A 287,034-nucleotide genomic window follows, 5' to 3' on the forward strand; every position below is an offset into this window, starting at 1 on the left:
GTAGCGTAAGAGCTATGGGATGATTTGACTGCAGGAGACGAGGTGCTGCAGAGGATCCATAGGCCTACAGTTGAATAACCAGAAGTGTTCTCAACCTGAGCTTCAACAACAGGATGCTGTTAGAGAAAAGGAGCATGGGGGTCACAGAGCATGGAAGCAGAAAGAAAGTGGACAAACATTGTAGATTTATAGAGAGAAATAATTTAAGCAAACTATGTAATGACGGTAACTTAAAAACTGAAATAAGATGTGTTGGACAAAATGATAAATACTTGTCAGACTGTCAGACTCCAAAGGGGTAGGGGTATTGCATCAGTGTTCCAAGAGACCTTAGACTTTAAGCCTGGACATGGATTTCAGATCCCCCTTTTCATTTAAAGTCTCCAAATACAGATCAGGAATTGGTATTGCTGTAAAACATGTGTATTTGCCTATGTTGTCTATTCAACACAAACAGTATTGTTATCCCAGCATATGACATTTTGGGAAGTCATTTATTTTTTTAGAATTGGGCTAATATTGAATTGTAAAAAAAGATTTGATCTTGGCACCCCACAAAAGGAGAAACAAAGACAGTATATGGTGAAAGCATGTATTTAATCCATTACATGTCATTTTGTCCAGTTCTGATTAGATCCAGTTCTGATTAGATCGCTATACCGATGTTGTTTACCATAGGCAGGCCTTGAAGGATGTTCTCAGCCTATGTATTGGGGCCCCATTTAACAAACGAGCACACTTAGAAGAAGGCTACATGGAATGCCATCTGTCACCTGGCCAAATGTCTTTACTTTATTGCCATCAAGTGGGGAAATTGTATACTGCAGCTCACCAGGCATTTGGGCTCTTTTTTTCTCAATGCTGCATAGGAAATATAGATGGGCTACTTAGCCTACAGATTGACAATTTAGGCTATTAGCTTAAATGGTAATGGCACAATAGCCTACTTTCATCCATAATACATCCGATCACACAAGAATATTGTCTGTACTATATTATAAAAACGGCCACCATGAACGTATTACGACATACAATTTTACAGAAATAAAAAGGCATAATAACTGTTCATTAAATATTACAGCTCTGATCCTTTTCTCTGACCTAGCCTATATAATTCTGAACAGCCGTGGAAAAAGCCGTTCTTTTTGTACAGGCGCTGAGGTCGGGTGACAGATGCCTTCAGGTGTTATTGCAAATAACGTAATAGTGAAATAAAGAATTTGGACCGGACTATTTGTACAGTCAAATAGCGGGAGAATTGGGATTAATGACTTCAAAGTTGCCCATGGGTCAGTTTACGTTCAGGAGAACCCAAACGCCCTGCCATTTGGGTGTTAACATAATGTATTGAATTATGTATAGTTTTGTATTTGTTAGTTTAAGTGACCTAACAGCTCAAGGCTTTGTCCCGGATCACAAGATGTATAAAATAAAATGTTGCTGGATCCATGTCGTTGTAGGGCAAAACATCTTAACGCGTTCTTTTTACAGCCATCGGTTCATACCATAGAGTCTATGGCATAGACTGTATAAAAAGAGGTTCACACAACATTGAGAGTGGACGATTTTTCGCGGTGTGCCTGAACACACCTTACATGTGGGGTCTCTCACTGCTGCTCACTGTGCTGTGAATACTTACTATCCTCTGTAGTATTACACGCACTTTGACATCAGCGGGACATACAATATCACAAAAGGTAATGTTGCAGTACCTTCGTACTTTTCACAACGAACTCGCCAGTGTGTAAATGTTAGCTGTATTTAATACATTAAGAAATGGGTTGAATACTTTGTAGCAGTAGCTAAAGTCAGGTGTTTGAGATTTGCTTTGGCAGCGTTAGCTAAAACACGCTAGCCGCATTAACATTAGCTTTGTTTTGAGTTAGCTAGCTAGCTATCTAGTTAAAGAGTATTTAGTTTTTCTGACAAGTTGCCCACTAGCTATACAACATACTCTTACCGATGCTGCGTTTTAGAATTTAGACCTTGCGAAAAACGTTAGGTAGTAACATCACTTTAATGTTAGTCAAAAGTAAAAGTAATTCGTGAGTCACGTTCAATTGTTTGTTGCTAGCTTGCTAACTAGCCGAGTTGAATGAAAGGACGAATGTTAGCGCTGTTTGTGCCGGGTCACACCGGTCAGGCATCATTTCATCAGCAGTCACCGTAATTATATTAAACCGAACCCATTTATGTCTGTCACTCAAGACCGTATAAACGGATTAGTTAACTTCCTCCTCCTAATAATTCGTTCATTCACTTTAATTTAAACCGCGGCTGCGGCCTGTTAGCCAAAATATCATCCTGCTAACTTTGCTAATTTACGAGACAGCTGATTAGGGTTCGGATCACTATCGTTGTAGAATCAAGCTAATATCAACACATTCTCTATCATAGAATCCATAACACATTCCTAGATGCACTTATAGTATTAGGCAATTTCGGACATAAGTATAATAACAATAATATGGCATTACCAGATATTAGAATAGTTTAAGAATTACATCTACTTATCTAACGTAAAAAATATTATTTGAATTGTAAAAGGGCTCATAACGTTCATCTAAAAATTAGCTTGCACATTAAAGAGGACACAATCTTATTTTTAGAAAAGTTGTGAGACTTGGATTAGCTGATTTACATGCTGTTCTTATAGATGGCTGAGACCGACGTTGACAATGAACTTTTGGACTATGAGGAGGATGAGGAGCCCCAGGGAGCACCCGAGAGTGGGACCCCAGCAAACAAGAAGGAAGTGAAGGGGTCCTATGTATCTATTCACAGCTCGGGCTTCAGAGACTTTCTCCTCAAACCAGAGCTGCTCCGTGCCATTGTCGACTGTGGTTTTGAGCATCCCTCAGAAGGTGAGGATTGTTTGAAGTTAAAAACAATATGTATATAATCCCTATTTTAAAGCTACAGATATATAAATAATGGTCTTACACCTCTACAAAAAATCCTATTATGTTATGAATTATTCAGCAGATGTATTAGAAAAATTCACCTTTTTAATTCATAAATAATTTGTTTTATTTTCAGTCCAACATGAGTGTATTCCACAAGCTATCCTGGGCATGGACATCCTGTGTCAGGCCAAGTCTGGTATGGGAAAGACGGCAGTGTTTGTATTGGCTACGCTGCAACAGATAGAACCTGTGGATGGTCAAGTGAGTTAGTCATCATTGTTTTTTGCTCATCTTTCTTACTAAAGTCATTGTGCCTCCTATATATTTGTACAATACCTAGGTAGTGTTTACAATTGTACAATTATATTATGTAAATATTGCCTCTGGATTACTTTTTGTAGCTATCAGATGTTGGTAGTCGTCTATTCTGTGCTTAGTTCTCAGACCTAAAGCATATGCTACTCAACATTGAATCTGCATTGAATGGGCTTAAGAAATGCATATGCCATAGCCCTACATAAAGTTGGGAACACAAACTTGATAGGAGTATGTGCTGCTTACATTTATGGAACCATGAGTACAATCACTTTGGAGAGAGACTAAGCAGTTAATAAGACTAATGTCCTCATTCCCTGTATGCCAGGTGTCTGTCCTTGTAATGTGCCACACGCGAGAGTTGGCCTTCCAGATCAGCAAAGAGTACGAGCGCTTCTCAAAGTACATGCCCACTGTAAAGGTGTCCGTGTTCTTTGGCGGCCTTGCCATGAAGAAGGACGAGGACGTCCTGAAGAAGAACTGCCCTCACATTGTCGTAGGAACTCCAGGACGTACCCTGGCCCTCATCCGCAACAAGACCCTCAACGTGAAGAACATCAAACACTTTGTGCTTGACGAGTGCGATAGGATGCTGGAGCAGCTTGGTGAGTAAGAGGAACAGAAGTGTTTTCTAGTGGACTTTTAAGAAACCTGTAGCTTTGGTGAAGGCCCGGTCAGTATGTGAGACGGGAGGCTAACCTCTAACTCATCTGAGTATTCTGTGAATTCATATCCCACTTAGGGTAGTGCCATGTCATCTTCTCCCACTGCTCATATCTTTACAGTCTTTCTCCATAACATTCTACCTAATAAGCTGTTCAAGAGCGGTCAGTGTGCATTTAATGTGAAAATGGGTTCTGGGTGGTAAAATTCCCCTGGGATCTAATAGTGAATGAAGTAATCTGTAATTTAGTTTATTTAAATTATTATGAGAAATTGCTACCTGATTTTTTAGAGATGAGCGTGGTTAAAATTAGAGATTCACCGATAGACCGGCCGGTGACCGGAATTGGCCGGTTTTCATGTGCTCGGTCATGACCGGCGACCGGCAGGTCAGTCTGACATATGCCGATTTCATGCCGGTCAATGCTACAATTAACCGACAACATAAGTTATATGAGTTACAGTTCTCAAGAACGCACGCACACACACACGGACGCGACAGCACAGTCTCTTTTTCCTTTATCTCAACTTTTCCGCCGTGTGTCGCACATACCCGCTCATGGTGTGAAGCGCGTGTCCGCGCTATTCTCGCACATGTAGGGAACCTCGTGAATTAACCTGCAACATATCCGCTGGCCTAACTCAAAGAAAATCGGAATCGGCCTAGAAAGTTGTAATCGGTGCATCTCTAGTTAAAATGTTGCTTTTGTATACACAGAATAATCAAAATGCAATTAGTGTAACTTTGGGAGAATTCATTTTTTTTATTTTTTTCCCCCCCAACAGACATGAGGCGTGATGTCCAGGAAATCTTCAGGGTGACACCCCATGAGAAACAGGTTATGATGTTCAGTGCAACGCTAAGCAAAGACGTCCGCCCTGTCTGCCGCAAGTTCATGCAGGATGTGAGTTATTAAAATTTAATAAAGTTTCCAATTCAACCCACTGTGCTTCACTCTGATATGTAAACATTTTTTTTTTAAATTGGAATAAATTATTATAGCCTGTTAGTCTTTCTACAACAGGAATAGTAATTCATTCATCTGATCGTTACTCGTTACAACAACGGTGTTACCGATTTAACCCGGACATTTTGAAAGATAAGATATTCGGTGACCCTCAAACTTTGGTCACTGGTTGAACTTTCGCCCTGGAGCTGGTGTTCTGTGGTGCAGCTGCATCGCGTTCCAGTTGCGAGGCAAAATCCTCTGCTATCTTCATGTCTGTAAACTCTATTGACTCCTGTGACTTTGCTGCTGCTGTACGGAGCAGACCCTTTCAGTTTACACTTGTGAGACACTTAGTATTTTAGAAATTAAGAGTTATTTTATTTGAATCTGGGCGCGGATACACGAAAATAACCAAAGGGATTTATTTTCATGAAAGCAAAAAGTGTGTGGTTGTGTGTGTGTTTTTTTTTTTTTTTTTTTTTTGGCAAAGTCCCTCTTAGCTTTGCCCATTTGTGACTGTCGGTGTCATAAGTGGCCATATCAGAGGGGCAAAGTGATCCTCCTTGGCAGATTTGGCCTGGTCAGGACAGTCGATCCTCTTGGCTCTTCTGAATTCCAGGAGAACATGAACATTCACTGAGCCAATACGCACGGTTCATTTGTCAAAAAATTGAAGGATCAGAAAATTGTATGGAGTTGTAGACTTTGTGTCAGGCTAACATTTGACTCTATTCTCTTATTGTGTAGCCCATGGAAGTGTTTGTGGATGATGAGACCAAGCTGACACTCCATGGCTTACAGCAGTATTACTGCAAGTTGAAGGACAGCGAGAAGAACCGAAAGCTCTTCGACCTGCTTGATGTCTTAGAGTTCAACCAGGTATAACTGCACTCATTTATGGAGATACTTCTTTAGAATCAGCTATGTACACCTTTATTGTAATATTTACATTTAATAGCTTAATATGGCTTACTTATAACACATTTGCAGCCTTGTTCTTTTACTAAAGCGTTTTATTTAATTTTTAGTGCTTCTTATCCTCTACACGGAGATGTTTATGTTGCTTGTCTGTATCCACTTCATGTCTTTGCCATTCCCAGCAAAAATACGCAACCCCTTCTTTTGGTTCCTTTTTAGGTGGTGATCTTTGTTAAGTCAGTGCATCGCTGTGTGGCTCTGTCCCAGCTGCTGGTGGAGCAGAACTTCCCTGCCATCGCCATCCACAGGGGCATGGCGCAGGAGGAGCGGTAGGCGCCTTTTTTTGATTCTAGTCATTTTGTTCACACATTGAATACACCAGTAGCTTTCCTAATTTCATTATCCGGAGTATGAAATAATCGCATTAACGTCGCTGTACTGTAATTTTGTTTTGGTGTTACATTTTTACACAATTTAAGTTATGCTGAGTTCATGTGCTCAGTCTCACTTTGGAATATTTTCTTACTCATTTCTGGTCTTGCTCATCCCTCGCCCCTCAGGTTATCCCGGTACCAGCAGTTCAAAGACTTTCAACGGCGAATCCTGGTTGCCACCAACTTGTTTGGCCGAGGCATGGACATTGAGCGAGTCAACATCGTCTTCAACTACGACATGCCAGAGGATTCTGACACATACCTTCACAGAGTCAGTCCAGCTATAATATAATTTTATGTTTTGTATGCATTGGAAATTTGTATATTTTACAAAGAAACTGCATACAGGGGGGCTTGTATCATATCACTCCTTTTTGTTTACAAGTGTTATCTTTAAAAAGTCACAGGAACCCTTAGTTTGTTTTTAATCAATGTTTTATAATCAGTGACTTGTAATTTAGAATGTTCAGAAATGAATACTAGTCAGAAATTTAAAGAAACTTATCCTTTGTCCATGATTCTAAGCCCCCTTTCCCGATTATAGAAAATTGGTAGCATTCTTGTTTTGCTTTTGAGCCCTAACTTGTTCTCTGTACCTCAGGTGGCCCGTGCTGGCAGGTTTGGGACCAAAGGCCTGGCCGTCACCTTTGTGTCTGACGAGGATGACGCCAAGACCCTGAACGACGTCCAAGACCGCTTTGAGGTCAACGTAGCAGAGCTACCAGAGGAGATCGATATCTCCTCTTACAGTAAGTTCTGTTGTTGCTCACATGTTGTCTCCCACCTTCAGTAGCCAAGTCTGGACATATTTGTGTTTATACATAATCTCTTCACTTTTAACATGGTGGATGCATTACAATTATTTGCTCTACTCTTCTGTAACTGGTGAGAAAACATTGAAGCTAAATGAAGGTGTTATCCTATTTGTAAGCCTGCGTATAAATGTACATTACCCATTTATTTTTTTTGGCCCTCACATCTTAAACTCTTTTCTCTCTGCAGTTGAACAGTCAAGATGAGCCTGAAATGTCTTTCCAGTGAAGAGCGTGTGTGATCCCTTGGTGTTGCTGTATTTTGGTGGAGGAAAAAAAAACACCTCAGCATTTATTTTAAATTCCCCCTTCCATAAGTTCGGCAAATTCACAATGATGAAAAACTTTTATTTTATGTATTTGCAGGGTGCTTCTTTTAGTGTTTTCCTTGTTGAAACATGGATGTTGTTTTGGTTGAAGAAATAAACTTTTTATACTTTATTTAATTTGTTGTAATTTAAATGTTTTTAAAGATTTAAGTTTCAGATGTTACAATAAACAGTTACACTACAACAGTATCCTAAAATACAAACTGTTGCAGTTAATTATCCTCGCAAGCAGAGGGTGCTGTATCATAGTTACACTGTTTTCCCAAACATTTGGCTACTTTGAACTGGCTAAGTTTAAAACTACACGTTGAGATAAAACCTGGCATGAACCTTGAGCTCAGCCAGTTTAATCTCAGATGGACCAACAAAAATGCGTGACGTCAAAAAAAAAGTAGTGTCTTAATCCATGGAAGTATATTAATGTGACAATACAAACATGATCCAAATAAAGAAAATTTACAGAATACAGTGTGATCCAAAAATTCAAATACAAGTTTGTGTAAGACATTTCTCTAAGTTGCATTTATTGCACAAACAAGAAATTGGTCCAGTCCTAGCTTAACGCTTGTCAGTTCCAGATAGCATTATAACAGTGTCATAATGGAATAACTTTTTGGCATGCGTCAGCATGCCAACAAGTTTGCGCTTCTGTACATAACATGCTGTGCTGATTTTATATACATTTTTAATAAAGTCCACATCTTTCTAGATAAAGCTGCAAAATATTATTTTGCTTGTCACTGAGTAGCTACAGTGCATTGTGGGATAAGGAGTCATCCAAAAATCACAGTATTTGAGGCTATTGTTGCAGGTGAGGTGATCCTTAAGCACTGCTGTCATAGTTCCCAAAGTCTCTGTGCTAAACAAAGTGCTGTGTTGCTCTCTTAGGGTTTCCCCTCTTAGGCTGGCCCGGGGGCCTCAAAAAAAAAGAAAAAAAATCCTCCACACTCGAACCAGCAGTCAGTCCAGAGTGAAAAAGTCCAGGTTTGCTTCAGGGCTCTAATTCAGTCCCACGTCTGTTTGATTAGGAGCGTGCAAGTGTACAATCCACTCCTGTCACACAATTATATCACAAATAGGTTGCCTTTATGATGAATCAAACAGAGGTGGCCCTTCCTCCCTGCTGTTTGACAGTCAGGTGGGTGCCTGTGGTCTTCCCTCATTTGGAGCCAGATGAGAGAAAAAAAAAAAAAAAAAAAAAAAAAAAACGGCCCCTAGTCTTGAAGCGTCAACAAAAAGTCGACCTCATCATATTAAAAACAAAATAAAAATGTAGTCAGTACTAGTCTATGAACTGATGTGTATCTCCGTACATCCACTGCTGTGGAGGGAGGGCCACTTCATTGAGGTGGCCGCAGTCCTCGCTGCATTTACACGACTGGATGAACATGGCCGACCTCTGGAAACGCTCGCCGTCTGGGCAGACAAACCTCACGGGTACAGTGCGCGTGCGGCGAGGCGAGCAGCACCGTCCGTCCGCACACACCCCGCAGTAGTTGGGCCGGTAGAGGCGGACACTGACACATTCTCCGTAGGACAGGCGGATAGGCTCGGGGGCTTTCTGGGTCGGGGAGCACTTCTTCCCTCTCTGTGGTTGGATGAGAAAAAGTAAAACGATGAGCACCATCAATTATGAGTTTTGTTCCTAATTTGGCTTTATTAGCGAAATTACACCAAAACAAGTCACATGAAGATTTATCATCATAAAAAAAAAAAATCATCTCGTAAGCTTAGACTTTTATCTGCCCTAGCCTTTTATATAACAGCAGATTTACGCAGCTTTGCACTCAAACTCATTAGTTTCACATTAATAGGGCTAGACTTCAATTTATTCTGCCAAAACAGGGATTGAGAGAGGGATTATTTTTAAGATTAAACATTTATTTAAAATGTTAGTGTCCTTGTCTGTTAAACACACGGACACCTAGGACCGTTCTTGGCTCCCAGAGCTTTTCACTCAGTAGAGCAGAGAAAAGATCTTACTGTGTGTCCAACATGGGGGATTAATATAGACACACCACTTCCCTGGACTCTGAGTACACAGACGGGGCCTAGCTATGGACAGTTGCTTGGCAGGAATGCCGGGGGTGGGGGACTATATTTAAAAAGGCGCCTGCTTGCCACCAAAACACCGCTGAGTAAATCCGTACTGCCCAGTTCCCACTGGATGCAGAGCTTCCCGAAAGCACCGCTAAAATAATCTGTTCTTGAACTCGGGATGAAGGTGGCTTTCTCACTAAGAGCATATTTACTCCGCGCCAGAATGTCTACCTTTTCATTATCTGCTCTTTAGTTTAAAAGATGGAAACAAAGCAAAGCAAAAATGAGCAGGTATTGTTTCCTCCTGCATAGCCTAACAAAGATAGATAAGAGTTGAAATAATACCTTATTGATTCGTGTTATCCCAAGGCGTTTAGGTTTCACTCTTAAAGATAAGATGTTGTGATAAGAAGTTATCTCGGCAGTAAGGTGAATATTCGACCTATGCTCTCTGTCTCTGCTTCAGTTCAAGTCTAGTTCAGTCGACCTCACCTTGGCTGGGACTGTTAGGCCGTGGCATGGCCGTACGGTACAGATCCTCGTCTCTCTCTCTAGCTTGCACTGAGGGTTCTTGTTGGTGATGCGAGAAGAAACTCCCATCCCACAGCTGCAGGAGCACTGGGACCAGTCAGTGGTCTGGACTGGACACTTCTTCTCCTTCAGATGGTTCCACACTAAAAGGAGCCACAGAGGAGGGTGGAAGGCAGGGAGGAAAGGAAAGATCATACACATCAATATGGCCAGCGGTTCCCAACCTGGGGGTCTGGACCCCATCGAGGGGTCACAAGACGATTAGCAGAGAAAGTACATTTTCCGCTTCACAATACGTTTATTTTTACAGATTTTCCTTTCATCAGTGTTCATCATTCTATGGAGGGCAATGCTGGTCTGTTGGTTGGTCTACTACTCTGGTCCAGACTGAAACATCACAACTACTATTGAATGGGTTTATTACATACATACATACATACATACATACATACATACATACATACATACATATCACACAGAGGACCACTAGGATTGAAAGGTCAGTGGGTCACTGTATAAATTGGCAGGTATATATTGTTTGTTTTATTGATTAAATTAGCAAATTCAGTGATATATTCAGCCCCCAATTTAAAACGAAAAGGAAAATGTGAGTCAAGCAGTGATGATAAAACACTGAATGTTTTTCTCTTACCAGGCAGGTGTTTGTAGCCATGTTCACTCTCCCAGCCGCTGGACTTGGCGTCGGCGAGCTCGTTGGCCAGCTCATTTTCAGGCTGGTGCTGACGTCTGGGCAGGTGTTGTTGTGGTGGAGGCACCTGCGAAGAGAGATAAGATAACATGAGACAGTGTTGGGGATTCATCTGTGCCAGTCATGTCTCTCTTTTATGGTTTTTTTTTTTTTTAGTGTTATCACCATGGCACACTGATTAACAGGGGATTACTTCAGGGCAATCGGTCAGAGCAGGGACACTTTAACGTGTGTTTTACAGTAACGGGTACTCCTCTCTACTTGCATGAATCTTTTGTTTATCGAGTAAATTCCAAATATTCTCTGGATCCAGCTTCTCAGTTGTGATGATTTGATGCTTTTCTTTGTCTTATGTGATGATGAACCTAAAATATTTAGTCTTGCAGTGTAGGTCAGAATAATCTTGGCCATTAGGAAATTGGAATAGGGATTTTTCTTAAAATAAATAAAATGAATAAAAGATAGAGATAGATAGATAGATAGATAGATAGATATATATTTTTTTAAATATTTGATTGTTTTGTAATTTTTGTTTTGTCGAAATCACTCTTTGATCTCAATCACCTTTGTTTTTACATCAAGAGAATACCACAGTGGCAGGTAATGAATGGCACCTCAACTTTTTGGTATTGCTAAACAAATTATATAAAATTATATATTGTCTTTTTTTTGTGAGACAGCTTTGTCATTACATGAAAAAACAAACCTGATGCTTAGGTGGCAGCCGCCAGGTACCCTTATGGCAGTCCACACTGAAGCAGCACTGCCCGGGTATCCTGACCAGCCGTGGGTAGGGGCAGGATGGAGAGGCCGGTGGCAGCTTGTTGGTGCAGAGAGGAGCGCAGCCGACGGCGCCATCGATGCAGGTACACTGGTGTTTACAGCCGGCACGGAAGCTCTCGCCATTCTGGTAGATCCTGCCGTTGTACTCGCATGTGCGTCCCTCTGATTTTGCTGGAAAGACAGTTTACTCAGCTGGAACAAAACATTTAACTACTCACAAATTGCAGAGATAGCTGTTGGATGTTGATGCATAAAGCAAAAGACGACAGGGGTAATCCTGGCACAGTCCACGGGTTAGGTATCTCAGAGATGCATCTCTGTTTCTACAGGACATCCTTTACACTTTAAAGCTCAATTACTGGTCTTTAAAGTTTAAAAAGGGACCAACGACTGAGCTTCCGGATACAGTGAGTATTAGAATTCACCACATGCTCTTATTTCAAACAGCTGTTGAGCAAAGTTTCTCCTGACTTGACCAAAACCACTCCACACACAATGACTTCACATGGAAACAGTACACAAAAATCACACAGAGGACCACTAAGATTGAAAGGTCAGTGGAAATAAGGAGACAGGAAGTGTCAGACTCCTTGTCTCCAAAGCGTGGAAGAACCAGCTATTCATAGTTTGTGGGGCAGCTCCAGCATGGTGCAGATGGAAAGTGTATTTTTATCTCTGAAACCCCCTGTCAGTGCCATAAAACATCTACTACTCATTAAAATAACCCGTCTTGTTCCCGGATGTGCAAGGTTACATGTTGCTTAATCACGGACTTGTGATGGCTTTAACTTTATGGAAAGGATGGCCAATAAACATCCATTCCCTGGACACCTTTTGTACATTGTTGCACAGGTATCACGACCTTTTGGCTTTGATCGCACATCACATTCACCATATTCATTTCAAATATAGGATTATTTTTCAATGAATGTTGATACTATGCCATCCATTGAGTGAGCAGTGCAAATATCTGTAGAACTGGCAGCATTTTTTTTTTTTTTCAGAGAGAAATTCCTTCCCTTCCAACATACATTGTCCCCTTTCCTCTCTCACCTCGACAGATGCCCCAGGCCATGGTCACATCGTTGCCGTAATTACACTCCAGCCCTTTGTGGTGGTCGCAGGGCCTCGTGGGGCTGCAGTCCTGGTTAAGCTGTGCAGCACACACCTTGCAGCACCCACATCCATCTGGCACAGTGCTAACTCCTGGAGGGCAAACCAGGGGCTCGTCAGGGCACTCACACACTGCTGGGCAGCTAGCAGTCACCTGGAGGGATGAGGGAAAGAGCAGAGAGAGGGAGATCACATCGTCAGACAAGACACAAATGATCTGAGTCATGAAACATTTTTTTTTTTCCTACAGCTAACAAAAGAAAGAAAAAAAGAACTCCATGCAGAGTCTTGTTCAAACAGCATTAGAGATCTACAGTGCAGCTTCAGGAAAGGTTTCTTGCCTTCTTGACAAATTTAGAGTGACACCATGCACTATTCCCAGCTTTTCTCCCAACATTCATTTTTGATTCTGCATCATCTCCTAGATTTTGAATTATTTCACAGACAAGGCACTGCAGTAGGCTACGCCTGTACAGTAAGTCAAGCCATTGCTGGTCAGCCTTAAGTCTCTAGACAGCTCAGAGTTTGTACCCAGTCCCCTGCTGACTCTGGTTTGAGTCATCGCTTAGCACTAGAGCCAACTTGTTTAAGTTTGTGGGAATCAACGTGTCAATGTTGTTTGGAAAAAGGAGACACAACCCCACCTAATCTCCATTTACCAAACGTTGTAGGCCTACTGTGTCCACTTTTTGGCTGACAGAACATGTACATCAGTAATCGCAGTTAATCTGATAATAATGCATCTTCTGATGTTGAAGATGAAACAAGTGAAAGCTTTTCTAAAAATACATTTGTTTACACCATGTTTATGCTTTTCATACTCAAAGTTCAGTCACATTTAAAAGCCTACGAGTCTACATTATCCATGACAGATTACACATTAGCCTATCTTTAAATTTTTAAAGATAGGCTACTGTGTGTGAATAGATTTTTGGCTTTCCCTGTCGGGAAACGTCTTACCTTTGTGATGACGGCTGTTGTCAGTAGAGTCAAGTAGATCAGAAATGCCATGATTAGCCTATGACAAGTTTAAGAAAAATACAAATAAAGATAAAATATATCCTCAAGCTAAAATCCACTGAATGGTTGCTTGTCGTAATTAGTTTCACACGGAGTTTCACTGTTTTATTTTTTGGACCGTAGTCCTAGTTTTTCTACCAGGATAAGTGTCTAAAATCGAATTTATACCCGCTGTGAGCCTCTGAGACCCCGCCCTTCTCTATACCAACCAATCAACGCGCAGGCAGCAGCCAGACATTCCAAACGGGCGTGGCTCCACCGCGAGGATAGTTTGCTGATTGGTGGGCGTGTTTTGGAATGAATGCAGCCATTCATAAAAATCGCAGGGCCACTCTGTATTTATTTTATGGGTTAAAAATTAAAATGTAACAGCCTCTTTCAAGTCACACTCAGGCACATTCCTGCTTTTGTGGCCACCACTTTCCTAACACTAAGTAAATATATTCAGCTGGGCAAGACAGCATGGTAACATTAATGAGACCTCCACCTTTTGGGGGAGAAGGGCGAAGGAATTCCTTCTGTTTTTCCAGACCAATGTAGCTGCCAGGACAGAAAATTATAGTGGAGTGTATTAAGCAAATAGTAAGATAATAGCAGTTGTCAGAGAGAGTGAACACACCCCTCTTTGTTTGTGCCCATCATCATTGAAGAAAAAGTTTTTCCTTAGTTTTTAAAGGTACGCTTTCGTTGTTTTGCTGTTCATCTTAAATTCAGGTAGGCCAGCTGTCTTTGACTATTAATTCTAACCACATGGTGCTGACATGGGAATGATGAGGATATGATCACTTGGAAAGAATGGTGGAGTCGAGGGTGAAAGCAGAATTATTGTTTTAAGGGCAGCTCATATGAGGGTTGGCCTCCACCTACTCCGCTGTCTTCATTTTCAACCACAGGTTTTCAGCCACACCTTGCCTGACACAGAGACTTCCTTTGATGAGAGAAATGTGATAGGCAGAGGTTTAAAAGTTAGGTTCCTGCTATGAATGTCCATGTATACGTGCATAGTTCTGGCTTAGAAACTAAAAAGCCAAACATGGTTTCTTACATCGGCTGTGGTGGTCTTAGGTGCTGGGAAATCTCTGTGCTGGTGAATTAGTTAAATTTCAGTCTCATACAGGATCTATAACCCATATTCAGATTCAGGATTAAAATAGGTGATAGTCTTCAGTTTGGTAAAAACTGTATTTTTCTCTGTTTTATAGTATTGATATCATTAATGCTATTATTATTATTATTATTATTATTATTATTATTATATCATGCAGTCTATGAAAATTGTAACTAAGCATTTCACTGCATACTGTACTGTGTTTGATTGTGAATTGAATATAAATCATAACATTTGAGATCATTTCCTGACTTGTACTATAGATGGACACCCTGCTTTTTCCATTTGACCTAATGCAGTTGTTACAATATGTACACTCCAAGCAAGGGAGAGACATGACTATGAGTTACAGACACAGTAAACATCCCCAGCTGTTCATCTTTCCTGATTCTCCCCTTAACTAAATCTCTCCCCAGCCTTTGGCAGGTTCGCAAATTATGTAGTTCGTTGAGCTGATTTCAGTCCTGACAAACTCCTTCACAAAAGCAAAGAATCTTTAAATCTGTAATGATAGTAATTCCAAAATCAATGTTATTCCTCAATGTGGGATTCCTTGTTTAACCTGCCAACATACAGACAAAAAAAAATACTAAAACTTTGCCGAGGTGACAAGGGAGATGAGGTAGCACTCGTTAAAGGAATAGTTCAACATATTAGGAATAGCCTACACTTATTTGCTTTCTTTTTGAGAGTTTAAACAAATGAAATAGAATGTGTTATTTAGTGAGATAGAGGTGCTGGTAAGAGGATTGTATTTCCTGTGGATAGCTGTTTCCCACTGTTTCAAGTCTTTATGCCAAGCTTAACTGTCTCCTGGCTCCAGCTTCATTTTTATTCAACTTTTCATCTCACTCTCATCAAGAAAGCCAATAAATGTAAAAAAAAACAAAACTGATGTGTTCAACCATAATTTTTTTTGTTTTTGAATAGCTTTAAAAAAAATAAACTGACTGGTTAGTCCTCATTTACAGCCAACATTCATCTTTGTTCTACAGCTACCTGCCTGAGTAGTGTTTCACTCAAAAACACATTAGACGTTGTGGACTGGAGTCATGACTCTCATTTTAAAAAAGGAAACCACCTCAGGAAGCTGTCAGTCATCGCTCTAATGGTGTGAGCAAGGAGACAAAGTCATGGCCCATCTATTTTAATCCTCCGGTGGTCATGGTACACGGGGAGTTCTGAAAGTCCTGTGACTGCTTCTGTTTTCAACTTCTTCTCCGATGCCAAACAAGAGGAAATCAGAGATGTAAAACTAATCTTGTGTGATGAAGTAAACCAGTCTTTTTTTAGACAGGAACCATTCACTGTTTGTAAGCACTGGCCTGTGAGAAGTTTTATGGTTAGCCTAGATTTATTCCATCTGCATTGTTTTAACAGGGTATCAGACAATTATAAATTCTTCCACAAGCCAGTCTATTCTGGGAGATGGGAATAACTTTTCTCCAAGCTGAGATTCAAACTAGAGTCTAAGTCACAGTCAAATGGGCAAAAGAACAAATTAAATCACAGAGTGTATCATAGTTGTGCAAAACGGTTCCGAAAGGTAATCATAATTTTATTATCTTTATGCAAAGCTAAGCTAACTGCCTGCTGTCTGTAGCATTATTTAGTATTTCATCCAAGCTTATTTCCTATTCAAACTAGTTTTCCAGTCAAACAATTTCTTTATGTAAAAGCTATAGGTTACAGAAGGAGTAGCAGCATAATGTACTTACCGGTAACATTGCAAAATAAAAGCCCTCATCATGCAGAATAGCCCCTTCCATCAGAATGCTGTTCCTATAATTGTTATACTATTATATTATTATGCATCAATACATTAGCATTTTAACTATTTATACTGTTAGGTAGGTTGATGCATAATATTTCACAAGATGACAATATTCTTTATGTAAAATCATAATCTAAGTGACTTGTAACTAGAGCAGTCAAATAAATGTAGTCAAACAAAAAGAACAATCTTTTCCTCTGAAATGTACGGCCCTGGTCCCACTTTGTCAAAAAAATTATTTATAACTATCTTGTGGCCTCAAGATAGTATCTCGTGGCCACAAGATACTATCTTGAGGCCTCAAGATACTATTAATTTAAAAGTGGGACCAGGGGGGCTCCGTAGAAATGTATTGGAGTAGAAGGAAATGGAAACACTCAAGTAAAGTAAAAATAACACAAAATTGAACTTAATGTCCGCCTCCTGACACGTTTTAAAAATACCATGATTGATATTTAGTTTAACATAGTTTTCCCATATAAAAAGTAAAGGAAAAAAACGTGCTGGAAGCACATTTACTCTTTCTCCCTCATTGTGAAATTCTGGATCTGGCCTCGAGCCCCGTCCATCTGCTGCTTGTGCATGGTTCAATTCAATTCAATTCAATTCAATTCAATTCAATTTCAATTCAATTTTATTTATAGTATCAAATCATAACAAAAGTTATCTCGAGACACTTTACAAATAGAGTAGGTCTCTATCTGTAAAGTGGTTGACTGTTGAAAGAGCAATGTGCATTGAGATGGTTAGAAACATCGGAAAGATTTAGCCATACATGTTTTAAGCCTCATGCAGGGTTCAGATAGGATTCAAACAGGAAGTGCTGCCCGCTTCCTTTTTGGTGCCCATGTTAACCTATTGGGCTGTTGAGACAGAGCTTCGTGAGTCAGACCAAAATCGGTGACTATAGCAGACGCATCAGAATGGTAAGTGTAGTTAGCATCTTTTATTTGTTAAAGTTGTTGGTTAGCTTGTAACCGGCAGTGGCTGACAACCGGTGATACTGTTTTTTTCTCTGAGCTGGAAGTTTTGGGTTTCTTTTCTGGCTTTTGCATATAGACAGTGATTGGCTTCCGAATCTGTGACGTACCAAATCTAGCTTGGTTAAAATATGTTTATGATATGTTTAAATCTCAGATTTTAGGAAGGTATCCAGACATTTCCCCCTTTGGAGGAATGTGAAAAAAACTCTGAAACTCTCTAGTGATAGCGAGATTTTGCCTAGATACAAGTCAGTATAGTTAAGGTCAGACATTTTAAGGGACATAAAACAAGATAAACAAATGTTTGATTGGAGGGAGACATTAACATCAGTAATTGAGTAAATGTACAGTGTTTTTTGTTTTTGAATTACGTCAACTGAGTGTGAATTGACCCCAGACTGTCGGTAACTAACAGCTGTACTGCGTGAAGAACAGTAACAAGGTTTACTGAGGCAATATGATGACAGCAACCTAATACACAGTCTGGAAAACAAAGTGATGTCAGAAGGGGCGAATGGCCCATCACCTGAGAGGTGCCCACTGTGTGAAACCCGATACACAAAAACATCAAGGGAGACACACCTTTGTGAGAAAGGGCTGATGTAAAAAAACAAACAGGAAACGTCCAGAGGAAAGAACAGTAAATAAAAGTAGGTAAGGGGTGGTGAGGGAGAGAGAAGAAAGACACAAAGGCAGCGGGAGGGGGGAGGAGGGGTGTATAGAGAAGGGGGAGGCTACAGGTGTTTCATGGTAAGAGAGTTTGTTTTTTCAAGGGGAGGAGTGAGCAAGTGCCCCGCTGCCTGGTCTGGTCTGGCGCGATGGGGTTCTGGTAGCCAGACCGTATGGTATTTCACATAAAAACAGACTGCTGGTATTTCAGCCCATACTGCTTTTAAGGTCAGATGAACCAAATTACATGATACTAAGGTCATATACTTTAAAATACATAAATACATATGGAGAGATATAAAAAAAAATACACATTACATAACATAATTCTAATGTAATTATCCAAATGGGAGCATGAAATTGAGACTTGTGGAGAAAAATCCTGTCCTGAGAGAAAAGGGAGGAAGAAAGAGTGCAAGTGGTGGTGACAGGGTGATTAAAGTGGTCTGCTGCTGCAGTGGAAAAAGTTAAGCGTGTGGGAACCTCGTTTACGTATGTGTTTAAGGGGACTCAAAGGAGGAAGGTGTGCGTGCGTGTGTTATTCTTTTAAAAATAACAGAACAGAAGCCTGAGTTTTGACTATCTTCGACAGAGACAGAAAAGTGTGAGAAAGCTCAGAGCGAGACTGTGTTTGTGTGCGTACTCCAAACTCCTCATATAATATTATAATGTGTAATGGGATATGTGCTAAATCTGGCATCGACATATGGTTCCTGTGTTAATGAACTGTGCAGTTTAAATCCACAGAGCATCGTAAAGTTACATAAGAGAGCAGGACTTTCTGGAGAGAAGTGACGGGCCTGGCAAGAAGACATTGAGTTGAATCCAAGACAACTTCTTTGAAGCAATTTCTCCCCCTAGTGGGAGTTTCAGAAGAAAGTAATGAATAAAAGAAACAACATAAACCTGTCATATGAAGAAGGTTTCTACGAATACAAGTGTTCAGATAAAGATTGAAACGTGTCTCAGATCGTCTTTTTATTTCTGAGATAAAACCATGTTCCTTTTTAGGACACAAAGTGGGACTGCTTTCTTTATCCCTGCTATTACATCATTGTCTATCATTTTTTAAACTTTGCTCTTTTTCTGTATTAACATGCCACACAGTGAAGACTGTACTCTTTCCTCAAACCTCCGCAAGATGGAGCCAAACACTACAATATAGAAAAAAAAAGTATATATCTCCAGCGCTTTTTTTATCCAATGCTTAGCACAAAGGCATTGAGCTGTGAAGTTAACACTGGCAGGACAGACACACAAAAGGCCAAAGGAGCACCATGAAACCTTATTTTGATAACTCAACACTGCTCAGTTTGCCTTTTTCTATTACTTTAGTGTCAGGGATGTGTGTTTAGACCAGCGGTGGGCAACCATGTGACACACCAGCTGATTAAACGTCTAGCACACATTGGAAAACCTGCAGGATATCTCCCCTTGCCATTGTTGGGTCACAGGTCTATGTGATCATGGTCATATCAGATGACTTAATGAGAATGCCACTGTTCATCTCTCCTCCTTCATTTGGTATTTCCGATTAAACTCTTCTCAACAGACTGTGAGTAGGTGGTGGAGCTGAGGGATACTCGGATACTCTCTCCCTCTTTTTCATCTTCTAACGATCTTTTTCCCTCCCTCCTTTCTATTTTTTCTTTTTTACTGAACCTGTCTGACTTCCTTTCCCCTCTGCCTCTCCCTCCACATTTTCCTCTTCTTTCTCCCTCTCTCTCTCTCTCTCGCCCTGTTACAGACAGCCGCTTTGAACCCGGTTTTATTCGGAGCACGATCTTGGCTCCCATCACCCATGGTCTTCTGATTAGGACCCTCCCTCCCCCAAACCCCCCTACCCCCCTTAGCAGTCACTGGGGCTCACAGCTGCCAACTGACAAGGAAGGAAAAAGCTGTTCCCAGGCAGAGTAGCAGCACTGCCTGAAGACTTGTAAGCCAAATATCCTGCTCGTCTCTGAGGTGGGGATTACCCTTTAGCCAACTGCTAGATCCTTCGTTTCCCATATGGGAGTATTGGGTTTGAAAAGCACAAATATGGAAGCTTATTCCGCATAAGCTTCTGCAAGGGCAGATGTATAGTGGATGTTAGGATTTTAGCCTTTGGTACTTAAAAATGCATGGACATCTATAGAACTGAACCACAAAGAATTCCATGTATGTTGGAGACATACTGGCATGCGTTAAAATGTTCTGTAACCCCTCAGCTAACTTATAGCTATGATTAGCTTTTCATTTACCTGCCTCAAATGTTCAGTATGCATTAGCATACAGGCTGGGTGTTTGGAGTAAGCACATGGGTTAATGTTAAGCACCTTGTGGAGTAGAGCTCTAATAAAAACCTCAAAATCAACAAGACCAAAGACCTCATTGTATCTACATGAACAACATCAAGGTGCAACTATAGTCTCCAGCTTTACAATATTGGGTGTTTATATCTCATAGGACCTCACCTGAATCTCTACTTCTTGAGGGGATTAAAGACAGCCCATCAACCCCCTAATCCTGGTCGCTTTGTACCGATGCATGGCAAAGAGTATCCTAATAAAAAAGCCATGCAGCGATTGTTAAAACTGCACTGCGCCTCATCAGTGCCGAGGTATCATCAGTTCATGAGAGCTACTGCAAACATTGTCTGAGAAGAACAGTTCACTACTCTGCCATCTGGGAGGAACTACATAGCCCTTACATCCAGTCTCTGAAAGCAGTTTTTCATAAGGCTGATGAACTAATTGAACCCAACAGGCCAATTGCCAATGGTCCTTCAATCTACCCCTTTTGTCCAGACTGAAATATCTCAACAACTAATGGACCAACCAACTCATGGATTGATCAAAGTTTGTGCAGACAATACTTTTACTCTATATGATCAAATACGTGCAAAACTAATGATATTTTTATCAACCTCAGCTACTTTCTGTGCTAATTAGCAAACACAAGCAAGCCAACACAATAACATATTGAACTAAGATGGGGTTAACATTTTACCTGCTTAAAATCAGCATGTTAGCATGCAGTGGTTAGCATTCAGCTCAAAGCTTCCGAGCTTAAATACAGCCACACTGAGTCACTACCATGGCTGTAGACTCTTGTTGCACCACTCTGTAAATGCAGTATGTTTACAGTGTAAACAACAGTGTACACTTCAATGATCCTGCCTTTTCAAATAACTTTGCATTATTTTAGCAAATTGCAGTATATTGAAATGACAATATCTATCCATGACACATAGAAGTTAAATTTAGTTAAATTCCCTGCTTTCATCTTCTTATCCTTTCTCCTAAACTTCTCCATCGTGCCAAGCTATGTATCCCACCCTCTCTCGCTACTTCCATCCTTTCCCCTTCCTCATCCATCACCTCCTTCTCGCCTATTCCTCGCATGCACACATCCTTTTGTCCCCATTGAGATGCACTACAAGCTTACAATGAAGGCAACCTTCCATCAGCAGCCACAGACTAAAACAGATATCTTAGTCTGCAACATTTACAGATAACCCACATCTTTCTCTGCTCCATCCTTCATTTAACTTTCCTATGTTTCCTCTTCCTCTGCCTGCTCCGACCCCAATGGAATCAGGGTCTTATAAAGATAAATGATGCCTCTCAGCTTCCTTAACCAACTACCATCTGCTTCCATTGTAACTACGGTGGGGAATTCCCCTGGAATTCTCTCATTCCTCTGAGTGTCTTGCCTGACAGGTTCACAACATAACTTTTTTTTTCTACAAGGAACAGTGAAAAAAAGCCTACACATGGCTCACTGGAGTAGCTAAAGACATTAGGCAGCCATGATAGCGATTCAGAAGGTTGAGGCTCATCACATTTCAATTATGGAGGAAATGAAGTGGGAGAGTAATATGAAAAGATTGATACCACTCTCACGGTTGTAGCTCTATTTCCTCAGGGGCGGGCCAAATTCTCTGGGCAGCTGTGGGCGGCGGGCAAAGCAGAGAAAGGAGAGGTAATCTTTCCCCTTATGATGACATAAAAGGAAGATTCCAGATTGGCCCATCTGAGCTTTCATTTTCTCAAAGGCAGAGCAGGATACCCAGGACTCAGTTTACACCTATCGACATTTCTAGCCACTGGGGGACCATAGGCAGGCTAGGGGAACTCATATTAATGTTAAAAAAACATAAACATAAACATAAAGTGACATTTTCATGCCATGGGACCTTTAAAGAAACACTAGAGAACTTTTCCCGCTTCGGTCCCCCTACAGGTTGGAAGCGGAATTGTCCATTACATTACATTGTCCAGTTCATTCGAACTACCGATCTCCGCATGATGTAATGTAATGGACAATTCCGCTTCCAACCTGTAGGGGGACCGAAGCGGGAAAAGTTCTCTAGTGTTGCTTTAAAGCGCCCATATTATGCTCATTTTCAGGTTCATAATTGTATTTTAAGGTTGTACCAGAATTTTTAAAGTTTACATGGTTTAATTTTCAAAAAACACCATATTTTTGTTGTACTGCACAGCTCTCTCTCACTGCTGCAGCTCCTCTTTTCACCTTGTGTTCAGGTCTTCTGTACTATCTTTGATTGCACATGCGCAGTAACTCAGATCGTTTATATGTCAGCTAGCTCCATAGACAGTAAAAAGAAAGGCTGTTTCTCCAACTTCGGTCAGTTACAAGGCAGGATTAGCTGGGAGACTTCTAAACAAGGGCGCACATGTAAGTAGTTCTTTTGTAGCAGTGCTTTGCCATTGAGAACGAGGTAGCATGCTAGCGCTAGTATGCTAGCTCTAACATGCTAACGGTTGCGGTTAGCGGCTAGTGACGTAGAAAGCTGTGCAGATTTTGACCAGCTCACCCGGCGACTGAAGGCAGGACACATTCAGAAACCTGTATCTCACTCAAAACAGCATGGATGGATTTTTTTCAAAGTTTGTATGCGTGTGGAATGCGTATGGGCACTTTAATATGACCGGTTGCAAAACTTACAAGAAATGTAGCATTTTAAAAGCTATTTTTTAAAACGGAGTCTGGTGCAGTGCTCCCTCCATATTAAACGCTACATTACATCACTTCCAGCAAACATCACAGAGAAAAATGAGGGAATACAGCATCAAGCCAGTTCATGCCTCACCGTTCATTAATACCTGACAATGGCCACCTGGTCGGGCATTAACCCTTACATATCTTATTTGTGTCAAGTGTAAAAACGTCAAATCACTGTTCAACTATTTCTTGGCTGGTAGTGGCTGCCAGGCAAGCAGCGGTCAAAGGTCATCAACCTGGAGTCAGTTAAAGGCGGGAGACAGATCAAGGAGGACATTCACATCTTATACCAGAGACTTTCTTTGAACACAGACAGGGGTTACCATCTCTACCTCATGTATGGTTCCACCAGTATGCAAAATACAGGACCTCAAAACTGAAGCAGCTAAATGAAATTCATCACTACTTTATTTATACCTATCCTCATGCCGTGACAATTTAAAATGTATTCTGTGTAAAGGGCCAACTGTATTACGTGTGCTGTGATCTCAAAAACTTATTTTAGCCCTGGTTGTTTTTGTTTTTAAGAAATATTCCACATATTACAGTCCATGACCATGCACTGTATGACCATGCACTGTATGTGAATTCAGGTTCATAATGAATTTGATACTTGAATGAAGGGATAAGACAAAAAAAAGCCATGTTGTTACTTCAATTCCCCTTTCCACATATTGAAAAAAATCTAAGAATGAGCAAACTCCTCACAAATCCGCAGTCATGAGCGCTTGTGTGCATGGGATGGTACATAGGCGAATACATGAGATGGAGAGAGAATGTTTAATTTAAAATGAAAACATAAAACAGAAAAAACAGTCTATTCCACTCACTCACTCACTCACCTTGAGCTACAGAGGCAGCAACTCTGAAGCCCAAAAATGTATGAAGGACGTGGTTCAGCCTTCTTTTTGCTCACCAAAAAGTTATAATACATTCAGAGTCTCCACTTTTTAGAATGAGGCAAGATCTCATGTGGATAGTTTCTGCTACAGCCAACATGTGTCACACAGTGATGATCATAGTGTTGACAGTACATTAGGTTTAACTGGCTGTCAGTGATAAAAAGATAGATGCAAAAATATATGCAATATGTGGGTTTATCAGTAGGTTCAACAAAGAGAGCACCCTCTCTTTGTTTCTCTGGGTCAGTTTGATACCGCTGTTATGAAGAGCCAAGTTGGTCTCGAAACGTTGTAGTTTTTCTAAATGTAAGAAAGCAACATTTTATATGAAGCATTATACAGTGGACAGTAGACCTTGGGAAGCAGAAGTCTTTCTTGTAATACACACACAGGTTCAAACACAGGTTCAGGCATTGCACCAGCTGTTAATGCAGAAGTGAAAACCTGCAGATAAGAAAAAAACAGGACAGGTATGGGAATGAAGGCTAAGCTTGTTGCCTTGGTAAATGGTACCGCTCAATGGGCACATCGAGATGTGATATATTATTTTCCTTTTACTGAAATGTAAACATAGGAATGAGGACATTTGTGAATAGATTCTTTTGATTTCCTCTGATGTGAGGAGCTCATGCATAAAAGTAGTTCATAAATAGATGGGCTTGGAGAAAAGTGAGAAATAGTGTGTCTGTGTCTGTCTGTGTGTATGTGTGTGAAAATTGGGATGACAATCGGCTAAAAAAAGCGCATTGTTTTTGTAATAGAATTTAACACCATGAAATGTCTGAGATTTATATTTGATACAGCAGAAAAAAGAACCTTGATACTTATGTCAAGGCCTCTTTGGCCATTCAGAGAGAGGGGAGAGTAATGTAATTCTCCTGGCAGCTTTTTTCTTTCTTTTGCTCCATGAAACATATATCTGTGTGGTGTGGACCAGAGGTGAATGCACACACAAGATGAAGTAATAGCTGGGTGTTGACACAAAGAAGAAGAGCTGTATGAGAAGGGATTCCCCTCTGGCAGCCGTCAGTTTTTGTATGAGTTTTCTGTCAGGGCAGATGTTTCATCTGATTTCACATGTCTGAAATCAATGTAGCTACTGCAGCACGACATTGTCTGACAAATGCACCCTGTCCCTTAGTTTGACCTTTTCTGTTTCTGTCATTTAGAACAGCAGCAAAAAAGTATTTGCTATGTAAAGCACTATATTTACTAAAAATATAGTGTAGTAATGGCATCTTGAGCAGAGAATGAAGTCACACTCTGTGTGGGTATATATGTGTGTGTGTGTGTTATTTCAAGCTACTCTGTTCTTTGTTTTAGTAGCCGTCCCTGCCGCACGTGCATGTTAGTGCATGGGGCCGTGAAAAAAACGTAGGTATGTCACGAAATTGGGGAACGGCCTGTAAGAGCTGCGTGGAGGCAATCCCAGCCCGCTGTTTTTTTTCCCCAGTATTTTGAGTACAGCCCCTTTAAAGAGAGAGAGAGAGATACTTTTCACTTACCTCTGGTGGTGTCTAGCCAAAGGTTTTGGTTTTATTTCACATCTGCATTTCCCTTTCCGTAAGTTAAACATATTTGGTCAAAAGCAGCCCATTACAACCCCAGTCTGATTGGTTGCCCACTGAGCAGCTTCACTGGAACAGTTGGGGGTTAATGCTGCTGACAAAGACAAGATTATCTTCTTTTAGGAACAAGCTCAAGACATTTTTGTTGTAATGTTATTAACATGCTGCCTATGTTATAATCACTATAATCTCTACTGTTTTATCTTTATGCTTTTGTATGAGCGAGGGGCAAGCAATGCCATTTCACTCAGATTTATCCTTCTTTATTAGCTTTTAGGCTAACACTGTTGGAGAGGTTTGCCTCCACCCCAATGCGATGATGCAAAATTGACTGGTGTGTGTGGTGTTTTTTGTTTTGTCCCTCTTTACATCGGGATTGTGGACATTTGTAAGCTGCTTTACAAAAAAACTAAACTCTGTGCTGAGGTAATTAAAACCCAATGTACTGATCCATAACAAGGAAAAATAAACAAGCCTGTCATGTATTTTAGGTTGTATGGTTTTGGACAATTAACAAGCTCAACAAACAAAATAAAAACTGAGCTAGCAGAGCAAATGCGCTGCTGAGACTAACAGCATCCTTCCCTGACTATGCTGTCAGTGGTTTTCATAAACAGGCATTGACACTTGACCTGTGCATGGTCGAACATCTCTGGAGTTAGAAACTTGGAGATTGGTGGTTGCTATGGATGCATATAACTCCCACACAGCTTAAATCATGTTATTATAGGTTATATTTGTGTGCCCTCATGCAGCCTGTTCTTTTCCATATGAACAATGTACTGCAGAATGTTGAACAGTAATAGCTTTGAAAATCATTAGAAGGAGCTTTCAGCATGTGTCTGTTAACACACAATGAGCGTCACTTTGGCCCTCAAGGGGCTTATTTTATATTTTTTATATTTTTTTCTCATATTCTTTCTTTGACGATGGCCCACAAGTGGTCCGTTTAAGAAGAATATTTAACAATAATAATTAGCTAAAATGACCTAAACCTTCATATCACATGATGACCAGGGTTATTGCGTGACCCATGTCCGCTTCCTGCCAGGCGCGCCACTTGGACAGTAGGAGTTAGATTTTTGTGGCAGCCGGAAATGGCATGTCCTGGCATGTACAACCGGAAGTGGCATGTCCTTCACCGTAAGACGTAAAATATAACTTTTAACGTTAGATTTTACGTAAAATATATAAAATAACGTAAAAGAAACGGTTGGGTTTAGGAAAGGAAGAACGGGGAAAGCAAACGTGACTCGCAGGAAACGAGCCCCGGTCTCTGGGGTGAAAGTCCTGTGTTTTTCCCTCACACACATTCTTCCTCTAACTGCTATGGCGTCAATTCACACACAATCGCAATTGGTATACGGAAGTACCGGAAGTACATGCCACTTAAAAATCTAACTCCCTCTTCACTTGGACACAAGTCCGTTGGCGGCCAGCAAGAGCAAGAGAAAGTTGAAAGTTGAAGTGCCGGTAAGTGGGCTTTGGAAGTGAATGAGAATGCATGCATGCACATTTGGTTTGTTATAGTAGCCTCTAGCCGCTGCCCCTAGTTAACAAGTCTCCTCCAGGATGAAAACAGCCAGCAGGCAAGCTAAAATTGTGGCAGCGGCAGCTAACTTTGAAGTAGTGACATTTCGCGGTAAATGCTCAAGCTGCCGCGGCCATAATTACTCGTTTTATTAGGGCACACACTAGAGTCATCGTGAGATAGCCTAAAGCGTCATCGTTTCATTTTCTGATACACAAGAGATGGCAGCAGCAGTTCTCTGTAGGTTAACAGAAGTCTGTTTTTGTGTGTGTGTGTGTGTGTGTGTGTGTGTGTGTGTGTGTGTGTGTGTGTGTGTGTGTGTGTGTGTGTGTTTCATCTGCTTTCTTCCTCTCAACCAGCAGCCCACTTAAAAGAACATGTCACTTCTTTGTGAAATTAGCTTAGTTTATTTATAGTCTGCGGTGTAGGTTGGTGGTCTGTACATTTTGACTTCTTAATAAAGGATGTCCTTATATTTTGAGAAAATAATCTGAAACATACTGCATACCTTTGCAACAATTCAAAGCCTATTAGCCCACTGTTACAGAAATCTGATAGTCAGCTCAGGTTGCAGTTATAGCAGGGCTCCAGATTAACTTTTTGGTCGCACTGGTGCGCCTAACTTTTTTTACGGTTAGTGGTCTGTACATTTTGACTTCTTAATAAAGGATGTCCTTATATTTTGAGAAAATAATCTGAAACATACTGCATACCTTTGCAGCAATAAAAGCCTATTAGCCCACTGTTACAGAAATTTGATAGTCAGCTCAGGTTGCAGTTATAGCAGGGCTCCAGATTAACTTTTTGGTCGCACTGGTGCGCCTAACTTTTTTTATTTAGGTGCACAAGCACAAAATTTAGGTGCACCCAAATCTTTCCTCGCGTCGCCATTAATACCACAATTTCAAGGTCACCTTTTTATCACACTCCATATACATTCATATATATATATATATTATGTCAATTATTTTAAACAAGAATAAGGAGTTGGTACATTTCTTTATTTATTTGAAGCACAATTATACTGTACTCAAAGTCTTATAGCGGGTCCCCCCTTGCTGTCAAATGCCCCTCAGATGGCCAACACCTGCAATTTGGCCTTCTTCCCCTTTGGCCTTGGCTAAACCAGCTTTCCACACTCCATAGCATCAAAATTCTCCACGCTGGGCCCCTCCACACTGATTCTTATCAGATCTTCCACTAGTCCAGGACTAAAAATCATATCTCTGTATTTTTTGGCTGAATGGCGATACACAATATATATCTCTATCTCTAATTTATATTTTTTACAAAGTGGGCTAAATGTTCAGTTTAAGTCAAAGCCACTTTTCACAAGCTATTTTATTAAAACAGATGTGATTAAAATAAAATGCAAAGACAGGGTTTCCTTCCCAATTTGAAAATATACAGCTGCAACACATGTAAATTATCTGAAATAAATAGCCTGGGATATATTTAAAAAATATATATCATATATAATATATCTCTGAGAAAGCTCCTTCACTTGTTTTCAATAACAGACCCAGATAGCCCAGTAGCTCATATAGGGAGAGAGGGAGAGGGAGTACGATGGACTGAAGCGTACTCACAGAGTGACCGCTGACTCATTATGAATGGGTCCTGCACGGGTCGAATGCAGATCAGTGGCGTTACACACGTCTTGTTTAGGCTATGAAATGTCTGTATCGTCACTGCGCTGCATTTTTATGAACTATGATAATGTGGCCATGGGTCACATCTCTCGCCCAGGTCCAGCAGGCTCCGTCTCACACGCTATTACTCAACAAACTGAAGTTACCGTAGTTCCATTTAATAACTTCTAATGTGTTTTTCACTGTGGCGGCCGCAATAACAGAGAGTTACCAGCGGAAACACTGGTACCAATACAGGTTTCCCTCTCATACTTAACAATATACAGCTGTGTTAATAACAATTAAAACTGTAGACAAATGTCAGCATGTGGACCGGCGGCGCTGTGTCTCTCCATGTTGCAGATTAGCCGTGTGTGAGTGAATGGGGGAGGGGCTGCGTGGAGGAGAGATCCAAACACAGGCACAGCTTTACAGAAGGAATGGGTCATGTACCGCAACATTAAACCATATCGATAGAAACGACAACGCTTTGTTCGTGGAGAGGCAGCGGATGCGAGGACGTTAGGTGCAACCTAGGAAAAATCTTAGTTGCACCCTTACAAATTTTGGTCGCATTTGCGTCCAAATTGGTTGCACTCTAGAGCCCTGTATAGGCTACAATTAAACTGTTTATCTGGTTTGATATCTTGTTATCTTGTCTCTTTTTGTAAATCACGATACTGAATTCTGCTACAGTGCAAAGATGTCCTGTAAAGACAGAATAAGGAAACAGAAAAAGAAGGACCTGCAGGAGGCAGCAAAAGGCAGTGGATCCCTAAGCAGCTGGGTTATTAGGAGCACCACAGGTTAGTATAGTGCTTCACACAAGAATCTGACATGTTCATACATACTTATTATTATAACTTTCTATATATACTGTAGTTTGGATACTGTATGTAAGATTACATTTGGCTTGGACAACGGTTGCATTTTTTTAATATATTTGTGTGAATGTAGTCTAATGTAAGGCTCCATATTTCATTTTGAGGTGTACAGTATTGTGGATTTAGTATTATGTTAAAATGTAAAATATGCAGTTTTTAAAATAAAGATGACATATATTGTTAACAAATTTTGTTTCATGTGCCCTTTTTTTGAATTTGAGCCCCTGCCCCACAAAAGGTCTCTGCACGGCCCTACGGGAGTGCTCTTGTGATGGCATGTTATAATATTTACCCGCCGATTCATTCTGAAGCTGTCTCATTGAGTGATGAGTGACATTTTAGAAATTACTTTAGGTGTCACAACACAGGGTGCTAAAGAATAATTCTTCCATCAACAAACTGGAGGAAACATTTCTTTTTATTCTTATTTGTAAGAATTTTTGTGTGTGTTACTTGTTTATACAATTTCAGAGGACTTTGACTGACCTTGACTCCTCTTATGTGACTGACGGACAGACATAGAGATATTTTATTCTGACAGATGAAATTTAGATTAAATTCATGGTTTTTTTTTTGTTTTGTTTTTTACTGTGATCATCAGCGTTGCTTTAATCTTTAGAAGAAAATGTAAAATTATCAGTTTGACCCAAGCCTCAATACGTTTTTATTTGTTCTTGTGAGATAGCATAAAACGTTTAACAAATATGTTCCCCCAGAAATATTCCCTCAGTTCCCTGAGTGTTTAGGATCATATCGTCGCTGTCAAACTTTAAAACGGTCAGTTGTCATTTCAGTATGAACCGATGCGACCCTCTCCCCACCCCCCATTCACCTCCAGTTCTCATCACATCTGGGCCCAGGGTTCTTTCTACTGAGCTCTGTAATGGGAAAAATTACATTTAAGCATAATTCCTTATATTTGCCTGAACCGATAAAGGTACAAGGTCATCCTAAAACTATCTCATGTTTTCCCATGCCAGTTAAGATGTAACTGGGGGGTGAAAGTCGTACAGGGAGGAGGAGGTGAGATGACTCCCAAATGTCTCTTGCATTTCTCTGATTGTCTTCATGTGTATCAGATTGCCTGTCAAAATTGTAGCGTCATAATAATCCAAGTGCTTGTGTGCTGTTACTCTGAAGATGCATAAAAGCCTAGTGTTCTGTTCACTCATTTGAGAAACTGACTCCACACTGGGCTGCGGCCTTTTGTGAAATCATGTTGCTCCTATATTTGCAAATATATATATATATATATATGTTTTTAATAAAATACAAAACCCCAATTTGGTTTTAGTCTCAGTCTGTCTCATTTGTTTCAATTTACTAAACTCTGAAAACTCCCCCCCTGCTGCAAAGGAAACTTCCAAGACAGCTCATCAGAGATCCCGCCCCACGCCTCATCCATCCAGATCTTCAGCCAACTCTCTTCACCACCACCACTTCCACCTGTGTCTAGACTCCATCGGGGGACTATTTCTGTAATGCTCACGGCATCACCACCGCCTAATAATGATGACGTCCTGATGGGATCTAATCGCCAAAGTCTTTATTGTGCGCCATATCAAAAAAATGTATTTGATCACTCTTAAAATTAAGGTCTCTTCTGATTGAAATGGCTTTTGTCACACCAGCTAGTAGCATTTGCATTTTCTACATGCACTTTATATTCAGCTAATTATAAATGAAATATTGCTCTTTTACAACAATACTATTTATTGTAATGTCATTGTCACATTGTCTTGTTGGATTTAGGTCCTGTAAGCAGCTGGCATAATTGAAAGATAGTTTATATTTGCTGGAATTTTTAAGATAATTTTTTTATGGGTTTTATATTTTAAACATACACAACAGACAAACACAATTGAACAAGAACAACTGTTATGGCTGTATACATGGCCCAACGCACAGAGACACCTCACAGGACACAGATAATAGTTCAAGTGTTTATTAGATGACGATATGCAGTAGAGATGAACAACCGAGGCTGTGTTAGTAGTTTTCCGGGAGTGAACTGAAACCAGGCAGTGGCGGATCTGAAGAAGGTCCACAGTTGAAACCAGGCGAAGCAGGTGGATATGTCGGAGTTGGCGTGAGGCAGGCAGGCAGGCAGTGCTGATCTATCATTTTCTTGGTCGCGGTTGATCCGGCTAGCCAAATTCTCTTCTGTCTCCCAAGTAGGTGTAATTTAGAGTCATTAAGTAACAAAACAATCGGGTCAGTACGAAGTCAACATCCTATCACATCAGGACTTTTGGATTTGATGGTTTCTGCTCCCATATTTGGAGAGCGCTTGACTGCTTGTTTCCTGGCAGACAGCCAGACCCAGAGTGGCTGTGGTTTCCATTGTTGCTGTACTTGTGTCAGTGTATTCGTCTGCTGACATTATGCTCTTGTAAAGTCATCAAGTGTTAGTAGCTGCCTGGATTGAATGCTACGAAGCGACAGGTGTTGCAAACTAGCATTCGCCATAAGCACTATGATACTTGCATTGGAAAGCTGTTTTCAGTTTCCCTATGTACAGTTATACAATTTTTTAGCATTGATACTAGATTTTTAAATAATGAAATCAATACAAAACAAATGTTCCAAGAGGAATGTCTGACTCAACTACACCAAGCCCAGAGAACATTTTAAAAAGGTTTTCAGCTCAATCCCACAACCATATTATTACAAGCATTACATCCCAACTTAGTTTCTGTCCAGCCATTTTAAGTCACACAATTCTATAATTTCTTTTCATCATAAATATCTAATTATGTAGCTATATAAATTAAATAACATATATAAACATTTATGTAAGCCATAATGCTGTATAAGATGTTTTTTTCTCATTGCTCTCTTTTGTGACCCTTACTTGATTTTGTCCTTGCCTTTTCATGATGAGGTTTACATAATATCTGATTGATATTTTTTTTTCTCGTGAAAATGAATCCAGTGTAAGTACAGTTATATTTAATATTAATATACACAAACACAGCACACTGAGGTTAATGATTTCCAAAATTTAGCATATATGAGATGAGTCGAGTGAAAACAGTACAAAACAAAACATGTCAGGTACCCGTCAACCAAATAAGAAAATAAGAAAGGATAATTACCTCCCAGCTAAAAAACGAATGGAAAATGAGAACTAGATTTAATTTTAAATGAATCTATAGTTAGTCTATAGTTCCGTAAACATTTCGATTGGATCTATGCTTGTCTTATCTACATGTTGTATATGTGTTGGCAGCTACTGGCTTCAATATTCTGTATACATTGCAGTTCCTTTTTTGAGATACAAGTCAGTAACAGTGATAGAGGTCATGCCATATCAACTTATTTAGCATATATAATATTCTCAATCTCTCAGTTGCAGATGAAGTTGAGTTTGTCCTCACAGTCCCAGTTCTCCCACAGTCCCTCTTTGGTTAAAGCTCCACAGAATTTCTGTATTGGACACTGGTGGTCCTGATCTCCTCCTTTGGGCCAGGCCTCATACTCCAGAGGATCACCGTTCACCCACAGCCAGTGGTCCCCCAGGTAACGCAGGCCAATCCACACCCGCTCAGTGATGCCAGCTTTGAGAGTCTCTTTCTGGGCCAGAATGCTTTCGGTCTCAGAGAGCAGGCTGATGAGGTCAGTGTTACGCTCTCTGCAGTGCTCCAGAGCCTCCTCCCAGGACTTCTTCACCTCCCCCACGGTTATATTGATGCAGTAAAAAGGCAACAATTGTGTTTCTTTCTCATCATTCCATTTTCCATCAGGCAGGATGAGTCCACAGGGCTCATTGTTATTATAATTGTCTGGTTGTCCATAAGCCCAGTTTTTGTATGTAATGTATGTCCCTCCTGACCACTTCCAGCCGGTAATGTTGCTGTAATCCCGATTGAGACCGATCCATCCTTTGGGACTGTTTGCACCTGCAGCTGTTAGGAGCTTGTCTACATCACTCTGGCTACTAACAAAGGAAAGATCAGTGTAATATTGTATACAGTAAGTCTGAGCCTCAAGCCAGGGCATTGTCGTAGGAACATAAATGTGTTTTCCTAGATCCCTTTCAACAGCTGTACAAAGAAAAAGTAAGAAGATGGTTCTCTTCATGGTTGTTGGTCTGTAGCTCAAGCTGAGATTGATTTCTTTGGCTGTGTCTTCTCTGTGATGGTATCACTTAAATGCCATGGTGGTTAAGGATAAGACTTTGCATGTGCTTTGGTCTGTTTAACAAGGAAAATATCTTAGTGGTAGACTTAACACCCAAAGAGAAAAACAAATCACTTACACAAACACGTATGCAATATTCAGCAGAATAGCTAGGTAGTGAAAGGTTGCATTGGTGCTCCACGTTTGTTGACACTGGAAGGAGTGGTATGGAGCGATGTAATATACAGTACCAGTCAGAAGTTTGGACATGCTTTTTCATTCATTTGAATAGGAAAGTGTGTCCAAACTTTTGACTGGTACTGTATACAAAAAATAAGCAGTTTCCTGTTCATAATAATTTTCATTGAATGCTTGTAAAATGTGCTTTTTGACAATACATAGTTTTTACAGTGACAATTTTAAGGAAATTACATTGTAATTTTCACTGCAGCCACCTTCTTTCCTACAATTTCACATTCAGCCTTAATATGAATATAACAGTTCAGTTTGGTATGATATTTTTACTTCAGGTTAAGTTAACACAATGAAACAGGTTAGAACAAAATCAAACATTATCAAACATAAATAAAAACGTCTTTCAGAAGATGGTCCTCTACAAAACTTACAATTAATATTTCATGATGTTGTCTCCAACATAACCAACAGCAGCCTGCAAGCTGCTTAAAGCATTGAAAAGCTCACCTTAAAAAACTCAACTCATACTCAATTATATATGGTTTATAATTTCTACCAAATATCAAAGATATCACCTAATTTCATTCAGCTGGAAGAACATCTGCTTATTCACACATCTAGCAGACACGGAGCAACATTATTACTCATTTGGAGATGTGTTTGCAAGTCCAATATTCACTCTCTTTTAGCTTTATTTTAGTCTCTACAATTTTCTAAAAGACATATCTGGTTTTTTAGCTGCTAAATGCTCCACTGTGTACACCAGCTACTGTGTCTGTCTGAAGTTGGGTGCCGAGCAGGCATGGGCGGTTTATGAGACAATGGGTCTCTGGGCATAGACATGCAAAAGGCTCCACCATCCTTCCAACATAGGAGCACGAGTGCGCAGACTTTGTGATGCTTCTGCCTCTAATTTTGTTGTTTTGCATCTCTTCGTTGTCGTTACACATGTCTCTGTGGTTTTGTGTCTCTTTGTGGTCACTTTGTGTCTCTTTGCAGTTGATTTGCTTGTCTTTGTAGTATGTTTCTTTGTGGCCATTTTGCATCTCTTCGTGGTCAGTATGTGTCTCTTCAAGTGACACTTTGCAGGTGAAGGCGAGGGGGTGAGGGGGATCTAGGCCTGTGCCCGGTAGGACTGTTCAGTAATCCATCCATGCGTGCAGGTATTAGGTTTTTGGAGCTTTTTTGTTGAAACAGCTGCCTGCTACTGAAAACAACATTGATGAGAGCATTGGGAGTGAACCCAAAACCAAACCAATGCAATGACCCAACAGACGCTAAAACAGTTTGTAGAGCTGAGGGGTGATAATTCTCTGTGGTTCATCATACGAGCAACCCCCTTTCACATACAAGTAGTCATGTGATCTTATGTTAATATAAAATTATTGATTAGTGCAGCTTTAAAGTGATACTCCATACAGTTTCCCATAAAGTTATCATGCTTCACTGGTTGCTGTTTCAGCACTCTTTGTTCACGCTTTGTTGACTAGCTTAAGGAGCTTGTTGTCGGAAAAAATTATCAAAAAATACCCCTTTATACCTGTTAGGTTAGGGCTTCAATCAGCACACAGACAGATACCAGATCAGTTTGTGGGCGAATGTCATTAGTGTCAATGCTTTGGTGTGTATCAATTCCCATACTCTCATATGTACACAGAAACAAAACAACTCATACTGACGTGATTGAGGCCATTCAGTCAACTTAGGCCATCTGTTCAAAATGAACACAAGGGGCTCTACAGAACTAGCCCCTCTTTACTAACGGCTGTGACACACACATATACAATATTTGACTAGGTGAGCAATTGTGCCCAGGAGTAATGCCTCTGCTACAGCTGTCTGCGCCTGCTACAGTTGAAGGACATATCATCCTTTTGAAAATGGAACGCAAGAGATCAGATCTCACACTGTTAGCTTTACATACTGTACTTTACAACGTCTCTAAGTTTAACCAATTAGTTTTAAGTGTCCGCCGACACCAGTGCCATAAATATACTGTAAAGTATGAAGAAGCCACTGCTTAAGGCCTCACAGTCTTGGTCTATTAACATGACAAGTAAATCAAATGTGTACTATAAGCACTTGAGAGGTCCATGCTCTGTTCCAGATTTACAAGCGAGCCAGGGCCTTGGACAAGAAATTGATGTTCTCCTGCTTATCAGAAAATAATTATGAATAATGGCTCATGTTGAGGAATCTCAAAAACAGCAAAAAAAGACATGACATCCTGCACTCTGAATAGTAATAAATATAAAATGAATAAGTGTAATCTAAAAGATGTGAAAAGTGAATCTTAGAGTGCTCATATTACACTTTTTGTTTTTTTTCCCTTTCCTTTATCATGTTATATCTTTTTTTTGTGCATGTTATAGGTTTACAAAGTGAAAAAGCCCAAAGTCCCCCCCAAAGGGACTTACCATCTTCAACAGAAAACACTGTTCACAAACTGCTCCAAACAGCTCTATTGTAGTCCAGCCTTTACTTCCGTGTCAAACGTGCATCACTTTGTAACACACGTTATAATGCTCGCCTAGCTGCTAGCGTGACACTCCCTCATACTCTGCTTCTGACTGGCTAGTAGTCCTTACCTAGCTACTGTGCATGTGCGAGTCCCAACAAAGATGGAACAAAAGTAAGATGTCTCACTCTGTAGCTAAAACAGAGAGCTTAACACACAGGGTAAAAAGAGGAACTGCAGCAATGTGTATTCCAACAAAAATGTAGTGTTTTTTGAAAATTAAACCATGTACCATGTTGATGTACAACCTCTAAATACAATTATGAACCTGAAAATGAGCATAATATGAACACTGGAAGGAAGACAAAAGACATTAAGGATATTAAAATGTAGACATCAGTGATGTGTTTAGAGATATTGCAGCAGTATTACAGTATGTCTGCTGTAAAGAATTAACTGTCAATGTAAGGTAGATAAATTCCATTTATTTATTATTTAGTTACATATGTAAAGAGAAGATTCTGAGAGCAGTTTCTTTTAGTCTGAACAAACCAGTCACCAGAAGCCATGATCAAATTGTTGCCATTGACTACGCTTTGCTCCCAGTGCCATTGATTCATAAAAATACAGCCCCAGTGGTCAAATGGGATGAAAGCGTGTTGTGTCAATTAGGCTCTTTGAGTTTATGGATGTGAAGGTTGACCCATAATTCTTCCATTACTCCATTCTCATTACTGAGCACCTAAACAATGATTTAGTGATACAAACTGCATTGAACATATTTTTGTCTTCAGCTTGGACAGTAGTTGCGTTTTGCTTGTAGTGAAAAGGTCAGTAAGTAAAATGAACTGACTTTGTGCTAAAGTGTGGCACAGAAAAGATAAACAACTGTGAGGCAGGTGAGTGTGTATGTTATTCATGTTTATTTATGAGTATGTACATGGCTGTGTGTGTGTGTGTGTGTGTGTGTGTGTGTGTGTGTGAGTGTTTGACAAGTGAGGGGGTCGGACTGCTCTCTGGCCCCTGGGCCAACTGCATTATTCCAAATAGAGATAAGAGGCTCCACACTTTGGACCTTTCTAATACTGCTTAACCTCAGCATGGTAATACAGTAAACACACACACTTTCACAGACAGACTGCACTCTCTCTCTCTCTCAAAACACACACACACACACACACACACACACACACACACACACACACACAAACCCTCTACAGAGACCATCTGATAGACTGAATGACCTTCAAAGGGAACACATCACATGAAGGACCGAAGAACCCACGGGGATTCAAACTCCTCTTAAAGCTTTTTTGCTAATCTTAGTCAATAATATTTCCCGTTTCCAGCGGGATGTTGGGAGCTGTGGTGTCCTTTCGCGGATCCTGGACTGCCGGTGCCATTTAACTGGGTGACTCTTTTTCTGTGTGCCAAGCTGATGAATCTTGCAAGTTGAAGAGCAGTATTAACTAATAATGCAATAACTCTTCAGAACCTCAGTTACAGTATTACATTTTTTTTAATTTACATTACTACTATCATCTTGTCACATATATGTATTATTACAACCCTCTCTAAGGGTAAATGTTATATTGTAACACAATGTATTACATTATGAAGTAGGGTTTTTTAAAGCCTCTGGAATATATACACAGCCTTTGTGGTCTGGGAACATTGTGTTGACCTTTGTTCCATGCTTTATTTCTGACACATTTTTTTTTTAGCATAGGAGATTAGACAACAAGATAGACTGGAGGAGACACAATTTGCTGGTTGTTTACTTGTGATATTGCAGTAGATAATGGTGTAGTATCTGCTAAAAAAATCACTGCCCATGTTGCCAAAACATATAAACAACACAACAAACAACATCTTTTGGTGTTCCTCTCTCTGTGAAGCTCATGTTGCATTGACCCACTGTTACTCCCGTCAGGGCCATAATGTACGTAACTGCAGGTCTGGTGGAAGGTCAAGTGACTTTCTGTCCCAGAGGCTCCCTTGAGGTCAGTTAAGCCTAATTTAATTAACAGGCAACTACACACACACACACACACACACACACACACACACACACACACACACACACACACACACACACACACACACACACACACACACACACACACACAGTCCCAGTCTGAGGCATCATATTAAGTGAGAGGCTTTAAAGTAACATTATGAAGGAATTGGGATTTTAGCGATTCTGTGTTTCAGTGGTACACCACTGTCGGAAATACAAATTGCAGCAACATCCTCTTTGGTCTGTTGCCTCTGCCATGATGTCCGTACACCTCCATATGACGAAACCCTTGACAACTTTGCTCCTATGGAAACCGTACTCAAGTTTCAGTAGCTTAGAAAACATGTGGCTGGGAGGAGAGTGACCAGTAGCTCTGGAGACTTACCTTACTTATGCGGCTGTTGCAATTCAAATTCAGCCAGTGCAAACCCCAGAGCCGAGGATCTGACCCTGGACGACTCACCACCAGATCAGCAAACTCTCTGTTGCTGCCATTACACAGGTTAGATTGAACGCTGCTGCTGGCCACCTGCCTGCTGTGACGCCTGGCGCTGGGCTTTGCGCTGTATTCAAATTGCTACCACCACTAACTGAAAGCTACCGCCCACTCTCCTCCAAGCGAAGCGGCGGGAAGTGAGGTGGAGGGACATCGGTGTGCGCTAGCTAGCTAAAGTATACTTTTGTCATACGGAAGTGGGCGTGATTTCATCTCAAGTAAGTTGGAGAAATAATCAACGCTGTCTGTGCTAAGTACAAAGCTTTCATATAGCTAGCTGGTGTTGTGTGACTAAGTGCCGTAAAGCATTATGCACTTCCCATTAGCGGTGGGGGGGGGGGAAATCGATACAGTATAGTATTGCAATATTTTCCGTGGCAATACTGTCTCAGTACACAGACGCCAAGTATCGATCTATTATTATATATGTGTTGGTCAGTTTGTCAGCTTGACAATACCATTTTTCAGCAACAAACTTGAAGTGAGAAGAACAAACAGAAAAATGTATCTTTTTAGATAAAACAGATGTTGACAAAGTTTCCTTTAGGGGACATACGGTAATTTGAAATTGGGAAAAATTCAAAATTGGAAAAAGGTAATAATTTGCAATACATCGCAGAATATTGCAATATGTTTAAAATCACAATAATTTTTTATCGTTTTATCGTATCGTGAGGCCTCTGGTGATTCCCACCCATACTTCACATACCTGCTCACCAAAGTTACAGTGGAATTAGAAGTCAGTGTAGCATCAAAATGATTTTAAAGTTATTACTTTTAGGTTAAAAAAAAGTTGCATAATAAAGGGTGTATTGTACATGAATAGCACTGATACGCACAACAAAACAAAAACTGGCAAATAGCAAACATTGGAAAACCTTGGTCAGCTTCAAGGTGTGCCCTATGTCTACCACCTGCAGCTGGGCAGTATGCTAGTTTCTTTACGGCATGGTAAGCGAAAACAACTGAAGAAATCGACATGTATCCTGTTTTACCACATATAGTCTCACAGAAGGCAACAACCTTGCCACAACTTCTATCAAACACAAGCCTTCGGCCCTGCCAGCTTGATAAAGGCTCACATGCAAATGTCTTCATTAACATGGTATTAACTCTTTCACATAATACAGGTGATTAACTTAAGTATAGTAAGGCGTGACTTCTCAATGATACAGATCATGTTAAAGGCAGCAGGCTAAAGGCTCAGGCCCCTTATGTCTCTCTGAGGTAATGTGTTCTGTCACAGAGAAATTATTGACGATGCCTTGATTAACGTACATGTGAGCCAGGATTGAAATATACATGCATACATTATATATGTGACTAATGCAGGGCTCATCTCAGTACTACTTCCCCCTGGCTCATTCGTAATGATTAATCACACTTTAAGGGATTGTGGGTAATAACCTTTGAAAATATTAATTTGCAAGGTCACAGGGTTTTCGCTACATACTAAAAGCATTAAGGGTAATATATACAGTCTTCACCTGTGGGAATAGACATCATATTTTTATTAATAAGCTACATAAGGTTTTATGGCATGAAGAAATCAGATGGGAGCTGTGGCAAAGGAACACCGCTACCACACAGAAACGTCTTAAGACAGGAAAACTGGAAAAAAAATTCTTTGATTAAGTATGTGAGAATATGTGAGTGATCTAAAAAAAAACATTCTTTTTCATTGTCACAAACTGTCATTTTCTCTTTTTATCTCCAGCAATCATCCTGCGCTTCAACTTGTAAAGTAAAAACATTGGCTCATAATATCTTGAAGCTTTTTTTTGCGAACATAAAATAAACACATCCTCTAGGAGGCTGTGACATTATCTGTTCAGTGGGGACACTGTGAAGACAGAAGAAATAGAGCAGGAGATGTTCCCTATACATACATATAATCTTTAGTTCACGCCCACCTTGCACCTGCACCTGCACACACACATGACACTAGCTAGTGGCCCCCTGCTGAATTTGAAGTATGACTGCAGTTTTCCTTTAAGAAAGCCTTGTTTTGCCACCACCTGCTCCCCACAGTCCTGTGGAGCATTGGCAGAGACAGATAGCCCATCCAGATGTGTCATGATGTGGGTTATATAGCCTACAATACCTGCAGATTGTTTGTAATTGATAACTTGCATGTTGCTTGATGCTTGATTCATAGACTGCCAAATTAAAGCTCACTTACTGTACATTAAAGTTTAATATATCATATAATAGCATATACCTGTAAATAGATGGAAAAACAGTTCTTCCAAATGGGCCTTTCTATGACACCTTTATTTGTATTTCTTTCAATTGCTGATCTTCGTCTTATTTTCTTACCACTGTTAGCAGACAAAAGCTAGTCCATAGCTACACTAATTGACCCAACAATGAGTCTGTGGTGCCCATTATAAAACTGAAAACATACAAGGTTAAATGAATGAATCATGGAGAGATTATTTTGCTTTGAAATAGAAAGGCATGAAAAAAATAGATAAAATCAATGCCTGTTTTCTTCCTGTTTACTTCTCATATAGCCTAGTTGAAAAAACAATAAGAGAAACTGCTGTTAAACATGAATCTCTTTATCACGACCTGGGTTTCCTCTACAAGGCACCCAGTCTTCCTTCTTGGGTCCAGGATTTCCTCCAGTATGACACACACACACACACACACACACACACACACACACACACACACACACACACAAGGGCTCAGCAAGGAGAGTAATAAAGCTGGCTAAATGTTTTCAGCCAGGCTCTTCATCATGTCACCAAGGCGACCTTGGCTGGAGGTCAGCCTGCTGGAGAGCTGGGGGTGAGAGAGTGCAAGAAAGTGAGAAAGGGACAGATGATGTGTGTGTGTGTGTGTGTAAAAAGAGATAAAGTGTCCCCATCTCAGTCAGTGTGTCTACATTTGTGTCTTTTAAAGGCAGAGGACAGGTTCATTGAATAGGAAGTTAGAGAAATTGAAACAGTGTAGGATAATGAAAAACAGAATACAATAATTCTCTCAAGACCAGGAGAAAAGATATGAAGCCTTGCGATGTGTGTGTCTGAGAAAGTGTGCTGACAATAGAGAGTGAAAGTATCCAATTGGCTTTCAAATGACTTCATGCTGCTCTTACTTTTCATAAACAAACCAGTCTTTCTTCCTTGCAAAACATTCAGCTCAACCAGAGGCAACAAGACTAAAGAATTTACAGGAGGTGAGACACTGCAAAGTCATAAGATACTTTATATCTGCTGCTGGCACAGCCTCAACGCACTATCTTGATATTCGGACTCCATGCAGAATCCTTGCATTGTGAGATACAATATAGTTAAGATTTGCAGATGTTTTGCTCCTGTATTACATCCCTATTTCATCTCTACCCCCTATACAGGAAAACACAAAGAGCTTTATAGCATCTGCATTTTACATTCAGTGCGCGCATGCATACACGCATCCTCCTGCTTTACTATTTGAGTTTTATAGGTTATATTTATTGTGTTGTTTGTTTGAGTTGTTTCAACAGGGTACAAGACTCAGGCTGCTGACATCTCCTATGTTTGAACTTATATTTATGATTACTTTAGCCTTAATGTGAAGAAATAAACTTATTTTGCCTCCAGCTTCTACCTAAAAACCACATTAAAACCATAAATTCAGAAATATAACATACATATTGTAAAATAATATTTTTAGCTCCAGGCTTAAACTACTAAACTACTACTTTAAATCACATTTCAGTGTTTGTACAATTAGCCCCCCCCCCCCCAAAAGAAAAGCAAACTATAACTGTCTAGTTTTATATGGTGGACATAGAAATGTCCTTCATGCTTCTTGATCCTCCACCTAAAGAAAAAGTAGTTTAACATCCACCTTTCATCAAACACCAATAAAGCCTGTATACCAGCAGCAGTTTCAGCCCCAAGCCTAAATAAATTTCCCTTGATAGCCTCTGTCTCTTTCTGAACCAATATAAGTCCATCACTTTAAAGTTTTTCTTCTTCACCCTACTTTGTTGTTTTATGTTTGGACACATTTGAAAAGGGGGAAGTATCCAGTGTGTTCTAGTCTCTATGTATGTATGTATATAGCTAGTGTTGTTACGCTTGAACTGCAGTCTAGATTGAGAAAAGGTTATTAAAGGGAATTGCAGTAGAAAAGGTTGCTGGAGTATTTATTGTGGCCGGGCCAGGCCATAGAGAGCCCCCACTGGAAAGACTGGGACATGTTTCATAGTGGAATAAACTATAATGACTTTAGCCTATGAGGGGTGACCTCGAGAGAGAAGATGTGTTTATGTGAGTGTAAGGCTGAAATACTGTAGGGATGATGAGGTGGACGTGTGGCAAAGTATGCCTTTCAAATTGTTATTAGTATTTAGTTTTTAATCTATATTAGTTTTATTGTAACCACAATCTAAACCTAACCTTAACTAAGTGTTTTAGTTGCCTTAACCATCTAAACCATTCTTCTTTCATAGCTACAATGTTGCAACTACAAAGTTATCAGGATCAATGTCTGGCAATTGGCTTAAGTATGTAATGAAGTGTAATATTTGTCTAGTATGTTGAGGTTTTAAATTCAACATATGTTTGCCTTAATTGCGGAAAAAGCAAAAGAAGAGGGTAATTAATACCAAAGAGACTACGGCGACGATCTCCATCCCTCATTGCGCCAGTCCCAGCTAAGCACACACTGTCATATTTCTGCTCTAATTCTTAAGCATTCTTCGACTGTACGGTGCTGTATATTCACACTAGAGTTTGATTCTCTGCCCGAGCCTGAGCCCGAACTGTGTGAATGATTATATATGCATTTGCATGTGTGTGTTCAAAGATGAGAGACAGCAAAAAAGTGTTGCTTGTAAGAACAATGGTGCTCTCTCCCTCTCTCTCTGTCTCTGCAGACTTAAACTCTGCAGAAAAGAGGAGTGTGTATGCTTAAGTGTGTGTGTGTGTATGTGTATGTGTGTGTGTGTGTGTGTGCAGGTGTGATCAGTGAATGGGTATGTTACTGACTTAATCAGAGGGCTGTGTCCAGCAGAGCCTCGCAGCTTCACACTGAACATCAGATGCAGTTGCTGTGGCGATCTGTCACCATGGGGACACGTTTCTGCTCTGGGGTTCTGTACTAAAATGAATCTCTGCCTCCACTCTCCTCTCCCCCCTTCTTTGATTCTCTTTCTTTCTTTTTCTGGGGTTCTGTAATGAAATGATTCTCTCTCTTCAAGATATGGGTCAGTCGAACCTCCATTTCTCTCCCTCCCCCACACCTCTATACACTCTGGCTGGGATGGACTGCTCCATCACTGTCACAAGGTGTCCAGATTGGGTGCCTAAACCACTAATAGAGACAAGAAACACATTTCACTGCCTTATAAATACTTCTGCCTAGCCTAGCCTTTGTAGACGGATGCATGGTTAGATGTGTCTGCAGTGTGTGTGTATACTGTAAATATACAATGTATAGCTCCAGGTAATTTGAACACTATCTTTTTAAAAATATGTATTTATGTGTACATTTTTGCACCCCTGTGCATTTACAGTAACTTGGCATATATTTACACACAGTTATCCATACTACTCATGTATTACACCTTTTTGGAATATTATCGCCCTGACATTCTTACCCTAACCATAACCAATCCCACTCCTCTTGCCTAAACCCAACCAACCCAACCAGAGCAGGCATATTCATAAGTCTTCCCCTACCACCCTGCAAAAAAATGTTCGCATTCGGGGGCCCTGACTTGTGCAATTGCATGTAAATGATCTGGTACAAAACTGGCTCTGTACATATTGTATTAACTGTTTACATATTGCATGTGGGTTTTTGTTATTTTGGTTGATTTTTTTTTCTTCTTTTCATTATGCATGATGGTATATTGATTTGAATTTTGTTTTGTTTATTTTTCCTAATATTACGTACTTATTAATTTCTAACAAAACATATTGCTATTTTAAAAGAATATTTAACTAAATAAAATTGTATATTTTTATAATTACTTTATTGTCTCTGATCCCTGATTTTGAGAATGAACCTGTGCTTTTTAAAGGTCTTGGGCCTATCCCAAGTGGCATTGTCAGACATTTTTAGTTTCTCGAGTGTTATAGGCCACTCTCATTGCCACATTAGGTAACCATACTGTATAAAAGAAATAGGTAGGCTACTATGGTAGCCTACTACCTAACAAACTAACGGTTATATGCTTTCGCTGAAGACTTTAGAGACAAAACTTTTCTAATATGCCAGTTCCTGCGGTGCATGCGAGCAACGTGTTACGTCACAGGGTGTGAATAGCTCAGCTGTGTGGTCGAGGTTATTTGTACCAGGGGTGCAAATAGACACTTGGGTTGTTTTTTTTCAAAAAGCACCTTTTATCATTTGTTTTGAACTTCTGAGCACTCCAGAATTCTTTTCTTCCTAAATTAAAGTTTGGAATGAATACCAGGATACATCTTTTGTTATCCTGATATAAGTACACACCCTACGAAGTAAACCACGCCTCTTAACATAAAACAGAGCATTACTGTCATAGAACATTTATCCCCATCAATAAACAAAGCATTAATCATTAACAAAAAAAAACCTGCATGTTTAGATTGTCTGGCTACAGCCCAGGGTGTTTGGAGTTGCTCAGGCAACAAGTGATGCTAGCTGCCGCTAGCACAGCTTAATCTGCAACAGTCTATGTCTGCAACACAGGGTTGAACAACGAACAAACCATTTCTTGAAACCAATCACAAACTAAGCTAAGCGCTGCACAGAGCCCCGGTGCCGCTGCAAAATAGCCTCGGGAAGGAACTTGTTTTGGTGGAACATGTGTACGTTCAAAAGTTGTTTTAGTCGTGCAACAGAAAACTCAGATTGGACAGATAGTCTAGCTAGCTGTCTCGATTTACCCTGCAGAGATCTGAGGAGCAGTTAACCATAGTCTTCATGAAACCATCGGAGTTTAGAATTCCAACACAAAGGAAGCGTTAGGTAACGGAAATCCAGTCGAAAAAAAGGTTGTGGATATAGACTATATTATGTGTAATTAATTACTTTATTTCCATCCTAAAGTACCTGCGACTACTACATCCAATACTACTCGTACTGATTCTAAATATAGGCTACTAGAAAATAATGCATGTACTGAACTCTATTTGTAAGCACATGTCCTATGACTCCTAAAGATAAACTCATATCATTTAAAAATCCCCAAATAAAACAAAACTATTGAAGCCCCCTGGCACACCTCAACCCATTTCTCTAAGTGAGTGACCCAAGTAAACACCCCTGTTAAACATCAAACTCTGGCTCTGACCTTTCCACAGCACCTTAATTGCAGGTCAACGGTGTTTTTGACTGGACAAATTACAAGTCAACCCTTATTTACTTGATTAGTTTCTCCTACATGGGCACAGTGCCACTTGGTTCTGCTGCCACTATCCAAGTAATTATAGGAAATGGAGTTTGGGAGATGAAGTCGCTCTTGAACAAGTAGTGTTTAATCAGCCAACTAAGATGAGATCACAAAAAGTTTTGCCGTTTATCTATCAAAGCAGGCGTACAATAAGTTACACTTTTGTCTTTTGGATCTGTTGTTACATTCAATCATTTTAATACTGTTTAGATTAAGATTCTAATTTAAAGTATTAGATGCTACTGCATGTCTGAATGGTGGCTGTAAAATAGGCAAAGTGGCCGAAGGCACGCTGGGAGTTTACAGATGTCTCTAACCTCCATTTACCTAAAAATACCATAAAGTTGTGAGTTATCCCGTCCTAATATGTGCTACAAAGCTAACAGGAGAGTCACAGAGCTGTCAATCAGGCAGTCTGTACACACCAAAACAGTCCAGAGGAGAAGTCTAGCAAAATATTTGCAAACACGTGTGTGGATGCAACATTGTACAGGTGCTTCAGCTTTGTTGTTGATCAAGTTATTCATAGCATCTTAGTTTCCATTGTGAGAGGGGTGATTTGACATGCAATGCGTTTCTTTTGGTTCTCCAGAAATATAAGAGCGAATGTGAAACATTTGTGACATGGATGATTTGTGTGACTATGCGCCTGCATCCACCAAATAACTTGGAGATAAAGTATTCATGTTTGTGTTGGTTTTCATTAATAATTTTTATGACAGAAAATAAACTGAGCCAGAGTAAGACAGGCAGGGAGCAGCAAAAAAATAGGAGATGTGGGAGTAAATAAATTATCAGTGAGTAAAAAGGTGCGCTATCATTTGTTTTTGTCTTGTCAAAAGCCTTAAGCTCCTTAGCTATTTGTTGTAAAATATATGTTAAGTGATATGTTGTAGCAAGCAGGGCCTTGTCGTCTAATCACAAAAATAATTGAGTTGTTTCTGATATAGTCATTGGTGATGTTTGTGAGCTATCTGTATTCATCAAACATGGAAAGGGCTGAATTCACTAAAGAATTTGGAAAAACAATACAGCAAACTAGAAAAAGCCACATTATATAGGAAAACAATGGTGAAGATTTTACCCTATGTGTAGATTCTCATTCATGTTCTATGCAACATTTATACCATGCCACCTGGTTTGGAGCAAACGAGTTAAATTTCCCACTGACTTTTAATAAGGAGAAAATATTTTGTTTAACTTTATCTTGTGTCCATTTATGGACTCATTGGTCAATGGTTTGTGTTTCTGTTCCTCAGCCTGGCTGGACTCTGCTTGCTTGGATTTAGCTGTTTGATTTTCTTGTTTTCTGAAGAGGGGTGCATTGAGCGCATTCCAACCTTTGTGATATTCAGTTCAGTTTGCCTCATGGCAAAAATAATGCAGTGTAGTTATCATAGTTTTCAGCAGCTTTATTATGATTCCCTTTCTTTGTGTTGTTCTCTTGTGGAAACATGCTCCTGTCAGCACTCGAAAAACAACAAAGACACAAAATCAATAGTCTGACACGCTCCTTTGGTAAAGGCACAGCGTGTGACAAAATAAAAAAAATCAAATAAAATTGTAGCTGCTGTCCTGGCAGGAGAGACAAACGCAACAGTCTTGCAAGATATATACAGACTTTGTATGGTACTTTTGAGGCTATATTCTGTAGTGTTGTTGCATTGACACACATCAGAAACACCTTTTAAAATAATGCAGAACCTCTTAATTAGGAACAGCCTCAAACTGTACCATAGCACTGAGTCAACAACACTCAAACAACTAAAGAATATTTTAATACGTTAGTATTTATATCTGTTGTATTGCATTGCATTACATCATAGGTATTTTACCGCTTACTCAGTAAGCAGGGTGACGCTGTAATCAGCATGTAATACTCCAAATCAAGTGTCTAAATGTCTCAACTTTCAAGGAACTAAATGCACACTTCTGATATCCTTTAACACCTGTTCACACAGTCTTTACCCTCTACTCCTTTGGCTGGCTAATGATGTCACAACAGAGAGGTGCCGAGTAAAGAAAGGGAAGCTAGCCGCCTCGGCACAGACAGGAAAGTCTATTTTTACCACGCCGACCTGCTCTCAGTGGTTGCCAAGACAACCCCTGGGCCATTGTTTCATCACATTTATTGGGGAAAAATTATACTGGTCCTGTAGAGACACAAGTATGAATGGCATCCATTCCCATAGAAGGGGGGATGAAAAATAACTTATTATATCATATATTCCAACAAAATATAAATGGCCAATGAATTTTGTTTGTCTTGAACCACTCACATTTTTTCTCCATCATTTGGGCTCAGTATTAAAATTTGCTGGTAAGCAGTGAAAAGCCAATGTTAGCAGTGGACTTGTCACAATATTGCACCTTTAAGTAGCTTCTGCTTAATAAAGATGTTTATCTTAAGTCATCTAATTTGAAAGTATGTGTCAGTAAGTGTCTCCTGATTGAGCTGTGATTAATTAGTCCTGGTGGTGAAATCTTTATGCTCCATGAAGGTAGATGCAGCCCTGCAGCGTAACCTGGTTTGGGATACTGTACAGCAGTACTTCTCAGCTGGGGAGAGGCCCCCTGGATGGATCAGCACTGGAGGAGTATCAGCAAGTTGCTGAGTTCAGTATTGAATTTCTTTTTGTAAAACATCATCTGATTTAACCTGCTTGCACATTTCAAATTTTACTCTTGGTTCATTTATCTTTTAAACTAACCAAACTGTGCATTAAGTGCGGTGCCATAAACACGGCTTTCACTTGAATTTATCATTCATTTATTTATAATCAAGTGATAAGCAGTTAATGGAACAGAGAAAGAGAGAGAGAGAGGGAGAGAGAGAGGCTGTCATCAGTTTATGAGCCAGATTGTGGGTGGTTATATTAACTGTTGTTTCATTACCCTTGAATAGTCTATTGATCAGCCTGTTATGTCGCTTTGTGTATTTCTGTAAAGCAAACACACACACACACACACACACACACACACACACACACACACACACACACACACACACACACAAACACACTGAGCTGACAATAGTAGCTGTCAATGTAACAATTGATTGGCAGACATTTCGTCTCTCTCTCACACACACTCACACACAAACACTTTCAGTCTCTCTCATCTGCAGCCTCCCATCACAATGCTATCTCTGCTCATTATGTCTCCTTTGTGTCCTTGCCCTACTGCCAAGAGCGATGGGGCCAGAGCTCCTATTGTTCCAGGCCCTGTCTATCAAGCCGCAATGCTGGCTTATCAAAATGAATATTACCATGACACTGAACCCGTTGGAATCTCAGACGCAAAAAAAAGACGAAGAAGGAAATATCAAAGGTGAGCTGAGCAAAGACTACAATGCAGCTCCACAAAATGGTGTCTTGACATTTCCAGAGCGAGAGGTAATAGAAGACTAATAACTTTTTGGGTCTGCGAATGTGTATGTTTGTGTTTTTGTATTTCTTTTTTTACTGGTATAGGCTTTGGCATACAGAAAAGATTACATACATACATGCATTTACAGCTGTTTTGTCTTACTTTGGCATACTAGAATTTACAATAAGTCACTGGCTTATACAAGGACTCTCATAAACCACAAAACAGCATTTGTCCAATCATAATTTCGTAACCATAATTAGGTACTGCAGTTCTGTTAAGTTTTGGATTTCTCCATTTCCATCCAACTGCTTTTATGCACATTTCCAATTTGCGCAGCTGGATGGAAATGATGGGGGGGAAATTTGAAATATTGCCAAAAAAAATATTACGCTAAGCCAAGCTAAAAAAGTTGGAGTATTGATAAAAGCAACAAAAAAAAAAGTTGAGGCTATGGATGGTCCGGACGGACGGGCGAAGGCGTAACCTGACTCTGATTGGTTGACTGGTTGGTTAGGTTTAGGCATGAGGAGTGAGATTGGTTAAGGTTAGGGTAGGAATATCAGGGTAAGCCAATCAGACCCTTTTGTAACTGCATATCTGGTGTGCAAGAAGGTATACCAACAGTAACTAAGGGGACAGGGTTTAGTGAACTGTTGTTGAGAATCATTATTAGGTTGGAGCGGATTTTAAAAACATGGCAGAGAAAAATGAGAGCCATCGAGGAAGTTTGCAGCGGGCTGATGAAAGAAGAAACACATGAGAGGAGGTGGTTGCAAACCTTAGTTGCATGTCAGGTTACAGTTTACAGGAAATGTGTGTTCACTTGTGACCATGTTTAGAATATGTTTGTCTACAGAGCTGTCAGTCATCGTGTGTGTTGTCAATTGACTCACTTAAAATATTCATTGGTCTTTTCCCATTAATGCAAATTTTGTCCCCAGCACCAGAGTATATGCAGAATATTTTTCCATCTCTGTCCATTTATACAAACTACTGTAACACACACACACACACACACACACACACACACACACACACACACACACACACACACACACACACACACACACACACACACACCACAGCAGTGGTCCCCCTATTTAAAATTCACTTCCATCCAGCCTTGGACAGGACTGCTCTCTCTCTCTCTCTCTCTCTCTCTCTCTCTCTCTCTCTCTCTCTCTCTCTCTCTCTGTCTGATTCCCATCTGTCTGTCTATCTTCTCTGTGCTGCTTTATTGTTAATCAGTCTCATTTACTCACAGCACTCGCCAGCAGACCTCTGGCTCTCAGTATGCAGCTTTTAGTGTTGGCTTCGCCTGTCAGAATCTGATGAAGGGACCAGTGCAGACATGACTGAAATGGTGGGTTGTCTGTGATGAAGTGCATAAAGGCACAAAGGAGGACACACACAACCACATGCAAACTGTGTTCTATTTTACAGTAAATATCTTATCACAGATTAACCACAATGGACAATAGCAGAGCTGATATCCGGCGTGTTCACCCTTGTTTTGGCTAAATAATTTCACATTTACCTATTTATGAGCCCAGTGCCATTACTAAAACAAAATATTTTTTTTGTTTTTGCTTCTGTTACTGACTTCTGACTTTAGAGACTGTTTCAACTCAGACACCTGAGAGAAATTCAAATTGCAAGTTTATACAACTTCAAAGACGTACTTTACATTTTTACTTTACATTAAATATTCTTGTATAATTTAATGTATTTAATTTACATTCAATTTCCACACTATGCATGATTTTATGGTCGGTGCTGATCCCAAAATAATGACATGCAAAGTCATATGCAAAGACAGGCAGCATGGACATATGCAAAAACATATGGAGGCAGAGGTGCATAAAGGTAAACTGACATAAACAGATGCAGAAGTACCCAGATACATACTGTACACACATAAAAATGGACACCCACAAAAGTGCATCCCTGCATGCCAGCACAAATACATGCACATACTGTGTCTACAAACTGGCACAGAGGTACAAAGGCACACACAAGGGCATAGCATAACAATCCTCTTAAGTCTTCCTCTGTTGCCCTGAGCTTTGATCAGTATCCTCCACAGTCTACCACACACATACACACCGTCTGCAAGGCAGAACGATCACAGCGGAGGTCACACTCTCAAAATTTCAGGCTTTGTGGGCAGCTGATAGTACAATTATGCAGCCCTGCTTGTTGGCCAAAGTCACCAGATACATATATTTCCATATTCATGCCTGTTATTTCCAGTTAAAAAGGTCATCTGCTCAGCAGCTATTTGCATAGCAGAGGGGTACACAGGGAGGTGAGCCTTTGATGAGTCACAGAAGCCTGTGCCATGGAGGCTTTAGATGCCTTAAGTTTTTGTTATCTTCAAACTCAAGCTTTTTCTGTGACAACATACTGCTTAATTAGCAAATTCCTGAAAATTGTTGTTGGCCAGGAAATTTATCTCAAATCTCAATTGTAGCTAATGATGGCAATAAAAAAAGAAAAAAACTAAAACATTGATTTCAATATTTGAGAGTTAACAAATCATATAACATTAGTAAAGATTTTGATATTTTTTGCGACTTTACAGTTTCAGAATGTAATTCACTTCTCCCCGCTGTGGTAAAAATTTGACAACTGTAGATTTGTTATGAGTACATTACTTACTGTATGATCAAAAACTAGGGAGTGGACAACTTAGCTAACACAGCCAAACATCAAGCAAGTGCAACAACACAAGACATAGAAAGCCAGTCCAGTCACTAGTCCAACAGCAAGATGGCCATCTGTCTTGCAATCTTTTATTTCGGGAAGCACTCTCCAACGACTAAAAGCCCATCCGAGATATATTCCCCTCCATTCACTCTTTCCTTTTCTCTTCTTAGCTTCCTCCAGCAGTGTCCTCTTTCGCTCTCTGCACCTCTGCCATGATGTCCGTGACGCTGCTGAACCCGGTTTTGTTGCATTTTGGTAAAACCTATTTCCGATGTGATCTTTGATATGAACTTGCTGGGAAATTTTTATGTGTTAGTGGGTCAGTCTGTGTGTGCTTGTGCCTCAATGAATGTGTGCATTTGTATGTATGTTTGAAAGCAAATCTTAGAAATCTGGAGGCCACAAACTATTGAAGGACAAACCAGTTAATTAAAGAAGCCGAAGGAGGTAGATGAATAAAGAAAAAGGATAAGAGCGAAAGAGGCCTCCAACAGAGACCTCTGCAATGCCGGAGGGGAATCAGGACCTTGTTTTTGTTGAGCTGGCCTTCCCTCCTGCCTGCCTCAAATGAGACCTGCTGAATCCTTCCCATACCAACTCACACAGTGGTGAGCAAGCTTAAAATAGAGGAAACTATGCCTGAGATTAAAACCACAGAAAAATTCCCTTAATTTTTCACACATTCTATTAAAAATATCTTTTCTTGTAAGCAGTTAAAAGTGTGCGCTAACATTGAAACTCTCCAATGGGTAATTTCATAACTTCAAGAATTAAACCAGTGTAAAAGATCAGCAAAATCAATAAGCAGACTGTGTTGTTTGGATCAATAATCACATTAATGACCCTTATTAGCATTGGTGGATCTTTTCCGATTTAACTAGTTATGATGCTAGCAAAGATCTCATTCTAGTAACTGGTCAGCTTTTGTCAGTTTCCACATATAAATTATCATTGTAATTTAAAAGCTTGCTCTCAGACATGCCTTAAGTAAACTCCTCCATTAGAAAAACTGGACTGATGCAAGACAACAAAACTTTACTTATGAGGTCCATCAACATTATCATTCAGCCTCACATCCACTCACAGTGCTATTTGTGTCCAAGATGTTACACAGCCAGCAATGGAAACTACTTACTGCATGATGTTCTCACAGCCAAGTTCAAATTCCACACCCCATTTAATCACTATAGTCATTAACCAAACTGAAGACTCACCCTGCCAGCCAAAACTCCAGTCTGCGCTCCATTAGGCGGGCATTGCCAGCCGGTCCAGATGGCTGTTGCCGGGCTCAGCCACCATGTGGCCAGCTTGGACTTATTGAGACAGAGTGGATCATTTCGCCATCCCTCTCTGCATCCATGCAAACACAAACACACACGTACAAACACACTTAATACACAGACTTATGAGAACACAAACACTGGGATGAAGACAAATGGCAGATTGTATCAGGGTCACCTTTGTTTAGAATCACAACTTTAAGTCCTGCATTCTTACCAGTGGCAGCGAGGCAATATGCCACTGAATAATGCTTCACCATGTTTGGTGACATGACGATATACTGTACGATGATGATGTGGTTTCTATCCCTATAATAATTTGCACCAAACAAGCGTACTGAGACCTCCTAGAAGAGGTGGACTCTGGAGCTTGCAGTCACTCGCATTTCTGTGGTCAAACCAGCCGCCCCAAAATCTGGAGACAGATGCCAGCAGAGCAGAGTGAAGTCGAGCAGACGTATTAACGTCGCTTGAGAAACAATGTGTCAACAAGTATTTAAAGTGCTCATATTATGTTTTATGGCTTTTCCCCTTCTCTTTATTGTGTTATATATCTTTTTTTGTGAACGTTATAGGTTTACAAAGTGAAAAAACCCAAAGTCCACCCCAAAGGGACTTACCATCTCCAACAGAAAACACTGTTCACAAACTGCTCCAAAGAGCTCTATTGTAGTCCAGCCTTTACTTCAGAGACAAACGTGCAACACACGTTATAATGATCGCCTAGCTGCTAGCATGGCAGGCCCTAATACTCTGTTTCTGATTGGGTAGTTGTCCTTACCTAGCTAATGAACATGTGCGACTCCCAACAAAGATGGAACAGAAGTGAGATGTCGCTAAAACAGAGAGCTCAACACACAGGGTGAAAAGAGGAGCTGCCGCAGTGTGCAGTACAACAAAAATATGGTGCTTTTTGAAAAATAAACCATGTAAACCTATTCTGGTACAACCTCTAAATACAATTATGAACCTGAAAATGAGCATAATATGAGCACTTTAAAGGAAATGAGCTGGTTTGACCATGGAGATGCAAGACATATACACTAGTCCAGAACACAGGACCTTCTTTCTTTATACTTTATTGCTTCGCCCCAGACACATCTGACCAATAAGTGCTGGTACGCTTGGATTTTTGTCCTTGTGAAACGAAACCGAAACCAAGGGGAATACGCTTCAAATTTACAAACTCATCAACTGATTCAAACCAAAACAAACAAACTGTAGGTGGGAAAACGCACTAAGATTACATATATATGATGATAAAAGATTTTATTATTATTTTATTTTATATTGCCCACTCCAACTTGCTTCCATCTAAACGACTAGTTTTTACTTACTCTTTAAGAAATGTTTTGTTGTTTTTACCAAAAAAAGGTATAAGACCCTTCTGTATCTTGGTTGAAAGCCCTGAGTCCTACAAATACATTAAGTTGCAAGTAAAGATTTTATGTCGATAAGGTGCTTGGTCGTTACAGCAAACCTTGAAATAATGTTTTGTTTACATTGAGGAAAAAATGCAAGAGAATGGGGACCTTAAACACATTGCAATGAACCATGCTTGAACTCAGGTTGTCTTGCATATTGAATGTTCAAGTAGTTGCAAAAAATATTGTACTTGTAAAATCTGTTTTATATCATGACAATGGTATGGTTAAGGTTTAGGGAAAGATCATGGTTTGAGTACTTTGTTAATGTTAGGGAAACATACATTGTGATCATGCTTAAAAAACAAAACAAAAAGTTGACCACTGGTTGGAAATGAAAAACGTACAACGGTCTCCCCCGTGTTAAGGTCTGTAAAATCTGATGTTTTGTCGTCCCATCCATCCACCCTGACCTCGTGCCTACCCGAAGTTTGTCGCTCTATGATAACATCACCTGACTTCCTCGCTCACCAGTGTCATTTTCTACGGCCGCTAGAGGATTTTGTCATGATAGAAGATTTTATCTATATCGCCCACCCTTACTGGCCCCACTGGCATTATTTCTTCCTCTTTGGTAAAATTGTTGTTGTTTCTCAGAAAAAGTTATAAGAAAAATATCTCCCAACTCTCTTGTACCTTATGTGAAAGCTCTAAATATAGCAAGTACTTTCCAAAAGAATAGACTAGTAATGTTTAAAAAACAATGCAAATTGTTCAAACAAATGTCTACACATGCAACAATTGCAATGAACTGTGTTCAAACTCAGCTTTTATTGTATACTGGATGTTAGAGTAGTTGCAAAAATAATTTACTTTGAACTACCTACAAATAGACAAGCATGCATTTTCATATCTCACTGACACAGCATGATCTGCCCGCCGCGACTCGCTGGCTGATGTAACCATCAGTCTTTTAACAACTGTCATCCATTGAACCCATGTGGTATGAACCACAGAGAGCTGAGTTGAATGCCTCATAAGCAATGAGATAGATTAAAAAAAGTTCACAGGGAGCCCTTTGAAGGATGAGGAGTTGTGCAGGAATGTGGGGACTCTCAGAAATGTTCATCTCATCCACTAGCCTGGATGCCAGCCGAACTTAGCCCCGTCCACAACATTTGAAGTCGGGAAGTTCAATCTGGACTTGATCCGTTGTGGAGCAACTAGCTCGAACCAGAGCTGTTTGGACCAATCAAATTGTCAGGGCGGGCTTCATACGATGATGGACAGATGATCAACAGTAACATAATCAACCACGTCAACAAAGAGCGCTTGCGTTGAATTTGTTTACAACAAAGATGGCTGCCGTTGGAGAATTGAGATGTGTAGATTCCGCCATTGTGTCTGTCATAGAAGATATCGACTGCGCATTAAGACATACGTCACATACTCCATTGCTCTGATTGGTTGTAGGTCTATCCAATTGAGTGCAGAGGCATTTTCTTTCCTTTCGGTTGAAACACGTCCCATAATCACAGGCTATTCATCCACATCTATAACTTCAAATGTGGATGTTGATGTGAATGTATAGTCAATGCGTCTGAGGACAGAGTGGACAGACAGGGAGAATGAACAGAGCACTGCAAATCTGCAAGTATGTGGTTATCTTCTTTGGCTTACTGAGCAACACTAATCCCTTAACCACTGCCATTTCAAAAGAAAACAGTTTGCCAGTCTGATCACCATACAATTCCAGAGCATAAAGCCAAATTGAAACAACCAAACCGAAGTACAAAAGAACCACAGAAATAGACATCATTCCCTCTAGTTGTACTGTATGTTCCAGCAGTAAACCATATGAGCTGATTCACATTGCTAAGCCTTGAATTTGATTATAAAGGGGATTCTTTTAGGCACTCTGTGTGTGTGTGTGTGTGTGTGTGTGTGTGTGTGTGTGCATGCGTGGGCATGGATCTAATTAGGATTCAGACAGTTAGTGGGCAGAGGCCTGATGGTGTTTCTTCTTACACTTTTTTGTTTTTTACACAAAAAAATTTACACCGACCTTATCTTTCTTCAAGGTCACACACACACACACACACACACACACACACACACACACACACACACACACACACAGCCTAATGAAAAATGGCTGAAGTAAGGGTCATAGAGGTTATTAATTTACTTACTGTCGTACTTCCTCTGCTTTTATCTCTCTGTAGGCGCATCATTCGCACACTGAATGAATCCCAAGAGAGACAGAAAGGTAGCGTTGGAAAACTGAATGTGCTTAATATATTGTATGCTACTTATGATTTAAATTAGACACACACACACACACACACACACACACACACACACACACGTTACATTTTGTTGTTCAATTTTCTATTCTGTTAGCACTGAGTGATTTTATTACTGATTACTGGCAGAGGTTCATAAAGACATTGTAATGCCATCTGTTTTATTAGATTCAACATGTTCCAGTTTAACATACAAGAAAGAAACTGGTCAGTTAGTACGAGCATCAACAGCCACCATAACTGAATAGAAAAAGAACACAGCTGACAGTCTGATTGAAACAGGAACAAAGAGCTTGTTAGCAGAGAGCAGAGTAGGGGTCATAACTTCCACATCTATTACAAAGTTACATGAAAGTATTAACGGATGATTTGAGTGAGTGGAGGGGAAAACAATCTCTGCATCTCCGCTAAAGACAAATAAAAATGAATTAAATGTTGACCTTCAGATGATTTGGATCACTGTGCTCTTTAATATATAGCCGTACTGATAAAAATACACATCAATATGATTATTTCTGTCGGTGCGACCATAAGTGCCCTTCTTTTCAGTCCCATTGTTTTGTCGAGTAGATACACTGCTAAGAAAATGCTCAACTAAATTGCTTGCACGCACGCACACACGCACACACACAGGCACACAGGCATACACACACACACACACACACACACACACACACACACACACACACACACACACACACACACACACACACACACACCTTTTGCCTCCCCTGCTACCTTGCCTGCTGTGCCAATGTGTTGCTGTTCTAATTAAAGGTAAATTACCATTGGTGTGCGGTGGCTAAGGTCATAACACCATCTGAGTGACAATAGAACTCAAGCAGTGGATGAAAAATTGTTTTGCTGTCTGCCACAGAAACACAAACACCTATGCTTATTAATAAAATTCCTGTGTCTGAGATGGGGAGGGGTTTTGTTTGCCTCTCTATAAGGTGTTTATAAGTTACCATAATTAATATGAATAGTCTGTGTGAGTGTTTTTGTGGATAGTTGTGTGTGTAATTATGTGGGTCAAGAGTTGCTGCTCCTATTAACATGCAGATGTAACACATCTGTAACAGCTGCAATGGAACTAACAACAATAACACACAACATACACTCACACACACACACACACACAGACAAAATAAAATGTGAAAATGTGTTTAAATAGCAGATTTCTGTGTCCTAACTTGTGAAGTCACAGTGCCAATGTGAGGCGTTCCTACCTCAGAAACAAGTAGCAGCTCAACAGCGCTACTTGTGCCGCTGCTAGAATAACTCACCAAAATCTTTTCTTTTTGCTTGTATGTGCCTATTATATAGGCAAAATAATGCACTCAGTTTTCCCAATGAAGAACGATGATGGATGAGTCAAAGCAGCAAAGAGTGCTATGAAGGAAAACAGTACTATGTTTAAAGTCCCTTCCATTACATTAGAACACTATATTGGGACACAAACATGTCAGCATTGTTCCACTCATATCACATGAGACATGTTCTTTATACACTTATTGACTCGCTCTTTTCTTACCTTTATTTTACCTTGAATTTGACTGTGAGCAACTGCAATTAAATAATTTCCCTGAGGGAATCAATAAAGTATTCTGATTCTGATACACTGGGGCAAAATGACAGTAACCTTATGTTTCCACACATTGTTTAGCCTGTTTTGGATGCGATGGCCTGCTAACAAGCCAGCATCTTGTAGGTACTGTGCTGCTTGTTATAAAGAATTAAGCAACAGCAGTCTTGCTTTACAGAACAGAATAACTGGGCTATCTGTCTGTCCTTTGTCTCTTTCTGACCATCTGTCTTTCCACCGAACCCCTTTCTAAAAGAATCCTTATAAGACCCCTATTGTTCGAGGTACGGCTGCTCCACAGTTTATGGTGTGGGATCGGAGTCATTTATAGCAAGCTGGCTGTGCATCACCCAAACTGGTACGGTTTTCAGCAGAGCTGCTCAGAGAGATTAATCTGGTGGGGGAAAAAAGGAGAATAGCTAAGTGCGAGAGAAGTGAAGTGTCCCTCCAAGGACCCTGCTGTGTAACTGTCTGCATCCTTAAGTGATTTATTTTTTGGAGGGATGATAATACAATTTTAATACAGGGCAAAAAGACTCTGGTGTATCATTTGACAACTCCTTGCTGAAAACACAGAGATAGTAGCCATAGAACAAACAACTGTATACAAAATTGAGATCAAGAAGATAGCTACTGCCTTTTTTATTTAAGACACTATTTTTAGTATCTTAGTACATTTAAGATATTATTTAAGATTACTTTAGATAGCAAGCATTCTGCAACTTTTATCACTTTAAATCCCTAAAGGTGCACTGTGGAGTTTTCTTTTTGAATACATTTCCTTCCTAATCAAACATTTGCAAAGCTGATTATTAAAATATTTTAATTACACATGATTTACATGGATGTTTACTAGCTAGCAGTCTGCCTTTGTTGGCATCTTGGACCATTTCTTTTGCACATTACTGCCACCAATTGGCAGGACTAGGTAGCACTTGGCTCCATAGACAGTATATAAACTGGACCAACAGACCCTGTTGCTCTGGACGGAGACCAGTGAAGTATATTAGAAGCACTTTTCCGGTGAGCGCTGAGTGTTACTGCGCAGCCTCCAACTGAGAGAGACGACGTAAATGTAACGTGAGCAACCTGTCTGAAAGTTGTAAGTCTTCTGGTAGCTGTGCCAATTCCCAATCTTCTCCTGTACTATACGGTAATTCCTCTACTATGCGACAGTATGTCGCTTGGTTATGACACAATCATTAGCCTATTGTTGTGTTTCTTTAGAAATAAACAATGGACAAATAAAGTCTTTAAACGCTTCAGATGTAAAGTTATTCACTGTCAAAGTTACGTCAAAATGAATGGCAGTCAATGGGATGCTAACGTTGGGTGATCGTTTGGTAGCATCAAAATGGCGCCATAGGACCTACGGGTTGTTGACAGACGCTTAACCCCTTGCTTGGCTCACATGCTTGAGTGTGTGTATGTGTGTCCTCTTGGGGGTGCATGATACAAACAAAAGAGAATCCGCTTGTAAAAACATCACTGCATAGCGCAACTAGTCTTCAAAAACTCAACAGGGCCTGCACATGACAAGTGCCAAAAGCTTTCAATTCTGGTTGAGCTTTAGTAGTCTACATTAGCCCGCCTGCTGAATTTTAAAGTAGCAACAATTTATTTTCTTTGGCTGTGATGATGTAAAGTACCTCATCGTGTGCTGGACTCCACAGCATTCTAACTCCTTGATGCCTGCCATGTGCAGGCACAGCCCTGAAGTAAATTGTGTTTAGAAGAGCAAAGGAAAAATAAAAGGCTTCCTTCCACGAAGATTTCCTTGTGTTGACACTGGGCCACTTCGATTCAACATCAAAGCTCCCTGCTAAGACACTCTGCAGAGTGCCCTTCCAGCACTGAGTCAGCATTTGTTCTGTTAGCTATGTTTAAAACCTACATTGTGTAATTTTTTTAGTTGATTCTTAGCAAAAAACCCTTTGTTCTTTCACAAAGATATGCTCATTCATGTGTAATTACTTCCAAAGTATTCTCGTAAGCGTAGACTCTGCCATTCAGAATCATTCAGAATACATACGAGCGAGTTGCTGGAATGACGGCCGGCATGTTGCTCCTCCATCTTTAAAATACATTAGCCAAAGAGGGACATACCGCTGCCTTTCGCCCTTTTATACTCAGTGGCACCACGCACCGTGACAAATGCCAGGGGGAGATTACTTGCCAGGGAAGCGAAAAAGAGAATTAAAATGACAACGCGACCAAAGCTAATATTGGAGTGGCTAGAACAGCTGCGTGTAAACGATGGAGATATAAGAGCTAATTTCGGGTTCGGCCACCGTAGCAGTTAAAATGCGATCGGAATGGGAGGGGCTAGAAAGTAATATTCAGTTGGTTGTCATATACAATTTCAGCGCTAGATGGGAGAAATTCTTACACAATGTAGCTTTAAGTAAACTGTGGCACTTCATATAAAAATACTCTTCCAACACACATCTGATAACACTGCACCAAATTCCATTCTCAACCGCCAAATGCAGGTAGAAATCGGCAGTGGCATGTAACAGTCATTCTTAATAGCCACTTGGGGAGCATATAGACCCTTACACAAATGTATGTATTATCATAACACTGTTTGCTGGAGAACTGTCCCACTGCCCGACAGTAGTCTGTGCACAGGAGCGCAGATGTGATCCTGTTGCATATGTGGCAGAAAAACATTTTGATAAGAGTTTGTAAAAGAAGTAGAGAGTGTGCACAGCAGGACAACACTGTTTAAAAAAACCTTTGCTGTGTGCGCCCTGCCTTAGTTACTTTGGAAAACCACTAGCCACAGTGGCTGATGAGCAAAAAATGCCATGCCCCGGCTAGAAGGCATAGAAAGTGTACGGTAGAGGTAGATAGAGCATCTGCAGTACACTTTCTATGCCTTCTAGCCAGGGCATGGCATTTTACCTCCAAGGTCCAGGAGGAGCAGAAGGAGCAGCGGAGAAGGCAGGGAATGTCAAGGATAGATGGAAGACAAATCTGGGATCAAGTGATTTTTCACACTTCGTGGGTTTTGCCTTACCCGTCACCAGGCTTCACTACAGTTAAAAAAGTTTTATGCAGCTCGAGACAAAATACAGTGTGTGTGTGTGTGTGTGTGTGTGTGTGTGTGTGTGTGTGTGTGTGTGTGTGTGTGTCTGTGGGTGGGTAAGCTGCTAGCTGTACAGATCAGTATCTATAGACACAAAAATAAAAGTGCAGTATTACACAATTTTAAAACCTCACACACTCCGCACTGGCACTCATCCCATCACCTCTTTGCACCGGCACACACACAATTGCTTTTCCCTTACTCCCCTTTCAATCAACCAACAGCACACAGAGGATTGGGTGCCATCACTACCGGTCTGATTGTCTTGGTGATTTGCTCTAAGTGGACATTCAGCCTCTGTAACATCTGTATTTACCTCGCTCACTGAAAGCAGACAGATCAGCCACTCTGCCTGAACTGAAAGGTCTTTATGGACCACAACTCATGGTTACATGAAACTGCAGGGTGACACATGCTCTGTGCGTGTGTGTGTGTGTGTGTGTGTGTGTGTGTGTGTGTGTGTGTGTGTGTGATGACATGACTGAAGCAACGTTCACAGGGCTTTTAGTAAGCTTTTAACTGTTATACACAGCACAAAATGTTGAAATGTTGATAATATTCTGCAGGGGGCTGATAAGGGTTGCTTTGTTAGATCCAGTGGTGCAATGTAACTCTGATAGGCCTATTGCTACTTTTACTGAAGTAAAAGATATGGCTGGGGGTAAATGATTATTTATTAAACGATTAATCGGGCGATTATTTTATCGATTAGTCGACTAATCTAACAACTAATTGGACGATTAATATAATGATAATTTTTCTATTGCTCGATTAATAAAAACCATAATGTATCTCAAATAAGTACCAAAAACTTCTTAATAATATACTTTATTAAACATCAGTTTTGCACAGCAAAAAATCTTCTGCTTTACACAAAATAAAATAATTTTAGGATACTGCAATCTGCTTGCACTTTGGTGGTGCTAGGCTAACCAGCGCATCTTAGCCCTCTGTGCAGTTTGTTCGTGCTAGGTTAACGTTCACGTTAGCTGACGTTAGCTACTATAGATAGCTGTGTTCTGCAGCCGTAAGCTAGCTACCATTCAGGCCAACATTAGATGATAACTAAAGTTAGCTAAACACAGCTGTCTAGGCGCCAGTAGCTAGCTAACGTTAACATTAGCTACTAACCTAGCACCACCCTAGCATGAACAAACTGCACGGAGAGCTAAGATAGTTAGCTAGCACCACCGAAGTGCGCAGAGCTTAAGCTACACAACACACTACGCAAACATAAAATTAATTTAGCCAACGTTAGTACTACTTGTTATTGTCTCCTTCACAAGTGACAATGTTTTAGATGCTCCCACATTGCTGTTGTGCTTGTGTGGTATGCCAACTCCATTTGGCAAAGAGCGCAAACAACGACACCTTTACGTTTGGGACTAAATTTGAAGTATTCCCATACCTTCAATGATTTAGGGCAAGCTGTTTTTTTTAGGACTTTTTATTTTATTGGAGCTTTTTGCAGGGCTTTGTTGGGAATTCTGTGAGGATATTGCTGTTTCGTCCTCCATTCTGCATTGTTTTGGTCTCCCACGTGTGTGTGGCGAGCTGTGGCGAAGTGTCAACGCAAAACATATGTCATTGACGCGTCACTACAGGCCTAGTAAAAGATCTGAATACTTCTTCCACCACTGGTAGATCAGTGCCAATACATTCACTGTTACTAAACCAGGTGATGAAATTTCCCACTTGAATTTTCATATGATCGCTAATGGAGGATAGAGCTTTCTGTGAGCGGTAAGAGTAAAGAGCTTCTGAAGTCATAAAAGCAAAGGACAAAGCAGCATTTATCAGCTGGGTCTTTGCTTATCTTATTATCTGGGATTTTTGTTGTATCTGCGAGTGTGACAATGACTTCATTTTTTGTATCAACTATAGGTCACCAGGAATGAAATCTGTTCCAGAGAATGGTGTAATAGATGTTCAACCAGTGCTTTGACTGGAGATCATATTATTTAAGTATTTAAATTTACTATTTACTATTTAAGTGGAAGGGCGGACATGAAGAGTTTAACAGCTGTAATGGTACGTGTCCACTGTCAGCGTCATTTCCATGCTTCCCATTAATTTCAATTGGAGCAGCCATGCAATGCATTCTGGTAGCGTCGCAGGGACTTTGGAGAAGCGGGGCACCGAGTCGCCCAGTCCTCATTTGCATAAAGTTGAATCCAGGCAACTTCATGCATTGAGGAGCAGCCGGCTTGGCTCGACGCCTCTCAAAAGCCAACAAAAATCTTTTTAACTGACCGTTGTTGATCTAAAATGAAGACAGATTCAGCAACTGCATAACTGCATAACTGCATATTTCTCGCTTAAAAATGTTTTCAGAAACATGTTTCGGTGAACTATTTTTGTAAAATAAGAGATCGCATTCCAAACGAGCTGCCATTATGGTCGGTTTTTACCATCGGAACAGACAGACATACGTGATGCGTTCTTCCAATCAGGTGCAGCCATCGGGGTTGTAGGATGGTGTAGCCAGTTTTCTTTGCTTGTTGGTGGTCATTGAAGAGAAACTGCTGGTGGCAAGTCCACTAGCGTGCAATGCTGGGAAGTGTGGCGAAAACAATGCGTATATGTAGGGATGGCTGACGCGAAACTGACGTTCCGAAGCTTTGTTGAGATCCCGAAGCACAGATGTTTCAAAACACTGATCCGAAGCGTGATTCAAAACACCCATGTCACGTGACTACGGCTAATTGAAGCATCGGAGTGTTTCACAAGTGTTTCGTGGTGGCATGGTCCGCCGAATCAATGTTTGATTGACAGGGTCTGGAACAGACCACACAATCTCTTGGGTTTTTGTGAGAGGACTTTGATTTTGAGATAGCGGATTTTTGGTGATATAGTGACATTTATAGTGCGATTTGTTTAGTTATATTTAGGCTTACATTTAAATTTACACATTGACTGATAGGCTAGAGACAGACAGAGTATAGATAGATAGATAGATAGATAGATAGATAGATAGATAGATAGATAGATAGATAAAAATGGAAGCTCCGTTTTCATTTTCATTCAGAGCCACAAATGTCAACATCAGGCCCATCATAATCCACATCAACCCCAGTAGAAACACAGGACAGTTTATGAGAACGTTTTGATGATCGTATCCGTGAAACCAAGATGATACACAATGCTACAGCTGATGCCACAGTGGAAGTGAAAAAATACCTCAACTATGCATTTTTGCCCAGAACTCATGATCCCCTAACTTACGGGAAAGAGAGAGCAGTAATCTTTCCTCATTTGTATGTCCTTGCTAACAAATATCTTTGCATGCCAGCAACAAGTGTCCCTTGTGTGAGGATTTTTTCGAAGGCTGGAGAAATTATCTGTAAAAAAAGAAGTAGGCTAAGTCCTTCCACAGCGAAGAAATTCATATTTGGGAATAAAAATCTATAAAAAAGGAAGACATTGTGACTTGATTTCTTTTATTAATTCATTTTTCATGACCAAAATAACATTATGCACAGTGAGGAGCCTACAACACTTACAAGCTTCACATATTTTTTTAATGGCTCGTTGTCAAGGTTGTTTCAGATCAACACCTGCAAGTGACCACTAGGTGTCATCGTTGAGACGGGTGTCGGATTGTTTCGAAGCCTCGACACAATATGGCACATTTGCTTCAACTGTTTCATTGTTTTACGAAGCCTCGATCTGCCCACCACTACGTATATGGACATATATCATAAGTCTTTGCTGTCTTGATTGCTTAATTAATAAGGAGTTTGACCTCTTGACAAAGACAGTGAGCACTCTCTTTTATTTGTGTAGCATTTGAAAGGCAAAGCTACGGTGGCCCTAAGAGGCCAACGCACTTCCCCTTAAGAAAACACATGCAGATAGATCATAACACATTAAGAAAACTCACCACAATGGAAATAAGCCTTCAGACATTATTGTGTTTTTATCCTTGGTGATTTTTAATGTCAGCCTATGTCATTACTGCTGTGCAGTGTTAGCCTATATGTGGTTCTTTTTAAAATAATCAAATAAAATAAATTAATAAATTGTACTTTCTATGGTTGTTCTGTTACTGGCGATAATTTACTTACTGGCATGGGAGATGCAGCTAAATTTGCTTCCAGAAAAAAAATTAAGAGGCTGTTTTTGTTTACTTCTGGTTAAAATTAAGGACAAAAACAAATTGAATGGTAAATTGTGGTAAACTGTACAAATACTAGCTGCATTGGAACTGAGAGCCTGACAGGCATAGCAACAGTAACTATTGGGGGAGGGGCTAAGGTAAATTCTTTGATTTTACATCTCTCTATATTTTACATTCTTGATATTTGCATTTGTCATTCCTTGTATACCTTCCAACGTGCTAAAATGTGTCTATGTACTTCAATTCAATTCAATTCAATTTTATTTATAGTATCAAATCATAACAAGAGTTATCTCGAGACACTTTACAGATAGAGTAGGTCTAGACCACACTCTATAATTTACAAAGCCCCAACAATTACAGTAATTCCCTCAAGAGCAAGCAGTGCGGCAGTGGCGAGGAAAAACTCCCTCTTGGGAAGAAACCTCGGACAGACCCGGTCTCTTGGTAGGCGGTGTCTGACGGGCCGGTTGGGGATATGATGAACAGTGGCGATAATAATTAATAATGGAATAATGACTTCAAATGGTAGACGTAGTAGTTCATGTCATATCAGGGTGCTGCAGGGCATTACAGGATGTAGCGTGGCCCAGCAGAGCATGGATGGACGTAACAGGAAGCAGCAGGGTTCAGCAGGACGCAGCATGACATTGCAGGGCACCGCTGAGCTCAGCAGGGAGTGCAGCAGGACCACGGCGACAGCTGCAACCAAGATCTTGGTGCCAACGTTCTCCAAGGAAATACACTGGGTGTAAAAACATAAGGACTCCGGGGAGTAAACTCCCCAGAAGCTAGGATTAGTAACAAGCATTTGCACTTCAGAGCTTCTGTCTGAATGAAGGACAATCTGACAGTTGCGAGGAATCAGAGAAGCACTGGGACTCCTTGAGGGAGTCACAAGAGCCTCATCACAAACAGTTGAGGGTTCCTCAGAGGACAAAACCCATATTCTTGCTGGTTTTGCCTGCTCCAGAGTGAGTCTGAATTGTAATCTATTGTACAGTTGTTTTCCACTCATGCTTTCTTGCTTCATAAGGATATTTAAGCTGCAGTTTTATTTGTAACGTATTTGGACGTTCAAAATACTGCAGCTATTCACTCAATTTGTTACAGTAACATAAAACAATTGATTTGTGCAGCTTTAAATATTACAGCTGACATTTCATGTCAGTAAGTTCTCAGTTTTATTTCTGAGGGTTGTCACCTGCAGAACATGCAGCAAAACAAACCTCCAGGTCCCCACGACCCTGGACATCTGCCTTGTCATTGAACCAAGCATTGCCCTTGTTTGACTTTGCCACTAACTGTTGCAATGATGAAGTCCCTATACTTTTTTTAAGGGCAAAACATTTTCAACAATGGCTGCCTTACAAAGAATAATTGGTTCTGGAAATGAATTTGAAGTCTGGTGGTTGCATGGATCTCTTTATATGATAATGACCTTAAATCCGCTGTTGTTATTAAGCCATCTTTTTTAAGTACCACATCCTAAGTGCCAAAATCTTTCAATGGTGCTCTCTTTGGATGAATGTCATCTTGTGAGGGCAGCAAGGTGCAATTATGCCTGGAGGCCTGTAACATACTGTAGCTGTGCCACAGGGAGCTTCCTTAAAGTGCCAGGTGGTTGCCTGGATCTCAATGACTCTTCTGTTTCCACAGCTGCTAGAGCAGTAAAAGCTTTGCTGTAGCTGCTGGCCAACAAACTCGCCTTCCCTAGAACAGCAGAGTAGAGACAGGAGGTGGGTGTCCTGAAGCCAACATTCGCGATAAATGGCACTCGATTCCTGCTTTGCTCAGTGAAAGTCATCTCAACAACTGCCAGAGAATTTTTCCATTATTACCCATGTTATTGAGCTGCCCTCACATTCTCTGTTGGGGCCAACACTGAACTGAATATCACAGCTTTGGTGATGAAGTACATAAGGGTTAACCAGCCAAACCTTATTTTCTCACAAATACTAAGAGGAGAGGTGGAGGGTGGAGAGATTAACAGCATCCACCTGTCCTATTCACTGAGAACTCAGTATCTTTTCCTCAGACGTTCAGTCCATTTACCATTCTTATTTAATGTAAGAATAACTACAATAAAATAACAACACATGTTGCTGGTAACTTAATAAATAAGCTACCAAATGTAAATTGACAGTCAAGTTTTGATTGACAAACAAAAGGAACATCTGTTGCTGAGTTAGAAATAAGTCTAAATAAAGTCACAGAGACTTTTTGTTTAGGATTTGAAAATGGTATTCAGGGGGCATAATCCTACTTCAGGAGAAGTTAGCGTCTCAACCGAGGTAAAGAAAATACTGTTCCAAAATTGACAAAGAATCAACAAAGTAAAATACACACTCAGAGTACAGCATCAAAAGAAAAAAAATGTAGCTTAAAGCAGTGAGATCTTGTCTGTATGTTTGCCCAGGGGGAATGACAGTCCTCAGGCAAATGAGGAAACAAGGAGACAGTGCCAAGCATGTCAAAGATGGTGTAGAAAACTTCAGCAGAGAAAATATACATTGGGATTACAGACACCACTCTGAAAAGATCAACTAGGTGCATATGAAGGGAAACTGGAGTTCAATGTTTCTTGGCGTCAGCTCTGCAGGATTCAGATCTTTTTCCCGTCTCTGCCTGAGAAACCTCCAGGGATTGCAAAGGGCTGGGAGCGAAGTGTAGTGAATATGAAGGATACTGTAACAGAAAATGAACTGTCTCAGGTGGTTGACTTTGTCTCATAGGGAGGAATGATATTCCAATATTATTTTTCCACAATACCAGTCTAAACCCAAATTCTGCAAATCTTACGTACTATAAATGTGGTCATGGTGTGGTAAGGCATTTTGTGGAAATCAGCTCTGCAAATCTGAACTAAACATCTCATAATCATTTTGTATGCAAATAACTTTTAAGAATGTTAAATTACAAGATAGAAAAAGGGCCTTTTGTTACCTCAATAAAGCCTGTCAAGCAGCTGCCTAAAAGGCTGTCAATCATAGATGAGGTAACAGCAGGCATAAACTGCAACACATTATAGGAAAGGCAATACCACAATATGTCTTTTTGTTTATCTAATAACATGAATAATGATGCATGTGCTTGTGTGTTTAACAGCTGTTTGTCTTTTAAGATGCTCTCGGCCTGTCTGACTGACATCTCTTCTTGGATGTCCGCACACCATCTGAAACTCAACCTTGACAAGACTGAGCTTCTTTTCCTTCCAGGGAAGGGCTCTCCTACCCAAGACCTGACTATAACAATTGACAACTCTGTGGTAGTCCCCACCCAGACTGCTAAAAACCTGGGTGTGACACTTGACGACCAACTGTCCTTCACTGCTAACATTGCTGCAACCACCCGATCGTGTAGATACATGCTGCATAACATCAGAAGGATACGTCCCCTTCTAACACAGAAGGCGGCTCAGGTTCTGGTTCAGGCTCTAGTCATCTCACGTCTAGACTACTGCAACTCCCTCCTGATTGGCCTGCCTGCACGTGCCATCCGACTTCTGCAGCTCATTCAGAACGCAGCAGCTCGACTTGTCTTCAACTTCCCCAAGTTCTCTCACACTACACCGCTCCTCCGCTCTCTTCGCTGGATACCAATTGCTGCCCGCATCCACTTCAAGACACTAGTACTTACATACAGGGCCATGAACGGATCAGCCCCAGCTTACATCCAGGACATGGTCAAATCATATACCCCAACCCGCTCACTTCGCTCTGCATCAGCCAAACTGCTTGCTGTCCCTCACAGCGAGGGAGAACTAATCACTCAACGAAATCCAGACTGTTCACTGTCCTGGCTCCCAAATGCTGGAACGAGCTCCCCATCGACATCAGGATAGCTGACAGCCTACACATCTTCCGCCAAAGGCTAAAAACCCATCTCTTCCGACTACACCTCGGATAAAAAAACAAACAAAAAAAAAAAACTCTTGAACCCGCACTTTCATGTCTCTTTGTAGCTTTGCTTATTTAAACCTAATGTATTTGCACTTACTACTTGTTGTCTCGAGTTTGTACCTTCAAAGTTGAAAGCACTTAATTGTAAGTCGCTTTGGATAAAAGCGTCAGCTAAATGACATGTAATGTAATGTAACATGCAATGTAAAAGATGCAGGTAGCTAGACTATCTTTCCAATCTGAGTTTTCTCTCACACAATCGTTTTGCAGCGGCTCTGTGCAGAGTTTAGCACTGCCCATGACGATTCTGATTGGTTAGAAGAAATGCTATTAAACCAGAGCACGTTTTCCTCCCATCCCACAGATGCTATGTGGAGTAGCCAGACCCTCCTTCAGTGCACTTTGGAGGAGGGTCTGGCAAGGCAAGGCAATGCAAGGCAGCTTTATTTGTATAGCACATTTCAGCAACAGGGCAATTCAAAGTGCTTTACATAAAACATTAAAGAGCAGTTAGAAGACAATTAAAAACAATTTAAAAACTAATAAACAAATTAAAAACATTAAAAGACAAGAATAAAATTGATAGTGCAGTATAAGAATAAAAGTTACAGTGCAGTACAAGAAATTAAAGTTAATAAAATAGATTATTTAAAGAAAAGCAACATCAAAAAGATAGGTCTTACTACAGGTTACTGAGGTTTCTGGGAGTTTGTTCCAAAGATGTGGAGCATAAAAACTGAATGCTGCTTCCCCCTGTTTAGTTCTGACTCTGGGGACAACAAGTAGACCTGTCCCAGACGACCTGAGAGGTCTGGGTGGGTCATAATGTAGTACCAGATCAGAAATGTATTTTGGCCCTAAACCGTTTAGTGATTTATAAACCAGTAAAAGTATTTTGAAATCAATTCTTTGCGGCACTGGAAGCCAGTGTAGAGACTTCAGAACTGGAGTGATGTAGCAGCAGCGTTCTGAATCAGCTGCAGCTGTCTGATTGATTTTTTAGGGAGACCTGTAAAGACACCGTTACAGTAGTCAAGTCTACTGAAGATAAAAGCATGGACAAGTTTTTCCAGATCCTGCTGAGACATAAGTCCTTTAACCCTTGATATATTTTTAAGGTGATAATAGGCTGATTTTTTAATTATGTTAATGTGGCCTTTAAAATTCAGGTCTGAGTCCATGACTACACCAAGATTTCTTGCTTTGTCTGTTGTTTTTAACATTGTTGTTTGAAGCTGAGCGCTGACTTTCAATCGTTCCTCTTTTGCTCCAAAAACGACCACCTCCGTTTTTTCTTCATTTAATTTAAGAAAGTTCTGGCACATTCAATCATTAATCTGTTGAATGCACATATTTAATTGTTGTATTGGGCTATAGTTCCCTGGCAATAAGGTTATGTAAATTTGTGTGTCATCCGCATAACTATGGTAACTTATTTTGTTGTTTTCCATAATCTGAGCCAGTGGAAGCATGTAGATGTTGAACAGAAGAGGCCCCAGAACTGAGCCTTGGGGAACTCTGCACGTCATATTTGTATGCTCAGATGTATAATTACCTATAGACACAAAGTAGTCCCTATTCTTTAAATAGGATTCAAACCACTTTAGTACTGAGCCAGAAAGACCAACCCAGTTTTCCAATCGGTCAAGCAATATGTCATGGTCTACCGTATCAAATGCAGCACTGAGATCATTAATACTAAGACTGAAATTTTGTTTAAGTGGATGTCATTAAAGACTTTAACAAGAGCCGTCTCGGTGCTGTGGTGTGGTCGAAAACCTGACTGGAAGGCATCAAAACTGTGAAAAAGTTGAGTTGTTGAAAAACCACTTTTTCTATGATTTTACTTAAAAATGGAAGGTTTGATATTGGCCTGTAGTTGCTCATTAGTGTCGTGTCTAGATTGTTCTTTTTTAGGAGTGGCTTGACGACTGCAGTTTTCAGGGCCTGTGGGAAGATACCTGAGAGCAGAGACGTGTTTACAATCTGTAGAAGATCAGAAGCCAAACAGTTTGAAACATTTTTGAAAACACCCGTTGGTAGAATATCAAGGCAACAGGAGGAGGTTTTCAGATGTTGTATAATGTCCTCCAGGTTTTTAAGGTTGATCGTATGAAATTGTGTCATGTTGGAATTTGTTTTGCGTGCACACTGTGACAACACATATCCTGTACTTGATATGGAAGCACTGACTGTTTGTCTAATTTTCAGAATTTTGTCTGTGAAGGAGGCAAAGTCATTGCAAGCCTTGGTAGACAACAGTTCAGATGCTACTGGTACTGGAGGGTTTGTTAATCTATCAACAGTAGCAAACAAAGCACGTGAATTATTGTTTCTGGCGATAATGTCAGAGAAAAAGGACCGCCTTGCATTCCTTAGTTCCAGATTATAAATGCTAAGTCTCTCTTTATAAATGTTATAATGGATCTGGAGATTAGATTTTCGCCAACTGCGTTCAGCTTTTTGACACTCTCTTTTTTCTGTTATCACAACTATAAAATTTCTCCATGGAGATCTTTTCTTACCAGAGACAGCTTTGACCTTAGTGGGAGCAATAGCATCAATAACATTCGTAATTTTACAGTTGAAATTATCTACAAGCTCAGTCACTGAGGCCCCAGTGAGGGCGGGTGTAGAGGAGAAAAGCTGAATGAATGATTCACTGGTGTTTTCAGTGATATACCGTTTTCTGATTAACTTTGTTTGAACACTTTTGGGCACAGAGATAGTGCCATTAAAGAAAACACAGGAATGATCAGAGAGAGCAACATCAGTCACCACAACCTTGGAAATGTTTAGACCCTTTGAGATAATCAAGTCAAGTGTGTGCCCCTTATTGTGTGTGGGCTGTGTAACATGCTGAGTCAGTCCATAGCTCTCAAAAACACAACACAGTTCTTTGGTCCCTCAGTCCTGGGGGTTGTCAACATGAATGTTAAAATCACCAGCAATAATTACACGGTCAAAGTTAATACAGATTATAGAAAGCAATTCATTAAAATCATCAAAGAAGTTTGCACAGTATTTAGGTGGCCTGTAGATATTTAGAAGTATAGCTTGAGGGGAGGATCTTAGCTGAAGAGCCACATATTCAAAAGAAGCAAATTTCCATAAGATAATTGCGTACATCGGAATGAGTCATTAAACAAAATGGTGACTCCACCTCCTTTCTTATTCACTCTATTCTCACTCATAAAACTGAAGTTAGGGGGGGCTGTCTCAATTAGAACAGCAGCACTGTTATTATAGTCCAACCAGGTTTCAGTTAAAAACATAAAATCAAGATTGTGCTTAATAATAAAATCATTGATTAAAAATGATTTTCCCACCAAAGACCTAACGTTTAGTAGTGCTAGTGTTAGTGTGTTTTCATTTTTTGGGACAGACTGTGGCTGACGAGGAATGGATGCTAAATTTGCAAAGTTTGCAGTTACGTGCTTATTCACCATTCTTTTTCGATTACCTATCACAACATAAATTGTGGAAGAATCTAATACGCAGGGCCCAGGCTTGTCTTGGAAAGAGTCATGAGTGCTACTAGGCATGCAGCCTGGACCCGGCCCATATCAGTTAATGCTTACTGCATTTTGCACACAAGCATCCTTATCAGTTTGGGGAGAAGGAGTTAACTGCTGTCCTTGAGGAGGGATAGGTGCCTGGCGTTTTACGATGGGAGAAGGAAGGGGGGCATACTTGGTTCCAGCATTTACCAGCTGCTTCATCTGGTCAGTGAACTCCAACATGGGGATGGGGGAAAGAGGGGAGAGCGACGTATCCTTAAAGAGGTCCTCAAAGCTGTCGTGGTTGTCAAAGGAGTTTGAGGAGTGTTGGACGGGTGAGATGGGGGGTTGAGATTTCTCATCTCCGCTCTTTGGTCTCCCATGGTCAAATCTTTGCTCAGGTGGGGGCTGTAGTGGATCACTGCCGCACTTTGTTGTGTCTTCCTCTTGTTTTGGTTTATCTTGTCTCGTGTCCTTGGCAAAGGGAGCAGATGTGTGGCGCAGAAAGTAAAGTAGGCTAGAGGTGAACAGCTTTACTCCTGGCTTGTTAAGGAAGAGTCCATCTGCTTTAAAAAGATGTCTGCAGCCCCAGAAAATGTTAAAATTGTCAATGAACTGCAGAGAATGGTTGGTACATGCATTTGAAAGCCATCTGTTCAGTGCCAACAGTCTGCTGAATCTCTCAGCTCCTCTTCTGACTGGCAGTATAGGGCCACTGATAAACACCTTTACGTTTAGGGAGCTGACTGCGTTCAGCAGATTCATAAAGTCACGATTCAGCACTTCAGACTCTTGCTTTACAACATCATTTGACCCTATATGCAGTATAATGTTCTTCACAGTTGGGTGTGCTGCTATGATATCCTGGATTCTTTGGGTCAAGTCAGACACCATGTCTTTGGGAAAACAGAGTATTTGGGTGTTTTTACTGCTTTTTATATCTTTCACAGCAGAGTCACCCACAATCAGAGTTTGGGGCCCAGTCATTAGCTTTCCCTGTAGCTTTTTACTTTTAGAATTACTCTCAGTCCTTACCCTGCTGTGTGACGATGAGACGTAATCCAGGTCATGTCCAGGGTCCTGCAGCAGAGGAGCAAATCTGTTCTTCACCTGCACACTCATTTGTTGGGGAGGCATTTTGTTGGTGGTTTTCCCTTTTGCAGTTGTCCAAGGCTGTGTCCTACTAAGTATAGGGGTTGAAGAGGCGCTCTGCCTGGGTGGTAATGCAGGCCAGCCGGTCGTATCACAAATCTCAGGGCGCTGTGCCCTGCCCGTTAGTCGTCCTCCCATTTCCCAGGAAAATGATTTACTCTTAGGCTTTGCACCAAAAGAGTTCCAGAGAGGACTACCGCTTGTAGATTTATTATCCATTCCACAGCCCTCCTGTTTCTTTGTGGTCTTGCTGGTGCTAGTTAGCCGTGTGTTAGCATGCTTTTGTCTATTATTTTGGTTCAGCGGTAAAGTGGTGTCATTTCCACATGATCCGTTCACTTCCACGTTTACTTCTAACCGGTACATTTTGGTTTCCAGAACTGCAATCTTCTGAAGGAGTTTGTAGTAGTCCTCTATGGAGAAGGGTGGCATCTTGCTGCTAATTAGCTTTAGCTACAGTCACTTTAGGACAGGCTTGAGCTATTGGTAGGCCACGCTCACGCAGAAAAATGTTCAAATATGACAATAGCCTACTATGTCTACAAAAAATGTATAGTCCAGTGATTTCTAAGTATCCAAGAGCTGCTGCTCATAGTTTCTCTCAGAGGAAAAGCAAGATTATCAGCAGAAATATGCAAGCAGAAGCAGGAACAAGCAGTAGAGCGTCTGCACTGGCAAAGCGAGACTACCCATATGCAACCACAGCAAACAGCATAGCAAACAACATAGCAAACACACTTGTGGTGAAAACTAACAAGTTTCTGTTTAAGCAGTGGTACTATGAACAGAAGAGTTAGCATTTATGAGCACTATGAGTTACTTTGAGAACAGTGCAGTGGGTCAATATTAAGGAAACTCAGCAAGGAGTCCAAAACGGAGCTCAGCTCTATGGGCTTGTGCAGTCCCTGTACATACCCAGGGCCATTCAACAGAAGTACGTGAGAAAATCAGACAGTGAAAGGTATTTTCATTAAAATGGTAGCGGAGCATTGACAGTGTCAAAGCCCTTCATTAAAATTGAGGTTTTCTCTACTCCGATAGAGGATGCCACAGAGCACAGGGTTAACAAAAAGCATCTGTCCTGACGTTGTCAACCGAAACATTGAGAAGAGAGTTTAAAGGAGTGAACGTGTAGGGGTACAGAGACACAAGATACAAGAGAGATATCAGAAAGAGCTTTCCTGCCCTCACCATGGCCCTCACAGCTACAGCTCTCGTCACCACCAGCAAAGGCTTTCACACCCACAAAGCCTTTATCGCTCTTTTGAGATGTGGAAAAAAAAGCTGTACAGAGAGTAAAATCACATGTGCTGGCAAAGGTTTAAGCAAACGAATGGATGATGTTGACACACAGAATCTAAACCTGAAGGTAAGGGTGCTGTTCAGAAAGTCTCTGATGACTCCATACTCTCCAAGATGCTGTAGATCTGTGTATGTTTCTCACTCTCACCGTGACAGTTTCTTTGAGTGAAAGAATTTTAAATGTTAGTGGAACTGTAAGAAATCTGTACCTGCTTTCAGGTCAAATCATTTGTTGCACTGTGGGGGTTTAGACTATCACCTGGAGTTTTCCCACAGTGATTATAGACAGAACAGAACAGAAAAAACTGCCCATTCTGTCAATATACAAAGATAGTTCATACTGGGAAAAAGCGACTGTTTCATGGTTTATGGGAAGGATGAAGGAAGGCGTATGAGAAGGAGCAAGATCTATGTTCATATTTTTCTTGTTTTCTGTTTGTGTATTTTACGTCGGTTAGTATATTGTAGGTTTACTCGCTTTCTCATATAATTTAATTTTAATAAAATGAATGCTGCTTATGGTGCTTATGTTATTCTCATTGTGAGTAAAAGCAAATATGAGTGCATGTTGGCAAACATACAATTATTATAGAACTATAATTATATGATTTTAATTATATTATTATAGAAAAAAAGCCAATTACATGTTAACATGTTTCTATGTGTAGTATACACAATTTGGAGGTACAGACTACACAAAGTAAAACTCATGAAAGCATAAGATGATGAAGTATGATTTGAGTGTATGTTTTGTGGCATTATTCTCCACCATCTGTGTTGTTTACATACACTTTTACATTCAGTGTTGACATGTGTTGCCATTTTTAATGAAAGATAAATGCAAATTTAGAGCAACCAGCTGTCCTGCTTTGTACTGAGGCAGACGGAATACAGGGAATATACTGTACAAATAAATAGCCAGAGGCTTTAATATATAAACTAGCTAATTAAACAATGTAAGTATAAACTACAATGAGTTTCATTATTGTTTGCATCAATTACAACAACTCTGTGCCTGAAGCAAATATGAGGCAGGGTCACCTCAAAAGAATGTAAAATGTCAACTTTAAATGAATGAAAATTAATGGTTGTGAATAGCTTAGGGCCTTTTAGCCTTCAAAAAAAAGCAAGAACAATAAAAATGTAACCTTGATATCAACACAAAGATGTTCTATTTAAAGGAACACGCCGACTTATTGGGAATTTAGCTTATTCACCGTAACCCCCAGAGTAAGACGAGTCGATACATACCCTTCTCATCTCCGTGCGTGCTGTAACACTGTCTGACGGTTCCAGCATTAACTTAGCCTAGCACAGATCCTGCAGGTAACTGGTTCCAACTAGCCTACTGCTCCGAATTGTGACAAAAGTGACAAAATAACACCAACATGTTCCTATTTACATGTTGTGATTTGTATAGTCTGGCGTGTCACGAAAAACAACGTAACATGAGACACAGCCATCTTCTAACAGTAAACAAACTGGGAACTATATTCTCAGACAGGCTTGCTGCGAGCATATCACTCCGCCCAAGTACTATATTCTTCCGCCTGAGAATATAGTTCCCTGTTTATTTACAGTTAGAAGATGGCTGTGTCTCATGTTACGTTGTTTTTTGTACATGCTGTGACTCTATAAATCACAACATGTAAATAGGAACATGTTGGCGTTATTTTGTCACTTATTCAGAGCAGTAGGATTGCTGGAACCAGTCACCTGCATGTTATATGCCGCTGGAGCCGTCAGACAGCATTACAGCACGCACGGAGATGAGAAGGGTATGTATGGACTTGTCTAACTCTGGTGGTTACGGTGAATAAGCTAAATTCCCAATAAGTCGGCGTGTTCCTTTAAATAACAAACACTTGCTATAGTTGTGAGAAAAGTTTTTGGGGGTGTTAGAGCCAAAACAAGTTAGAAAAGCCAGAATAAACTGATACTTAGATCACGAAAAAGGTAACTTTTTGTCAACCCTATTTTTCTATGTTTTTGTGTCTAAGTGATTGATGGGAAGAACAACTTTTGAAATTGATCGAGTATGAAGCAAGATCGCTGCATTCAGCAGCGGCGAAACAAGCTGCAATGTAAGTTAATGGGCAATTGTGCACCTTCAATTAACGTCCACTAAAAGTGCTTGTTTTGCCACTGACATGCTCAAATTACTATTCTATGGGTCTGACAACACTATGGAAAGGATCCCTACATAGATCGACCTTTTTGTTAAAGAGTAAGATCCTTTTTGTTTAGCATTAAACCACCCTGAAATCGCAAATCCATCATTTAAATAGACAGTAATTTTATCATCGTAAAACACACTTTATTCAAAGTCGTCAGAAACAACAATCACCACTCTTATTTGGTAGAAATAAACCCCTTGGCTGATTTGCATCGATAAAACAAAGAAGAAAAAGAAAGTTTAGACAGAGCTTTTTTAGGGGGTGTTGTCATTGGCAAGTATTCACAAAATAGCCTGTTTCCACACATTAATATTTATAGCTGGTTTTTTGCAACAACAACTTTGGTGTTGGCAAATGAAATTCATCAAGTACAGGAGACTCCCACTGGTTGCTCCTCAGCCTGTGTCTTGCGCTGTCAATGGCTGTAGCTCCCCGGCAGCTCTGGATACTTAGCCTACTATCTGGAATGTGTCTGCGAGGCACCAGCGAGCTAACCTGACGTGCCTGATGGTTTGTTACACAGAACAATCTAAGAAGCCGTCATTTGAAACTGTTTTTTAAAGGGCAGGCACTTAAAAAATGACCTGGGAGGTTGCTGGACCAAACATCTGTCTCCTCACCGGATGCTGAATGGTTCGGCCCGCTGCTGTTCAGAAACAAACGCATTACTTGAAGGAATTTTCTTTTGTGTGATATGTGCAAGTTGAACAGCGAGCCTCTCATCTCGCATTTATGAACAGTTCACACCTCACGTTTAAGCATGTGCAGGCGAGCTAATGCTGATTTGCCTCCGATATGGGGCTTTGGTCGGGGAGCTCCAAAAACTATTCGTTAGCAGAAAATCATGGCTAAAGTCCTATAGTGGGCACTTGCCATTACTGTACATTATCTCCTTTTGCAACTTAAATGTGATGTAGGTAGGATTGCGAAGATCCAGGACTTAGCCAAAAAATGTGAACATCGACAACTTCTCAGTCCCTCCCCCCTTTCTGCTAAAGCCCAAAACGGTCTCTTAAGCCCCTACCCCCATAAAGTTACACACCAACCAGACGGCCAACCGTTGGCAGAAAAGCCAGTCGGACTGATCAGTCTCCCCGAGTTGGTCAAAAAAAGTTCCTCAGAACACACCGAAGAGACGAGAATATGTCTCCATAACAGCAGGCGGTGCTAATCTGTATTGTTGCCCAAAAAATGAAAACCGGCAGCTGATTGGACGAATGCGTCACGTGGGTTTGTTTTCTCTGGAAATTCAAAGACAGACTGTCATGGCGGCTTGTTCAAAATCCGATCTCATATTGTACTAAAATAGGTCACCGAAACGTGTTTCTGAAAACATTTTAAGCGAGAAATAGGCCATGTAGTTGCTGAATCTGTCTTCATTTCAGATCAACAAAGGTCAGTTTAAAAGATTTTCGTCTGATTTTTAGATACTCTAGTCACGCTCATTCCGCTCGCCATTTCCAGGTGAGTCCCGACTGCCCTGTCTCCGACTGAACATGTCAGGTCGGCCAAAATGAAGGCCAATGGCCCCTCAGACGGATGACGGCACGGAACACATGGAACAGACTTGAGTTACCGACTTCGCCAGACTGTCCAACGGCCGATTATTGGGTTAGTGTGTCAGCACCTTAAGGGAGAATGAATGTGTGTGCATGAGCAGTGATTGACACGCAGTTAAACACCCCCCATGGCCCTGATTGGTGCATCTGAACAGGGAGCGGTGGATTTTTGCAAATTACACTACAGGCTGTAGGTGATGCCAGAGGAGCCGTTTTTTTTTTTTTTTTTTTTTTTATTACCTGCTTCATGTAGTTCTACTCGAACATAGGGTCAGTTTCAGCAAATATGACAGAAAGTTAGTTTTATAAGTCTTACCTACTGCACTTTTAATAAATGATGATGTTTTGCATAGGGCTGGGGGTAAACAATTATTTATTAAACGATTAATCTGGCGATTATTTTATCGATTAGTCGACTAATCTAACGACTAACTGGATGATTAATATAAGGATTATTTTTCTGTTGCTCGATTAATAAAAAACGTAATGTATATCAAATAAATACCAAACAATTCTTAATAATATACTTTATTAAACAACAGTTTTGCACAGCAAAAAATATTCTGCTTTACACAAAATAAAATAATTTTACTGTTATACAAAATGAAAGGCCAGCTTGTTTAAGCTGTTAAAACGTTAGTCTAATGTTATGTATTTGACTCGTAAATGACCACAGCATGAGTTAACGCTAACTAACGTTAAGTCGTGACTCGTAAGTTAGCTAACGTTAGATAGATAACGTTAAAAGCTACTGCAATCTGCTTGCTACCGTTAGCTAGATCTAGCAGCTGTGCATTTTGATGGTGCTAGGCTAATCAATGCATCTTAGCTCTCTGTGGAGTTTGTTCGTGCTAGGTTAGTAGCTAACGTTCACGTTAGCTAACGTTAGCTACTATAGATAGCTGTGTTCTCCAGCCGTAAGCTAGCTACCATTCAAGCCAACATTAGATGATAACTACATACACACCTTTACGTTTGGGACTAAATTTGAAGTATTCCCATTTTCTTTTATTGGGGCTTTTTGCAGGGCTTTGTTGTGAATTCTGTGAGGAGGTTGCTGTTTTGTCCTCCATTCTTCAATGTTTTGCTCTCCCACGTGTGTATGGCAAGCTGTGGTGAAGCATCGATGCAAATATATGACGTCGACGTAATTTTGACAGGCCTAGTTTTGCACGATCCAATCGATAGGGTAAAGTTTTGATAAAAACAGCTTGAGGACAGAAAAGCTGAACAAGATCTCACTGGTGTTTAAATGTTTTGTCAGCTAGGAGAGGGATTGACTTTCGGGACAAATCTAATACTAATAAAGAACAACTTGAGTTTTAACAGAACAAAAGTAAAAGTCAAAACAGAGAAAAACTCAACTATAAAAAACGGATTGGATATCAGCAAAGCACAGGTCCCCCAATTATCCCTTCAGAATGTTCTTAACTCATAAAAAGTGATATTATTCTCCAGTATATACCTAAATGCTTAGAGACTATAATGTATATATGCTGTATGGAAAATAAATATAAATATATTTGGTTATCATTTATATTGGCTTACTGTGTCCCCAGTTGCAGCTTGTTGCTTCCAAGAAATCGCCTTGTATCCATCTGTCCTGTCATGTAGAGATGTTCAGTATAACTGGGCTATTTGTGTCCCATCCTGTCTACACAATCTCCAACGTCAATCACACATCTCCTGAGGTTTACATGACTATGCTTTTATTTTTAAGTTACATTTACAGTGTATACACTATATATTTATATTTCCAATTTAGCATGGCAAACCTAGGCCACTATAATTGTCTACTGTGTGTGTGTGTGTTTGTTTCCAGTCTCACTGCTCCAACATAATCCACCACTTTTCAGTCCATGTTGCCTTGGGCTGATCAAAGCTCCTTTCTGCTGTAGAGGAGTCCTCTGGGTCTACTCATGAATAATAACACACACACACACACACACACACACACACACACACACACACACACACACACACACACACACATACATACACACACCCTCTGATTCATAACATAATTAAAACCCACATCTATTTTTTGAGCGGCACACATGAAAACATGTCTTGCTGCAGTGTTTCATAAACCAGAGGTCACTACTCAAAATAGGTCATGAACATGCTTTGAGCTTGCGTGTAAAATTGTATTAAGAGGAAAAAGTGTTACCTGGGTTGGAACAATCACTTGAGCTTTTACACTCATGTTCTCAAATCAAAATCTTCTTGTAAATCCTCTTACCCTGTTCACTACATTCCCTACACGTCCTTATATGTAAAAGACTAGAATTTGCCAGAACAAAACAACATATATATATATATATATATATATATATATATATATATATATATATATATATATATATACTGTATGACCGTTGTATTTAAAGTGATGGTTCGGAGTAATTTCACCCTAGGGTCCTTTGCACCATGACCTCGAGCCAAACATCCCCCCAGAAGCTTTGTTCAGCTGGGTCTAACATTGGACGAGTTAGCATGATCAGCTCAATAGCTTAGTGCAGGCGCTAATGGATCCACGTTTGTATCTCGTAAATGACCCCACTAATAATGCCCAATGATACCAAACTTCTACAGTAGTACAAATAGGTTATGTACTCATAAAACGATGAATTGAAAAGTTTGTATGTACACCAGGAGTTTATTTAAATAACACTTGGCTATTGGCTTCTGCTCTCTGCTGCTACTGCTACCAGCACTAAAATTAGTGCTTAGGGACGTCTACAAATTACAACACTGAAAAGAGATACAACAAAAATATGTATTTTTTTGTAGTATGTAGTAACTTCAAAATGAGACTTGGGAGAAAGAAATGCAAATGTTACGTGCTAACATAAAGTTCCTATTTGGGTTCTGTTGAACTCATTAATGCTGTGTATCATTGTCTATAGGCTGTATTTGCTTTATACATTTGACCAACTTTGAGAGACGCAACATAGAGAGGAAGACGGAGGAAACAGTACAACTTAACATGGTCTTTGTTTAGGGGGGATTTTTTGGGTCTGACTCTTTGAACACTTCAATTTACTATTGTTCACATGATGGCCCCCTCTAGGTAATTGGCACTTTCTGCCTTTCTTTATTGCTTACTTGCTGTCTGGCTTGTTTGCTTTCTTGTTATGTGATCTGGTCAGTGTGTGAAGTGACAGGCGTTCAAGGATGATTCAGACATCAGACAGGAGGTGTTGGATGCATGTTAAAAGACACTCTCGCTCCCATGATTTTCAAAGGGGTCTCTTCATCTCCTCAGCCCTCCTGCTGAGCACCCTCACTGGGCAGAGGGAAGCTCATGGCCAGCCTCTCTTCCGATTCTCAGCTGTTTGCTGTCTTTCATCATCCTTTCTCTCTGGGTTTCTGTCTTTTTTTGTTTTAAAGCAATTATTCTTTTGCTTTAAAACAAGATAAGAGGAAAGAGTCATTAAGCAAATGATGCTTCTTAAATCCTCGCTGGTGACTGATTGGACCCTGCGTTTTATTTTGAAATGTACTTGTTTTGATGCTTTTCAGAGGGCACATTTAACAAGAGTCAGGCTTCCCTTTTCTCAGATTGCATTGTGACAAATTGCTACAATGATTAGAAACACATAAACTGCTTTTACAAGGAAAAGCTTTGTGTGGCATGTATTGCTTTTGGACTGACACTTTTGTGCATCAAGGGACACAAATGGGGGGTAGTGCAGCAGATTAATGGCATATTTCAAGAGAATCATTCAAATTGGTATAAAAGCATGAAATTTGGCACAGATACTCTCTAAGGGTCACTTTTTGGGGAAAAGGCATTGGCCACCCAAAAATTCAACATGGCAGCCATTTTTTCAAGATGGCCGCTATCTCTGTCAAATGCTCATTATATCAATCGTTCAAACAGTGATGTAGGCATAACATTTTGTGAAAATACTCTCTTAAGAATGTTTTTTGGAAAATGGTGCTTGTCCCTCAAAAATTCAAGATGGCAACCATTTTTCAAGATGGCAACCATTTTTCAAGATGGCTGCCATTTCTCCTGAATCCTTACATCATTTTTTCAAATGGTAATACTATCATCAAATTTGGTACAAATATTTTTTCAAGATTCAGAGCTAAATTTAATGTGTTAAGGAAGGTTTTGTTTAATAGATATATAGAATAGAATAATTCTTTATTCAATCCTTCCTTTTTTACTCAGTCCCAACAGAGTACACTATTAAAGCAACACCCACCTTGAAAAATGAATCTTGAATTTTTGCGATTGCCTTTTTGTAAAAGTGTGGCCGCTAGAGTATTTTTGCTAACATGTATGTGTGCATCAGTGTTCATACTACCAAAATGACGGCCATCTTGGAAAAGGTCTCCATCTTGAATTTTGTATTGGCCATCCAATTTTTCCAAAAAGTGGCCTTAACAGAGTATTTGTGACATATTTTCTGTATCACTATTTGGAAACAGTGGAAATGAACATAGGACAGGAATGGCAGCCATCTTCAAAAATGGTTTCCATCCTGAATTTTTACTGGCCACTTCCTTTTTCTAACAGTGGCCCTTCCTCTCTGTGGACTGCACCTTGCCGTGGTGGAGAGGCTTGTGTACTCCAATGAACCTGAGAGCTATGCCGGCGGGGATTTTATATCCCTGGCAAGTTTAACTAAGCCGGACAGGTCAAAGCAGACATTATGACTATTTGAAAGAAATGGTGGCCATCTTGAAAATGGTCACCATCCTGAATTTCTGAGTGGCACATACTTTTCTCCAAAAGAGTGTTCCTTGAAGAGTATTTCTGCCTAATTTTATGCTTGCATCACCATTTGAACAATTGAAATAATTAATATTCAACAGGAATGGTGGCCATCTTTAAAAATGGTGGCCATCTTGAAGTTTTGAGGGACAAGCATATTTTTCCATTAACATACAACAACTTTAGAGAGTATTTGTTTCAAATGTTATGCTTGGATCACTGTTTGAATAATTGATATAATAAGCATTGAATAGCAATGGCGGCCATCTTGAAAAATGGCCGCCATATTGAATTTTTGAGTGGCCAATGCCTTTTTCCAAAATAGTGGCCCTTAGAGAGTATCTGTGCCAAATTTCATGCTTGTATACAAAGTGAACGATTTTTTTACTAATCTGCTGCACTAGGGTAAACTTACAGTTTCCGTATGCTATTTTATCACAAAATTCACTCTTGAGAATTTTTAAATATTGGCAGGTTTCTGAAAATAGTTGGCAAATTGAAAATGTGCTGCAACATTGTCAGAGTTGATGAGACTGGCCGCTCACGCTCCTAGCCCCCTTACGTGTCAACAAGATGCGTTTTCAACTCAGACATTGTTTAAATTCACCTACCCTGGTCCCTGTCTCGATCCTGCCAGTAGCTAGCTTGCCCTGCTAGCTGATAGCCGTTAGCTGCTAGCTGCCGTTTGGTGAGTGTATTCAGACAGGCTTCTGTGATAATCATCAAAAAACAATCCACGGAGCGGTGGTGGTGTGGCTATGTCCTCCAGAGGACAGGTCATGTCACGTCTTGAAGTGTATTCCCCCCTAAAAAAAACAATAGTGCTGTAGTAGCTGTTAGCTGCTAGCTGCCCTCCGGTGAGTGTGTACAGCCAGATAGCTGTTAGCCGTTAGCTGCTAGCTGCCGTCCGGTGAGTGTATTCAGCCAGGCATCTGTGATAATCATCCCAATAAAAATCCACGGAGCTGAAAACGCATCTTGTTGACACGTAAGGGCCCTGTTCTTGTGGCACAGACATATTAATTGCATTTTGTGTCTGTTAAGAGGCACAAAGGCACTCTAAAACTTGCCCCGAGCACTGCCGTTTTAGCTCAGGGGACGCTTGTAGTACGTAGCTGCAGCTTCTCAGTGTTACCTGCACTGATTCGGGTCGGGGTTTTTTCTATCGAAAGTACTCGCGTAGCTATAGCGATCAAGATTAACGTAAAAATTGGCCGGAATTCTCCTTTAAGTATTAATTGGTAATTGGTAATTTACCATTGTAACCATGCATGCCCTAAATCAACCGAGACTGAAATGTTAAGGATAAGAACTTTAAAGCCTCTTTATGTGATTTTGTTATCTTTCAAAGTATTCTGATAGTTCTGTATTTTGTGTGTTGAAAAATGACACAATCCCAGAAAAAATAGTTACAGTCTATGTTCCTTTAGGCCTTAATTAAACATTGTCATAGTTAGTTCATTTTACTGGTGTTTGTGCCTTAAAGAACACCTCCTGAAGGTTGCACTTTAGCAAACATTTCATTTAACACTTTATGACCCCATGTACCACATTGTACCAAGACTACCACTGTTGAAAGACTTCTTTTAAAATCAGTCTTCTCTCTTTTTCACTCTCACTCGTTCTCTACCTTATTACTGCAGCTCCCTGAGGGGATCCTTATCAGTTTTAGGCAGCCTCACCCAGGCTAGTTATGAAATAGGTTGGAGAGAAGGAGGGCAGGCAAAGAGATGGAGGGATGATAGAAGAAGAGTTGGAAAGAGGAGCATAGTATAGAGAGGCATAGGTGAGGAGGAAACATGGTTAGAGAAGAGATAAATGTAAATGGACTGTTCTTATATAGCGCTTTTCTAGTCTCAACGACTACTCAGAGCGCTTTAACATTGTACAGGAACCATTCACACATTCATACACTGCCGTACAAGGTGCCACCTACTCATCAGATACTCATTCACACACATTTACACTCCAATGCGCAGCATCGGGGGCAACTCGGGGTTCAGTGTTTTGCCCAAGGACACTTCGACATGGGACTGCAGGGCCAAGGATCGAACCACCAACCTTCCGATTGGCCGGCAACCGCTCTACGCACACACACATGCGCACACACACACACACACACACACACACACACACACACACACACACACACACGTGCGCACACACATGCGCACACACGCACACACACACACACACACACACACACACACACACACACACACACACACACACACACACACACACACACACACACACACACACACAGCTCCTTAGGGGTTATCTGCACAGCTTATTCTTACACACTGCTTTGAGCCACACACTGCCTGGCTTCTTATTTAATACTAAAGGAAATGGAGAAAAAAAGAGGGGGTGGAGGAGGGGGAGAGGGATTTTCTCTCAACCGCTCACCTAGGGCATCTGTCATTGATTTGCAGTTCTTTTTGAGTGGCTCTTTTATTTATGCACAACTTTATTTATTCTGGCTCACGTTGGGGCTCAGGTAGAGTCAGCCAATTACCTATGCATTATTGAGAGGACGCTCTTGTGGCTCCGATCTGCACCTCTCCTTATTCCTTCCTTCCTTCTCCATTTCTTGTCTTTTTCACCCTCTATTTCCTCTACTAATTCCCTTATAGCTTATTACCAGCACCTTTCATTTTCCCTTCTTCCTTCTTCACTCCCTCATGTCCTTTCTTGCTTTATTTTACAGTTTTTTACAATCACTTTGCTACTAATTTCATAACCTTGATGTGATTTTTCAAAACTCTAGACACAAAACTCACAACAGTCATCACTTGTAACACAGGCTATCCAATGTTCAAAACATTGGATTGTGCATTCATATCTCTAAAGAAGTCTTGCACTTGCACAATCACTGGTTCAAAAAACAAATATATTGTGAAATACCATTGAAACATTACTTTAGATCACCCACACACAAGCTACCCATAATTTCACTGGGTCATCGTTCGTACAATCATTAAATATTGTAGTACAAAATAGGTGATACATGTTTCATTATGGTACTACAAGTAAATACATCCCTGTAAAAGTACTGCAGTAGTAGAGAGAATACTACAGACCAATGTGGTATAAGTATATATATATATATATATTTATCCAGGTGAGTCGATTGAGAACAAATTCTCATTTGCAACGACAACACACACACACACACACATATATATATATATATATATATATATATATATATATATATATATATATGTATATATATATGTATATGTATATATATATGTGATGATGTGGGGGGGTATGGTGAAGGGTATGTGATGATGTGGGGGGTATGGTAAAGGGTATGTGATGATGTGGGGGTATTTTAATGCCAAAGGCCAAGGGAACTTCATCAGGATGCATAGTATCCTGGATCCATGAAATAACTGGCCTTTAAAAATAAAAATCTGCCTGCCTTTATGGGAATTTAACATAAGGGTGTACTTATTTATGCCCCCTGTATTTTAAGGAAGAACATTTATTTATTTACGATACATTATTCATTCACAAAGAAAATTGGTGTCCTTAAAGATTGGATTTTTCCTCATTTTTTTAATTAAGGCATTAAGATCAATTTGCAAAATTTTTAGTCAACTTTAGCATGGGTGTCCTAATTTTTTCACGACTGTAAATTATATATCTCAATCATCAGTAGCGAGTTGGAAGAATTGGACAAGAAATTCCAAGGGCCTGAATCCATACATTGCAATACTGTCAATACTGCAAATAGTCTGAAAAGTTGGTATATGGGACCATAGAAACAGTGTCTGGTAAACAGTAGTACATTACAGTAAAGAATGATGATGAAATATTACATCCATAGATACTGTATTCTAATTGGTTCATGCTCCACGCTAACTGGTGACAGTGAATCTCGATATCTTGAAACGTTCATGATCTAAACATGGAATATTGTTTGTCTGTTTCCATACAACTATGCATTAAGAGTAATGCAACAGTTACTTATCATTTTGAGTAGTTGTATGGATTGATAGTTAGATGATTGTCATGAAATGAATAGACAATTATCTGAAATGTAATGTGTGAATTGCTTTTTGAAATAGTAGTACTTTGATGTTAAGTTGTGTCATATTGAACAAGTGATCTTTGTTAAATGAACAAATTATCTTTTGTTTATGTGTATTGTATCCAAGCAATTGAAAAATGTGTATTTTGATCATTTGGTTGTGAGTTTTGAAAAATGACATCAAGGTTCTGAAATTAGTAGCAAAGTGATTGTAAAAAACTGTATTTATTAATTTTTCTCTCTATCTCCCACTCTCCAAGTAGCTATGTCTGAAGGCATTTTACTACTACAGTAATCAAAGATAAATCATATCTCCATCTTACAATATTGGAGTTAAACAGCGATTCATACACACATACAATAGGCTACATATTTAGATCTTCTTATTTTTCTAAATTGATACGATGCTATTATATAAATACACATTAGCTCTTCATCACTATGGTCTCCCAAAGTTGAACCCTGCTAATCTTAAGTATTGACACATTAGGGGAGATTTCTTTCCAGAGAGAGACAGACTGAGACATCTGCGGTAAACAGAAAACAGGCTCCACTCCACCTTGATGTGAAAAGCCCAGCGGAGATCTGACCGCATGGCTAAAGACGCTGGATGCATCCTCCTCCTCTCCCACTTGAAAAGGATAGCAGCTTCCTTTAAGAGCTGCGCCAGGAAACATGAAAAAGTACTACAAAGAGAGGAGTGTTTGTCTCAACATCTGTAGGAGAGCTCGCGCTTACACACAAATTCAACGAAAAGCTTCCACTTATTTCCAGACATCAACACAGTGGGAGATACGTGACTATGCATGTACATATAAATGACACACACATGTATACTCAAACACACCTATAGTTGTAGGCCTATAATCCGAGGCTGAATGGGGACAGCACAGATGTCTGAAGAAAAAAAGGGGAAGATAGCACTTCTACATACAGTAGAAGCAAAAAGTGCAAACAAACAAACAAAGTGTACGTCAGCAAAACTGTTGTGCCAAAGTTTTGGCGGGCAAATTGTCCCTCTGAGAGCCCTTAGAAAAATGAAACAGAACACAATCAAAAGACAGCAAGGAAAAGAGAGTTTGGATTTGGGTTGAAAGCTTGTGTGTTTACAGCGTGTGTGTGCAGATGAGAGTATTTAGTGAGTGGTTTTAACGGACTGTCCCTCAGAAAGATGTAATGAGCGTGCGTGCGTGCATGCGTGCGTGCGTGTGTGCGTGTGTGTGTGTGTGTGTGTGTCTGTGTATATTCTGTATGTGTGTGTGTCCGTGTGTGCAGGCTACCGTGGCCACACGTCTACGTGTTTGTCAATTTTAAGCCAAGGAACGGCAGATTCTGACAAACATATTTCCTGTGAGATATATATTTATCATCTTCATTGGCTCAGTAATTATTCAGCTGTGTACATCAATCTGTTGCAAACTGATTAATTATTGTTTGAACAGCATAATAATTAGCTGGATTCGAATTCCTTAACAGCTGACAGACCAAATAGGACGGATAATAAGCTCATTAATGCCGCTTTGTTGATACAGTCGCCCAAACAGCCTGGACACACAGAAAACAGACACAAACAAAAAGAAAACAGAAACATGCATGTGGACAGAATAGTCACACATTTATTCCAGTACTTAAGTATACTTTTGAGGTATATTGTATGTATATTGTTTATTTTTTAAGCTCTATTATAAATAGGATAATATGCTTTGCAGAAAACTTCCCACTTGTATTTAAGATTAGCTCCACCAGCTACAACATTAAACTTCTAATTACACATAAATGCATCAGTAATAATAATCCAATGACATATCAAGATATAACAACATATGTCACATGTCTGCACAATGGATACTTTACTTTTCATACTTTGAGTACATTTAGCTGATAATACTTATCAGTACCTGCAATAAGTGATTTCTTTGGCCACTTGGGCAAGAATGATCAATGACCAAAATTATTTCCATTAAAGGAACACGCTGACTTATTGGGAATTTAGCTTATTCACCGTAACCCCCAGAGTTAGACAAGTCCATACATACCCTTCTCATCTCCGTGCGTGCTGTAATGCTGTCTTACGGTTCCTATTTACATGTTGTGATTTATAGAGTCACAGCATGTACAAAAAAACAACGTAACATGAGACACAGCCGTCTTCTAACTGTAAACAAACCGGGAACTATATTTTCAGGCAGAAGAATATAGTACTTGGGCGGAGTGATATGCTCGCAGCAAGCCTGTCTGAGAATATAGTTCCCTGTTTGTTTACTGTTAGAAGACGGCTGTGTCTCATGTTACGTAGTTTTTTGTACACGCTGTGACTATACAAATCACAACATGTAAATAGGAACATGTTGGCGTTATTTTGTCACTTTTGTCACAATTCGGAGCAGTAGGCTAGTTGGAACCAGTTACCTGCAGGATCTGTGCTGGGCTAAGCTAATGCTGGAACCGTCGGACAGCGTTACAGCACGCACGGAGACGAGAAGGGTATGTATCGACTTGTCTAACTCTGGGGGTTACGTCGGCGTGTTCCTTTAACTATCTGTGAATTGACTGATAGATAAATGAACTAATACACACAAGTACAGACTGACATCATGAAATCATTTGTGTTAATATCTCGTTCCACAAATCTACAGGTGAGTCACACACTTCTGTAGCTCACACTGCTGTTACCTGCCAACACCTCTGTAAAACCAATGTTATCAATAAAAATTGTAAGATCAGAAATAAAAATGATGAATTTTATCCATCGGTTTTCCTTGTTATGAGCCATACAAAGAATCCACAGTTTGCTACAATGCATGTGCAGCATAACTGTGGAATCTGTACAATAACAGAGTAATTGCTTAGTGGGAGGAGAACTGATATTCTTTAGGTGTTGTCCTGATGGCACAATAATAATTCTCCTTGGTGAAGCTGCAAAAAAGGTCAGAGACAGAAAACAAATATGGACCAACAAAGTGGCTGGTACTGACATTTAAATCCACCAATGAGATGTTGTTTGTGCACTATTTGTTTATTTTGCTTTAAGTGTTTGGTTTATGTCTTTTTGTCTGGATGGAGCCTTTAGTCAAAATTAATTATGGAAACATTGTGCTGGAAAAGTAGCCTGAAGGCATTTTGAGGACTATGCTCATGCTGTGAGGTGTATCATCACACAAATCACACACGGACATAAACACACAGACACAGACACAAACACAGACACACACACACACACACACACACACACACACACACACACACACACACACACACACACACACACAGACATACACACAAAAATACACATGTCCTTCAGAGGGAAGTCAAGAGGTTTTGTGGTGTGTGTGTGTGTGTGTGTGTGTGTGTGTGTGTGTGTGTGGGGGGGGGGAATGGGCATTCCCCATCTGTTTCCTTAGCTTTTATGTGTAAAGTTTGAAAGTCACCCTGAGAGCAGATAGAGACTTTCAGAGAGCTGGAAAGCTCTGAGTTTATAGGCTCAAATTATTATCTGATGGTTGCAATAAAACTAATACTTTGCTTCAACTATACTACACTTCAGTGGTTCATGTGCCTCCATCTACAGTATCACACAGACACTACATGCAGAAGCCAAAACTGAGACCATGAACTTGGTCTCCTATGGATGACATTCATGTGATGTCACTAATTTATATCCATTGTAAAACAGGAAGTTCGATTCATACAGTGCAGTTAGAAGTAAAGGTGTGGAGGTCAGGGAGGTGCATGAACACTGTAAGCATTTCATTTCTGCTCAAATCCTGTATCATACTGAAGGCCAACATTTTTTATCTTTCCTTAAAGGTCCAGTGTGTAACGTGTTTAGTTGTTCATTATCAAAATCTGTGTTGCCCGTTCACAAACTTGTCCTTTTTCATGAATATCTACCACCACCATCAATTCCAAGTATTCCTTTTGGCTTGAAATTTTACATTTGCATTTGCATGAACTGGGGTAGACGCTCCATATTCATGCGCCATCTTGAAATACGTTAGCCGGTAAGGGACATAAAGGACATACTGCTCCACCTTTCGCATTTTCGCTGTCACACGATAAACTCACAGGTGCCGCTAATGCTGCTAATGGGTATCGTAGCTTCCCGGCCCCGCCAAGTTTGAAGAAGGAAACATGGAGGACCACACGTATTCAAAATCCAAATTTCAGGAACAGGAGTCTTCTTCTTCGCCAAGAAAAAGAAAAAGGATATTGAAAAGAGCAAAAGAGCGGCTTTTTGAAGCGTGAAGGCTACCGTAGCTGTGATAAAGTACTTTGAACTGCGTGGTGCGAGAGAGTTGATTGCGATATATGATCTCAACGCTAGATGGGAGAAATGCCTACACATTGGACCTTTAACCTTAAGGAGTATTTTGACATTTTGAGTAATTTCCTTATTTGCATTCTTGCAATGACTTCCTGGAGTCTCGCTGCTGGTTGCCTTGCAACTTCACTCTAAGAAATTACTACCCAACCCAAAAAGTCAGGCACATAACCCACGTAAAAACACACCTGTCATTTTAAAATGTTTGTTTTGATATGGATTAAACAAACAAGATATAAAGTGTGAATTAGTCAGCTTCAGAGGTGTTGGTAGGCAGTGGGCACATTGTGATATCATTGTAAAGAGCCAGGCTAGCCATTTCCCTCTGCTTCCAGTCTTTCTGCTAAGCTAACTGTCTCCTGTTCCATCTTCATTATGAATGGGCTGATAGGAGAGTGGAAACTATTTTTTCACCTACCTTAGCATATTTCCCAAAATGTTGATTTACTACTTTAATCAAAAAGTCTTCCTTCTCTCTCTCTCTCTCTCTCTCTCTCTCCCATAAGGTGATTCTAAAAGAATAAACGGTATTGCGTTTCCTTCAATCATATAGCTAATGCAATACGTGTTCAGCTTTTAATTAATATGAATGAATGAATTTTGATGCGACATCATCACATATTAGGCACATAGATTTGATATTGGAACCTTTCTATTGGCTGCAGCCCGCTCTCATGTGCCGGGTTCATGGAGAGAAGGAAGTGATTTTCTGCACGAGGCCTAAGTGCTTTTTTATGATCACTGTAAATACTTCACTCAAGAAGATGGATGCATTTCAGAGATGAAAAGTATTCATTACAATCTGAATTGCCTCTAGTGTGATCACAGTGCGCAGGTGAATGGGGTGACATTTTCCCATGTTGGTGCAGGTCAATGAGGATTTGATGATTCTACTTTGGCTTTCGCACTTGATATTTATTATTCGCTTAATTCTACTAGTCACTGGGATTCGGCTCTGTTTCTCTTTCTCTCTAATTTGTTTCTACTAGAATTAAGCATTTTGGATAGGCCTAATGTGAAATATAGTCAAACATGAAAAGTGCCTACAAAAACAGCTGTAAATCACCAGTTTTCATAGTAATAAAAAAGCTCTCTGTTTGCACAGGGAAAATACAACATCCCTGGAGGTTTGAGCATGTGAACAGGAGGACAGATATGTCAAAGATTTGGGACACCTGGACAGAAAGCCATTAATTGGGACTGTCCTGTCGGCCTGTGCTGGTTGTCTCCTCCATGTGAAAATAAAAAATCTAAGCTTTCTCCCTACAGTCGGACTGATGGAAACGCAGATGAATGTGAATGGTGGGAGGATTGTAACTGATGGGTGTAGGAGCAAGAAGAGAAGAAACATGCTGACCTAAAAAGATAGGAAGGAACTGAGTGAAGACCTGACACAACATAAAATCCAACACTTTGATTTGTTCTGAATTTTTATTTTATTTTATGATTTTTTTCCCATCATGAAGCCCGGAGGACTCTTTAAAAATCCATTTGAGAGCTCCAAAGGCATATTTACTGAAAAATAATCTTATACCCTTTATTTTTCTCTTCTGTCCTCCTCCTCCTTTCTTTTTGCGACAAGTCATGATTGCATTGACCGATGCTGGCTCAGGCTTGGGGTTCAGTCTGATAAATTACTCTGTCCATCATTGGAGGACGGGAGTAAAAGCGAGGGAGATAACCTGGTTGTCCATCATCCTTTGTCCAAGTGCAGAGAGGAGATTGGATATTGACCCGAGGTTGCCTTCTCCAAGCCAAGATATTTGAAGACTCTGTCATGGAATGACACTATAGTCCCAATACGGAGTTTCTCTGCAGTCACACGCTTCTTCAAGTGCGTATTTTCCAACTTAAACATCTTATTTTTGGTGAAAAGCAGTTCCAAAAATGAAATGTTGTGTATTATATCACTGGTCAACCTCTTGTAGAAACTATTATCCTTTAGTCAGAGGTGAAGATTTGTTGGCATGGTGAGTGGTAAGCCAGCCTCTGCCCCCTGGTTATAATAAGATACCTGGTATAATTGGAGGCCTGGCCTAGAAAGTCTACTGCTTTTTATTTTAAAAATCTCCAGCAAGTTACAGTATAACAGCTGTTATAACAACTTCAGTCAACCAAAGTCCCCACTTACATCCTAGCAGCTATTTGGGCCTACCTTCTTCAAATCCATGCCTGTTCCTCATGTTCCTACATTTACTGTTTTTTGGGGAAGCTGCCTCTCTGCACAATTATTGTTTATCACAGTTCTATACTTGTTCTGACCTGTGGGTGCCTTCCCCCCCTCCCACCACACACACACACACACCGCCAATCTGTCTCTAATTGTTTCGTGTTTGTCCTTTACCAGTCCCATCATTATAGACAGTCTCTGCACAGCGCCACCTGGCCGTGGCGGAAGTCCCTGCAGGGGCAAAGCCGTCTGTATTTGGGGGAGTATCCTGCACAGCTGAAGAGGAGGGGTTCCCGCTGGAGGCCGCACTCCCGCCGCACCACCGAGAAGGCCGGAAGGATGTGGTTTATCTCAGAGTCTACCACCTCGCACTGCACCTCCAACCTGAGGGGTGAAAGAGAGGTGCAGCTGTATGTAAAGTCTGTATGCATCCTAAAATAACATCTCACAGAGTTTAACAACAGAGAAGTGTTCTTGAAAGGATAACTTAGAAAATGTCATCACCTTCATCACACTACAGATGCCAATTTAAAAAGAGAACGACGAAATTTAGTTGAGAAGTGACAAGTAAGTTGGAAAAAACTACAAGGCAGATATGAGGTGTCAGTGTGAGAAAGTAGGAGTAACAGAACAGAAGCAAAAGGAGAGCGGCACTGTAAACTGAGACAGGTGGAAAAGAAGTAAACACAAAAGATACTTGGAGGATGAAACAAGAGCAAAGAATCATGGCTGAAAGCAGTCAGGAGGGGGATGTTTGGAGGAGAGACTCAAACACCAGCAGGCTTTCTGTCTCAGAGCTCCAGAAGAGGCATAAACCTAAGTTTCTGCTTCAACTGCCTGGACCTGGTACAGTAAACTAAATAACTATTTGGTGTTCTCAGTGTCAACTAACATAAGAGAAGTTATCCATCCAGGTAGTGCAGAAATAGACGGTTAGATTAGATTCTATAACTTTGTATAGATGAAGTGTAAACAACAGGAGCCTTTTAGGTACAGAGCTGTTGTTTTTCTTTGAGGGGATTTTGATTTTTCTGCTGAAAAGATATAAAAAAATATCTGAAATTGCTCCTCCAATTCCTCTTTATACTTTATGTAGACATGATTGACAATGTTTTGACTACAGATGATCTTTTTCAGGATAAGCTGAGAGAGTGAGTACACCAGTATATAGATATATCATCATCATCATCATCATCATTTTGGGCATGACAGAAGTTCAAAGACTGTGACTGAAGAATTGATACTGTATCAAAAAGTATCAACAAATGATGTATACATCTCTTCTTGCCTCAGAAATACCTCCCTGAGTAAAAAAAGGTTACTTGTTGGGACTAAACTTTCCATAAATGTTTGGTTGACAGACACCAAGTGTGTATGTGTGCAACTTTCAGCCAGGTGGGCCCCATGTAACCCAGGTGGATGACTTACCTGCGCAGGGCCTCCTTGTTGTTGATGAAGCGGAAGTGAGCGGGCTCACAGACCAAACCATCGGAATGGCATGCCTCCACACAGGACTGGCCCTCTTGAGATACGAGCAGCCGGAGGGAGCTGAGAGGAGGCCAGGCAGGGGGAGCCGTCACATTGGACGCCCAGCCAAGGGCTGTGGAATTGGGCAGGGGCACAAACAGAGGCCCTGTAATCCTGCTGCCACCAGCAGACCCCTGTCTGGAGAGGTTGGCTGGCATGAAGGGAGGCTCAAGGGCACAGAAGTCCTGGAGGTGAAAGACATGGTAACATTAGTTTGTGCAATCATATTATTGTGGTAGACTGTTGGAGGAATATCTACAGTAAGAGTGTGTCTTTTATTATGTTAATAGGCAGAATATTGAGGCAGCTCAGTCAAAAGCATATTAAAGGACAATTTCACAGTTTTTAAAGTCTGTCTCTGAACAATACTCACATGCCCATTTGTATATTGGAAACGTTTTTCTTGCTGTAATCATAGTTCTTTTTGGTTGTACTGGCTCTTACGAGATCACTTCTGAATGCAAATTCATTGCAAGTGATGAGAGACAAATCCACTCATCACGTCCACGTCATCCTTCTGTGCAAAAATGCATTCCGAAGTTTATATGAAGCTAATGTGAGGCTTCAGCAGCCTGAGTTTGTCAAATCAAGTGGGGATCTTCCCTCTGTCATGGCTCAGCAGGGAACCAAAAAGGGGGATTTGGTACTAAAAAGAAGAACTTTGGAGGATATTGACTTGATTTGACTAACTCAGACTTCTGAAATGTCATATTAGCTACTGCTAAACTTTAGAATGTATTTTTGCATTAGGGCGAGGACTGTGGATTTACTGCTATGGGCGGTTAGAGGGCGCTTCTCCTCCACCACCACCACCGCTGCTGGCTGTATTAAATATTGATAGCCTGTTTTATACCCAACAGGAGGCTGCTGCCCACCAACTGTACTCTAATTTCCTCAAAATAAAGCAGGTTGTATCTTAAAAATGAGGACATAACAACAGATATTGTGTTTATTGCAGATAAGTGTTTATTGGCCCAGACCCGATGATCAGAGATGGAAGCTGATGTTACTCCAACACAACATTTGGTAATTAATGTTTGTTAACTGCTGGGTTGTGGGTGTATGCTAAGCATAACTCAGATACTAAATCTGCATTTTTTTCCTTGGTTTGGATTCTGTGGTTACATTACATTACATGTCATTTAGCTGAGGCTTTTATCAAAAGCGAGTTACAACTGCTATATATGCAGAGGTTGCACGCCTCTGGAGCAACTAGGGGTTAAAGGAACACGCCGACTTATTGGGAATTTAGCTTATTCACCGTAACCCCCAGAGTTAGACAAGTCGATACATACCCTTCTCATCTCAGTGCGTGCTGTAAGGCTGTCTGACGGCTCCAGCGGCATCAGGCCAGCACAAAACCTGCAGGTGACTGGTTCCAGCAATCCTACTGCTCCGAATAAGTGACAAAATAACGCCAACATGTTCCTATTTACATGTTGTGATTTATAGAGTCACAGCATGTACAAAAAACAACATAACATGAGACACGGCCATCTTCTAACAGTAAACAAACCGGGAACTATATTCTCAGGTGGAACAATATATTACTTGGGCGGAGTTATATGCTCGCAGCAAGCCTGTCTGAGAATATAGTTCCCTGTAAATAGGAACATGTTGGCGTTATTTTGTCACTTTTGTCACAATTGGGAGCAGTAGGCTAGTTGGAACCAGTTAACTGCAGGATCTGTGCTGGGCTAAGCTAATGCTGGAACCGTCAGACAGCGTTACAGCACGCACGGAGATGAGAAGGGTATGTATCGACTTGTCTTACTCTGGGGGTTACGGTGAATAAGCTAAATTCCCAATAAGTCGGCGTGTTCCTTTAAGTGTCTTCCTCAGGGACACTTTGGTTGATGTATCGCAGTGGGATTCGAACCCAGGTCTCCCACACCAAAGGAATGTGCCATATTCACTGCGCCATCACCACCCTGGTTACCATGATCACACAACAAGCTGTGGCGGCATTTGAAAAAAAGATCAACTCTCATCAAGAGCGGCAACTTCCCTCTCACTCTGTGCCGCTGCTACCTAAACAGGGGTGGTGCTGCTGACAAAAAAAACAAAGGAGGGGGCGAGGGGCGGCCTCTAGCTCACGAGCGTTTGCCCCATGTTGGCTGAGTCCTGCAGTGGCGTGGGTTTGAATCCCACGTGCTGCTATTTGCTGCATGTCATCCCCCATCTCTCTCCCTCTTTCATGTCTATCCACTATCTCTACTACTAATAAAGAGAAAAGCTCCAAAAAATAATCTTAAAAATCAAAAAAAAGGAGCACCTTTCAACAAAAGGGCAATTCAAAAAGTTCAACTGTTTTACAAAGGAGTGAATAAAAAAAATATAAAAACATCCAAGAAATTGTGAGGGAAACTAAAAGAAGTTGCTAATTTAGCCAGCCTAAGCTGCTTCAGCATGCCAGTGCTGCTTTGGTGCAGTATATAAGTGAAATAAAAACACTAAAGAAAGGTTGACCAACTGTAAGCACTGGTCTCTATGTTAAATCTTGTGGCAAACAGATTTAACATAGTATTTAACCTTCTCCTATTTGTCTTTCAGCAGTATAAATGCTGTAGTAGCGGTTTCTGTATCCAAACAGGCTGCCAGTCAGGAGCAGATGAAGGGTTGTTGAGAGACACCTCTGCAGTTTGTCTGACATCTGCTGTGGGATTATATATATATATAAAAAAATCTTTCTTTCATTTCAGTCCTCCATCATCATCATGCTTATCTTACTTTTCCCTCCTCATTAGTGTCAGGAGACCTTCTGCTTTAGAGCTGGAGGGCAGATATGTGGTTTGTAATGAGAGTTAGCATGTAGATTAATCACAAGTCTACATACATGGAGCACAGAGATACTCGCACATGCACGCACACACGCACGCACACACACACACACACACACACACACACACACACACACACACACACACACACACACACAGTGTAGAAGTAGAGATACACAATATTCTGGGTGTAGAATTCACACAATGATGAAATATTGAGCAGAGTTGGGAGCTTGAAGGCTGGTAAAATTATTTTTTAGAGAGAGAGAGAGAGAGAGAGAGAGAGAGAGAGAGAGAGAGAGAGAGAGAGAGAGAGAGAAATAGCAACTAAAAGAGAGAATTTCTGCATGTGTGCGTTTTGTTCAGCGGTCTGGGCACATTTGTCTTGACGTGGATTGGACCTCACCTGATGCTGTATGTAGGCATGCACTCTCTCCAACATCCCCTCACAGGTGTATTCATAAGGCAGGTATGGCTCAACCTGAAAATGAAACACAGGAGCACACAGACACTGTCTACACCCCATTATTATTTCCATATTTTGCACATATCACAATGTACTTTTTGATGCTGTCATTTCATTGTTCACACTAATTGCAATACAGTTCTCTTCTCCTTGGTCATTTTTAGCAGATGACTGTTTCTATTGTCAGATTTCTGCGGGGCCTAATCACAGTATGTCACTGCTCAGAAACTCATTAGGCTTTATTTGCATACCAATAGATCATCCCCTGTTGTGATGTGCCGGTTTAATAACTAAAGCACACTTTTGATTGGCCTAATTAGAGATGAGTTGATAAAACACCAAACATATATATTCTTTTGTTCAATACACAAGAACAAACGGACACAAAACTTGATGAATGTAAAATAGTTCCAACTGCAGTGCTTGCATTAATACAAATTGAATTAGCTGGTGTAAAAAACTGCCGAAAAAAAACTGGAAATCTGCCACACTCTATAAAAATGTCAATTAAAGCTCCATGATTAACTTACAAGAATATGTTACAAAAGTGCAACAAATGGAAGACTTTTCTCCGCGTTTAAAGGCTAACAGCAGAGATTGAAGTGGCTTGTCTTAATGCCCTAATGCAAAAGACCTGCCTTTGTAAATTATACACGACTCACTAAATTGCATTTCCAATCTGAAATCAAAGCAGCCTGATGTTCAACCAAGTGTGAAATCAGACTTGGCCCATTTCAAGTGAAAATCACTTAGAAGCAAGTATGCAGGGATGATGCAATTTAAAAAAGTTACGCACACTGCAAATCTGATCAAAGCCTTATCTTAATCTACTTTGTAATCTGGAGCAGAAAGTAAACAGTTGCACAAGAGGGACAGACACACACGCTCCAACAATCTACTGTAACAGAGTTCCTCCTTTTAACAGAGTTCCTCCTTTTCTTTCTGTCACTTCTCTTTACCTAACCAGGCAAGGTGACTTACAGCATGTTCTCATTTATAGAAGCGGACTTTAGAAGAATTTTACAACAACAGTGCAAGCCACAAAAATGTATCACAAACCAAAGAAATTGCGGTTTCCTCAAAAAAAAAGGTTTAACTATCAAACGTTTATACAGCATGGAATAATAAACCATTATTTGGCCAAAGATTGTGCAAAGGTCTTGCACTGCAAACAACAGGACAAGGGAGAAAGACTGAAGGACAGAAACAGAGACAGAAAAGAGGAACAGAGTAAGGAAAGGGAATAACAAAACCAAGGATGAGAAAGAAAGCAAGACACAAGATAAAGAAAGGATTTATTGGAACCTGAGGACTTGTCAGCCAGCCAGAGATTGCTTTGTCCTGCATGACTGAACATGAGCCTGTGCACGCACACACACACACGCACATGTACACGCACACTAGAGTGCGGATTGGGCCGCATTTTTCTGTCCGAGCCCGGCCCGCGTCCGACAGAGCAGTAACCAAACCCGACCCGAGCCCGACAGGCATTAAGATATTTATGTCCGAGCCAGACCCGAGCCCAACACAGTTAAAATCTCATTTTTTTTCTTGTACTAATGACACATGTACTTTTGTTTGTGTGGAAAGCTTTTATTAAGCAGCTGTAGGAAGGCATTCGGAACTGTCAACAGATGAGCGCACACGGGGCAACAAGCGCATGTTAACACAGGCGCACACCTAAATAATAAGCTTTTTTAAATTTAAAATGTTTAATGCCTTATCACGCTGATGTGACCGAGCCCGACCCGAACATCATTTCTAAATATCTGTCCGAACCCGGCTCTGTTCGGGTATCCATCCAACGCACGTTATGTCATGGAATAGACAAACACACACACCCTGTGCGTGTGTGTATGTTTGAGTGCGTGTCTTGAAGTCAATGGCTGTAATGTGTGGGCGATCCCTATTTTCCACCAGGCGTGTCTGCGCTGTGTCCCAGAAGCGTGCGGAAGCGTTTCTCCACTCCGTTAAAGATACGTGCCAGGTCTATTTTAATGTGAGCTGCGGGGCGTTTGTACAGGAAGTGGAACAGCGAGAGCATCCAGTCAATTTATCAAAAGACACCCCCCAATATTGTATCTGTCTCCTCTACAGGACAATGGCAGAAAAGAGAAGGCATGTTTAGTTTAATTGCAGGACTGCTTGGATTAGAAGGTAGATACCAACTTAATAAACACGTGATTGTTCTTTCAAGTACTTGAAGAGACAATAAAATCTGCCAGTCGTGCAGGCAAGATGCTCCGCTTCGGAGACCCTCCTGGTGTGGTATGGCGCGTGACGGAGAACAGAACAAAACTGTGGCGCAGCTGGAACGCAGCGCAGACGCGCCTGGTAGAAAATAAGGATAATGGTAGGTGTCCATGTAGGCGTTTTTTTTTCACAGAAGGGCTTGCCTCACCTCCCAGCATTGCGCGCTAGTGGGCTTGCCAATAGCAGTCATCAGTTTCTCTTCACTGACCACTGACAAGCAAAGATAAAAGGCTACACCCTCCTACAACCCCGATGGCTGCACCTGATTGGACGAACGCGTCATGTGGCGATCTCTGCTCACGGGTTCCAAAACAGACAAACATGGCGGCTCGTTTGGAATACGATCTCTTATTTTTTACGAAAATAGTTCACGCTATTGAGAGGTGGCGAGCCAAGCTGCCCGCTCCTCATTTGCACAAATTAGCCTGGATTCCCTTTATGCAAATTGAGGAGCGGCTATTTGACAGCCCGCTTCTCCAAAGTCCCTGCAACACTACCAGAATGCATTGCACGGCTGTTCCCATAGAAGTGAATGAAAAGCGTGGAAATGACGCTGACGGTGGACACGTACTATGAGACTTTGTGTGCTGATATGCATACGCCTGACGATGCGTGTCTCTGCAATTGTGGTTGTGTGGTGTGATAAATGCAAGGAGAAGAATATTATCTGACTGTGTGTGTGTGTGTGTGTGTGTGTGTGTGTGTGTGTGTGTGTGTGTGTGTGTGTGTGTGTGCTAGGGCATTGTGCCTCCAGTGAAGGGTGAAGGGGTCTATCAGTTCTCTCAGTGGTCTGACAGTGCAGACGGAGACAGAGCAGTCAGCCAGGGCTGCTGAACTGTAGCTTGTCTGACAGCACAGACAAGATGCAGAGATGAGAGCACACACACACACACACACACACACACACACACACACACACACACACACACACACACACACACACACACACACACACACACACACACACACACACACACACACACACACACACACACACACAGTTCCTCTTATCTCCATGCACACCTTCTTATCTGCAAAAGGCCCAAACTATTACAGAATGTTAAATGGATCATGCAGACAGCTGTCTTCCTACTTCACATGATCTCTCAGTGCCCTTAATGCAGTTAAAAGTGATACTTTGCTGGAGCGTTACTGCAGATTTTTCTATGAAATACAATATGGAATTAGCTAGATGGCTTAAAAAATATGACAGGTAATGTCATTTGGCCACAGTATCATGATTTCTTTAGCTATAAACATCACTTTGTCAGATCTGAAAACAACTTCAAACCAGAGGAGAGTCAAGTTGCTGTAAAAGTATCTCGTATAAGCTTTGTGTTTGTAATGACACAAGACACATTTTTTTTGCAGTATCCATGTCTGCACGCACTGCCTGAGACAATGCTTTCTCTAGATAATTAAAGCCATGTCCAGAATAGTGATCTACTGCTTACAGTAATCTCTAATTCAAAGTATCAATTTCATGCACTTGATGCACCTGACATTTTTACATTTGTAAACATAATTAGTTTGAGATACAAAAGGTTTATGTTGTGTGCCTGGTTTTTGCACCCTAAAGTCTTCCAATTTAATGAGAACAGATAGCTTTTGAGACCATGCAGATGTTTAGTCGATCTAAAACTCCCTCTCAATCCTTTTGTCTGTCTGTATGTTCATCTCTCTCTCTCTATTCTTTTCCCATTTTCTTTGTCGTGCTGTCAAGAAAGATTTAATCTCCCCGGTTGACTCCTTAGTTAAACTTTCTCCCACTCTTGGCAATTCCTACATCCTCATATTTTCTGTCAGCCCACATTTCCTGCGTGGAAAAGTTCAGCACTCTGCAATATCAGACTGCTACCTACATACTGGCAAAGTCGCTCTGCAAAGTGCCACTGTGGCAAAGCTACTGTGCTGTTTGTCAAAGTATAAAAAACGCTTTATCAACTTCCAGTACTTTACTTTAACCTTATCACAGCTCCCTGATGGCAAAGGTAAACAAAAAACACAAACACTAGAAAACAGAACAAGGGCATCTATAAATCTAACCTTACTGAGTAAAATAATTGTGTTTTATTTTATGTCGCAAAATTGTGCCCTTTTTTAAATACAGTTTATCTTCTTATTTCATGCCGAACAGATTCACATCGGGATTTGATTGATAAGATCCCAGCTAGTATTCATATTCAAATCAACAATGATTTGTTGACATATCAGTGCAGAACACCTTTTCACATTTATGATTCAGACGACCATATTGACTGAAGGACAAGCTGAATGGATAGAAAAGGCTTTTCAGTTTCAATTTGAAGTCATTGCCTGACAGCTTAGCTGCATCAGAGAGAATGGAAAGTACCAGCATACAATATACATGTCTTGATTTCTTTCCCTGCTGCGCACAGTGGGTAAGAGTACCTTGGTCCTCATGATTTCCCTGATGGCAGAGTCGAACTCCAGGGAGTTGTTGTAGTCCACCGTCATGACGTGAGGTCTGCTGATGTACTGCTCTGCATATGGGTGCTGGGAGGACACCTACAGAAGACACACGCAGAACATACACTAAAAACTCTATGTGTCTAAACTAAATGTCTTAAAGGGTAATTGTGGGGAGCTACAACATCTTGCTTATTCTTAACCTTTCCCTACAGTAATGATGATGCTGTCATTAAATATGAAGTATTTTTTATTTTGTATTGTATTGAATGCATATCCAATACATATTTTACATGTCTAGTTTGACACATTTAGAGCAGAGCTAGAATATTAACAATAGCATTTCGACAATGTTCTTCTCAGGGCTATAAAAACTGCACTGGGCCGAAAGAAGGTACTGCAAGAATTGCTCCAAATAGCAACATAGATTGTGTTGTTCCAGCCTCTTATCAAGCACTAACATGTGCTGTCTGCACCTACAGTTTGTGCCAGTTCTTTTGAAAGATCTACTGAGGAATAAAGTTACATAGTAACTTGGCTGGTAGTGAAAACTGCAGTGGCCAAAATATCCTCCTCAGTGATTAATGGTGGGGGAGTAATGAACATAATGAGCGTACCTCTCTAGAAGTGGGCTTGCCTCTGAAAAACTCATGATTGAGTGAGCTGTGAGGCGGGTGGAACTTGGGCTGCAGGAAGATGCAGCCATTGGCTATTGCTTCAAGAGGGGCTGGGCCTTCGTAGGGGAAACCAAAGCCAATGAAGAGCTAGAAAACATTCAGGAATGTTATTTTGTAAATATGGTAATTATTAGCTTCAACATGTTTTTTAGATCAGTATTGTAATGTGTGTATACCAATATCTTTTTCTGGATAAATGTGAGTGTACTGTAAAAGACTTGAAGGTGAGATGCACTCAGAATGACACCAGCAGTGAAAATGCAACAGGATGTACATGTATGTAGGTAATATTTTCTTCACTGTCTTGCCTTGGCCTTGCGCAGAAGTTGCTGCAGCTCATGCTGGGGCAGCAGGCCGTGGTTCTTTACGAAGGCCGGGACCTCGGGAGGTCTCTGGGTCTCATAGTACACTGTGCCATGGACCTCCATGTACCTGTGGAGAATCTGCAGGAAACCTTCTTTACCCTGCTGGGATAGGAAGGGGAAAATAATAGGTTGGTGTGATTGAGGGCCAAGGGTTAAGAAAGGATATCACTTTAATTTACTTATAGCAGTGATTTTATCTCTGCTTATTTATCTACAGAGTGTAAGAGGAGAGAGCCAGAACACTGTCAATGTCATGGTTAACCACCAACCTGCATCAGTTAACAACCAAAACTGAAACATGTGAATGAAGCGTAACACTGAGCCAGGGTATTGACTTGCTCTCTGCTGTTGAGCAGCTTACTGTATCCCTGTGCTGTGGTGTGGCCCCCTGCAGCAGTAAATGGTGGCTGTAGTGATCAATAGCTTCCTCTGTGAGGATTTTACCAGCCAATTAGGAGATTAGCTCAAGCGCTAAGTGCAGCAGACAACATGAATTAGCAGAAGGGGAAACACGGGTGTGGAAGAGTGCAGATTCCATAACCTGCCCTTGCCTCTCTCTCTCTCTCTCTCTCTCTCTCTCTCTCTCTCTCCCTCTCTCGCTGCTAACTCTCTCAACATGCATTGGATTAGGACTGATAATAACAATGTTCTGCTGTGCTGGTTTTTATCCCTCACCTCATTTGTTGAAATGTTGATTTAAGAAAATTAACATGTGGAGTCCGATTTGCACGGCACAGGAAAGCATATTTGTTGAGCCTTAAATCCTTACTGTTGGGACGCCTGTCATGCTTTCTGTTCTCGATGTCACATAAGTTGTGTACAAAGAAAATGGTGGCACATTGACCACACACGATTCATGTAATTTTGAAAAAATGGGACCTTGATTTCAGACATAGGTAGACAAAAGCAAACCTCTAATTTGTCGCCGGCAAAGCACAAAATTATGAAATAACAGCTATAAATAAGGTGGGAGCGACTTCAGAAGACCAACACCATCATTAGCGTTACAGTGGCCACATTTGTCAAGTTATAAGAAATTGAACACAAAACTTACATCCTTTCAATGACTTTTCTTCTACATACATCACATCACTGGTGTACATAAAACTTGAAGAGTGATGGCTGTTCCTGTGATTGCTGCAGTGCATTTGAGTGCACTTGTGACCAGTAGCTTCCCATGAATCACTTTACTGGATCCAACCCTGACAATAAGTATGTTTGTATAAGTGCATGTGTCTATTCCTTGACTTGTTAACGGCTCAGAGTAATTTATGCTGCATGCTTTTTTGCATATGCGTAGGGTGTGAGATGTCCTGAGAAAAATATGTGGTAAAACTAACAGGCCCTTACCTGAAGCTAACGTGCATCCAGTCGGATTCACCACAAAAGAAAGAAAGACAGAAAGAAGAAAAGAGACAGAAACATAGGAAAATAAAATCAGACAAAAAGAATACAACAATGGGGTAAACAAAGAAGAGCGAGAAGACAAAAAATACACAATACTGTACATTTCCTGCCAACAACATCTTTACAATAATTTTAACAATGGAGGCACAACTGTGCTGCTCTACAATATGCAGAGGAACAGGCAGGCGGCTTTTGAGAGGAAAATTGCCTGTAAATTAAAGCTGTACAATTGTGGATATAGAGCCACATGAAGCTGAGCTGTAATAGTGCAAACAGCGGGGGTGTGAAAAATGCTGTCATTGGATTTTTCTGTTCACACTGCAGTATATTGTGGGGGGTATTGTGTGTCTGTGTGTGTATGTATCAACATTGAAAGAGACTGCTGTATGAGGAATTCAGAAGTAACCCCTTGTGCAAAACTCATCTTTCTGAATTAAACAGAAACATTTCCATGTATGTGTGTGTTTATGACATGTTTTTTTATGTGTATTTCATGGTTACCTACACATATATGTTAGTTTGTGTGTTTATTTTCTGTAGACTGTATACTTTGTCGCACTCCAGGAAATCCATTTACTTTGTACATGGAAACACTGAACAGAGAGTTGTTGTATGTACCTTCCACATGCTGGCCTCTTTACCGTACACTACGGCCATGTTGTTGACTTTGTTCTGCTGGATGCTTCTCTTCTCCGTCTCATTCAGCTCCTCCGAAACGAAGCCCATGAATGAGTTGTCTGGTGTGTGAGCTGAATTTGTGTGTGTGTGTGAGTGAGAGTGAGAGAGAGAGATAGAGTAGTAAAGTAAGGCAGGATAAGTAGTAAAGAGAGAGAAAACAATACAGATAGAGAGGAAAAAAGTTTCATTGTTACAGAGAGACGGTGAGAAAAGACAGAAAAAGAGCACTACATCCTTGTATTATAAATAGTGACTGTTATAAAGCCAGCTGCTGTTGGTTATGTGAGGCTGAGATGCAATACTAAGGTGAACTGAAATGGTTTCCCCAGTACTGAATTAAACTTAACATGATCAAAACAAACTAAATTCATGGTTTTACTTTTTACTGCATCCTCACAGTCCTTGACACATTTCTTTTCTGCAGTGTACATTCTTATATATTTCATAAAAGTAATAAATTGTGGCTCCTGCTGCTCTTTCTCATGAAATAGTTAAAGGTACCATGACATGGTGCTCTTTGGATGCTTTTATATAGACCTTAGTGGTCCCCTAATACTGTATCTATAATAATAAGGTGAAGGGTGGGGGTGTGGCCTTGACCAACTTCCACTTTGCTCGTTTGAAAGCCGTGATGTCTCTCTCTCATGGGTGGGCCAAATTCTCTGGGCGGGCAAAGCAGAGAAAGAGGAGGTAACCTTGCTCCTTATGACCTCATAAGGAGCAAGATTCCAGATCGGCCCATCTGAGCTTTCATTTTCTCAAAGTCAGAGCAGGATACCCAGGGCTTGGTTTACACCTATCACCATTTCTAGCCACTGGGGGACCATAGGCAGGCTGGGGGAACGCATATTAATGTTAAAAACTGAACTGTGGTTGTCTGCAGTAGGCCGCATTGACTTTATGATCCTGCTGTTGAGTGCCAACTATAGCTGACAGAGCATGACATTGTTGAGTAATGAATATGAGAGGAGAAGAGAGTTAAATAGTCGATGTTTTTAGTCAGGAGTAGTCAGGAGACAGACAACAACAAAGGCTTTGAAAACAGCAGATCAGACATATTGTGTAGCATTAAACAGAAAAAGAAAAGCAAACGTGATGAAGAACAGACATAGCTTGAAGCTGTAGTGTTGCTGAAAATAGCTGCATTAGACACATAACTCCAAATTAATGCGAACAAGCAGCCAAACCTGTCAAGGAAAGTGAAAACACTGTCAAAACTGGTGACAGATCTGTCTGAGTGTGTGACAGCTCAGAGTTTTGAAGTTATAAAATACAAATGCTTGTGTTTTACACGTTTAACAATACGATATGAGAGTAAAAAATGTTTGCAAATCCTATTTATAATGTGATGTGTAAATCAATATTATTCTGTAATATTCTGTAAAACAACCATTAGTATACTGACGGCATGTGTAGTGTATTACAGAAGGTGTTGTGAGGTTTTGCTCTTACGGAACATGGTCATGTACTGCCTGGCGTTGAGGTTCCAGTAGCCCCAGTTGGTCCGGTAGCCGTGCAGCGTTGCATACTCCTCATGATTGTAAGCTGGTTCCGTCCCAAATGTGTCAATCACTCGGATATGACATCTGTAAAGACAGCACAACCACTTTAAAACAAACCTATTCCTATTGTCTTCCAAGAAATATCAGGAATGGATTATTTCCCTTGTGTGTAATCATATGTAATTACAGCTATGTTATACAGTACAGTGATATCAAACATTCAATACCTGTTTATACACCAGTTATGAATGCTTCAGGATGGAGTTATAGTTGTTGACAGAATAATAACTAATTCTTTTTTTTTTAATTTGTTTAATAATAATAAAAAAGAATAAAAATAATAAGCACTTAAAATGTCCGTTTATTTGCTTGCAAGTGCATTATCAAGTGTTAGAAACCACCAGTAATTAGTATAAAAGTGTTTATATACGACAAATAAATGGTATGGAAACCACATAAATAAAAATGATGCTTCTTCATCTTGTGTATTTATATTTACTCATTTCATTACCGATATTTAGGCCATCACTACATAATATTAAGTCATTTGTGTGTCTTGTGCTTCACTTTATCGCTGTCTTATCTTCTGTGAAGTTTGTGAATGCCTTGCATTAATTGCAATTTTATGAGTAATAGGCACATTTTTTAGGTGCTGCTGAGAAACTAAAGAATCTTGAATCTGCATCACAGCATTATCATTTATTTTCTGAGCTTGGTGACCTCAGACAAATCTGAGCTCTGCCTCACTTGCAGGATATGCATGGAGGCTTGTGCCAGGTGCTGACTATTACATGATAGGTTGGGACAAACTGAATACAAGGTGCAGCACAAATCTTACATTTTCAAGTTAGTAAATCTGGCCCTGTGTGGTAAATCACTATGTCTCCAGCTTTGACAAGAGGCTTAATGACAGAAAACTACTAACAGCACAAAACAGTTACAATATTTAGCACAACAGAACACATAATTACATATTTGCAGGTTTGTATAATGAAGAAAAATTACAAGAATAAAGGTGTTCCAGGTGAAAGCTTAGTAGCATAGCACTAAAGCACCGAGCCTGTGCATCAACACACACATACACAGACAGACACACATACATACATACAGACAGACAGACAGACAGACATGCAGACATACACAGACACACACGCAGACACACAGACACAGACACAGACACAGACACATATACACACACACACACACACACACACACACACACACACACACACACACACACACACACACACACACACACACACACACATCCTTGATCTGTGTGATGAACATGTAATTAGAGATGGGTACAGCAATAGTGATTGTACATGTGAGAGTCTTGAAGTACTACTGATGCCATGAGTTGTCTCAGTCACGTGAACCTTGCATTTCACATCACAGCAGCCCCTCGAGAGACTTCTGATCACAGAGGTTTGCAATCACTCGAATACAACATGTCATATTGCTATTCTGTTTTATGGTCTGTTAAAGCTGCTCACAGTGGAGAAATTGGTTTCCTTGTCTGTTCAATTATGGATTTCTGACTGTATACTTGTGGTACATTGGTGTAAATGGTGAGTCAGAAAAACAATCTTGGACTTTGATTCTTACAGCTTTTCTGACAGCTATGAAAATGTTACATTCCTGTATTATAGTTGCACTGCAAATATCTGAATGTTTTCTACAATCAAGGCACTTATCCCCTCAAATGAATAAGGTCATCAACGTCTTGTATCTCACCTACTTGCAAACAATCAAAATTGCTGGCTCTCTAACTTTCAATGTCCATAATTTCCTAGAACATCATTTACTTTTGTATTCAGGCATCTGCCACACTTAAAGACAGGGGGTTTGGTTGATTGTTAATATATTTTCACAAAATTTTGAGTCTTGATAGAGACAAGGTGACACCTCGGTCTAGTTTGACACTTCTTCGATATTTCTGTCAATGACTGCAGCACCCAAGAGGTCAACCAATACATCAACAGTGATATATCTCAGAAAGGAGCTCTTAAAAATGGTCCTATCTGCAAAAGAGTCAAACAAACATGGTTTGAGGCACTAAGGATGAGATTCTGCTGAAAATGTGTGTCTATTTGAAAGGGTCACAGAAAGCTGACAACGAATTATTAATACATTTAAGTTTCACTTGTCTCTGCCCTGTCTCATTCCTCCCTCTCTCCAACCTGCGCTATCACATTTCGCCAGCTCTGAAACGGTGAAAATGTTTCTGCCAACCGATAAGCGGTCCCAAAGGGGAGGGAAAAAAGGAGTGGAAGAAGAGGGGATAAGCGGAGGAGTAGCTGAGCTGAATATCTATCCGGAGATCAGAGTATGGGGCTAATCTGGGTTAAACGGCTGCTCAGCAAGGCTCAACAATACTCTGGGGTGAGAAGGGAATATGGCAGGGTGGTGTGTCATCACCCACAGTTTCAGCTTCAGCTTTAGGGGCGTAAGACAAACCAAAATATGACTGGACAACAACAGACATTTTAATTTTAAGCAGTATTTTTTTTTATTATGCTTCACCCAGCCCAATGATCAGTTCAATAATTTTTTTCTCTCCAGATAACCATGCCCGTCAGCAGAGCATTTGTAACAGCACGCCACCCCTAACGCAGCGGTAGTGTGAGATACTAGATAATCCTTCACTGCTTGAGTGAAAGCATTATATGCTGATGGCGCCAGTTTACTAACCTGACGCGCAGAGGTGTCAAGTAACGAAGTACAAATACTTCGTTACCTTACTTAAGTAGAAATTTTGGGTATCTATACTTTACTGGAGTAATTATTTTACAGCATACTTTTTACTTCTACTCCTTACATTTTCACGCAATTATCTGTACTTTCTACTCCCTACATTTTAAAAATAGCCTCGTTACTCATATTTCAGTTCGGCTTGTTTTCATTCCGGCTCGTCATCGTTAAAAAAAACACACACAAAAAACTTAACCAAATCGCTCCATCCGGAGAGAGTGAATTTGATTGTGGTTGGATAAGAAGTATAAACATAGCTATTCCGACACCCTATTGGTTTTTACGCGATCCATAACACCTGTACAGACCCGGTGCTAATACGCCACCGGTGCCTTAATGACCGTTATCTACCGGACCGAATAGCAACACGGATTTCGGTGCCTTAGGTGCCTGCGCGATGCTCCAAAAACGGACGTTAGAGGGAACTGAACATCGCCGCACGGGACGCTAGTCAACACTACAGTTGGAAGCAGGTTAGCATAGCGTTAGCTAGAAGATGGAGTAAACATGATAAAATGCTGAGAGCTAAACGATGTAAAAGTGTGTCTATATTTCACTGGAGAGGAGTCTGACACCAGACTGTAGCTGCCGTTGTCTGAAAAACACAGAAGAGATGTAGCCTACGTGTCACCTTTTTCAGCCCTTCTGAGTTTGCAGGTATGATTTTAATATACTGTAACATTATTATAGTCATATGATTTTGATTTTGACAAACAGAGGCAAAACCTCCTTGGCGGAAGTATATTTTTATGTTTTAATTTAAATTGAAAGCGGGGTCATTGTTAGTTGGGGAAAACTCTTAATTGGAAAGAAGCCCAAGAACATGCCAGGGATTAAATTAATTATATCAGAGGAGCTGTTAAAATGTTGCCAAGTGACCTAAAAGTAATTCCCTTGATTGACAGACTACAGTAGATGTTCTTTTATAGTATGTGTCCAACATCTTGGACTAATGAAACCCTTTGGAACTAATTTTAAAATAATAACATATTTAACATATCAAGCTAATAACAATGCTTTTTTCTGTACCAAAATCAAAACAAACAACCAGATACTGATAACTCAAAGAAAACTGCTCTTTTGCTAAAAGTTAGTGATGTGTCCCCAAAGGCTCCAGGGAAGCACAGGTCATCTAGCTCGTCTTGTGTCTTAGTAAGGAGTTTTTTTCTTTCTATCTATCAGAGCAGTAAATACAGCATGCAGAGGAAATCAATATGCTAGTCCTATTATCAGATGAGTTGGTGTGATTTAGGACTATCTCTTATCGGCTTTCAGCATCTTTAACGGCAGCACAGATGCACTTACACCCCTTACAACCGCGCACAATCACACAAACACAACAACACTCTGAACAGGACAGCATCGTGTTGTCCAGGCATAATAAATGAATGTGGATGTCGGTGGGAACATAAAACAAAAGTAATTAAAGGGAGCTGAAGGGCCCCAAAGCTCAGAGCACTTGATTAATGATGTCTTTCAGCACACAGAGCTCAACTAGCCCGGTCTAGCCTGACGAAGCAAGAGAGAAAAAAAGAGAAAGAGAGAGAGAGAGAGAGAGAGAGAGAGAGAGAGAGAGAGAGAGAGAGGCAGAGGCAGAGGGAGAGAGACACTGGGATACAGTGAGGCAAATAGGTATGTCATTTACCTGTCCTAAACTAGTGGAATTGTGGGTTAAGATAAATGGATGAAGAGGTTAGGCACGAATGGCTGATGAATACAAAATAAAGTTAAATATAAGAGAGGGAAACTATAGAAACAAGTGTAGTTTTCTTGCTTAGATCAATACAGATTACTGGTGAATGTTACATGTCATACAGCTGACTAAATTTGAGTGAATTCTTTAAAACTTGTAGTGTGTTAATAATTCTGCCTTTGACCAAATAATTGAATATCCTGGGCATTCTTCTTCACATATTTGAAATCAGTGAAGCGCATCCTCTTGTGAAAGTGAGGATAGATGTTCCTCTTTCATCCAAATTGCTGAAACATTCAGATAATTCCCTTAGCGCGAGCTTCTGGGCGAACAAAAGAACGTCTCTTACAAACACTAAAAGTCACATTCTGTTAGGGAAAGCAGAAATCAAGACTCCATGTGGTAATGATGGAGCGGGAGGACTGCTGACCTCAGCAAGCAATTAGGTACAGACTGCTAGCTGACTGGCATCTTGTCTGGGGGAATTGTGGGATTGTGTGTGTGTGACAAATTATGAGAAAGAAAGACAGCAAAACAGGTTGTGTGCTGGGAAGATAGCTCCCCAACCCACTCGTAATGCATTTCTCTCTCTCATAATTGGATTTTAAAAATAAATGGAACAGTCCTTTATATGTGGTGTCAGGTTGACTCTAGACACGTTCCACTCCTCTTTTTTTGTGGTATCTCTTTCTCTGTTCTCTCTTTTCTCTTTTCTTTGTTGCCATCTCTCCTTACACTTTTACTGTTGTATCTCTTCATTTTTCTGTTTCGCTTTCACTTGGCCTCCTACTCACACATGCCCTCTCCTCTTTTATCTTTCAGTGTTGCTTCTTTACGCTGGGAGCAAGAACAAGGAAAGCAAAATGTCAATTGCTGCAAGCACATACAGGGAGTAGACAGAGATGCCAATTTATTGGACCAGGGAAGATGAGTGAGACAGAGGGGGGTGGCTGCAAGCTGTTTTTAAGGGGCTGAAGAGGACAAGGCTCAAGCTGGACTTTCAATCTTATGTGTTTCTGAGACAACAACACAGACCTCTTTAGATAATATGAGCTTGTGTTGCTGTGCTCTGCAGGGTTGTGCAGCTGGTGTTTTTTTTCAAACACTTCTTGTTTTAGGTATTACTTTACTATTTTATTGCTTTTATCTCATGACTGTCATGGCCTAGTTTCCAAGTTGTTCCGTCTTTGTAGCAATGCCAAAAGACATTAAGCGTTTGTAACAGCACAAAAAAGCCTCTCATCTTTTTACCATCTCACTAATCTTTCTTCTCTTTCATAAGGCAGATGTCTCCTGTTTTTTTTCCGGTCTTCCTGTGTCTTCTTCTTCTGTGTTTAATGGCCACCCTGCTGCTGACAGTGAACCTGAGTGCATTAAAACAGCTATAATAAGCTGTAGAAACAGGGTTTGATTGGAAATCGGTCAACACACAAACTGATGTACGTGTCCCAATGTGCATGCATGTTGTGTTGTCATTTTCTCATATGCCTCCAATCTACTACTTGTGATATTTATATTATTCTTGCTGTGAAGAGTAATGGTGCATGACAGGTTGAGCAGTGCAACTTAGTCTGTGTGCGTTGTGAAGTTGTTTCATTACATCACAACATGCAAAATCATGTGTTTGACATATTGTGCATTTGGAGGTATTTAACTGGATGAGAATGAGTGGTTAGAGGGAGGCAGTATATGTGTGCATGTGTGCGTGCAGGAGTGTGTTTCTGATAGACAGAATGTGTGAATTTAACAAGCTGAATGAGTTACAGTCAGACATCTGGACAGAGACATGAACTTCTTATTACCAGCAATAATAAATCGATAAACACAGCCAATAAACGTACCTGCTGGCCAGGAAAATTGCTGACACACACACACACACACACACACACACACACACACACACACACACACACACACACACACACACACACACACACACACACACACACACACACACACACACACACACACACACACACACACACACACACACACACACACACACAATGCACAACCACTAACTTGTGTTTCTTGAGTGAGAGCCCCATGTGTTGCTTCATCTGCTGCATGCCGTGGTAGTCAGTGTAGATGAGGTCAAAGGGCAGTGGGCCAGTCAGTGGGCAACTGCCTCTGCCTGGGGGCACACCGAGGAACCTGCAACACACAAAACAGATTTTAGACAAGCGGAGAAACATAACCGAGAAGATTCACTCCAAAAATACTGTAAGCACATGGACTGCACTTCAGAGCATCCAATCATTCATTGTTGACTTGGACAAAAATATTTTGGTTTTGTTACAGAAAGTAACGGTAAAGAGAAGGTGAACATACAGTACAGCAGTGTTCAGAGTCAAATGCATTCATGGATGACTGAAATGTGGGTTTCACCTTTTTTTTTATATAAAAAAAAGCTTTGGATTTACTTCTTTTTTATTGTTACCTCCTTTTCTGGGATATTGATATGCAGTAAAAACCTACCAGTGAAAGGACAGGACTTTTATTTTATTTTAATTCATCCATTTATTGTGAAAATATGTATTAGTCCTCTACTATTGTCTGTTGCGAGGTGGCAAGTTTTCTATTGCTTGTTTACATAATTGTGGAAGTCACACGAGTCAACTTTTACCAGTGTATTATATCATCACTAGTCATCTGTCAGCCCCAACTCTAATAATAGAGAGCCACATTCAGCAGCTAATTAGCAAGAGTCCACATTATCATGAATTAATGAGTAATCAGGTATAGGCCATTTTTACAGTATATTTAATTTAGATGTGGTGACTTTTTCTTTATTAAAATATGAACCTCAAATGTGATACTGTAAGGATTTTCTCTAAAGTTTGAAATAGTTTGTAGAGTAGGGATATATTCTCAGTGCACTGCATTTTTTATGGACTTAATAGCCTAATTATGTTCTCAATTAATACCCTTTTCTGAAAAATATGTAGTGGGCTAGTTTCCATCTTGCTTACTGTCGTACTGTTGTGTAAAACATTCTAAAATACAGAGATGTAAAGCTGCATTTGGTGTGCATTCATCCTGTACTGTACAGTGACGTTCTCTCTGCACCACTTAACTTCTATGCCTTCTGGCATCTGAATGCATTTTAATCTGACCACATGGTTTATAGGTTAATTGGCTCAGCTGGCTCTAAGTTTGATGCTTATAACATAAGAATATAATAAGCCAACATGTCTAATTTTGTGCATTGTGTTCAACCATGCTAGCGGCGTGGCTCCAAACAATACTAGTCTGTTGGTCGGTCCACCACTTAGGAAACAAAAATAATATAAGTGTTGGATAGATTGCCGGTCATCTGGAAAACAGGGAGTGCTGAATTACACATCTCCATCAGCAGAAGAACTGAGTGGTTAGCATGAGTAGTTGAATCGGCAAAGAACGCCAGCTACAGAGACTAAACTTCATCAGCAGAAAATCCTGTCTGATTGACAGTTGATATCTGAGAGGTTTACTCGAAAGAATCGTACCAGAGGTAACCATTTTCAGAATGCATGCACCTTTAAGAAACCAAAGGAGCTGTCGCCCTGGAGCTGTTAATCTCAACCTGCTGAGCTACGCATCAACACAAGTGAGAGAAACAGACTGTGAAGATGGCAGCATCAGCCAGAGCTGGAGCACAGCAACACAATAAACTGTTGTAGTCAGGCTTGTGGGAACTCCTTGCAATATGCACCAGCATTACAAAGACCACCAGCATGCCCTTCAAAAATCTGGGTGACTGCATTAGAAAGTAAACCAACAAGGTGATGATGGGAAATAATCAAATTCCAATCACTGTTGACATCTCCCCTTGCTTTGGCGAGGTTCAAAATCTAATTCCCTGGAGTGAAGGAAAAAACACAAAAATAGTATTTTGATTGAAAGTTGAATTAAAGTGTGTTTGTTGATCAGATAGTATCTTAAGGGTTTTGCGATCAAAGTCAAGCTAGGGTGTACAGGGGAAGTCTTTGGCAAAATATAATTCAAACAAACAGGATGAACAGAGCTGAATGCATAATGACCAGACTGAATTGAACCTTACAGCATCAACATCAGTGACAACCACAACAAATGGCAAATGTATGGAGGGAGAGAGCAAGTAGAAAGAGAGATAACCTGAGGTGTTGAGGGTGTGTGTGTGTGTGGGTGTGGGTGTCAGATGCCTAACTGTAAGTGCTTGTGTGTGTATGATGTATACTTGCTGTCTTGTGAGATCCAAATGTCTGCCTGTCTGTCTATTGATATATACACTCCTATACACACATACACACACACACACACACACACACACACACACACACACACACACACACACACACACACACACACAGGGAAGAGATGTTATTTGTGTTATAGTGTTAGATGTACTGTGTCCAGTTTCACATCCTTTTTGACTCAGTTTCAACTTATTGATCGACTGAGGGCCTCTCTTGTTACCGTGCTGACAGACCTGCTATTGGATATCTGACCTTTGAGTGGTCTGCTAGCCCTTACTTAGCTATTATTTCTTTGACAGATAAGGTCAGAGGCTAATGGAGACTGCAATGCAATTTGTACCCCCCGTGAGTTTCATCTTGCTATGCCAGTTTTACAATTGAGTCTTTTTGGCTGCACTTCTTGTCCAAAGGGTCATTTGATAGTGTTGCGAGGCAGCACTTACATGAGCTCTGCTGGCAGCTGTTAACCACCACAGGACAGCAGTGAAAACACACTGATAAAAGAGTTGTTTGATGTAGTGGACTGAAGTGAAAAATTAAAAATGTGGTAAACCAACAACTGCAGTGTGTGGTTTCTACACATGAGGGTACGGGGTGTTTTTGTCTGGTGTACTAAGATGAATGACTACTGTAACTGGTAGCAATGTGACAAAATAATCTTAACTCAAGGTCCAGTTACTAGCTTTTTCTGGAGTTTTGAACTGCATTTCTTTGTGTAGACTTGAAGAGATGTGCATGGTTGAAATCTAGTAAATGGAGGTTTAGCCTATTTAAACTTTCCACAGAAGACAAAACTAAAAACCATGTGGGTGCTTCATGAAACATAACTGTCAAGAATGAATTAAATGTGACTAAGGCAGACAGCATACAGGGATGTGAATACAACTTAGCATCTAAAACAAATCTCAAAACGCATGTCTGAAATTCATTCAAAATCTTTTTCAGGTTAAAATTAGTGTTCTTACTTTTCATCAAGTAAAACTGAATATTTAACTAAAACGTATTTTGTCAAAAGACTATAACTCATCAAACATGTGCAGATATACCGTTTTTAGTTTAACAAAATTTTTTTTAGGATTGGTTCACATTGTTTTTAAGTATGTCTTCAAAAACTCATTCCATGAATATTTTTATATCATGTCCATATATCCATAATTGTTTCTCCTGTCCATATGCCTGTGACAAGATCCCTTTCTAATGGGACCACAATATAAGTGATGGGGGACAAAATCCACAGTCCTTGTTGTGAAACTATCCTTTAGGTTTATTTACAAAAACTTTACATCTCTTATATTTTCCACCCACAGCGGGCACTGTAATCCCCAAGGGGGTAAGCTTCGCTTCAGAACGCGAACCTACAATGGCGCCATTTTGTTGCTACAAAACGATCACCTCTTGATAGCATTCCACTGACCGCCTTTTTTTTTTTTTACGTCACTTGACTGTGAATAACTTTACATCTTAATTATATATTTATATATTATTTCTAAAGAAACACGACAATGTATAAAAGGCTCCATTACCTTGTACCTCACGTTATGGCTCCGTAGCAGACGTTTTTGTAAAAATAGGCTAACGATTGTGTCATAACCAAGTGACGTACTGTCGCACAGTAGAGGAATTACCGTATAGTACAGGAGAAGCTCGCAGGCAGTTTAGACTTACATTAGCTGTTTAGGTTTAATTACTAATGTTAACTAGCATGTTAGTTAGCAATAATTAGCCTGTGCTTATGTTATCTCCTTACATATACCTACACTCTCCGTCTCTATAAGATTGGGAAAGATTGAGATTTCTCTTGTCACAGCTACCAGAAGACTTACAACTTTCAGACACGTTGCTCACGTCACATTTACAATGTCTCTGTCCGTTGGAGGCTGCACAGTAAAGCAAGAGATCACCGGAAAAGTGCTTCTAATAGCCAAGGGGGTAAGCTTCGCTTCAGAACTCGAGCCATCTATGGCGCCATTTTGTTGCTAACTGGCCATCACCTCCTGTTAGCATTCCACTGACCGCCATTTTTTTTTTACGTCACTTGACTGCGAATATCTTTACATCAGAAATGTTTGAAGACTCTATTTGTCCGTTGTTTAGTTCCAAAGAAACACGACAATGTATAAAAGGCTTCATTACCTTGTACCTCACGTTATGGCTCCGTAGCAGACGTTTTTGTAAAAATAAGCTAACGATTGTGTCATAACCAAGTGACTTACTGTCGCATAGTAGAGGAATTACCGTATAGTACAGGAGAAGCTCGCAGGCAGTTTCGACTTACATGAGCTGTTTAGGTTTAATTACTAATGTTAACTAGCATGTTAATTAGCAATAATTAGCCTGTGCCCATGTTATCTCCTTACATACACCTACAGTCTCCGTATCTGTAAGATTGAGAATGATTGAGATTTCTCTTGGCACAGCTACCAGAAGACTTACAACTTTCAGACATGTTGCACACGTCACATTCTCTCAGTTGGAGGCTGCGCAGTAAAGCTGGCCATCACTGGAAAAGTGCTTCTAATAGCCTTCACTGGTCTCCGTCCAGAGCAACGGGGTCTATTGGTCCATTATATAGTGTCTATGCTAATAGCCTTCACTGGTCTCCGTCCAGAGCAACGGGGTCTATTGGTCCATTATATATATGTCAATGGTAATCCCTAGGTTTTAAAATCACAACTGTAATGTTGCCTGCATACAGCATTTTAGAGGCTACCAGACTCCTTACTGTAAATCGAGAAAGAGGGAAGCTACACTGTCCCAAAACAAAACACAGAGTTACTGCATTTCAAATCTAAATGAACTAATTTCTTATAAAGCTTTGGAGAAAACACATCAACAGGTGCTTACAAGGCCTCACCACAAGGGCTTTCTTGCTTGACATAATCATTATACCTAAAAGATCTATGTGCTAAACTGTTCTCTTAAAAATGAAAGCTGAAGGTCAGAAATGAACTCTCTCTCGGATGTGAAATGAAGAGAGGGCAACACTGAAGATTGGAGTAGGAGAGGAAGAAAAGGTTTAATGGGACGATAAGGAGGGAGAAAATGAAGTATGAATGTCTTTGGATGAAGCCTGGGAGTGTTCCTGTGACCATGTTTTCATCCAAGGTTTGACAATGAGCATACTATATACTTAATATCCGTTCCAGTGCAGCCTTTCCAGATTGTCGTACTCTTTGTCCTCCCAGATTGCATATGCTCACTTTTTTTCTTCCATAATAGAACACCTACAGCCACAGTTCCTCACTCCTCCCATCCTGTGAAAACCTCATGACTTTGGACTCGAAGGTTGGGAAGTGTGAAGATGAGAAAAGGCTCAGAGCAGCCTCGGCCACACACTGACCCCTGTCAGTACTTTCAAAATGTGGATAATAAAACTCTGGACATGCTTTGTTTTTTATTGTATCAAGGTATTCAATAAAAGCAGTTTCATTGTATTTGTGATTTAACAGAAATTTGTTTACTTTGATGTTTTCTGCTACTGCAGTCTTTAAGTCTAGGAATAACACACATTAGCATACAAGGGGTGATAATGTCATTCTAACAGAATGAGCTCAAACTGCTTGTTTCAATTAAATAAATAAATACTCTTAAAACCCAGAAAAGAAGCTGTGCTTTAGGGATGTGGAGTTAAGGTGTCAATCAGTGCTTGCGTTTATGTCAATGCATCGACATATTGGCACTATTGACAACATAAAAATATCCAATAAGGACGACATGTTGAGGCTGAATTAATTTTCATATTAAATAAATTCAAATATACCCTCATCAACGCTTTGTATCACACACCCAATCAATCACATACACACATTCAGAGTTCCATCTTAAGCAGAAAAAAAGCTGTAATTCATGATGATAGCTACACCTTCTGTGGTTATTCATTGTGGAAAGCCAGCAATAACACAATATGTACAATCCATTTTCATTGTGCAGTGCTGCAGCTCAGTGAGGCCTTTTGTTTGCCTGCAGATGTCACCCCGTCTGTCTGTCTGTCTGTCTGTCTGTCTGTGTCTGTCTGTCTGTCTGTCTGTCTGTCTGTCTATCTGTCTGTCTGTCATAACAGAGAGGAGGGGGACAATGAGGCCAGTAAGAAAAAGCTTGGATAATTCCATAATGCAAACTGGGATTCAAAACAATAAAAAGAGAGACAGACAGTAAAGAAAGAACGAAAAAACACAGATCATAATGTACCAACAGCTGAGAAAACAGTAGCACGACAGAATACAAGCAGCTCCTTGGTATTTCATTTTCCATCAGCAGCACGTTTCTCTCATTCTTTTCCTCTAATCCCTCTCTTTTGGTAGCTGTTCAACCATAGCATATAGGCCAAGAGAGAAAATGAGTTGTTTATTCTTGAAATAGTCTCATTTTTCTCTCTCTTTTGTTAAGGAACGCTGAAGGACAATTTGGCTGATTGAAAAAAACTACACTGAATACCTGACCTCTGTATGGTTTATTTTTTACAAAGCCTAACTAAACCAGCTGTGCATTGAATTCACCCTTTGATAGATGTTGGTACATTATCAACGCCCTGCTCACACCTTGTACAGGACAATTCAATGGCATGCAACTAAATTGGGATGCACTGCTAATTGGACACACTGTCCCTGTGTTAGAAACAGACAATGTCAGACTTGTTACAAACAATCAAAGAAAACAGGTGTTGAAACAGACTTTAAAATGAATTGAAGAACATTTTCAAAATAATCATCATATGTTGATATTCAGCCTTCCAAAGCCGTAGTTTTATATTCAGTCCTCAATAATCTTTCAGATTTTTAACACTGAAGTATGAAGTCAAAACTAGAGCTGCAATTTGGCAGCGTGCGATGCACGTTTGTATTGGAACAGTTTACAGTATGTACAGTTACCTAAGTACAAATTTGAGGTTTGTACTTTGAGTATTTCCATTCTATGCTACTTCTACTCCACTACATCTCAGGAGGGATATATTGTACGTTTTACTCCACTAAATTTGTCTGACTTCTGAGATTTAAATTTCTCATCCCCTTCCTATCCAGTGAAAACTTGTATCTCCAAATGTGGTGGTCTTGATTTGTACATTTATCTGATAAACTGAAGGATTAAAATTATTATTAACCTTAAACAACTACAGCAGCAAAATGAAACATTCACACAATTGCAGCAGTAACATTAATTAATTAACTGACAGGGAGCATTTCCTGCATAATGGGAACAGCTTTTACTTTGAATACTTTAAGTACATTTTGCTTATAATACTTACATTTACTTTTAAGATTTTGAATGCAGGACCTTTACTTATAGTGGAGTATATTCAGAGTGTGTTATTGCTACTTTTACTTAAGTAAAGGTTCGGAATACTTCTTCTACCCTTGCTTGCTGCATCTGTTTCCTACATACAGATGTTGGCACAATTTTAAAGGAATTTAGAATGTTTAATCTGAAAATGTGGCTGTGAAAAATTAGCTATGGTTTGCAAATAAACATTTTAAATGTTTACTGTAATTGAAAGACTCAATATTGGGAAAAAAAATAATAGAAAGCCAGTTAAGAAATCACAGCATTAAACCGAGTATAAAATCAAGCTACAGTATATCATTAAAAAATCCAGTTATATTTGCAGCTCAACCTTTGATACACATAGAATAGAGTCATACAGCAAATACTGTAGTGCGTATCAACATTAAACGGATCAACTCCTTACTGTAGATGTATGAATGCTGGCATGCAGAATAGACCCTGTTCAGAGGTTCAAAACAGACATCAGTGATACACACACTGACACACACACTTAGGATGGCAGCTATCCCAGACACAATTCAAGTGCCATGCAGGGCCACACAGGAGTCCAATTACCCAAGGTTCTCCTGTCTCTTGGCTGGCATCTGGTCAACAAGCCCTCGGAATGAACACACACAGGAAATGAAATGCCATGGAGTAAAAGAATACAAGGGTGAAGGAGGGCAGGGGAACAGCACACCAATTAATGTTTCCTTTGAAATATCTATTTACTATCGAGAGGGTTCAGAATCTATAAAGCCTGTTTAAACAAACCACTTCATATAGTACATGTTATGGTCCAGTGCTCCTGACACCCTTTCAGAAGGGCAATGTCCACTGCTGACCAAACAAAATCTGGCCAAATTGGAAAGACAAATACATATGGAGGAAGTTTACAGCTGTGAGGCTCAGCCTGTGGATGATCATAGTGTATTATCTTTAACAAAATTGTGTCGTCCAAATTAAAAATTTAAAGAATATTGTAATGTTAAACTACAAAACATATTGTCTGAAATGCGGCATTGAATGCTTTTGAGAATTCTATTTGAGATTTTTTCACATTTTGCCATCTTGTGATATACAGTAGACTGATATAAGCAAATATTCCCATTATCATCATAACATTACAGTAATTTCAACCATATGAATAGGGTTGGGTACCGAAACCCGGTTCCACTATGGAACCAGTTCCTACGCAAATGGTAGTATTCGGACCGGATTAGAACGCAAATTTCGGTTCCTCATTTCAGTTCCACTTAATGTGTCGACTAAAATATTTTCCCTCTGTCGCTTCGGACAGCGGCAGACTCTTGCCCGCTCGCGGTGTGAAGTGCGTGTCCGCGCTATTCTCCGACATGCACTCTACAATCACTGCTGATAGACGGCTTTTTGTACACGCTCGGACGTAAAAATATCACACTTTCTCTGTAGTCTACCATTAGCTTGCTATCTTAAATGTAGGCTACTTTTAAAATGCCATATTTTCCCTCTGGGTTCACCAAAACGGACAGCCTCCCCAAATTGTCTGCCCTTTCAAAGTCATACCTGTGTGTACAGGCCTCTTGGACACCATCTGAGAGAGTTTTCTCCTGTGCAGGACATGCCATAAGTCAGGAGAGGTGTCGTATCTTGCCAGAGAAGGCAAATATGGTCATTTTTCTGCAAAGGAACTGCTAAAGTTTGAAGCTTGTTGAGTTAGCATACCAACTCAACATTTATTTTGTTGTTACTTGTTAATAGTGTACATGTTATTTATTGTTAAATTATTGTAGTTGTGTGTTAGGTGACTTAGGTTTACTTATTATATATTTAAGTACTTTAAAACGTTAATATATTGTTAAATTGAAATCATTTTCAATTAAGAAAAAACTCTATAAAAGAGCCTTTCTTTCATGTCATTTTTCAGATTTTCAAGAATCGGTTTAGGAATCAGAATCGTTTTAAAAGTACCGGTTCGTCATCAAAATCGTAAAAATCCAAACGATACCCAACCCAATGAATCAGCCCAAATCAGAATCAGAAGATTTATTGTCATTGTGCAAAATGAACGGAAATTTTAGCAGCAGTTCACCCAGTATTATAAATCTAAATCTAAAAGACAAGAAATGTTCACTGTAAAACAGGGTGCAATATATTACATCCTGTGTTCGCATACTTTATATTTGACATTCCTTATTTCTCCGTCTTATAACAACTTTCTCAGATAAAAAAAAGGATTTAAAAAATGTAACTCTTTGTTCATTCAGTATATGAACAATCAATATTATCTCAGTGAAATGCTGTACAGTATGTATGTGTTTGCAATTGTTGTGTGTTTGTGTGCATGTGTTAGTTATGTGTTCCTGTGCATGGCGCTATATATAGCTATTCCGTTCAATACCAAATGACTGTATTGATCTCCTAAGGAGCAATTTAACAGGGTGTTATTAGTTGCACAAAAGCACAAAATGAGCAATAACACAGTGTATTGCTGGTGGAGAGGTACTATCTGTCATTTTGCCCATAGGTCTATTACTGTATGTGTGTGTGTCTAGGTCAAGTGGTGCAGAAATGGAGCCATTTTATCCTTTCTCACTCCTGCTTCCTGGTCTGTACTTATTGTATGAGTTAATGCATAGGTCTGTAATGCCTCTCTGCCCAGTCCTATATGTGTGTGTGTGTGTGTGTGTGTGTGTGTGTGTGTGTGTGTGTGTGTGTGTGTGTGTTCGTGCGTGTGTGAGAACACACAATCCATACCAGCCACAGGGATGTGTGTGTATGTGTAAGTTAAGTTTGTAAGTATACATGCATTTCCACTGTATTTCTGGGATGTGTGTTTGCGTGCATGACACAAACGTTGAAGGGCATTTCAATCAGTGCTGTCAGCTAAAGTCATCCCCACTGTCCTGACTGACAGAAGGTGAGACAGGGTCAGCAATGAGAAGAGGGTGGACGCAGCTGATACTGTGACCAGCACTGCACAGAGTGTATGGGTATATATCTGTATGTCTGTGTGTGTATCCTTACATGAAGAAAAGACATGACTGATGGTTATGTTTGGCATCAGATCCAAATCAAATCTAGATATAGTTGTGGCCTGGTTCACTTCATATTTACTGTTCTACTGGGCTTGTTCTCCATCCAGAGAAGAAATTGTTACCAACAGCCATATATTCTGACATCTAGAGCTTTATAATACATTAACTAAGTTGTGTCTATGCACTTTTTCCTCAATTGCTATTATCAAAGAAAAAAATAGCACTGGAAGTATCCGGTCTTTGTTGCACTTCAATGTGGTGAAAATGTTTTGATGTTTAATCACATCTTTGTTTACACTTTTCTTTTCTTATACAAGCAAGTAAAAGCTAATTAAAACAATCCCCTAATTATTTAGTTATTCTAATTATTCAATTCATTTAAAGATTAGATTTTATTTCAGAACCCAAACAACAATTTGAATGAAGCATTTTAAACTGCATTATACTAGTAAATTGTCTTATTTTTTTCTTTTGATGTCTTAATTGAATGAGATTAATCTACAAAGGTATTGTGCATGCAAACAAAATACAGTCTCTATTCTGCCATGAAAGAAAACAAATATAGAATAAGAATATGGAAGTGTTCAAGCCGAGTGAGCACATTTAGAGAGTAAAGATGGTGGAAAAATGCATGTTTTAACTTTCATCAGTAATGTTTTGCCGATTTTAGGAACAAACTGGGAGGGTACTGTTGACCTGGCAAGCAAAATGTGTACATGTTTGCAAGGCTAACTGACAATTTCAAAGAAGGGCCATGCAAAAGTCAAATAGTGAAACCAAAAGATCTTAGTCCTAAATGTCATCAAAAATGTTGCCTTGGTGTTGCATAAGGTAACATCAAAAGGTTTCTGCCCTAAAACTTGGTTTAAATGTTTATCACCGTGACATGATGACAAAATTGTGCAACACCAGCTTGATCCTCTTATGTGTGGACCCTGGCAGCTGTAGGCACCATAATACTCCCATTTTAGGAAGACAAGTCTACTTTACATACAGTATGAAGAACCTCAGTGATATGAGCGTGTAAGTACTTGTGTGTGTGGTAGCATATTGCTTGAATATTAAAAAATCCTGCCTGAAAAAGTAAATACTGTTGTAAATCAACATGTTCTTATGTGCATTTAAATGAGATACACACACATAGCCTAATCAAACACTCAAACATCCATGTAATCAACTTTCCATATCCGCCTTTGATTACACCCAGGGGATGTCAATTTGTGTGTGTGTTGGCAAAGTTTCTCTTACTTGAGACACACACACACACACACACACACACTCTCTCTTTTACACAGAACATGCACTGAAACACACACACACACAAACAAACACACACACACACAGTCACACACACACACATTTACGGCAGTGCTATAAGCAGCTGACAGGCCCCAGTTATCAGCCAAGGCAGGGTGCACTAGATAAAGGAGCCGCAAGGCATCATAAACACCAATACACAGAGAATACATAGAGAGAGAGAGAGAGTGAGAGAGAGAAAGAAAGTGCAGCAGCGGGAGGGATGAATCAGAGATGAAAGAAAGAAGAGGCAAAAATCCAACACTCCTGTCAGAGATAATAAAATTCTCAGATGAAGAGCTCCACTGGAGAGAGGGAAAAATAGAGACAAAGGGGGAGGGAGAGAGAGATGGGGAGCAGCAAGGTAAAAGGGGAAATGACAAGTTAGACGCAAGGTAGCGGGTAGTCAGAGAGAGAGAGAGAGAGAGAGAGAGAGAGAGAGGAAAAACCAAGTGAGAGTGAGCGAGAGGAGAGAAGAAAAGGTGTAAAGGGGAAGACGAACGAAGGTAGGGCCAGAAGGGAAAACGAAACCAGGTAATGTTTGACAGAAATATTAAGAGTTTGGAACTAGTAAATTGTGTGTGTGAGAGAGAGAAAAAGAGAGAGAGAGAGAGAGAGAGAGAGAGAGAGAGAGAGAGAGAGAGAGAGAGAGAGAGAGAGAAATAAAAAACCTCCAGGTCTCTGGATGAAATACAAATACAGATAAACGCACACACACACACACACACACACACACACACACACACACACGCACGCACACTGCATACTGCATGCACTCGTGCCGTTGCTAATAAAGCCAGCTCCTGCTTTGTCTCCCAAGACGTAAGGCAGTCCACCCTTTTCCCTTCGTCAGCAACTTTTGATCTAATCCCACTAAATGAAGAAGAATAAGAGTCGGCATTGGTTGTGAGGGAAGAAGTCGAGGGAAATGAAAGCAAACACAAACCGACGGACACACGTGATGTGAGACCACACAGCACGCACATATTGAAATGCATATTGTGGGATGCGGGTGTTTGAATAGATACTTTGGCAGATATACATATCATTATGCTCTCACACATGGTGCAGATCAGATAAATCCAATTTGCAACCTGCCACCAGCACACAGGAAGGAACGAAACGGAAGAGTGACAGTCAAATGATTCAGCAGGCAGATGCCTTTCACTCAAGTGTGGAGCCAACTCACGCATATTGATGAATGTGTAGGAACAAACATTCACAAATCATCAGGAGTCAAGTAGACGTGTGCAAGTGCACGTATTTAAGTGATCTCATTAGTATTACCCTGCTGACAGGGCAGAGCGCCAACTGAGAACTAATTTTCAGCGATGTGTGTTGTAGGCCTTTGACCCTCTGAAGCTGCACTCGGCCGCCTGAATTGAGCTCGAGCTCACACCTGAAATTAGACTTTTAAACCAACACTGGCGCTAGAGAAAGGCAGTCAAAGGACAGAGAATAAACCCACCTCTTATCTATGCCTCAATAACATGCAGAACAAGTATGCAGTGTTGTTTTCTTCACAAACTATCATTTAGACTTGACAAGTGTTAATTAGCAAGTTGCTTGTTCACATACTGTATAGAGCTGTAATGACTGGAGGAGCCATGCAAAAGAATGCGAGAAACAGTGGCACAGAGTTAAAGTGACACTGCTGATTTAGTTGCACACTGAGAATGTTTGAGACTTCCTCCCATGTAAAACGACAGTGTTGGTTATTTCAGCACAAAAGAAGAACATTTACATTCAAGTGACAAAGCTCTCTAGCGGCCATTGGAATTATATGACTCTTTTCTGCTGGGAATAAAGGAGGAAATAGTGTGTCGTTTGTTCTTAAGCCTATAAGTCTTAAGAAGGAGGAGGTTATGGTGGACAGCAATCTTTGACAAGGGAGACCACTGTTTGCATCCCAACAGTCAATGTCGGTATCTTTTATCCATGATCACAAATTATCCCTAACCTTCGTCAGCGTTGGCAATGCTGGTCTGTCTGTGTGTTGGTGTGCTGGTCCAGACTGAAAAAGCTCAACAATCGTTGGATGGATTTTCAAGAAATATTCTGCAGACATTTGTGGTCCCAAGATGATGAATCCTACTGACTTCATTGACACACTTTAAACTAAGATGGTGAACATGGTAAACATTATACAGTATGTGCTGTGTACCAGCATGTTAGCATCGTCACTGTGTACGTGTTAGCATATTGACAATAGCATTTAGTTCAAAGCACTGCCGTGGACAGCCTCATATAGAATTAACACAGAGCACAGCATTGCAACCTAACCACACATTAACCATTGCTGTGTAAGATCAGAAAACAGTTTAATTTTTGCAACAGTGATTTGTAATAGCTTTCGAAGGCACTCACGAATGATGTTGTCCGAGTATCAGATCAGAAAACAGTTGAGTCATTTTTTAGGGCAATTTCAAACAATGCATTTGGTTGTTTAATTGGGAGTACTTTTTGGAATGTTTTTTTTTTTCAGGATGAAATGACAGCAGAACAGCAGTGACACAAGAGGGATTTTTTTTTACAGTGGCACATCTGTGGTACATGTAAAAGGGGATAGCAAATGGGAGAGCTGCACAGTCTCTTCTGTGAGAAATTAAGTCTCAGGCAGGGTTAAAATCCACAATATTCTGGAAAGATACTAAGAAATGAACACAAAAGTGGTGGAATGTGGTTTCTGTGGTACATAGATGTTATGTACTCTCATACATCTGCTCACATCTCTCCATCAGACAAATGGAGCGGTGAAGGAGCTATAAAGAACCTGTTAGAGCAGCGTCTGTCTGCATCCACAAAAAGTACTGCCAGTGGGTTTTATAACTGCATTTTAGCTCAGTTATTACCCAGAATTTGCTGCACAAACGAGACATAGAGAGAAGAAGAAAAGGCTAGGGTGAGACAAAGTGGAAAATCTAAGAAAAAGGTAAAGATGCAGAAAAGACAGCAATTCATTTAGTTTTAGTGAAATAAACACCTTTCTTTGCTCAGCCTAATTTCAAGGTTGGCTGCCCTAAAATGGACCAATTTTCTCCTCAGAGAGGACACAGTGATATCAGGTGTACTGACATCAGTTTGAGCCCGGCTTTGACAGCCCGTCACTTTTTAAGCCATTACGAGGAGGAGACACTGACAGCATCATTGAGCAAAATGTTTTGGATTCTCGTGTTAACTCTTAACAACTCCAGGGAGGCCTCGTGAGGTACAGTATTTAGGCACCAAACCCAATTATGCTGGACTTTGCTCTCTCCCGCTGCACATTTTTTAATTTTTCAATGAAAGCGGAAATAACAAGGGCTCTGACATAACTAACAAGCACTTCCAAGTTTGCTAAAGGAAAATGTGGATAATAACAGGTTTCTGACCCATTTTTGGCAGTGGTTGGCATGGTTTAAATATAATTTAAATTACTTTAAGTTTTAAAGATACAATTATATATTCTAATGGGTAAATAAAGAATAAAGAGTTGACACTGACCTAGTACACAGATAAAGTGATTATGCTCAAATCACTGATAAAAGTCATAATAAAAGTCAAAATAAAATAATGGGAAATTATGGGAAAAATAAGGATAAGAAGCCAGAATGTGAGAACAGCATGTACTGTATGAGATCTTAACGCTTCAGTTTTACGATACATATAATGTCACATGATGTGACTATTGATATTTACCTTTATTGGATGACTGCATACTTTCCCAATATTTAAATCGATGACTATGTGCCTGCTCTGCAGGTGCTGCACACCAATTTATCAGTTGTGGTCATGCACCATTTCACTGAGAACCACTACGAACCATTATGATGTTAATAATCTTTCAAGCCAGGGCTCATTATTTCTCTTAACCCAAAAAAGAATTTAGTTAATTCAACATCACGCTACAGTATCTAAGTTACTCCACCTTTTATGCTGTTCAACTCAGTCGCAAAATAACGTGCCTTTATAAAATACTAGCCCTGATAAACGTCTTAGGTAAAAAAAACATGTTTTAAAATATTTGATGGGATTAAAATAAGGCTGATATAGGTATAGTGACACATCATCTAGTTGTATACATTTATATTTTACATATATTGATGTAGTGCACACCTTTTTATTATTTACTTTAATTTGGTGTAAGACCATGTGGTTTACTTTTTTACCTGGGTAAAAAACAAATTGTATAGGAGCAACATCATCTATTTTGTTGAGTTAGCTAATACACATTTCATCCTTTGAAAGACTGAAAAATCAGTTTTCAAACTAAAATGCCTCCACTGTCTAACTTAAGTGGCAAGTTACTCTAAGGTTTAATCAAATACTTCCACACGTCACTTCTCAGATGGTTAGGGGTCATTATCATCTGTTCAGCAATGCTTGCTAGTTTTTTTTCCACTTCCAAGAGAACAACAATCTAGAACAGTCTAGTTTACTGAGGGGAAGAGGGCTGTAATGGGTCAGACAGACAGAGCATTTTAGGAAAAGCCAGGTGTGTACTACATGAGATTGTACTTCCTCCAACTTCTCTTTTTCTGTCCTTTTCTTTATTTCCTTTTCTGTCTCCCCCAAGCAACCTCCAGTGAGAAATAAAGCTTGGTGAGGGAAAGGAGGTTGATGAATGGCTGATAGGGTTGGTTTTAGTGGAGCTCAGCTCAATGTTTCCCCAGGCCTTGGAGTCTATTCAGCGCTAAACCTCGCCTCCCCTGCTTCCATTCCCCAGTAAGAGGAGATTGAAAAGTCCTCGGCGCCTGCATCTGGGATGACGAAATGCACACACTTTCATGCAACACACACACCTTGTCTCTCACACATTCCCTTGCTGTACCTGTCCGTCTAGCTTTGTTTTCCTCCTCACTTTATTCAGCCAGAGCCAACTGTTTTGGCCCTGCAGCTCGACCTCCCTTAGTCTTTCTTCACGTAGTCAGACAACTGAGGCCCAGTAGTGTAGTTTAATGTATTGTAGTGGGTATACTGTACTGTATATATACTGTATATTGGCATTTATATTTATATTGTCTTTGGGGAAGAGGGGGCATATCATAGTGGGGGGTCTGGGTGTCCGTCCCCAGGGAAGTTATGAGCATCAACAACTTCTTTTTCTGTATTTGGAAACACTTTAATGCACCAATTTACGGTGGAAATACCTTTATTTAGGCTATGCTAAGAAAAAGAACACAGATGACAATTCAAAATATATCAAAAATATAATGGAAAGTATTTGTCATTGGGCATTTTGAAGTGGGTATATGGAAATCCTGGAGCTTTCTTAGTGGGTATACTGTGTATACATGCATATCACATAGACTACACCACTGCTGAGGCCATATATGGACCAAGACGAAAACTGCCTTTTACTCTCCACTTTGCCCCTCTCTTTTGGTCAATTGCTATTTTTCTTGCACACACTATATATAATGACATAATGGGCCAAAATTGGAGACATGTTAACATGCGATATCTGGAAAAGCACAAGTGTAATTACAGTTTTTTCCAATTGCTAACACACAAAAATGACATGCATAGCACAATTATTTAAACTGACACACAGAGAGCAAAACCTCTTCTCAAGTCTCCAAAAGTCTAAACACATTTTCTGCTTTACACACATTTTGCCAATCAAAATGACACTTTTTAAATGCACTGAACACGGTTCTCTGCATAAGACACAACAATCTGACATAAAGTCACATATTTGCCATTTCAAAACACTGCCATTCAAAATAACACTACATGAGCTAATTGGCCAACATATGCGCCACCTGGCCAAACACCTCAATGCTTAATTGTTACCACTTTAATCAGGAAGTAAGCACTATAAAAAGATCACATGTGAGCGCCTCTTTTTTTTTCTATAATTTTCTTTTTCAGTTTACTGTTTGTTGTGAGCATATTTCTGTTCAGTCCTATGTAAATATATCTGCTGTGCATATGTTGCACTGACTTGTTTGGTTAAAAATAAAAACATAAATGTTTCAACAGCATGTGTGTGTATCTGCAAATATTTAGATAGATAGATACTTTATTCATCCCGAAGGAAATTTTAGGATCCAGTAGCTTAGACAACCTTAACACAACAAACACATATATCACACATACATAAGAATAAAAATAAAAATCATGCACAGAAATGCAATGACCATGATAAGGTATGTGCAATGACCATGATAAGGTATGTGCAATGACCATGATAAGGTCTGTGCATGTGAACAATCTGATGAATTTTCTACAATTTGAACTATTTTAGTATTATGGCAAAGCATACTAAAGATGAGAGTGGTGCAAAAGTTTGATTTTGATAATGCTATATGTAGTTTTGGTTGCAGTGCTTCATTTTGCAGGATATATGAGGTATTTTGCAGTTTGGGGTTGTGGTTTTGTGAATTGTGTTGAGTATTTTGATAAAACCACACTAGTTTGCAAAATTGTGTTTTAGCAATTAGAAAAAACTGTAATAACATTGATAATAACTGCATTCTATTTAGGATTATCAGGCCACATTTACAGTTGTTATTTCCTGTGGATAAAAATCGGATGGGATTTAATATACTTTTGTTTACAACTAGCCACATCGGATTAGACCCGTTTTGATTCTCCTGGGCTACATGCAAATCAGGGTCAGTACTTCTCCATGGGGTTGTATTAATGCAACTGAAGATGATAATTGACAAAATGTTACAAGTTGTATGTTGAAGAACTTATGTTACAACAAATTAACAGTTAGCAATAACAACTAATGGCTAACACTATCCATAAATATACACAAACACATGGATGAATCAAATTTATGACTATGAGCTAGACTAAAGTTTTATCTTCTAATTCAGGTTGTCATTTACGCCTCTCTCTCACCCTCACAAATTAATCAGTGGTTAAACGTATTACTTATCAGATTAAAGATTAATATGGATTAAAGATTAAGATATTGATGATCTATCCTTGATGATATGAGAAAATAATGAACAGTCGTTTATTATTCATTTTAAGAACATACAATTGCAACAAAATAAGTGTTAGAGTGGTAAAAACTAGAAAAATATCTTTCAGTTCTTTAGTTTATAACCAACAGTAACTCAGAGTGAGATTCAGATTCTGTATAAAATAGAATTAGTACAACAAAGTGCATATCTAAACAGATGCCAAATTACAGGCAATAACGTCAACAAGTCAAAATATTGCCATTATCGCAATACAATTTTTTCATATCATATCGGAAATATATATGAAAAAAAAACACCAGGAAATTTGCACCAACCTGACCTGATTTAGAAATTTCAGCCCGGGTACACTTGGAAATATGTCACATAACTGAAGCTAAAGAAGCTTCAACTACCTTTTGGCTGTGATTCTAATTGATCATTACTTATTTTATTCATTGTTTTATTCATATTATAAAACTGCCCCCATGTTAAAGGTTAAAATCCCAACTTTACAAGAGTAGACCATACAGAGACTTGTGTAGAAACACCACGGATTGTGCTAAATCAGCTAAAGAAGAATGAGCAGCAACTTAATATACTTGAGAGTCCCAGTTGTGTCAAGAAGACTAATTAGAGGTAATGTCATGTGGAAATGTGAGTCAAAGCAACACCAGTAACGAAAGGCAAAGTCACCCATGGGCCAGTACCCTCAGTACTTCAGATCTGAGACGAGGGATGGAGGAAGTCATTACCAAGTGTGTGGTGGTGGTGTGAATGTGTGTCTGTAAGGGGTTAGAAGTAAGGGTAAGGGTGATGAAATGCTGTAAAAATCTGGGAAGTTGCTAACAAGCACATCGATTTGAGCTTTGAGGGGAACAACAAAGAGACAAAAAGAGAGGGAGCCAGACTGATAGCAATAGAAAAGATGGTTAGGAGACACAAGACAAGAGATGAGGAGAGAAGGGAGCTAAGAGGAGAGGAACATAGAGGATAGGGGCTGAGAGGAGAGTTAGCAGTTTGTTTCTGCTAACTCACACGTTTAAAGCAGACAAAATGATGCAGACGGAGCATACTACTCATTTGCACGCTCTAGTTTTTAACAAAGAGAAACTCTATCTTACCCCCTCCCCCCCCCCCCTCCCTCCCTCCCCACAACCACACACACACACACACACACACACACACACACACACACACACACACACACACACACACACACACACACACACACACACTTGATTCATGCCAATGTGCTAGTTTCTCTTAAAGAGGGAGCTATACTTCACATGTCTCTTGAGGAGTTTCACACACACCTCAGCAGCTTCTCTTTAATAAACAGATTGGATACACATTCTCTTCTTAACTCAAGGTTTAGATATTTTTAATAGGAGACATTTCTCCCCCGCACTAACAGCCAAGTGTATAATAATGTTTTGATTCAACTGCTTTACACTGTATTTCCCCATAAACCTGCATATGTAGTTGCTGCACAACAAAGTCGGAAGGAAGAGAAGAGTATTAAAGTTATGAAAAAACTAAGAGAAAGCAGTGATGTAAGGAAAGTGAGAGAAGCCTAATTGCCAGTGAGAAGAAAGGAAAGCAAGATCAGGGTTTTACAGTAAGAGTGTGCATGTGTGTACTGTATGTGTGTTCCTATCTGCCTGGAGCAGGTATAATAAGGCTGCTTGTAGCCAGCCTGTGGGAGAGCAGGAGGTGAACCGAGGTCACTGACTCCAGTCTCTCTACAGGCTTCACTTTAATGATGGTGGAAGATTAGGGAGTCAGGTTGATGGGGGGTGATGGAGGAAGAAGAGACATGGGGAGAAAGAGAGAGAGAAGGAGGGTTTATGAGTCACACAGAGCATGACTTTGACTTTTCATGAACTTAACAGAATAACAGAAACACCAAAACAAAGAGGAATAAGTAGTAAGCACCATCAAAACAACTCTCACAATCACCCACATATCACATCCACTTGATTATTCCGCATATTGCATAAGTAATATTTTTGAGAGAAAATACATGTTTTCCTAGTTAAAGGTGTGCATTGAGAATAGCTACAGACACAGATACACCTCTTACTACATATATTTGACCTGGCACACCCACAGAAATTATTTAACAGGGTCAAAACACATTTAGTCCACTGATGTAGTCAAACAGATGAAAACGAGAGAGAAATTGTGACCAAAAGCAACTGAAGACACTCTGGTTAGGCCGGTTACACACTGGCTGCGTCACGTGAGCGTGTCAGCCACGTGGCATGTCCATTTATATTTCGGCTCCCATGTTAACAGGTTAGAGCTTGCACACTGCCTGCGTGACACACATGTCTGCGTGCATGCTAGAAATAGGACCAACGCCTGTTTTTCAAGCGACACGCAAGCGTGTTGGAAGTGTTTCCAGGCAAAATAGAATAGGAAAAAATGTTTATATGTCATTTTGACACAAATACATATTAATAAATGACATGTTGATGTTTGAAAGTCTATAGGTTTTGATATAAATGCAGATATATAAATGTAATAAAAAAAAAAATGATTTTCTAATATTGCACCTGTCAATACAGAACAAAATATTCTGTAGCCTATTTTGCCATCAATACTGCCGACATTGTCTTTGCTGTAATCAAATTATATATTTATGTTTAACATGCTATTTCATTTTATCAATGGGATACATGTGTACAGACAAGGTTAGCAGCAGCGCCGCGTCAGACACATTTCTGGTGTGTGAAGACATAGAAAAATCCATGCAGCCGCCACGCTCACGCCCACAGGCAGAGTATAGCCGGCCTAAGAAAACAGCAAAGAGAAGGAAGAAACTGATTAAAAGAATGTAAAGTGGCCACAAAGAGAGCTGAAAGCATGCCCAAGACAAGAGAGCATAATACAGAGAAAAACAACTGTGCAACGGACAGAATCTGAAGACCAATCCAATTTTATAAGGCATTACATAACCTCTGTGGATAGCTCTTTTTGCATTAATCTCTTGGGTTATGCAAGCCATTTCTGGGCCAAATCTCTAGATTTTAGCAATGAGCTTATGATTCAAACTAGCTTTAGTTCTTTTACAGCAAGCTGTCACCGCTGTAGTAGAACATGCACACACATGGATTCACAAGCACATATGGAGCCTTTCTCTTCCTGTGAAATTCTCCCTCTCACGCAAGACAGGATGATAGTCAGATTAAGCACACACACATATGTACAACAGATTTACTGAATTTAAGGCCCAAATGTAACACTCATTGTTGCCCTGCTTAACAACCAGACACCAGAGGCTCTATAGACTTTTAATATTGATTACCTGTTCATATAATTAACATTAAACTTCCCTCACCGGCAGATTTGACCTTAAGTTAATACTGATATTCCTGTGGTGGTGTGCACATGTATGAATTAGGAAGGAAGGAAGAGAGGTTAAAAACAGAAAAAAAAACATGATATGTATGTCAGTGTGAATTGGTATGGTTTCAACTGTAAACATTAGAGCTTAAAGCAACCACTGATTGAGATTCCTTTTGTTATGTGAATGGTTGGCTTCAATAGTTTGACTGGCAAAAGGAGAGGACATGAGAATACCACTGTGGAGAAGAACTAGAATTACAATGTACAGAGGTACATAAAAAAACTTTTATGGCACAGATGAAACCCAAAGTGCAAAAAAATTGTGAACAGATGGCCTTTATAGCAATCTTGGCCACTACAGAGCATTAAACCCTTCTCTTGTCTCTTGGTGACGCAGAAATGTCTGACACCATCTTTTGTAATTAAACAAATTATTAGAAAACCACAGCATTAACGGTAATGGTAATTCAGAAAAGTTAAATCATAACATTATAACTGTAACTCATAACAGCAGCATTAAGTCACATTAACTCATAACAGCAGCATTAAATAATAAAAACAACCAGTTGCAATAAATTAGTCCGAGGGGCAAAATGAGAAAGGGGCACCTTGAGTGACCACAGAATTAGGTCTAAGTTGGGTTTAGTTTTAGGTTCATGTTCATGGTTAAAGCTCATGTTTGCCCCAATATCACATATAAGCAGCACTTGAGCTAGTGCCCCAGGGGGCATGACCAAAGGGCCCATGTTGTTGGGAAAATACAAAACTGAGGAAAACACCCATGACTATTGTTTTCTACATACTGTAAGCCCTCACACTGTTGGCAACACGTGAGCAGAAATTTTATCACATTGGTTCCGTGGATCTTCACATCCAGACTCCTGTATTATAAAGTGACTACTTCTTTCATCCACATGGCCTGTCCAGTGTGTGCTACACTGCAAAAAGGCCATATCTTCCTGCCCTCAACCAGATCATTTTATCTATTAGTATTACTCACTCCTTTTTTTTTTTACTTTCTATTTGTCTCTTTACAGTGGTGACATGATCAGGCAAAAACATGCTGACCATCCACCTTCACATTGACTTCAGCAGCTCTCAGTGATCTGCACCCTATAGTTTGTAATGTGTAGCAGGCGGAGCCCTGTCTTTTCTCCTTCTCACACTAATACATCTCAGGTGCCTTGCCAATCTAATTGGCACCAAATTCAACTTCATTTCCATCATGCTGCTCCGTTAGCTCACATTGTAAGGACTGCACACTCAGCAAAGACGAGGAGATGCAAAAACCTGTAATAAATTAACTTAGGTCTGTGTGCTGCAGTGTGTGAGCAAGTAAGTGGTGCAAGCAGAATGTCTGCTTTGTGCAGAAATGAAGGACAGTGCAATATCCAAAACAAAGAGATGGCATTTATCAGGGATCCTTCAAAAAAATCCAATGCAAAGAGCCAATATTTGCATATTTGAAAAACACAAGTCCCCACCCAAACTCCACAGATGTCAAATCAGCACTTTGCTGTTCTCCCATGTCCTCCCTCTTCTCCCCTACAGGCTTCTCCACTCACATTTTCTCATCAGTCCATCCAACCGCACAGTGACAGCCTTAAGACTGAGATATGTTACACAAAAGGGAGATTATAAGAGATTTCCTATATCATTATGGCTGTAGGCCAAAACACAACACAATTACATTAACATAGAGGGAACACAGATATAGACTACATACGTAGATCAGTTTAGTTCAGGATTTTAATCTATATATATATAAGTATATTGCATCCTGAGTTAAATAAAAAAAATGTTTTTGTCCATATATTGGTTTATTTTCACTCTCAGCCATTGTCTGTAGGCCACATTATGTTAGTGAGTCCCTGTGTGCTCTGATCATGCACCTCTAGTGAATAAAGTCCAGCCACCTGAAAGTAGTACTGAGTCGATTTACAAATCCGGGTCTATGTTATGTACAGTAACTCAACCCTAGATCAAATCATTCCCCCAGTAGCCAATTACAGCTACCTTCTGATTCCTCCTCAGCCAACTACAAGACTCACACGTAGCCATGAGACTAATGCACGCACGCACACACACACACACACACACACACACACACACACACCAATGTGGAATTGTGGAGGTGGATTAACCCTGTTCAGCTTTGTTCTTTGTTTTCCACTTGTCGTGGTCGGCCTGCTTGTCCGGATTGTCAGACCATTCGTCTATATTTTTATCTGTGTCTAGCTACATCATGTGTGTCTTTAAAAGCAATCTTGTACATTATTGGGGACAAAGGAAGAAAATCCACAAAAAATGGACAATACTGAGAAAAGTGAGAGAAAGTAGGTAGAGAAAGAAACTATTTTAACTACACAGGAGTGCTTTAAGAGACAAAAATAGTATAGTTAAGAAATGTGAACTGAAAAAGGACTGTAGTGTGCAGCTTTGAAGTAGCACATTTTGAAGGACTTATTTACCCAAAACAATGTAATGGGACATTGTTTATCTGTCAGTATGTCACTTTATGTCCATCACACCAGCAGACAATACTCTGGGTTGATACCAAACTAGATCAACATCAGCCATCTGTGTGGAAATACTGCGTTTGTCGATTTGCATTTGAGTGATATTTTGCAAAAACTGATTATTGTAAGCTGCTCAATGTGTTATCACTATGGCCTCCTCTTTTCTTGTCTGTTTGCTGACAAAATGCAATGATTGCATTTTATTGGTTTGAATATACACAAAGCCAATGTCTGAGAGTATGGAGAAACAACATAAAAATGCAGCAGATGTTTTTTGTGTTGAGAATAATCTATTATTTCACTAATAATACTTTGTAGGCCCTGTGTATTTTACGGTGCCAAGAAAATCAATACTCATGTTTTTCAAATCACAAATCACTGTGCAGTTGTGTGTTTAGCAAGGCAGGACATATGGTGGATAGGTATGCATTTGAACTACATAGCATGACAGCACATCTTACGGATCAGTATGCCACTAATAGCTAAAAACAGTGTATCCTCCTTTAAGCAGCATCTGTTTGCTCAGAACTGATTTTGTCACTAATGGCTTAAGGGAATGGACCCTTTATAGTATTACATTATAATCTATAACATTTTAGCTGTAATGAAGCAAGCATTAGCCAACATGAAAAACAAAGGAAATATGAACAGTGTTTTTATTTTTATAGTACAACTCCATGACAGCCATACTGCATTACCACTGTATTTCAACCATACCCTCATTTTTTTACTAACTGACGGCAGGGACCAAGGGAAATGAAAGGTGTGGGAACAAAAAATTGACACCAACAGAAAATGATTGGACACACTGCATAACCCTTCTCTGTTCCACTTTACTGCAGCAAACCGTGTGGAAAGATTGACATCAGGAGGCAAAGTTGATGTGCCATTTCTCACACCAGTGTTTTTTAAGGACTGAGTCAGGATCCAAATGCATTTTGAAGAAAGATTAGACTACTTCCTCAAGTAATCCAAAGCTAAAAACTATTTTTCCCTCAAAAGCCATTCCATGTTGGCAAGGCGGACGTAATAATTCTTCATGTATGTTAGATTACACTTCACAGTCGCCTAAAACACATCACGGCAAGGGTTGTGAGAAAGACCAATTTTAAAATGTGGGTGCCGAGACATTACTGTGACACGCACGGAGCCATTCACTTCAAGTCTGACAACTGAACTCAGCCTTGTGGATGTCCCTGCCATATTTAAACTCATTTTTTAAGAATAAAATCCCTCTTGATTTTCATACTCTCTCCTGCTCCCTGCAGATGTGTTATATGTCTACAAAATGACTGCCAAAGGCTTTGGGTCAATACAATACGTCATCTATGATTTGTGAGCAGTGTCGCAGGCAGTGAAGAGTGTAAAAGAGTTCAGCGGGGTCTCTGTAGACATCATTATATTGATATATACTCTATACCTGTGTCATGGTAGTGATCAACGATGGCAGAAAGACAAAGACTATTGGCCCAATCAAGGCAGAACAAAGACGTCACCCATCTACAGTGATTCAGTTGTCTTCTCCAACTCATACCTATTCATAATTCTACTGTTCAACATTAGCCATCCATCTTCACAGGAGTCTGACAACCTGTGTGATTTATTCAGTCTTGACCATGAAGTAGATATTGCATAGACTGGACAGAACAAGCCTGAGTGATCTATCCTAACAGGGCTGATTTAGATCCATCCACCACACAGTCTGTGTGTGTGTGTGTGTGTGTGTGTGTGTGTGTGTGTTGTGTTTGTGTTTGTGTGTGTGTGTGTGTGTGTGTGTGTGTGTGTGTGTGTGTGTGTTGGCCCTATAGCTGTATCCGTCAGCAGAAACATGCAACGTGCTGATGCAGGGGATAAAAAGATACACACCAACGCAGTCACACTGACAGGAAGCTGTGCAGCGCATCAATATAGGATCAATACAGCAACAAATAAATCAACAGGACCTTAGGGCCCTCATACATAATCTTAAATCGGAATAGGGTGTAATTAGAGCACAAGGCTTTCTTAAACATGTTGAATGCAATATGCGGGAGTACAAGTGTTTTCTTGGCTGGATAATCCCTATATAAACACAATGTAGCTGGTTAACAGGAGGAATATCACCATACTGGCTTCTCTTAATAGTAGTTCAGATTCAGAAGCAAACACTGGTTGATTGGATGAACGAGAAATGGGGTTATGTGTTATCATCACCTGCTCAAAACCAACAGCCACTGACAAGTCAGACATCCTAGTAGTTGGTAGCTTTAGGATACAGTAACTTACCCCTGCAGCTCCTTGACAGACATGGAGATCTTGAGGTTATGTCCCAAAACATGGAGGGCAGTGAGGATGTCAGCCCACTGGACCATCTCTCCCAGAGGACCCCCTTTCAGCACTTTGGGACTGAAAACATCTCCAGACTCCTCGGTTAGGAAGCCTACATGGACCAGGATCTAAAGGACAAAATAAAAGTAAAATAAAAGTCTGTGGAGAAGCTCAACAATAAGCTCCATTTGAGAAGAATATTCAACTGAATATTCAACCAGTGCAGAAGCTTTCTGAGGCTTTATCAGTCTCTAACTAACATGACTTAAGTGGTTTAAAGGGTATTTATTTTTTACAGTAGTTGTGGCCATCATTTCTATTGGTTATAAAACGCTCACCAAAGTAATCAATGAGATCTGGGAACATGGTGACAATGAAGTCCAATGCGACAAAAACATGATCAGCTACTGTAGATTATTTAAACCACTTCCTTTAAGTAAAAGTTGAATTAAGAAGTTGTTACAGTATGTAATCTGTGATGGATGCTTACAATTGATGTTAGAGTAGTTCCAAATAAGTTTGGCTAACCTGGGGGTGCACTTATAACTTGTATGATCGTCTCACTGCTTGCGTTTTTACCATGGTCCCACTTTTCTTTTGGCTATGTCACAGTATTCATAAATCGCAGCAATTCACTTTGTGAGCACAATGTTGTTATTACTGGTGGAAATGATGATCAAAAGGAGTTGTAATAAACTGGAACTATCCATTAATGTGGGTTCAACACAGTTATGAAAAAAGGCATACCTTTTTTTCTGAGTAAATGCTTCTCATTTAATAAACCATTTACTAACAGTAACAAAACCTTTCCCAATACAATTTCCTAATTATTACAGTTTTTTCCAATTGCTAAACGACAGTGGGCACAACTGGAGTCACATGTGCAAAACTCAAACTACAGTCTGCACTACCAACAGTCACCTGAGCTAAACAGTTCACATCACCTGCAAAACAGGCTCAGTGCAGCCAAACACTATGCACAAGCCTCACTGAGATAACACACACTGTCACTCAGAACACACTGAGGGTAAAAACACTAGCGTCAAACACCAATACAGAAATTACAAACTTTTTCATCTTTACAGTTTGAACAATTTGAGTGACTTGACACTAGTCAACAGTTTATTTAAGGAAAAAATATAGATTGTATAGCATACCAATTTTTACATAAGATAAACAAGAAGGAATGAAAATCTGCAGTTTTTCAGTTTAAAGTATTTTGTCTCTAGTAATTTATGGAATTACTGGGGAAAAAAAACTAAAAGGTACATACGTAACAGTACCAAAGAATAGAGTGACTAATCCTGCCTCTCTCCAGCATCATGTGGCAAGTTTTCTTCATCACATTGGATGTCTGCATCATTTCTAAATACAAATGAATGTGGTGTTTCTATTGCTTTCACCTCCATTACTCTCTGAAAAACAGTAAGAACGCAGTTTTACTATTGTAAAGATACAGTGTTTTTCACTTTTTTTTATAGCTGTGTATATAACCTCAGACATCTTACCTGAACATGTTGGTATCTTTGCTCTTTTACCTGTTTCTCTCAAACAGTACAGTGTATAATCGTTTCATTCTTATTTGGTGTTTGTATACAAAAAAAGGTTTTCTGAGCTTTCTTTATATAAATACCGTATATGTTCACTAACTAGTCTAAAACAAGACACTTGCTTAGGCTTTCAGCTAAAATTGCAATCAGCAGTGTTTGATAGGCACCAGACTGAAATCTATTCTGTTTTGAATGTGTGGTTAACAGTTTTGACAGCAGTGTGTTAGCATTTGAACAAAGTGCTGTAAATCTACAGTGTTGTGCACGTTGTGGTTAAAGTCATGGGATAAGTGTGTAGAGTTTTGAAAACTGTGTTCAAGCAATGAAAAACGAACTAGAGTTTGGTCCACATGAACTGCTGCTGTGCAGACTGTAGTTAGAGTTTTGCACATGTGACTCCAGTTGTGCCCACTGTCGTTTAGCAATCGAAAAAAACTGTAATGATGTCCTGCTGCTAAGTATGTGTACCTTTGCCTCAATTTCACATTTTACATAAAGTGGCAGCTCTGAACTCGTAATTTAGATGCACAAATCTTGAGTAAAATATCCAAAAAAGCAGTAACTATTTAAAACACGTATTTTACCTGCTAGATAATAGGTCTGAAAACATCAAGCCATTCTTTATTATGTACCATATTGCACATTTATCCAAATAAAATACATTACAGACAACATGTCTTGATGGTGGTGCACTAAGTTATATACACATAAAGGCCAATGTCATAAAGTACATTTAATTTAATCTGATTTATATTATATCATTTATATATGTGTGCGTAGTGTACTGTATAAAGTTAAGCTCCTTGAAAGTTAAGCTGTGCAAAATGTTTTAATGAGTTTGAGGATTAGAATCATTAGAATTTCAGACTCTTCCAAAAGAAAATTATGGAAACTGAAAAGTAATTCTTTGAAATCCCCAATGAATGATCCCCTCATGCTCCAATGGAACAGCATGCACATGTAGAAATCTAATTTCATATGCACTGTATGTCTATACAGATAGTTGCTACTAATTCCTAAGCACCCAACTGGAAAATCTCTTTTGTTTTAAAACATCATATAAAACGTGAAGGAATTATCACAGTTTATACTGTATGTTGCACTATCATACAACTTTGCACTTGGATGTGCACCTAGCTACTGCGTAATTAGTGCAACCCACCGAGAAATGAGCAACACGTTGCCTTTCACAGCGGATTAGACACAGCCATGTCCAAACGCTGCTGTGGTGAATAATCCTGATTAGCTAACGCAGCATGAACACTTCCATGCAACATACATAATGAGTTTAAGGCCAACTGTGTGGAGTTTGCCAGAAAGTTTTGACGCTGATTGCTCACTATGTATTTTCCTCTCTCTCTCTCTCTCTCTGCTTGTATGTAAGTGCATATGCGTCCTGTGTCTGTACCTTCACAGCTTTGAACTGTAGTGGTAATGATTAAAAGCTTCCAAGAGCTTTTTTAGACACAGTGCACTCTCTTCCTCTCTCCATCATGCCACATTAGCCACAATGCACTAATGTTTGAAGGTTACTGGTAACACAAACACCAGTACGCAACAAACAAACACACACACTGCTCATACACATTACACATTTAATGATCCTGGCAATGTAACAGAAAGAGAGAAAAAACACTGGATATCTGAAATTATTTTATATAAATATAGATAGTGAAGAAGGATTGTCTTGTATTATAGCTGAACACATCCAGTACAACTACTAAAAGTCATTCCACTGAAGTTAACATGTACAAAATGTATGTAAAACATTGGACAATGGCATGTATGCAGCAGAGCCAAGCTCCAGTGAGACTCTAGCTGGCGTGAAAAAAACCCTGATTTAATAAGCCTGGTCTATTAACTTCTGCTTCATAAAAAAGATAAGTGAAATTTAATTACAGTTTGGGTGGCAGATGGCAAGAGTGAGGACTCATGGTGCCACTACTATTCACTCTCTTGGCCTGGTGGCGGTGGTGCTGGTGAGAGTGTATCACACAAACACTGGCATAAAATGGACACAGAAGGACACAAATTTCAGATACTGGCAGCAGCAGTAACACTGCTAAATAAATATGGGAAATATCACACAGCGGCAGCAGAGCTGAATAACCATGAATTAGATTCTATAAAACTGGCATCCACACAGAAATGAAAAGTTAGCAGGGAGCGAGTTAAGGGTGCTTTACAAAACCTGGCAACTTGTGCCCATGATCTAGACTGCTGAGGAGGGATTTTACTTCCTCTGTAATAGGCAGCATTTATCTCTATTTGCAAATTTTAATTCCTCTGTATGGGAACCGAATTAGAGTGGAGTTCAATGACACATATCAGACCAGCGCTGAAGAAGTAACCTTTATATCACAGAATAGGAATCAATAGCTAGAACAGAGAAGAAAAAGAAACTAGTGTGGGTGGGTTCGCACTGTGTTTTACCATGCAGATCACCGGCACACACTCTCGCCGCCAACACATTCCCGCATATTTGCTTACGCACTCATTTGAAAATGAAAATGAACGGGTGAAACAAACCACACAATGTTGACAACAGAGGGAGTAACACTAATTTTAATTTTAATTTAATTGTTTATTTAGATAAGGACAGTGCATATTAATGGACATCAGTACAAGTACACAATGTAAATATTCTAGAGTTAACACCATTGCAAATTTTCATCTATTGTCCCTAGGCAGATACTGTACATAAAAAGAAAAACATAAAAACAGCATGATGCAACACCCTCATAGTTTGAGAGGCAAGACAAACACTAACAACAGTCAAGATAAAATACAACAGAACATGTGATTGTCATACATAGTGAAATGTGTGAGGCAGTTAAAAGTGAGTGCAGCTTTGGTTTTCTAAAAGCCAGATTTTTAAATGTGTTTTAAAATTGATGTCCCTTATTGTGGGGGGCAGGCTATTCCAATATTTATTTCCCTTTACTGACAAAACAGTTTGTCCAAATGTGGTGAACCTAAAAGGTCATTCAGTGGAGGAGGGGCATGATGATGTATAGCCTTACATACAAAACAGGCATACTAAATTTTTTTAAATTCTCAAAACTCAATAGTTTGTGTTTTTCCAGTATGCTACAGTGATGAAATGATAATGCTTTTTTATCCAAGATTTTAATGGCTCTCTTGAAGAGAACTTCAATAGGCGTTGTCATGTTAGTTAGTGACCAATTTGTAAAACAGTACTCAATGTGTGAGAATATCATTGTGTGTAGATACATTCTAGCAGCACTTAGACTGAGAAATGACCGATTTGTTTGAAATTCTGTAGCTTGAATTTAACCTTGTTTGCCACCCTTTTTACATGACTTTTGAAGGTTAAGTTAGAATCCAATGTCACCCCCAGATATTTAAATTCCTTTACAATTTTAGCTCCTCTCCTCTAAGGAACACATTAGTCAGCTTTGTGTTTTGTTTGGAAATCACCATGCAGACGGTCTTGCTGGTGTTCAAATGGAGACATGACCTAGTAAGCCAGTCATTAAGGTGGACCATTGCAGATGTAAGAGTAGATGAGACCTCCTGATACTGTTTGCCATATGTGTAAATTACAGCATCATCTGTATACATATTGATATTAACATTTTGACATACATCAGGTAAGTCATTAATGTAGAGTGAGAATAGAATTGGACCAAGTATGGAGCCTTGGGGGACCCCTCCTGGACAGTCAAGAAGGGGGGGATTTGGGGTTACTAACACAGACACATTGCTTTCTACTGGACAAGTATGAATTCATCCAGCGGAGAGCTTGTTCAGAACAATTTAAATAAGTTAGTTTGGATACAAGAACATGATGGTTTACAGTGCCCTCTTCAGGTCCAAGAACACAGCACCAACATAAGATTTAAAAATGGGACTGACCATGGCCACCTTCCAAGCTGACGGCACAATTGAATGTCCGAAGGACAGGTTGATCAGATACGTGATCGGATATAAGAGAGACTCCTTGTGCCTTTTCATGAAGTTGGTGTCAAGCCCATAGATGTCCTTAGCCTTGGAGTCTTTCAGTGTCCTTATCAGAATCAGAATCAGAAAAGCTGAAGAGAGGACTTTATCCCATTCCACCTCTCCTAAAGCTACCCCAAGGTTCTGCTGTTGACCAATTGGGACTGCTTCATAATTACATGTGGGTTTTGCTGAAGGATGAAAGCGTTGTTTTGCTAACTTTCTGGTAAATAAGATTATATTGTGATCCGACAAGCCAGTCATAAGATTGTGTGTCTTTGTGACTCTTTCAGGTCTGTTTGTGAACAATAAGTCTATTCTGGGTTCTGATCAATGACTTATTCTAGTGGGTTGTTCAATTAACTGTGTGAGATTATAGTAGTCTGTAATGTTCTTGAGGTTTCTTCTTCCACTCTTATCATTCCAGTTTATGTTAAAATCCCCCATTATGATAACCTCTTTGTTGAAGTCACAGTTATTGAGGAGAGCTTTTAACTGATCATAGAAATCTAACTTTGCTGAGGGTTTTCTATACATACAAATCAGGGTAAATGACATTTCAGCAGACAGTGAAATAACACCAACACATTCAATATCAGTTCCCCTGGGCCATTCAATTTGTTTGCATTTAATAGTGATTTTCACATATAATAAAACTCCGCCTTCCCTCCCTTTGTCTCTGTCTTTCCTAAAAGTATCGTATCCTGGCATGGTAATTAAAGCCTCAGGAGAGGAACAAGTTATCCAAGTCTTAGTCAGACCAAGGAAATCAATATTGGAATTTCCAAGTAAATGTTCCAGTTGTTTGTGTTTGGACGTCATACTCCGGATGTTTAGGTGTCCGCCAAACAGCCCTTTTGCTTTACATCCAGGGTCCAATATAGTTTAGCTTGATTGAGCTTTGTAGCTCTGCGTTTTTTCATTACGTGATTCCTAGGTCTGTAATGCAGTGTGACAAACTGATGGGAATTTTGGAGACTCACTACCGCTGGGGATTTTGACCGTCTGCTCTGGCACCGAGCCTCCTCGGCACTGCTGCTTGAATCCCAAGCCAATGACTGAGCGGCTGGCATAGACAGCCCCGGTAACGCCAGGAGTGGGTATGGTAGAGGCCTAGCCATAGCCCCGGTGGTAAAAAAGTTATTGTGGTGTGTTGCAGGCTGTGCATCATGGAATGGCAGTCCCATGACATTGTTTTGTGTGCTGGCAGCAGGTTGTGGGATGTGGGTTAAGTTCTACATCGGCAGTGAGTAGTAATCTAATAGTGAGTTGAATGAGCCCAAGACGCGGTTAGATGTCATGACAAGTGATCTGGCGGGCACCTTCGTATATCCATTGATGAGGAGTTTGGAGTACAACAGGTGTTGACTTCTCCTGACGGAGTTGAGAACATAGGTGTTTTCTTTGTGGAATTGATGTTGTATGGACAGCAGGAACTGTAAACCACGAAACCATGATGGTGATGCGATGTGAATTTAGGCTTAGATGGTTTAGTTGTTTTGGACAAACAGCACAAACAACACACAGAATCTGCCAGACTGCATGCGTGTGTGCCCGTCTCGGCCATCTTACCTGTAGATAATATGTCTTTGGTTAATTTTGATGCGATAGTGACATTATGGCTATGTTTGGGGGCAAATCAGGCCCCAGGGAGGTCAAACTCCCTGTTAGACCTCTTATGATCAAACTGTTATAAATATAAAAAATAAATCTTAATAGACGTTTAACAAGATTGTTAAACGTCTAGTAATATTGTATTAGTAATATTATAATCTAAAAATGTTGTATTTAAATGTTTTCTCTTCCTATTGTCCCACACAGGTGGTGATGGCGCAGTGGATATGACTGAAGCTAAAGCTGTCTGTACTAACTCATAAACTCCTGTATCACGGCCAGCTGCCTCCCTCAGGAATTTGATGACACACCAGAGAGTGGAGCTTCTTATACAGTGGACTTATGGCCCTCCCAGCTGGTGTGTGTCTGAGTGTGTGAGAGTGTGAAGATGGATTTTGGATTTTGTTTGTTTTTGTTTGTTTGCCTGAATTTGTTTCACACTGACATACTGTACATCAGTGAACTATGTATGTGTGTGTGTGTGGATGCTTGTATGTGTTAGGCGTGGCTGCTCGCTCATTCGCTGTGAGCTCGGGATTATCAAAAGGATCTGAAGAAGAATCACTACTGTTAATGTCCCGTGGGGATGTAAACAGTAGGCTTGCCGAACCCACAGAGACAGACCGAGGTATGATAACAACGCTCTCATGCTCAAATCTCTCGCTCACCTTCACCGTCTCGCAAAACATTTATGCCACAAACCAAGGTTGGTAACACTTTACTTGAAGGTATCTACATAAGAGTGACATGATACTGTAATGAACACATAAGAGTGACATGATACTGTAATGAACACATGACACTGTCATGACACATGAACCCTAACCCTAATTCTAACTTGTCATGACAAAAACCGAATGATACTTACTAAAAGAAGCGTTATGTAATAAACGTTTATGACTTGTTTATAATGTTTATGACACGTTCATGACAGTGTCATGTCACTCTTATGTAGATACCTTCCAGTGAAGTGTAACCCCACGTTTTTTTCACAAAATCTTTTTGGTGTAATTATATAACCAGGATACGCTGTGGAAAAGGAAATCTTTTATCTTTTATGTGCTGATGTTAAGAATGTTTTATGTGATATGTCAGTAGAATCCTTGGAAAGTCCTTGGTGCATACATATGAGATCAGAAGTGGCTCTCGAGTATGTGGTACCACTCCATTGCTCTGCTCCACTCATCACTAACTGGCTAACGACGGAGGAATGCTAATGCTTGTCTTAGCATCTGTTAGCGCCAGACTGTGTGAGTGTGTCTGACCCTGTTCACTCATGCACTGTGGCCCTTATGAAGGTCGCAGCTGCGCGATGGAAGGCAACACAAGCTGGCACTGCCAACCATAACTACTCTAACCTTAATTTCACCTTCTCCGTCATCTGCCTTTTACACCTCTGCAGACTTACTTTCCCTCTCTTTATTTCTTGTCACATCTTTCCTTCTTGTTTCCAACCTGCTTCCTCTCCCTCCCCCTCCCCTTTCCCTTTCATGTACCATTAGTCTCCTACTCCGTCTGCACGTCTTCAGTCAGAGGTCAATTCATTTGGGGTTCAGTGTCTTGCCAAAGGACACTTCGACATGGAACTGCAGGGCCTGGAATCGAACCACCAACCTTGCGATCGGTAGGCGACAGCTCTTACCACCTGAGCCCGACGCAAATCTAAAATGGGTTGGTCTGAAGTAGCTACATTACCCATAGGTGTGATTTGGGCGTAACGTGCAATAAACCAATCCGAGCGTCATCTCACATTCCCTTTAAAAGCAGGCGTGCTTATTCCATGGCAGATTGCTATTATGATGGCGGATTTGCCAGGCGCATGCCAGGAGCGGTTCACAGCTGAGGAGACCAACGTTCTCGTCAGGGCTGGAGCAGGAGCTGTCCGGGATGCGGCAAAGTATAAATGCCCGTCTTGTCCGGGTGGCAATGTTGCTGCGGCCACTCGGGCGCATCTCCTCAAGTCTGGAGAGGATTGCTGCAGCCATGAAGTGTGGGCCTCCAGACACACCACCCGCGCCTGTTGTGCCCCTTCCTGCTACACTCACTCCATCTCCGTCCACCCGCTCCACCAGGAGCGCATTGCCACTCCCGGACTAGATCCTGTGTCCAATCCCACCGTAGTTCAACATCACGTCTCCTTAAGTCCTCAAATATTTCCTCATTTCCTCATCAACACATCCATGATTCTTGGAAATGTTGTGTAAAACACAACAAACCACAAAGAATGCTACCTTTTGAGGACTGTACTGTAAAGTGCCTCCTGACCTATCCAAACACCTGAAGTGCATTTTCAGTAATATTCTATCTATTCTATCCTTGTAATTATGTATGGTTTGCAAAAATGGGAACTGCTGCGTCCGTGTAGATGAGAGAAGCAAAGTGTATGCGCGTTGTGCACACGCTACATTATGGCCAAGCATGCGCCCCTAAAATAGCATCAGAATAACGCAGTTATTAACTTGACATGACCAGGTTTTTCCTGGTCTGTGGCGGAATTGTTTTCTGAAACTGCAAAATAGCACCAGGGAACGTTTGCGCCTGAACACACCTCCTCTTTTTCGCTGAACCGCCCCCGGGAGCACAAATACATTCCCTAATTTACCGACGTGCATCTGTGGAGGGAAAAGTCCGCTGTGCGTCAGGTGCAAAATAGGAATGATACATGCGTTGGTGTACAAAGTCAATTACGCTGGGTGCAAGATAGGGCCCTAAATATGAATGCTCAACGCACACCAAGTAATGCTGATACACTTAAACTAAATCCAGATCGGCAGCGTCTGCAATCTAACAGGTTAACAAGAAAAGGTCACCGTCCTTGAATCTGTACTATCGTCTCTTAAATGCCTCTCCATTATTTCATGGCTTAGATGAATGTCTCTTATTATGTCTAGAAAAAAAGAGAACAGCAATTTGCTATACACAAAATATTCCATCAGCTACGTTATAATGGCTGAATGGGTTGACCCAGGCTTTTGATTTGAGTTTGATAAGGGCACTAAAAAAAAAGGTGGCTACTCTCAAATGTATAACTGCTTCGAAAGTGAAGTGCAGCTAAAGGATAATTTTATTCTTTCTGAGCTCCACACAAATAGGCAGACTCATCACAAAATAAAAGAGGTTTCCTAGAATATTTAGGGCAGGCTTCTACTTCATTCAGTGTGGCACCATGCATACAAAATCTCTCAAACATTTATCTGTCAAATATATTTGACTATATGACGTTGACTTCAGAATGACATTTTCCACAGTCAGTCTCATGCAAGCCTGTATACTGTCCTTGTGTCTGCAGATGAGAGTTCAAAAATAATCATCATGCTTTTTCTCTCCCTCGACCCCCCCCACTACACACACACACACACACACACACACACACACACACACACACACACACACACACACACACACACACACACACACACACACACACACACACACACACACACACACACTTGCCTCTCTGCTCTGCTAATTTATTCTTTTTCTGAGTAAACATCCACTCTGCTTACAATCAAAGAGAAAGTCAAACAAGGAAATAGAACAACAGAGCCCCATTGGATTTGCAAAGACTGCACACTCAAGCAGAATGCTAAAGTTGTGATTGGAAGGGAGGGATTTTTGTCAAATACAAAGGTTAGGCGAGTACAAGGCTGTATTTAATTCACATCAGACAATGTTTTTTTTTCTTCCCGAGGTCAGAGTTTAAGTGAAAATTAGAGATGCACCAATAAACCGGCCGGTGACCGGAATTGGCCGGTTTTCACATACTCGGCCATGACCAGCGACCGGCAGGTCAGTCTGACATATGCTGATTTCATGCCGGTCAATGCTACAATTAACTGACAACATAAGTTATATGAGTTACAGTTCTCAAGAACGCAACACACAGATGCGACAGCACAGTCTCTTTTTCCTTTCTCTCAACTTTTCCGCCGTGTGTAGCACGTGTCCGCGCTATTCTCACACATGTAGGGAACCTCGTGAATTAACCTGCAACATATCAGCTGTATAGGGATATTGGATGTGAAAAGAAGGAAATGGTTCTAACATTGCACTTTAGATGTGTGTGAATTTCCCACACCAGGGGTAATTATTTTATATATTATATATTTTATAGTGATCCATTTATCTGTTCAAAAAATGTTCTATGCAAAAATGTTCTATTAAAGAAAAGATAGAAAATAAATATTTGCCTGTGCTGTAAAGTGGTTAGAAAAAATGAAATCGAAATCGGCTAAAATCGTTATCGGCTGGCCTAACTCAAAGAAAATCAGAATCGGCCTAGAAAGTTGTAATCGGTGCATCTTGAGTGAAAATGAATCTGGTCAAAAATGGTAAATTTGACTGATACAGACTGAGGTATCCTTTTCAAATTAAATGTATGAGATTCTGCCTTTGGCTTTTATTGCAATCATATCCAAATAGCAGTCATGCACACACATTTTTACTTATATTTCTAATTATTGTGAAAAACAGCATTTGACAGCCAAGGCTAACTCTTACAAACACCAGGACATCTGTTGTTCAGATAGCTGCAGCACATTGTAAAGGCATATAGGCTGTTCAAGCAGCCACGGAGCCATGGTAGAGGATAACAAATCCCCTCAGTGCACTACAAGAAAGGAGAACATCAATCTCAGAGACAGATGACTATTTCCACCGGGGTTAACTTATTTTAAAGAGAGATGGGGGCAGAGAGAGACATTTTGGGGAGAAGAAGCAGAATGTGTGCTCAATCTGCCTTCTCGCATTAACTCATTCATTTATTATTATTATTTTTTTGACTAAAAGATTATGAGTCTACTCAGAGTGGGGTAAGAAAGGTAATAGGTAGGGAGGCTCAACAAACCTAAAAATGTGGTGTAGTTAAAAGGTTACATGCAAAGCAAGGCAAGGCAATTTTATTTATATGGCACATTTCAGCAACAGTGCAATTCAAAGTGCTTTACATAAAACATTAAAACGCAGATAGAAATGAATACAAAATTAAAAACTGTGACGTGTGACGTTCTCGCGATAGTACGGCACGTTCTCGCGATAAGACGCCACGTGGTGTGTATGTTTAGACATACACATGGATAGTTCAAAATGCGTATAGATAACACGCCATTTGGCTTTAGGAAAGTGGCGTGTATGTTTACGCAAAGTCATGATGCCATGTTGGCACATAAGTGCCATTTCATCGTAATCCCAATCGTTCATAATCATCATCTGTCACCTGGTTTCTCCTTTTCATTTCTGTCTTCTCTCTCATCTATCCTTGCATCTCTTTCTTCCTTTCTCTCACACAAAGCCTTGATATACATGGCTACTAGCAGGAAGTAGCCAAGTCCATACTGCACACACTTTTGTGTCAACCAAAATAAGGTTTTACAATTTAACAGTAAGATACTGCGATAAATTCTTAATTTAGAGAATACATCTTTAAGAACTATCTTTGAACGGCTACATAATGACAGTTACACGCCAATTACACAAGAATAATGCAGACCACAAAAATGTGTGACAACCTGTCATTACCTCCTCTATTTTTTTTTCCTAGCATCATTCAAACTGAGATCCCTCAAGAAGCATCTAAAAAAAAAATTTTAAATGCCCAATTACTTAAGTGGAAAACATTGTTACCTGTGCCTTGTATCTTTGAATCGAAATGCTTTTAGCTAACTTTGAATCCTATACTCACATTATGACTAGAATCCGAGTATGACGACGTGCACTGTGTGTGTCAATGCTTTTCTCTTGTCATCCTCTCTTCTCCCTCCTATTGCACCTTTTTTTTTTTAAAAGACTACCACTGTTGTGCATAGTGTGTATTGTAACACTCTTCACGCCATTTAAGCTCTTGATCTCACAAAGTCTTTCTTAGCTGCACTTTGCCATGACAAAAAAAGTTCTTACAGTACCTGATCACAGTTGAAAGAATAAACACTTTACCCAGCGTTCTCCTACATCATCAATCACCCTTTTGTTTTCTCCCCTCCTTCTCTCACCTTCTTCTGGTCCCTCCATCGTTGCTCCAGCTTGGCATCCAGGCGGTTGGCGGCCGTTGCCCACTGCTGTGCGAGACGGCGGATTCGGCGCTTCATGAAGCTGAGGGACTCCTTTCCTGCCCCAACCTGGTCCAGCAGCACAGAAAGGTCTGTGCGAAAGGCAGCCTGGGAAGGTAATGGATTGAAAGTAAAAGGAGAGATGGAAAAAAGTGAAGAGAAAGTGTGAGAACATAGAAATCAAGCACAAAGTGTACCACAGTCATTCAAAATTTTGCACCAGCAATATGGGTGTTAATCTTAAGCTTTTAGCTACACTAGTGGTGTAACTCTAGGGGCCCTATCTTGCACTCAGCGCAATTGCCTTTGTACACCGACACATGTATCATTCCTATTTTGCACCCGACGCACAGCGGACTTTTCCCTCCACAGATGCACGTCGGTAAATTAGGGAATGTATTTGCGCTCCCGGGGGCGGTTCAGCAAAAAAAGGAGGTGTGTTCCGGCGAAAATGTACAGTTTCAGAAAACAATTCCGCCACTGACCAGGAAAAACCTGGTCTAAAGTCAGTAGCGCGTTATTCAGATGCTATTTTAAGGGCATATGCTTGGCCATAATGTAGCGTGTGCACAACGCGCATACACTTCTCTCATCTACATGGACGCAGCAGTTCCCATTTTTGCAAACCATACATAATTACAAAGGAAAATATTACTGAAAATGCGCTTCAGGTGTTTGGATAGATCAGGAGGCACTTTACAGTACAGTCCTCAAAAAGTCCCAGCATTCTTTGTGGCTTGTTGTGATTTACACAACATTTCCATGAATCATGGATGTGTTGATGACATAAATGAGGAAATATTAGAGGACTGAAGGAGACGTGATGTTGAACTTCGGCGGGATACGGTCCGGGAGTAATGCGCGATGCGCTCCTGATGGAGCGGGTGGACGGAGATGGAATGGGGGGAAGAGGAAGGGGCAAAACAGGTGCGTTTGGAGGCCCACGCTCCATGGCTGCAGCAATCCTCTCCAGACTTGAGGAGATGCGTTTCAGATCGTTAAAATAGGGCCCTAGGGATGGCAGTGGGTCCACCACTTTGTTCCAGACTGAAATATCTCAACAACTACTGGATGGATTACTATGGTATTTGGGGCAGACATTAATGGGCTGTTTGAACTTTGGGGATTCTGTGACTTTTCACATCTAGCGCCATCATCAGGTCAGAATTTTATATTTTTGTCCATTTGTTTGTTTATCTTAGGAATAAACGTGCCTCAGAGAGCCATTGGGGCTGTAGACTCTTAGTTTGGTCTTTTATTGACTTAAATGCTGGTAAAACACAGTGAACAGCAAAGCAACTGAAGCAAGCAAGATGTGAAAGAGGAGTGTCACCTGCAGATTTAAGCCACCAGTTTTAACACCAGCTGATGTAACCTGTGGATACAAATCTTTTTCTTGTGTGTGATGGGAATTCTGTATTCTTTGCAAATGCAAGGAAACATTTATTTTTTATTTTTAAAAGAATAAGCCATTTTGCAACATGATGCTAAATTTTCACCCTTTATATTTTAGATAACTATTTCAAGAAAAACGGTGTCCCAAGAAAACCCTGTACTTCACTTTGCTATTTGTTTCTTTGTTTCTAGACTTGCTTTAGCTTTCCCTGTCAAAGAAAAGTTACAACAGCATGCATTTTCTAACTTATGCTATTAACACAGAAAACTTTTCCCCCCTGAGAACAATCTTGGCTCTGCCCCGTTTGTGTGTAAGATACAGGTAGACTGTAAATCCACAGTTCAGTAATTTGGGTCACAGGGTACAGTGACATTCTGCTTTGCCTCCAAAACATTTCACTGCCGCCACAAATAAAGTGTAGTAAGCAAGGGGAAACCATACACACAAAGACACACATCACTTTAATAACGACTTTAAACATTCATGATTGCTTTGTGTTCCCAAACAAACGCTGTAGAAGGCTGACCAAGCCACTATAAGTGGGAACAATACCAAAGATGACAACCAGTATGAAGTGTGCATGAAGACTTTCCTCATTCCATTTGGTGAACATCCAAATTCAAAGATCCTTATTATTGCTGCACAGGCATTAGAGGGCACCATGTACTTTGCCACCAAGGTGAGAAACAAAGTACTTCATATTAAAATATAGGCAATTTCATTGGCCTGTATTAAAAAGCAGTCAGAATTAATTGTAAAATTAAGAGTGGAGAATTTTCCTTTCCTTTATGAAAGCCAGCAAGCATAATTAGGGAAAACTTTGACTGCTCAATTCATGATTGTTACAAATTATGTTGCTGTTAAGAAGCTAGAGAGCAAGAAATATACTGTATGTGTTAAATACGTTTTTGTGGGTATGACCAAATGGTATGGCAAAATGCTCACACTCTATAACCTAAAGTCAATATTGAGGAAAAATAGAGGTTGCAAGATAATGATGAGGGAGATCAGGCCTGTTTTAATTATTAGAGAGTAAAGAGACTCAGATGAAGGTTAACTATTATGAAATGATACTTAACTGAACGGCATCTTTTGACATCTTTTTAGCACTCTTATCCTGCCTCTTTTGATTGGTACTCTGGACATGTGACTGACAACTTGATGACCACCAGTAATCACTCTACATTTGCAATTTTTGGTCTTTGTTGTTATTAAAGGCTGTCTTAAAATATAAAGGCAACAATTTGGGACAAATAATACAGTGAGAAAAAAACACATCTTATTTGTCTATTCCAGCAGCTGACTAAAAACAATATTGCTTGTCTAAAGTCTTTTCTTTTCTTCACTCTCTCTCTTTTCTATTTTCTTGACTCTACTCTCTTTCCATTACAGGACTGAAGATTCTTGTTTTAATTTTCCCTTTGGGAGCCAGCAATTAACATTTAAGGTCACGGTCTACTGAATAGATATTTGTTTAGCTGCCAACAGTGCAGAAAAGCTTAACAATAAGGTAAGAAGGGCAAATATCTCAATGTTGTTAAAATGTTTTATTCATGTCATGAGATAAGAATCATTCTTTTCTTGTACTTCACACTACGCATTTGGTTGGTCTACAATTAAAATCCTTTTCTTTACACAGAATGCACTGGAAAGAAATCCAAATTCAAAGAAGCTTCCACAAATCATCTACAGTGGCCAAAAGGGGACAGTAGTAACAGTCTTGCTTAAATATACTGTAAATCAGCTAAATGAAGAAAAAAAAAAGTTGAATGTTGAGGAGGGTGAAATACAGCAAAGGCTTCTCCTAATAATCAGCGGCATTCTCTGGTCCTCATTTCTACCCTCGCAGTATTTTACGAATTCATTTCCAGTATTTACACATAACCTTGGTGAACTGAGCAAGATTGGAAACTCTGAGTTAGTAGCCTGTTTGTTTTTGTGTGTGGCTTTTTTTAAGCAAACAAATTGGAAATAGAGCAGATCTACAACCTTGTGTTTATGTGAACTTAAAGCAACACTAAAGAACTTTTCCTGCTTCGGTCCCCCGACAGGTTGGAAGCGGAATTGTCCATTACATTACATTGAAGGGGGACCGAAGCGGGAAAAGTTCTCTAGTGTTGCTTTAATAAATAGAAAATCTTATCAAATGTTTAACCCCTAACTTGTGAGACATGGGTATTAACTAGGAAAGTGAGGTATATGTGAAAGTTATAGCCACAAATGGAGAGACCAATATTGATAACTTGTGGTCATAACATTACTGTAGTACAGTAGGCATTGTGTATGTAGTTAAGTTATGTTTAATATGTATGTAAGTAGTTGTAGTAGTAAGCTAGTTGCTGCTTTCTTAGTACATGTAAGCAGTATTGTTAGTTGCGTTGAGGTGTTGAGCCAAGCATAATCACTTGTATTTACTGTACATCTATCAACTGTCAACTGGCAGCCTTCACCCACTGTGCATGTGTGTTTCTGAATATATATATATATATATATATATATATATATATATATATATATATATATATATCTGTATGTATGCCTGAAATGTCCAATGTAACATTTAATTTTGCTGGTGTCTGTTTTGCATGTTTGTGAGTCATCCTCTCACCTGTCTCTTAGGGGCCTTTGGCTGCAGTACATACTGGGTGGGGGTGCTGCTGTGGTTCCTCCAGGCGAGTGGGGGGCAGAACCACTCAACCTCGCTCAGGTAGACGAGGAAGGAGCAGTCTGAACCATCGACTCCGTAGAAGGCATAGCAAGGATCCGATGTCCAACGTGCACGCATCCACTAGATGGTATACAGAGAGAGCACATAAACAAAGTGAGATTTACATTCATGTACCAACAAAATCATGTAAAGGAATAATTACTTATTTTCTATAACAGCGGTTCCAAAACACCAGGGCCATGCACAGATGATTTGCTTTCCATGTGACATCGCCCACCAAAAGGATAGGGATTTTGAAGAAGAAGCTTAAAATCAGTAATGATTTCTTCGAAGGAAGCAGGGGAGATAATGGCTATGTGGCCTGTGTGTTATAATATCCTAAAATGTGGTCTTGTGGGCTTGTGATGCCCCTGTTAACTCCACCACCACCTGTCGGCTGGTCCACAACAATGCTGTCAATAAGGATCACGGTTAATAACACCTGCTGCACCATCATATTCCAAATAAAAACAACAGATTGACACTCACATCTACTTTCCCAGGACACTCTGGGAAGCGGGGGTCTCTTGGTACTTCACACTGGCCTGATGTCACATCTCTCATTGCTGAAAAGACACAGTGAGTGACATTTTACCTCCAGTATTAAAACATATACGTAAAGCATACACGCACCAGGATCCTCTCCCATTTTTAAAGGACTTGAACACCTCTTCTCAGGACTGTGTGGGTGTGTAAAGACTGATTGACATCTTTCTGAGCCTCCTGTTAGCTTTTTTGCACCTGTTACGGCAGGACAAATGCCACCTTTATCATTATATTGGTAGATGAAGATTTGTGATTCCCATCAAAGCTCTGGCCCACCTTCAACCTGAGCATAGACAAATCACATAAAGGCAAGCAGTCGGCCCACGCTATCAGAAGTTTGCTTAGCCACGGATGCTAGTTCGGAAAAGCTGTCTGATGCCTGCAGCCTGACCGTAACAGATTAATCACTGCTGAAAACCTAGAAACTAAAAACGAAGTGTGTCGAGTTTGTAAGTCATTATGTTAGCCTGGCTTCAGAAAGGTACTAAAACAACGTGTGTGCCAGAGCCAGACACGTCAGCAGAGGTCCAAGTCCAACCAGAAACATCAGGTATGATTCATGAGTCGATGTGAGCGGAACAGCTAGCGTTAATGAGGATTCTGCAGCTACCAACCTTAACGTTACCTTAGTCAGTGACACCGACGTCAACAATAACGTGAGTAACAAAACACATGGATGGCCTGACTGTTGGTCAAGGGGACCAAATTATGTATTTTTGCTCCACGAAAAGATAACAAACTGGGCTGCAAAACATGTAGCAGCATCCCCTCACTTGCTGGCCAGACAGAGAGGGGACTAAAACTGTCAAGAGAATGACACGGCACACACAACACACACACACACACACACACACACATACTTGTTTAAATAAATACATACATTTATGTTGTTAATAAATAACAACAAATTGTTGTTGTACCAAGTTTTGTTTTTCACTGTAGAAATCTCAAATGTCATAAAGATTTGCCAATTCAAGAGAGTACCAGCACCTTTTTTTTCCACTTCAAGCACTGACATAGAGCTGTGGACTGACTGGTGGTCTGGCAATGCAAGACTGCTGCTTTATTAGTCTAGGCTTAGCTTACTCAAGTCAGTTGGCTTTACAGTAATGTGAATATTTATTATCCAGTGGAATTAACTATTCTAACAGCGATTCAACCAGTGTACTATTTATCAGCTCATTTAGCAGCATATGGTGCATGTCAAAGCCTATTAAAAATGCAGGTATTTCTTTAATCAAATAACTTTCACAAAGTGACTGCAGACACTTGCTGGACCCACAGGCTTACTGCTCATGACTGCCAGGTTACAGTGTCACTCTCGTTAACAGCTTTGTTCCACTCGCTTTTGGACATTATGGCAATATTTGCTTCCTCCATCATCATTAACATCATCGCTTCCAGCATATGCCATATCGCACCATATCGGCTCTACTGCAGTGCACACTTTTCACTGGGCCTGACAAAGCAGCACAGTCGTCTCTCACTGCTGCCAACCATCCTAGTGTTACGCTAGCAAATGCTTCTGCTCACTTAGGCTACACTCACTACATTAATTGCTCCACTGACTTAGTTAACTGCTTCTCTGCTACTGAAGGGAAGAAATAAAGGGAAGAGAGTGACTGAAATGATGTTGTCTGAGAGGAAAATGCAGCTTCAATTTCTCAGTGTTTCTCTGTCTTTCAATCCCCCCTCCTTGTTCTCCCCCTTTCTCTCTCTGGACATATTTGCCTTTTCTCTAAGTTCCGTCCGTTTCCATTTACCTAATGAAAAATAGACACTTTTCCACATAAGTCTTCCCCTGGGCTACTCTCCTTCGACTGAAAAAACACGGACAGTGAGACACACATTGCTTACAAATATGATTACAATAGCAACCACTGTAGCAACAATTGGAAATGTGGTCAACTAACTAGATAAAAAACTTGACTCCTGTCCCTGCAAGACAGAAAATAAAAGCCACATTAGTGCTTGAGGGGTAAGGAAATTCTAATCACGTCCTTTTTCTCTCTCTCTCTCTCTCGTCGTTCCCTCTTGCACATGCCTGACCACGAGATAAATAAACTGCCACTGAGCCGTATGATAATAAAGTCTGCCGGCAGTGTTTCAATTCATCTGTGATTAGAGAAAGCAGCAGTGTTTTCATTTTGGCATTGTCCCTGCAGATGCAGTGGGGGAAAACAAAAGGAGATGTAATGCTAATTTATTCTCATGTAAAGAGTTGGGCAATTACCCTCAAGAGAAAACGTCAGAGAGGAGAATCAGCAGGAAAGAATAATCATAATGGGGGTTATATTATGAGTGTGTGCCAAACTGTCACAATCTTAGTGTTATTTAGGTTTTGATTAAAAATGTTCAAGAGCAAGACAACAGAAAACAACAGGGTTGGATAGAAGCAATAAAGCAAAGATGAGATATACAGAGATGATTACAGTGTCCCGCATGCACAACCATCCACGCTGACTTGATTACTCACATGTATCCCTCTTACCTTCCTAAAAAATAAAATCAATCTGCTTTTCTTGGTTTTGACTTATGTTAAGATAGAAAAAGCTAGAAAAAAATGCTGCAAAGGTGCAACTCTCAGGTCTTAATGATTTCAGATTTTGGGGTTGATGATTTTGATAACCTATTTTTACCTTTACTTCTGTAATGCGCACATTGTTACAATATTGTTTTTTATGGTTTTTGTGTGTAGAATATCAAACTGAAACTATCACCTGCATACTTTGGGAAGGTGTCAAAAATGATTTGTGTCAATAGAAAAATCAGCTAGACATCCTCATTTAAACAAGTCTGTGACTGTGTGTGTGTGTGTGAGTGTGTTTGCAGATCTGTTTTGTATTCTGTTCTGTTGCTCAGCAGCAACTGAAGTTTAGCTCCAACACAAGCTGACAGATGTGCGTGCATCCAGCTGTGCTTCAAGTTGAACATTACTGAAGCGCCACAGCGCTGCAAAGGAGGGTCTGGCTAGTCCACACAGCATTCCGGGATGGGAGAAAAATGTGCTCTGGTTTATTGGCATTTCTTTAAATCAATCACAATACTCATGGGCGGCGCTAAGCTCCGCACGGAACCGCTGCAAAATAGCTTTGGGAAGGAACTTGTTTTGGTGGAACATGTGTACATTCAAAAGTTGTTTTAGTCATGCGAGAGAAAACTCAGATTGGACAGATAGTCTAGCTAGCTGTCTCAATTTACCCTGCAGAGATCTGAGGAGCAGTTAACCATAGTCCTCATAAATCGACCAGAGTTTAAAATTCCAACACAAAGAAAGCGGAAGGAAACGGACATCGGCAAAAATACATGCATCCGGCAGAATTTCCTGCGGCACCGGAGCTCCGTTTGTGCTGGAAAATCCACCGGATTTCATTAATTCAGGCCGTATATCTGTTGCCTTGGGCTTCCTTTGTGTTGACATTTTAAACTCTGTTCGATTTATGAGGACTATAGTTAACCTTTTCTCAGATCTCTGCAGGGTTAATCCAGACAGCTAGCTGGACTATCTGAGTTTTCAGTTGCACGACTAAAACAACTTTTAAACGTATACGTTCCACCAAAACAAGTTCCTTCCAAGCCTATTTTTCAGCGGCACTGCAGCTTTTCTCCAGTGCTTAGCACCGCCCAAGACGATTGTGATTGGTTTAAAGAAATGCCAATAAACCAGAGCACGTTTTCCTCCCATTCCCAAATGCTATGTGGAGTAGCCAGACTCTCCTTCAGCATGCTTTGAGACTAAATGTAATGTAACAAACAAGCTGCAGAGGATGTGCAACAGGACTTCAATGTCAGTTGTGAATGTCCTTGTGTTTGAGATGAGTGGATTGGATGACATGGTTCGGTGTTGTGTGCATAAATTATTCTTGTGATTTAATTGTGCTGTATGTTGTTTTATATGGCATTTATCAGAATCAGCTTTATTCAGGATCAGCCTTATTTGCCAGGTATGAGGACACATACGAGGAATTTTGCTTTGGATTATACAATGCTCACAATGTGCTTACTCATACAAAACAAACAACAAAAACAAACAATATATACACACTATAAACAAAAACAATATAGACAGGCAGTAGTGCAATGAAGAGTGCAAAGTGTGAAGGAGTAAATAATTTTTATGATAAATTATTATTATTTTAATTATGGAGCATAGTGCAATTAAATAGTGCATAGAGCATTTATGTTTGTAATTAGGGCTGATCTACAATATGATGAAGCCTCTAACTCTTCACACAGGGTCAAGTATGTCAGCTCAGATGCTGTATGATTACACAGCTCAAGAGTCATACACTCATGACATTACTCACTTCTTTTTTCAAACGTTACACTTTTTGTATTGTATCTTATGGATACATAATGTAAAGTAAAACAAGGGGGTAAAGGCATTTCGCACCGATAAGGATCGGGATTGGTACTTACCTCTTCCTTGTACAATGCTGTTTTGTAGTATCTGCTCCACCCTGTTGGCCATGTTGGAGACATTCTGGGCTATAGCTTGGATCCTCTCTACCAGGCTGGCTGGTTGAAACCTGCGCACACACACACACACACACACACACACACACACACACACACACACACACACACACACACACACAACAACACACAAATGTACAGTGAAGAGGAGATAAAGGCATGTGGAAATGACAGGTACCCTCATACTGTTGTCACACAATGTAAACTCAATTTAAACAAAGTGCCTTGGACAAAAAACATGCACTTCTGCATCAAGTAGCACATCAAAATCCCAAGCTCTCATCACCCATTCTTTCTCTCCCAATGGTGTCACCTCAATCCAGTCATGGGCTAGTCTCTCTCCTATTCAGTTATTCCTGTCTCATTGTTGTTTCTACCTTTTTTCCTGTCTAACTCTTCTCTCCCCCTCCGCTCTCTTGCCTCTCCTTCTCTGCTTCCCCTAGCTCCCTTTTCACATCTCAACAGATGTAGTAGTGTTAGTGGGAGATGCAAATTGTTAGACACTTGGTTGGAGCGTGAAATAGAAAAAGACCTGCACTGTTAATACCACTTCCTCTATAGGGTGAGAGACTTCCCATTCACATAATAAGAAGTGTGTGAAATGTGGGTGTTTGTTTTGTGTATGTGTTTGCATCTGTTTGTGGGCTCATTGTAGTTCTGCATATTTCCAAAGCATCTGATTGTATGATTTCACATCTCGCAAACCCAAGCCTGCGTACCCACACATGCTCATACTGCTGTGCCCATTATGTCCATTCAAATAACTTGATTTCAGTGTGCATTGTGTGCGAGTGCCTTCCTCTTTCTCTGTATTGTCTAATCAGCAGATGGTATTAACTCTCATTAAAGCCAGGGAATTAAATAAAGAATAACACATCATCAGAGTGTGATCAGAATTATTGATTTTGTGTATGTGTGTGTGTGTATGTGTGTGTGTGTCTGTGTGTAGGATGAATTGCAAGGCTGCTTAACTGACTAAATACCTACAGCAGCTGCATGAAAATGAATTAAAAAAGTCATGGGACTAAGGGACTGATGCAGATGAAGTATGTTTGTTGCTTTACAAAGTGTAAGCAAAAAAAAGGAGGCAGCCATCTAAGTCACAGGCAGTCTCCACGCTCCATTAACAGCTTTGTAAGTGTCACTTCTAAATGTTGCTAAGTGTGTTCACTACAACAGAAAAGTCATTATTCTCTAGTGCATGTATATTTCAGGGGCAACAGCTGTCTTCAAAATATGAAATTTGCAGAAATAATATTCTGTATTTCTGTTCCATAAAATAAAGCTTTTATATAGACATACATCATCTCTGTATGTCAACATACCTGGCATACATAAAAGGATCCTTAAGTTAATCATCTTTTATCAAAATCATACCACTTTTGATCATTTAGACTCCCGTTAGCCAAAACTAACAGATAAAAACAAACATTTCTGACCACATGCCAACAGATGCCATCCATTCAGGATCTACATTTTCAGTATCATCAGTATTCAGTACGTTATCTTTTTATTCATAATTTAACTTATTTTATTCTATTTTGAATTTCTGTTCTGAATGTTTTTTTTTTTTTATGTTCAGTGCACAACTAATTACCCATTGGGAAAAAATAAAGTGAGAGTCACGGTATAATCTTCTTCCAGTCCTTGAGAATTCAGCTAAGCGTAATATTCAATCCATCAATCCTTAAATTTTTTGCTCTAATGCATGTCTAGGGCCGCTGTTGAAGCAGGATACCGACCCATATTCCTGGTGGATCCCAGGATACCTCCACAGCAAAAGAAGAATTACGTGCCCAAACTGACCCCCTTTAATGTAAAGGACCCGGGCCTAGATGCTCTGCGAAGAAAATTCGACAAGTAAATCAAGAGCTTTGCGTTCAGGCTAAGCTCCCTCTTCAATACGACAGTCCGAGGCAGTGCCATTACTGCAGATGAATCACTGATCTGCCTCGATCAATCTCCATCTCACCCTCACTAGTGAACAAGACCCCAAAATACTTGAACTCCGTCCCTTGGGGAAGTGACTCTCTCCAAACCTGAAAGGGGCAATCCACTTTTCTTCTTCCGGCAGAGTAGCGTGGCCTCAGATTAGGAGATGCTGACCATCATCCCTGTTGCATTACACTCCATCCAGCATTTTTCGGAAGTGACTTCTCATTTTCATACTAGCTAGGGATATACGACGGTAGACTTGCACCTATCGACTCTTGCAATGTGGGCTCATTCATAGTTTTCTGATTTAACAAATGGGTTGGAAGAATAACTGTGAACTTATTCATTTTCGTAAGTGTGGTTGTTTAATGCCAAAAATGGCATTCCCCTCACCTGTTAAAAGACACCAAAGGTAAAATCTCCAGTGTAAATAAACATTTCCAAACATGCTATGCGTGAAAGCTCCCTGAAACAGTTATCTCAATAAAAGCATCTGACAGAACTAATTATAATTTCACTTTTCCATTCCACGCAAGTGAGGCAAATATAGAGTATGTGTTAGTGAAAGTTATTACCTAATATTGTCTTATAATGAGAGCCAGCATTATACTACAGAAGGCTATAAAATTATATGAAACCTTTAGTATTATTGCATGGAACATTTAACAAAAGTTCCCAGCTGTTAAGGATTACAGCTACCATGGTACATATCCTATAAAAGTTACAATATATTTGGCCTGAAGGACAAAACCTTGCTTGGTAAGCTGAGAAACCCCTGATACTATAAAGCCCTCTTTGGGGGGCTTCAATGTGACTGTGCAAGTTGGCCTCTATAAGACTTGACCTTCTAATCTGAGCTTGTATGTCTACTACAATGTGAACTCATCCCTAGAGATGAACAAAGAGAGAAGGAGAACGGGATTGTCTTAGAAGGACTAGGGCAGAGAAATGGATGAAAGACTGAGAAGGAGCAGAGAGGACTGCACAATGAGATCCAAAGAGACAGACAAAGAAACACACAGTGTGAGAGTCGAGGCAAAACTGGAGCAGGCAGAAAATAATGAAAAGGACATCCACCACAGCCACAGCAAACAGACCAAGAGTACCAGGGGGACCTTTGTGTTATTACTGTAAGAAAGAGAAATAAAAAAATAAATAAAGAGATCCTCTGCGCCTTCGTGTAAAAGCCTACAAAACAGCTTGACTGAAACATTAAACAATTACTATGATCAAAGAATACAAGGATATACATATTTGCTGGCCCACTGTTACTTGCGTTACTTGCAATGAAGCTTTCTCCCTTTTGATGAATGTAGACAGTTTTACAAATGAGGGGAACAAAACAGAAATTAGGAAGAGCAAAGAGAAGACAAAACAGGGGTAAAGTATACGAGAAGAAATGACAAGAGGAAATCCACTGACGGATGCCAACCAGAAGTAGAACACTCTGAAAAGAAGAAATTGAAAGAGAGGCGCTAAGAGAAAATCAATGATGAATAGAGGGAGAGTTTCCAAGGATACAAAAATGTGTTCTCATGGTTTCCTTATTTCTCTCTCCCTCACTTTCTATAATGAGCTCATCCTCTTAAGGAAAGAGGACAGTTCCGGCAGCATCCCATCAACCATATCTGTCCAGGGCAGGAGATGCATGTGACAAGGCGTCAGCATGAGTGTTTGTGTGTTTGTTTGCGTGTGTCCTGAATTATTCCACCCCATGGCGTGGTGTTAAACATTACACTCATCAGCGCTTACTCCCCTCCAACGCTTATTTCCACACATACACAAATGCATGAATGCACACAGATGCACACTCACCAACTCTGTTTTTTCATGTAGACTACAGTGGTATAGAAAATTAGGTTTGAATGCACAGAGCGACTGAAATTAGGAAAAAATGTAAGTATATATTTTGCTTTGCTGACTACTTCCAGCAAAGCTGGACAGTGGCTTGAGTACTGTGGAAAAGAAGGCCTCCTGGGCTAAAATTTGTTACTGACGGAGCTTAGATGGGTGCTTAAGGGAGGAGAAATAGTTAAAGCCAAGCCAGAGCAGTGATCTTCACAGAGCGTATGCCCAAGGGGAGACTTACCAATCTTCCCTCTCATCTGCTTCATGGTAAAACAGAGTGAATCAACTCTGTGTCCTTTCCCCTCCTTTGTCCCCCGCCTTCGTTTTCTCAGGTTTTTGCTGTCCCTCTCCCTCCCTCGTTATATACCCTCCGTTTTCTGCTCTAACGAGTGGCTGCCCTATGGGCAAATTGCAGGCTGGGGACTCAGACATCAAGTCCCATTCGCCGCTACACAGGAGTGTGTCAGCACCAATGAAGCTCACACAGAGATGAGACTCCCGCCCAGTGTAGTAAGTGTGTGTGTGTGTGTGTGTGTATATGTGTGTGTGTGTCTTCCTGTGAATGCGTGCCTGACGGGCCTGGATTTGGGATATGCTGGCTAAAATCACACATTACCACGTCACACATACTCAACTAAATTTCTCACACACCCTCTCTCGCTCTGTGTATATGTGCAAGTGGAAGAGGAAGAGAAACAGTAGAAAGTAGAAAGGGAACAGAGAGCAAGAAAGGATAGGCAGAAAAACTAAAGTTTGAGAGTAGGAGACAGAGAGACAGGAAGAGAGGGGAAACGAGTGATGGAATGAAGGAGAGTTTAGCTTTCTGCTCTCTGCTTTTGCATTTATGAGTGCCTAGCATTTTTGCTAGAGCGCCCTGAATGCCTCGAGTTGAAAAGAACTCCCGTTGTTCATGGTTTTTCCCATTGTCCAATTAGATGAATTGAGAGGCGGGCCTTGGGTGGTGGTGACCGTCGCTGCCTAGCAACAATAAAAACAAAACAAAAATGCAGCCAGTTGCTCTTTTTATTTTAAACTGAGGCTTCAACAAAAAAGGCAGTGCGGTGCGCCTTGCAACCTGCAAAAAAGCACTTGATCTGATCAGAGCCTTAGGTTGGCCCTGTACACACACACACACACACACACACACACACACACACACACACACACACACACACACACACACACACACACACACACACACACAAATCCTTCAGTGGGGAGCTATCAAAGGAACATCATCATGACAAGAAGTGTATGTGTCCATCAATTTCCAGAAGTTTATGTGTTAAATCTCTGAGCTCAGAGGAAGTTTTCTTTGGCTCATTGAATGGTTTGGTCTCTGTGGGGAGTTTAATGTTTATAACCCATCATGGCTTGCATCAATTTGTACAAACATAATTTTAGACAACCAACAAATGCAAGTGATGTTTACAAGTCACACGTTCTCAAATCCTGTTTTCAAAGCTTGATTTCAAATTTCAAATAAATTTCCTTTACATTGAATCAGAAAATAAACAAAACCAGTAATGAAAATCAGCAACCGGTTTTCAGACTGAACTGAAGCTACAGTATATGTACGGGTTTCAGGTCAATTTTGTTGGTGTGACCACAGATTTTAATACAACCAAAACATTGATCCATGTTGCTTTGTGCTTTCATTTAATAATTTTTAGAGTTTTTGTAAAATAAATGTTTTTTGGAAATTTTATATTTTACAGATAATGTAACAATGTTTTAAAATGTAAAAAAAAAAGTCCCTTTCACGTTGCATTATTGTGTGTCATGGGGTGCCTAGCCAAGCTTAAGACACTGCTGCTTGGGATTAAGCCTGCGTCTCTGTAGTGGAAGCTGAGTGCTTTTTTCCCCTGTGCCACTCAGCAACCCAACTAAACCCTAATATAATGCTATTTGAATCATGCATGCTGTATTTCACTCCCACAAGACCAACTCTGTTAATAAAACATGCAAAGCTATATACACTGAATGTGAAAATGAAACTACTATATAGGCTTAAAGTAATTCTAAAATGTGAAAACTTGCAAGTCATAACTATGGAGATCCTTCGCATCTCTAATTCCCATCCCACACAATGTGAACTCAGCATAACGTGCTGGTATTTTTGAATATAGTAAAAATGATAATCACTAATTATGGTTTGTTAAAAGGGACCTATTATGCTAATTTTCAGATTCAAACTTGTATTTTGAATTTCTAGTAGAACATTTTAACATGCTATAATGTTAAAAAACACTTTATTGTTCTCATACTCCCCATGGCTGCTGCACCTGTATTCACCCTTTGTCTGAGACGCTCTGTTGTAGTGCCTGTCTCTTTAAGCAACCCTCCCAAAAAAAGCACAGACTGCTTTGATTGGTAAGCGTTTCTGGGTCTTCCACATCTGTGCTCTCACTGTCTCTCCACCCTCCATCATTGCAGCCGCTCAACAATAAACTACACAATCAAACTTGCTTCACCAGGAATGTCAGCCAAAATTGGGGAGAAATTAACATTTTCAACTAAGATTACAGGTTTACCAAACATTAGCATGTAGCTACATGTAGCAGTGTATGTAATGTAAACACTGCAGTAACGGGCCTGCAGCAGATGACCATATAAAGATATCCGGCATAGAGTAGAACAAAACTGTTGGAAGCAGTGTTCAGAACAGTCTGAAATCTGAGGTTTTATCTTGCACTTGTAGATGTAGCGATGAACTATGTTTACTGACAATGGTTTTCCGAATTGTTCCTGAGCCCACGTGGTAATATCCTTTTACATAATGATGTCGGTTTTTAATGCAGTGCCCCCTCAGGGATCGAAGGCCACGGGCATTCAATGTTGGTTTTCTGACTTGACGCTTACGTGCAGAGATTTCTCCAGATTCTCTGAAACTTTTGATGATATAATGGATTGTAGATGATGAAATCCCTAAATTCCTTGGAATTGTACGTTGAGAAACGTTGTTCTTAAACTGTTGGACTATTTGTTCACGCAGTTGTACACAAAGTGGTGAACCTTGCCCCATCCTCGCTTATGAACGTCTGAGCCTTTTGGGGATGCTCCTTTAATACCCAATCATGACACTCACTTGTTTCCAATTAACCTGTTCACCTGTAGAATATTCCAAACAGGTGTTTTTTGAGCATTCCTCAATTTTCCCAGTCTTTTGTTGCCCCTGTCCCAGCTTTTTTGGAACGTGTTGCAGGCATCACATTCAAAATGAGTGAATATTTGCAAAAAAACAATAAAGTTTATCAGTTTGAACATTAAAGATCTTGGGCCCTATTTTAACGATCTGAAACGCAAGTATGAAACGCAAAACGCAAGTAGCTTTGTGGGCGGATCTACGGCGCTGTTGCTATTATACCGGCTGGATAAATGAGTCTTGCCTGGTGCACGCCAGCGGGAGCTGTCCGGGATGCGGCAAAGTAATAAATGCCCGTCTTGTCCGGGTGGCGATGTTGCTGCGGCCTCTCGGGCGCATCTCCTGAAGTCTGGAGAGGATGGCTGCAGCCATGGAGCGTGGGCCTCCAAACGCACCACCTGCTCCTGTTGTTCCCCTTCCTTCTCCCCCCACTCCATCTCCGTCCACCCGCTCCATCAGGAGCGCATCGCGCATTGCCACTCCCGGACCCTCAAGTGTCCAATCCCACCGTAGTTCAACATCACGTCTCCTTAAGTCCTCTAATATTTCCTCATTTATGTCATCAACACATCCATGATTCATGGAAATGTTTAAAACACAACAAGCCACAAAGAATGCTGCGACTTTTTGAGGATTGTACTGTAAAGTGCCTCCTGACCTATCCAAACACCTGAAGCGCATTTTCAGTAAAATGTTTCTTTGCAATTATGTATGGTTTGCAAAAATGGGAACTGCTGCGTCCATGTAGATGAGAGAAGTGTATGCACATTGTGCACACGCTACATTATGGCCAAGCAAGCGCCCCTAAAATAGCATCAGAATAACGCGCTACTGACTTTAGACCAGGTTTTTCCTGGTCTGTGGCGGAATTGTTTTCTGAAACTGCAAAATAGCACCAGGGAACGTTTGCACCTGAACACACCTCCTCTTTTCGCTGAACCGCCCCCGGGAGCGCAAATACATTCCCTAATTTACTGACGTGCGTCTGTGGAGGGAAAAGTCCGCTGTGCGTCGGGTGCAAAATAGGAATGATACATGTGTCGGTGTACAAAGTCATTTGCGCTGAGTGCAAGATAGGGCCCCTTGTCTTTTTAGTGTATTCAATTGAATATAAGTTGAAAAGGATTTGCAAATCATTGTATTCTGTTTTTATTTACAGTACGTTTTACACAACATCCCAACTTCATTGGAATTGGGGTTTGTAGGTTCTGTTTAATCATATTATGTTTATATTTTCAGGTTCATAACTGAATTTAGAGGTTGTACCAGAATAGGTTTATGTGGTTTAATTTTCAGAAAACGCCATATTTTTTTTGCACTGCATATTGCTGCAGCTCCTCTTTTCACCCTGTGTGTTGAGCTCTCTGTTTTAGCTACAGAGTGAGGCATCTCACTTCTGTACCATCTTTGTTGGGAGTTGCACACGTGCAGTAAGTACCGCTAGCTTGTCAGTTGCAGAGCATGAGGGAGTGCCACGCTAGCAGCTATATATATATATATATATATATATATATACACACACACACTATATATATAGTATGTCCCTTATGATGCAATTATCAAAAATAAGTAAAAGTTGAATCCTAGATTTACAACTAATTTAAAGAGACAATGCATTATGCATTATGCATCTATCTGTTATTTATCAGCAAGTCTAGTCACTTAGGGCACACTGTTCAAACTGTTAATTAACCATGTTTAAAACATGATAGTCACACACATTGATTTCATCTCTTGTGTTTGACCCTAATTACACCCTGAACATAACCCTCTATTCACCCAAACTACCCCCTTTAAGGCAATAACTAGAAATTGATTTCTGCTACAGTAACACATGCATGAACCATCCTACTTAGAGTCCTTGACAATAGACACCCTTAACAGGACACTTCTCCCCAGTCGTACGTTAAGAGTTGAACGGCCTCCCCCCACACTGAACAGCCCATTACTAGACATTGATTGCAGTTAACACCAATGCCAAATCGTATTAATCGTTCCATCCTTCTGCTCTAGTGCCTCCGCGCAGATCTGAACCTGAGCGCTTATCCGGGATCATTTAACAAGGTTTGAAGAAGTGAGGGGATTTCTGTCAGTGTGTATCACATCACTCCCGCTGCACTGAATTTAGTCAGGCTGTTTGAAAATGAAAGGAGTCAGAACGGAGAGAACGTTAGATAGAAAAGAGAAATTAGATGTTTTGGTACTAACAGGGAAAAGAGTGGAGTCGTTTGATAAAAGCAGTAGCAGCAAGGTCATACAATACTTGTCTGTTTGCAGCAGTGATTTTGAGGTAATAGGCAGCAATTTCCACACCGACCATAAGAGGGGGAAAAATATGAGTAAAGATGAGAGCAAAATACAATAAGACGATGAATAAAAAGGAGAGAAGATAGAAGTCATGACTATAGAAGAGATAGAGAGGTTATGTGCAATATGAATGACAATGAGGAATACATCTTAAATATGATGGTGTCATTATAGTACATTATAGTCATTATAGTACAGTATTTCTGTCTCTCTGCCATAAAGGATAAGTCATCTCACAAAGCTCTAACAGCTGTTCTCTGTTAATACACACCTGAGCGGACCAAAGCACTCCTGATACTGTATCATTAAAGCATTATCTCTATGTCTATATACATTTTCTTTCCATTTATAAGAGGACAAAACAATGCTTACAATATTAAAGCCATATTGTGCATTTTGGAACAATGAAGTTCTCTGTTAATACACACCTGAGTGGACCAAAGCACTCCTGATACTGTATCATTAAAGCATTATCTCTATGTCTATATACATTTTCTTTCCATTTATAAGAGGACAAAACAATGCTTACAATATTAAAGCCATATTGTGCATTTTGGAACAATGAATTTCATTAATTTAATACTAAATACTACAATTTTAGTATTTTTAGGTTAAAAAAAAATCAGAATTTAACTGAATTTTTAACTTACGAATAATATGATTTGGTGTTTTCATAGGAATAAGGATAAAGCATATGACATGTGGTTGCATTATTTTTAGCTAACAATAAGATGTGATCGCTAAGGTGGACACAAAGGTTAGCTGTGCACATGCCATACGTTTACTATGACAAATTTGAAGCCTTACCAACTATGTCAAATATTGTCCCTTTACTATCACTACAGATATTTACAATTGGTAAAACATTAATGTTACAATCATGTTACAGTATTCACAGTTTCTGAACCATTTAAGAAGGTTTTCAAAAAATAATTAAAAGTCCAAAAAAAACTCTTATTTTGAAAATAAATTATTTCCTCATGTAATTTTGATGTGACTCTCACAATAACCGGTTATACCTAAAGAGTACTGATTCATGTTAAAATAATGTTGGTTGTTACAAAACAGTTAGCCACAAAATCAAACCGTAAAATGTAAAGTCAGCGTACCTGTTGATAGCAGAGGTGAGCTCATCCAGCCGCCTTGCGTCAGTGGTGGAGGTGTTGTCGAGTTTGGATAGGCTGTCCATCCTCTTTAGAATCACCTCCAGCATGTCACTGATCTTCCTCAGCACACCTCGTGACTCCACGCCTCCCAGCACTGAGAGGAGAGAGTGACATAGAAGGAGAGACAAGAGATGAATGAAAAGCTGGACAGTGAAGTTCATAACAAAGGTGCACATTCATCACAGAGCCTGCAGCTCTTCTGGCTCAGTAGTTGGCTGTGCTCTTGTTTTGGACAACTGTCTTGATACACTTCACTGCAATGTAGATCAAAAGCAAATTCCCTTCGGATGTGTGCCAAACAATGCAAAAATCTTCAATTAGATTTGTGGGAAAACACTCACATTCTACATTGCTTCTGTGTTGAGTACCAGTGTTCTTCTAAGTCATTTTATGAATTAAAAATGGACAGTTCCTCTGAAATTAAATATCTATTTTACAAGCAACCATACAACCTCTCTTTAGTGGTATTTCTATGTCATAACACTTTCACTTTATAACCCTAAATTACAAAGTGGGGATGCAAAAGAGAACAGTATCATCACTAATATGAATCAATTGTTTTTAAAGCAGTTTTTGTTATTTAGTTTAATACTCTACATTTTTTTCACTCCTATATTTTGAAGTGATGTGAGGCTGTCAGATGTCAATTTTGGCAGCTGCATTAAACATCCAGCACATGACATACGCAGACAGTCGTAGGGAAAAGACCAGTCCAAACCCCTAATACCACTTTAACCTTATGAGAGCAGCTCTTCTTCACCTAAACCTGTGTATAATTCCTCATCTCAAAAACCAACAGTTTGATTATCTCAGTCTTTAACCTGTACATCTAAAGCTTGATCTCTCATTTCCTCTGCCTACAGCAGTGCCCTTCACCCAGTGGTGTATTCTCATCTCTTGTCACAAAGCTTTTGTTCAGGCCAGACACCTAGACACTCTGGAGTCTGATGCGTGAATAAGGGCTTACCTTTATATCCTTTGATATGAGAAAATATTGTATAGTTATGAAAAGCCAGGAACTAATTACGCTGAGGCTCTTTTTTCTTAGGCTCTTGTTCTGTGTGTGTGTGTGTGCGTTTGTGTGTGTGTGTGTGTGTGTGTGTGTGTGTGTGTGTGTGTGTGTATGTTGGACAATTTATTTACTTGACCCATCACAGCATAGAGGGCTCTCTGTGGACAGAAAAAAGTGAATGTGTATGTAGTTGTGTGTGTGTCTGGAAAGATGAATACACCACTGACCATCAGAATTGAAAAGTGAGTCTTAACACGTATGCACACACACACAGACACAGCTCCAGAGACAGTAAGGGAGAGAGGTAGAATATACTCTGACTGGCTAAAAGGTTTACAAGACCTCATTAGGATAATTACACCGACACTGCCAGGGTCAGAGTGTCTGTGAATTCAGTCATAATGGTCTAGAACGAAGAAGGTGACTGAAAGGTGGAGACACCGATGGAAAGCTTTCTGGTTTAATGTCTTTGCCGAATTAATCTCTCCTAGACTGTGTACATCCAACCCATCATTTGTAAATGTTTGTAGAAAAAAGCAACAGAATAATCTTATAGTTAGTTAGTTTAATTTTATTTCTGTGTCATGCCAAACATTTTGGCCCATCCCACACCACAAACTTATTTAGCAAACGTCTCCTGGTCGCATATACAAATCATTCGGAGAAATACATGAATACAAATATATACATACATATATACATACACACAACAAATCCTCATCTACAGATCATTTCGATAAAGAGCTTCTTTTTTTTTTGGTAAGGCTGCTTTCTGTTGGATATGGGGAAATGAGAATGGAAGGAAGACATAATTGATGACATTCTTGACCGTTACATCGCTGACTTTATTGACACCCTTAAAGATACGTAAGGATATTTTTTCCTCCAAACTTTAGCTTTGATTGTTGCTTACTTGATACAGAGTTATCCAAGTTAGTGGTTATAAACTATTGTGTGCAAATTCAAATAGTAGGTGAACACTAATCAAACACAGGTCAGGTACCATAGGCAGTAAAATGCAAATTGATGTTGGCAGATTGTAAATGAGTCGAATGAGGTGTTCATACTAAAAATGTAAAATTTTAAAGACTGCAAATTCAGAGCGAAAGATTTGCTTGATAATCTGTCATGGTAAAGGAAATCTGATTTCAGTGTGCACTGACTGGAGATGCATTTTAATGTCAATATAAGTGTAAGTTTAACCAATATATACAATAAATCCAAATTCCATTACACATTATAATGCAAGTAAAGAAAGCCACACATGATGCAGTAAACAGCCTTAAAGGTCCCATGACATGGTGCTCTTATATAGACCTTAGTGGTCCCCTAATACTGTATCTGAAGTCTCTTTCCCGAAATTCCGCCTTGGTGCAGAATTACAGCCACTAGAGCCAGTCCCACAATGAGCTTTCCTTAGTATGTGCAATTTCTGTGTCTGTAGCTATTGAGGAGGAGAGATGGGGGGCAAGGTGGAGGGTGGAGGTGTGACCTTGACCAACTGCCACTTTGCTCGTTTGAAAGCCATGATGTCTCTCTCTCATGGGTGGGCCAAATTCTCTGGAATTATGCAAAGCAGAGAAAGGGGAGGTAACCTTGCTCCTTATGACCTCATAAGGAGAAGATTCCAGATCGGCCCATCTGAGCTTTCATTTTCTCAAAGGCAGAGCAGGATACCCAGTGCTCGGTTTACACCTATCACCATTTCTAGCCACTGGGGGACCATAGGCAGGCTGGGGGAACGCATATTAATGTTAAAAAAACCTCATAAAGTGAAATTTTCATGCCCTGGGACCTTTAAAAGATACAGGGACACAAAGGTCAGAATGTATTCTTCTAGCCTCACATCAGAATACTTGGTAGGGACCATATTGACACTACAAACACCTGGATTACATTGTCAAACCACTCTGTCAAACCCTATGTCTGCTGCTTGACAGGCAATTACAGGCAATGGGCTCCGGTGCCTAACACCTCCGGTGCAAGGTCATTGTCTGCCTCGATCTCTTGCAACAGCCAAAAACTAAGTTAGACTTATCTCCTCAGCGACAGATGTATTTGTCTCAGACTGGTAGTGTCATATCCTTTGCCTGTGATGGATCGCTGTGTCAGAGTGTGCCAGTGGGTCGCTCTAATGACATCTTTGTGATTGGCTGATAATGAATGACATCCATGTTCAGGGTCAAGTAAATTGAAGCAATGGTCATGCTGAGAAAAATGATAATTTACTATTAGGGTTGAACAAATACGGGCTTGTCTAATATTCAGTGTCCCAGATATTAAAATTTCTTTGCAAAAATAGCATTTAAATGCCCAAACAAACACACCTTTAGAGGTGTTTATTTAGCTAAAATCATAATACATTTGGTAATATGGTACTGTTTAACACAGGTGATTTCTTTTGTATTTGGCTGTTAATAAATATGATAAACATAAAATTAGAAAAAAACACCAAAGTAATATAATATCCTTGCTGATCGATAACACAAAGGCTGTGATGTCCAGCAGTGCAGCAAAGGGGACAAATGGGAGTGGAGGGACCCAAAAGTGTAATGAATAGATCATTCATATGTTCCAAAGGTCTTTTGTATCAAATATCATTTTGAGTCAGGGGGCTAAGTGTTCTTTGTGACTCGTTGTTAATGTTTCTTAATAATCTTTGCGTCAAAATTACAGTCCTGCAAGCTACACTCCCATGGATGGCAAATGAACAGCTTTAATAAATGAGCTCTGCCTTTGAAAAGCTGATCCTTGTTGCCATTCCATTGTGCACCAGAAACATCAGAAATAAAGAACAAGTGCCAATATTCCAGTAGCATGCTTCAATAATAACCATTACATAGAAAATGACTGCCCTTATCTGCCCTCATCAGATGAACCCGCATTCAGATCTCCCTGTAATGAATCTGCAAGTAAAGGACACGGTGACCACAGCTACAGTACTGCATGTATTTAATGGACACAAGCGGAAAGAAGATAAACAGCAGCAACAGATGAGACGGTGTAACTTACAGGGCAGAAGAGTCAAACACAGGGAAGTGTGTGTGTGACATTATCATTACAGACAAAACAGCAGACCAAAAAACCAACACAGAAATAAGCGAATCAAATTGTGAGTAGTATCAACATAAGGATGAACAAATAACATAGACAAGAATCAAGAGTAAAAGCCATGTAGCAACCAATTCCCCCCTCTGAGTATCTGTATAGTCTCTCTGGGTATTGTCTGTAAACTCATTCTGATCAGTCTGTCACTGATCAAAGTGTATGTGGAAATTAACACCAGAGCTCTCATAGGCCCCTCACTATTAAGCCCATTTTTCGGGCTATGTATTGACAAGTTCTGACTGATCAGCTCAATAATAGCATTAGGAAAACCTTGCATGGCAAAGATTTAGCTTTAAGGGGATGCAAAAGTAAATTCAATGCCAATCATTGCAATGTATTTTGATGTAGCACAATAGCTTCTAAATAGGTTCCACTGGTCCTGAAGCAACACACAAAGGAGCCAACTGTCAAAAGATTGAAATAAAAAGGACCAACGTGGAATTAGAAGGTTTCTGACCTGCAGCAGTAATTGACACCTAAATGTTTGAAGCAAGGACAACTCCACTACTTGTATTTATATTTTTGCACTACATGTTTGTTATTACACTATACGTACCTTGTCCTCTATCTAGTTCTGTACTTTTTTTTGGTTTCTTGTTGTGTGTACCTTATGTTCATTTGTTCATTCTTCCTCTATGTACTGTACTGCACTGTATATAGATAGCTGACAATAAAGTCTGTCTTATCTTATCTTTTCTGATCCTGCAACAGACCAAAGTGAAACTGATCAACATCTACAATATAAAGGAGAAAAGCCACATGTTAGATCCATTCAGAGGAGAGTTCCCTGAAGACAAACAGGTTTTAAAGTCAGCCTCCCCATTACTGTTCATGCCCACAGCACTGACATATTTTCACTACATAAAAGAAACTATCATAATTAAACGCTGATGGTTTTATCCCAGCTTTCACCTTTTATTCAACCTTTTAAAATCCAACACAGCCTCTTTGAATAAACATTTTAAAGTACATTTGGAAAATTACAATTGCAAATGTCATCATAAACATGCATAATAAATATTCCATTACTAGCAAGGTGGTTAGTTCACGAGCTCTATGACACACTGAGGCTTAACGTTTATTAAGGTCACTGCTGAAAGCAAATTCAAAGTGTGAGTTGGATCGGCTTTTAATAGTGATGGTTGCCTCAAGGACTAAAATACCACATTTAGCAAGTTTGAGGAATCAAATGAAACAGACTGATAGAGAGCAGCATGTTGTAGTAAGTCAACCGTATTTGTGAGTCTTGCCAATTGTAAGACTTTGCCAATAAAAGACAAAAAAAGTGGGGAAAGCTGATTGATGTGTCACTGCCCCGTGGTTCCAGTTATGCTGTAATGGCACATTTGATCCCAAGAAAATGATAAAATGGAAGATTAAAAATTAAATGGGTAGAAATGTGTAGACTTCTAAACTGATTTCAAATAACTAATAAATAGAACTGCACTGCAAGTTATTTACCATGCATGAAGAAATAATTATCTCAAGAGATCAAACAAAAGCATTTTTTGGGGCCTTCAGTCATGAATCGCTCACAGAGTTGCTGTACTGTCTGAGTGACTACCTGTTTGTGTTTGTTTAAGATAAAAGCAGACTTAAGATTCAATGAGAGTCATAGGAGTGAGCTAACAGGACCAAGCTGCTGGCATACTATTTCATGCCATGTTTGGCTTCACCCACTGGCATGGGGTGTAATAAATAAGCGCAAACACACACACATATACACACACACACACACACACACACACACACAACCAAGTGCCCATTTTTAGCCATCATATTGGACTGAATATTTAGTGTCACGGTACATCGTATTTCTCCTCAGGACTGAAATGCGTGAAGCGTGAACGGAATCCTTGTTAGTGTCTCTAAACGGACTACTGAAAACTGAGATGGCTGTTTGTGTGTGTGTACTGTATGAGCGTACGCATACTGTAGCCTAGACAGAAAGTTGGCAATTTTCCCCAATCAAATTTATGCTTTTGAGCTGCACAATCTTGACAGTGAGAACAATTAACATTAGCGACTGGAAATTAAATCGCACAGCCAGCTGCAGTTTCACTAGGAAGCCATACAGAATACTAAAACTAATATCATAAGTCACTGTATGTGTCTGTGTGTATACACTATGTGTGCATGTGCTTATGAAATAGCCACAGCGTGTCTGTCTGCTGAATTTATTGGGTTACACTTTACTTGAAGGTATCTACATAAGAGTGACATGACCCTGTCATGAACGTATCATAAACATTATAAACAAGTCATAAATGTTTATGACATAACTCTTTTGTCATTAGGTGTCATTCAGTTTTTGTCATGACAAGTTATGGTTAGGGTTAAGGTTCATGTGTCATGACAGTGTCATGTGTTCATGACAATGTAATGTCACTCTTATGTAGATACCTTCAAATATAGTGTTACCATTTATTGTAATTGAAATGACAGAAAGGGTCACTCAATACAAAATAGTTATGACTTCCCTTCATCAAATTCCTTTTTATGTCACCAAACTTAAAAACAAATGACATTTGACCAAGGCTGGGAACAGTATTTCTCTATGTCAATTGTACCATAAAAAAAAGACATTTCATATCTCAGCACAGTAGGGTGCCACAATAAAGAAGACAGCGCTGGAAGGGGCGTGTTTGTTCAGTATAAGCATGAATAAGGCATGTAATGTATGCAGAGTGGAATACTATAGATTCTTTTTCCATTATGGTTGAATGCAGGACAAAAAAGGCTTTAAAGCAGTGGGTTCCTTCCATAAAAAGTGATTGCGCCTAGAGGTGCCTGTGTGAGTATGTGTGTGCGTTTATGTTTGTAAAGAGGACAGAGGTCAGGGCACTCTACAGCCAGGTTAATGGGTGGGTTGTTGCTCTGCTTTTCTTGCACGGCTAATTGAATTAAACTGAATTAAACTGCACAAATTAGGCAAAATATCACATATCATGTGTAAATAAAAATAATATAATAACATGACATATTGTGTTCTAAATCAATATATTATAGAGGTGTTTAGATTTGGCTCAGCAAAGCCCAAGTGTACTGAACAATTTAATACTGACAGTAAAATAGCATTTTTTTAAATGATGAAATCCGATCTGAAAAGTCTCAACTGAAGATAGTGAGGAATGAGTATTCATCTGCAGCGGAGTTATGGCACTTTGAAAACGTTTCTCTGTCTCCACATATCAAGCCCGATCGAGCTCTATCTTTGAAAATGAAACTGTCTTGAAGCAAACTCTCTATCATTGGATATGTGGTGGGTTTGTGAGACAGTTCCGAACTATAATCCTTCCTACGGTGAGTCAGCCAATCATTTGCGCGCGTGTGTGTGTGTGTATGAGTGCGAGTTACCAGAAACAACCGTATAGACTAACACACTCACATCTGTGTGCATGAGGTATTGTATGTGCCAGAACAGGATGGTGTTTTGATTGGATGGGGGGGGGGGGGGTTGCATATTCATGAAAAGAAAACCATTTCTGGTTTGATGAATGCTGACAGAAGGGCCTGCTGGATACGAGTTGACACAGCTAAATTAACCGGAGACCGGTGTCATTTTGTCAAAGGAGCACTAACACAGAAACACACACACACAGAATGATAAAAAGCACTGGAAGCTACCTAAACAGGAAAAATCCACCCCAAAACTAAAATTGTGAGATTATTTCACAGGTTACAAGTCAATATCTAAAAAAGCAACAACAGAAAACTGTCTCTCTTCACTGGAAAACTGACTTTCAAGACTTATAATGATATCATATGATACATTATAGAGATGTTTCATGTTTCATCAGCTTAATAACTCTGTGGGCTCATAAATGTTTTGTTTGAGATATTTAATCCCAGTGAATCTAATTTGAATTCAGTGCTTCCAGCTGTGGCTGACAAAATGCCGCCGTATCCCAGGAAAATCTATGGGTGCTGTCATGGTTCCCATTGTTTACTGTCAGCTAAAGAATTAGTTCGAGATGACATCATCACCACAGTCTGTCTCAGCTCCTCAGGCTAAACATAGGCTTGTTCAAAATCACTAACTAAAACCGAGCTGTTCAATACTAATACTAATGCACACATAATAACCTCCAGCTGATACACACAGACATATTAATTCACACATGATGCATGTTTACCTCAGCATCCTCCTCCAGCTCCCGCCCTCTTCTTCCTCACTTCTCCCCCACTTAAGCTTATACCCTTTAGTCCTTTCTAAACCTCATCATTCTTCTCCCTCACCCTCATGCTGATCTTGTTATCCTTCCAAGCCCTGTTCTTACTACTTCACTTAATTCTTCATCCTCTCCCTCCGCTTCACTCTTCCTCTCATCTGCAGTAAAGGAACCAACACAATTATCTGTAAAACTCCTCTCTCATCCCTCAGTGGGCAGACAGACAGACAGACTGGTGCTTAATGCCCTGCTACCGCTTTCAATCTCCAGTACATCTCCTCTTCTCATTTTCACACCCACATTCAATTACTACAAATTACATGCAGTTTAATTATTATGGCGCAGGAGCTCTACTGTTCATTAGCTGAAGAACGGCAAGACTGAGTGCAGACAGAAAAGAGTGGGATGGATTTCTTTTTTTTTTTTTTTTTTTTTTTTTTTTAGCGGCACAATGGGAATGGAAGTATATGGTGGGAGCAGGGTTTAAAATGCAGCAAATGAAGAATGCAGTGAAATATTGTGCTGACAAAACAGTAAACAATGTATATTCCCAAAGTCCAAAGACATGCAGGGGTTAGGATAATTGTAGTCTTGATCAACAAAAGTACATTTCCAGAATAATCGCATGTCCTTTCTGGTCTCTGTGTGTTGCCGTTCTCAAAATTAATTTACTTTGGGAAACAACAACAAACTCCCAGCTAGCATGCTACACGCTAAATATGGTTGAAGAAAAAGTTTTGAAGAAAATTTGGATTATGCAATAAGGCAGGCCTGCTTGGTTCTTTCAGGGAATGATTTTAAACATTTACAAAGAATATGTTTATGTTATTGCTATGGTCGAGGAAATTACGTTTAACCATGTACAGTATCCAGTTATTTAAACAGCTCATGTTACTGCATTGTCTGAACAATTAACTTAATTTAATATTGTATGTGGCATTTTCTTTTGTGATTCCATCCCGAGACTATTTTGCAGAGCCACTGTCGCTGTGTCTGTAGCTTAACCCCGCCCAAGACGATTGTAATTGGTTTAAAGAAATGCAAACAACCCAGAGCGTTTTTTTCCCCTATCCTAGAATGTATGTGTGGTGTAGCCAGACCTTACTCCACAGCGCTGTGTCTGGCTATGTGAGACTAAGTTAATTGTGGACTCTAAATTGCTGATAGTTGTGAATGGAAGTGTAAATGGTTGTCTGTCTCTTATGTGTCAGCACTGTAATAGTCTGGCGACCTGTCCAGGGTGTACCCCGCCTTTAACCGATGTCAGCTGGGATTGGCTCCAGCCCCCTCACAACCCTCAATAGGATAAGCAGTTAGATATAATGGATGGATGGAAGACCACATACAATGGGTATGATCAATAAGCTAGTTTGAACCCTATAGAAGAGAATAAAATAGTATAAAACTAGCTGGTGACGGTAAAAAAAAAAAAAAAACACTTCCCCCTCTTGGTTCAGCTTTTGAAATATTTATTGTTCATCTGGTTTTGACATTTTCTCACCATTCATCCAGCGATGTCAAGGCAAAGTGGATTATATGAAGGGAGATGGGGATAGATGAGAGGATATTAAAATACAAAGAAAGACAGACAGCTAGAATGCCTATTAACGCTGACAGTTTCTGTCACTTCTCTTTTGAGTGCTTCTCTGTTTCAAAGTGATCAAGGAGGGGATGAAGAAAGACTCCGTGTATGACTGTAGTCTAGCTTTTTGTGTCTCAACAGTTCAGCTTCAATTCATTCATCCACTTTGTTTTGTTTGTGTTCACATTTACAGTGGACAAGATCTCTCTTCTTAAAATGTTCCGCCCTTCATCCATCTGCAATATCCTCACTTATTCTTCCTCATATCTTTAATTCTCTATCACTCTTTAATTTCCTCCATTTCCCTCTCTGTTGTCTTGAGTCACTATAGTTTACCTTATGATGATGACAGAAGATTAAAAACTGGCATCACTGGACTGCAGACACACAAAGCACTTGAGACAGACAAATAAAACATATTTGAATAGAGACCAAATTGCATCTACACACATATGCAGAATGAAAAGGCTTATCTGTTGATAATTGCAGTGTGTCTGTGTGCGTGTGTGGGTGTTTGTTTCTTGATTAAATTGTGATGAAATGGGGTGATAGCGATTTCTGTTTCAAACCACAATTTCAAATGGTATGCAATACAATGGTTTTCAATCAGACATCATTATTCCTCTTGGAATTAGGCCTACACATCAACAAAGCAATGTGTTTATGTGCTGAACTGAATGGTGGCATTTACGACCTCCTTTATGATTGCTCTCACACACACACACACACACACACACACACACACACACACACACACACACACACACGCGCGCGCCATATATGAGAACATACAAGCACACTCGTCCACATGCACCATGCCGACAAGCTTGACAGACACAAGCCGTGGCCCTCATTACCATTTCCACCACCTACTGAAGTTGCTGTCTCTCAGAAAGCATTTCTCTGCTGACTTTCACTACTTCAGCACAGCTGTTCAGAGTAGACAGACAAACAGCCGCGGGGGCTCCTTTCACCGCAACCACGTCAATGTATGTTAGTGTGACAGAGCGCTGTGCTCTACACATAGACTGGCAGAGATCAAGAGGTTGAGTTTAGAGTGTGTATGTGTGCGTGTTAGATGGGGGGGTATACAAGAATATAGATGGAGAATATGTGTGACGTGACCTTTTCGCTGTTCTGTGTTACTGAGTGTGCCTATTTTGCTACAGTACATGTGTACAAGTAGGCCTTACATGATATTTAGTCTCGTTGAGGAATTTCCTGGAAAGATGAAAATAACATAAGGATGTGCCTGGCCTAGTGGAGGGTTTGGTGTCCTTACTGGGTTAATATTCACATCATATGGGATAAATGTATCCATTTAAGTTAGGTCTAATTACTTTCAACTACTAATTACTGTAACTACGATATGACATGAACAAGGCATAAACACTGACTCTCAGACTCACAGCTTAATGTCTTTAAAGAGCTCATATTATGCTTTTTGGCTTTTCCCCTTTGCTTTATTGTGTTATATATCTTTTTTGTGTGCATTTAATAGGTTTACAAAGTGAAAAAGTCCACCCCAAAGGGAGTTACCATCTCCAACAAAAAACACTGTTCACGAACTGCTTGAAACAGCTCTATTGTAGTCCAGCCTTTACTTCCGTGACAAATGTGCGTCATTTTGCGTCACTTTGTAACACACGTAATAATGCTCGCCTAGCTGCTAGTGTGGCACGCCCTCAAACCAAGCTAGTTAGAGCGGAGGCCCGAAGATACTAGGTACTGTGCATGTGCGACTCCCAGCAATGATGGAATAGAAGTGAGATGCCTCACTCTGTAGCTAAAACGGAGTGCTCATCACACAGGGTGAACAGAGGAACTGCCGCAATGTGTAGTGCGACAAAAATATGGTGTTTTTGGAAAAATGAAACCATGTAAACCTATCATGGTACAACCTCTAAATACAAGTATGAACCTGAAAATGAGCTTAATATGAGCTCATCAAATTAAAACCAACTTTGTTGGACTCACCCGTTTAAATTATATTCAGGTTTAACGTTCTACAAAATTAAGGGCGTTACGCTTTGATTGATAAGTGGCTGCCGTCAGGAGGGAAGCATAGACTGTAGGCACTGCCAAAATGGCGATGGCCGGAGCCACCCACTTTGAGCTTCATCTTGAATATTCAGAAACCAATGAGTGACATCACTGAGACTTTTAGATATTTTTTGATATTTTACACAGTCTATGATTGAGACCAGTTGAGATCATTTGGCTTGAAAAATCATTGTAACATTAAGGTCTTAGTAATACAAATAGAAGCACCATAATAAGATGGTTCAGTAAATTTGTAAAAATGTGAAAAAAATGATGCTCATGTTTTGGACATGCCCAGTCAAGCCCTAGACAGTAATTGGATGTCTTGTATCTTCTTTGCCTCTCATTTATATTTTACTACATCACCTGAAGGCCTCCTATCAATCAACATCACAATGAAACATGGTTGCATTGCAGCCCTGAGGGAAGGATAAGGGAAAGATGGAAGAGCAAGAGAAGGACAGCAGTAAAACTGGTTTAAGACGGATTTCAGCGGTCATCCATCGGTTTTTGAGAAATAACAAGATACATGCCAGAGGCCAGTGTCACATTCACTGTCATTATACAAAATATATACTGAATTGTAAAATGGGCATTAATGGGACCTTTCCTAGTACTGTGCTTTTCTTTCCCGCACTGTCTTCTCTTCAACTTGTGATATACACGTAAGCACTGGCTGACTACTTGTTTGCAGTCCCTAGAAATGCACTGAGCCTCAACCCAGAACTTCTGCTGCTAGCCTTTGTGACGAGTAGGAGGACAGTGTTTAATTTTCAACTTCATCCTAAACTTTTTACCTACCTTGTACTCTCTGTGCAAACATTTAGACTACATGTTTTGAAAACTGTTGTATAAAAATCATAACGTGCCAGAGGGCAGTTTCTATGGTGATTATGTGTAATTAAATTCTTTTAATTTAACCTTAATTTATACAGGTAATTTCATTGAGACACAGGGTCTAATTCTCAAGAGAGACCTGTTAAAGGACAATTCCGGCATAAAATGAACCTAGGGGTTAATAACATATGTGTAACTAGTCGATCGTTCTCTGGGACATGTTTTCATGCTAATTGAATGTGTCTCTAACTTTTAAGAAGCTACCGCAAAACCGGTGGTTAGCCGCTAATGCTAGCTTTCGGGGCATGGGGTAAATCACATGAGCAGTCGAATCATGAACGCTGTGTTTGAGCCATGTTACTGGTTACTGGTTGCACGGCATTCGTGGTTCGACTGCTCAGGACTGTTTTACAAGATGGCGGCCAAATGTAAACACGAACGCTACAGTCTTTATAATCTATCTTTTTAATAAACTGTCTGTACACTTACAAAGTTCTCAATGCTTCAGTTTGCATTTAGGGACCCTCATTATGCTACAGTTTAAGTGTGGTGCTATTTTGAGCCTTGTTAGTGGTAGAAAATAGTGATTTACCCCATGCCCCAAAAGCTAGCATTAGCGGCTAACCACCGGTTTTGTGGTAGCTTCTTAAAAGCTAGAGACGCATTCGATTAGCATGAAAACATGTCCCAGAGATTGTTCGACTAGGTACACATGTTGTTAACCCCTAGGTTCATTTTATGCCAGAATTGTCAAAAGGACAATACACATCAGTTACAGACAGACAAACCGATTACAATAGTATACACAATTTGTATTATTGTAATCTTTAAACGAAAGTGCCAAGTAGACTTAAAACACTAAAGTACTAAAATCAAGAACAAGATTCCAAAGATGTTTTTTCCAGTACCCTTAAAATCCACTAAGTAAGTAAGTAAGTAAGTAAGTAAGTAAAGTTTATTTATAGAGCGCTTTTCACAGATAAAAATCACAAAGCGCACTAGTGGGATCAAGCTGGACAGCTTTAGATCCTGCTGCATTCCAGGTTGAGGGGGGAGAAAAAGAGAAATCCTTTTTGCCAAGCTTTGTACAAACTGATGGAACAAAAAAGATTTCCTTGTCACGTTTTGCTTCTCCTTCAACTCTTTCACTACACATTCATCTTGTACAGATACTTTCAACAGCTATTTGGGCTAAATCTGTTCTGTGACCTCTCAATAATCTTTCTGTCCTTTGTCTTCATTCCTTTCTCTCCCTCTCTATCGTGTGCTCACAGATTCTTTGTCCTCACTATTCCTTCACATTTTTCCTTCTGGCATCTCTAACTTCCTATTCCCCTTAAATATTATCCAGTAGTATTTCCCTCTCTTTTTCTTTCTGGACATAAGTGTTTGTCTCTATAATTCAGCCTTCAGCACATAAATTAACATATGTCAGGGTCTCTTTTTTTTTTTTTACTCAATGGCACACTTCAGCACCCTGGCAGCTTTACTCATCCTGTTATTTACTCTGAATCACAGGTAATGAAGCAAAGGACTGGTGAAACCATGTGTGAGAGAGGAAAGACATACCACTCTGGGAGCCAGAATGGACATCTGGCCTTGTGATACTGGGAGGAAAACCTGGGACATATAAATGTTTACAGTGAAAATGAACAGCTGGGCTAGGGGATGTTTCGGTGTACAGTGCAAAAGGTGTTTATCTGGAGGCTTTTAGCCAATGGCAACAAACTGTGCCATGTGTTTTACAGAGCTGAAATAGAAAATTAAGGACAAGTTTTAGAGAAACAACACAGTTGTTGCCTCTAATTCCACTAGTTGACCGCAGATATTTCCTTTGTTTCATATTGAGTTAAATTAATTCAGACTGGGAAAATAAGATTTTACTATATCCCATGAAATGTTTTGTGGCGAGCATACATCTTGTTAGAGATCAAGCAGCTTCCATAAAAAGGATAAACAACATTTTGCTGAAACAGCCATCAATGCTTTTTGCAGGTGCAAACATTTAGTCGCTGATGGAATTGTAAAGCAGCAAATGTTTTTTTCCTCTCCAAGATGAAAACAGTAGAAAAGTAGAAAACAGAGGGAATTGTTTAAAGGTCCCATGACATGGTGCTCTTTGGATGCTTTTATATAGACCTTAGTGGTCCCCTAATACTGTATCTGAAGTCTCTTTCCCAAAATTCAGCCCTGCTGCAGAATTACAGCCACTAGAGCCAGTCCCACAATGAGCTTTCCTTAGTATGTGCAATTTCTGTGTCTGTAGCTATTGAGGAGGAGAGAGGGGAGGGGCAAGGTGGAGGATGGGGGTTTGGCTTGACCAACTGCCACTTTGCTCGTTTGAAAGCCATAATGTCTCTTTCTCATGGGTGGACCAAATTCTCTGGGCGGGCAAAGCAGAGAAAGGGGAGGTAACCTTTCCCCTTATGACCTCATAAGGAGAAGATTCCAGATCGCCCCATCTGAGCTTTCATTTTCTCAAAGGCAGAGCAGGATACCCAGGGCTTCGTTAACACCTATCGCCATTTCTAGCCCCTGGGAGACCATAGGCAGGCTGGGGGGGAACGCATATTAATGTTAAAAAAAAAATTTCATGCCATGGGACCTTTAAGATTTCAAAAAACACAGAAGCTAGCTAATCCTTAAACTGCACTAAATAATGAAACACTTTCTTCATGATTTTATATATGACAAAAATGGTACATATCCAAGCAAGGATAAAGTCTCAGTATAATACACCTAACATGCAGTACAGTATTGAGAACATTTAAATTAGTTGGGTATGGCACCTTAATTTAAGAGTCCAATGTGATTTTGTAGCTTCTATGATGATAATGTGGAAGCAATTAAAAACGCTAAACCAATGGGCCCTCTAAGATGTATACAAAAATCACCCAAAAACATTTAATAATCTATCACTTAATATTTTGCCATTAACAGATTAATTTCCCCATGAACTTTAGTGGATTAATTTACTATTTGTGCTATGAAACAGTTAATTGCTGGCTCTGAATGATGACAGAATAAATTATTCTGAGCCAAGTAAAGTTAATTTAAAGACCACTTAAAATACATTAAAGTAGTCTGCAGCCGAGGGTACAGACAGAATGACCAAAGAAGAGGAAGAAACCAAACAGAGACAAAGGAATGGAGACAAGAATGGCCTCTGTTCCTGATTGTCACTCTGTTGTGTAATCTGCAGCAGGCTGCTGTGCCTGCTCTGTCTAACACACTCACTCATACACACATACACACACAAATCAACACATACTGTACATATACTGAAGCTCAGACTCTGATCTGTCTCCCTCCCAGCTTAATCCGACAGCTTCAATATGCCTCTGTTTGCAGCTGAGGCTCTGCGGTCTCTACCTAATTGCATTATCTTTTAGCTACCTGAGACACTGCTGTGCTTTATTCCTCTGATGCTGACACAGAGATGAGACGCTATTGCGGAGGGAGATTCGGAACAAAGTGCTCCCTGTGTCGACAACATTGCTGGCCACTTAAAGGTGATAGTGTGTGATGATTACAGTTGGCTCAGTCGAAACATGTGCACGCCACGCTCACATTCACACAGAGGCACAACACACAAATCATAACATCATGCGTGCAAAGAACACACTACTGTAATTAAATCCCACAGGATAGCTAATACATTATTTACTAATTCCCCTTTGCATTGGAAGATGTTCTTATGAAATATTGATGATAGCGACTAGACCGCTCTAAGTATGTTTGTGTTGTTCCCATGAATGTGAAGGCTGATGCATATATAACTGTATTACCAGTTCTTTGTGTGTGGCATATTTAATAACATTGTTTGTACTTTTGGTAATCCACTTGCTTGTGTGCTGTTAATTCACAGCTTATTCAGGCTCAATGCTTTACAGCAGCCTGCCACCTTTCTGTGTAAGAATGCCAATAAAGTCCTTTTGAAGAAGTGCCGTCACACACAAAGTTATATAAAAGGTAACTTAGTGCGATATTACTTTTATAACAGTAATTCTTTGATGCTTCTTTAGAGTGCAATCTCAACACAAAATTATATATATTGAACCCTTTTTCGGCCAACAGAAGTAAGCAGCTCAATCGCCAAAGTCAGAGCCGCAAGCAGCATTGAACGGGTTTCGGGATACACAAAGCATAGCAAAGTCACTTCAGCTGGTTTAATTCTATAGAAAAAGGGTGAGACCAAGCACACACCTGTTTCATCACTATAACGGGTGCAGCATTTCAAAAAGTCCTACCATTTTGCATTACATCACACTTAGTTTGGCATATCTGTACAGCAATTTATAATACTTATCTGTTAACATATGCGTGATATGATATTTCTGTAGTAAGCTAGTACTGTAACTGTATAGGAGACTGCACTACTCAGTATGACACAATGTGCCCTGCTATGACATGAACTTCCACAATAACCTTCGAAGTCACTGTGACTTCTAATGTGACTATTATCACCACTGTTCATCACGCCCCCAACCGGAACGTCAGACACCGCCTACCAAGAGTCTGGGTCTGCCGAGGTTTCTTCCTAAAAGGGAGTTTTTTCTTGCCACTGTCGCAATAGCCACTGCTAATGCTTGCTCTTGAGGGAATTACTGTAATTGTTGGGGTTTTGGAATTTATAGAGTGTGGTCTAGACCTACTCTATCTGTAAAGTGTCTCGAGATAACTTTTGTTATGATTTGATACTATAAATAAAATTGAATTGAAAATTGAATTGTAACTCTCTTTCAGCAGTATGACTCAGTTGTGATGCTGGATATAACAAACATTGTGCACTAGAGAAATGGCTGTAGTGTAGCTTTAGTGTCACAGAACAACAGTTGAAATGTTGGCATTAAATAGAGGCTAGGTATTCCTTCCACACCCCACCCCACCACTGTCCAACAAATGATGATGAGTGGTCACTTGGGCACACACAACACAGCTCAACATCAACAGATTTTTTGACAGCAGTGACACTGATTGGCCTGGTAATCATGGTATGGTATCGACTTATTCAGCTGCAGACAGCAGGCATTTAGTTTAAAAAGGTAGATGCTGTGGTACGCTTTCTGCCAGGATTTCTTCTTTCACTGGGGACACAAGAAGTAAGACCTAAGTGAAGGAAACACATGCGACAAACCAATGTCCATGATAACTGGACACTGCCATTTGTATTATAGAAATAATTTTGAAACATGGCAGCAACAGACACCTCACTGCCTCCATCTACATGGCAGATGGCAGGAGAGACAGAACTAGACATGATAGACAGGGGGTGAGTTACACATATCTACAGATCTATAGTTTACATAGGCAAAACAATCAAACGGGATCATAGAAGAAGATACACTAACTGCTCTACAGCTGGTTGGATTTAAATGTAGAAGAACATTTAATTGCTGTGAACATTTCTTCTAGATGTGAATTCAGCATGGATTTTATTTGTACAAAGTTGTGTTGAGGAGCTTGAGGCAATTTTCTCCATCGACTTGCTAAACTGTGTGAGCTCAGCTCCTTCTTAAGCTTGTGGGTATAGTTACAGTAGCTGTGTGTGTGTGTGTGTGTGTGTGTGTGTGTGTGTGTGTGTGTGTGTCTGTGTGTGTCTGTGTGAGAAAGAGAGCGAGGGTTGGTGCATATGCACATGCAATGTCCTATATATGTTTAAAAACGATCAGACCACTGGCTTGTATGTGTAAATAATCTACAGCATGAACAACAGGTTTATTCCCAGGCTCCCCAGCCACAAGATGCTGATTCGGACACATTTCATTTTTCTCAGACTGATAGCCTGGTGGGAGCCACAGAGACTGACGGCGCCTTGAGCGGGTCCATTAAGGAAATGAGAGCTATCAATCAAAACGGATTAATCCAACTTGATCTCCCAGAGGCAGATAAAGAAATTAAAATCTGGACCAACACACCCACATGCGTACGTGCTCCCATGGACATTTACTGTAGATGCATACAAAGCAGTGCACAATTAAGTCATATCGAGACTGCAAAAATAAGCCTGTAAGTGACTGTACAACATTGTAAGTGTGTCCTGCTTTGCCTCTATGACTGCAACTCAACTTGTCCTTGAAGTGAAAAGCCTTTTACTATTATTTGTAAATCCCAGGAAGACGACTGTATTCCACCATGTCGATTGTATGGTGAGTGTTTCTGACAAGGAAAAATGGTTGCGATTGTTAAAGCCGTTTCCTTTCAAAACTGATGCATTTCTCAGCAGACAAATCTATTGAATGTTACATGACAGAAACAAAGAAGGAGAGATTTGGGGAAACCTTTTAGAAATTGCTTTTTTTCCTGTTGTGCTTCAGCACGTCTTTTATTTACTGAGAAATGGATGGGCCCTATCATCTGTGCTGACAGGTAATGCCATTTTAACTTTCCCAGAGAGAGGAAGAGCCAAAGGCTTGGCAGTACAGCACACATGCTACAAGATCAGCTCAGTAAGCTGCTAAAAAGATGCTTGAGTGAAAGAAAGCCATCAGCAGGCAGTATGTACGTCTAGGTGAAGAATGAAAGTTGTTACCATTCAATATATGGCCATTGGAAAGAATACATTTGACTTTGTGCATACTGTACATATTCTATAGATTTCTATGAACACATCCATTACTGTCTCACAATCAAGAACACCCAGTGCAAAGAAGGTTATACACAGTAATAACAACGTATTTCTCAGACCGAGCATGTTGTAGACTAAATTACCAAAATTTGTAAGATCCTGGCCATTTCCATAGATATACACTCTTTCATGCTTTGAGGTTGTAGAAAGTCCTGTTTACATGTTATTTTGTATGAAGGGTTTGCAAAAAAAGTAATGTTTAGTACATGGAGAACAAAACACTTGTTCACCCAGATTGACAACTGAAAGAGTGGAAAGAGACAAAGATACCGCTTAGCAACAGTTGAATAAGAATAGAAGAAATCAGCAGGCCTTGGTAAAAGAAGAAGTTTTATAATTCAATTCATTTTTTCTTTTGGGGCCAAAATGATTTCAAATGTAAATAAAACAATACACCGCATAGGGGTAAAAACAGAAATCGGTTATTGGACACAGATGCTGATAAGACAACCATTAGAGAGCGCTTTTGTGACTGTGTGTGTGTGTGTGTGTGGCAAGACCGGCGGCAAACATCAACAGCTTCATGACATTATCACACACTGCTGACAGATGTGCAACATAACAGCTTTTACCATCGCTGCTGGTGTGATTATTGCTGCCACATGATTATTGGAAGCACAGGAAAGCTTGACGCGTGTGTCGTGTGGCAGATAGAGATAGATAGATAGAGAGAGAGAGAGAGAGAAAGAGAGAGAGAGAGAGAGAGAGAGAGAGAGAGAGAGAGAGAGAGAGAGAGAGGGACGGAAGGGAAGGGAAGGGAAGGGAAGGGAAGGGAAGAGGAGAAAAGAGAGATGCAGTGAGGTTGACCGTAATTTCAATTGACTGCGTGACGAGTGTGCAGAAGACAGTGTTTATGCATTTGTGTTTTTAGCACATATGCATCTTTATTTAGCTTCGCGCCCTGTGTATCCCTTCTTTCAAAATGAAAAACATCTTGGCTGCCCTAAAATGGTCTTTCTACTCTTCCTTTCTTAAACTCTCAGCAATCACTCTCCCATCCTTTTACCTCAGCCCAGACAGTTAATCTCCCCAGGTGCTGCAAACAGTGCCTTCTCTCTCACACACTCGCACTCAGCACACACACACACACACGCATGCACGCACTGACCAATCCCAATCACTTACATTTGGGATAGAATGGGTCTTCAGACCATGAATGGCCTTTCATCCCAAATACCATACAAAAGCACAATACCAGAACGTAGCAATTGACGGAGTGACATCATGTACAACACTGAAACTAAAATATTTGTATTGACTGCTTATATAAATACACAATATATGATATCATCACATATTTTGGTTGCTTTGTGTATAAACATGCATTGCACTTTTTCATGCACGATTGTTTCACACATACTTGTACACTAATGTCAAGTTTTTTAATATACGGTTGTTCAATTATGTGGTGTTTTCTACACATGGAAGCAGTGGGCTCCAGTAAAACTGATTTGTTTGTTTTCTCCATGGTGAAATGAAAACTTGGCGCTGATTTGTTAAGACATTATGTTTAGTTGTCAAGGTACAGGGCTGGATCATGGGCAACCCATCCAGCTCACCCACCCACCCACTCATGTGTGTCCGTGTTAAAATTCCAAACCTGCTGACAAACATTACAGTTTCGGGTCTCGAACAAGAGAGAGAAAAAGAAAGACATATTGACATGGTTGAAAAGTGAGCTGCAGTATCAATGCAGCAAACAATGGAAATCAAAACAGGACTGTATCACACTGTGAAACAAACCAGCAGAGCAGAGTTCAGTCTTATTAGAGCAATCTCTCTCATCCATTGTTTTCTCCTTATCTGTCTATCATAACTGAATCTCTGATGCCCTAAGAGGCGTGGCACTTCCTCCTCGCAGCGCTTCCTAAAATAGCTCCAGTGCCCTCATAGGCATTGTGCTGCTAAATAAGCACCGTATCCAACAAAGCCCTTCACATACAGTACATACAGTATGGGATTTACTGTGCAACCAATCTAAAATCAGTGTTGGTAACATAATTTATATATGGTAGCTTATGCATGCAATTCTAAGCCAAGTTCTGCTCTCTACCCAGTTATACTAGGGGCAGTTTCATATTTGTATTGCATACAATTAGAGTGTGGCATGTCTTAAGCCAATTCTATAGCAGTCGCCTGTCGCGAATCCCCTGCAACGCTCTTTTTCATGTGTGTCTTCTTGTGACAAGGACAATAGCATGCATGCATGAGTCCACTCCGTTTCTTGTTGGACTCATTTTTGCAATAGAAATTGTCAGATATTACTACATTTTTCAAACTTGCCATAATACCTGTGGACAGAAACTTTGACAACAATGCAATCTTCTTTTGTGTATACACTGTAGAAAAGACACTTGATACACAACAAGGTGCAGTGTGGAGGCTCCAATGTCATGGCAATGGTCTCATTTGATTACAGTGTTTATTCTAATATCACAAGACACAAATAGTGATAATTGTCCATATTAAAATGTTACATTACTTCCATTAGCATCTTAGTATCTTATGAGTGCCTTTGCAAATATATCTTTCAAACCATCTCATGAAAGCTTATTTTAGATGTTTCAACTGGCGAAAAGACAACACAAGAGGTCTGCTGCACATGAAGAGGACTGACTTTCTGATATTGTCTCCAACTAATTGTTGTTTTCTAACCATACTTAATGAAGCTTCATTATTTAAAGTCAAATCTGTCACTCTGAAGATATTACAATTGTTCAGAAACCTTTATTTCTTTGCCTTTTCATCACCCTTCCACTATACATTTTGTGTCAAATAAATGAATTCCCCAGCGATCATTACTGTCACTTTTCAGACAAAGGCAGGAGGGGTTGTTGTGGCTGTGTAACAACTGTCCAACTGCATTCAACAAAGTCAGAAACAAAGCAGGAAAAAAGGGGCAGAGGAAAAGGCAGAAGTGAGCTGAGGAAACAAAGAAAACGCTACAACTACCCTGCAATTATTCAGTCTCACACCGGGCATCTCTGAAGTTAACAAATGAGAGAGAATGAGAAGCAGGAGGAGAAGGACAGAGAGGTTGGAAAAGAGGTGGTTAGAGGAAAGAAATAATCTCAAGTCATGCTTGGTGTGCGTTTATGACCTTATCAGCCCACTAGTCTAGTAAAGGAACCAGGCAAATGCATGCCTTTGTTTTCAACATAGACATACAGTAACACTATAGGTAGACTTCCCCAAAACTGTCAGGCAACAGAGGCCATGGCGTCAAAAACACCATTAATGTATCTGCAGAAGGGAAGCGCAAGCATGCTCGAGTATGACACTATCAGGGCCCGAGAAAATAACCAGCTTATGGCAGAGGATACGATTAAATAGCGACCTGTAGACGAAGCTTGATGCAGGCTGGGTAATTGAGACAGCATATTGCTGTAGAGTAACCTTCCCAGAGACATAACCATAATATAATGTGCAGTGGAGAAATTTCTCATTTACTGCCGGGTAATAGCATTTAGGTCAGAACAATGGCCCTCTCCACTTGGAAATTGGATAGGCTTTCTCATTAACATGTATTGGTGTTAGGAATGGACTAATGATGGAATAACACAGTGAATGGCCTAAAGTTTGCACAGAGGGGAAACAAAGTTAGGGAGGAGAGTCATAAATGTGGCTAGTCCAGTGTGTGTAAAAAAGATACAGGTACAAACATGCTGTACTTGTGGATGGTAAAGGTATAGAGCTGGTGGTTTGGAAAAGGACTCACAAAAATGGAGCATAGTGTCAGTTCAGTTAGTGGCAGTTTTTTTTGGTATAGTTGTTTTAACTAGATACACAGTCTCTGACTTTCTGGACAAATAATATGGCAGCCATTTGGTCACCTTTGTGAATTTACACAGCACTGAAACTGCATAGGTCGATAAATACTCTTCTTTATGAATCTTATAGCATCTCATAGCCATGGTGTATTGCCCCCTTTTCTGCAAGTTAAGTCATTTTCCACATTCAAACCTCAACGCTGTTAAGTACAAAACACAATCTTCTATTACCTACTATGCAGTTCTATCAGAGCAGTTGGGGTGGGGGGGCTTTTTTTAAAGACACACTGAAAAGGGTGGTGAATATTAGTAAATGTCCAGTATCCAGTTTGCTATCCATTTAGCATTCAGGGGATTTATACATACATAATCCAGATCATAACTTCACCACTGGAGGACTGTGTTCAGTCCCCGGCAGAGGTCTTTTAGCTTCAGCCTTTAAAACACAATTGGCATTGGTGTTCACAGGTGAGGAGGGACCATGTCACAAAAATAAGTGTCTCCTGGTTATGCATGCATTTCTAAGTCTAAATGTGCTCTCCACGTATTTATACAAGGGGCAGTTTCATTTTTGTATTGCATACAATTAGAGCGTGGCATGTCTTATGCCAATTCTATAGCAGTCGCCTGTCGCAAATTCCTTGTAACCCTCTTTTTCATGTGTCTTCTTGTGAGTGTGCAGTGTTTCTTTCTGTATTCCCCCTCCCAAGGCCAAGAGTGGAAGGAAAACAGCAAAGCGGCAACAAGCAGAGGACTTGGCGATTTACATTGTGGTCCTTTGGGTACATACTACCATTGCACTTTTGGAGGAAAGAAATTGTAGGGGTCGGGAAATAGAACCATCAGAAGGATTACCATACAGTACTTTGGAACTGTCCCACCCTCACTGTACAATATGTATGTATGTGTTTCTTTGAAGCCTGCATTTTTCAGACTCTCTTCATGACTAAAAAAATACAGCCTAACATGATTCACCAGCTTCCTTTAAACACATTCCTCTCTTTCTTTCCAAAGTCTAACCTTAGTCTAATCTAAACCCTTTATGAGATAGTTACTTTTTAACATCTTACCCACAAACTTCTGGATGCCACACAGGAACGTGATTTTGATTATATACATACAGAAACATCATATTTCACACCTAATCTCAATAAAGATTTCCATATACTATCCCACTTACTCTAACCTTTATCTTAAACCCTAAATTAATTTGAACTCTAATCCCAAATGTTAATGTTAGAGTACCTGGAAAATAAGAAAATTGGAAAGGAAAATTGATTTAGAATTTGGAAGATTTTCCTGATCTTCTATCTTTCTATACTTGTGAGAACAAACAAATATGCTTAGTCACACACACACACACACATACACACACACACACACACACACACACACACACACACACACACACACACACACACACACAGCAATGAGTGCACTGATAAAGTGTCCTCCCCTGCTGCACCTAGCACCAGCGACATGCAGAAGATTGTCATGCCAGATTTGTTCGACATGAAGCGATGGGAAGAAAACATAACTGCAGGGAATGTGTGATAGAGATGAACATCCAGTGTGAAAAAATATGAAAGGAGACCAAAGAGCGGGGGTATCTGGTGTGCTCAACCGATACCAGCTACTGCATACTGATGTACAGAAATATACACGTAGGGGGTGGGCGATCTGGCAGAAAGGTCATATCACGATTTTTTTCAAGGCAGGATCACGATCCACAATCTTATCACGATTATTTTTGGTGGTTTTGAACACGGTTTCCAAGTTACTGAACAGTACAACCAAACTAATCTCCCTAATAACAAAATTTAAAATGATAGCCCTACTAGGTTACAAAACGCTATAACAAATCCCGTTCTCAAATTTAACACTTCTTTAAGAAGCCTAGACAGTAGAGGCACTATTACTGTTGTTAGCACGCGGCAAGCATTTCGCCGCTGTACGCAGGGGAAACACTGGAGCTATAGCTGAACTGCAATTGATGTGCACTGTAGCACAATACTGACAATCTCTCTGTAAAGGCAGGACCCATTTTAATAGTTCACCATCTAATATCGTCACATTGCACACCCCTATATGCACTTTAGAATAATCAAAGAAATACATATGCACGTAAGCTGCAGTTGCTTGTTCTCTCAGTTGAGGTCCTCTTAGGACACAAGTAGAAATGTCTTTTGGGAATGTGACACAGGGGCATGAGTCTTTTCCTGACTGATGGCATGGAAACTCTCAGACGACCATCACTGAGTTTAATGCGAGTCACACAGCCATTAGTCTCGGCCCCTGCTTGGATCTGAGCACAGCAGCATTTCCAAACAGAGTGCTCTCCTCATGGCGATAAGAAGTCTTTCATTTTATAATTCACAGTCTTTGATTGACAGTATTCTCAAGCAGTTAGGTATTAAACCTACAGAGAGTGAGAGAACTGCAAAATGTTAAACTGAGACCCTGAGTGTTTCAGCTAGAACAAACATGCTTAGGGTGAAGGGACTGTCATGGGTCCTTGTTAATGTAATAAACTGCAGAGTATAAACAAGCTCCACAGGGAGGGCCTTTGATCAAGCTAACATATCCCTTATGTCTGATGTATTTGAATCTAGAGGAAAAAAATAATCTGGTTATGTACCTTTTTATCCTGCTTTTTCATCTTTCTCTTTTGTTAGGAAAGCAACCTTTAGAAATCTCATTCTCTTGCTTGCTTAATCACAGATGCACACACAAACGCATACAATTCTTATTCTACTTTCACCTCTGTCTTCCTCCCACATTTTCTCATTTTCACTATTGAGCCCCATACCTCTCCATCTCCGCCACACAGCTCTTGATGAGTTTGTGAGTCACTGAGGAGAGACGGGGATTTGAGCGACAACCCTGCACTCTGAACCTCTAGTGGAAGCTGATAATCCACAGAAACGAGAGGTGGCTGAGAAATTCAGCTAATACCCAAACAATGGTTATCAGTGCAACTCCCCCTAAGGTGACGAAGCCCTACACAAATTTGGCTGTTATATTGTGTGCAAAAAGCAAGCTCAACTCTGTGTAAAAATGACTATGGCACAATGCAGGATGAAATCCTGTGAATTTGTTTTATATACTGTACAGAAAAGCATCTTGTCTATGTGTGTTCCTGATTGCCTTGTTTTCAATACTTAACATCACACATAATGAATAGCCTTTTAGATGACAGCTGCTTACATCCTTAAGTCAGGACATAGAAAGCCCTGTTATATAATAACATCTATTTTGAGATACAAATGGACAATAGTGACTAAAGGATTGCTGTGGGCTATAAGGGGCAAAACTGTTAAGGGATGCTAAAGGATTAGGGATGCACCGAATGTTCGGCCACCCAAAATTATTTGGACGAAAATGGTACAAAAAGCCCTTTCGGTGTTTGGCCAAATAAGTGAAAATGGCGAAATGTTGCCAAACAATAAAGTTTTTGATGACACGATCAAAATAGCAACCAGCGTAAAGTGAGAGGTGCGCACGCTATATAAATTCAGCAAACATGTCGGTAGTGTGAAAGCACTGTCAAAACTGTCAAAAAACCCCGCAATATTTAACGATTCCAATCCTAGCTAATTGTCTGCTCCTTTCACAAGCACTGACAGCGAGAGACTGTTAAGCGCTGCATCTCATGCCGGGAAGCATAGATGCTCCCTCCAGGGCCAATGCTCTTTCGGGGGTAATACCCTTCACTTTACCGACTTTCATGTGAGAAAGCAGGGAAGCTACTTTTCATAAAGAAGAACCTACCACTTTTTCTAAAGAAGTAGGCTAAGTAGGATTATTCATTGGCTGTGGATCCATCCACTTTTTTGGACTCTTTCAATGCAATTTTTGCTTTTAGGCGTACAGAGTACATCATATTCTTTCAGCAGCCAAGTTAAAGGCCTGATACAGGCTATTCAAGAAGGGGGCCTCAAAGATGGCCAGATAAAATATTTTACTAATTCATTTATTTTAAGTTATATTGTGCTTTGTTGGTATAATGGCTGCTTTTCAAATTCCATTTCAATAAAAAAACAATTAAAAAGGACCACAGCTAAAATCACCACTGAATGAAGTAGCTTTGCTCTGCTGGTCCGTGTAAAAAAGACCAGAACCTGATGAGCATTTTTAATTTGGCAATGATGCATATATTCACATGGAAGGTCTGCCAGAAATGACATGTAGTTAATGAAACACGAAACGGAACTGTGTGTGCGTGCATGCGTGTGTGTGTGTGTGTGTGTGTGTGTGTGTGTGTGTGTGTGTGTGTGTGTGTGTGTGTGTGTGTGTGTGTGCTGCTCTGCAGGTGGTGACTGGAGGCTTAATGAAAGGGCCAGTTGTTTTGTGGGGCTGATTTGCAGAGAGCAGATGGATCGGTCTCTCTGGTCTCAATCTTGTCCCACATTGCTGCTGTCGCCCCATTTAACAGCCAATTTCCTGCCAGCTCATCACAAACACACACAAACAAGCGCACAAACGGAGAAAGCAGCAAAAACAGTGTGAGGTAGTAGACCACAGAGATGCGCATAAAGGGAGAAAAGAAACAGTGGGGTATACACAAACAAGTGTACCCAGGCACACTGTAGACGATAAGAGATACAGGCATCTTTTATGCATAGACAAGCACAAAAGTATTTAAGTATATAAAGGGATACACACACACACACACACACACACACACACACACACACACAGTAAGTAAACTCCTATGGGGAAGCATGGGTGGACACTATACAGTTTTTAATGAGCTTGCACCAGATGTCTTCCCAGGCTGCACTGCATGAATAGTTGATTAATCAAGTACACTTTACTAAGAAACACCAAAACATACACAGTTATCTCAATTTATCACAAACACAGTAATCCCACCCCCTCCACCCCCCATTATCTCTGTCACACACAATGCACCTGATTTTGGAATATGCTTCTACATATGCATTCAGTTAAGCCTGCTACTTTCTGTTTCCATTTTCACTGGCTCATCTTTCTCTGACATATTACAGCACACCCTCACACAACACCAACACCTGACTCATTTACAGTAATACTAGCACTTGCTCCATCTTTCACTTGCTCTCACACCAACGCAAACTGACACATGGCATGCTTCATCCACTGTTGCACATACACACATGTGGAAGCGCCCTCAGGATGCAGGATTTCTTATATTAACTGCAGCAGCAGTGAAAAGTCGCTGGCCTCCACAAAATGACCTCTGACTTTGAATCTTCGCACCTTGTACAGCAGGAGATTACAACAGCACTCCTTTTTTCTGCCTTGCCACTGGCAGTCACCCTTTACTCCGAGTCATGTGATAATGACAATACACTGGTGAGATTTGGCTTCAGTGTCCATGCAACACAAGTACAGCAACCAATATGCACTGTGGAAGAATTCATGGTTGCTACAGTTATACAGTATTTCACAATTATGTCTGACAAAGAAACATGCTAAGAAGACATTAATGTATAAAGAAGTAATGCTTCACCTCTATATTTTACTCTCTCAGTTCCACTTTGCATACAAACTCATGATTCTAACCTAACTAACGCTAAATAAAGTTATTATTAACCTCAGTGCAGGAGCAAGACCACGGCCCTCCGTAATACAATTTCCTTCACCTATCTACAGTATATTAGTCTCGCATTGACAGACCTTCCTCCACAGCGCTGCGGAGGAGGGTCTGGCTAGTTCACACGGCATTCCGGGATGGAAGAAAAACATGCTCTGGTTTATTGGCATGTCTTTAAACCAATCACAATCGTCATGGGCGGCACTAAGCGCCAGACGGAGCCCAGGTGCCACTGCAAAACAGCCTCAAAAGTTGTTTTAGTCAGAAAACTCATATTCGACAGATGAGTCGAGGAGGAGTTAATCATAGTCCTCATAAATCGACCGGAGTTTAAAAATTCCAACACAAAGAAAGCGTAAGGCCGAAAAGAAGGATGACATCCGGTGGAATTTCCATCAGCAACGGAGCAATCAAAAGTGGAACGTCGTGGATATAGACTAACTGTATATAGGCATGTCTGATCATTTTCTCTCCTGTTTGAATTAATTCTCACAACCCTCTCTCCCACATCCTGTTCCTCCTTTCGTCTCTAACAAGACAGGAGGGGTGATGAAGCCGAAGCTCAGCCAGACGTGCCCCCACCCGAGTCTCACTCCCTGGGTTCCTTGACGCCTTCAGGCTCATCCTCGATCCCCATTCGACCCTTCACGAGCCCACATCTTTGTTAGTGAAAAGTTGTGTTGTGCTTGCCAGTGGATAATGTTAGTCTCCTGTATTCAACTCAACCACTGACTCAAGACAATCTCGGGAAATGTAGGAAAATACAATGCGTCCTCGTACCATAATTTCCACTTGTGGTTACAGCAAAATGTTATATAGGCTTTAATGGACTTCCATAGGATGGAGAGTCTAACAGAGAATCCGGTGAGTGTTCAGGGCAGCTGTAAAATGCATTTTAGGCTAGACTGCTTATCGTTCCTCTAAAGTCATCAAATTCAGTGCAAGAAAAAAATTTGAAAAAGTGATTTCTTTTCAGTCTATCACCTTTAAGAGGATTCATTCTGTTGTAAATGATGCATAGTTTTGTTTTGTCTTGCTGTAAAGTATACTGTCAGCTGAGTAAACAACATTTCACCAAACGTATATTCACATGTATTTTCTTATTTATCTGTCATGCACATATGACATGATATTTGTCAAGCCCCAGCATATACTGCTGAAAAGTAGTGAGCGTGAAACCGACACACACTGCTGTCACTGCTGGGGATCAGACCAATAACGTTGAAGCTATTGGCTGGCGTCTCTATCTCATGTCCCACCCACCAAATCAATGTTCTTTTTTTTTTCTTCTTTTTTTTTTTTTTTTACAAGCATGTTGATTTATCACTCACCACTCGACCGCAACTATAAAAAAAGCAGCTTTTCTGCTGAAGGTTATTTGAATGAAATTCACTGGTCATACTGGTTCTGCAATGTAATTTACATTTACTTCACGATTTTGTTGCCTCATCCTTCTATTCCAGGCCATTTTATGTTTCCAGTTACAGGTGGTGCAGCTTTGACAAAGTGGCACATGGCAGTGAAGTGGCAGCAGGATCACAGTGTAGCACAGCGATATGCAGTGACTTTACAGCATTACAACTCAGTGAAGGAACTGTTTACACACACACACACACACACACACACACACACACACACACACACACACACACACACGAGTACCTTCTGTGCGGATAGTGAAGGGGGAGTCCCCAAGTCTCTTGGCTGAGAACTGCCCCCCCAGAGAGGTCATTAGAAAGCACAGGCTGAAGAAGCCTATTCCCACCAAGAATATCCTGCAACACAGGGGGAGGAGAGAGGAAATAGATGAAAAAGGAGTTGAGATAGATAGACATCTTCATAGGGAAGGGCAGATAAATATATGTTTTGGGTGAGAAGTTGGGAAAAGATGAGGAGAGAGAGAGAGAGAGATGGAAAGTGGAACATCTGGAGGCAGAAAAAGGAGTGGATGAAGAGTGAGAGGCTTAAAAAAAGGAAGAATGTAGGAAGATGCACAAGCTGGCAATTATGGAAGGCAGGTTTTGCAGGAAAGAATGATCGGCAGAGACAAAAAAAGAGGGAGGGAAAATAGAGACGCAGAGACAAGGGGGTGAGGGAAAATGTGGAGGAGAGTAGAAGAGGAGGGGAGAAGAGAGACGAAGAGACAGGCAAGAAACAGCAGGCAGCACTTCCAGAAGGCAGAGCATAAATAGAGCAGCGATCACAAGTAGAAAAGTAGAAACTTGAAGCCAAAGGGCACCTAAAAGCGTTTGTTGTTTTAATGTTAGCATACTAACAACTTATACATCAACAACTGCCAAAATAAGGGTGAACAGTTTAAACTTCTTTGTTGTATATACAATGTCCTGCTAAGTGATGAAGGTGTTGAAGGATAGGTTTAAATATTTCAATTCTGTCTTAAAAAGAAATACTCACACAGTATGAACAGAAAAAGAGTGATAAGCAATAGTTTCTCCTGTCCATACGTCCCCAAGAAGATCCTTTTTTAATACAACTCTAATGTAGGGGACAAAACCCAGTCCTCTGTTTAACTAAATCTAATTAGAGGCTTCAGCAGCCTGAGTTAGCCAAATTACGTGGGTGTCCTCATAGCCAGTATGGACAGCAGGAACAATTCCAACCACCAATAACTCTTGCAATGTACACATAGGCATGTCAGCATTGTTTTACGTTTACAGAACTTATTCTTTAAACCAGTCACAGGTGATATTAAAATCCATCAGGATGTGGGCTCCACTCTGTAGTGCAGATCATGCTTTGAAACATAAACTTCTTCTTTACCCCACTTTGTGGCACTGATTTGATTTTTGAATCGCTACCGTGCCACAGAAGAGGGAAATAAAATGAGACTCTGTGTGGGTTCTCCCTTGTTAGACAGCCGTGAGAGAATCCGATCTTAAGACTAAAAAGAGTTGAAAAATCAGGTCTTCTGTATCTGTGTAAATCCTGCCCTAGTTAGGCTACTTGCTTCACTGTATATGGATCAAAGGTTATCTTATGATGCCAAGACTCTTTGGGGAACCAGAGAGGCAAAGCTATCTGTGATTCTCATCCGCTGGACAAAACACCAGTCAGCCTCCATGAGTAACAAGACCCACTTACGTGCTGCTCTGCTGCTAACACCACAAGAGGAAATGATTGGAAGATTTTGTAAAAGTAGTGCAGTACAAGGGCAGATTTATGTTACAAAGAATTGCTAACACTACAGTATACTACATATAGAGGCTGAAGCCATTATCCTAAATGTCCGCATCATGTACATTTGTTTGTGTAAATGCATTGTAATTTTTTATATATATATATATATATATATATATATATATATATATATATATATATAGTGCTCATATAGCAAACAAGCAGTTGCAAATTGGATCCAGCATATGAGGAATTGCTAAAAGATAATATGATAAAACAGCAGGAAGAAAATACATTTTTGATGCTATAATTATCACAATTCACTTCATTATTTACCTTGCACAGGTAGTAACCTTTAAACTCATTACTTTAAACTCATAACTTATGCACTAGAGGTTGGAAAATAGAATGTTAACATAACAGATGAATACATTATTCATAACTATTGCTTTCTCTTTAAAGCCAGGCAAGAGCTGTTTGCTTGAATGCACGGCCTGGTGTGGAATCTGACAGCACTTCCTGGAATGGTAAGTAGCTCCAGTCACGCTAAGTTCTGAACAAAACCTCTTAATATTGATGAGGCTATAAGAAATGAGTTCCTATCAACAGCAAGGAAGAATGGTCACTTAAAAGAACCTTTGCTGGAGCAATCTGATTGACCTAAAGGGATCAAAATGATGTTGAATAATCCGTTAAGTATAGAGCGTGGTGGTTTGGCAAGCTCCTGGGTGACTTTATATTCCAAGACAGAGCCAATGTGTCTTGTCCTGAGTTCTATTGTAATACACCCGCTTCAAGGACAGTGGGATGTGGCAATTCTAGAGGAAACTTTTTAATGTTCAACACAAGAACATATTGACAGTGAATAATTAGCATCATCATCAAGGCTCTAATCTAATGGGTTGCATCAAACATGATTACAGCTATACAGTCATTGCAGTTAAATTGGTCATTTATCTTTGTTTTCCATACTTTTTGGAAGCGGATCAGATTACATTTTGCTGGAGTTTGATCTAATGAATTACAGCACTTATATACATACACTTGTGAAAAGACAAACTGTAATTCATGTCTGAATACATTTTTAGACACCCCAATTCTGATTAATCAACTTAATTTACTGCTGGCAGAAAATGGATTATTAGACAACACTTTCATGTGATGATGATCACTGTGATCACAGTGTTTCCTCTATGTTGATTTTATAGTGGCGGCCCACCATGGCCACCACAGTATCAGAAATATGGCTGTACAAAAAAAATGTAGTCGCAGTTGCCTTTTAGTAGAACTATTCAGAGGTTATTGGGCCCATCCACATACTGTTGTGTTGATGTAGTTTATTGTCAAAACACTTTCTTCCAAGTCAACTATTAACCAAACAGCTCTACTAAAAATGTCACCGCGGTGGGTCCAGTCTAAGTGTAGACCTGTTGTAGATGTTAAGTGCCCTATATATAGTTCCTCAAAAAATACAATCAATCACAACTGAAAATATGCCTCATTGTGTGTGAATAGAGGTGAATAAATATATTAGTTTGCAGCAAAGTGTCAGTTCCGTTTCATACGTAAAACATTTGGCGCCGGCGCGCGCGGAGAGGGGAGAGGGGGTAGGAGGGGGGGATGGAGGGTTTGTTGTTCGGACAGACCTGCCCCCACTGCTAAAAAAAATCCCAGTGTTTTCCACACAGACTATTGTGTGGCGGTCTGCCTCACTATCAACACCGGCCGCTGCACATTGCGTTTCGTTATTATTATCTTTTTTAAACGCTATTTAAAATACGTTCTTTTGCATTTCCTTTCCCTGCTCTCCTCCGTCTCTCTGTCACTTGTGTCTCACTCACATGTGTCTCACACACACACACACACACACACACACACACACACACTCACACACTCACACACTCTCAAAACACACACACACACACACACACACACACCTCCTCCCACCGTGCGGTGTTGGGGTTTTTTAAGCCCCCAAAGGTCACCTTCCAGGCACCGCAGCAATGGTTATGTTTAAGGTTACGGTGAGGGTTAATGCCTGTAAGGTGACGTTGGAGGCTTAAAACACCATTGCCAACAGGGACGTTGTAGAGTGCCCTCTGGTGGACAAACTATACAACGCCAATACTCATATCATGGTTGAAGGGTGTTTCGTCCGTTTTTATTTTTTAAATATTCATTTATCGGCCATTATAAATGCAGATACCGATAGTTTGGAAAATGCCTAATATCGGCCCGCCGACATATTGGTCTGGCTCTACTTCAAAGTGAAGTGTCAGCATGCCAATAACCACTCCTACCAGTAGAATTTCTTTATTGATCTACACTGAAAACATGAGGAAATTATAATCATACCGTATTTACTCCAAGTCCCAGCATCTAAGCAGATGGCACATGGCTCATTCACTATGGTTTCCCATTTACCTCTCTTTCTCTCCCAGGATACTGTAATATTATAAAATAATAAAACATTACCCCCATCTGTTCGAGGCATATTGTGGAATGAAATAGAATAGCTCAATCGCTGTCAGGAGGACCACAGAGCAGCAATATATTAACTGATGTGAATCCAATCCCAAACAATCATTACAATGAAGGGATCATTTGTCATGAATATGCCGCCATGATCCAGAGATACTTCTACCTCCATGGATATGCACTTACTATACTACCATATGGTCAGCAAGCAAAGTACTGTAGGTGGAAGCTGAAAATCAGTATCACTTACCTGTTTTAGGACAAGTGTGTAGCCTATACATTTCCATTATATGTTTTTCATTCTCATCCTCAGTGCCTTGTCTTATTACAGTCAGGAAAACTGAAGAAGCCCAATAACAGGTTTGAAAAGATAAAGGGGTTACACAGAGGACGTGAAGCAAAATTGGCTGATTTTACAGCTTACCATTACCTTTTCTAATACACTTTATTATCTCTGTGATCTAAGGTATAATAATAATCCTGTGTGTGTTTATGTGCGTGCAGGAAAAAGCAGCAATGTGTGTAAGCAACACAGCAATTGATGGAAAGAGAAAGAGAAGGGGGAAAAAATAGAGAAAAATATTCAGCTAATGTGGGTGTGCACAAGCTGGCCTGATGCTGTCCTAGGGCGATCGTTTCCCCTTTCCTCTTATCATTTAGCTGTTTTCCAAAGTGGCGTTAGGTGGGTGATATGAGAGGATTAGGCCCCGGTCTTGCCTGACGAGTCTTTAATTAACAGGCTTAAAGTAAATGCTCTGCTCCCTATAATTGGATCAGAAGGAGAGATTTGCTATCAGCTAATTGGCTTCCTCACACATATAGACTTATCAGATTTTGCCTCAAGGTACATGTGGATGATTTTAAAGCAAGAAGAGTTATGATAGACATGGTGTAGATGTTAGATGTGGTGTTTTCCAAGAAACCTTTCCTCACACCTGAACTAGCCTAAGATCAGACGTGTCAATTCATTTTCCTCAAAATTTGGACATCTTTAGTCACTGAAAATCTGTCTACTGGTGCTCCAGTGATCTAAGATGCATCATCACAATAACCAGAGTTCAAGTCTGGCCAGGCAACTTTATTCCAATGTTTTTGTGTCTTTGTCCTGTTAAAACTGCCCAGTGAAGGCAAAATGTCACCAAATAATCTACTATTCATGGTAAAATTATTAAAATCCATATCTGGGCTAGGGATCTATTTTAATTTTGAACATGATACACACTATAATCACCTGTGACACACTCTTAGTCTGTGTTGTCAGGGTCATAAAGCTGTTTAATTGAGTGTGTTTGAATAGTGCTTGATCTACAGCAGAGTACAGCAGGTGAAGTAATTCAGTGCAGCATGAATGTAACCATCAAAGGCCACACTGCATCATTGCTACAGCCCACTAGAGAGCTTGTTAAGGAAATCCAACAGTGAGCAGGTGGAAAATGGGTAAAAGGTATATGGTAGTATCCAGTGGAGAAGATCCTGTAGCTTTTGTACCATTGATAGTCACTGCTGCTATTAATCTGCAACTCCCATAATTAAGCAAAGCATTTAATTTAATTTAAAGCCTGCTATTATTCTATAACTATCAGGGCAAATACAATAAAGCAGGTTGGCACAGCACAGCTCAATGGACTGTAAAGTATCAGCTGTTTAAGTGGTTAACACGTATAACAGATTCCCCTTTTTATCTTTACAAACAAAGCCCAGCCACACAGTGATAATGAAGCTACCCATGCAGTAAGAAACTAAGTTAGAGCTCGCCTGACTGGTAGTACAGGCGTATTTACAATGGCTCTTTCATGATTTATAGCTGCAAGATGTCCCTTTTTCCAGGTGGGTCTTAATCTAATTCATCTAGTGGAGAAACATCTGTGTGTGTGTGTGTGTATGGTTGTGTGTGTGTGTGTGTGTGTGTGTGTGTGTGGGTGGGTGTTTAAGGGAGTGCTGACACACATACACACACCTTGGCTCCACATCATATACACAATGCCATGGTAGTGCATGTAAGCAGTGAAAAACACATTTTATTCAATAACCAACAACAATGCTAGAGGCTAAACAGGAAACTGGGCACATAATATCGTCGTCATCTCTTTGTCTCTTACCTGAACGGTTTGAACGTTACTAGACATCTTCTGACCATTATTTTACCGTCGGTGCTGCCAGTAATCATTTTCCAAAACGAGCAACCCCTGACATTGTTGCTAATCTCCCAACTTGGAACTTGACGTGACCAAACATTTTATCTGCGTCCCATCCAGAGGTCCAAAGCGGCTGTCAACTCGGTTATTTTAAACGAACACGGCACCCAGAAGTGCTTCTTTATCACTCCGGGGGAAATGGTGGGAAGTTTCATTCAGCAAGTCTCCTTTCCCGTGTCTGAAAATATAATTTAAAGCGTTATTCCGACGTCAAGCAACCACTCTGAATCTGAGGTGAAGTCGCTGCAGATGGTGTCGACCGTTGGAGTCATATCCAATGTGAGTTCTTTACAAAAAAATATACCGTTGTTGTCAAAACATGTAGGTACAAATGTGTGTCGTTTGATATCTACGTTGCCACTGTGGAGGATTTTACGGAGGGGAGAGCCAGCTTCACGGACGTTTTAACTTCACGGAGAAGCCAGCGCGAGTGTGGCAAGTCAGCCTCGTATACTCGTTCACTTCTCAAGAGGCAAATTAGCTTAGAGTCTTAAACCTCCGGTTGATCTTTTCAAAATAATACCCCTGTTCATGAATGATCATTTCTAATAATGTCATATAGCAAAGTAAAAACAATAAACAATGTTAAGTCGTAGCATGTTTGACTATTAAACCCTAAATCACAAATTCCGTAACAGAGGATTAATAAGACTTGACAACTAATATTTAAAATAAATTTGTAAATGGAGACAGGTTTTTATCATTGTTCTTTGTTTTTGTGCTTTTTCATACATTGATTATCTTTCATATTTCATGAAACACATTTTTTAAACTTGATTAAAGTTTAAAAAAATGAAAATTACATTAAAAGAGAGTGTAAGTACAGTAAGTGATTTGCTTTCTGTGGAACCCGATGATCCAGTGGGTATTAGGCAGTATATTTTTGTTACTGGGTCTCTGTTATGTTTGATGTTACATGTGCTGGAATTCAAATATTTAAACACAATATTCTACAAAGCAGCTCTAAAGAGGCCCTGATGGCATGATTACTCTAGAGGCTATAGACTTAAGCATCTAAACTACTTAGTGCGAACACATTTAGTTATTTTATTTGGGAGGCAAATCCACATTACTTCCTGTATCGTTGTGGCTTCCTCTAGCTGACTTGACACTGATCCAGCGGCACAGTGATGGACAGATCCGGATGGTCTGAAGCCTCCGCAGCCGCATTCACCTCTGTACGTCGCCATCTACGGCTTTAAATTGTGACATAAAAAGCAATCAATTAACACGCAAACCCTTAACTTTCTATGTTCTTGCCCCAGTACAAAAAAGGCATTTACCAGTTTACTGTAGACTACTTTTATTCTAGCCTACTATATGCAGCCTAACAAAGCATCATTTCCTTATGGGATTCTAAACTGTAGCCAGGAGTTTTGGAGTAGATCACCGGCTCCGTTAATAACCACAGGGAGCCTTTGGAAGTGGAATGAGTGATTTGAGTGATTTTTATTGCTTAAGGCACTCGTTTTATGCACATTCGTATCTATAGGTGAATGTGTGTCTATTTGGTAGTGAATGACAGAGGAACAATATTGTAAGCCCTGGATTGAGCATCGCAGTTGATCATTTCAGCACCACGGACAGCGAACGTAATCAGGATGCAACAGCGGCACCCAGTGGCATGCTGTGTTACTGTAGCAGGTGGCACAGCAGCGACAGTAGTAGTAGTAATAAAGTAGTAGTAATATTGTAGTGTAATATTTGAAAAAACAGGGAAATGTGCCATACTGATATATATATATATATATATATATATATATATATATATATATATATATATATATATATATATATATATATATATATATATATATATATATATACACTTTTTGTCTCTCAGTGACTACTAAGATTTTGTTCTGTTAAATTATTTGTCTCTTTAGTCGTGGAACAGATTATACAGTCTTTGTGGCCAGCAGAGCAGACATGGAGGCAGAAGGACTGGACTGAAGATGACAGTGAAATCTCAAACTCCCTTCATGCATCACTTACCCCGGTACATGTGGATTTGACTGACAGCCTGCCCATGCAGGCGATCCTTCCCTGCGGGTTGTGGGAATAGTTCTGCTCTATCAGCGGGAATCCACTGGGCCAACATGGGAGTTTTACACCTTTTGTGTGTGTGTGTGTGTGTGTGTGTGTGTGTGTGTGTGTGTGTGTGTGTGTGTGTGTGTGTGTGTGTTGGCAGCATGCATTTTAGCCCACGCAACTGTGTAAACACACAGATATGCAGTCATACTCGTGCACCTGCATGCACAGTAGTAGAAATCTCTAACATTTAAAAAGCATTTTGTCAGAAAGAGAGAATACCCAATGCCACACGGTTTCAACCTTCTGACTCCTACAAAGCAAATATAGACATTATTCCTGGCACAATCTCCAAGGTCCAATGTGTAGGAATTTCACCCAACTAGCGTTGAGATCATATATTACAATCAACTCTCTCGTACCATGCAGTTCAAAGTACGTATTACAGCTACGGTAGCCTTCAAGCTTCAAAAAGCCGGTCTCTTGCTCTTTTCAATATCCTTTTTCTTTTTCTGGGCAAAGAAGAAGACTCCTGTTCCTGAAATTTGGATTTTGAATACGTTTGGTCCTCCATGTTTCCTTCTTCAAACTTGGCGGGGCCGGGAAGCTACAATACCCATTAGCAGCATTAGCAGCACCTGTGAGTTTATCACGTGACAGCGAAAACACAAAAGGCGGAGCAGTATGTCCTGTATGTCCCTTACCAGCTAACGTATTTCAAGATGGCGCAGTTGATGCAAATGCAAATGTAAAATTTCAAGCAAAAAGGATTACTTGGAATTGATGGTGGTGGTAAATATTCATGAAAAGGAAGTTTGTGAACGGGCAACACAGATTTTGATAATGAACAACTAAACACGTTACACACTGGACCTTTAATGAATCATTTATAATATGTTACAATGTTGCAAATGTTGATGGTTATAACGTCAGAATCAAGCAAGGGCATGAATGCATAACCACAATATGTATTTCATTCTACTTATATATTTTTATATTTGCTTAAAAACTTTGCATATTGTAGCTTTATGGTATAATATAGTACTGGTGCAATGCTAGTTTTAGATTTACCCTAAAGCCATAGGCTGTGTATGCCTAAACTGGCTCTGTACCCACTGTTTCCTGCAGGCCTTGACCTTGACATATGTAACTATAGACTAGTCAATAGTTTAGGGATGTGTGATCTGTCAGCTAATCAATATGGCATTTTGGCAAATGTGGTCAAAATATTTAGCAGCCAAAGACCCATCAATATGTTCTTTCAGGAGTAATCCAACACCAGCTGTAATGGCCTCTCAGACTGTACAAGATGAAGGGAACCCATGAACGGTTACATTATCAGCACAGTTCCTCTCTGCTGTGTCTGTGTGATTATGATGTCCCATTCAAACCCTAATAATATCCACAGTGAAAGAAATCCATGCAAAAAATGTGGAAAAAGTGAAATACCTAAATAAAAATTTAATTTGAGTTAAATAAAAAAAACATGCAAATTAAAGACAAAGAGATCCAAGAAAATTCAAACGCTGCCCTACATCATACAGCATAAAGCAGTATACAAATACAACAAAACTGCAGAATACAAAGGGGACTGTAAAGAACACACTAAAAACAAACACTCACAAAGAGACACAGAGCAAGAGATATAAAGATCAAGGGACAGCATTTTCTTACATATTGTATGCTTTCACATTTCCTTTGAGGATGGATGACTAAACTAGAAGGCGGCCCGATCGAGCATGATCTGTTGATCTATCAACAGACAGGGACAAAGGGAGGAGAGCATACAGGGACATTTGTTTCAACTGATTCACAAGAACTTTTTTTTTTTTTATCTGGTCCACAAAGTTGTCATCAGATTTTCGCCACAACAACCTCTCTTACAAAGGGGGAGTAATGACTCTGAAATTAACAGTCCAAACCAGTGTTTCATATGAGTTAGTTCACTGTAGGCAAGCTACAACTGTGAAAAGCATAAGCAAAAATACATAAAAATGCATCTTGGTAGTAAGAAAAAGCTAAACATTTTATGTTGTTTTAATTGTGAAGACACAATACTTATACTTAAAATAAATCTTTTTAGTGAGACTGGGTAGAACACTATACTTTTTTTAAGTGCTTCTATTTTTTTTTAATAAATTGATATTTTAAATCTTTAAAAACTGGAGCAGCCCATTGTGGCTGAAAGTAAGGACATTAGATCTTGAGCTTGCTGTGCCACTCTCATGTCGCATGGACTATGTGTGCATCATTTTTTGTTTGTTTGTTAACGTACACTTACACTTATTATGCTTCAGTACGACTACCCAGCTGGCAGCCTGATTTTCTTCTAGACCATTTTTTAAGACCAGACACAGTCAGAACAGACAGGCGCTGGATGATTGGTACTGACAATCTCGTGGTGTGTGAGGGATAAAGAATCAATTTGCTTGCAAATGTCAGTGCACAGGCCATAGGATTATCTCAAGCATGTTTGATTTTCACATGTTAAAGTGTCTAAACAAATCTGGATGGAGGGAGAAAAACAAATTTGAGAATGAGATACACATGACGGATGGCAATGCGCTGAGAAGAAAACCCTAACCCAAAAACACAACAATTTGATGAGCGATTATAGAACTAATCAACGCTCAACAGTCTCATGTTTGATAATGTTGCCCTTAATCTCAATATCCCACTTGCCTTATTTGCAAATATATCCGATTAGTTTGTAATGAAATAGATAAAGTTCTGAACATGTTCTTAACATTTCAAAGCTCTATAGTAAATGAGGTAAAGATTTATTTGACTTTTGAAATTCTGAACATCAGATTTAAATGAATTTGCATGATATTGAAATAATGATTAGCATCTATAGTGACAGAGAACGCCAGTATTTGTTTGCTGTTTTTACTTATACAAACACCCTAGTACTATGATTATAAATTACTCCGTGGTATGTTTTAATGTCCATTAAATATGAACATAATGGTCCCACAAATTTAGTTTTTAACTAAAAAAATTTTTTTGCCTAATACTGGCTATCCCTAAATTTTGGTGTTACAGGCATTATGTGTCTGGATGAGGCCAATGATCCTGTTTTGTGAGATGGAGAAGCTGTTTATCGGGACAGCAGCATAAATTGATTTTCTGCTTCTGGAGCCAGCAAAGGTCAGAGGCACTTCCTCATTTCTAAATGCATCTCGTTGGAACAAAGTGTAAGAAGAGTCAGCGAAACAAAATACGATTCTAATCGGGTGATTTATGCTGGTCATTAAAAAGGTATGTTGCTGTCACAAGAGGTAAGGGGGTGAGGTAAGGACAAAAGACTAAGATAAGATCAGACTCCAAACTCTGATCACGTAGACAAATCGCATACCCGTGGCAGCCAATCTAATATAATTTTCACTGGCAGTGAGGAAAAACTGGACAGTAAAAAAAGGAAAATTATATAATTTCTCGCAGTTCTTAAGATATGACAAACTCTGCAAAAAAAACCCAGATGAAAACATTTAGAGAAGGCATTAAATATATGGGCCTGTCCACATAACTGAACAGTTTAATGAGTAAATCTGCTTAATAACACACATACAGTACATTGTTAACACAGAACCATCTGAGAAGCTGTCTTTGAAAACTGTTTGGAAAAGGGCAGGCATTTAAAAAAGAAATATCTGGCAGCTGATTGGATAAGCCATTTGTCTATCATGTGAGCCATTGTTGCTTTGAATGAACAGTTGCGGCCATCACACCAAGGGGGTAAGCTTTGCATCAGAACTCAAACCTCCTATGGCGCCATTTTGATGCTACAAAGCCATCACCTTCTGTTAGCGTTCCACTGACTGCCATTCATTTTGACGTCACTTTGACAGCGAATAACTTTACATCAGAAGCGTGTAAAGACTCTATTTGTCCATTGTTTATTTTTAAAGAAACACGACAATGTGTAAAAGGCTCCATTACCTTGTACCTCACGTTATGGCTCCGTAGCAGACGTTTTTATGAAAATAGGCTAATGATTGTGTCATAACCGAGCGACTTACTGTCTCACAATAGAGGAATTACCGTATAGTACAGGAGAAGCTCGCAGGCAGTTTCGACTTACATTAGCTGTTTAGGTTTAATTACCAATGTTAACTATCATTTTAGTTAGCAATAATTAGCCTGTGCCTATGTTATCTCCTTACATATACCTACACTCTCCGTCTCTGCAAGATTGGGAATGATTGAGATTTCTCTTGGCACAGCTACTTCCTCACCGGACGCTGATTGGTTCGGTTAGCACGTAGTTCAGACGCAATACAAAGTATTACTTGAAGCCTGACAAGAGGGATTTTCATGTGATATGTGTTCCCGCCGTACTCACGTTATCTCGAGATATCGCAAGAATCCATAAGAACCAAAAGAAAATGTATACTGTAGCTATTCCTTTAAATCAAATGAGAATCCAGCTGCTGTGCATACTGCAAGATGAACTACAATCTACTCATGCTAAAGGGCGTCTGGACTACAACACAAATATTTCACGTTCCAGTGGCAAAAACTCCTTTGTTACTGCTCCATCAAATTTAAAAACTGCCCTTGACTAATACACGTTAAACTTCAGCTAGAGCTGATCTAAACCATTTTCTGCTGCACAGAAGTTCAAACAAAAATGAGGAAATTAGACCAATGTAATAAACCTCTCTTTCTTAAGTAAGACCAACTCCGTTTTTGTCTTAAACTCACTCCTTCCATTCCGCCCTGCCTGGTCTCCCAAATAAAGATGGGCTAATTGGGAGTCTGGAGCTGGCCACAAAAAAAAAAACAATCCATTACCTCTGAACTGTAACTGAAAACAGAGCCTGGAGTTGATTACAAATCATTAATCATCCCGTTCACCTCCAGCTTCCTTTATCTTTTTTCCACCAACTTTATTTTTTATTTTAATACCAATAATACAAACGTCCCTCTGCATGGGATGGAGGGAAACTGTCGAAAGGAGGGATAAAGACAAAACAGATCAGACAAATAGAGGGATGACAAAAATCAATGGTGGAATAGAGAACAGCCACAAAGAGAGAACATAACAATGAGGGCGATTGATTTATCTGTAATGAATGAGGGAAAAGGAATAGCTGAGTGATTTGTCCCATTCACGTCAGGGTTGATTGCGGGACGTTGAAACGCGATAGAGTATTGTGATGTTGATTGACAGCGCAGGTCGACACAAGAAAGACAATTTGCATTTTCATTACATTTGAGATTGACTTCCTACTCTTGTGTGGTTTGACACACAGGAGCAGGAAGCACATAGCGATACCAACATCGGGAAATCATGGCGCTGTCTGCACGCGGAGCCTGACCCTCGGCATCTCTGCAGTGTGTAAGTGACAGCTACAAAGTGTCTCTGGGTGTGTCAGTGTGGGATTTGGAAATAGTAGCAAAAGAATCTCTCTCAAAATAGAACAAGTGGAGTCAAATTATTTGAACAAACTCTAATATTGAAAACCTGGGAGGAGATTAGTTTAGCTTCTCCAATCTTAAAAGAAAAATACACCTATAAAGCTTACTGATTAACCCATTGTTTTTTGTTTGTTAAGTCATAAATGTAAAGACGACTGATTGAAAAATAAGATTTTTTATTGAGGACCAAAAAAATGTCGAGCTATTCCTTTAAACCAAATGACCTTCTGTAAGGGAAAGCATTGGTAGTATGCTAATCCAACTGAATCTGCAGCTCTGTGCACCTGCTTGGTCTGCCTATTTCTGGCTCTCGATAATGGAATTAAAAATTAAATTCAAACAAACAAAAAAAAGGTCAAATACAATGCACATTGTTATTTGTATTTCCTTGTTTATATACTGCATTCATTCTGTGCCTTAATTAAATGAAAAAAATATAGGTTGAATTACAATTACTGTGGTTTTTGTTTTTTATGACTGAATCTAACTGGGTGGTTGTTTGCATGTGTGAACAGAAGTGGAAAAATGGGCTAAGCAAGAAATGTATTGTCACTTTGCAATATGATGATGGAGCCACAAACAAACAAACAAACAAACACACACACACACACACACACACACACACACACACACACACACACACACACACACACACACACACACACACACACATTTCTGTTTCTTCAGACAAACACTTTTGTCAAGCAGACTGTTTTGACAGCCAGAAGCCCTCAGCCTGAAAGGAGCAGTCATCTAAGACTGGCATCACTAAGGAACACCGAAGGGGAAAGGCCCGTGGGGGCCACTGGGGGCCCTAATACTGACACTGTGACTGACAGACCTACAGTCCCATTCTGTGACAGCAGGGCGTGGAATATACAGAGAAGACAAGCTCCCGAAAGCATCTTCCCAGAGACAGAAAAGAGCTGATCCCTGCATTGTAATCCAAACAGAAATTCTCTCTGTGGCTTACTGTCACAAAAACACACCGGGCAGCCAACAGCCACAGCACAGACATTCTGTCCTAGCAGAAGAAACTACTGGTGGTACATAACATTTTTAAATTTGATTCTACGACTCCGCTATGCACAAAAGGGTTTTCCCATGTTAGTGTGGAAGAACATGGCAGTGCTGCAGAGCCTTGACCTCAACCTCATCAAACACCTTTGGGATGAGCCTGGCCTTATCGCCCAACATCAGTGGCCAACCTCACTGATGCTCTTGTGGCTAAATGGGAGAACATTTGTGCAGAACACATTCCAACATCTTGGGAAGTGAAATCTGTTAACGCAACATATGAATGCCGACAGATTTAGAAGGTGATTTATCAGAGATATTCTGCTGTCCACATAACTTTGGCCATGCAGTGTATCAAAGAAGGTTCATTGCATCCCACAAAACCTAAAAACACTCTGCACTCTTTGTAAAGACTGGCAAGTAAAGAAACAACACTTCTTTCAAGCCTCTCTGGCTGAATATCTTGGCTTCCCTTTGTGGGAGCTGACTCCTGGTCTCCTTCTCTCTCTCACTGGGAGTGAAACATCAATGTCCCACAGCGTGTAAACCCTGAAGGCCTCCCGCTGCATGCCTTACTTGCTGATGTCCTCACCTCCTCTGCAGCGACATCTCAACAGATTCACTCACTATGATCTGCCGTCACATGTACATGTCATTTGCTGCCCTGCTTTTGCTGGGGAAGACATTGCAGGCGAGGACAGTGGTGGAAAGTCGGACAACAAATGAAGCAAGGAAAGCAAACTGGAAACCTTAGGAGTGGGATTTAATGAGCAGTCACATCCGTTTGGAGCTGACTTCAGATGAAGCTTTCATCTCTGTGTGAGAGTTGAGTCCCAGGATAACTTTCTTAGCCAACAAACATCTGACTCGCCACATACAGTACAAGTCAGTGTCCTTATGTACTCTGTGAGTGAACCTGTAAGGTTTCTTTTCCTTTTTATGTTTCCCACAAGTTTCACCAAAGTGGCACAGTTCCTACTGTAGCTAGACACCACCTTAGTTTCAACATACATCTGTAGTTGGTATTTGATAGGACTTCATGATCCACCAGTGTGTCTATAGAGCCACTGAGGTCTCCACGGTAGGTGGCAAATGGAGAAAAGGGGAGTGATTGAGCTTATCCACTTTACACCTTATGTGGAAATAAAAAGACAGACCAGGGCAAAATCAATAGAGGTTTATAAAGGTTGCTGTTTTGCTGTGGATATAATGTTAAGACCACTTTGAATTAAACAGAGTGAGGTGGAGGCAGAGCAAGAGGGAAGGAATTGAAAGCTGGTAACAAGCTGGCCAGTTTTTAGATGAGACTCACATCGACATCACCAGTTTTTGTGATAATCCAGTGATGGGCTCAGATTAGGTCTATGACGTAGAAAACCACCATCATCTCCGGTGAATTGGGGCTGACCACGTATCAATTTTTACAGCAATTCAACCTACGCCAGCTGGGCTGTATTTTACCAGCTCTACACAACACTGCACCTCCAATATCTAATTGTCTACAAGGGGAGAGACAGTGTCCTAAATAGGACAAATGGTGCGAATGCTCTGAGAAGGCAGTGATGTGTCAAACCCTGCCATGGTTGGTAAGAGGTTGGAGAGCCAGAGTGATTAAAGCAATGAATCACCAGTAGGAGGTCTCAGCTGCTGGCGTCATCTCACGAGCAACCCGGCAATTCAGGGCGAACATAAGCAGCAACAGCAATTCCTCACTAAAACTAGAGAAGTTTGTGTGTGTGTGTGTGTGTGTGTGTGTGTGTGTGTGTGTGTGTGTGCATGTCTGTGTCTCTGAGAGGGAGAGATGTTTCAATGTAGATGCATTGTTTTTCACTCCGTTGTTTATACAGCAGTGTATAAATGTGTCCAATTTTATTCTCATTCTTCGCCAGAAACAAGACTCATAAATCTAGATAGTACATGAGTACGGAAGGTCACATTCACTTTGTAATGACTTCAGGTGTTATTTGCAGGTGTGTACACTGGAGTAGAGAGAGGCTCTACTGTGTTTGTGCTTAACACAGCAAGATAGAATCAGGATTTGTATTATCCTAAACTAAAAATATGATAAAAAAAAATTATTTTGCTGCAGACTGTAGCAAAAATAAAAGGAGGCTTATACAGTAACTAAAAGTGAACATAAATTCACAGAAAATACGCTCCAAGCCTGTCTAAAAAGGTAGTGCAGCAAAGTAAAAAAGAATAAAACTACCATAGTTATACAAAACAACTGACTAAATCAAAATTGAATTTGAAACCAAACTGTGTTTAATTCTGATACCCTGCTAAAGATAAATCCCAAATCATGGTAACCTTGGATAGAGGATTTAATAAAGAAAGAAAAAGGAATAGATAGCAGAAACAAAGGCAGCACAACTAACCTTTAGTGGTCACACTGACTGACACCAAGCCAATCTATCCTTGTTCTTCATTTCACGCCTCTGCTTGCACCGTTTATCCTATTCAAGAAAGGCGTCAATGCCAGTATTAAGCTATATGAACTGTGATTGATGATGACACCCACAGTCTGCCACAGTACGTATTCTATCCACAACAAGATATGTACGTCTGCTCTGCTGGAATTGACAGAACAGAAACAACACAGCTGTCCTGCAGCTGTTCTCTGACACCTGGAAAACTAACAGTAAGGATAATGGTCCGGTATGAACCACTGCTCTTATCAACAATAGGGACAAAATTTGATTCTATACACAAATATACAGCTATACTAAAACAATTTGTATTTTTTCTTAACATTACTGTTTTATAAATTGAAGTCAGTTGGATTTTTAATACTGTCTGTAAATACTTAACATTTATTGTGAATATATTACTTGTTTACTGTATACACTTATTGACTTGCTCTTTTCGTACTCTTATTTTACCTTGAATGTGACTGTGAGCAACTGCAACTAAATAATTTTAGGGGATTGAGGGGATCAATAAAGTATTCTAATTCTGAAAAAATAATTCCCATATGAATTATACCACTCCAAAGTCTATTTTAAACCTGTCAGGACTACTTCAGTTGTTTGCTTTCAAACTAAGCCAAGGTTATTAGAATAGTGTGGGTGAGAAGCTTTGCTGTATTGAGTGTCTAACAAACATGATGTAAGACTAAAGGAAAGAGAAATGTTAAAATATAATAATATCTGTTCCAATGCCAAGCAGGCCCAGAGGTCGATCTGGGACTTACACCGACAAACTGCAACACTCCTTGACCAGAGAAGACTCAAACTGCATCAACAGCTGAGTCTTATTTGTTTGTTGATATAGCCAATAATTCATATTTTACCAAAGCTAAGACAGAGCTTATTATTAAAAGATCTAGTGTGTCTCAGTATTACAACATTTGACTCAGCAGCAGATAAATTAAATCAGTAGCCATTGTGATTAAAATGCTAATGGTTGTCACGTATCATTTCAAGTCCACGTGTACTGTAGGGCCGTGGGCATCAGTCAGTTGGCAGGATTTGGGTTTATTTGTGACGAGTCCAGAGGGAGAGAGGATCAGAGAGTAGGAAAGCTGTGAACTGAGGCCAAGTCCATTTCGTTTGAGCAGCATATCTTCATATTTATGATGCACAAAGTCAAAGTAATAGAACTCTATGAAGTGGCTCGGAAATACACAGAGTCTGTGGAAAAGTGTTATAACGGGTCTGTTAATTGTGTGTTGAGCACCACTCTTACAATAAAATACCACATTAGACTGTAATGATGATACTGGAGAGATATCTGTGAAATAAAAAAACATTTTCAACTAATTTGTCTCCCATTGGGGTGTGTGTGTGTGTGTGTGTGTGTGTGTGTGTGTGTGTGTGTGTGTGTGTGTGTGTGTGTGTGTGTGTGTGTGTGTGTGTGTGTGACAATTATTATGGCGAGGAGGAGTAATAACAGGAATGGAGAAGATGGAACTGATGGAAGGAAACTAAAGCTGATAGGTCAGACAGAATCACACCCTTCATTTCCCTTTCATAATAAGAGTGACTGATGTATTCACCTTGGACAGTTTTCAACTTGCTTGTGTGTGTGTGTGTGTGTGTGTGTGTGTGTGTGTGTGTGTGTGTGTGTGTGTGTGTGTAGTGTGTGTGTCAGTGCCACCCTTGGCTAAAGTCAGTTGGCAGTGGTTTGGGGTGGGTTAGGGTCAGAGGCAGTGACCTTAACTAACCCAGTTGGCAGTGGTTTAACTTGTGGATCTTCAAAATCTTCTGATGCAAAATATCTTTTTAGTTTATCCCCGGCCCAATTAGTTACTGCTGCTGTGCCTGTCAATATCACTATTCTAGTACAGCACATAGTTTACAACCATAGCAGTGGTAGATTTACTAGTTATAATTCAAGGTCAGCCACTATCATTACAGCAATCCAAACCCAGCAAGCACAAACTCCAACACCGGGTGCTAACTACGCTAATGGGAGTTTAATGATCCGTCGGGAAACAGACCATATCACACCCCACGCACACGATTCAGAACAGCGGCCATCCGTACATCACTGTTAACGTTACCGGTGTTCGTGCCGAAAATCTCCCTCCCCCTTCCTTGTTTAGCTGTCTTTACAGTTAATTTAGCAGACAAAAGGTGACTGTCCTGCGTAAAAAAGTGAAGGGGGAGATTATTCCGGGCAGGTGGGAGATCTTCTGCACAACATCAGCCATCAGACGTCTCCACCGCCCTGGAGATTCCGCCAGCCATCCCTAACCACACTCCCTAACAACCTCTTTCCCCCCGTTGCTGAAAACAACCAAAAGGTGACACTGACATGTGACATATATTGTGATACTGTGGTTTTAGTAATGTTAGCTGGTGAAGCTGCCAATACAAATCAAATCAAGAAAACTTAATTATGTGTGGAATGACATGGATAAACGTTACTAAACGTAACATGAATAAAACAACAACAACAACAACACAGCAATGGTGGTGACATGCAATCATCAGTCCAATAGCTAAGATGAATCAATAAATAATTAAATAAATAATCAATAGTGTATATTAATTAATTAATTAATTAATTAGCATTTCTTTTTTTCCTTGTTTTATATATATTATATATAAGATATTTACTTATTGAGCTATTTAGCAGTTAATTGAAAGGCTTTAATTTTGAAATCTGATATATAAGCTGGTACTGTACATCTGTATGTCTACAACAATAACCTACACAATGTGCAGGCATCCTTTTTAATGTATTCTTTAAGAAGTACAACCGGCAATGTAATCAAGATTCCAGACATTGTAATCAATACAATGCACCATAGGTACTACATGAAAGCGATGGAAAAAACTCTTCACTGTGTATGTCATAGTTTGCAGTTGAAACACCAGCTCTGAAGCTTACTTCTGAGGGAGGATCCCTGACAACAGTGACTGATTACAGGGGGGCCACCCATTTAAAGGTGATATTGACAAGTTGAAACACCTTTTTGTTTTTTTCCTGAGATGAATGGGAGTTTTAGTTTATTGACACTCAACTATAATTTCCACATGTAGTCAGTGTCCTTTCAATTGTAAAGTCATGTCAGTTGTATTAACTGTAATTATCTTGTTTACGTTTCTGTTATAACCTAATAGGTGGGCTTAATTCAACATATTTCTATTTGATCATGTAACATAAAGTGTTGGTTCATTATAAGCAAACTGTAAATATGACTCTATCTCTATCCATCCATTCATATGCCATCCTTATATCTAAACATTATAGGTTGATTTCCAAAGACTCCAATTGTCGGTCCTGATGAGCTGCTTCCATAATCAACCCATATGGTCGTTTTCTTGGTGAGGACGGGCTGTGCATTCAGTATTGTTTGGCAGTCAGTGTTGGTTGGCTGTAAAGCAGAGACATTCGAGGAGCTGGGAGACAGAAATAAATGGATTCTATTTACAGACACCTGCTGTGTCTAGACAACCTAGATATGCCAATACTTGATCTGGCACACTGTCACTGGCAGGCTTTATGCCTAAATATCTCTCCTGGCCAAGAAAGATTGTCCTTGAGCACGGTAGATGTTTTGTGCCTCTGGGTTATTTGATGAGATAAAAATAAATTCTCTTCTCTCAGCTTCTATAAGTCTCACATGCTTAGGGGGAGAAGTGCCCACTCTATCTAGGCCTAGAGGTAGTGTCGTCATGCAAAGTTTATACTTCTGCTCTTAGTTATGGTCCAAAAATACTCAATATCCACACACTATAGCTATCCCCACGCTTACACAATCGGCTTTGCCTTTTTGTGTTAATACTTGAAAGTGTGGAAAATACCACCTGCTGCCTTATAAAGCTTATGCATGTCTCTTGGCCCACATTTATCCTTTTTCCTCTGGCTGCTAGAAGTTTCCCTTGCAGCTCGGAGAGGAGTTGGTCTGAATTGGCGCTGCTATATTCACAGAAAGAAAAAAAAAACATCTACATTCATACTGGTACATTATTCTGTCTAAAATACGAATGTCAAGCCGTAACAATTTCAGACACAATCAATAACGCTATCATTACTAATAAAGTCAATTGAGACCAATTCTGAAACCCATCTTGAGAGGTAAGGAATGTCTACAAGTACTGATGCAAAATAAATAAACATCTTAAATAATGAGTATAAAAGAAAATGTAGAATGTGTCAATGTGTATTGCACATGGCAACACTGTTCTCCATTTTTAAACTGTGATGATTTAATGATTTACCTTACATCTTTTATCTTTCTTTTGACTCATAGACTGTGGGGGTAAAATTAAGTTAATTGAAGTGAATTGAAATAAAATATGCTTCTGTTCCAGATGAACCAAAGAGTTTTGGAAGGAAAGTAATTTGCACTGCGTTGCCAGAAAATTCATCCCCCACCTCTACAGACATACATGTAATGTGTTTATCACCTTCAGCCAGTCAGACAGGGAAAGAGTGAAAAACAAAGACTGAAACCGTCCACTTGCATGATGTAACTGTGCCCTGTCTGTCTGCTCCTTGCGCCCTCTCTGTTTAAACTCCCATTAACCATTCACACTTAATGGCTCTGGCATTTCAGATAATTTAAGGCCCCTCTTCAGCAGAGAGGGCTGTGCGATCAAGCATGGCGGAGAGCTAATTGAAGTCCGCTGACACCATTACCGAACTGCCATCAGGCTGATAGCCAGTCATATAACAGGAAGCTAAGGGATGAGGAAGACAAACAGCTGATGACAAACAACACAACACTGATTTCTTTCTTACAGGTCAGACCATGTCTCTCTTAACAAGCCAAAATAGACACACACGCACATACACACACACACACACACACACACACACATTTTAAAATATTGATTTCCCTTTCTTATGCAAACATTTTCAAAATCTCTTAACTAATGCCATCTAATCCCATAAATAATTCACCTCTCAGTTATTGTGAAGCACACTCTAGTATTCTGCTACAAACCTATCAGTCAGACCTACAAAAGGTCATTAAATAAATGCAGTGACCTGCTAGCTTCTGCCACGCACTGGCATTTATCTCTGTGGCCTACGCTAATGCACCATGACTGTTGCCTTTACTGAAAGGACTAACAAGAGTACCTATACTATTGCTGAACATGGGTTTTTATTGTGGAATTTCAAAAACAGGAGAGTATAAGATAGTGTTTGTGTTATTTAGCCTTGTAAGCACTCTAAAAGTGTATTACAAATATATACAATTACAGTTTTTTCCAATTGCTAAACGACAGTGGGCACAACTGGAGTCACATGTGCAAAACTCTAACTACAGTCTGCACAGCAGCAGTTCATGTGGACCAAACTCTAGTTCGTTTTTCATTGCTTGAACACAGTTTTCAGAACTCTACACACTTATCCCCTGACTTTAACCACAACGTGCACAACACTGTAGATTTACAGCACTTTGTTCAAATGCTAACACACTGCTGTCAAAACTGTTAACCACACATTCAAAACAGAATAGCCTAGATTTCAGTCTGGTGCCTATCAAACACTGCTGATTGCAATTTTAGCTGAAAGCCTAAGTAGGTGTCTTATTTTAGACTAGTTAGTGAACATATACGGTATTTATACAGAGAAAGCTCAGAAAGCCTTTTTTTGTATACAAACTCGAAATAAGAATGAAACAATTATACACTATACCGTTTGAGAGAAACAGGTAAAAGAGCAAAGATACCAACATGTTCAGGTAAGATGTCTGAGGTTATATACACAGCTATAAAAAAAGTGAAAAACACTGTATCTTTACAATAGTAAAACTGCGTTCTTACTGTTTTTCAGAGAGTAATGGAGGTGAAAGCAATAGAAACACCACATTCATTTTTATTTAGAGATGATGCAGACATCCAATGTGATGAAGAAAACTTGCCACATGATGCTGGAGCGAGGCAGGATTAGTCACTCTATTCTTTGGTACTGTTACGTATGTACCTTTAGTTTTTTTTCCCCAAGTAATTCCATAAATTACTAGAGACAAAATACTATATTGAAGAAAACTGCAGATTTTCATTCCTTCTTTTTTACCTTATGTAAAAATTGGTATGCTATACAATCTATATTTTGTCCTTAAATAAACTATTGAGTAGTGTAAAAGTCACTCAAATTGTTCAAACTGTAAAGATGAAAAAGTTTGTAATTTCTGTATTGGTGTTTGACGCTAGTGTTTTTACCCTCAGTGTGTTCTGAGTGACAGTGTGTGTTATCTCAGTGAGGCTTGTGCATAGTGTTTGGCTGCACTGAGCCTGTTTTGCAAGTGATGTGAACTGTTTAGCTCATGTGACTGTTGGTAGTGCAGACTGTAGTTTGAGTTTTGCACATGTGACTCCAGTTGTGCCCACTGTTGTTTAGCAATCGGAAAAAACTGTAATAAATATGCATTATACTTTTTTCAAGTATCTCTTATCACCATCCTCTGCCAGTTACCCACAGTGGAAATCAAACGTGTAGCCCTGGAGGTGTTAACAACATTAAACCATTAAACTACCCCCAGCCTGGCTCAAGCCTAAACAGGCCAGTAACGTGCTGATCTGTGGCACCGTCTCCCCCACTGTGCTGTGGATTTGATTTGGCTGCAAATATCTTTATTTCCCATGGGCTGCACTGCTATCACAGTGAGGCGAGGAGGTGAGCCATCTTGCTGAATGGAAATGCTCCCATAGATGTGCAGTATATGAGAAACTAGCCGTTGGGACCAATACCAGCTAATGGCAGCTAATCTGATTGACTGGGCGAAGACAGGAAGAGAGGAAGTGAAAATGGGGAGCGCAGTGAGGTGACAAGCCTGTCTGTCTGTTTCTCTTCCCGAGCACTCAAGTATAATACTATGTAGAGCGTGTTTATCCATGCCTATCAGTCTTTGGTGTATAGGTGTGTTTATGTGTGTGTGTGTGTGTGTGTGTGTGTGTGTGTGTGTGTGTGTGTGTGTGTGTGTGTGTGAGTGTGTTCTGTGTCCTCCCTACGCCTTTTAGCCAGTGCATCTAATGAAGGCTGCTTACAGTATAATGAGAGATGTGGTCAGATCACGGAGGAGGTAATTACTCCAGCGTGCAACAGTCGCTGGTTAAGAAGTACATTATTGATGGGCCAGATGCAGCAGCATGTCAGGCCAGGGAGGGATGCAAAAATAGAGAAGGGAGAAAAATCAACTCCTAAAATAAACAGCTTGTCTGTCTGGCTTCCAATCAAGTATAAAGCATGAGGCACACAGGTGAGTGGAATGTGTGTAAGGGCGCACACAAACGCACTCCAACTTAGCAACTTCCCTCAGCAGGGAACATCTGCAGTTATGTGATTGTGTAGTGATCCAAACGGCTCCACTGAGGAAGGAAATGTCTAGGCTGCAGCTAAGCCTTGTTAACTGTTGGTCTATAAACGCAGCTCTATCAGCATGACAACAAAGAGGTATAAATTCAGAAAACATTTAATTCACATCAAATGCTGTACACCTGATTTAATTTGCTCTGTGTTTGAACAACTATGCTTAAAGGTCCAATATGTAATATTTGTACTGTAATAAATCCAAAAATGACACCAATGCCTCATCAGATATTAAGGAAACATGTTAAACTGAAATACTATCTTTTCTGACAACAATGCTAATGTCAGTATTTTTTCTTTTTGAAATTTACATTCCGTGACGGAATTTATGTTTATGTTTTGATCTGTGTGTTGTTATCAACGGCCCAGTTTGACAGGCAGGCTGTCAGGTTGCCAGATATACCTGTAAAAACGTAAACCCAGCCAATACAGCTGTAACAGTAGTACAGCCATGAAAGCAGCAAACAAACGAACAGGATCAACGGAGATACATTCTACATGACAACGGTGAGTTATTTTAAGCCACGAGAGGGGGGCTGTAAATCGGAAAGAGAGGACTGTGAGTTTGCAGTGTGTTTAGCGATTGTTGCCGTAATTCTAAGCCAATGAAGTGTGTTCCGTCGGCAAGGTAGTGGTATTTTTAGCGTTTCGTATTTAATTCTAAGCTGAGGAAGTGTGCCTGACTGGCGTGTGGAGAGGACAGTGAGGTTGTTGTGTTTTTAGCGGTTCATACTGTCATTTTAAGCCGAGAAAGTGTGTCTGTCAGTTGGTTACAGAGCTCAGCGTGAGCACGAGCTTTTATGACTGTCAATATAGCCAGCATCTACCGTTAGCTACTCGGCTGTGCTGTGGAGTAATGTCTGGCTATGTGAGACTAGCATCTACCGTTAGCTACTCGGCTGTGCTGTGGAGTAATGTCTGGCTATGTGAGACTAGCATCTACCGTTAGCTACTCGGCTGTGCTGTGGAGTAATGTCTGGCTATGTGAGACTAGCATCTACCGTTAGCTACTCGGCTGTGCTGTGGAGTAATGTCTGGCTATGTGAGAAAAGCGTCTAGCAACATTGTTGTGAATGCTGCGGTCTCAGCCTGGCAACCTCCGTGAACTTCGAGTCTGGGCAGGAGGGGGCGGGGGAAATGACTCTCCAGTATTTTGAATTGGTAGTGCAGTAACTATTTTAACCGCTAGCTGCCAGTATTACATACAATATTACATATTGCACCTTTAACCTGACAGCTTTGTCCAGAGCTACTGCACTGCCCAAAGCAGCAATTTGCACTGAGTACTTCTGCACCTACTTCATAACAAAGATATTTCCCAAAGTGTTCCCCCTACAGTCCCATTTGCTTGTCAGAGCCTTAAATATGATTTAGCAGGCTAAAATCACTTTATGAGAAAGAATCCGGAGACACTAAGCATATTTATGGATTTGGTCTCATACTGCAGAATCGTTAAGGTTGAAACTGTTGGTTAATGGTGGTGTTTACAACCTTTGTTATTATAGTTATACAGCACTTAAATTATATTACAATTATATTGCATGTTAGCAGTTAAAAGTGAACGCACATACATACAACACATGCTGCACACACACCAGACACATTATGTACACACAACACGCATTATCTTGACTCACGAGCCTTCATCCACAGCAGCAATCGATGCATTATATTGATTTGCTCTTAGACAGCTTGTAAGACATTAGGATCTTCTCTAGTTCTCCGGTTCTTCTGACCTGCCCATGTTAGAGCGTCCCCTTGCTTTAGCATGGCTTCAGAACGTGACACTGAAAATAGTCTATCATTAACACACAATTAAACTTTCTTATTACACACAAGGGATCTAATCACCAAACACTCACTTCTACCATAAGGCAGAATTGACATTCCCACATAAATCACTCACTTTCAGCAGACAAACAAGGTGGTAACTCCAGTTGTTAAATGCCAGTGGGACTCCAAACAGCATAGGTAATTATGGACCCAGGTCTGCCCGCTAGATAGCTGCAGTCTGTGTACTATACGTAATGTGTGTTTCAGTTTGTATGCGTGGCAGTATGTATGAGGGCTTTGTGTGTATAGGTGTGTTTGCCGAGGCTTTAGCTTTTCATTAAACAGGGCCTGGCAGACCGGTCCTTAAATGTATGTCCTCAGAGGCTGCCTTTTTCCACAAGCTCAATGCAATCAATTCGCCAACCTGGAATAGGGAGAGAAGGATGTGAAGGAGTGGACTGAAGGATGGATGGATGGATAGAGGGCGGGAGAAACAGGCAGGGACTGAAGCATGGCAAACAGGATTGATGACAGAAAACTCCACCAGCATAGAAATCCCTTCATTTCTGCCAGGAGGCCTTTTGTGGGCAACAGGTGATCTCGGAGCAAAGTCAGAGGAGCTGGAGAAAAGAGGAAAGAGAAAAACTGAACAAGGAAGACACTAAAAGCAGCCTCCTTCTGTCCTCCCTCCATCCCTGAAGTTGTGTCACTCAGTGTGTGCAATGACGCAAGCCTCACTAAATGCTCACACTTTCTGCAGCCACCTAATAAACAATTATTTTTATTGAGTCTCACAAAGCACCATGTTAAACTAATAATGCATGTACTATAATCAGGCATAAACAAGTATCTGATATCAAAATATGACTTTTTTTAATCTGCATGGTTTGTAACATTTATTAGTCTCTTATATCTGTGGTATAATGTGTAATCATGTTTGTCATTTTTGACCTTCTTGCTTTCTCCAGTCCTTGTGGCTTGTGGCTGATAAGGAGTTACAACACCCACATTGATACAGTTTAAAATTAGGATAAAGGATTATTTGAGTACTAAATGCACATGTGCTGCTACTGGGTGCTGCTGGTGATTATGTGGAGATGATGTTAATTTGCCAACTGTTGTTCTTTTTTTTGTTTTATGTTGTCTGTTTTTTTTGTATATTTTAAATATGAAACTTTTGTACTGCTGTCTTGGCCAGGACTCCCTTGAAAAAGAGATTCTGAATCTCAATGGGATTTCTCCTGGTTAAATAAAGGTTAATAAAAATTAAAAATTAAAATTGCTCTCTCTCTCTCTCTCTCTCTCTCTGAGTTTACAGCAGTCTGTTACAGTTTGAGTTTGTTACACTCACAACTGTCCCCCCGCAAAACAATGACAGGTAGGAACTAAAATTGCTCTTACGCAGGGAGGCATGTGAGCAATGTGGAATCATTCTTACTGAAATATATACTGTATATACTTAAATATGCTGTTATCGTCATTCAGAACATTAATATTATTAAATATTTGCTATGTAAAGATATAGTGGAGTTGTGGCATCCTGAGCAGAGAATAAAGTCACACTCCCTCTCTGTGTGTTGTAATCTGAGCTTCTGTGCATAAAAGTGCACGTGGCTGTGAAAAAACTTATATTTTATGTATTGGGATAGAACAAGTAAGTTAGCCAAGTTTTGAACCATCCAGCAGCAAATTCTTCCCATTCAAAGTTCTTTCAAAAAACAAAAGAAAGAAGGGAGAGGGAAAGAAGGAAAAAACAAATCTCTTTCTGATCAAATCAGTTTTTGTGCACTATTACACACTGGCAAAACTCTGCATCAGGCAGTGTTGATCTGCACTTGCTATTCCTGAAAGTTCAGGGCAGCTGCTGTAGATCATTAGTGTAACTCTCTTCACAAACACACGGTACAGCAAAATGTGGCAAACTCTTATTGACAGAAGCCCATTAAAACCTCATTACATTCCCAGCCATACAGTAACAGCAGCCCATTGTGGCCAAGTAAATTGTGCTAGAGCTTTCTGGTGTGGTTGCAGGCCTAATGGAAAATCTCAAAAACCTTTCAGCCCTGAGAGGAAATTAAAACTATGGTGAGCGTAGCTTCATCTTAATCTATACATCTCAACCCTTGAGGTAAAGCACGCTAATGTGACTGGAAATGCTCAAATTGTGTCTAATAGTTTTGTTAAAATTATTTTAAAAAACACAATTTTTTGATTTAATAAGTAATAATTCAGTTCTGCTCAGTTTTTTATATATTTCCTGTTGTATACCAATGTAGTTTCTTTGCTACTCTTGACCTGCTTGTCCCCCTCCAACGCACTGTTGTACATGTGAAAAGTATTTTTATGTACTGAATGTCTCAATGAAAATAAATAAAACCTCTCACAATCTGTTATTTCATACTGGATCAAAATACATCTTGAATTAATATATAGGGCATTAAACTCTTTCATTAAAGGTCTTTTAATAACCATTGTTCTCTGAGTAGCATGAAGTGGTGTCTCACATTGGGAACACTTCCTGTTCCATTTCCTAAGATTGGCTGGAATCATTAATGTGAGTGTCAGGCAGAGTGCAGAGCAGACTCACCCTCTATATTTTGGGATGACACCACGCTATCAGTCACCTCTTAGTCGCTACACAGGAGCAAGAAAGGTGGTCTGGTGAGACGCTCACTCATGCTACTCAGAGAAATATAAATAAGTCTAAAATCTCTTTCTCACCATTTGTTTCATTCCTAATACCAACTGTCCCACACAGGAGAATCATGAGCAACAGATGCTCACTGCTGTGCAGATAACCTCAATGAAGACCCCTCTGGACAGTGCCCATGAGGTGGTGAGCCCTCGAATAAGGATTAGTATGTTTAGAGTAAATAATACTGTACAGGGTTTCAATCCAAAATGGCTTGGAATTGAAGAGCCCTGCTTTTCATATACCAGGCAACCTGCTGGAATAACTCAATAGTGCAACTAGTTCTAGTATGATAGTTCTCTTCTCAATTGTTGCTGGAAATTTAGGCTACACATACATTATACAGTACTATTGCCTCTAAGGGAAAGTTAATATTTGACTCCAGCAAGGAAACGGTTTGTCTGATGTTGAATATGTGTTAAACAGATTTGGTTGTTTCATCTGCTTTTGTTGAACATTTTTCTTTTTACAATCCTGCCCTTGGTCTAGACGGGACAGTGTGAAAGATGCGCTGGATGTCAGGTTTTATCCCAGCACTAACTATCCGGTAAGCCAGACTAACTTTTTTGCAACCCCTCAGATTCATCTTGCAACCATCTTGTGAGCCGTTGGGGCTTACAAGATGGGGTTCAAAATGAAGCGTTTTTGAGTTTGCTTAAATACCAAAACTCCAAAATTCTGATCACAGCTGCCATTTCTCTTTCATGATAAAAGACAAAACAAATGTCATATACAGGAGCAAGCTTACCAAGAAAAAAGGCAGACCATTGATCAAGATGAAAACAACAAGCTACAGACATTAAATGTAGAGGAAGGAAGCTTACATCCCGGTGCTAACACCACTGAATGTATTACTATACTTGAGACAGGAAGCCAAGGTATTTGACAGACAATAGTTTTCACAAATGGAAGTGACTCAGCAGTCAATATCAGTGATGCCATGTTGCAGTGGTGGAGCAGTGATAGTGTGTGTGAGATAACAAACAGGAGAGTACAGGAGAGATGCACATTGATATGAAACATCATTTAACAGCCATCAAGGAGTAAAAGCAAGAGGTAAGAGTAAAATTGCTTTTGTATTTAGCAAGTTGGTGTTCGTGCAGCAGAGAGAACCTTAACGATAAAAGTAGATTTTATGTTATGTTAAAAGTTATGTTTTTATGTGTTTGAAAATGTAACCACAAAGTCACTTAACAGCCACAACATGACAGCAACAGCAGTCTTGCTTAGCATAAACTCCAGGAGAGGACAGTAAGAAGATTAGGAAGACAACATTACGAGACTTAATGTCTACAAAACATAAGAAAGTAATCACAACTATATAACTAAAACTCCTCGCAGCTGGTGAAAATTGTAAGTGAAACTGGCATTTTGTAATTTGTTATTTAGCTTCAAGCACTAGGGCTAGAATCTTTCAACAATGGGAGATAAGCTTTCCTCATAACGTTTGCTGGCAAACTTCTATGAAGCCCTGAAGCCTTATGAGAGGACTTTCTTAACTGGATTAAAATTACATTTCTGACGGGTTTGTTTTGGCCAAAATGGTCATGGAGCTACTCCCTTGACACCAAAGTAATACAGCCGTCTTGTCCTAAAATGACAGCCTCAGCATGGCACACTTTCAAGCTTTATATAAGTGTAATTTTAAAGTTGTACTTGGTCCAAACTTGGTCCAATTTAATCAACAAGAGATGCTTCTGAAAGTTCTCTCTGGCTAAATTACAATATTCCTTAAAAAATAGGAATGTACCATAGCAAACATATGACAGTTTTTAGGAAGCAGTGTTGTACACTTGGAATGTGACATCTTCTGAACTTTGTTAGAAGCTTCCCTCCTCTCCCTACTCTCAAATGTAAACATGATTGTTCCTCATTCAAAGAAAACGATAGCAGCTGAGTTCCACAAAAATAAATGAAGGAAATACGTGCGTGCGCTAAAACACAATGAGACTGGCCCAGGAAAAAGAGAGTCAAGCTTTCAGTTATGTGTAATCATTTTTACATGGTTTGTTTGTTATAGATCTGTTATGATTTTGTATTCTTAAGGTTAAGGGTGATGTACTTTACCTTTTGACAGAGATCACGAAACTGGTGCGTGATTGGCTGAAAAGTTTTCTAAATCAGATGAGATAAACCAAATCACCTGGGCTTTCCAGCGAGAGTTGTTTTCCCTTACATGTGTGTTAAATTCAAATGCGTGTTCTGTAAATCCATCTTTCTCCAGTAATCTTCAACCTAACCTTGGTAAATGTGCTGTAGAATCAAATTATCAGTGTCAATCCAATGTTTACTTTCCTTCCTGCTCTGTTTTTGGTACAAACTGCTGAGAAAAATATCTGTCTCTAACCGATAAATGCTCCACTATGTTCGCCAGCTAATCACTAACTCTGACTGTCTACCGTTTGGTGCAGAGTGTACAGTGGGTGTTAGGTTACACTATGAGAGCAGTGAGACTGAACCAAAACATTAAAGTTAGCTATAAACTAACTGCAGTCAAGTGATAATTCTCTGTAGCCTCATCGCTACGACATGGAAGTGGTCATGTGATCCATTGTCAATATAAATATATTAATTATAGCCGCTCTAAAGCTGCATGACTAACAAACCGACCCTCTTTAACACAGGACCTTTAAAGATCGGTTTGTTGGGTATGTTTCTCTGTTGCCTCATACTCAAACAACACGTGTATTCACAATTGTCAACTATTTCTGCTGTTTCCCAAAGGAAAAGAGATAAGAGTCAGTGACTTTTTTTTTACCTAATTTTATTAGTTACCTAATGATCTTTCGTGTCTGTGTTTCCCCCGGTACCGCTCTTAATGTTTCTTCGTTTGAAAATGATGTGCCTTACTTTCTGGCATTTCCTAAGACAGCTCTGCAGCTGTTCTTTGTATTGCCTTAGTAATATAATGTAACTGATTTGACCAGCCAGCCTTTGGCAATTTTTCTTCTCAAACTTCTACTGATTTTGATCACCTATATATTAGAGCTACATTTAGGACTAACTGTGCTCTAATCGTGACTCCACTGGTTGCAAAAAGAAGTCAATTTCTATAGAAATCTATGGGGAAATGACCCTACTTCTCACTTGATTCATTACCTCATAATGAGTTTCTGGCCTAAATCGCTACTTTCAAGTCTTTTTCAATACATCATGATGATGGTCCCATTTATTTTAAAATTGACGATAAAGCAGGAAATGCTTTAGGGGCGTTCCGGTGCCTTTCTGTGTGGAGTTTGCATGTTCTCCCCATGTTTGCGTGGGTTTCCTCCAGGTGCTCCGGTTTCCCCCACCATCAAAAACATGTACTAGGTTCTCCAGGCAGTGCCCTTGATCAAGGCACTGGCTCAGATCTGGAGTTGGTCCCCGGGTGCTGTCATTGGCTGCCCACTGCTCCCTTGAGGGATGGGTTAAATGCAGAGAATGAATTTTGCTACATGTATGTGACAAATATAGTACCTTTACCTTTACTTTACTGCTAGCATGAGCTGGAAAGTTTTCTGATTTTCTATACTGCCGTAGATGCAGATGAATGGCAGCTTTCCCTCTTTAGCATTTAGCTTAGCACAGCGCTGTTGCAAAACTGGCTTGGCCGCGTCAACCTCAGCCAACCAGCTCCACCCTCTCGTCAAAAATCGTCACATCCGGTTGCAAAAAAACCAAGATGGCAACACTGTATCGCCAATCTCGAGGCTTTAAAATGGCAGCCCACAAACCAATGGGTGACATCACGGATGCTACGTCCACAATTTTAACAGGCTATGGCAAAGCATGCTGCTGCCTGCTGCTTTGGCTTTCAGAGTCAAATGTAAAAATTAATGTTGAGCATTACCACTTGATGCATTTTCATATGGCTTTGATGTTTGAAATAAGTGTTAATATAAAGTGTGCATATAGCCAACCTCTGTCATTAGTCAAGCTCGTAAAATTATTTCCTTCCAATGTAGGATGCAAGGCTCCCTTCTTTGATGTGAGAATTACAATTGGAAACCCCACACCTCTCTTTCCACAGTGAGTACCCTAGAACAATGGTAGCATGCCCACACATAGGTGTCTTGGATGGAGGGGTTGCATATTAGCATTTATTGTCTCATGCTTACAGGTTTTTTCCCTTACGCCTGTTTGGGTCCTTCATACTCTCCACTCCCCCATCCCTCCAACTACCCACTTCATGGAAACCCCCTCATCTCCAACACCACTTAACACTTTCTGCAGGAATATATTATTGATGTTTGTTATAGTAAAAAGATAATGGATGACACTACCTTAGTCCCTTCTTCCACCGGGGCAGGGGAATGATCCTCAGTTGCAGGGTGATAGAGGTGTGGGAGCATTGATAGAGGCCATTTTCATCAGCAGTCAAACAGCTCATTTTATGCACTATCACTAATGGACAGGGCTATCATTTATGAAGGGTAATGCCTTTAAAAGGGACATCAGTGGAGGCTAATGATCTGACCGGCACTCTGTTAGAAGCAATCATTTTTGGGATATTTAGACTCATAGCTATATGAGGCGCACTTTCACTGATGAATGGTGTGCTTAACAAATTTATGTTGAAGGCTGAATATTATCAAGAACTCTATTTTGACTGGTTCATTTACAATGGAGATGCAAATCCGTTGAATAAAAATACTGTAGTTTCCATTTGGGGTTTGGTCCCCAACTTCCCTCTGTTTAACACAACAACTTTCTGTCTCACCACGCAGAGCATGTCTTGTTGAGCCTCAACAAGCTCTCTTGCTTAGCTCTCCTGTGAAAAACAAATACATCTCAGACCTATCTGGGATGATCCTGTCCCCTGTGAAATCTCACTGTTGCAAAAGTCCAGATATACACACAGATATACTTCCTGCTCATCCTGAAACACATGCATGCAGGTTCCTCAAACACATATGTTTACTGTAGACACAATCTCTCCCCCTTTTATCACTGTGAGATTAAGGTCCCTACAGCACCCTGTAAACAAAAACATAACTCACTTGCAGTTCTCCTCAACTGCCTGAATGAAATTTATGGTTCTCAGCTCCACTAAATCACACTGTGTGAGTTCTCAGGGGAGGCTACAAGGCTAATACACACTGTCCATGAATACCATCGGCAGTGAGGCCAGTCCTATACGTCTAAATATAGTCAATTCAGAGATGGATGGGTCTAAGCTGAGCAGCCATAGGGGATGCGAAAACACCTATAAGGCTGCTGAGCATTTGATAATTGTAGTCAAGCCAAGTGAATTTTATGTATATAGCCCAATATCACATATTTGCCTCAAGGAGCTTTACAGTCTCTATCCTTAGACCCCCACTGAAAAAAACAGAGGAAGGATACCTCTCCCAGGATGGACAAACATGCAATAGATTTTTGCAGAGAATAGAGCACACTTGTAATTCAACATACACTTATGCCATAAGAGGTAGAAAACTTCCAGTTTTGATTCACTCCATTGTCCTTCCCATGTCCTGCATGCCTGCTTAAGACCACGAGTTTCTTCAGTAAACCAGGGCGTAGGCCATTTGGCCGCCTTGTTTTGGCAGAACAAGGTGTAGATGTGTGAGGCTAGAAAGAGAATTTGGACTGAGGGGGCAATTAGAGGGACAACAACATGAAGAAGTATGGCAACTGGCTGGATAACACAAACATTTCAGTTCATCAGCCTTAACAATACAAGGTTAAAGGAAATGTGTTTCCTCCCTCCGGAGTGAAGGGCTTTACACACTGGAAGTGTTCAGCTGGCAGATATGTCAAGAGTGTTAACCCTTTGAATGAACCTGAATTCAGTTAGCACATGAGGTATTAGCTCCTTATGGCTTATTGCAATGTTATAGTGTTACTCCGGATTTCCACTGAATGCAGAACGGCTGCGGACCGAATCTGCTGCGTGTCTGCTGCGTGCTGTCCGTCAATACCCACTAGGTCCGGATATGTTGCGGTTTTATAGTTGTGAAGCTGTATTGTACAGTGCAACTATTATTTTTGTCCCGACAACTATTGGATGGATACCATGCAATTTGATGCAGTCCAATATTTGCTGACTAAATACCTGAAAGATTATTTCAGCCTCAACATGTTATATAAAATCTCACAAGTGATTAGTGTTGACCTTTCTGCTTACACTATAATGAACTATAATATAAACTATGTAACACTGTTACAGACATCTCTTTTCAACATGATGAACCTCTCAAGTGCAAGTTGTCAAAGACCTTTATTTTGACACTTCCCTCTGGCAATTGATTACATTTACTTCACCATGACTGTTACAGATCAAAAACAAATTGTACAGCCTCACAGAGGCTACCTTGGCTAGACTATTTATTGTATGCTTCCTCCTGCATGGTTCATCCTCTGTTTGTGATTATGTTGCAGACTCACCTTGTCCAAATCAAGGTGAAGCACTAAAGCTTAATTAAGGGAGCGGCATTGTACACTAAGCACCAGCATGTGGACATCTGTACAGTCTTGTTATTAAATGAAAATAATTTCTCTGTCAGACATGGATGACCATGAGGGGATGAAATGCATAGAGATCTCTGTGTGCTTTCACCGCAATCACCATAATCATATCCTTTTTTATAATGAAGGTAAATATATCCACTTTAAATGTCTGGCAGTGAAAGAACTTCTATAAGCCCATCAGTGTGAAGTGGTTGTGAAGTGTTAAACATGTCATCTTTTTTTTCACTGAGGCAGTTTGAACCACTTTTAATCATCCTATCATAAAACACCTTTAGAAGCTAGAATCTCATCGGGGAGTCAAGCCAAATTGAAGGATTTGTTTAGGCCCAGTAATGCTGCAATAACACATCAGCAGCTGCAAAGTTCAAGCAAACAGAAGAGGCTAATCCTCAGCATTAGCAAACATTGGCGTCAAGTTTGAGCACGGCCCTACATTCGCTAAGAAGGTAGGCCAGCTACCCTGTATGCTCTGAGCCTGATTAGCTTCCTGATTCTGCAAAAACATGCCTCTGATCTCCTCAGAGCTGGTTTCTCAGTGATGAACTCTCCATCAAACATAAATTTGTCCTGCATCAAAGCTGCCGACAACACCACCGGGCTTACAAGAGGCATGGGATTTTTATCCAAATATTGTATTTCACCCATTTACAGTCCAAACAAAAGAAAGCGAGGATCCTTGAGACAGTCGTTCCTTTAGAGATTAGAGAGAATTATGACTCAGATAAATCTGAATATGCAGGACAGAATAATGTTGAGCTGGTCAAGAGCAACAGCCTGAATTTGATGAATCCATGAATCACATGCAGGAACAGGGACATTGCGGATGGGGCTAATAACAGCAATGCGGTACCTTGAACTGCTTATTAAACTGAATGTGTCAAACAAACCTCTTTTTTTTTTAAGATTATTTTTTTTTTTATTATTTAGCATTTTAGGCCTTTATTTCCATATATTTGCTCCTCTGCTGCAGGACCCTGGACATGACCTGGATTACGTCTCATCGTCACACAGCAGGGTAAGGACTGAGAGCAATTCTAAAAGTAAAAAGCTACAGGGAAAGCTAATGACTGGGCCCCAAACTCTGATTGTGGGTGACTCTGCTGTGAAAGATATAAAAAGCAGTAAAAACACCAAAATACTCTGTTTTCCCAAAGACATGGTGTCTGACTTGGCCCAAAGAATCCCAGATATCGTAGCAGCACACCCAACTGTGAAGAACATTATACTGCATATAGGGTCAAATGATGTTGTAAAGCAAAAGTCTGAAGTGCTGAATCGTGACTTTATGAATCTGCTGAACACAGTCAGCTCCCTAAACGCAAAGGTGTTTGTCAGTGGCCCTATACCGCCAGTCAGAGGAGGAGCTGAGAGTTTCGGCAGACTGTTGGCACAGAACAGATGGCTTTCAACTGCATGTACCAACAACCATTCTCTGCAGTTCATTGACAATTTTAACATTTTCTGTGGCTGCAGACATCTTTTTAAAGCAGATGGACTATTCCTTAACAAGCCAGGAGTAAAGCTGTTCACCTCTAGCCTACTTTACTTTCTGCACCACACATCTGCTCCCTTGGCCAAGGACACGAGACAAGATGAACCAAAACAAGAGGAAGACACAACAAAGTGCGGCAGTGAGCCACCACAGCCCCCACCTGAGCAAAGATTTGACCATGGGAGACCAAAGACCGGAGATGAGAAATCTCAACCCCCCGTCTCACCCGTCCAACGCTCCTCAAACCCCTTTGACAACCACAAAAGCTTTGAGGACCTCTTTAAGGATACGTCGCTCTCCCCTCTTTCCCCCATCCCCATGTTGGAGTTCACTGACCAGATGAAGCAGCTGGTAAATGCTGGAACCAAGTATGCCCCCCTTCCTTCTCCCATCGTAAAACGTCAGGCACCTCTGTCCCCTCAAGGACGGCAGTTAACTCCTTCTCCCCAAACTGATAAGGATGCTTGTGTGCAAAATGCAGTAAGCATTAACTGATATGGGCCGGGTCCAGGCTGCATGCCTAGTAGCACTCATGACTCTTTCCAAGACAAGCCCGGGCCCTACGTATTAGATTCTTCCACAATTTATGTTGTGATAGGTAATAGAAAAAGAATGGTGAATAAGCACGGAACTGCAAACTTTGCAAATTTAGCATCCATTCCTCGTCAGCCACAGTCTGTCCCAAAAAATGAAAACGCACTAACACTAGCACTACTAAACGTTAGGTCTTTGGCGGGAAAATCATTTTTAATCAATGATTTTATTATCAACCGCAATCTTGATTTTATGTTTTTATCTGAAACCTGGTTGGACCATAATAGCAGTGCTGCTGTTCTCATTGAGTCAGCCCCCCCTAACTTCAGTTTTATGAGTGAGAATAGAGTGAATAAGAAAGGAGGTGGAGTCGCCATTTTGTTTAATGAGTCATTCCAATGTACGCAAATATCTTACGGAAATTTAGCTTCTTTTGAATATGTGGCTCTTCAGCTAAGATCCTCCCCTCAAGCTCTACTTCTAAATATCTACTGGCCACCTAAATACTGTGCAAACTTCTTTGACTACTTTACTGAACTGTTGTCTATAATCTGTATTAACTTTGACCGTGTAATTATTGCTGGTGATTTCAACATTCATGTTGACAACCCCCAGGACCGAGGGACCAAAGAACTGTGTTGTGTTTTTGAGAGCTATGGACTGAGCAGACTCAGCAGCCCACGCACAATAAGGGGCACACTCTGGACTTGATTATCTCCAAGGGTGTGAACATTTCCAAGGTTGTGGTGACTGATGTTGCTCTCTCTGATCATTCCTGTGTTTTCTTCAAAGGCACTATCTTTCTGCCCAAAAGTGTTCAAACAAAGTTAATCAGAAAACGGTATATCACTGAAAACACCAGTGAATCATTCATTCAGCTTTTCTCCTCTACACCCGCCCTCACTGGGGCCTCAGTCACTGAGCTTGTAGATAATTTCAACTGTAAAATTACGAATGTTATTGATGCTATTGCTCCCACTAAGGTCAAAGCTGTCTCTGGTAAGAAAAGATCTCCATGGAGAAATGTTATAGTTGTGAGAACAGAAAAAAGAGAGTGTCGAAAAGCTGAACGCAGTTGGCGAAAATCTAATCTCCAGGTCCATTATAACACTTATAAAGAGAGACTTTGCATTTATAATATGGAACTAAGGAATGCAAGGCGGTCCTTTTTCTCTGACATTATTGCCAGAAACAATAATAATTCACGTGCTTTGTTTGCTACTGTTGATAGATTAACAAACCCTCCAGTACCAATAGCATCTGAACTGTTGTCTTCCAAGGCTTGCAATGACTTTGCCTCCTTCTTCACAGACAAAATTCAGAAAATTAGACAGTCAGTGCTTCCATATCAAGTACAGGATATGTGTTGTCACAATGTGCACGCAAAACAAATTCCAACATGACACAATTTCATACGATCAACCTTAAAAACCTGGAGGACATTATACAACATCTGAAAACCTCCTCCTGTTGCCTTGATATTCTACCAACGGGTGTTTTCAAAAATGTTTCGAATTGTTTGGCTTCTGATCTTCTACAGATTGTAAACACATCTCTGCTCTCAGGTATCTTCCCACAGGCCCTGAAAACTGCAGTCATCAAGCCACTCCTAAAAACGAACAATCTAGACACGACACTAATGAGCAACTATAGGCCAATATCAAACCTTCCATTTTTAAGTAAAATCATAGAAAAAGTGGTTTTTCAACAACTCAACCTTTTCTTATCGCTAAACAACAGTTTTGATGCATTCCAGTCAGGTTTTCGACAACACCACAGCACTGAGACGGCTCTTGTTAAAGTCTTTAATGACATCCACTTAAACACAGATAGTGGCAAAATTTCAGTCTTAGTATTACTTGATCTCAGTGCTGCATTTGATAACGTAGACCATGACATATTGCTTGACCGATTGGAAAACTGGGTTGGTCTTTCTGGCTCAGTACTAAAGTGGTTTGAATCCTATTTAAAGAATAGGGACTACTTTGTGTCTATAGGTAATTATACATCTGAGCATACAAATATGACGTGCGGAGTTCCCCAAGGCTCAGTTCTGGGGCCTCTTCTGTTCAACATCTACATGCTTCCACTGGCTCAGATTATGGAAAACAACAAAATAAGTTACCATAGTTATGCTGATGACACACAAATTTACATAACCTTATCGCCAGGGAACTATAGCCCAATACAACAATTAATTTTGTGCATTGAACAGATTAATGATTGGATGTGCCAGAACTTTCTTAAATTAAATGAAGAAAAAACGGAGGTGGTCGTTTTTGGAGCAAAAGAGGAACGATTGAAAGTCAGCGCTCAGCTTCAAACGACAATGTTAAAAACAACAGACAAAGCAAGAAATCTTGGTGTAGTCATGGACTCAGACCTAAATTTTAAAAGCCACATTAACATAATTAAAAAATCAGCCTATTATCACCTTAAAAATATATCAAGGGTTAAAGGGCTTATGTCTCAGCAGGATCTGGAAAAACTTGTCCATGCTTTTATGTTCAGTAGACTTGACTACTGTAACGGTGTCTTTAAAGGTCTCCCTAAAAAATCAATCAGACAGCTGCAGCTGATTCAGAACGCTGCTGCTCGAGTCCTCACTAAAACCAAGAAAGTGGATCACATCACTCCAGTACTGAAGTCTCTACACTGGCTTCCAGTGCCTCAAAGAATTGATTTCAAAATACTTTTACTGGTTTATAAATCACTAAACAGTTTAGGGCCAAAATACATTTCTGATCTGCTACTACATTATGACCCACCCAGACCTCTCAGGTCGTCTGGGACAGGTCTACTTGTTGTCCCCAGAGTCAGAACTAAACAGGGGGAAGCAGCGTTCAGTTTTTATGCTCCACATATCTGGAACAAACTCCCAGAAACCTGTAGGTCCGCTGCAACTCTCAGTTCTTTTAAATCTAAGCTAAAGACCTATCTTTTTGATGTTGCTTTTCTTTAAATAATCTATTTTATTAACTTTAATTTCTTATACTGCACTGTAACTTTTATTCTTATACTGCACTATCAATTTTATTCTTGTCTTTTAATGTTTTTAATTTGTTTATTATTGTTTTTTAATTGTTTTCTAACTGCTCTTTAATGTTTTATGTAAAGCACTTTGAATTGCCCTGTTGCTGAAATGTGCTATACAAATAAAGCTGCCTTGCCTTGCCTTGCCTTGCCTTGCTTTGCCTTGCCTAGGACAGATGAAGACATGAAAGGGGAGAGAGAGGGGGAATGACATGCAGCAAATGGCCACAGGTCGGACTCAACCCCACAGCCGCTGCGTCGAGGAGTAAACCTCTATATATATATGTGTGTCTGCTCTATCAACTGAGCTAATCAGGCCACTCAAACAAACATCTTTAAGAATTTATGGATATGTGGTGGAGGAGGATGTCACACGTCCTGTCATATTATGCACAAATTGGTTTACCTTTAATGTAAAAACATCACTAAAAATTCATAGACTGACAGTATTCTCCCGACTTGGAGGGTGGAAGTAACAAATGCAGCCTCAATGCCAGCGGTGGTGCCAGGCCCCCAGGAAGAGCCTTTCTGTTAATATTGTCCAGTGGCCACTTGCGGTATTGCAACGAAAAATACCCCTGCGGATCCAAAAAGGATTTTCCCAATAGGCCACCGTTGTAAAAGAGACGTCTGTAAAACTGTTGACAGGGCACCTAGAACTGCAAATAGTGTCGGTTATGACTCTTTCTATTCTGAATTTTTAATCCATGGAATTTTTGTATTTAAAAAACGTTCATCCAGCCGAGAAAAACGATTTAAAAACCTATAATGTCACCACACATGTCTATGGGCCGAGCAGGAACTCGTGGTCTGGGCCAGTGGGGGAAACACTACTGCGCATATTCAGTAGGCTGCATATCACGGAAGTTAACCTGGAAGCTTAGAAACGTTTTTGGCATATGCACCAGGCAAGCAACTCCATTGAACTAAATAGATGCCATTTTGGGATCTGGTATCCAGTTAATATAATACATCCGTGGGAGGTGCTAATGCAATTATATTTTTTATTATAGTAAATATTACAACATAATAGAAACAGTGTCATATTGATCTTTCTATGCTCACTTCACAATATGTTATGAGGCTTTCTTGGTACAACAGTGTTGTGAAGTCTGCCTAGGTAATAGTCTAGTTAATCTGCATTGCTATTTTTACTCATTGTGAATACGCAGGCCACAAGAAGTAATTAGGTTTTGTTTTTGTTGTTGTTGGGTCACTTTTATTCATGACATGCTAACGGCAACAAAGGATTCAACTCATTCCATTCCGCTAAGCTAAGCTAGTGGCGGCGGCGCCGGACTAAGACAATGCATGCACTGAAACAAAAATGCGTTTGCCCACCTATATAAATATAGAGGAAACGGTGAATAACCCTATTTCAACAAACGGTGGCGTATTCCTTTAAGGCAATTTATCTTTATCTAAAAAGGCTTTATGCTACTTTTTTCCCCCAAATGCAGTAGTACTACCCAATACCTTTAAACAGACTTTGATGTGTTGTCAGTAACAACACGTCATGATGATTTTCTCTCAATTCTAAAATATCTTCTGTTCCTGCCAGCTACAGCAGGCAGCTGCACTACAATCAAGATTATTCAATTGCATCTTTAGTTTCTGTAACAGCCTGTAGATTGTGGTAAGATTGATGTATCATGATGCTACAGATGGCAAAGCTCAACTCTCCTTAATTTCTCCATGTCCACGTAGTAGCTGCAGCTTTTCTAACCACATGAGGGTAATTTCTACTTCAGTGCATTGTAGCTTTATGTAAATCAATGTGACAGGCCATTTCTAACAGCCACAGTGAGGCCTTTTAAACATGTTAAAAGGGATGACCTTTAAAATCATGTGATCCCAGAGAGTGAACCAATGATCTGCAACGTGATATAATATTGATGAATTGCATGTTAAAGCGGTGTGTCAAAAAGGCAGAACTGTAGAACTTAGCAACAATCAGCAATTAACCTTTCATGTCTACATTTCCTTTCTGGTCTTTCTCAGTTTTTTGCACCTTTTCATTGAAAAGGTAATTTATGACTGTCAGGAATAAAAGCAAAGTCTTAATGATCATTCTGGATATCACCTCGTCTTTCCAGCACACTTATATGGTTTGCACGGAAAATATATTTAAAAATATATAGCATTCATTTATATAAAATATATAGAAAAAAAAGAAAAACATGACTTGAGACTCCAAAGCCTTGTAGACCATGTGAAAGTATGTCTTGAATAGCGTTATATGAACCTAAATGATCTGTCCTCCATTATAGAGTTTACTCATCACAATATTGTATATACTGTAGTCTAGTATACTGTATATGCAAGACAAAAACAAATGTTATCTGATGAGTCTAGTTTGTGTCATTTCTTTTCATTCCAACCCCACGAGGGCAGCTCATCCCATTCCTGCATACTCTCATTCTGTAACCTCCAAAAAAACCTTCCAATAGACATTAACTGTGTGATTGCACTCTTTATGAGTGAAGATTGGGTCGGGTGGTGTGTTTATGAGCGCAGCGAAGCTTCCAGATCAGCTCATAAATGTGATTCATGATTGTGTGTGATGGAGATGTCCTCAGAGTTTAAGGGCTTGAACAGAGGACACAGACAGAGAGGGTGGATTGGGGCAGCGGGGGAGTCATAGAATGTAATGTGTTGGTTTGGTCTGTGCAAGGTTGTTAGCAGAGAGCAGTCTGGAGTTGAGGCTCCTGGGTAAACTGGAATTACAGACAGAACAATCTGTCTGTCCGTGTTTATAAAGTTAGGGGATAATGGTCTCTTCTTTCAGTGCCTGATTTGATGTTTCAAGTGTTTCAAGTCTTGAGTGATTGTCAGCATGTGTGTCTCTGTGTGCCGGAGTAAGGATGTGTCAAGTGTGTCTTCCTCTCACATGTTTTCAGAAAATAGCATCTCCAAAGGTTTGCTAATAAGCTCACAGTTGTTTGCCCAGATTGCAATGTATGTTTAGATCAGAATTTACACAGATCGTGCTGGATTTTCCAGTTACACAATTGAACAATGGTTATGTCTGGATAACGGCGTGAACTTGTTTCAGTAAGAGCCAATTGATATTTTACTATATTTTTGTCAATATAATATATTAATATATTGTGGAGCTGTGTATTAGTGTGTTGTCACAGATCATTTTGCTGGACAAACTCTACTATCTTTTTAAAACTACTAAAACCCCGACTCAAATGTAACTGTTTTAGAGCATTGCAGAATATCTTATACAGATGCTATGTATGATGTATCTCATTGGGAATCTTTTACCATACTGTATGACTCAAGACATTCTCTAGCTAAAGAGAAGGACTGCTTTGGTGCATTTTAAACGAATTAGCTTTGAATTTGATAATTATTGGTCACCAGCACTTTGTCTCTCTCTCTCTCAGCTAATGCATTAGTTATTTAATGTGATGTCTCTCTACTACCAAGTCAATAGCACAGATGGATGTGCCTTTTATGTGTATGTACTTTGTGTATTTTAATGTGGCCATGTTTAATGTATGTTTAATGTTTTTATGACACATAGATGTATAAAAGCCCTTCTAGAGACGAGCATTGAAAATTAGCAATAGCTATAAATGATGTGATGCTGTACATTGGATATTTGTTGCACAAATGTCTATGTCGCAGCATCTGCCCCTATTCAAACAACATGAAATGAAAAATGAAAATAAAATTATGACTCTGGAAACATAAGGTATGTGCCTAATCGAATGGACCCTCAGAGTATGTCTGTTCAAATGAAGGCCAATGTTTATTGCAACTGTAGCAGATGATTCCTGTTTTTGACAGCATGTATAAACTCATGTGTGACAGGAAGGAGTGCTGTGTTTTTCTAGTATTTTCAAACTTTTGTCCCTAAAAAACACAGTACAGCTAAAGCCTACAATCATTGCCATGCAGAGATCCATTGATGCGCCTCTGTGACTGTTGGGTGAAATTGGTTCAATTTTATTTGAGTGGCGAGTCACTTGCTACCTGCGCTCAGCCATTTCAACAAAAAAAACTAGTTTTTTTGCTCAAACTGCTTTGCTTCTTTGCTCGCAAATCAAATGCTGTATAATTTAGAGCCTTGCTTCTATTCTCCTGTGCCCCTCTCACTTACAGCTCTTGAAGGGGGAGATAGTAGCATTACATGCATCCTGCCATTTTCTGCAGGTCACCAGTCACCACCACTAATGGCTGTACCAAGCACTACAACCATGCAGCTGATGGCTGGAATCAGCAGTCAATGATGCTGAGAAGGGGGGGCAGCTTTCCTCTCTTTACACATATTGTCTTTCCAGTCAAAAATCTAAGGACAGTACTAATACTCCTCAAATTGTTGCACTAAGAGAAGTTCAAGTGAGTTGAAGGTGTAGCAGAAGTGGAGAAAACCAAAAGACACTGGCTATTAACCTGACCCAGAAAATACTGTGTTGAGCTGAGAACAAAGTGATATCACCCATGTGCTTATGATTCATTGTGCTGTGGTCTGGTCCAAATCCCCCATGAATACTGAACTACATATCCCATATACATGGTGAGATGTTGCTTCATAAAGTGCTCATAAATCTTAGTTTCTGGCAGTGTTGTACCCGAGATCTGTCTTGGTCTCGAGACCACTTTTTGAAGGTCTTGTCTCGGAATCGACCGCATTTTTACTCAGTCTTGTCTTGGACTCAGATAAAGAGGACTCAGGATTTTATTTCAAGACCGGTCAAGACCATAACTGCTTTTTGATTATTTTATCAAGGCATTTCTCATGATACAATTATGGCAATGAAAGAGGTGAATGAAGAAGAATCTTAATTAGTTTTCTGTGGGTGGGGTTTTATGGAACTGTGGATCTTTCACATAAATTTGAGAAGTGGTTATGGTTAGCATTTTCCACACTTTTTATCGTGTCATGCAGTGTGGGACTCACAATGGTCTGGTCTTGATCTTGACTTGGTCTCGCCCTGCCTTGGTCTTGGTCTTGACTCTGTCTCAACCCCTCAAAGTCTTGTCTCGGTCTTGATACAATCATGGTCTTGGTGATGACTTGGTCTCGGTTTAGGTGGTCTTGACTATAACACTGGTTTTATAAAGCACTGCTCAAGAGCCACTTTTACAAAGAGTGTGTATACTGTACGGCTGATCCAGGTAAGAATTCTGTGAATGTCTAACCTATAGAAGCAGGGATTTCAATAAATGCAATTCCTTTTTGATAAGTAAAAGTAAAAGTAAATCTGGGACAAATGTTTGTGTTGTTGTTGTTGTTGTTTAAACATAAACAGGGAAGCTTCATTTCACTTACCAGTAATGCTTCAAATTGCATTTGAAACCTAAACTTGCAGCAGTATACAACATATTGTAATTGAGATTCTTATAGAACTTTTGGAGTTAAGTGCCAGCAATGCTTATATTCTTAAAATCTTGTTGAGGCAGAGCTTTATTGGGGGGCTTAACAGCTAAAGTCAGGAATTAGATACACAGGAATTATGAGTGCTACTTAGCATCTTCATGACTCTGATGCAGTGGAAGATCAACGACTCAAGTAATGCAGTCATCTTAAACAAGTTTCCATTTTTGTCATTTAAAAACCTTACAATTGTTGTTTGGTGTTATTTTATTCTACAAAAATGATTCATGCATTGAGCTCTATAATTCATGTTATTTTGTATTGGTGGTAATTAGACCACTGGCTAATGTTTCAAATATCCACAAAGAGCCACAAGTGATTCATCTAACAGAAGTAACAGCCAGGGAATGTCACGTAAATCATTCTTTGTTTTAACACTGCAATCTTTGACATTATCCAGGCGCTCTGGGAAAAAAAGTTTCTACTGTATGAGTGTGACAATTTTCAGTCCCTAACAACAAATATGTAATACACAACCTTCACCAATCGCCAAACTCGGAGATTCAAAGTTTTCCCCTTACTACATAAAAATCTACCTGATTAATCACCATAGCAGCAGGTCCAGAATGTGACTCAAACACAACTCGACAACTTCAGCGGTTTACCAGAACTTCTGCAAATCATGTGAATGCAATGGATAAAACTCAGTGTTATGGATAATCTGGTCCCCACAGCAATTAAGTACAGGATGAAACCTGACATGCCGTCTAACTAAGCTGCATCGTTGCTGTCATGTAGGGCAGGGCAGGCCTCAGACTTTGACACCATGCATTCCTGTAATATGAGACAGTGAATTGAAGTAAAACATGTATTTATGTGTAGTGTATGTGTGCATAACCAAAGACAGATTACAGACTGGGCATTAAAGGAATTAATACCATTAATGATGACTGCATTCTACCCAATAAGGTAGGATTTGAGCAATAGGAGGTATGAATCAGCCATTAGATGACTAATACAGTGGTGAAAGAGTTGATACTATCCGGAACTCAGCCATGCCATGCCCTATTTTGCAATGTTAACCAAAGTAAAAAAGCCCAGTGATGTTGAATATGAAAGGCGGCAGACTGTTGATTCAAAATGTAATACTTTATTGCTATGGCCACATCAACCATGACAATAGTGTGTACTGTGCTCAAAAAACCTTAAAAGCCTGCTGTTAGGGCAAAGGACAATACCACATAAATCAGAATGTAAGGCAGGAGACACAGGCTCACTAGAGACTGTTTGTCTGCTTGGCTTCATGCTGATGAACTGAATCTGCCAATCATTAAGTTGATAAGATTCACTGTTAAGATGAGGACTAATGGTAAACATGACTGGCTGTTTTGTTGTGTTTGTTGGTCATAACTACCAAAGCTGCAGTAGGAAGAAGTCACTTCTGTACATTATGCATAAAACATAATGTAAACAAAAAAACAGTTGATGTTATAACACTGACGGTAATAAATCATTAGTGACATTTTAATGCTACGTTTTTTTCACAATTCAGTAAAATGCAAGAAAACTGGTGAAAGGATTCAGAACACAACATGCAATACTGCTATGGCGTATAACTGCATCTATTCTGCCAAAACAAGGTACGTGAAGCAATAAGACTTGAAGAAGTTTTACTAAGAGCCCCCCTCTAGTGGCTGTGTAAAAAGTTACTGTGGTCTCCAAGTACCAAAGGCAGAAGCAGTGTGACATTGTTATAGTGCAGCAGAGATATTGTCGTTTTTTCCCAACACATTTTCTTTCTTGTCACAAACATGATGCCTAATTGCAACTACGTCCGACAGTTGCGGTCAAAGATTTGAGTGTGCTACACAGTATGCTGGTAGCGGCAAATGTGGCCTCAAGCCTCTGAAACGTTTTGCAAGATGACCCTGCATTTTTTGCCACCGTCCTCATTGAAATAACTGGGATGCTGGATTATTGCATGCCGTCTCAACATGGATATTGTACATATGCAGATTTTGCTCTAAACCTGCATCAGCAAGATTTTCACACAAAAAGTCACAGCTTTTCCATCACCTGGGGCACATTTTACATTCTCCCTATTTTCCAAAATGTAACTCTGAAGTCACATATGGTTCACCCACATAAACTAAGTAAAAATATAATGATATCAAATTGAATATATATTCAATTTTAATATATATATATATATATATATATATATATATATATATATATATGTCTTGATGATGATGTCTTGATGATGTTTTGGTGAGTGTTTAAGTGTGTGTGTGTGTGTGTGTGTGTGTGTGTTATTGACATTTATCTCACTCTTCCATGATTACATGACTGCTTCCAATAAAATGACTAAAGAACTTACAATAGGGCACAACACAGTCCTCAACTGAGCAAGAGTGACTCTGTAGAACATAAAAGATCAAAGCCTTTCCCTTGTGGCTATTGGAAGGAAGTTTGAACAATATTAAATAGTCATATTGACCTCATGGGAAAAACCTAATCTTTTTCATGAATAGGCCTTCACTCTGTCTGCTTCTTTCACTTTTTCTCTCACACACACACACACACACACACACACACACACACACACACACACACACACACACACACACACACACACACACACACACACACACAAAACACCACACTTTTCTTTCCCTTCCCATTGTTGTTTATATTACAGCACACACCCTCCACAGAGATAAGCCTTTCTGGTAATTCCTCTTCATTCTGTAATCATTAACATCTGCTCTTAGGGACAAGTCTGAAGGACGATAAGCACCATAAGGAATCAGAGACACTTGAGAAGAGCTGAGCAGAAGCACCAATCATCCTGGGGTCAGTTCTACTCTGATATAAGACAAACATGCTGCTTTTTTAATATAAGTGTTAAATGAGCCTGTTTTATTGTGATTGTTCTCCATGTTACAGTGAAATTCAAAAGAGGGAACAATGGTGTACACAGCATTGTATATACTTCTCTGGCTTCTAACTGCAATCGTTACACCACAAGGTATGTGTAACTATTTGAACCAGTTTAAACTCATTTGTTCAGTAGACATATTTATTGAAGAAAAAGTCACAAATTTGTTGAATCTTCAAAATGATCAGAGGTATACAGGAGGAAAGAATCTCTGGATTCTTCCTCTAAAGGTTTAAAAGGAAGATCTGGGTGTGATACCCTAATAATGTAAGCTATAGCAGTGGGGTTCTGCTAATAACAATGCTAAACCAACAAGAAGCTTTTGTTTCCTTTAAATCTCAGTACAATATTTGTTTCTTTGTCTACAGAGTTGGTGACACTAAGTGTGACTCCCAAGATTACTGCAGAGTGCGGCAAACAGGTTACCCTAAACTGCAACGTGTCCTCATCACGGCATGGACTATCAATCAAACACATGAACTGGTCTCAAAACAAAGGATCTTTCTGTTCTGTGGACAATGAAGGAAATATCACACACCACAGACACACAAGTCACTTCCATTGTGAGTATAAACATGGACAATTGTCCCTCATCTTTAAGAGAGTGCAGCCACTGGAGACCGGAGAGTACAGGTGTAAACTGCAATCCAACCAGGGAGCTAAGCATCAATATACAAGAGTGGAGTTACAAGGTCAGTGTCCGCAGCCATTCTTATTTAGACAAACAGTGATATGTCTCAACACTATTTTGTAAAACCGCTATCATGAGTGTACAAAATACAAAGACACGTCTGCTTCTTTAGCTACTTCCTCTATTGCAGTGGTGGCATAATTATTCAGATTCTTTACTTACAGTAATGGTGCCCTGTGCAGTTTTCTACTAACCAAAGTTAAATATTTACATTCAGGCTGGGTTCCACTAACAAAGAGTCATTAATTCTAAGATTAGTTCTAATCAGTTTATCAAAACTAGGCAAGTTATGTACTTAAGGTGGTAAAACCTCACTACTGCAAGCATTGTGTTATCCTTGAGGTCCAACAAACTTGTTAAATGCATTTACTTAATTATAAAACATTTGAAAAGCTTATTTATTATAAATACTGTATTGTTTATATCCACCTGTGTCCTTCTGCACTGCCTTTATTGGCTCATTTCTGTGTGTTTTTTGGCACACTTGTCGATCAGGACAATAGAGTGAAACCATTGGCAGGCCTACAGTATGTGTAGTGTGCGTGCATGAGACAAGAAAAAGGTGAACCCACTCATGAAACACAGCTCCATAGCGAACTAGTGGTCCAAAACTCCCAATGGTAGAAAGTACAAAATGAAGTGCTGTTGTTTACTTTTTCAATTTTGAGGTACTTTACTTGAGTATTTCAATCTTCTGATACTTTTTACTTCTACTCCACTACAATTCAGAGGCAAATGTAGTTTTTATTCCACTACATTTATTTAATAGCTTCAGTTACTAATTACCTTGCCGATTCAGATTAATTATAGAAAATATAATCAACAATATACAATGTATTAACATAGGTTAAGATGAGATCACATAAGGCTTTATGACTTCATAGGCTAGCCCACAGTAAAAGAGGTAACACTAAAAATGCGTGAAGTTGTATCACATCCCAGTGTTTCCCACACATAGACTAATGTGTGGCGAGAGAAAGAGAGAGAGAGAGAGAGAGAGAGAGAGAGAGAGAGAGAGAGAGAGAGAGAGAGAGATATTTGTTAGGCATTGAAGTAGGAGAGGAGGACAGCATCCAACTGCGTGTCCTCAGTTTTTGATACTTTGTTACGAAAATAAGTACCCCCCAGCCAAAAATTGCTTTCTAATCTGTGGGAAACACTGCAGTCCGACCAGTGTAATTTGTTAAGTTATTCATTTGTTTACAATATTTTTAGGCTTCAACCAGTGAAAGACAGGGTCAGGGAGCGAGAGATTTAGATTTGTTAGGCATTGAAGTAGGAGAGGAGGACAGCATCCAACAGCGTGTCCGAAAGTATTCCCCCTAAGGCCTAAAATTCCCCCCCCAAAAAACAATGGACATAGTATTGGATTATTACTCCTCATGCATTGATTTTGACATTGAAATATTTCTTTAAGGCGTTGGTAAATTACAACTAAAGGCTTGATCATTGGTTAATAGGTAATGTATTAATGTTTTATACACAAATAAAACTGATACCGTCAGTTAAAAACCACCTTTGAGTTGTCAGGTCTTGGAACATTTCTCTGGCTGGTTTTTCATCCTCCACAAGCATCAGGAAGGCAACTTCAAAAGACTATTTTCCTTCTGAACTGAAACTGCAGAGCATCTGAACCAAAATGAATTGTTACAAAAATTATGAATTCATTATTAACAACTGCAAACTAGTGGCATATTAGTAAATCATAAATGCACAATCCCCTTTTAAAATAATGTACTCATTCTGGTGGATTATTGATATTGTTAACTGTTTATTAATGACTTAATACTTTTAAAATGCAGAACTGGTGGCTTTTTTAGAAAATGAGCCAGCCGGTCTGTATGAGTTACTAATTAATCGATTTTGGTCTGCAGCTCTTTTGCAGAAAGTAAGTGGTTGAACCAACCAATTAGATAATTTTCCTGATGAATTAAATTGCTCAATAGCTATAAAGACAAAGCTAGTTATGGAGCAACATCGGTTTTTTACAACTTGGCAACCCAAAACTTCTAATTTTTTTAATGTGTTGGGTCTTATGTATAAAGCATTAATGAATGCTTTCTTAGCCGATAAAGACATTAGTTAAAACATATAAATCCTAATGAATTACCAGAATGCCTTTAATAAAATGTAGTTTAATATAGCTACTAGTTAAGATAACGTAAACAACTTTATAGACTGTAATGTTGGGCAGAGTAATATATTTAAATAAGCATCATGTTTTATAAACCAATCATGCGTTTTGGGTGTGAAACAAAGCATGCAACGTAACTAGTTGCTATAATTGCTAAATAGAGAGAAGTAAAAAGTATGTTTTTTTTTTACTAAAAGTTAGCGGGTAAAGTAATGTGGAATTGCAATTGCACTACAATATTTGAGTAAATGCACCTTCCACCACTGCTTCCTTGTGATTGGTATAGATTTGATAATGGGAATAATCAGTGAGGTACTGTGGGTTTTTGATACTTTCACATGCTAACTGAGAACATTAAGTGTCCCTTATGTTCTGTACATGAAGTACATTATAGAAGTTAATTTCAAAACTCTTGTTATGTTCTTCCTCTCAGAGTGTTGTGGAATCGTTGAGGGTGTTTCGACTAGTGACGGTCCCGCCTGCACCTTCAAACACGTCTACCCAGACGGACATGTGCACTGGTTTCATGGCTCACATCATCTCTCAGATGGGTCTGTGAGGCAACACACTACTAAACATGTGGACAAAGGGGGTTGGCTGACTATCCATAGCTACGTTGAGCGGAAAAGTTCAACTGTGCCCTACAACTGTTCCTTGAAGAGCACCACATCTGGTAGATACATTACAAGCACTTTGGTTCAGCATCCAGAAGTATTGCCAATGATCAGATCACAGGGAACTACACAACTGTTGTGGAATGGAGTTGGATCACCGGGACCTATGTGGACATTTTTGTGTATTTCAGTTGTACTTGCAGTCACACTGAAATAATGGATTTGTCAACGTAATTCCACATAATGGAGTGTAATAAGAATCAGGGTGAAGCGATGATTATTGTTGATAAGGAACAATGAGGTACTCAGAATTGTGTATATTTTAAATTTCAGGCAAACAATGCTCTCAGTTAAGTGAGTCATCACGCATGGTACAAAGGTTAATTAGTCTTGACTGAAGTGAACAAGGAAATGAAAGACTGCTGAGAGGCTGATAATCATTAAACTGTGTCATATATGCTGTGTGAATGAACGCTTTCTGCAAGAAAAATAGAATCTGTCCATCTTGAACAGAATGCAGACATCCAAAGATTGGCTCTGCCACAAATTCCCCTCAGACACACAGAAGCCTTTGTGTGAAATACCAAATAACAGGACGCAGGAAATCTCTGTCATGTAACATGTCTGTGTGTTGTTTGTGGATAGATGCTGCCCTCTGGTGAACTATAGTCTGAGATGTGGCTGTGGCTGCTGTTTAACAGGCAGTGGACTGTCCTCATGGAGGGCCAAATGGATGCATTTAAAAGCGTGGTATACTTCAACATACAGAAATTGAACAGGTTTCATAGGAACAATTTTTGGTAGAGGTCATTCCACCATTTACAGTAAGGTCTGTGGTTTATTGGGGCACTTTTTGTGGAAAAAAAATGCTCTGAGCAGCCTACCTGCATTTGGCATGTCAGTTTTATTGGGGTGGTTGCAGAAATCTCAGAGATTAATATCTCAAACCTGGGGAAACCAGACCAAAACTATCTGCATGACTACACACCACTACAGCTGAGATGTATATATAAAAAAAGGACTGCCCTACAGTAAAACTGACTTCATCATATATGAACAACATGCAGTGACAGATGATGTCTAGCTTGTCAGAGTTGCAAAACTGTATATTTTCTTTCTTTTCATTTTAAATTTGACCAGTAGTCAGTGTGACATACATATCATTTCCCAGGTATATCATTTTGCAGGTATAGCTCAAAGCTGAAGGACAATCCCAGTTCCAAGGCTAAAACTCTGCCTCTTTAACGCTTCAGTGCCCTCTCTTCAGACAGGACAGTTAAGAACCTTTTCAAATCAGAATGACTCTCTGCTAATGGCGTCACTAAATCAGTGCCACGCAGGGGCAGGTTGAAATTTTAGCAAGATGTTTCTGCAGCTGAGAGCTTACTGAGTGAACGACTACGAGGTCACCTTGACTATTGTAGTGGACAAGGATAGACACCTATAAACACAAATATACACAGACCAGTCCAGATAAGTTGAGAACTTGAATGTTTGTGTTTGTGGAGTAAACACACATTCTTTGGTGATTTTTTTGTGAAATATTATTTTTGACTAATGACAAAATGAGATTGCGCTGCAAAATCAAAGCAACTTACATAAATTGTCACAAAACTAAATTATCCTTTCACAGTCAAAATGGCTGAATTTTTTAATTAACTCTTTAATCAAACATGGAACCATCATTAATGAGCTTTAGAGGGAGATGTTTGATTGATCTAATGCATTATGACATATCAACACTTTATTACTTATTGTTTATTTTGTGTTTTATATTGTGATGTTCAAAATAATTTAGCTTACACTAAACATTCCTAGTAAGTAATTACTGCTGTAAGCTTTCGGAGTGGAGCCTTTAAAAATAAATGAAGAATTTCTTTCTATGACAATTACAGACTGGAGTTTATTTTTTTAAACGAGTCATCATGTGATGAAGACTATTTACTCTGGCTTGGATTGTAACTCATTTGCAAGTTGCTTTGGACAAAGGCATCTGGCAATAAATAAATGTAAGTGACATCTTAAAGAAATAAAAGCGTGATTTGGGAGTTATGTTCATCTTTCTTAGCAAAAAAACATCTCTCTCTCTCTCTCTCTCTCTCTCTCTCTCTCTCTCTCTCTCTCTCTCTCTCTCTCTCTCTCTCTCTCTATATATATACACTACCGGTCAAAAGTTTGGGGTCACTTAGAAATTTCCATTCCACTCCATTCCAGACACAATACCTGCTGAGATCAGTTGTATTGTTTTTTTTAACCAGGGCAGCAGTTTTCAGATTACATTATTTGCTTACATAATTGCAAAAGGGTTCTCGACTGTTTTAGAAAGAAGTGGCTGAAGAAACACTTGAAATTCATGCTTTTTGGTCTAAACGTCATACCCAAATTAAAAGTGGTACAGCTCCCATATACTTTGACACTCAGGGGTGTGCCTGATATCATTGGAAAGGTGATTGATGTGGGTTTGTTTGTGTATTTGAGAAGTGTTGTATTTTGTAGTTTTTTGGCTTTTTTATTTGCACTTTTCAAATAGAAATAAAAAAAACGCACAGACATATTTGTAGAAAAGAATTCATATAAAATCCATTTTTGAGTCTTTTAGCTTCTGAATTTTTTTTTCTGTAGTAAGCTGAGACGTGGCTAATGCTGTGTTGTCTGTCACCTGTCAGATGTGTTTACAGCAGTGTATTTTAATAATTTTACAGATTTATAACTTGGACAGAAATAAAAAATCTCCATTCTAGCCTCTGTAACTCTGTGTCAGTAAGGCCTAGAATCACCCTGACACAACTTGAGTGTTTCCTTTCCAATGATATCAGGCACACCCCTAAGTGTCAAAGTATATGGGAGCTGTACCACTTTTAATTTGGGTATGACGTTTAGACCAAAAAGCATGGAATTTCAAGCATTTCTTCAGCCACTTCTGTCTACAACAGTCGAGAACCATTTTGCAATTATGTAAGCACATAATGTAATCTGAAAACTGCTGCCCTGATTAAAAAAAACAATGCAACTGATCTCTGCTGGTATTCTGTCTGGAATGGAAATTTCTAAGAGATCCCAAACTTTTGACCGGTAGTGTATATATATATACATTCCTGATAACCGATGCATCTCAGAGGGAAAAGTGTGCAAACAAATATCGGTCAGGAAAAAATAAAGTCCAGGATGAAGTCAAGCTTTTTTAGATGGGACAGAAAGTGATATATTTTCTAAAGGTCATGCTTGATCATAGATGCAACATGGATGTAATGTAAGATGCTTAAGTTGTTCTATAAAGTCAAGATGACATGCTATACCTCTGGAGTTGAGCTTCAAAGTTCATTCTTGACTTTGTAAAAATGGGTAATAGAGAAATTTCACCTCAAGTTCTATTCAGTAGCTATTCTTCAGCTTCTGGGGATATTACATTGCCCTCAAATGGAGTTTACTCAGTTGTCATGGAATTATAGATTATGAAATAAATTAAAAAAATCTGAGACCTTCCATCTATGTTTGCTTCATATTTTGTTGGCTTTGATCCAAGCAAATGTGAACAATAACTCCTTGAAGTATTCAGAAAAAAAGGACATTTGAACATCTGCAGCTACATTACAACTTCACAAACTCCATGTGCGAATGTAGATCATCATGTAGCAATGCCTACTGAATGGAGCTTGGAATGGAACTGTTTTGTTAACTGTTGTATTCCAGTAAAATAATATTTTCTTCTGCACATCAGAGCGTCTTGGTTTTCGGTTATTACCAGGGCAACAAACTGCATCAGTGTCACTCTCTATACTTGTAGCATGCACTTCTTACCACAAGAGGGAGCAAGTTACACACTTACAGTAACAGTCATACTCTGGACAAATATTGATTCCACACTGCTTTTCATTTTTGATGGTAGGCTGCAGGGTTAAAAGGCAAAAAATAACTGATGAGTGAAACGTTTTAACCGTGCACCAAATAGTTTGCATGATTATGTACTGTACTGTTGGTGTAAAGATGGTCCAATACAGTTCAATATGTAACAATAAGCATACTGCCAGACTAATTTGTCCTAAAATTCACAAATTGAATAAACATATCCATCTGTAACTATTTATATATTTATCATGTCCAAAATGTTTTATGTATGGATTTCTTGTTCCTTCTTTACATAATTATATTGGTGTTGTAACAGAGCAGCCAGATCTTCTCCTTTCCCTAATGAAAGGGCCGTTTCTGCAAGAGGCCCTGCTGTCTTGTTACATCATCTCTCAATGTTTTGAAGTTTACTTCTCCTGCGAGCACCTCATCTGGGCAAAATGCACAATGGGGGTTGTGGGTCTATTCACTGAGATGTGCATGTGTGAGTGTACACAGGGGCTTCAGGTGAAGTTCCCATGGTAACTGAGAGGTATCTCACTGTGTGTCTCTGGCTTTATCACTATGCGTCTCTGGCTATCTATGTGTGTGTGTATGTGTGTTTGTGTGTGTGTGTGTGTGTGTGTGTGTGTGTGTGTGTGTGTTATCTCCTCTCCGAGAGGTTTACATTATCACCCTGACAGCCTGTTGGTCATTGGTCAGGTGAGCGGCCACAGATGGTCATATCATACACAAGAGCAGAGGGAGCAGGGAGGTGCACAGATTCAAAGAAACAAGATAAGAAACTGACTGACAAACTGACTGACTGACTGAAACAGCGAGACAGGATGGATGGATGGGGATGGGAGGGAGAGAAGACAGCTGGATGGAGGAATGGAAAGAGGAGATAAAAGCCAGATTCTGTCAACAAACAGGGAAGATTTATGTGAAGCACTGCTAGCCTGTTACCCAACTTAACGGTAAATGGGACTTGGTGTGGGATTACTTGCCCCAAGAGCTGATCTACACAAGCATCAGTGTTGTCGGTGACAGTCGTGGCACAGTTGCTGTAGACTTCTGCATGTTTTCATCTCTACGCAATAATATTTACAGTACTGTACAAAGCTCTTCTAATAATTTTTAGATCATGCATATTCTGCTCACACACACTTTATAAAATGCCCCAATGGGATTTAAAACCATAAGAAACATTAATCTTTCTTCACAGCCTGCAGCACTGTATGTTTTTATTCAGTTCAGCATCAGAGCAAAGTAAGATAAATTACTTATGTAAAAGCGGCAATATATTAAAGCAGCCATGATCGATATTTTTATTTATTTTTTTTTTAACAATGTATCATGTGACATTGTTACAAGGGTTTTAAGAGAATTATCACCTAAATTTACAGCTCCACCTGGGTTTTAAGGAGCTTTATGGCCAAATATTGCCAAAAAAGCTCTAAAACCGACTACACTACCTGTGCTGCACCAAACAGCAGACAGACACACACTGTTAGACTTAGCTGTAATTTCTACAGTTACTTACCACAAAATGCCCAGTAAAATACCATCATTTTCTTTTCCGGTTCATTACTGTAATATGCATTGCATTATGGGTAATAACATTTAGTTTACAGTGATTTACTGTATATTTTGAATTTGCGGTAGTCTGCTGTAAAACAACAGCAGTAGTGCTACTGTAGTTGAATAAGACTAACTGAATTTTAAATAAAATTGTTAGTTAATGTTATAGAAGCATAGCAATGAAATGGAAAAATAAAATATCACTATAAAATGAAATACACTTAATTTGTTTTGCTTTTAGCAGTGAAGGTAATTAAAAATGTATACATTTTTTTTTCAGCAGTGTCAATCATTTATTGAGAGAAACAAGAAAGCCATTACGGATATAAATGCTTGACCGCCAGATTTGAACTCTGACCTCTGACCTCAGACTCTGACAACTTCAGAAGAGTAGCGCGTAGTTACTTCGAAGGCGTTGAAAGGAGTAACTTCAGAGGAGTACCGCCCGGTTTGGTCTGTGCGTGTGCGCACCAGAGTCCCGGGTCACACACACTCCTCGAAGAGAGCTGGAGCAGCGTTAAGGTAAGACCAATTTTGCTAATTCTGTGACATTAAAATTTCTGCTCACAAGCCTTCCCAAGCAGAGACGTAGGTTTAGTTTACCGACCTTTGTCATAGCTAGCTAGGCAAGAGCAAACTGTTAACTATAGTTCATTTTCCCCATGGTGAGCATTAGCTATAATGACGACGTTCGGTAGCCTAAAGCTAACACAACTTGTTTTACACGCTGTTAGGGACATCTTTTTCACTTGTCAGACCACCATTATCTTTGTCGGAATTAAAATGTAACCCTAGAAGTTTAAGGTCAGTAGCTGCTAGCTTTTTAGCTTGCTGTTGCCGCATTTTGGCTAACATTACCTATGCTTATGTTGAGTCTGTGGGTTGGTTTGTCAGTGTTTTAGCATGATTAAGCAAAATGTACCGCATTATTAACCTAACATTAGTGGAGGTAAAGTTAACATTAAATCGTTACCTCTATAGTTGCCCATCTAGTTTTAATAGCACCTAATGTTAACATTACATCTTTTAAAAAACACCCACTCTAAAAGTTATGTCGGGTGACAGGGAAGACGTCTTTAAGTAATGTTAATGTGGAGTATTTGTAGATAGCATTTTTTTTTCCCCTTGGCTTCAGAGTTTGGCCACTTAAAACCATCAAGATGTCCAGCAAAAAAAGTGCCCAACGTTACAGTAGTATTGTTGCATTCTGTAATGTGATATCATTGAATTCATCCTTTTTAGTTTATGAGACCTAAGCCAAATATTGTTTAACTCAAAGAATATGATGTTAGGAGTTGAGCGTATTAGCTACCATGGTTTATGCTTTAAGTTTTTCTTCACAAAATAGTGTTGTTGTTAGCTATCTAGCTATCTATTACGTGATTAACCTTTTAATGCATCACATAACATTCTGTGTTACCTAAATTATACTGGTTCCTTGCATACTAATGCATGGCATGCATTTTTTTTTTTATCTTGTTGTAATTGTGTTTTATAACACCATGCATGCACTTAAGAATATTAATTTTCATAATTTCATATGTAGAACAACAACCAATTACTTCCAATATGTGAGATGCTTTTCTTTTTTTAGTTTGCAGCCAACCTCGACCGAGATTTCAATTGAGCAGGAGGTCACATTGCCCACCACACCAAGGCGGATCATGCTAGGTACGAGAAATAGTTTGAAGAAGAGGAGGATGTTTTATTAGCCATGTATGTTTGGTATTCTGTGACACACTGTAGATGAGATAAGATGTTTGTTTGTTTTTTAGGAAGAAGTTTGACGTCTTCCACCCATTGGATGGTCAGCATTGAGGGGAAGGTCCTCTTTGAAGCTAACCAACTTAACGCCAGTGCTTTTGTCGTCTTCTTTGGCTCCTTTTATGCGTTCAATCTTGAATATCAAGAGTCAGCATCTACTACACTGGAGTTGGTACAAGGTAAGTAATTATCTGCATAAAGCATTTAAAAGGTAATGGTACATATTTGGACTATATGAGCACTCTATACACTTACTGACAAAGAGAAAACAACTGAGAAAAAGACTTGGGTATATAGAGCCCTATTACTGTGGTAACTTACAGTGAAAACACACCGGGCATGTAAGCGGTGCGCATACCTGCGTAGCGCAGCTATTTTTATTTCAGCGCCTATGTCATCCAATCGATCCGTTCATACTAGTCACGGAGCGGCCACTTCGGCCCGCGAGCTGCAGCAATAATTTCGTGTCATTCGGAGAATGTGTCAAGCAAGGCAGTTACTCACATAGACAGTATATAAGAATGGACCACCAGATCCCGTGTCTCTGGACGGAGACCAGTGAAGGCTATTAGAAGCACTTTTCCAGTGATGGCCAGCTTTTACCGCGCAGCCTCCAACTGACAGAGACAACGTAGATGTGACGTGAGCAACATGTCTGAAAGTGTGAAGTCTTCTGGTAGCTGTGCCGAGAGAAATGTCAATCATTCCAAATCTTACAGAGATGGAGAGTGTAGGTATATGTAAGGAGATAACATAAGAACAGGCTAATTATTGATCACTAACATGCTAGTTAACATTAGTAATTAAACTTAAACAGCTAATGTAAGTCGAAACTGCCTGTGAGCTACTCCTCTACTATACGGTAATTCCTCTACTATGTGACAGTAAGTCACTTGGTTATGACACAATCGTTAGCCTATTTTTACAAACGTTACAAGCCGTAACGTGAGGTACAAGGTAATGGAGCCTTTTATACATTGTCGTGTTTCTTTAGAAATAAACAATGTCAAACAATGACAAATCAGTGGAATGCTAACGGGAGGTGATCGCTTTGTAGCATCAAAATGGCGCCATAGGAGGTTTGAGTTCTGAAGCGAAGCTTACCCCCTTGATTAATCACATACGGGAAGACCACAGTAGGTTCATGGGGATTTGGGCTGTCTTGACTTCTCACAGCGAGACACATGATCAGGCGCAAGGAGGGAGAGACCGATGGACGGACAGAGAGAGTGACACGGACACATATACTGTATATAGCCTACAATTACCACACTTTTCCCCACAAATCCTGTCTCTTTCTATCGGAGAGAGAGGGGCGAGAGAAGAAGGATGGCTTACGCGTACGTGCCCGGTGTGTTTTCGCTGTGACTTTCTGAACCGAATGTGCTCGCTGGCAGGTTTACTTCCATATATACTGTATATTTAAATATGACTGCTGATGATTATTATGATATATCTTATATATCTTAAGGATCAACCCAGATGAGGGAAGCAAGTGCATGGCCGAAGTGGGTACAAGCTTGCACAATACGGAGTTGTCCAAAGAAAGGTGACAAGCATCAGCTCCCAAGTCACCACCTTCCTCCAACGGCTCACCGAGTTTGAGTGGAAGACATCAAACTAGGTAAGCATTTTATTGTGTGATGTAATATAGTTAACATCAGAAAAATGATTACACAGTGCGGCTCACGTACCCTGCCTGCTCCAACATCGACAGAACTAAATGCACAGTTACTCGGTCACAGTTACTCAGCAAAAGTTACAAAGTGTTGTTTTAATTTCTAGTTAAAGTTTTCATGTTTTTTTTTTGTGTAAGTGACTGATAAGAACAACAATCTTTGAAATTGGTCCAGTATTGAGCAAGAACACTGACCTGCAGCTTCGAACCGGGCTCCAATGTAATCATATAGGGCAAATGTGCGTCGTCAATTTCGTCCACTAAAAGTTCTGTTTTTGCCACTGACCGTCTTAGATTATTATTCTAAGTGTCTGACAACATTATGGAAAGGATCCCTACAGAGATAGACATTTTAGTTAAAGCGGAAGATCCTTTTTGTTTAAACAAGAAACAGCCCTGAAATCACCATCACCAAACCCACCATACGATCAAAAGTTACTGTTTATTTACACCGAGTCTGGTGGGTTTAGCAATAGCAATTTTGGGGATGTTTTTATGATTTAGAAAAAAGATCTTACTCTTTAACAGAAGAACTGTTGACCTCGATAGGAATCCTTTCCATAATGTTGTCAGAGATTGTCAAAGATTGTTGTCACTTAGACACAAGAACATAGGAAAATAGGTCCAGGTTGAAAAAAGGTAAACTTTAGGATATACTGTATACTGTGGTAAATTTTGTAATTTATTTTATTTCTACTTTTCATGTTTATACAGATGTTTGAGAGGATTGGTCATAAAGATATGCCTTAAAGACATGGAAAAGTCATGAAAATATATTAAAAATGTGTATGAATTCTGAAATTAGAAAATTAATCAAAACATTTTTTTAACTGTGCTGGGACCGACAGACAGCAAAAAGAAAGTAGAAAGACCTTTGAATTATCTGGGAGGAAAAACCCTGTAAACTACTACTACTGATCACTGATGTGTTATTTTTTATACTGTCATATTCTATGTTTTTGCAGAAATTGTAAGTCTGTTAACAGTTTAGATGAGATAAACTCATGACCTTTCTCTGCTTCCCATACAGTCCAGGACGGACCACCCCAGCAGATGTGGATCAGCAAGCATGAGTATCATGGGTCCGGCCCCTTCATCGTCCTTAACAAATGCTTCTCAACAGACTGCTTCTCCTTCCCTCCCCAACCAAATGCCCAACAACTTCACCTCTGTGGTAAACAACCATACCACATTTTTCAAACATACTCAGGATTTCAAAGAAAAAAAAACAACTGCCGAGATAAAGGATGAACTGATGGCTAGGTTATTAATTAAAAAAAAAATGTGCATGTGTTTTCTTTGAGTCAAATCAAATGGTAACTGCATTGCTCAGACATCAAGGCTGCCCATTGTTTGGCGCATACTTAAACATGGTTGTAGTATTGCTTGTGTGTAAATTGTGTCTGTTTTTTTTTTTTTTTTTTTTTTATTATCTTGGTCTTGGTATTTGTACCTGTTTTAATACAAAAATAAAAATGTATTACTTTTGTACATGGACTAAAGTCAATTATTTGGAATTTATTAAATTCAATAGCATTTATGTAAAATAATCAATAGTTTGTACTACCAATGCCAAATTGTGTAATATACTGTGAACCACAATTGCAGTAAAACTATAATATATCATGACAGTTACAGTATAATTTAGGAAATTGTAATTACAGTACAATTACTGTAAGGTTACTATACTGTAAAACCAAGTTACAGTAAGGGTATTATACTGTAAAACTAAGTTACAGTAAGGGTATTATACTGTAAAACTAAGTTACAGTAAGGGTATTATACTGTACAATGGAACTGCGGTAAGGGCATCATACTGTAAATAACATGTACAGTTATGGTACTGTAATGGGTTAGTTACAGTAACTCACTGGCAACACGTTGCCAGTGAGTTACCGCAAATATACAATAAAAAGTCTAACAGTGCAGCTGGTGAACATAGTGGATACTTTAGTAGCTAAAGAGACTTCCCTCAGGACTGGTGGAGACCAAAAACAGAGCTAAAAGAGAGTGAATATTGGACTAACATTCTCAAGGTGGGCAGAAGCGTTGAGCTATAATTTTTTTGCTTGCGGTTGAGCCGGCTAGCCAAATTTTCTTCTGTCTCCCAAGCAGATGTAATTTAGAGTCGTCATTAAGTAACAAAACAATCGGGTCAGTAAGAATTCGACATCCTATCACATCAGATATTATTGATGTTGTTTTATTCCAAAACTCATGCACCTGTTCACACTCCCAGACCATGTGTAGGAAAGTTCCAGTTTGTTCAGGTTGACAGAACGTGCAATAGGGATCGGAATGACTTTAGAGACGTATCTCTTCTGAGGAGTCCAATATGTCCTATGGCATATGTTGAAGTGGATCTGCTGGTGATTTGGACTCTTGGAACAGTGGAAAATGTTGTCCCAAACTGTCTCCCAACTAATTACGTTACCCTCAGGGCTCAGCTCTTCCTTCCATTTCTTTACTATTGGGGGTTCTAAGTATTCACATTTTTTCAAGTATATATACTGTACATTTATCAAGTATAGAAGTATTGGAAATAAGATGCACTTAATGTAGTATAACAGGTAAATGTACGCATTATGTGGAATGGCCCCTCTCAGTGTTATATTAAAGGATTATTATTATTGACGCATTAACATGTAAGTAGTTCTTTAATTTTGCTAATTTTAACTGCTTTATATACTTTTAGTTTAATTTATAACAATGCATCATATTTTATCATACATTTTAGGATAACCATATGTTGTATGAAAAAATCTAAATTGGAAAAGTAACTACAATTCTGTAGCTGTGAAATAAATATAGAAAAGTAAAAAGTATAATTCCCTGTGAAATGAAGTAAAGTATGAAGTAAAATGATATGAAGTATAGTACCTCAAAACTGTAACTAAGTACAGTACTTAAGTAAATATTATTTTACAGTTTACACAGTATGTGTTTGTAAGTCACTGCTACAGAGAAAACATTGGTGGGTTAAACACTGACATCACTGTAATGTCTGTGTACATTCTGTAAATATCTCAGAAGACAGCACTAGATGTCTAATTAAACTCGTTGTCCCTCCTCTGCACCATAAACATTATATAGCATATCAGAGAGCATCAGTGACTCAAACATTACCAATGCTGCCAACACTGACTCAATTTAAATGCTGTCTTGTTATTCTCCTCTGAAGATCACAAGCTCATCCATTTTGTGTGCATTCAGAGTTAATCCAGACTCCTGAAAGACTGCTTGATATAACAGCTGTTGCTTTATAGAGATCAATACATGAAAAGCGGGAAGACTGAGCTGCTACACTAAGGATGCCATGTCTTGAAATGTTAAGGTTACAGCAGGAGAAATGGAAGTGTTAAAAGGCATGAATGAGAATAAAGAATATTCCCTGTTAAGCTATGTGCCAACGTGGAAGCCTCAGTTGCAGCAGTCAGAGACCAGCAACGATAAACCGTTGAATGTGCCTGTAGAAAGCCTCACAACAAACACAGTGAAGTCTGTCATAATAAGATACCTAAATATTGCAGCTATTGCTGAGATAAAGAGTGCCTGAATAGCTGAATACACACTCTGCTTATTAAGTCTCACTTTCAGGTGTGACAGCCAAGATGAAATATGAGCTGTAAGTTTTCCTACTTATTTGACAAACTAAGCTCGACACAAGAAAGTTGTGTGAATGTGTCCTCATTTGATTTTCCATAAGACCGTTTTTTTCTCTCTATCCGCATCATTTTGATCCCTCCAGTGTAGATACAAATAAGGATGGCATATGGCACCTAAGTCATTCGATACCCAAGGCCTATAACCCAGATGTGACAGTACACATTCTTGACTGAAAGCTAGAATAAAAGGACGACAATTTCCCAACAGCACACAAGTGAACCATGATGCCACAGATAGGTGACATTGTAAGGTTTTTATGTTCCCCTACATTGTACATTCAACCTTTCAAGCTGTGTTCTTTTAAGGACATTTCACACCTAGCTGGTGCATTCATTCAGTCCACAGATAGCAGCCAGGCATGTTTGTTTAGTTGTGTGTGTCGTAAAGGGAGTATTTTGTGTAACTGCATGCACTCTTAGCCTTGGTTGCCCTGGGATACTACACACGGTTAGGTTATAATCCTGACATTACTTCAGCGGGAGGAAATGTGTTTGGGAAGTGTTTTCATGATCAGCAAACAGTCTGATTTCATGCATATATCTTTTTTGGACAAATGTTCTGCTCAGATACACACCAGCATGTTTGAAAAAAACAATAGGCCTTGAAAATACATCTCCACATGTCACTAAAAAGGTCATTGAGCAGTGTGATAAATTTGGATCACATTCACATCCTGTGGCAGTTCATGAGTCAGAGCTTAACATTTGACACCCATACACAGAGAGAACAAGACACACACAATATCTCTTCAGTCAGTCTGTGTTTGTGTAAAAACTCACACCATACCAGAATTCTTCCATATTTATCTGGGTTTTTTTTGTGGTTTTGGCAGTATTATGTGAAAATGTCTGTCCAAAATCAGAAATGAGAGGGGGAGACCAAATGTGTGGACACAACACAACAATAAGTAATTTTACAAAGAAATATGCACACATTATAGCCAACATCCGTGACAGATGGGAGATGGCACTGTGGATGGCTGCCGTGCTGAGAGCTCACCGGAGAGCTTGAAGCTCAAACATATCATTGTCAACAATGACTGCCACACCTGTAATTGTTCTGCATTTGATAAATGAAACTTTGGACTTGACTTTCTGGTCTAACTGTCACAGCTGAACAGCTAACTAGCTATCTAGCATGCTAATCAATGTTAGCGTGCACTTTTTTTTCCCCAATTTCCCCAATTGATTGACAGTGAATACAGGAAAACAAGCAAAAGCACAAGTCAAGAAATCTGTCCATGCTTGCAGACAAAAAGGAGACGCTTCCACTAGAAAGCTGATGTCGGTTGCGGCTCAAAGTTCACATCTCTTGAGTCTGTGTCGTAGACTTCTGACTTGTCAGTCAGTGTCACACAGGTGATCGAAAATTACCTCTTTATGCAGATACATATTTCAGAATTGTTTTTTTTCTTCATTCTTCATTCAGAATCCGTCTATCAGTAAACAAACATTCTAGGAAAACAACGTCTGATTTTAGATTAGATGCAGATTCATTCCTCTGTGAATTAAACATTAGGTCCAAATGGATTAGTTAAAAGTACTAGGCAAGCACTAAGGCAGAGAAAAAAAGCCTAATGTCAGTACAGTATAATCCTCCTGAACAACACAAATGCAACAAACCTAAGGTACATGCCCAGCTAGAGACTGTGCAGCATCACATTAAATGAGACTGAAGAGGAGGAAGGAGGCTGATCTCCTGTAGGTTATTCTGACCGACCTCACAAGAGAATGTATGAGTTGTGATCAATCAGGCCTGCTTCTCTTTTCAGAAGCCCTGCAGAGTTTTCCAGATGGATTAAGACCTCAGAATATATATATATATATATATATATATATATATATATATATATATATATATATATATATATATATATATATATATTTGATATTCATGCTTGATTGATGCTTAAGGACATACAGACTGACAGTGAAAAAGGATGTGTTAGTGTTTAAGCTTGTGTTTTCATGTTTATATGTTTAAATATATATATATATATATATATATATATATATATATATATATATATATATTTTAAATATATGGCATGCCATATAAATATATATAATATATATATATATATATATATATATATTTTTTTTTTTTTTTTTTTTTTTTTCACATTTTGTCCACACTTTCCTTAACCCTTGTGTTGTCCTCGGGTCGAATTTGACTTGTTTTTATATGAAAACTTTCAACCAAATTGCCCAAAAATAACATGGATGCATGGATGTCTTCGCAAGTTAAAATTTAAATGAATTATTGAATGTTGGGTGTTTTATTCAATTTTATAGAATTTGGAAAAACAACATTTAAATGGTTTCAAAACAGTATCCTGACTGAACTTTGACATGTACCAGTCTGTGATACATTCAACATCCTCTGTTCTTAACTGTTAGTCAAAATAATTCATAATTTCAATTCAATTCAATTCATTTTTTTTTTTTTAAACTCAAAACTCAAAATTAGGTATACTGTCATATAAATTAGGTTAATTGAGCATGAATAAAAAAGCGTTGAAATAAGTGACGTCGGAAAAAGTTACGAAAAAGTTTTTGACACGGAAGGACAACAAGTGCACGCACAGTTGACGGGAAAAGACAACACAAGGTTTAAAAAAAAAGACAATTTATAGATATTATTTCAATGGCAGAAAGTTTGAAAGTCACTGTATTAATATAACAGAATATAGTACAAGAGTTAATGTAACATAATAACATAATACAGTATAATATGTAGCCTACATAGTGATCTAGTGAGGGGAATGAGACATAGTAAAGGTGTAAAGTGCTCTATGACTCCAATCCAAGCCCAGGAGATGACCCCAAAAGCCAACGTTTACATGGTGTATGGAGTTTAATCTGTTTGTGAACTAATGTTTTTGTTTGTATACCAGAACAAAATGGACTGATGCCAAACTGCTGCCTCTATTGATTTTTATATTCAGCTATTTGTTCATGTGCTGTTAACTGACATGACAGTAGAGATGATAACCTAGGGCAAAGGGGGCAAACCAGTCAATCAAGCTTAGCTGAAGTCACAGAGACACATAATTAGATTTACGTTGACACCTCACCTCTCTGCCAAAACCACAAAACGGGCAGGTTAGCCGGGTACAAAATCTCCAAAAATAAACAAGCAAACAAAAATATTAAAACTTGTGATACCATTTGAATTTTGTAGACAGTAACAGCCGAGGGGCCAGACAAAGAATGGTTCAAAAACCCCAATGAAGAAGCAAGGTAGAGATGGAGTGACCCTGCCCGGAGGAAGCCCGGGGCCCCCGTCTGGAGCCAGGCCCAGGCGGCGGGCTCGTCGGGCGAGCGCCTGGTGGCGGGTTTGCCACGGAGCCCGGCCGGGCACAGCCCGAACAAGCTACGTGGCTCCCATCTCTCCAGCCCATGGGCCCACCACCTGTGGGAGGAACCGTTGGGGTCGGGTGCGATGCCACATGGGTGGCAGTGAAGGTCAGGGGCCTCGACGGACCAGACCCGGGCGGCAGACGCTGGCTCTGGGGACGTGGAACGTCACCTCTCTGTGGGGGAAGGAGCCGGAACTGGTGCGGGAGGTGGGGCGCTACCGGTTAGATCTGGTGGGGCTTACCTCTACGCACAGTCTCGGTTCTGGAACCATACTCCTGGATAGGGGTTGGACTCTTTTCTTCTCCGGAGTTGCCCAGGGTGTGAGGCGCCCGGGCGGGTGTGGGGATACTCACAAGCCCCGGCTGGCGCCGCTGTGTTGGAGTTTACCCGGTGGACGAGAGGGTCGCCTCCCCACGCCTGCGGGTTGTGGGGGAAAACTCTGACTGTTGTTTGTGCATATGCACCAAACAGGAGTTCGGAGTATTCGGCCTTCTTGGAGACCTTGACTGGAGTCCTGCATGGGGCTCCAGTGGGGGACTCCATTGTTATGCTGGGGGACTTCAACGCACACGTGGGCAATGATGGAGACACCTGGAGGCGTGATTGGGAGGAACGGCCTCCTGATCTAAACCAGAGTGGTTGTTTGTTGTTGGACTTCTGTGCTAGTCATGGATTGTCTATAACGAACACCATGTTCGAACATAGGGATGCTCATAAGTGTACCTGGTACCAGAGCACCCTAGGCCGAAGGTCAATGATCGATTTTATAATTGTTTCATCTGATCTGAGGCCGTATGTTTTGGACACTCGGGTGAAGAGAGGGGCAGAGCTGTCAACCGATCACCATCTGGTGGTGAGTTGGGTCAGGGGTGGGGAAGACTCTGGACAGACCTGGTAAGCCCAAACGTGTAGTGCGGGTAAATTGGGAACGTCTGGAGGAGGCCCCTGTCCGACAGACTTTCAACTCACACCTCCGGCGGAGCTTTTCGTGCATCCCTGTGGAGGCTGGGGGCATTGAACCCGAGTGGACAATGTTCAAAGTTTCCATTGCTGAAGCTGCGGCGAGGAGCTGTGGTCTTAGGATCTTAGGTGCCTCAAGGGGCGGTAACCCACGAACACCGTGGTGGACACCAGTGGTCAGGGAAGCCGTCCGACTGAAGAAGGAGTCCTTCCGGGATATGTTATCTCGGAGGACTCCGGAGGCAGTTGCAGGGGTACCGAAGGGCCCGAAGGGCTGCAGCCTCTGCCGTGAAAGAGGCAAAGCAGCGGGTGTGGGAGAAGTTTGGAGAAGACATGGAGAAGGACTTTCGGTCGGCACCAAAGTGTTTCTGGAAAACTGTTCGCCACCTCAGGAGGGGAAGGGGAACCATCCAAGCTGTGTACAGTAAGGATGGGACACTGTTGACCTCCACTGAGGAGGTAATAGGGCGGTGGAGGGAGCACTTTGAGGAACTCCTGAATCCGACTAATCGCCCTCTATGTTAGAGGCAGAGCTGGAGGATAACGGGGATTGTCGTCGATTTCCCAGGCGGAAGTCACTGATGTAGTCAAACAACTACACAGTGGCAAAGCCCCGGGATTGATGAGATCCGTCCAGAAATGCTCAAGGCTCTGGGTGTGGAGGGGTTGTCCTGGTTGACACGCCTCTTCAACATTGCGTGGAAGTCTGGGACGGTGCCAAAGGAGTGGCAGACTGGGGTGGTGGTTCCTCTTTTAAAAAAGGGGGACCAGAGGGTGTGTGCCAATTATAGGGGTATCACACTTCTCAGCCTCCCTGGTAAAGTCTACTCCAAGGTGCTGGAAAGGAGGGTTCGGCCGATAGTCGAACCTCGGGTTGAGGAGGAACAATGCGGATTCCGTCCTGGTCGTGGAACAACGGACCAGCTCTTCACTCGCAAGGATCCTGGAGGGAGCCTGGGAGTATGCCCAACCGGTCTACATGTGTTTTGTGGATTTGGAGAAGGCGTATGACCGGGTCCCCGGGAGATACTGTGGGAGGTGCTGCGGGAGTATGGGGTGAGGGGGTCTCTACTCAGGGCCATCCAATCTCTGTATGACCAAAGTGAGAGCTGTGTCCGGGTTCTCGGTAGTAAGTCGGACTCGTTTCAGGTGAGGGTTGGCCTCCGCCAGGGCTGCGCTTTGTCACCAATCCTGTTTGTAATATTTATGGACAGGATATCGAGGCGTAGTCGGGGTGGGGAGGGGTTGCAGTTTGGTGGGCTGGGGATCTCATCGCTGCTCTTTGCAGATGATGTGGTCCTGATGGCATCATCGGCCTGCGACCTTCAGCACTCACTGGATCGGTTCGCAACCGAGTGTCAAGCGGTTGGGATGAGGATCAGCACCTCTAAATCGGAGGCCATGGTTCTCAGCAGGAAACCGATGGAATGCCTTCTCCAGGTAGGGAATGAGTCCTTACCCCAAGTGAAGGAGTTCAAGTACCTTGGGGTTTTGTTCGCAGTGAGGGGACAATGGAGCGGGAGATTGGTCGGAGAATCGGCGCAGCGGGTGCGGTATTGCATTCAATCTATCGCACCGCCAGACGAAAAGAGAGCTGAGCCAGAAGGCAAAGCTCTCGATCTACCGGTCAGTTTTCGTTCCTACCCTCACCTATGGTCATGAAGGCTGGGTCATGACCGAAAGAACGAGATCCAGGGTACAAGCGGCGAAATGGGTTTCCTCAGGAGGGTGGCTGGCGTCTCCCTTAGAGATAGGGTGAGAAGCTCAGTCATCCGTGAGGAGCTCGGAGAGAGCCGCTGCTCTTTGCGTCGAAAAGGAGCCAGTTGAGGTGGTTCGGGCATCTGGTAAGGATGCCCCCTGGGCGCCTCCCTAGGGAGGTGTTCCAGGCACGTCCAGCTGGGAGGAGGCCTCGGGGAAGACCCAGGACTAGGTGGAGGGATTATATCTCCAACCTGGCCTGGGAACGCCTCGGGATCCCCCAGTCGGAGCTGGTTAATGTTGCTCGGGAAAGGGAAGTTTGGGGTCCCCTGCTGGAGCTGCTCCCCCCGCGACCCGACACCGGATAAGCGGACGAAGATGGATGGATGGATGGATGGAGTAACAGCCGTATATTCAAACCTGGATGAACTACACAAGCAAGACTAAGAGTCTGCTACAGCCTGCTAGTAGCTCTGTTAGGATGTATTAAGCTAAAAGCTAACGTCAGCATGCTAACTTGTGAATGTAATGATGGGTAGCAGGTATGATGTTAACTATCTTGGTTTGATGTGTCAGTATGCTATTATTTTCTAATTACCACTATACACAAAATGCAGCTGAGGCTGATGGGAACATCATTACTTTTGCAGGTATTTAGTCATAAAGCAAATTTTGAATAACTGATTGAATTTTGACCTGATGATGGTGCTAGATGAAACATCACTGGATGGATACATAAGATAGATAAGACTTTATTGTCCACCTTGATGGAAATTTGTCTTTGGCTTCTCCAAAACATTAAAACACAACCATGACATTGGATGTTATCAAACATTAAACATACAGCACACTAATACTACACACCACTAAGCATAAAACAGCAACTGTGCAATAGGCAGAAACAACAGCAGGTGGAGAGGAGGTAGGATACAGCCTACAAGAGAGCATATTTAAAAATACCTTGTGTTTTATAGTGCAGTTTTTATAGCTTTTATAGCTTTTATAGCTGGATCACAACTTTCTTAATTTACAGTGACTGAAATAACAAATAACTAGTCTTTCATATTCTGTGGTAAAGGCCTTTCCTGACTTATCAAGAAAGCCAAATAACTGAGGAAACATAGCATCCATAAAAAATAATCGCTATTTCTTAATTTCAAGACAAGATATGAGACTATTGAAAAGCACTGACAGCGCAGAGATTCGGCTGAACCCAACAGCTGACATTTCTTTGTTGCTGCTATCTGACACTACTGCAATAGCCAGAACAGACTGTTCACTGTCTCCAGCCAGGTGGGCTGTGTTTCCCTTCATTAATCCATTTGTCAATTTAACAGGCTGGTACAGGGTTTCCATGGCGACTAATAACTGTTACAGGAAAGTGGTGGAGCCTAAGAGAGAAAGAGAGTGAGAGGTCAAAGAGGACAAAATGAGCAAGGTGGCATTGATTGTTGCCCAGAACTTACAGTAAATAGGCTGAACAAACACAGTTCTATACAACCCATTAACAAACAGAAAAGGCAGCTTGCCATGTTTACTCCTAGAAAACGGGTAAAAAGCTCCAAGGTGAAGGTGCTACTGTTGTTTGTCCTATATGTGCCCCTCTAGAGCATCCTTTTCACTTTGTAACAGCTTCCAAATGGCAGGGCTTACAGACAGTTTCATCATACTCTAAAGATAGCACTGGGGATCATCAGGTTGGCTTCCTTTTCATCCAGCAAACATGGATGGAGACAGTGTTTTCACCTGGGTCCTATTTTTTTCACTCCAAGTCCTTTTATTTTGTGTGTGATTGACAGCAGTTTCTTGCTGCAGGGATACATTTATATAACTATTCAATCCGGTGTCATTTATAAAGTTGTGACCTTCAGGACCTCAGGGGCTTGTAGATGAAACTGTAAACTGAAAAGCCCTGCAATTTGACATAATCACCAGTGCAGATAATTGTGCTGTGATGAGTTTGTTTGTCCTCCGCTTTTGTGCAAAATCAGTGGTTCCCATCTAGATGGAGAATATGTGCGAGATGTGTGGTTAGGGACATTGTCATTAAAATGCGCTCGTGCTGTGTTCCTTATCGCAGTACCTCTGCCTCTCTCCTGATGTCTGCATGCTGCTTTAAATCACTTCAGTAAACAGAACAAACTGTAGCCAATTTCTTTACAGCTTCATCTGTAACCCACATATGGATTTTAGTAGTTGTTGGCAATTATTCATTTGCAAATCATCAGTGACCAATTCACCACTGTGCTGTGGTTAAAGTATTAATAATTCCAGTCACCTGCATATGTGCATCTGTGTGTTTCTGCTTTTGACAAATTGAACGTGTGTTATCATGCAGAATACAGCTGTGGGGACCTGCATAACAGATGATAATTCTGTTCACTGAAGAATATGAAAGCATATAATGCACACAGTTGCACACAGCAGCAGCAGTGATATGCCTTACTACAAGCATTTGCATTTTGAGAGTTTAAAAACAGCCTCCATTTTCTGTTTCAATGTTATTTTAAAATGAGTCTCAAATACATTACTCCTCCTTCTGCTGCATAATATACAGCCAGACTATAAATCCAGCTAATTCTGAAGAGGTTTTTTACTGTTGTGAGAGTTTGGATTTTCACCAGAGCCTAGGATGAAGCAGACTTTCTATCTCAGTTACAAAACAATACAAAAGTTAAAAGAACAATATTCTTCACATTAACACAACAGATCCTTACACTGACTAAATCAATAGCGTAACAGTGGGGTTGTGGTGATGGTTATATAAAGGTGGTAGTTTAAATGTACTGTGTGTGTAGGTAGGTTTAATAGGAATGTGTGTGTAGGTAGGTTTAATGGGAATGTGTGTGTAGTATATACCTCTGAGTGATTTGCTTTTATTTCTAATCCTAGGTTCTGAGTGGGAGTCGTGAGAACCTCATTGAGCCGGCCGGTGATTAAGCGGTCTCTCCTCCTTGTGTCCTTCTCTTTGCTCCACCTACACACCCTCACACACACTGGTAGCACACAAACACTCATTTACTCTTGACCCTGCACTGTTGATTTGACATCACCATTACTCCTTTTTTTCCCCTTTTAAAGTAGCTACGTGGAACTTTTAAATGTTTCTGAAACTGTTTTATTTTCCATCTGATGATCATAAATGACCTGTAACAGCAAACGAGACTAACAGTAAAAAGAACGCTATTTTATATATAGTTTTTATTAATGCCTTTAGCTGGGTCCAATTTTCCCCGCAAAGTCACAAAATAATTTACAGCAGGCAGACCGGCTCTAGAGTCACATTCTGAAGGGTCACAGATTTCGGTGTAACACCAGAAAAGCCTGTGTTCTAATGAGTATCCAGCCAGTTAAAAGGTAGCAGGAGATGTCTTTATATAGGTCTAATTGTAATTTTATTTAAATTTAGAAGTTATGTGTTGTAGTTATGGCTGATACTGGGGCAGGGCTATCACAGGAAAAATGGAAATTAAACAACTAAATAGTGACAGACATCCGTCAGTCTTTCAACAGATGAAGACAATTATGTTATTGTAAAGGATTCAAAACCGACCCTGAATTGGCCCTCTTCCTCCTAGAGAGATATGTTATATGTCTATTTCATATTTTATTTTTCATATTTCATAAAATAACTTTACAATGCAAGACGTAGTTGTACGTCATGAAATTTGACCCTCTTCCATTTAGTGCCCAGTGTTTTATTTCTTTTCAGTTCGTGTTTGTGTTTTGTTGTCCCCTTGTACTTGTTTAATGTGCCCTTGGGATTCATCAAAGGCGCTATATAAGTATAAGTTATCATTATTATTATTGCGTTGGTTGCTACAACAAACTCTTGCTAATGCTGTGGCTCGTGATACAGTGACAGGGATACTGGTTTAGCTCACAAAGATCTAAAGTAGGCTAAGTTACCGTATGCAACACCTGAAATGCACCGATGCATAGGTAACGTATTCTCTTATTGTAATTGAATGATTTTCTGTCTGAGCAAAAACTTAATCGCAACTATAGTACCTCTAAGTAAAGCTAACTCTAAAAGATCTTTACGACAGAGGGTGTAGTTAAAACACTACCGCTTTTGTCCAAATGGGGCGCTAGAATCACCACAAACTGAAAGTTCCTCGTAGCCACTTTGGATTGACCTTTGCGATGACAGGTTAGTGATTGAGAATGGGTTATCTGTGGTAATCACATCAAACTTCATTAATCAAATCATTAATACTGTTATTGTATTTAATTTGCCACAAAGCTCAAAGATCCCCTTATAATGTTTTTAATTGGAGACCAAATTCACAGTCCTTGTTCTGTGTGCCGTAAAAATGCATTACACTAAAGTTCAGAATGAAACTAAATGGGGCTTCAACAGTCTGAATTAGACAAATGAAAAGGGTATCATATATATCATATATTCTAAAGTTGCAGTCCTTTTAGGATGAAATTTAAATCATAAATTATTTTATTATCTGTATAAAGTTAATCAAATTTGAAAAGAAGTAGGAAGTCTTTGGGTTACGAAGGCATTTGAGTATTTGCATGTGAGTGACATAACTGCTCCTTGGTATACAGTGATAGGTAATTAAATTCAGATTTTAAATAATAATAAATTAAGTGGCAACATAAAAGTAAACTGTTACAAGCAATATTTCCAGCAAAGAGTGTTCTAAATTGGAGAATATTGCTGAAAATGTTTTTCCTGTTGAGCTGTTGATTGAATGCACACCAGGCAGTGGAAAATCTCCTTCTCATAGACCAACCCTGGAGAAACAAAAACAATGGAAATGCCATGGAAACCGATCACTGCTCAGTGGGGCTCATTACCTGCCTCAGTGAAGAGATGGAGAAGTGTGTGTGTGTGTGTGTGTGTGTTTGTGGGTGTGTGTGTGTGTGGGGGGGGGGGGGGACAGGGGGGTTGGTTGTGATAAGAGGTAGGAGACAAGGCGATGAGAAGGAACAGATGAGTGAACGTGAAAGGAAAAATATAGAGAAAGGTAAGACATCGGGAAGTGGGGGGGAGAATGGATATGATCAATATTCCCTCTGCCTATGTGGTGTACACATACACAAGCCATTGTATGGAGATAACTTGTCCAGCACTGGCAGGAGGGATTGCCTCATTAATTTAAAGATGTATTCATGTGAAAGCTGCTGGATTATTGATTTAGTAACCTAAGGTGCAGTATACACGTGCAGGTTGGGTTTAGGAAAACATACTGCAATATGATAATAATTCAACATTTTCGACTATAGATCTTCTGCTTTTCCTTTACTACACATACATTTATTTAAATTGGCTGATTTAATGCTGCATTCATCAATATTTTCATGTTAATGTTGAATTTATGGTGTGTTAGATGAAAGGGATTGCTTGCAGTGACAAATCTTCTGAGATTTACCACCCAACTGAGCAGCTCTAAAGCTTTTTGGCCTCTCTGTGTTCACACCGGTTACATAAATTTCACTTTGCGTCGCATTACTAGCACAAGTTTGATTGCTCGACTTGTAATATTCAAGCTCAAGCAAGTACGACAATGATGCAAATTTCTTCTTTACGCCTCTTTAGTTGCTTCGCCCACTGTACATTTGCGTCGATTTGCGAATTTGCATTGACTTATGTAATCGACGGGGTGTATGTATCGTAAAGAATCTCACCCTGTACAAAGTGAGCTTCACATACTCTCCTCCTTATCTTTTGAGGTTTTTGATGCATGGAAAGGCTTGCACTGGTCTCATTAATTGCACCACCTGACATGCCTCAAAATTGATATCAAACATTTTGACACAGATTGCAGTTATGTCAGGGCTGTCCATCTGTCAGCTAGTGGCCAACAACCCACTAATGTAGCTTTAATGTTGGTTTGTTGAGAAAAGTGGAGAGGTAAGAGACAGCAGGAGTACAACTGTTATCATCAAGAGGAGCTTGAAACTGGCTGGATTGGTCATTTGTTCAGAAAGTGGGCATCCATTTTGACGTTACAAATCACATGAATTTAAAACTGCGTCCCTCTACAATATTACTATCTTCTACCTAAATCGCGTTCACTATTATTTACCCTTATTGAAATTAAATTTCTCATTTCCAGGAGGAACCTTTAGAAAGCTATATGCATTTCATTAATGTGGAAGATTTAGTTAGCTCCCATCCCCTCACAGAAGTGACATCAATTTACAACACAGACCCCCATTTCCATTCCACACAGAAGCAGAAAAAGGCAATTCCAGAGCCAGCATTACACCAAGTGGAGTAACCATCCATCTTCTAAAGAGTGAGTGTGGTCCATATCCTCTGGATTGTCATATGCCCTTGATTGCTTCTTTTTGCATTTGGGGCCAATTGAGAGACTTGCTAAGTGATGTGCTGGGGCTTTTACTAAATCACCGAGGAGCCGTGAAGAAGCCTTGGAAAAGCATTTCATCACACACTGTAATTCAGCTCTTTGTGTTGGCAGGAACCTCTGTTTTACACCAAGGTATGTAGGAGCTCCCATATAGCCTGACAGACGACCGACTAACAATGCACTTCGAAAGACTGTAATAACCTTTAGAGATGGAGCACAGAGGGCAGATAGAGCTGTCAACTCATTAACGCTGCTGCCTTCCTCCTGTGTTCATGGTATTATGCATGAGACGGAGAAAGTCTCAGTGTCTACAATGAGAGAGAGGAAGACAAAAAGAATATGATTACAAAATGAGGAAAAGAAGGAGGAAGGAGAAATGAGAGGACGAGGTGGGGGCAGAGTGGAAGAGAGATCAGTAATCAGGATTAACACGGACCAAGTGTAAGCTGGTCTGTGTGATAACACACTGTGTGAGCGCACATCAGGAGTTGATTTTTCTTCAGATATTTTGCGTCCTTCACCCTGTGCAGGGACATAGTCGCAGTCCAGCCTCTCGAGGTTTTCAGAATATCAGTAAGGATCCGTAAAATTTTAGCGAGTGAGGTGTAAAGGGCGGCTTGTTGTCAAGGACAACATCATGCTCTGCTATCAAAGCTAATGGGAAGTTTACTGTGGTGAAACATTTAAAACAGGCTAGGCATTTATGGGATTTACCCCTATCTGGTGTGATTTAATACAACACTTTATCTGCTGCAATATTTGAAGTGCTGCAGCGCATGCAAAGACACACACTGTGCTTTACAGGTTTTCTCTGCACCTAAAACCCTGAGCCGAGTGTTCAAAAGAGCCATTTTTGTATATGAGGTATTATTCATAGATAACTGATGGCACAGTCCTAAAGATAATTTCAATATACCATAAAAAAGGTTTACCTCATTTCCTAAATGCAGTTTGTGTGAGTAGACAACATATTCTTAAGAGCATGTCATACATTTATATGGGCCCTTTTCATTTAAAGTTTTTTTCTTTTTATAATTTACAGTACAGGAGTTGAAAAAACTGTATTTGTTGCTCCTAATAAGTAAAAAAAGATTTCATGAAGTTTTCAAGAAGTTTCATGAATAAAAGCTTAAAGGCCAAAACATATCTTATAAAAAGTATGCACTTGTTTTTCATTCCTTCCCTTTCAGAACCAGATGATTCATGATAGGTTTAGGCATCTTGGTATAATGGCTTTCATATAATGCAGTTTCTTTCCAGACGATTAAGCACTACAATCCAGACTGGATCTTTAAAAAAAAAAGGAAAAAAGGAACTTTCCCAGACTGTGGATTCCATGCATTTATGCATAAGCCAAAAGGATATGCATAATAAGATGTGGCATCTGAGTAGAGACAGTTTCGGAACAACACTGAAACAGTAAAATGAATTATAGGATTTTGGAGAAACATGCCCAAGCTGAAAAGAAACAGATCCAGCTCTATTTCCATGCAAAAAATGTTTACCTCTTATCTATCTGTCAAATAAAGTCTTTTATACGTCAAAGCTCGTCAGAGTATTAAACATAAGAGTGCATGCAGTCAGCACCAAGTTCTCATTAGTATTCATTACTAAGATTAGGCCAGCGCTCCTTAGTCTCAATACTTTCACGAATGCATAAACGTATACAGCTGTAGTTACTTTCTGCATGGTAGCCTAAGTGATAACCAGCTATCCTTTTGCTATTCAGAAGCCAAAAAAAAACAATCTAATTTGTTCTGAGTCCTTTAAAAATAAAACATCTGGATAAGCATTTCTATCTATATCCAGGCTTTATAATTACATTTGTCAAACCTTGTTAGGAGTGTATCAAGAAACATTGGCCCTCATTTATCAACCTAATGTAGAAACCAGCGCAGATATGAGAGCAGAAATCATTTTACGACAGGCTTCACGTGTGATTCATGAAACGTTCGTATCACACCAATCAGAGCATAAGAATGGTCGTACATTAATAAATGCAGCGGCTGGAAACGATCGTAATTTAAATATCACGCCCCAATATATATTCTCGGTTTTGAGGCCTCGCCCCTACAATTTACGACATGGTGAGACGTAATCCGGCTGAGAAGCGGCACTTTTCAGAGGTGGAGATTGAAACCCTGATATCTCTGGTTCATTTGCACTAACGTGTGTACTATTTGGCAGCCTGAAAACTGGTATTAAAGGCTGTAGAAAGAATGGGGAATGGAAAGAGATCACTGATGCGGTCAACAGTGTTGCCGTAGTAAATTGGACTCCAGCTGAAGTTTAGCCTATTTAATTTATACATCCTTGACACATTTTCTATAGTCCTAATAGTAATATACATGCTTCTATTGTAATCTCATAGGCCTACATGGTGTACCTATATTTAAATAAACACACAGTAGCGGAGTTTATGCAGTGTCTTTTATTTTACTCGTGTTTTTTTCATGAGTCAGAACGAGGCAACAGCTGAGGGAGAGTGAGTGTCCTCCGCCCCCCCCGTGCTGGACCACCACCTCGACCCTGTCTCCTGACAGCAGAGGGGCTGGAACAACAAGCCGAAATAACTCGGTCAATGGCAGAAATAAATCATTCACGACAGAGAAATGAAAACGTGAATAATAAATAAAAATGTTGTGCATCGTCATGTTTCCTGTATTGAATATCATTGCCAAACATAACACTATAGGCTACCTTTTAAAAGCGAGGAATAATAATATCCTGTCTCCTACGTATAGCACCCAGTTGGGGCTGTGCTGGAGACTGCTCTCTGGGCATCGGGTCATCTGGTTCCATCAGTAGCCTACATTTATGGCACCGTGTTTTCCTGCGAGATGTTGTGCAGAACACCACTGGCTGTTGCAGACTTTTTCTGCTGGGTATAGGGTCCCCCCCCGCTGATGCAAGCCATCTGCCCTTAATCAATGCGATGGAGCGCTCCACCGTGGCACGTGCGCGTACGTGTGCACTGTTGTACCGGCTAATAGAGGTCTTCTAAAAGAGCCAGATCTGCCATTGCTGATAAGTGATCAAATGACAACTTCTCCTTCTCCTGTTAAACTGATTATATGCTCCACATTGACTCGAAACACACAAGTTCAGACCAGACGTGAGATTTTATCGCAGCCTACGCTCACGTTCAAATTGATAAATGCCGAGATTTGCGTAGGAATCGGCGTACGCCCGTCCTACGCCTGTTTTAGGTCGTACGCACGTTTCATAAATGAGGGCCACTGTGTGCCAAGTGACAAGTAAATATAAAAAAATATTTACGTATATATGCAAAAGACACCATTTGAATTCCTGAAAGTTTATATCCAATTATTGCTGTTAAAAGAAAAGATTATTTCTGTGCGGACAGTAAAGAGGAGGAAAAAGAGAGTGCTTTCACACCTTCATTTCTCTCCAAGTCCTGTTGCTGGGGTCACCCATCAGCTTTACGCAAGATAGGGGCCAAAAACACAAAGAGAAACAAACCCTGAAGAGGTGGTGGACACTATACATGTCACATGGACACTATGATTTCCCAAATACAACATTTCACTACTTAAATGTCTACAGAGTGAGAATAATAGGCAGCGTTCCTCCCTTCCCTCTATGCTTCAGAACCCACAGACAATAATGTTGAAGGGTAACTTCAGTTTTTTTCAACCTTTTCCTATGTTTTCCTGTCTAAGTGACTGACGGGAACATTGAAATTGGTCCAGGATTAAGCAAGATCGTTGAAGTCGGCAAAACAAGCTACAATGTAAGTTCTTGGGCAATTGCGCACCTTCAATTTACGTCTATAAAAGTGCTTGTTTTGCCACTGACAGGCTCAGATTATTATTCTAAGTGTCTGACAACATTATGAGGTGGATCTTTCTGTTAAAGAGTAAGAACCCTTTTTTAAACATAAAAAAACCCACCATGAAATTGCTATCGCTAAACGTACAAGGCTCCATATAAATAAACAATAATTTTATCATCGTAAAATACACTTTATTTAAAGTCCACAGAAAAGAAATCTAACTATCAAAAGCCGTCTTGGTTCGTCTTTCCCCAACACTCACCACTCTGGTTTGGCTGAAATAAACCTTTAATTCATCCATTTACATGTAAAAATATGCTGGCTCTATACACGCTAAAAGTCCTGATTGCTAACTTTTGGTGTTAGGAAGGCAGTTGGCTCTGGGCTTTTTAGAGCTTTTTCACAGAAAACAGCTGCCTGCTGTGTCAGTTGGTAAAATTGTGGGCCAGAAAAACAAAACAATGAGCCGAAGGAGGCTATAAAGCGCCACAGAGCTAAGGGGTACTGCAGAGTCGGATGATAATTATCCGTGTGTATGCCAAAACTAGTTATTTGATCCACTGTTAATATAAACATATTGATGATAGCAGCGTGACGTTTTTATTTATCTTTTTTCTATATTGTGTTAATGCCACTGTAGGCCTAATGGCAGCTTTATTTTACAAACACACATTTTTGATATAATTAAGAATGACGCCCAGAATATATTTCCTTACCCCCCAAAAATGCATACTGAGTGCGGTTTTATAAATGGTTTAACAGAATATTAAATTGTTCTTTTGTGCACCATTAGGTAATGAATAAAGGAAATCTGAAACATGTATTTACCATTTCTGACACATCTTGTTTTGCCTGTGAATGTC

At 40.0% G+C, this 287,034-nt stretch overlaps 3 protein-coding genes and 2 long non-coding RNA genes across 5 annotated transcripts; 3 read left to right on the top strand and 2 right to left on the bottom strand.

Annotated features, from left to right (window-relative positions):
* Positions 1-1,542: 1,542 nt before the first annotated feature.
* Positions 1,543-7,444, top strand: LOC114566554 (ATP-dependent RNA helicase DDX39A). Its single transcript, XM_028595106.1, has 10 exons — positions 1,543-1,697; positions 2,657-2,864; positions 3,040-3,167; positions 3,550-3,826; positions 4,671-4,789; positions 5,582-5,713; positions 5,972-6,081; positions 6,313-6,457; positions 6,788-6,935; positions 7,189-7,444. Exons 2-10 carry the CDS (start codon positions 2,657-2,659, stop codon positions 7,203-7,205), a joined length of 1,284 nt encoding a protein of 427 aa, XP_028450907.1. The 5' UTR covers positions 1,543-1,697; the 3' UTR covers positions 7,206-7,444.
* A 1,071-nt stretch (positions 7,445-8,515) lies between these two features.
* On the bottom strand, positions 8,516-13,643 carry LOC114566561 (protein CYR61). Its single transcript, XM_028595118.1, has 6 exons — positions 13,464-13,643; positions 12,444-12,657; positions 11,314-11,561; positions 10,551-10,674; positions 9,860-10,041; positions 8,516-8,915 (listed from the first exon to the last, which is right to left on the bottom strand). Exons 1-6 carry the CDS (start codon positions 13,512-13,514, stop codon positions 8,610-8,612), a joined length of 1,125 nt encoding a protein of 374 aa, XP_028450919.1. The 5' UTR covers positions 13,515-13,643; the 3' UTR covers positions 8,516-8,609.
* Positions 13,644-26,679: 13,036 nt separating this feature from the next.
* LOC114548860 (uncharacterized) lies at positions 26,680-31,272 on the top strand. The gene is made up of 3 exons (XR_003691440.1): positions 26,680-27,010; positions 29,396-29,505; positions 30,940-31,272. It is a non-coding gene; the product is annotated as an uncharacterized LOC114548860 (long non-coding RNA).
* Positions 31,273-94,268: 62,996 nt separating this feature from the next.
* LOC114563211 (alpha-1,6-mannosylglycoprotein 6-beta-N-acetylglucosaminyltransferase B) lies at positions 94,269-212,009 on the bottom strand. The gene is made up of 18 exons (XM_028590053.1): positions 211,476-212,009; positions 205,423-205,535; positions 174,974-175,124; positions 164,573-164,682; positions 160,097-160,173; positions 159,509-159,688; positions 155,448-155,612; positions 142,292-142,461; positions 115,488-115,619; positions 108,969-109,102; positions 107,457-107,587; positions 106,782-106,787; positions 105,375-105,530; positions 105,007-105,153; positions 104,372-104,488; positions 99,647-99,721; positions 96,362-96,645; positions 94,269-95,317 (listed from the first exon to the last, which is right to left on the bottom strand). Exons 1-18 carry the CDS (start codon positions 211,541-211,543, stop codon positions 95,119-95,121), a joined length of 2,415 nt encoding a protein of 804 aa, XP_028445854.1. The 5' UTR covers positions 211,544-212,009; the 3' UTR covers positions 94,269-95,118.
* A 51,340-nt stretch (positions 212,010-263,349) lies between these two features.
* On the top strand, positions 263,350-266,197 carry LOC114546787 (uncharacterized). Its single transcript, XR_003691081.1, has 4 exons — positions 263,350-263,437; positions 264,510-264,586; positions 264,691-264,858; positions 266,151-266,197. It is a non-coding gene; the product is annotated as an uncharacterized LOC114546787 (long non-coding RNA).
* Positions 266,198-287,034: the final 20,837 nt, after the last annotated feature.

Source organism: Perca flavescens, chromosome 2 (assembly GCF_004354835.1).
Source record: "Perca flavescens isolate YP-PL-M2 chromosome 2, PFLA_1.0, whole genome shotgun sequence".
Taxonomy (NCBI): domain Eukaryota; kingdom Metazoa; phylum Chordata; class Actinopteri; order Perciformes; family Percidae; genus Perca; species Perca flavescens.

Excerpts from the sequence above, each read along its gene's own strand:
- LOC114566554 (XM_028595106.1), top strand. The coding sequence starts at position 2,657 with ATGGCTGAGACCGACGTTGACAATGAACTTTTGGACTATGAGGAGGAT. Across the intron at positions 3,827-4,670 it reads TAGGATGCTGGAGCAGCTTG|ACATGAGGCGTGATGTCCAG; the intron begins GTGAGTAAGAGG and ends CCCCCCCAACAG. Across the intron at positions 6,082-6,312 it reads GGCATGGCGCAGGAGGAGCG|GTTATCCCGGTACCAGCAGT; the intron begins GTAGGCGCCTTT and ends CTCGCCCCTCAG.
- LOC114566561 (XM_028595118.1), bottom strand. The coding sequence starts at position 13,514 with ATGGCATTTCTGATCTACTTGACTCTACTGACAACAGCCGTCATCACA. Across the intron at positions 10,675-11,313 it reads GGCTGCCACCTAAGCATCAG|GTGCCTCCACCACAACAACA; the intron begins GTTTGTTTTTTC and ends CTCTCTTCGCAG. Across the intron at positions 10,042-10,550 it reads TGGCTACAAACACCTGCCTG|TGTGGAACCATCTGAAGGAG; the intron begins GTAAGAGAAAAA and ends GGCTCCTTTTAG.
- LOC114563211 (XM_028590053.1), bottom strand. The coding sequence starts at position 211,543 with ATGATTACTGGCAGCACCGACGGTAAAATAATGGTCAGAAGATGTCTA. Across the intron at positions 175,125-205,422 it reads CTTCACTATCCGCACAGAAG|TGCTGGGAGGCGTGGAGTCA; the intron begins GTACTCGTGTGT and ends CTCTCCTCTCAG. Across the intron at positions 142,462-155,447 it reads GATGGAGGGACCAGAAGAAG|ATCCTGGTCCATGTAGGCTT; the intron begins GTGAGAGAAGGA and ends TTTGTCCTTTAG.